This window comes from Strigops habroptila, chromosome 6, assembly GCF_004027225.2.
Source record: "Strigops habroptila isolate Jane chromosome 6, bStrHab1.2.pri, whole genome shotgun sequence".
NCBI classification, from domain to species: domain Eukaryota; kingdom Metazoa; phylum Chordata; class Aves; order Psittaciformes; family Psittacidae; genus Strigops; species Strigops habroptila.
Window position 1 is genome coordinate 30,077,118 of NC_044282.2, and position 254,581 is coordinate 30,331,698.

General features: G+C 38.0%; 2 protein-coding genes across 4 annotated transcripts; one reads left to right on the forward strand and one right to left on the reverse strand.

Annotated features, from left to right (window-relative positions):
- The first annotated feature begins 66,856 nt into the window (after nucleotides 1–66,856).
- On the forward strand, nucleotides 66,857–123,269 carry IMPG1 (interphotoreceptor matrix proteoglycan 1). The gene is made up of 18 exons (XM_030490349.1): nucleotides 66,857–66,923; nucleotides 78,825–79,058; nucleotides 84,132–84,298; nucleotides 84,512–84,540; nucleotides 87,163–87,230; nucleotides 88,226–88,317; nucleotides 89,809–89,955; nucleotides 93,014–93,072; nucleotides 95,060–95,080; nucleotides 96,482–96,735; nucleotides 98,181–98,257; nucleotides 98,746–99,256; nucleotides 115,213–115,754; nucleotides 116,545–116,764; nucleotides 120,428–120,638; nucleotides 122,447–122,623; nucleotides 122,723–122,904; nucleotides 123,238–123,269. The coding sequence occupies exons 1-18, from the start codon at nucleotides 66,857–66,859 to the stop codon at nucleotides 123,267–123,269; spliced, it is 3,090 nt and encodes a 1,029-aa protein (XP_030346209.1).
- A 5,784-nt stretch (nucleotides 123,270–129,053) lies between these two features.
- On the reverse strand, nucleotides 129,054–242,062 carry MYO6 (myosin VI). Of its 3 annotated transcripts, XM_030490171.1 has the most exons (35): nucleotides 241,991–242,062; nucleotides 210,817–210,955; nucleotides 204,640–204,709; nucleotides 199,745–199,818; nucleotides 197,537–197,666; nucleotides 196,454–196,559; nucleotides 194,484–194,539; nucleotides 192,095–192,192; nucleotides 187,587–187,751; nucleotides 182,398–182,478; nucleotides 179,590–179,770; nucleotides 176,821–176,965; nucleotides 170,046–170,203; nucleotides 168,964–169,055; nucleotides 168,626–168,698; nucleotides 166,051–166,178; nucleotides 164,901–164,996; nucleotides 163,022–163,195; nucleotides 159,322–159,360; nucleotides 157,630–157,723; nucleotides 156,238–156,368; nucleotides 156,045–156,122; nucleotides 154,993–155,122; nucleotides 153,125–153,215; nucleotides 151,731–151,881; nucleotides 150,166–150,374; nucleotides 149,715–149,793; nucleotides 147,270–147,430; nucleotides 144,470–144,499; nucleotides 143,978–144,016; nucleotides 140,592–140,695; nucleotides 139,106–139,237; nucleotides 136,074–136,100; nucleotides 133,848–134,066; nucleotides 129,054–132,566 (listed from the first exon to the last, which is right to left on the reverse strand). In XM_030490171.1, the coding sequence occupies exons 2-35, from the start codon at nucleotides 210,931–210,933 to the stop codon at nucleotides 132,367–132,369; spliced, it is 3,858 nt and encodes a 1,285-aa protein (XP_030346031.1). In that variant the 5' UTR covers nucleotides 210,934–210,955; nucleotides 241,991–242,062; the 3' UTR covers nucleotides 129,054–132,366. The 3 variants fall into 3 exon arrangements, 1 of the variants encoding a protein (XP_030346031.1); XR_003991943.1 differs by lacking the exons at nucleotides 129,054–132,566; nucleotides 133,848–134,066; nucleotides 136,074–136,100; ... (7 more) ...; nucleotides 151,731–151,881; nucleotides 153,125–153,215 and adding an exon at nucleotides 162,306–162,447; XR_003991944.1 differs by lacking the exons at nucleotides 129,054–132,566; nucleotides 133,848–134,066; nucleotides 136,074–136,100; ... (11 more) ...; nucleotides 156,238–156,368; nucleotides 157,630–157,723 and adding an exon at nucleotides 162,306–162,403 and having other exon boundaries at nucleotides 159,326–159,360.
- Nucleotides 242,063–254,581: the final 12,519 nt, after the last annotated feature.

The window sequence follows — 254,581 nt, forward strand, 5'->3', positions numbered from 1 at the left end:
CTTCTTATTATACAGATAGTTATTGTGTGAAACTGAAGCAGTCATAAGTTAAGGCATTGATGAGTGTTCTTGTCATCTTTTTTCTTACACAGACTTCTTTTATAAATGTTTCCAGTTTAATGGCTGATCAAAGTAATAATGTTGTTAATTACTTTCAGACTGCATCTACTCTTTATCTCCTGACACTCAATGTTAATTCCTGGGTCTTTCCTGTCACCTCTGTCAAAATATATTAATGTGCTCTCCCTACAGTGCCCCTCTTTCACAAACCTTGCAGAGCTGTACAATGGGTCTTATCCATTCCTGGAAATCTAAGTTAAAACACAGTTAATATGTTTCTAGCTTAGGGGGCTGGAAATCATTGTGACAACTACAAGGCTGAGAAATACCACATATAACTCAATATGGTAGATAGCATTACATGTTATTCAGAGCAGCCCTGCAGAGAAGGACTTGGGGGTGTTGATTGACGAGAAGCTTAACATGAGCCGGCAGTGTGTGCTTGCAGCCCAGAAAGCCAGCCATATCCTGGGCTGCATCAAAAGAAGCGTGACCAGCAGGTCGAAGGAGGTGATCCTGCCCCTCTACTCTGCTCTTGTGAGACCTCACTTGGAGTACTGCATACTGTTCTGGTGTCCTCAACATAAAAAGGACATGGAGCTGTTGGAGTGAGTCCAGAGGAGGGCCACGAGGATTATAAGAGGGCTGGAGCACCTCCCGTATGAAGACAGGCTGAGAGAGTTGGGGCTGTTCAGCCTGGAGAAGAGAAGGCTGCGTGGTGACCTCATAGCAGCCTTCCAGTGTCTGAAGGGGGTCTATAAGGATGCTGGGGAGGGACTCTTCCTTAGGGACTGTAGTGGTAGGACAGGGGGTAATGGGTTCAAACTTAAACAGGGGAAGTTTAGATTAGATATAAGGAAGAAGTTCTTTAGAGTGAGGGTGGTGAAGCACTGGAATGGGTTGCCCAGGGAGGTTGTGGATGCTCCATCCCTGGCGGTGTTCAAGGCCAGGTTGGACAGAGCCTTGGACCACGTGGTTTAGTGCAAGGTGTCCCTGCCCATGGCAGGGGGGTTGGAACTAGATGATCTTAAGGTCCTTGCGAACCCTTACGATTCTATGATTCTATGTTTTGATATGTCACTGTGTACCACTCTGTTAAAATAAAATCACTGAAAATCTAGATGAGCATCTTTTGCATGACCTTAGGCAAACCTCAGATATGCCTTGATTTCCTCCAGTAAGGAAACACTGCTTATGGCAGTTATTTGGCTGAAAATTATGGCTGTTGCATGGGTGCCCTAATTCACGTTTCTAAAGTGAGCAACAAATGCCCAGGTTGTGGAAAATACTGTACAAATGCAAATCATCTCTGTCAATACCTAGAAACTTTCATGCCACTATTACAACCTCTAGTAATAGATTTTTAATTTCAGCGCTGTTCAATCTTGATATATCTCCCTCCATTATAAACTGAGGGATAACCAATAGAAAATTTCTATTTATCAGCCCGGTGCGAAGCAAGAAAACTCCTGCCTCCACAGCAGAGAGTCATGCCAGAAGTTACTTTCAGGTCCCACGCAGTCCTTTGCTATTTGCCCTGGTGACCTTTCACTTTCCCATCTCTCCTACCAGGTGCTGCTGGAACCACTCATAATCCTCCTTCAAGGAGTGTCCTTGCACCTCTGGTAGATACGGTAAAAGGAAGCTACAGTGTGAGAGGAAACAAAGTCACTGTGATACACATAGAGCAGGTCAGAGACAAAGTGACTGTGAGTTTTCTAAAATCTGCAACCAAAGCAGCATATGTAGGACTTGTGCTGTGTCTTTCCACAGCTACAAGACTGACAGAAACTGGAATTATGGCTTTGTCCTACTCCATGTCCAGGACTACAGTGCCTTACAGCACCAGGCATTTTTCTCTTCTGCTCAGAGGTGTCTAATTCCAGCATCTGTGAACTTGGTTTGGAGGACATCAAACACCCCTAATCCTATCTACCAAAGCTGGTAAGAGCTGTGACCACTACTCTACCACTCCTCAGATTGGTTTTGTTAGTACAAACAGGCAAAATAAAGTTTGCCTTAAGGGCAGGATTAAGAGTTCTCTCTCTTTCTGATCTTGAGGCCAAAGGCAGAGATTTCAGTAGCAGCAGTGAAAGAAAATGAACTCATGAAGAGCCCAGTGACTAGATTTGTGCAGGCTCAAATCACTGACTACCAGCAGCCAGGTGACAAATAAGAAGCTACCTGGATTTAGCTCAAGTGGAAAGGCAATTCAGCAGCAAGGACAGGTATAATAAAAGAATTTCTCCAGGCTGATATAAATCACCACCATCTTTCTTTCTTGCTTTCGTTTCCATCCAAATGAAATCTAGCAATTTCAAGCATATTGACTTGATTTTTCTCTGGATTTTATTTTATCTCCTTGCACTCAGATGGGTTTATTATGCAATAACTCTGCAATGAGTGCTAGGTGGGAAATAATGATTCATTTAATTATTTGTTTGCCTTTGATATAATAGCATTCTAGAATTTGTTTTGGAACACCACATTTCTCAGGAGTCTTAGCAATTATTTTAAGATTGTAATGCAGCAGGCACCCAGATGGGCTGGGCTAATAAAACCTAAACAAAAGCTTGGAAATAATGAATAACCATTTCCATTGAATAAATGTGAAACAAAACAGGCAGCTTATGTTGTCCTTTCCTCCCTAACAGGAAAAAAAAAAAATTAAGACCATTATTTACCTAAATAAAAAGGAGAAGTACTCCCAAATACCTGCCACTACAGAAGCTACAGAAACTTTTACTTTACATAGGACCTTTCAATTACAGCCTTCCCAAAACATCTACAGAGGAGCATCATGCCATTCCTTTGCAATCCCAAAAAACAAATTCCAGCAGCCTCGTAGCAAAGCTAGCAGAAAAGTGATAAAGCCTACTGTGTTGGAGTCCTGACCAAAATGAAAAGCAGGATCCTTCTTACATGGTTTTCTAATTCTTCCAGCAGGAAACAGAAAACCACTTAAAATTCAAAATGATGGCACTTCTCTTTGCAGAGCCTGCACTGCATTGTTGCAAGGATGAGCCATCATTACTGTACTTGCTGGGGTGTGAGGAAACCTATGTTGGACCCAACTTCCAATTGCTTGTTTTGGCAAGGAGGTCTCAGTCCCACTGTGTCATATCAGACATGAATATCCTGATATTCAGATGAACAGACATGCAGAACAGAGACTCTTATCAGAAATGCTGGCATGTTTAGGGGTGGTTTTTTGATAATTATTTTGCTGTGACAGGAGAGCACTGCTCGAAAGATGCCCCTCTTAAACCATTTCACCCTCTTAAACCATTTCATCAGGACTTAACAATTTGTTTGCTCTGGAAGAGAGGGAAGGTACTCAGATCTCCTCAGAAGATCCTCACACTCTCTGCTCAAGACAGAAAGGAGACTGTGACATATACAGTAAGCATTATTCAAAATCTAATTGATAAGAAAGATGCACGTATGGTTTTAAACCCAAAGAACACAGTTTTTTCTTTATACAATAACATGGATAATGGAAACTGTAACAATTTAAAAGTGGATAAAAAAATCAATAAACTTGCAAAACTATGTGCCAGAGAATAGGTAGTAAAAATGGTAATTTTGCTTGGCAAAACCTAGTTGTATGTTTTTCGCCAGGTGCTAAAGTTTTAGAGACATAAGTAAGTTTGAAATAACTTAAAATATCTTTTTAATTTTGACTAAGTCAAAAATATATTCATTACATTTTTTTCAGTACAAGAGATTATTTTTTTAAAAAGACTACAATTGCTTTTCATTACACAGAGAATAATCTTCAATAAGTGGAAAAGCTCTCGTGTACTGCTGCTAAAAGTCATGTCAGAAAATGTTTCATATAAACCCCTTATAGTTGGTATATAAAAGTAATAAAATAAGAGGGTAAAATTGTAAGAAAGTAAAATTGTTCTGCTCTCATCTGAGGAATATAAACATGTATGGGAGAAACATGCAGTACCTTTGGCGATAATCTACCATATCAGTCTAGGAGTCAATTCTGACAAGACCTTGCTATTCACAGTTTAGTACTTTTGTGAACATGAACATTTTTTTTCTATTCCTCCTAGAAAATCAGTGTGGACCTTTACTGCTTAAAGGACATTTCATGAAGTGCTGGAAACAGAGGATCATATCCTCCTTGTTGTAAGGAGGAAGCCAGTTTAATATCTGGCTTCAACATGAGCAAAGGTCTTTACACTCTTCTTTTTTTCAATTATTTATTTTTAATTATTTACCATTATTCCTCTTGTATGCAAACATATTCTGTTTGGAGGTGGAAATAATTTCTTCTACAACACCAACTGGTATATTTGTAAAAAAAATAAGGGCCTTTCAGGCTCACAAGCCCTGCTTAAGGAGTTTATATCACAATAAAATTGGGGGTTGAGCATGTAGTTATCTTTTGAAATAAAAAGCAAAGTATAAAAGTAGTAAAATAAAAGTATAATAAAATGTAACTATACTAATAAAAAGTAAAATATAAAAATTGGAAACGCAGAATTATCGATATATTGCTTTTTAAATGCTTGTTACTCCAAAGGATCATCCACTAATATTTAAATAAAAATAAAAAAAGCAAAACAACTAAATTCAAACTTCATGGTCCTTCTACAGCATAAACTGACTGGACCTTTCCACAACTCTAAGAACACAAAAGAACTCCAAAAGGAAAGCTGAAGTAGCTGGTTGTCTTTACAGTGACAAATGTACTTAAGAAAAGGGTCTCACATGGATTTGTAAACTTCAAAAAAAAAAAAAAAAGAAAAAAGAATTAAGCGTTTAATTTTAGTTTTAAAAACTCCTATAAACTATTATTATCTTAAAGAGAAATTGTTTTAATTAAGGATTTTCTTCAGAAAAAAATAAATCAAGTTTTCACACAAGCAGCAAGAAAGAAACGTACACTTAACATTTTAACAGCAATAAAATACTTTCACAATGAAACAAGTTACAAATTCCTGTCTGCACCTGTTCATTTAAATCAGTGTCAGCTAGCGATAAGTTCAATAGGTACCATGGCTCACACAAAGGCAATAACAGTGCCAGATGAGACCTATAGCCTTCACATGAATAAAACAGATAATATTTGAAGACAAACAGCTGTTGTTTTGCCCAAAGCTATTTACAAATTCTTTTAGAACTCTTTTCAATATTAATAGCCCTGTCTCCAGATCCACTGAGATCACAGTCTATGCACAACTACAGCAGAGAGAGCAAAAGGTCACTGAAAGCCTTGCCTGTGTCAGGGCAGAAGCCAAGTCTATTTCACATAGACTAGAATAACATATAAAATCATAGACACCTGCCAAGGAACTTCTTCCTTTAGAACTGCACTGAACGCTGCAACCTGCATGAGTGTATCTTGAGATATTACCTAAATCAGGCTTCCCTTTTAGGAATGAATATTAATCTGTACTGTAGTTCTGAGCAGCAGCTCTGCAAAACATGTCACATTCCATCCTGGATCTAAAAAACACCCCACTTAAATACATGCTTGGGTGTCGTGATTTTAGGAAGATATTCTAGCAAACGTTTAAGTACATGCACAAAATGTACAGAGACAGCTAAAGTTTTCAGTATTTTCAGTAGAACAGAGAAAATGTGAGCCTCTAGTCAACAAGATCTAATCTGAAGAATGTAAAGGTTCTTCTAGGGACTACTGGGTAAACGATATGAGAATAATTTCACTTCGACAGTGAAGACAATTCATCTTTGTTCATTAGATAGAAGAGTAATGAGCCTGTTATGTGTCATTTTGTTAGGACTGAAAGGCGTTTTGACTAGTAGGATAAAGTAAATTGATTTGATACTTTCAAATTATATTTATGAGACAAGATGTTTTGACTTTGAAAGAATTCAGTTGTAAGAATAAAGTTAACTTTTTCTTCCATAAATGCAAAACTGCCTATGATAAATCAACAGAATATGATGCCCTGCTTTACCACTGAGTCATAATAGCCATGTGCTATAATTTAACAAGTATATAGGCATGCTGGTAGGAAAACAAAAAGATTTAAGAATCAATATTTGGAGATGTTCCCCAAAGTGACAACATGATGAACTTTGTTCAAACCTTTTTTCTGAGATACCAAGATTTTGAACAAGTTCACTCTTATAACTGACTTTGGTTTAGCAACAGAAGGAATATCTTTTATTTAGTGTGGCTGAGGTTGGGGTTTTTTTTGTTGGTTTTGCTGTGCAAACACAGGTCCCTAAAAGAGGCCCCGGGTAAGACGTACATCTACTATTATTCCAAGCTGTAGAATTGCAGAGTTATTTTGGCTTGCTTGCTGCTAGCCTAGGACAGATAGACAGCAGTCTCTAAGATGCAGAGCCAGGGGAGTTTCTGTTCAAAGCCAAAAGGCAGGATTGCTTGGCACAGAGGACCTGCAGAGAATACCTGTATCAAGATATCAATGTCCGATGCAGCTGTCATCAGAGGGCTCTCAGGACTGTGGATGACATGGGGTGAGACACTCAGCTACACACTCAAGATCAAATGGAGACTTATTTGGGAATATAGTGCAAGTTTTCTTTGGTCTAAATGAAGGAACTTGAAAGGCAGGTGTTGGGAAATGGTGTCTCTAGTGCCTATCTTGTTAGCCTTTTTTTTTTGATGCTATCAAAAGCCAGCTGGCAGATTTTCACTCTCCCACTGACCAGAAAGGAAAACTTCCTTCTGTGAAACAATTAACAACAAGCACTAACTTTGCTTGAAGTCTCCCACGTTGGGTACCATTCACCTCTCCATAACAGAAATATTCTTCTGGGCTAGTGTTGTTGAAGTTTCTTTGGTATGAATCAAATTATGAGAAAAAAGCCTCATACAAAAATTTAAAAAAGGACACCAATAGTTATATTTTTTGCACCATCCACTACTTTCAAAAGGACTCATTATTCTTCCACTAACTTATTCTGATTCAATGACATGCTGCAATTAATTTACAGTGAGGCTTTGTTATGCTCACTATTCTCAGAGAAACATTTAAATTATATTCTTTTTCTTCTAGCTTCCAAGAGTAGGCTAACAAGGTGCATACCTCTACTGGGAAATCTGAGAGTCATTAAAGATCTGCTGATTAAAAGAATATTAAAATAAAAATCCTTCTTACTGTTGAATCAATAACTTGGTTTCTTTTTAAAGGTAGTTTTCTATTTTTGATATAATGAGAGGATTCAGAGTTCTTATACACAATTTTCCAAATACAGAATGGTTTTATCAGCCTGGCATGCTGCTAGGGAAGTAACATATACTGTGTTGCACATTAGCAGAAGGAAAGAATGCAACAGAACACAAAAGGAATTTCTTTAGATAGACAAAAAAATACAATTTAAGAACATCTAAAAAATCATGTTTGAGTAATCAGATAACATTTCGCCAAAATGCAAACTCCACTGAAGAACATATTACCTTTAGAAAGAGTGTCCCCCTTCCCTGTCTGTAGCAGTGAACTGTGTTTCCTTAAAAAAAAAAAAAGCAAAACAAAAAACACCCAAGAATTTTACTAAATTTTTCTTTCAGCATTAAATAAAGATTGAAACAGCTGTTCAACCAGGAGAAAAAAAATGATTTTTTTTTTCTCTGCTGGACAACCCAAATTCATAAGATCAAAATCCAAGAAAAATCCACAAAAACTGTAAGGAAGTTCCTGATTTTGGAACTGAATTTGAATCTCAAAGACCAAAACAACTGTTGTATGCCAAAGAGAGCAGAAAGGGGTTGTGATTTAGGATAGCATATTCTATAAGGTCTTAAAATTACACATTTCCTAACCTTTTTTTAAAGGGTCAAGACTAATGTGAAAATGGTTGAAAATATGTATTTCTGTGATGAAAAAGAACATATACACCCCAGAAATACACATTTTCAACCATGCCTCAAATAAACAGTGGTGAGAGATTCCTGTGACCATCTGGCTCCGGATAAAAATGATGGGGGCAAACTATCCTTTCCATTACCTATCTTTCCTCAGTGACAATAGGAGTTATGGTGCCAAGAGGATAGACAAGACTCTTAGCTTTCAGAGGACTAAGCTAGGTGAAACCAATTTTTCCTAAACAATGTGGAACATGTGGTTCCTATTTCCAGGTTTATCTGTTAAACTGTGAGAAATCACAGTAACCAATCAAAAATCAGAGATAATTCATTAAAAGCTGTAATTATGTAGCAGTGGGGGAGTAAGTATACAAAAGGTTTTAAATCTCTAATTAACCCTAGGAAATAAAAAATGAAAAGTGACTGAATGTGCATCGTAATAAATGCAAGATAAATTATGCTGCAGTGACAGTTCAGACAAAAGACCCCTTTTTCAGTTACAAAAAAAAAAAATCGTATTTAAAATGAACTCTTGAATACTAAGAATAACTGAAACTTGAATACTAAGTTTGTAAAGGAAAACTAATATAAGACGTCTAAGCTAATAATGAAATGCCCAGAGCTGTTACATTATTTTCTCCAGCCCAACACCTTCAAAATATTGTGACTCCTCCATCTGACAGAAGTTTATTCACCTTGTCTTACTATGAGGGTAAAAATGTTTATGAGAATTTCAAGGATTTTATTTGCAAAAGCTCAACTTATTTCTATTTTCTCATCTACCTACTCTCATCCCCACCTCCCAAAACAGGAACCTCCAAATGCACCCGAATTTTGCCCTGTTTTATTAACTTCCTTAGTGAAATTTAAGGCAGTACTCCAAGCTCCATCTCCACCACCTTGAAAAAACTCCCTTTACAATATCTCTCCATCATTCATCATCTGCTACTTTCCTAACTCCTGTGTGTCTAGGAACACCAAGCTTATGTTAGAGAGGTATAGCTTATTTACCATAGTATTCCTGCTTCACTCCATGTACATAATGAACAGCATTCAGGGGAAGGAGCAAGATAATCTACTGCATTTTCATAGAATCATAGAATAGTTTGGGTTGGAAGGGACCTTCAAAGGTCATCTAATCCAACCCCCCTGCAATGAGCAAGGACATTTTCAACTGGATCAGATTGCACAGAAACACATCCAGCCTGGCCTTGAATGTCTTCAGGGATGGCGCATCCACCAGCTCTCTGGGAAACCTATTCCAGGATTTTAGAAATGTTTATGACTTAAATTGATCCTCAGCCCAGATTTTTCAAAATTCTATGATTCTTATGATTCACATGATTCACAGCACCTGAATCCAATGTAAAGAAATTTAACCTAAACCAACAAAATTCAAGTCCTAGGAACTACAACAGGGAGACTAATTTAATAGAATGTTCTCTTTCGAATGAAGTCACTTGCATGTAAACAGATATGTTCAGTTTAGGGAGTGCTGCCAATAGGAAACTTTTTGAAGCACTCAAATTTTATGTGATGAACCACAAAGCTACTGAGAAAATGCATATTTTTTATTTCATAGGAGAGTTAGTGTGCGAGTAAATAATATATATACATACATTATCAAAAAGCAAAGTCAAGCATATGGAAATGTGTTTCTAGTCTTAATTTTAGCCAGTTTATATATATACACACACATCTGTATGTATGTGTGTATATATGTATATATAAATAATATATATTAAAGATACATGAATATAAATATATTGCAATACTTACATACATGTACTCAAGGTAAAAAAAAATTGTTTTGGTTGATCAAATGTCTCACCACCACAATTTTTTGAGAAAAGCATTACCTACTTGGGAATTACGCAAACAGTCCCAGAAAGAATTAAAAATACATTTAATACAGTATTTTACATACTTCAGGAGGAAAAAAAGCTATTCTAAAATGCTGGAACATTTTGGAGAGAAAATGGTGTATGAAAATCATTAGACTTTTCAAACTGAAAAGAGGTTTGAGGAAGAGAAAGTTACAGATGATGCATTTAAGATGGTTGTTTAAAATTAAAAACAACAAACCAAAACAAAACACAACTCAAACAACTAATACGTTTTTATCACAAACAACCCTGCTCACTGTTCCGTCTTTCAGACTCTTACAGAACCAGAAGCTGAGTTGTATGGCCCAGGAAATTCTACTCTCAAGAGATGTGAAATCCACATTTTTTTGCTTTGAAGTGCTAATAAATATAAGATTTTCAGTCATCATTTGTGCATAATTGAACAACACCCTCCTGTACTAAGACCAGCTTGTTTAGGAGGTAAAATCCCTCAGCTGAGGGACAACACGATTTTTAAAAGATGGGATGTCTTTTTAAAGCTGCTCAGAGATTTGAAGAATTAAAATTTTCCTAGCAGAGATAGGTTCATAGAATGATGAAGTAGATAAAATATTAGCAGCATAACAATTGTAGTTAATGATCTGACCCTGCAGTTTATGATAAATTTATTACTCTCGCCAATAGTCACTGTCTCTGTAATAGAAATAAGTAAGTGACCAGGCCAAAATCATAGAAAGCCATTAATCTGCATTCATGGATTAATTTAATGAACAGACAGTTTTAAGATAAGGACATAAAAAAAAGTGGATGAACTGCAATGTAAAAAAAATAGTTCTGACAAGACTAGAAAGAAAACAGATCAGCTGAACCTGCTAGCATAGGAAAAGCCAGTCTCAACAGCTAATCTTTCTATTCATACTTCTTAAAAGAAATACCTGGATCTCGAGGGCACACTGTGGTGGGTTGATCCTGACTGAACACCAGATGCCCACCAAAGCTACTCTCTCATTCCCGCTCCTCAGCTGGACAGGGGAGAGAAAATATGAACAAAGACTCCTGGGTGGACAGAAGGACAGGGAGAGGTCATTCACAATTATTGTCACAGGCAAAACAGACTTCACTTCGGGAAAAGTATCCTGATTTATTACCAATCAAAATCAGAGTAGGATAACAAAACACAAAACCAAATCTTAAAACACCTTCCCTCACCCCTCCCTTCCTCCTGGGCTCAATTTCACTCCCAATTTCTCTACTTCTGCCTTCAAACACTCCTTTATCTTCTTTTATATTGTTTGTTTAAAACACAATGTTTAATCCTATCCCTTTGAAGTACTCCAAAATTATCTTCCCAAACATCTATGCCCATTTTTGCCTCATAAAAGACCAGTGAAGATGAAAACAATAGGAGCTTTGGGAAAAGAGGCAGCTTGGGAAAAGCAGAAGAGATGGCACACACAACACTGCTACAAAGCTGCTAGGACTCTTAAGAAATGAGGTAATAAAGAGAGTGGACAGGAGTCAGCTGGGGAAAAGAAAGGCTGGAGCAGAAAATATATGCTGTAAGGGCAGAAAATATATGCTGTATATACCTGTATATATGCACCTGTAAGAGCAGAAAATATATGCTCAGCATAGCTGCCATCTAAAATCATGGAAAGTAAGCACTCTCTTGGCAAGAAATGAGCCTGAATTCCAGGTTCTCACTAAAAGCTCCATTTTCTTTCCCTGCCCCCTGTTGTAGGACCCCAGGAACTCTCTAAAACAGGCAATGTCTTTTGAGTAATATGACAAAATTCAAGCTTTAGTCTGCTCAGATTATTTTAATTCTCTTGCTCTGCTTTCTGTTCATATGCACAATTCTTGCTAATACAGAGTATAAATTGATATTTACCATGCATATCTGTAAGCAGATTTATATTTAACATTTTGTATTTAGCAGAAATACAGACACTAACACAGTTCACTTGAAATATGTTCCTGCTACAGAAATGACATGTTATTTATTGACCAACAACTTTTGCTTGTAATTTATTTCATCACAAGACAACCATCACTGTCTCACACCATGCAAGAGTGCTTCAGCCTGAAACATTAGCTGTTAGCATCCTGACAGCAAAACACACAAGGTTGTCATGACATTTTAAAAGGCACTTATCTGGTTGAGCATCAATCTCTAGAGAGACCTTCTTCAAGCTAAGTATTATATAAAGAAACATAACTCTTAAGAAAAAAATAAAAATAGGAGAATATGCAGTCCATATGCATTTTTTAATTCCTTAAGGTTTACCACTTCCTGCAACTCTTACCATCATGCCCAACTGCCTCAAGTTTCTGTAAAGGTTTATGAAAAACTTCACGTTTCCTTCCTCTGCAGAGTTTTCAATATTTAGATTTCCTAACCTCCAAACTCACTTCAGTTAGAGCTTGGAAGTAAGGCACTGTTTATTATATGCTCTCTCACATGTTGTTTCTCTTCTTCTCTTTCCAATATGCTATTATTAGGACAGACTAACACATTTCATAAAAGAAAATGTAATAACTATGTTCAATAATTTTACTTCAGATCCCATGCCATAAACCCATTACAAAGCAGCTTTACATTGCATAGCAGATCACACATTCACTTCCTGTTTCTCTCCTTTTGCAAAGCATAATCAATTTTTACATGTAAGGAGGATGGTAGATCAAAGCCTTATATCCCTTCAGTATGAAAATTTGCATTTGTCACCATTGTCCCTTTTTAAGCTGTCCAAACTGCCGTGCTTCTAAACAAACAGTACCACAAGATGAACATATTCTCCAGAGGACAAATTCTTGGCACAGCTATTTCCACTACTGAGCCACTGAAAGGCTTATATGTGCATGCAATCATTAGCATGAAAATATCTGACAAATGGGGTTGCAGACAGGAGAATAAAAATGAGAAATAATAAATGAAAAAGAACAAGATAAACTTATTCTTGAAAACTCAAGTGTGCAAGTATAGGAAGAGTATTGTTTTCAGTTTAGTCCAAGATAGATCATTTACAGATTGAATGAGTTTCAAAACTGCATTCCCAAAGGAAGCTTTCTTCCTTTGGAAAGACTGTGCATATGTCAGCATTCTACCTGATCCTTTTAATACTCAGAGGGAAGAAATGTATCAGTGGGTAAGGCAAGTAGATTATATAGCAGATAACAATTTGGTGACGACAGATTTTTCATGACAGTTAATGTAACACATCTGTAAGTGATATTACACATGAAAGTCCATACACTGATAGAATGTCTCATAAAGGGGGGGAGGAGAGAGGGGGAAGACATTTCTCTAGCTTCTTTTTAGCATGTTATTTTATTTATCATCTTATTATTGCATTTATTTTTCATAAATAACTCATCTGTGTCACTTTTAATACTGAAGGCCAAATGGGATTGAAAAAAAATACCTTATTAAATACAAAAACTACAAGAAATGTGTTAGCCAGATCATCAAACATCCCCAGACAAGATGGTGATAATTTATTTACCAGTGCAAAGAAAAATATTTTCACTGTAAACTTAGATCTTACAAAAACAGCTGTAAACAACCTACCATATCAGTGTTACATCAGATAGGTGTCGCATTAAGAAGAACCTTTAAAATGGTTTGCAAATTAAATAATATCCAATAACTGATAATGACTTTGGGCATTAGTTTGTCATTTTTAAAGATATCTTTATTACGTCATGAAATCATAATGTAAGTGGTTATATGTATAATTAATTCTGAATCCATTGAAGACATCCAGGTTTATATGGCACCTTTATTCTAAATGTATATGTTTGTATATGTTTATATATGTATTTGCAATCAATTACACCACTAGCTTCAGCTAGTCTTGCCATTTGTCACCAGGGTTCTAATATGGCCTTTATCTAGCTGCACATTTCCAAAATATTAGTTGTGAGTTGAAAACCTCAATTTTCTTATTTTAAAGTTCACTATTTAATATTGCAAATGCTGGTACACAGAGGATGGAAAGGAACTACCTACAGATCACGTGGACTGTGAGTAACATTAGTACGCAGGCACATGCAAACACGTAGCTTTTCTGGCCATCCTTCTGAAGCCATGACTTTCTTATGCACCTTCATGTTACATCCTAGCGATTAAACAGTCTTTAATGAACAAAATCTTGAGACCCACTCCTTTAGCACTTGAATGACAACACATCGAAACAGCAAAATCCTCTCTTTGCACCTGGCAGATAATGTGTTATTTTTCAGGCACACACAGTCTTTGCCTCAAATGAAGCAGTCTTTCTGTATGCAGAGAATATTCAAAGCCAGGTGCATTGACAGGAACACATTATTTTCAACCACAGAGCCCAAGCACAATCCCACGCCCTCAGCTCATATTCTATCACAGTACAGCAGCTATCTCCTCACAAGAACAGTTCTCATCCTGCATCACAACTCAACAGCAATTCCAGAACAAAAGCATATGAAGTGTTATTACAGACCTGAAAGCTTTCTGGATAGAAGGAGCATGTATAGTGAAGGATGCTCCTTAAATTATTATTCCTAAAATATGGCAGCTACATATTTTGCAGTTTTGACTTGTGAATGCTGGTGGATTCAACTCAGTGGCTAAAGATGTTCCTGCCACAAGATATCTACCGATATATGTTCCTTGATTGCTGTTGCTACTCAGGAAGTTGGAATAGCCCCAAACCCACTGCAATGTAGTCATGTAAACTGATATAAATTTTCAGTTATCTTAGTATGCTTGACTGCAAATGATTCAGCTCAGGAATCAGTTCATGTATGCTTCAACTAGTCCTGCCATTTGCAGCAGCAAGATTTGTTACAGAGCAAACAATAGAAAGCATCAGCTGCCTCAGACACACAACTTTAATCCATCTGTTTTCTCTGCATTTCATTAATATCTCACTAATGGATATAAATTCTCCCTTACTGGTGTAAACAACAGCAAAGATGTGTAACAGATGAACAAATGCTGAGTTCTGTACATATGCAGTCTGAAAATAACATGAAAATCATCAGTGCCAACTAACAGTGTATAGATCTGCTATGCACAGTAATCTGTTCCACAAGTCCTATTTTTTTGAAAACCATGCAATTTGCAGAGACAAAAACAAGATCGAAAAGCAAAATGGGAGACCACGTTCTGAAACTCATTTACACTGAGAATGATTCTGAATTCATAGCAAATGAGCTAATTAAGCATCAACATTCTGCACAGTGCTATAGATAAGAAAATAAGTGTGATTCCTGGATGCATAAGCCAGCAAATACTAAGATTACTGAAGAGCTGCTATTTATCTCTGTAAAGAGTATCAGTGAGACCATTACTGGAATATTATGTCGTGCTGTGCAGTGCACACTTTAAAAATTACTTGGTAAGAAGTTTAAAGGGATTCAAAAAAGGCTTTTGAAATAACTTCTAATATGGAAAGTCCATCTATGAAAGCATCAATAAGCTCTAATTAGTTTATCAATAAGATATGACTTGAACAGCATCTGCAAATACATGTATCTGAAAGATCTCTGGTTTAGAGGTTCTTACAATAACAATTTTACAAACATCCCGCAACCAGAAAACAATTTAAGATAAATTCAGGATAAGGTTTATATTTCAACTGTGAGCCTAAAGGATATTAGGAGGCAGGTGGGTTCTCAAGCATTTTGTCTTTTTTAAATGTATTTTTTTTTCCAACTTATCTTATGCAGTATTTATATCATATCTGCTGTATCTTATGCAGAAATTATATGCAGCCTAGGGACTGTCAGTCACTAAACAAACATAATGGTCCCTTTTGCTCTTAAAATTCATGACGGTCTGGGTATTCCTCAAATTGCATGGTTGAAATAATTTTTTTTAAACCAAGAGAGTCCCTAGGAAAAATACGTTTATTTTCCTATATGTTTCTCAAGTGGATGTCATCTAGAACAGTACCTAACTGTATTTCAGAGTCCTTCACAGTCTATTCATAACCCATTTGTCATAATCAGTACTCAAAGATTAGTTCCTAAAGACTTTTCAAGAGACACGTAAACCGAGTATCAGTAATCACCAAAGACAATCACAGAGAACAGCAAGACCTGGAACACATGGTGTAAGGCACTCACAGGCAGACTGAGTACCAGCAGACTGTTTCTAATTAATCTCTTGCTTATAATACTCTAAACAATGCCACTGCTTTGACCATTCTAGAAGAAAATCTTCCACTACTCTGTATAGTTTGATTTTCAAAGCTCTGCACTTGCTCTTGTGAAGTCTCCCCTGTATAGGATAATAGCTGTCAATAGCTGGACAACCATCTCTGCATGTCAGGGATGCTTACAAAAGCTTGAGAACATTTAGGCTGCCAATTCTATGTAAAAAAAATTTCCTTTCTAGGTGAGCAGTTTTGACTTAATGTAATATATTCCCTATTTTTGATACCTCCATTTTACCCGATGGTTAAATCATATACAAAGACTGCCTTTTTGCCCTTACTCTGTACAGGCCTGGGCCAATAGAGTCCTAGGACTTCTGTAGGTCCAGCTGGCAATAAATAAAAATTAAATACAGTTAACGGACAAAAGCCCTCCAGTTTACAATATTTTTATACCTTTGAAAATACTGAACTCTCGGTAGAAAGTGTAATTCACTAGTTTATATTTGCCATTGCTGCTGTCTCCAGCTAGAAGGTATCCTTGTGATGCAGACATGGGTTTTTTAGAATTGAAGTCTCACTTCAGTTCTTGAAAGTGAGTTCAGCTAAGTGCATCCTGCAGTGGTTTAAACCCAGCCAGTAATTCAGCACCATGCAGCTGCTTACTCACCCCCTCCTTCCCCCCACACTGGCCAGGATGGAGAAGAGAATCAAAAGAATGTAAAACCCACGGGTTGAAATAAGAACAGTTTAATAACTAAAATCAAGTACAATATACTACTACTACTACTACTACTACTACTGCTAGAATGGAAATAACAAGGAGCAAACTAAAGGGGAAATAAAAAAAAACAAACAACAAACCAATAAACACAAGTGATGCACAATACAATTCCTCAGCATCTGCTGACTGACACCCAGCCCTACCCAAGCAGCAATTGATCCCTTCCTGGTAGTTCCTCCAGGTTATATACTGGGCATGATGTGCTCTGGTGTGGAATATCCCTTTGGCTAGTTTCGGTCAGGTGTCTGTCTCTGCTCCCTCCCAGCTTCTTGTGCTCTTCCTCACTGGCAGAGCATGAGACTGAAAAGTCTTTGATCAGGGTAAGTGCTACTTAGCAACAACTAAAACATCAGTGTGTTATCAACATTGTTCTCAGACTAAAGCCAAAACACAGCACTGCACCAGCTGCTAGGAAGAAAATTAACTCTATCGCAGCTGAAACCAGGACACATCTACAAAATCAGACTGCTTCAGAAAATATTTTTTCCCAATATTAAGTTATTGTACAGTGTTTTTAAGCAAGTTCATTGAGTGCAAGCATCTCTCTGTTTACTTCACAGTCACCTCTTTCACAAATACTTTTCTTATCCTGGCAGCATCATCTGCATCTGTTTCATATTAATTTGTTTGATTTTCAACACTCTGTATAGCTGTGCTGCTACTCACGCACTCTTTTAAGTCACCTACTACCCTTCTTTACAAGTCTCATGTTTCCCTCTGCCAGCGGCCTTTCACATTCCTTCTGTTGACCTCTCTCAAAATCTCTCTTGCATTGTTTGTCACCCAATTCCTATATGCAGAAATGCCTTTGGAAATACGTATACACATAAAACTTCCACTACCCTCTATATTGTCTCCTCATTACCTGGTATTTTTCCTACAGTATCTCCAGAAACAGATATGTTTTCCTACAGACTGAAGAATGCTGCCTTGGTTCTTCCCAGATTCATTGCTCGTAGCTCAACAAATCCTGCAGTAATAACTTTTTTCCATCTATAAGATCATGTCTAATTCACTGACGTTTCTAAAGTTAATCCATCAACACATGTACCATATGCAAATAACCATATGATATTGTTTCCATTACTTGCTTTTATTCTTACCTTGCATTTCATATTATTTGTTATTCTTGTTGCAGGGTGTCGAAATTACACAGTAGGTCTCTGTAGATATATCTTCTTACTCCGTAATACACTATGCACACTTTTGACTGCTACAGAGATGATTTAAGCAATGAAAGTTTTGTATGAATAACAGGAAAATAATTTTGTTAACATAAGGAGCACTTTAAGAAAGCAGAAGTTGCAGAGGAAAAAAAGAAATTAGAATAGTTCACTGCTGTGGGAGAGCACTATGAGGCAGTAACAAAAAGACAGGTGGTTAATATCAAAAGCTCATTAGCCACTGATGATATAAAATACTATTTGGTAATGTTCTCATGCACTAGAGCATCTTCATTTTGAACAAGTGAGCTATCACAAATTATACATAGCTGTGCTGTCAAGAAAAGGTAGCTATTATGCTCAACAACCAGGCCAAAGTCAAAGTGGAATCTGACCTAGAATATGGAAAAATGAACAAACCAAAGTTCTGGGGGAAAAAAAGATAATATTGCAATGAGCCCTACATGTTGAAGTACAAGAAATACTCCATTTAGTCTTCTAGTTTAAAAAAACACTAAGAAAAGTAATTAAAAAATGTGTGACAGAGCATGTTAAGCTATGTGAGGGGACATGCTTTGACACCCATATTTTACCACTCCCCTTTTCAAAAAGTGCTTATGCACATAAAATTATGCTTGAAAACCTAATGTGGAAAGTTTACATCTAGTGGGCCTTGTTGATTAGATATCTTCTTTTTAGCCTTCGCATTAAATTTGTTAATCATGAAGTGTATTACCAATGCCATTCCTTGTTCTTGGTCACAAGCTTTCAGAACTCTTTTTCAAGTTACACAGTGCTGTAGGTTTGATAGATAATTGGGGTGAGCATGTCCCTCATTTTCTTCGGTCTTTTGACAATGCTCCCACTCTCACGGGAACTTAGTTACAAATGCTAAAACAAGTATCAACACACTTGTGCTTTGTTCTAACATTTTGTTTAACCAGACTTGATCTTGATAAGCACACTTTTAAGACTACAGGCTGCATAGAGGAGGTGCATTTATCAAACACAGTAACAAAAGAGATTTAATATCAGTCTTGCTTTGCAAAAACAGGAGCCTCTTTAGACTCCCTGTTTATTTGCCATGTGGAGCATTCAGCAAAATGGGGCTGGTTCAATGAAGGAAGTTTCTTTTAAGATGAACTGAAGGGAATAAGGCACTTTCAAGGGAAAACAACACTCTTCATTCTGCAGCAGATACTGTGCAAATCTGTTTTTACTAACTTGCTAGTGCGACAAGAGTACAGCACACATAATAAAAAAGAAACTTATTTATATGTGGCCATCTAGGGGGAGTAGGCAAAAGCAATCTTTCTGAGTTCAGTTAAAATAAACAAAGACAAAATTATCATATATTAGTGAGATAGATATGTACTGAATTTATAAATAACATTATATCTCATTAGGTCTTCATCTTATTAATTAATTTCTGGTAAAAGATTTAGAGCCAAATTTTGAGAACCAACACCATCCAGACCTTAAGTTTATGTACAAAAGGATAATTTCTGACATTAAATGTGTCTGGTATCATAATGTGTCTTTATCTATCTTATCCCAGTATATTGGAAGTCAAAATCCTGTTGTTTGTGCCCACATCAATTATGTTGATCAGTGGATTGTGGCACAAAGTCAAAACCTGGTTTTAAAACTTGTTCTGGAACTACTTTACCTAAGCTTCTCTGTAAAAAGAGGAAAAAAAAGAACAGGGTAAACAAACGAAAAGCAAAACACATTTCTGCTACTTAGCACAGTCTAGATGAAATTACAGTCATATATAATTCATTAAAGCTCAAGTATTAGACAGGTTAAAGCATTTTTATTTAATGGGTTTCAGTGCTATGAATCCTTCAGTATAATAGTTAAAAATTGAATAATCTTGCATTATTTGTAACTATGGTGGAGATACGTGTTTTGGTTAGTGCAATTATAATGGAACTTCCCTGACCTGCAAACGTACTTTATCAAATTACCAATTATTGTTATAGATGGGTGTGCTGGGAAATGCTTGTTTTGCCCAGTCCATCCTGAGGACAGTGCAAATTAGAATGCATGGAGCAGCACTGCTCTTCTCAAGCTGCATCTCCATATTTCTCTTCCTGTTAATTCTGAAATCAAGAACATTCTAGACTATCTGCTGTACTATCTACTCTTTCTATAAATTCATTTCCCATACAGCTTTTAAATCTATCATTCTCTTTCTTCAAATGATTTTTCATTTTAATGACAATTAAAAATCAGGTGGAAAAAATATGTATTTGGATTCAAAATATAAATCTTTCTTTTCTTCAACAAAGCAAAAAGGCAGTGGTTTTTTTGGGTTTTTTTTTATTTATTTCAAGATGAATTAAAAGTCTCTCTTCCCCTTTTTTTTAAACACCTAAATGTTAACAATTAATGGGATAGACTGAGAAGATATTCACAGAACTGATGGGAAAGATCTGGCATCTTTTTTTCCAAGCAACCCAAAAGCAGGGCCTGTCAGTCAGATGTGAGACTCATGTTCAAGCATGTAACTGTTCTTTCTGATGGGATTTGAACCTTTATATCCCAGGAGAGTATCTTTATCAACAGGTTCCAGTATATTTCTCTTTAAATTGTTCTCAATCCCTCTTCTTGACACCAACACTTTTTATAGAAAACTGACATATATAATGCATTAGAAAGGGAATAAGAACTATTCTACAGATGACAGATATCTTACTTGCAAAACCCAGTTTTCAGTCAATGCCTCAACTAAGATGCATTTTCTACAAGTGGAATAGCAGGAAAGACCACGAGAGAAAGCATGCTTGCAATTTGCGTATGGAAAATTTAGACCAACAAAGGCTACAGAAGAATCTTTGGTTAAAAACTGCTGCCTCCTTATTTTTCTGAAATATTAATTCTTCTAAACAAACAGAAAAATCGAGTTCAAAAATAATGAACAGTTTTGCACTGAAATAATTTTTAATATCTTAAATGAATAAAACCACCTTAAATTATCTCTATCATCAATCCAAAGGCCATCTAGATATTTCTGAGATAACATTGTTATTTTGACAGTTGAAGCAAAATACTTGCAAAGATGGATTTTAAGACACACCTATTGCACTGTTTCAAATAACAAGTTGCCTCAGTACTGGCCCATATACTTAAAAACATTACTGTTGCTAGTTGAAGTTTGCACTTGAAAAACTTGTAAGGATTTGCAGATGTCTGTCTTATGTTCAGCTATAATTTTTCCTCTTCTTGTTTTTTTTTTCATAGCAGACCCATATTAAACCAAATGAAAACAAACAACAGTCCCACAGCTTGGTAATTCACTACACTTACAAAAGATTACTGTGTGTCTCCATATCAACTGGATAGCCAACAGAGGCTACAGAATAATAAAGATAATAAATAATAATAATAATAAAGATAATCATTTCTATTTTTCAGTTGAAGTGTTGAAGGAGCTGATATATTGACCAGAATGAATTAGCAGAAAATATTTTAAGTATCAGACTGAACCTTATTTAGATCACACAATAAACTTCAGATGATAAAATATTTGTGACTGCTAAATGGGGCTGTGAATGCAGACTAACCCAAGGCAGTGCATTCCCTGAAATAGCCCAAGCCTCTCTGTACAGCAAAATGGCACAGGCAGACATAGTGAAATGATTTTAGCTACTGGTCCCAAAGGAGAACAAGAGTATCCCAGTAACATTTGGTTAAAGAAATGAACTGTGCTTCATAAGTAAATACATGATACTGCTGTGAGATTGCTGCATTGCCTCCAACTCCTGTTTGTTAGGAAGGAGTCGAGTACTAATTCAGGGTTTTCTCTACTGGGCTCCACTGCATGACATGAACATGCTCCGAAGAGCTGAAAGACACAGCTCCCAGTGACTTTCAGTGGAACAGCCATAGCCTACCCTTGTTTTCTAAGTGGCCATGACTTAAAAGTGAATATTTTTGTATTGGTGCTGTTAGGTGGAACACGTGAGATATACACACTTCTTTTAATAAAGAATGCTTCCCAAACAGCTGGAGCAAGTATCAACAAAGGAAAACATATGCAGTACCTGTTGAAACTATCTTAGAGAATCATTCAAGAGTGCCCAAAAAGCAAGGCAACTCATCAAGACGTTAGGAAGACATCCAGCTGGCAAGACATCCACAGCATTTCCGCAGCAATAGCCAGAGCAGACCATGGCAGCTGCCAGCTGATCAGATGTTGTAGCTGGTGAGACACTATTTTCCATGTATTTAACTCCACTACTAAAACATACTTTTTAGCTCACAAAAATAGAGCATACAGTGGAAAACTGATGTGAAAAAGAAATTTAGAGGAAAAATATATATTGAATGTTTAAATGGCACAGCTACACTACATATTCTAAGAATGCACAGGGATCTGAACTATACCTCATGACCTCTGCCTTAAATACAAAGGACATAGTATATGAAAAAACTTGAACCTTCGAAAAGAAATCCCTTTATTCTACAGAAAGGTTTTGCATATTATCCACACAGAGCTCTGCAGAAGTATTTCCAGGCAATGGTCATGGAAGCCCACCTGTGCAGATCAGATTATAAATTCAAAAAGAAGCACTGACAGGATCAACTCTTGGGCTTGAAACCACCTTATGAGACAGCCTGAGAGTGGGTGCTTTAAGGTACAAAGTCAGTACTCCTGTGATCAAAGCAGCTTGTACCCGACCTACCAAGTCAAAGTCCAAACTACTGTTCCCTCTGGCAAGGCCACCACCACTGCTCAAAGGCAAGGGTTTTAATGAAATATGACAACTCATGGTCTAAGTATGTCGTTCTAAAATCAGGTCCCTGAACTCTTCACTGGCTCCAGGCCAGTGAGCTGCATAAACTTTTCACAAAGGGTAAAAATGGCATATTTGCACACTGTTAATTATAAATGCTAAACTAACTAACTATACCAGCTGTTGGTGTTTGCAGTAATTTAAGCACTTCTGTGGCTCACTGGACATTTATTTCTGAGCTTCTAAGAGGTGTAGTAAGGAAAAGAAAACAGAAATACTGTAAAACACTAATCCGGTCTCTCAAAGCGATGAAATTCAAATGGCCACTCAAATCTCTTGATGCTGATTCTGTTTTATGGGCTATACTTTATTTCTGTTTATCAAGTACTAAGTAAGGAAGTTAGCTAGAACTATGATGTCTTCAAAAAAGCATTATATGACAGTTTGACTAGAACATTAGTTGTGAATACCTCTTTCCCAAAGCTTTTATTAAAAACCTCAGTGTTCAGAGGCCACAAATTGAAAGTGTTATTCAAAATTTATTTAAAGACAATTCAGTAGATAGGCACTTAGCCTCACAAGCACTTGAATGTGCAGCATAGGATAGGATACAAGACTCTTCAGCATAGTGATTCGAAGAGATGAAGAATATGAAATAAAAACTCTGTTTAACTGAAATAAAAAATAATTACAATTTCCTTGAATAGCAGGTTTCCCTGACAATATTGGCTTAATTAGGCTGTAAGCAAGCTCTGTCATTGACCACTACTAAGACACTTCCCTCCCAAACTTCAGCATTCCCTGTAACACTTGTCCTTCCCTCCCCAATGCAACCTGCAGGCTGTAAATCACACCAGCTACTGCATTAGCTGTTTCATGATGTAAACAAACAGGGAATAGATGTTCAAGCTCTTCTTTTTGTAGGCAGGAGACAACTTCCTGCTTAAATTGCATTCAAGGTTATGTTAGTGATCTTAATTCAAACCTCATTTAAATCACAGAGCCACCTAATCCCACAATCTGGGGTTTGTTGGGTTGCTTTTTTTTGTATTGTACCTAGTAGAATTTCTTCTGTTGCTCAGTCCAAAATTTTCACATCAGAGCTGTTTCTCTGAAATTCTCAAACTTTATCTCTTTGGAGAATACATCCATCTGGAATGGTTCAAACTCTCAACTTATTGCTTAATCATATTTTTAATGACATTTTCAGCTCTTCAAGATTTCCATGTCTACAGAATCTAAAAAGGCAATTCTAAATTCAAGAGGCTTTTCTTTTTTTCAAGGTCAAGTGCAACCCAATCCCTTTATTTCTTTCCTTTCAACACTCAAGAGATGCCATCTTGAGGAAAGCGAGCAAGTTACATAAGGAAGAACAAAGGAGCCTGAGATATTCCTACCTGTGTTGCTTGTAAGCCTCTGAGTTACTTTTGCAAAGACAAATGGCCATTTGTTTAAATCATGACAGCTACTTGGCTATCTGTATTGTCAAAGCCTGCTCTGGAAGAAAGGGCGTGGGGGGGTGAAAGGAATAGCTCCTGCAGGGCTGCTTCTCGCATCACATATATCTGGAAAGACAGTGATGTGTTGGAACAAGTGCAAAAAGAGAAACAAAGAGTTGGGGCAAATATTATCCTCCTCACAGAATAAAGACAAAGTCACCAGATCAATCACAAGCGGGTTCCCATCTTCTTGAAACAAACTAAACAAATACATTGTCTTGAGCTACAAAAAGTACAGAAATAGCAAAATTACAAAATAATGACACAAAAAATAATCTGTTAAAAGAATATTGTTAAAGTTGCCATGCTGGAATTCAGACTTAGGAAAAGACAGAACTGTCTACAGACATCATTATTCACCTCTCATCAGCCCCAAGAATGTATCGTCTGCCATAATATTTTGTTGCATAGTCATATTCTGACCAACGGTTAGACTCAGACAATGGACTCACATCTCTTTCTTTCTCACTGCAAGCTCTGTAGCTTCCAGCACAACATTGGACTTTCCTCTTGTCCTGTGACTTTGCATTAGGTTTCCCCAAGTGCATGGATCTGAGGCAGTCTGTGTGCAGCCCACAGATGAAGCACCGGGAGAGGACTTGTGCTTGGTGAGTAACGTGCCACCCAGTGCTTCACCACTGTGGTCCACTTCATGTCATGGTGTCCAGATGTATTGGATTAAGTACACTGAGAGGGGGAAAAAAATGAAACATACATCATTTCTTCAGCTGCAGAACCTGTCTGATTTGATGTACAGAATAGACTGTGTTCAGCTAATGGCTTGCCTATTTCCTGCACACTCTTCAAACCTTTTTATGTAGGATAGGCAGTATGATCAACTTATTCACAATTCTTCCTACAGAGGTCCTCAATAGAATTTCTGAGGACTTTGTGGGCATTCAACCACCTTCCCAAAACATATCTGTGAAGGAGGCTAATGGCATTAACCTTGTACGGCTGAATTAGAAGCAGATGATAAAGTCATAGTTTTTCTCATACCATTCCCAGGCCTGCCTCACGCAGAAGATCCCTAAGTAAATACCTTGTTATACGAATTGGTTCCTGATGTACTTGGCCAGCCCAGCTCATTCTTTGACTCTTCCACTCTAATTCCTATTCTCATCATTCTGCCTTTGACTCCTTGTTTCCCATTTATTTCTCCTTCTCCAATCCTAACAGCAAGATGTCCATTATTCCTCACCCAACTATCACAGAAAATTCCAGTATTTTATTTTCTTCTTCTTTTAACCGCTTTTTTCTTTGTTTTCTTTTCTTCTACCAACTGCTTTCTCCAGTTCTGAGCAGGTGAATTAGAGATGATTCTCAACATTCTAAAGAATTGCCAGGAACTGCTACCTTAGCCGGATAAGCTAGGTAACTTGTAAATTTGTGACTATTTTAGCTGAACTCTCCAGATACGCTGCAGCAAGTGAAAACCTACTTTACTTTTTGTTGGGGTCATGCAGGGCTAGATGCAAAGAATCTGGGTGGACTGTGTGACATGAGGGATTTACAAACTCTTGCAGGGTAGCCAGGAGCTACCAGTTTCTAGATTCCCAGAAGTCCCTATTATAACCGAATTCTAAAAATTTAAGAGGAAGCTTTGATGTAAACATATGTATTGTGCTAGTTATAATGCTAGCAGTCCAAGTAACTCCTATCCAAATGAGGCATATAAATTAATTCTTCTGATGAGCGAGGGAGATTCTCTGCTTATTTACCCAGTGTGGGTGAAATGACCTGTGTGTGTGTGGAAGGGTTTGGGGAGTTGTTTGTTTGATTTAATGAGTATAATTTCTGTATTGAATTTTCAAGCATACACGAAATTTCAAGCAGACCATTATTTCTGTGCCGAGGCTCATGGAAGTATACCCTTACAGATCTTAAAGAGAAGCTCACTATGTGGTTTGAGATATTTCTCCCTTCTACTTTTCCATAGAATGAAATAATAATAATAAAAAAAAAAAAAATCCTACAGCAAAACTTGTAACTTTAAAAAATAGTATTCATCAAATATTTAAAAATAATATGAAGAAGACTCAAGTCCATGGCCAGCTTTTCAGTCTTCCCAATTTGGCCAGTTAAGGCCAGTCCAGTAAAAACAAATCAATGCTTGATCCAGATCCTAGGCCAGATACTATTTCTTTGACACACTTCTGTCTCTGCAGCAAAGGTTTGCAAGATTTTTCATTCTTTTGTTTTACCAGGGCCAGAAGATTCAAATGCAAAAAAAAATCTTACTCCAATATTTAATAATTATTCATGATAAAGAAGCACCATATTCATATTGTGTATTCTAATAATAATAATGGAAAAATCTTCTGTTCTTTGTCTGTTAGGTTAAAAAGTTTCCTAGTTCCCAATATCTGCTCCCTTTTCTTCCTGTAGACTGTAGTTAGATAAATTCTTAACCTTTCCTTCAGATAGAAATAATTTCCTTAGATGTACAAGTGTAATCCCATTTTTTAGATACAAAATAATTTTTCTGTTTCTTTCTTAAATATATACCAGTTTTTCAACTCATTTTTAAATGTTAACTCCAATGCTAGACTTTAAAGCCAGAACTTTGAAATATAGGTTTCAGAAACTCCAAGTATGGGCAAAATGTTATGTGAAGGCCAATCTTCTAAGTTGCCAAACTAGAAAAGAAAATCTGTCACCACTGAAGTGTTTATGAAAGTCAGCCAAAGCCCAAGCAAAACAGAATGGTACAAACTGTATGGTTTAAAACCTCTCTGACAAAGGAGTCTCAAAAGTGCCTGGTATGATTCTAGATGAGCATGATTCTGGATTGAATGCTTCTACAAGCACAAGAAGACTACCAGCAAAATTGAGGCCACTTATAGATACCTTTCATGTACATTGATATTGGGTTGAGGCTGCTTGTTCCTACTGACACTGATTATAAGGCACTCTGTGGAAACATAGGAGGTGACTGGAATTTACTGTGAGCTTTGTCATCACAGTTACCATACCCAAATCCTGAAACTCCTCAGCCCAGTTCATACTTTCATAGACATTGCCTTTCAGAGACATTGGCAGTAGATGGGGTCAGACTGAGGAGAATGAGGCCAAGGATTAGAATCATAGAATCATAGAATCATGGAATAGTAAGGGTTGGAAAGGACTTTAAGATCATCCAATTCCAACCTTCTTGCCATGGGCAGGGACACCTTGCACTAAACCATGTGGTCCAAGGCTCTGTCCAACCTGGCCTTGAACACCGCCAGGGATGGAGCATCCACAACCTCCTTGGGCAACCCATTCCAGTGCTTCACCACCCCCACTCTAAAGAACTTCTTCCTTATATCTAATCTAAACTTCCCCTGTTTAAGTTTGAACCCATTACCCCCTGTCCTACCACTACAGTCCCTAAGGAAGAGTCCCTCCCCAGCATCCTTATAGACCCCCTTCAGATACTGGAAGGCTGCTCTGAGGTCTCCACGCAGCTTCTCTTCTCCAGGCTGAACAGCCCCAACTCTCTCAGCCTGTCTTCATACGGGACATGCTCCAGCCCTCTTATCATCCTCATGGCCCTCCTCTGGACTCGCTCCAACAGCTCCATGTCCTTTTTATGTTGAGGACACCAGAACAGTATGCAGTACTCCAAGTGGGGTCTCACAAGAGCAGAGTAGAGGGGCAGGATTGTGACTAAATTATGAATGGTGCACAGACTTCTGGTTATGCGCTTAACATCACCTGTCTATGTTTTTTCTATCACTTTTCTAATCCTTTTTTTTTCTTTGGCATATTTTTATCTTAATTCAATAACCTATTGTCTTTGCAGACCAGGAATATCTCTTTTGAAATATCTTTTGAGGTCATGGTCAGTGAAAGACTAGAAGTAATACTCAAAAAACCATGACCAGCACAAATTTGTTCAGCTTTGGAGTGTGCTGTTGTATCAGTCTTCCAGCAATGAAGTTAAGAGTCATTATCATCCTCAAAACTACCTATATCAAGTCAGCCAGGTAGGTTCGTCTTCTAGAAGTACTCACTAGATGAAGGAATCAAGAATTATACATAAACAAGACTCTTATTTCACAGCTGTTATTGAAGTTGATGTATATTTCAAGTGCTTTAACATCCATCCTAGCTATATTAACATGTAATACTGGTCATCACCATAAACTTAAAAAAAAAGTGTTAGTTTTTAAAAGAGAAACCTCCTACCCCTTATGTGCATTTACCACTTTACTGGCAGAGTAGTCACATTTTGACTCTCCAGCTAGAAATGAGAGAGGGGAAACTGGCTTAATATCCCAATGAACAGAGAGAGGTAGGTGTGCAGACTTGTGCTCATTCCACAGAAGAGGAGGACCATCAAGAAGGGATGTGAGGTAAATTCATCTACAGTCACATTAGAAGAGCCCAATAGAACCTCACTGGATCTCACACCGGGCCTGTGCTTTCTAGGATTACAATAAAAAGGGATAGAGTTTGTTTACCATTTATAATTCAAATTGTTATGTGTTACTAATAACAACACCTTTCACTTAAAAATGGCAGGCAACTACAGTCAGGAAAGACTATGTTGAGGCTTTTTGATAATTATCCATGAAACTTTCCAATTGCTCTTCCAGTTTTTTCCTTCTTAGCAAGACCTACTTGACAAGTGCCTAAAAGCCAAAACTGTAACAATCAGCAGAAATCTTCTTTCTCTTCTCAGTCTTGTCATTTTACTCAAAAGTGTTTTCTTTTGTCTTTGGAACAACCTTTCAGTCAAAAAGCTGCACAAAATCAATGGGATTATTTTCTTTTAAATCACCATTTCTGGTTTCACATTGGAACCTTAATAACTTCAAAGCAACTCATCCTTCCCAGGGGAGAAGAACTTGTCAGCATCTTAAATCTACTGCATGAGCTCTGTGCTGTATGAACTAGACAAGAAAACTGCTATAGAACATGATGCAGTATAAATTTGTATTACATTAACTTTGTTTAAGAGAAATTCTGTCAGGTTACCCTGAGATAGTCAGAAAGTCAGGGAAACCTCACCCAATACAGGAAAAATAAGATGAACGAATGGATAGCAGTATTGTCCACCTGGAGGGTTCTACCTGGGAACTTATGCATTAAGCACAAAAGTGTTAGTAACTCTCGTTAGATTAGTCTGCCAGATCTCAGCCCTATCCTAAGAGGAGATCCCATGACTCCACTTTTCACTCCATTTTGCTATAACCTCCATATCCCCCACCTCATTCCGAAACCAATATTCTCCCAACCCTCTTGGCTGACCCAGAGCCAACCTCCACTCCCTCTCCATTCCACATCCCTAATTGTTAAGGCTCAACCATATGCTTTCAAATAGGGGCCTATGATGATTGCATAATCATTAGTGCCCTTACATTGCTTCTTCTGCTTCATCTGCAGGAGAGGTCACCCACATGCTTCAAGCCCTCAGCAGGACCCTGAACCACTGAATCAGCTATTTCCAGTTAGCAGAGAGTGTGCTGGAGTACTTCTAGAAGTATCACTGAGTGGTAATGGCCTGCACTGTATGGTATGAAAGGGAAGAAAACCCATCTTGTTTGGAAGACTTCTTTAGCTCAGACCATTGCAGCATAGCTGCACTGTCAAAGCAATGGGTGCTGAGAGTTATGGCACAAGAATTAGTTTGAAGAAGGACAAAATGCAAGACCAAAACTTCATCAGCTGGTTTTGCTGCCATAGACAAATGGAAATACCCATCTAGTGTGCTCAGATGTTGCCCTGGAGAGCGGGGCAGGCACGTCAAGGATGAGGCAGGGGCAGCAGAGGTTCAAAGCTTGGACAACTCTATGTCCTCCCCACATTCAGGCCTGTCCTCTCAGCTTTACAAGGGGCCATTCGCTGCAAAAAACATTTGGCTCTCAGGGTACTATGTCCCTTCCGTTCCAAGTAAAGTGCCTTGCAGAGACAGAAGCACTTTGAAATGTATGGAAAAGCCTGTCCTGAGGTCTGCCAGTTTCTAAAACTATGCAGCCTTGCCTTTTTACATATCCAAAAATGAAATCCTGACGGAAAGATTTGTTCTAACAGAAGTTGTTTTGCAAGGAAGAACATGGAGGCTCCATTTCAAGCACTCTTACTCCTTTTATCTTTTTCCCAGGTACACTGACAAGAAATTAATCTCATCTCAAAGTTTAAAGGACTTAATTCCATATTCTTTTGTCGTCGCTAAAAGAAGCAGGAGACAAATTTAAATACAATGTGAATTTCAATTACTTCAATTACCACCCTCTGCCTAAATGAAGTCTGTTCCTTCAAAGTCATGTGCAATTTTATAACTTATTTGCTTTTAAAATAGCATTAATTATGATAGTCTCACTGGAAATTATAAAAAAATACATGAACAGATTAAGTAATTATTTAAATACACTAAAATGTTGCATACATGTTTAATTTATAAATTAGTTATTTACCTTACATAATTAATCATGCCACCAAGAACAAGTCTAAACAAGTATCTCATGAATGTAATACGAGATTTTGTTCCCTGTTTTACACGTATTATAAGAGTTATATTAATAAGGGATCCCATTCTGGAGGCCATTTCACAAAACAGAATAGATGAATCTTAAGTATTTGATACTCTCAAAAAGCAAAGTAAAGTGATATAATTTACAAGGGAAACTATCACGCTATCATTTTGGTCCTTTTTCCAGAATGGGGATGATAGGTGGTGGTGGGACTGCTTCTCTGTGTGGGATTTTGCTAGAGTTGGATCAACAAAATGAAAGAACAAAGAGGGGGGAAAAAAGAAATAAAAACAAAGCAAATGAGAAGGTAAAAGAATGAAATATTGTTGCACAGTCAGAAAAGGAGTGAAGTGACTGTGAAGCTGGCAACAATGCTCCAAGCAGGGACCCAGGACATCCACTGTAAAAAGTCCTGCAAGGAAAAACATGGATAAAGGCCCACAAAGGAAGGAAGGCAGGTCTTTGTGACATTTGCTGTAGGAAACAAAATTTGTCAGTCTCTGTGTAAGGATTTTATTTCAGTTGTTTGAAATGGTAGTGAATACCAGCCTTACAATGGAGAAAATACATCAGTGTTGTAGGTATACAGGAGTGAATTTTAGTTACAGACTCTTGTCTGTATGGTTGTTATATGGTTGTTATTACTGAATTTAGTCAGAACAGAAAATAAACTGACACAAAGGGGTATATTTCTGAAAGATCCAATTTAAATCATAATCATATTTTGTGTCTAACACTAGGAAATTGTTTCTAGTTGCCTTCTAGAAAAGAAGGCAAGTTCTGTAACTTTGAGTTGAATACATATAAAGTAATTTAATCTGTGCTTAGACTGCCAGATTCCATTCAACCTTACCTGTGGAAATCACTCTCGATGCATCCAGAGAGAAATCGAACAAAAGATGTATAATCCCAGCATGAACAATCTGCATATCAGGAATTTTTTTTCCCAGACTTCAGCCAGAGAAACTACAGTGGTCACTGACAACAAAACAGTGCAAGTAACCCTTAATTTCTCTGCTCTTTCTACTGTGCTCCACAGCACAGTTTGATGCCACTGCATTGCTGGGATCAGCGTCAAAGACATCCCTACTTATTTTCAGAGTTCTTCTGTGAAACATACATACCGGCTTCCCAAGACATACATACTGAAGGTAGGTACTGATTCTGCATTATTAGCCAGTAAGACTGAGTCAGAAAAACAGAAAAGAATATGATTCATTCTTTTTTTTTTTTTTGACAAAACCATATTGTTTGTCCTATTTAGATCTAAGGATGGAGTTTGTCATGATTCTGCAGGGGGTGTGGTATGTTAAAAATGTAATTCTTTTGTTCATTGGACAGTATTTCCCTCTGCTTAATCAGACATTAGCAGAAATAGACAATGATTCCCAGAAACAAGGAAAAATCACTTTGTGAAAAATCTGTCAGGTTTTTCCATGATTTTTCTTTTTTACACAGATAAGGTAAAATTGTGGGGAAAAAAACTCAAATTCCCTTCATTCATTCTCCATAGCAGTACGAACACTGTCCGTTAAAGTTGTAGAATATGGTTTAAATAGTTTTAATATTTAAAAAGAACTTTCACAAATGAGAAAAAATTATAGAAACCAGTGATAGTTTTATTTGCTTTTGTAATGATTCTAATTCATGATAAGTCACAGCTCTGAAATTGTGGACTGAAATACTGTGGCCCAAATTCTGATGACACTTTTCAAGAATTTCCAGTTCTGCTGTCACTGGAAGCACTCATGTGGAATTTGCTGGTGAGTGAAGGATGGACAGGAGTCTTCCTTCTACTGCATCATCACCATCTAAATAACAGCGAATATAAGGATTAACAGGATAAAGAGGCTGGGATCTGAAACGGAAAATGGTCATGTTACCTCTTTCAGAGGACAGAACAAATAAAGTCTCGGTCCAGAGAAAGGCAAGAACTAGATAAGCTATCTAAAGCGTCCAACATTCATAAAGATATCTCCTTTGTCCTTGTTAACCCATCATCCAGTGGCAATTTCCCTCATACATTAATTTCAAAGTCATCTCCTTGGGTACCTACATGAACAGCAGCACAAAAGCTACATAGCTAACTCTAATTCTCACATGAATGCATGTACTTCCAGGGATACCCAAAGTGTTTGCCCTTCCCCAGAATGACATGACAGGAATGGTGACAAAATAAAGCTGACTGTTATCATCATATTTCAATAGAATATTTCTCCAAGGGCACACCAGTTGGCCTAACCTCTAGCATGCACCCCCTGATGTGGAGCAGAAGGAGACATTTCCCAATAGGTATTCTTGGACAATACCACTAACAAAAGGAATGGCAGACAAACTGTCCAGTACTCCCTGACGAGAAGACTTTGCATGGTCTGAGGCTGACACCAGAGCCCAACCTAAGAGAAAGTGAAAGCCTATTCAGTGTGTACACAGAATGTGATAGACTTTAAAGGACAGAATGGAGCATTGGTCAGGGAGCTCCTGACCTGCTGGATGGGACATCTGAGGTACATTTCTAACAGATGCCTATGCATCATATAAGAAGAAACTTGACCCAAGATTAGGGCATAACTGAAAGCAGAGAGAGTGCAAGCAATGTTTTACGCCACCTTCTCCACTGTGTCAACCACGATACCTCATGATATCCTCAAGAGTAGTCAAAGGGCTAAACAGTCTGGACAGTCTTGACACAGATCCCATGGCCACCTATGGAGGGCCTGTCTTGCTAAATCACTACTGTCTGAATAATTGTACAATCAGGAGATAAAGCAACTAATCACTGGTCTAATGTACAGAGCACATTATGAACATTCAGATCACAAATAAATACTGACGTCATTCAGCACAACCCACATCAGCAGCGGATAATTTAATTAAAAAAAATTAAAATTGAACACTGCTGAAGATGGACCAGCCATGTTCTGCATAATAAATCTATTGTTTGAAGTTTCCATGCAGAAAAGGGAGTACAAAGTCTCATTTCCAGGTCTCTGGAGAAGTCTAACCATTAGGCAGTTCTGTAAAAGGGTAGGCACCACACCTGTGCTGTTAGAGAGCACTGACAAAGATCTTGATCAGGTTCAAGATCATCTTAAGAACCTGAATGTGCACAAGTCCATGGGACGTGATGAAATCCATCCACAGATCCTGAAGGAGCTGGTGAATGAAGTTGCCACTGTCCATCATATTCGAAAAATCATGGCAGTCAGGCGAAGTTCCTGATGACTGGAAAAAGGGAAATATAACCCCCATTTTCAAAACGGGGAATATGGAAGACCCAGGGAACTACAGACCAGTCAGTCTCACCTCTGTGCCTGGCAAAATCTTGGAGCAGATTCTCCTAGAAAGCATGCTAAGGCATATGAAAAACAACAGGTGGTTGGTGACAGCCAACATGGCTGCACTAAGGGAAAATCTTGTCTGACCAATTTGGTGGCCTTCTATGGTGGAGCTACAGAACTGATGGACAGGGACAGAGTAGTTGACGTCATCTACCTGGACTTGTGCAAAGCGTTCAACACTGTCCTGCATGACATCCTTGTCTCTAAACTGGAGAGATGTAAATTTGATGGATGGACCACTCAGTGGATAAAGAATTGGCTGGATGGTCTCACGCAGAGAGTTGTGGTCAACAGCTCGATGTCCAATTGAGACCAGTAACAAGTGGTGTCCCTCAGGGACCGGTGTTGGGACCGATCCTGTTCAACATCTTTGTCGGCGACATGGGCAGTGGGATTGAATGCACCCTCAGCAAGTTTGCTGATGACACTGAGTTATGTGGTTCAGTTGATACACTGGAGGGAAGGGATGCCATCCAGAGGGACCTTGACATGCTTGAGAGGTGAGCCAATGCCAACCTCATGAAGTTCAACCAAGCCAAGTGCAAGGTCCTACACCTAGGTTGGGGCAATCACAGGTACAGCTACAGATTGGGCAGAGAAGAGATTCAGAGCAGCCCTGAGGAGAAGGGCTTTGGGGTGTTTGTTGATGAGAAACGGAACATGAGTCGGCAGTGTTCGCTCACAGCCCAGAAACCAACCGTATCCTGGGCTGCATCAAAAGAAGCGTGACCAGCAGGTCGAAGGAGGTGATCCTGCCCCTCTACTCTGCTCTCGTGAGACCCCACTTGGAGTATTCTGTGCAGTTCTGGTGTCCTCAACATAAAGACATGGAGCTGTTGGAGTAAGTCCAGGGGAGGGCCACGAAGATGATAAGGGGGCTGGAGCACCTCCTGTATGAAGGTAGGCTGAGAAAGTTGGGGCTGTTCGGCCTGGAGAAGAGAAGCTGCGTGGAGACCTCAGAGCAGCCTTCCGATATCTGAAGGGGACCTGCAAGGCTGCTGTAGAGGGACTCTTCATTAGGGATTGTAGCGACAGGACAAGGGGTAATGGGTTTAAACTTAAACAGGGGAAATTTAGGTTAGATGTAAGGAAGAAGTTCTTTACGGTGAGGGAGGTGAGGCACTGGAACAGGTTGCCCAAGGGTATTGTGAATGCTCCATCTCTGGCAGTGTTCAAGGCCAGGTTGGATGGAGTCTTGGGTGACATGGTTTAGTGTGTGGTGTCCCTGCCCAGGGGGTTTGGATCTAGATGATCTTAAGGTCCTTTCCAACCCTAACTATTCTATGATTCTATATGTCCTTTCCAGCCCTAAGTATTCTGTGATTCTATATGTCTGTCTATTGCAAGACAAAACAGTTAAGAGTGGAAGCTTAGCAAGAACAACTTCCTGGCAATTGTACTCACTGGTACAATTAGCTTTCTTTGGGTAGAAAAGAAAAAAAAAACTGTAATGTTTTTCACTAGTTTCATATAGTTCTTCCAATTTATTTCTGTCTTTGCTATTGCAGTTTTCAGCATCCCCTCCAAGGCAAAGGAAAATTAGTCTAAACTATAATTAAAGGACCATACTGAACTACTGTTGGTGGGCAGATTAGAAAAAATAAGAAGAAACCAGGAATATGTTAAAAATATTCTGCCAATGTTTTCTGTTTCCACATGAAATTCTCAGCTAAATTAAATTGTAGATACACTTCTGCAGAGTGTATGAAAACAGTGTAGATATTCTTCACTGTAACTATTTATAGATATTATGTCTTTCTACAAATATTTCACTTCAGCCTTCCTTTGTGTTTACAACAGTGAAGTCTTTGAAAGAAGCAGCTGTATGGAGAGGTGTATGCTAAAGAGATCTTGCCAGCCAACAAAGCCTCATGGGTTGGCAATTAGGCAAAACCCACACGTTTGAACACAGAATTAAGTAAAATGCTGCTTAGCCAAACACACTCTCTCTGCCCATAAGCAAGTGACAATGCTTAGAGAAAAAATACAAGAAAGAAGACTAAAGATTGATCATTTCCCTAGTGGATTCCCCAGCTTCCTGAAAAAGAGCATGTTGAAGGATTTCTTCAGTCAGAAGTTGTAGACAGACTTCTCATGTTTAACACCTGCTTCATAAATTCATCCAACTGTTATTAAAACCTGAATAGTCTTTTGGCCTGTACAGGATCCCAATGCAGTAAATATCAAAGTTTAATTAAGTTTAATCAGCAGCTCTTCTTTTTATTTGTTTTGAACATGATGTCTGATGTTTTCACTGAATATCCTTTCCTGCTATTTCAAATGAAAAAAGAACTATTCCTAGGTATTACTTTTACAAGATGTGAGACCTCCAACCATTTTGTAATCCTTCATTGCTCCTTTTCTTCTATGTCTAGGGTGAGCAGAGCTTCATTCAGCACATGCAGTTTTTTAATATCTTTGGATATAAATAACAGTTGTAGAGAAATAAAACTATACTTTTACAGTCTTGAGATGATACAATGGGATTCTGTCAATTTCCATGGTGTAATTAGGTGACTGAGATCAATACATTTATTTCTCGTTTTCAACAAGCTTACATGATTATACAAGTGCCTGATGTGTGGTTTCAGTCACTTTACTACACAAAATTTCGATTTGAATGCCTTCTAACGTGCCCATGATTATCACTAAGTCAAATATATTTTATAGTTGTGTCATCAACCATTTGAAAATAATTCCTTCACATCTAATACAGATTAAGTATTGAGAAGTTAAAAAATCATGAGTCCTAATGAAAATAGAACTCCATAAAATTTTCCTTTAACTGACAGATTTGTAAGACACAGCCTATCCTTTTTATTTCAGAAGTAGCTATATCCCAGAAAGAATTCCTCAGTGAAGAGCTTCGCTGATGTCTTCACAAAGATGGCTACAGAAAGGCTCAATCGAAAGGCATACAATGACAAATTCAATATTACTGAGAGAAATGGGAGCTAGTCCTAACTGGAAGATGGCAGCCAATAATGCTAAGTAAGTATGAAACAAAACCTAAAGCTTATTCTACAAAGACAAAGCCATAAAATTATTTTTTCTATAAAAACACAACCACCATTAATAAACAAAACAGTTACTCTGAATTTCAAAAATAGAATTAAGCTGGGTTTGCAGATTTTTTACCAATTTGTTTGTCTCCCTTAGGAAGCGGTTAGGTCAAGGCCATAGCAAAGAAGAGAACACTTTGTCACGATCACTGTATGATACCGACTTCAGAAAAGGCCCTTAACTAGACAGTGACTTGGGTTCTTTTTTTGCTAGCAAAGGGAAAAATAATTATTACAGTTATGTATATTTTCCCAAACATCTAGGGATTGATTTACCTTGGTTGAATGACTAGGCTTTCAACTTCATGGGATGAAAACTGTGAAATGCAGGATCTGTTCCCCTCTAGGCTGATGTACTTAGCTGTATAGGCTATCGTCTGCCACTAAATGCATCAGTTCTGTTTGTGTTCAGTACTTGTGTGACCACATGCAGCGTACTCTGCCCAGTTTGGGGCTCCCAGAGCACAAGAAAAACATGAACACACTGAAGTGAGCCCAGGGAGAGCCACTCAGGGGCCAGAGCACAAGATGTGTAAAAAAATGACTGAAAGAAATGGGCTTGTACAGCCTTAGGAAGAGAAGACACGGGAGATTTCATAGCTGTCATCAGCTATGTAATAGGCAGGTATACAGAGGACAGATAGCTAAGTCCTTCTCAGAGGTTAACAGTTTTTACTGAGCCACTCTGATAATGAAGGCAGAGCTTAGTGAAGGCTGATAAACACTCAGAAGGAGGGTGAATTTACCCAGTGTGCTCTATTCTTTCATTATGGCAACATCTATATATTGTCGCTACAGGTCTAGATGGGGCTTACACCTATGTCTGTGCTGGCAAGATAGCATGGGCCTGCATAGAGTCACATGGCGATGACCCTTGAAATGAAATGACACTAATCCAATATAAATTGGTATTATAAGTGGCAAGGGAAATAAAACACAACTCGGAGTCATTGTACAGATGTTTCCTAATATTATTAGTAAAAACACAGAGGTCTTACTTTCAACCTTATTGTTCTACTTCACAGATAAAATATATTCAGGTGCAAAATTATTCAGTCCTTCAGTTGCAGCTTATATCAGCCTGTCAGATCTTTATTGATTCAGCAGGAGTTATCAGGCTCCTATTCCAGTACTATGAATGCAGCATGATAGCAGAGTTTTCTGAGTGCTGGTCATATATTTGACCTGCAATATAAAGTCTTTCTCATATCAGTCAAATGAATTTGCTTATAGAATATCTAAATTTTTCCTTCTTTCATAAGAAAATCTTTAATTGACTTTGTAGTAGGAATGACATCACTTTAAAATGTCAGATGACAGGCTTACAAAACTGTTGTAGCTTGCTGCTGTTATTTTGGTTTAGCTACGTGGAAGGAGTAAACTTTTCAAACAGTTATTAATATTTCAAGAAACTTTGGTTTCTCCCTGGTACTTGAATTTGTGCCAGATGCCAAAGCAGCTGAAATTCTGCAGATCTTGAGGGATCTTTCAGTTTGCCTGATGGAGCTTTTCAGTTGATTTGATGCAGTCAGCTCTTCCCCTAGTTTAGTTGGACACTCTGGTTCACATTTTCTATTTAATAGGAAGTGTAAGGGAAGTTTTGTAACACCAAAAAAGTTTGTGCTTTGTCTGCAAACACACTCATCAGTAACAATACAATATTCAGTAGTTCCCCAGCAGCTCCTTCAGTATTAATAGACCTATGCTTGGCTCAGAGAAGCAAGGAAGTGTAACTCTCCTGATAGCTCCACATATACCCTAATTTTGCCACTAATCACAGTGCTGCAGATCAAATTAATCAAATTTTAACACATTGATTGTTTCCTCACAGCAGCTGAGAAGTGTATTAAAAATCAAACTTTGAAAATCTTCCTAGAGTTACTTTAGTAAATATGAAAAACATTTGCCTCTTCTCATTCTGTACTAGTTCATTTTCATACTGGAGAATACAATAGATCAATTCTCTAAACATTCAAGTATTCCGAAGTTCTAATGGTATATAAATGTGAACAGGTCATTGTGTGCATTTAGAGATGTATTCTTAGACTTGACATCAGGTTCACATTCAAACCAAGGTAAAAGGTCTACATACATGCTTAAATTTGACATCTCTAAAATAAAGTACCAAAGTAATATCATGTGCTAAAGACAAGTTATCATATTCCCCTTTTGGAAAATACTGCAACAATGTGTACTGTGCATTCTTCAAACTAGTTTGCACTTTGTATGTGGGAGAACACAATTAAATTTGTATTTCACACTCAGAAAGATTAAAAACATTTTACTTTGAAAAGCATAAGAATGACTTCAGCATTTATTTAAATGCTGTTCGAGCTCCATAGACATGACAAAGAACTTTTCCCCTCCTGTCATTTCAGAATATGATCTAGTTCCACAGTTCATCTGCCGAAGTTTTTAATACATATTAATCATGAAAAAAAAAAAAAGTATACATCTCTTCAGCAACCTTTAAGGGAAATAATGATCCTGATTTGGCTCTCACTTACATAAGTACTAATAGCTACCAAGTTATTGAAATTTAATAATTTATTTAGCCAACATAACTAAGAACCAACATCTGATGAAAAGAGACACATTATATATATTGATCTGCAGTGATACAAAAAAAAATTGCCTAATATAAATTCTTAGAAAAGTAGAATTACTACATAGGTTCTACAGGCATTCTTCAGAGCATGTCCTAGCATTGCAACAGAATGGCTTGAGGTCAAGTGAGTGCCATAAGAAGCGTCTACAAAGTGAGGCTCAAACTAAAAATCATTTTCGTATAAAAATATTCAAATTAGAAATCCAGTGAGTACCATTTTTCTCTTGAAGGAAAAGGTCTCATGATGTGGCTCTTTGGCAGTATGTTATGACTTTTGTACTGCCTGTGAGTCACAATTGAATTCGTATGCAAGATTAAGTACATTGTCAAAACTCAATAATTAACATTTATAGTAGAAAAAACTTATTAAAACAGTAACTCAAATAATCAATAAATTAAAGCCACTGAAAAAGAAGGGTGGGAAAGACAGCTGATATTTTTTAATGCTGGGTCATGCTGAATATTTCTAATGTTTGTACTATTTCCCATGTCTTTTAGCATTGAAGAATGACAAGAATCTTGTGCAAAAAAACCCTAAAAAACAAAAAAAACCACCTCAGTACCTGATGAGTGAATTAAAAAACAGATTAATCTTAAGAGCTTCCTATGAACAACAATACAGCAGAACTGGCCTGATGTTGACAATAAAGTTCCAGCCAGCCAGTGTTTTAGAATCATCTGACCTCTGCCTATTACATTTCTGCTTGTAAATTCTTCTGATAAAAGGTTATTCCTCACATTTTTTAAACTTAGACTGAAGAGTAGCAAGTTATTTAAAGTAAATTTTAAGAGGTGTGAGCCACCTTTCAGAAAACACACTCCATCTCTCTGAATACTGAACAATAGATTTCAGTTCCACAGCCTTTAAAAATTTCCTTTCCCAGCTTATCTACTAAGTGCTAAGGTGTGTCTCACATGTTTGAAAATAGTTTTTATGACATCCAAAACTGCAAACATGCAATCAAGTTTGAACATGGGGCAAAATAATTAGCCATAAAGTTAAATGATTTATTCTTCTGAGACAACTGCATACTGCTAAAAGTTTGTCACACTTAGACATCACAGTCCCTGTGTCCCTTTCATATATTTCATGAACTCAAATTCAGAAAAAGAAAAATAATTTGCAAATCATCACCTAAACTAATCTGGAGTCTCATAACAATAGTGCTTGCCACACCCCAGAGAAACGTCTTGTCATCTCAACCTTTAACAACATTCAAACATAAGAAATGATAAACAAGAGTGATATTTCAGTGCTCAGTTACATAGCTGAGGATCTAAAAGTGTTGTTCCTGAGTAGAAAACAAAACAGAACACAAACATGAACTAAACTTGACAAATTCTTCTCCCATGACATAGAGATCTTGCACAAAACCCTCAACACAATGCTATTTTTCAGCTTAAAGGGTGATTCTAATCATGATTTTTTTAGCTACTGTAGTTAAAGTGATTTCATTAATCAGAACTCCACTTTCCACAAAAAATTGCATAAAGAAACTTTACTCATAGAACATTCTCTGAAAAATTATCAAAAATATGTTTTTAAAAAGCAATTCTGAAGCCACAAAATGTGAATAAGTACTTCACTCAACTCCCAGTTTTCCCAGACATGAAGATGTCTCCATTTACCTTTAGTGACTAAGAAACACATAATACAAAAAAATAAACAGCCTGAAGCCAAAAATTTTCATTGGGTTGGAAACAGTCTCAAGAAATTATTAAAAGTACATCTACTTGTGCCAGAATAGAAAAATTTGCATAATTAATTTTCCTTCACTTGCATGGAGATAGTAGATAATATATGTATATAATGTGTATATGCTAATGACAAACTCTAATTACAAGAAACATATGCAGATGTTTTATAGATCTAGCAGATGAAAGGTTTACCACAACATACTCACCTAAATTACTTCCAAGTCATATTATTGCAGGCAACTCAGGCAGCTCAGCTGAAACCAGTGTCTAAGCACTTTTTCAAAGTCTTAGTGATTTCTAAACTTACTTCCCTGATACAGTAGATTGCAAAACCAGTAATTTCTGAAAGTGATAGACATGGTTCAAATGAAACATAGCTCCAGTGTGTTACAACTCTAAGAAACTCAAGTAAAGCCAGAGCGCAGTAGAGCCTTAGCTCCACTGAGGATGGAGCTAAGCATTTTTAGCATTTCTAGCCTCCGAAAAGCTAGAAATGCAAACAAATTTAATTAAATCAACATTAATCCCCACAAAACCAGATAGAGCTATGGCATTTGCAAAATGGTGACAGATAGACAAATCAAAAAATATATCTGCCTGATCCACTATGCCTATTTATATCTTTCTTGGGTTTTTAGAAGATGTTAGAATCATAGAATCATAGAATAGTTTGGGTTGGAAAGGACTTTACGATCATCCAGTTCCAACTCCCCTGCCATGGGCAGGGACACCTGTTAAAAAAAAAATATATATGCAAATACTGTATTTGTGGTTTTTTATTTTCAACAGGATAGTTTTATAATGTAATCAAATTCCTTCTTTTAAAAGAGAATCTTGGATGTAACTTTTCCAAGGGGAGATTCAGGCTAGACGTGTGGAAGAATTTTTTTACAATGAGGGTGGTAAAATACTGGAACAGGTTGCCCAAAGTGGTGGTAGATGCCCCATCCCTGGAAACACTTAAGCCAGGTTGGACAGGGCTCTGAGCAACCTGATCTAGTTGAAGATGTCCCAGCTCATTGCAGGGTGGTTGGACTAGATCACCTTTGAAGGTCCCTTCCAAAGACTAAACAGATTCCTCCACTTAAGCAATGCAGTGTCCTTTATATGACACAAAGTAATAGTTATTATTTATGAGTGGTACTAGAACAATTAGCCGTATTTAAAAAAAAAAAAAAAAGAAAAAAAGAGAGAGATCTGAAACTCTCAAAGTAATTCTCAGTAAGATTGTTCAGGAGAGATAATTTCAGATTTCTTCCGAATTTTTCATAGCTACGGTGTTTAATGCTCTACTAGCTTATAGAAATGGTAGAGGTTAATCAGCCATATAAATAGTTTTAAAGATGAATTTTTATGCTCAGATAAAAGCACTTTCTTGAATTTTATTTTCAGCAGGTGCCTCATTACAGATACTAGGATATTATGGATGATTTATATCATTTGGGAGCTACAATAGGTGCAGAATGAGCAGAAAACTTGTTTCACAGGAATTTCAGACAGTGGGTTAACATTTTGAATTAATCAATATTCATGGTGTCTCTTTAAGTATTAAAAATTTTTGCTGTCTTAAATGCTAATGTGATGTAATAATAATGATTTACACCTAATATATCAACTTCCAACTAGAGGTCTCCACATAGTTATCTGGCATCCATAAATTAAACCTCAAAAAAATCATTGTTACATCAGATTATTTTGCTGTAGAGGAAACAAGAAAAGAATGATTCCATGTCTTGCTAAAGGTTATTCAAGAAATGTTGTGGCAGAAGAACGGTAGAACCAAACAGTATCTCCTGTAAGTTACATGAAAACTTTATGTAAGTTCAGGATCATTTCTCTTCTATTGGTTATATTCCCTGATCTTGCCTTAGTTTTCACTGAGGTGTCAGCAGGAATGGTTAGGTCTTTGTATCTGGGTGGCTCTGTATTCAGACCACACTTAGGAGTTCCTGTTATTCTGACTACATTGTAATCATCAGCTATGAATTATGTTTATCATCTTACCGCTCCTATTTTCCTCAGGAGTTACCCTAAAGGTTATCTATAGAATCATAGACAAACATGATAGATCTGAATAATAATGTTTTCCTGTGGCCAATATATCTGCATGTATTTTTATATAAATACCTTGGAACAAATTCTATTCTAATGTAAGATGGTATGTCTCCTTTGATGTAAAAGAAACAACACATTTACCACTGTGTAGAATTAAACCTTTTAAAATTTTAGTCAGGAAAAGAGTACGTTGCTGCCATCAACACAACCCTTCTCAGCAGAAAAGAATTATTAATATATTGGGTAGTTTCCTCTTTTTTTTTTTAACATTCATTCTTGTCTTTTAATTGTTAACCACATAGACAAACTGATAGTTCTGAACCAGAGCATAAATATATGTCCATACCATTTCTGCTCTCTGTGTCTATAACTCCGTGTTTGCAAGGCTTCTAATAATTATAAAGGACAAGCTTGAAAAAAGTGCGCAAATTGGATCAGTCCAGGTAAAGTCAAACAATCTCTCTGAATCCAAACATAAGGTTCCTATTCTAGTCCTACATGAACAAACTTAAAACAGGCCTTATCTTTTCTACAAATAAGCTATCACTTGTGCTTCAGGAACCACTGAAAAGATTATGCAGATGATTCCTGAAAATCCGTTTTATAAGAGAAAGACACAAACAGAGAGAATGTTCAAAGGCAGGAATTTGCTTTCCTTCCTGAGGAGAAAAATTTTCAAATAGATTTTTATAATGCAAGAAAAATTGTATGGAGAAACATTACATTGATGATTTAAAAGCAGCAGGAGGCCTGTAAAGTGTGAGAAGACACCCCAGAGTCCACTGAAATTTCCAACACAGAGAAAACTTGTCAGGAATTCTTCTTTTTATTTTTTTCTTGGTGGCCAATGGGAGTTATACAAATCTTTGAAAGATATTAAAGTTATGTAGGCAATGACAGGCAGACTTAATAATATCAGAGTTACATGAAATTTTCCATAACAGTTTCCACTAACTGAAGGGTCATCTCTTGATGAAAACAGAACTGATCAGGTAGAAGTTTCTTTGCTAGTGCTTTTATTCAGATCATTAACCTTGACTTGAAGTTGTCTTGTCTGGTATCTAAAATTCTCAAGAAAATTTCTTCTCCTACACGAGAAAGGAAATCTATACGATTATGATTCAGTTAAGCATCTGCATTTACCTTTTGAAGTTATAGCTAATGTTAGCAACTATGCTCAAGTCATTCTTCCAGTTTCGAAATATCTGTGAATAAGTACTTCTCTTACTATCATAAAATCCCACTTTTAAAACATGTTTATCCTCCCAATACTGCCTTGAGATAGGAAAGTTTTATGGAAATGAGTTTGATCAACAAAGCTCCAGATCACCAAAGGCTATTAAGTCTCTAACTCCCCTTGACTACAGCCCTGGGGATCTGACCTAAGGACTTTGCTGAAGGTCACATAGATGCCTGTAGATGAACACAGAAATCAATCCAGCTTTCTAAATTTCAAGAATACTATTCTAAAAACACTTCCTTGAATCCCTACACCTTAAGTAGATTGCTGAAACAATTTTCCTATATGAGAAATACTCTGATTTTTTAATATATAGATATATCCTGTCATTTTAAAAACTATACACCATTCAGCAGCAATAACATGGAGGATGGGGGCTGTTGGTTTTCAGTTGTTTCAGTTAGCTTTAATGCTGCATCAGTCAGGATTATCTCAGTTACAGCCTCATTCAGGGTTTATATTCAGAAAACATTTAATTTTATTTGGATTATATAAAGCAAGATTTCCATATATGTGATGTAATTTTCTGAACACTAGCTTTACCTGCACCCACCCCAGCCTCTCCTGTATAAACTTCTTATTTCTTGTGTGTTCAGGTAGCCTTAGTATGTTTAGTTGCAGTCTCTGATTCAGTCATTAGATGTCCCTGTGCTCTGCGAAGGATTCTGTGTCAGGTGTAGTCCCTGGTAGATCACAGAACTGGACTAGATCGATTCTGGGAAGTCGGCTTGTTGTATTTATGCTTGTTACCACAAGGTTAACAGGCCTTCTCTTTAAGAAGGCCTGTTGTTTACCATTTTTCAGATGTAATCCAGGTGATTACATATCCAGAAACATCAATTGGCTAATCCTAGTTAAACAGCAGAGTTCCTTTTATTCAGTAGGACAAGATGCTGTCAACTGTCCTTTAAGTCAGCCTCTTCAGTTTGTCCAGTTTAGATTAATAGCTTTACCAACGAGAACTAAAGATCAGTTTGACTTGCTCGTGTGCCATGAGCATCTTCATATCTTCCTTTCTCTCTTCACTTAAGCCTGTGCTTTTGTATAGCTTTCTAGCTTTTGCTCTCTACCCATCCTCCTTGTGCAATATACCGTCTCCTGAATAATGGAGTAGATTCTGTGGGGACAAAAACCTGCTGATTTTCTCATAAGTTTGCAGTTCCTCATTAGTTTGGAATCCTGGACTCAGCAATTTTATAAGCATTCCCCCTCACATGCACTACGAATTCGTTAAGAAGCCTTGAAAAAATGAAAAATAAATTGTAAAATACAAACATGGGTATAAAATATTACACACTGATTCCCTTGAGACCATAACAATTTCAACAGGAGCACTGACTGTACAATTAAAGTAGAACAGGCCAGTTTGTATTATATCAAAAGAATCAATATTACCTGTCATATCAACAGGAGGAATGCATTTTTGCAGTGCACTCAAAAACCAGTGGAATTTCCAGCACTTACTGGCAGTATCAAAGTATCCATTCTGCATTTATGGACATGCAATAAGCCTTGCAAAAAGAGGAGAGAAAAGATGCTTTTCCACCCTACCACTTGGCAAACAGAAGGAATGTTGCACAATATTTTCATATTCCCTAATGCTTCAGTAACTGATGTGAATTTCACAAAGCCCTTTTATATTACAAAGTGGAAAATATATTCAGAAGCATGAGAATTTCCTGATATTAAATGTTTCTCTCTGTAACAAAGTCTCTGTAAATGTAACAAAAGCAACAACTGTAGCAATGATTCTAATTATTTTTCTGTAGCACTGAAAGAATTGATTGCATTTTAATGGAAATTTTATCTCTGCAATCTAACAAAGATGCGTATTCCTCTTATTTCCATTATATTACTTTCTGTATTACGAATGTGTAGGACTGTGCAGGTTTCTCCACCCCCAACAAGAGTCTCAGGAAAAAGATTTTTAGTGAACCTTTTACTTGCTGATCTTTTCACTATTTTTATATTCTGTATAAAATGACATGAGATACATATTTTTAAAGATGTTCTGACAAAGTGTGTGTCATGACACATTCCCATCCTAAATTTGTACCAACCTTTGTAAAGGCCAGACACATTTAAATTCTTAAATAAAAAAAAAAAAAAAAAATTAAGTTGTCTATGAAACTACAACATACTTTTAGAATCCAGTCAGAATCCAAAACAAAACCAAATCCAAAATTCAAAACAAATAGCTAGGTTGGTTTGTTATATTATTTATACCATGTCTTTGCCACTTATTTATCATTTTAACATTTCTGCCTCTATAAGTTGTAGCTGACAATCTAAAGAGATTAATAGATTTATTATGTTGAAACAGAAAACTATAAACATAATTTAAGAAAAGTATGTATTGAGGGCTTCAGTCATACAAGCACATGCACGTGTGCTAGACTTCGCTCACAGTGAAATTGTGTACTTTAAGTCAGTTATATAATATTTTGTAGAGCTGAAGCTGAAAAGATGGTGGAATAAGCCCTTTATTAAGAATACACTTGGGACACTTAGTTATAGGACTCTTCAGGTTATAGATCTCCATCTGTTGCTTGTTAATGGGAATTAGAATAAAGCTAATTTAAGAGCTTAAAGGCTATGCACTTTTACTAAAAGAGCACAAATCCAGTCTACTAACATGTTTACGAGAAGCATCAGTAATGCAAATATAAGATACTTATCTGATGTTGCTGGCTCTGTGCAATTTTCTGGAAGGAGAAGCTATCTTCCTGTTTAGCAGAGGCCTTACCTTTAGTCTCTGCAAGTTTTCAGTAGTACTGTCTGCATTCATATCTGAATTCTATAGAAGAATATGAATAAATCCCATGTGGGACTTTTCAGTTACTCTTGCAAAACACTTAAACTGACAACTATTGTACAGCACACAATTCCTTGTGGAAAGTAATATAATTTAACCAATGCAATAAATTTAAGCATCTAGCTTCATACAAAACAATTAAAATCTATGTGACATTAACCACTTTTTTGTAGTAAAGCAAAATATAATTTGAAAACATTTCTCCTCCATTGTGAATAAAGACCCAATTTTGAAGTAATGGTGGTCTATTACAGAAATCTTTCTGTACATTTTGGTACAGAAGGCTAAATGTTACAGGCTCTGCAACATTAAATGAGGAGCTATGTATCTTTGTTTTATGCTTCTCAGCCAGCCTAGTAGTGGTAGCCAAAAGGTTGTGTTATAAGCGAGTGTTAGTTTTGCCGGATAAACCTCTAGATCTAGGTATATGCAATTAGCATTTTCCTAACAGTGAATTCCATTTTTATCCAGTCTGTTCCCGTGAGATGTGCAGTGCACATTGCTTCAATACAGCTCGTACAAATTCAGTAGTGAGATGTTTTATTCACCGATTTTGCTTATTTATTTATTTTACTGCGAATTTTGCTGGGTAAGCAGTGTTTCCAAGGTATAACAGGAAATCAATGTCAAAAATCTTGCTAAGAGAATTCTAATGTATTTGAAATTCTTTTATCATGTTACTTAGTCTATGTTAATCTTTGTTATCAGGAATTTTTTTGTCACATATGTGATAAGGCTTTTGTTACTACATTAGAAAAATTAATACTGATAAGAGACTATTACAGATGATGAAAATTTGTTCATTCTGTCATATTATAGCAGAACAGAATCCTGTTTCTCAATTCAAAAAATTACATTAAAAAAGAACATGGAGTACACTAGTTCCCTTTCACCGCTGATGTAATGACAGTGGTCCTATTCATAGATTTATAACATACTTGAAAGTTTGGATCTCAGTCCATGTCTCCCATCTTGCCTGGTTTGGCAAAGTTATAGAATATTTAGGAACAAATTATCTCTGTTTCCTGAGTCTTTATATGTAGCACTGTATTCCGTTCTTTTCACCATTGCTATTTCTCACATTTTTATTATAAAGTGTTTGCTACCACTGCTTCTCCTCTACTTCTTCCTTATAATCCATTTTATTTCATTATGATATCTACATTCCATCCTCTTTTCATTGTTTAGATTTGTTGGGGATTTTACACTCACTTTCATATTATGCTTCTGGATTAAATCCTGGTCACCATGAGGAATTTTTCCTAATCACAGTGGGACTTTTTCTAATCACTTCCAAAACACCAAGAACTCAGTCTTTTAATCTATGCTAGTTAAATTCTTTTTTTGGCCTTCATATGCCTTCTTGCCTAACTTGTTTGGAGATTTTAGTAATTTACACAAGATACATTTTATAGCACAGAGTTTAAAAGGTGTAATGTTTCTCAGAAGTGGCCACTAATCTCTCCATATCCTAACATAGTGTTAGACTTATGGACAGCCCAGAAATTATTTTCAGAGAAAACTTAAGTCCCAAGAAAGCAGGAGCTTCTTCATATATGATAAGCACACTTACCCACATGGAGACTGCAGGACAAGACAGCTGCTAAAATCCTGCATGGGCTCCCCATCAGAGGTGCTACAACAGACTGTAGCCCGGGATTTCACATGTCCTGTGCATCAAATAGGGATGAACATGCTTGTTTTAAACTAGATAATTCAGTCATTGCCAAAAAAAGTACTATGAAGCTTTGCACTGCCTGGCAGCTTAATTTTTTCTTGCCTTGCTTTTACAGGCAAGAGTAAGTGTGTGCTGTTGTGGCTCCACTGCTAGCTACACATAAGCACAAATGGTCTTCAGGTATTGCTACACAAGTTTTAAAAATTCTCAGAACTGCTCGTTCAATCTGAAATCTGTGGTAAATGGAAGAAATACAGGGCAGTGGCATCCCTCCAAATACACTTCCTTTCATCCCAAGCTATTCAAGATACTTGAGAAAGTAAGTTGGAGCTGCCACCCAGTGCAGCATGCCCCCATGTCCTCACGTGTGACAAGAGGTCAGTGAGACCCATTCGTTTTAAAGTGCTAGTTTATAAAATGCTCCTGGAACATTTTCATGGAAGCTGTCATCCAGGAAAGCATCTGAGCCCCAAAAAAGCTTCCAGCCTGATAGAAGGTGGTCTGTTTCACAAGCAGGAACTGTTTGCAGAAGCAGGATCCCAAAGAGACAGCAGTAAAATGGCTGCTACTAGCACCCTCAAGGTATGGCAACAGCAGCCTCTGATGAGCTTCAAATATAGCTTGATAGTAGCACTTATTATGTGTTACCACAGTGGTCATGAAAGCAGGGCTTGTACCACACACACAGAGCATCCCTACTCCACAACAGCTTCTTATCTAAATAGACAAGCAGATAAAAGCTAGAGAGAAGGATTAAATATACAAACAGGGCAAGAGGAGTAACAGCCTGCAAATCTCATGTCAGTTCAGCTACTTTTGTTTACTTGTCCTTTGGGCAAAGTTTAATTCGTAAGGGATTAGTTGACAGAAAGACAAAGGACAGGGGATGTTAAAGATAGGCATGAAAGAGATAATGCAATGGCCAGAGGGAATGAGGAGAGGCACACAGAAAGTTGTTGGAGTGAGGCTGAGCTAAGAGTCTGTAAAAAAGGAAACTCAGAGGGTTGCAGAAGGTGGCTGCACAGCACAGAGGAGAGGTATTTATAACCAGGACTGTAAAAGCAGTCTGACGTCTCTGGTGTTAAATGTACAGGATAGAGGCATTATCTTGTCTTGCCTCTAACAAATTCATAGTAAAGAGGTAGCCCTGAATGAGTAATAAGGATACTCAGCCAGACCACAGGGTGTCTTGCGTAGATGTTATACAGAAAATTTTAGGGTTTTAACATCTTCTGTGCCGAAATCAGCTTTGAGCTGGCTCTTCCAAAACCATTTGTTTGGCTGAGAATCTTTGTGGTGCAAAAAGCTGATGCAACTCAGAGAGCTGAGGAACCCCAGGGACATCCAGTCCACTGCCCAGTCGTCTCGGGGCTGAGATGAGAGGAATCCACATAACACATCCTCTTCCATCAGCATTGAGCAGAGCAAAAAGTCCAACTGACAACAGGGCCTGGTTTCTGAAGCCTGCTTTGGCTCCAGGAAAGGCTTCATTTTATTATGGCATGGGGAATCTGGGGACCACTGTAGGAAACTGAAAGTAGCAGTGGAGAGGAGTTAGAATAAAAAAGATGTCTTAAATGAAGCTAAATAAACTCTTATGCTAACACAATCCAATGTAGGGGGTGGAAAGAAGGTGCAGTGCTGTTTATTTTTTCCTAAGAAAAAGATAAGCTATTTAGCCTTTTAAAATGATAATTCTCTTGTGACTTTTGAGGGCAGGAGCTACCCATACACTGAGGTAGCCGTCAGTGAAATGCAGAGGGAAAGAAGGTGGAACTGCCAGTGGAGGGTGGTATTGTATAAGATAAAATAAGTAGCTTTTCCTTTCTTACCTTGGGGTTACCAACCAGGGGCAGCTAATAAACACCACAACAATCCTCCAACTCCACACTTAGCTTTCAAAATAACACATAGTAATTGGCTGGAAAACAACTTCAGGTCAAAGACCTGGAGAAGATGAGAAAACTGTGGAAAGAAGCAGAATGAAATGAGGAGATGGGATGAAATTGGAAGATCAGAAAGGAGAGAAAGCAGAAATGGAGAGGATAGAAAATCTCTGGAAAAGAGACAAGAGGCCACATGGTCACCAGGGCAGAGGATCAAAAAATGGTGCTTGGGTAAATAATAACTTGGTGGAGAATGTGATTTTTAAAAAAATGGAGCAAAAGATGAGAGGAAGATTGAATATTCAGGCTTCATTCTGGACTGAAGGGGAAGGAACAACAGGATTTGCATACAACAGATTTTCTGACCCAGCTTCTCCCTTCCTGTCATCCATACATACCATCAGTGCTATGCAGAGGATAACTGTACCCTGAAGGATGCAGGTTATAAAGGATACAGGTTATAAACTGGAAGAAACTTAATCACAATTGATCCTATTTATACTGTGAAAATATTTCTGAACTCCTGGCCTTATATTTTAATCAATCCTGTGTATTCTTTTTCTGGGAATGGGAAATCTTTAATTGAGCATTTGCACAGTGTGCCTTGAATTGTTGAAGCCTAGTTTAGGAATCACAGCAAGAATGATAATCAAAAAATAAAAACCTGAACTGGCTATTAAGGCCATTTCTAACAATACACACAAAGGAACTTTTTCCACATCACAGATTTCTGTTCCAGAAATGAACAAATTCTAGAGGGGTTTTTTGTTTTTCTTAGTCTAAAGATTTCTCTCTTTAAAATGTAATTCATCTTTCTAGACTTGATAAACTCCCATCTGTACATGGAATAATTCTACCTGTTCTGTGTGGGTTATACTCTACAATCTTTGTGTGTAAATATATTTGCTACATCAAAGAATCCCATTGAAAATTCTGTTTGGAGCTGAATGTGGCTTATACAGGCCCTACAAGCGGCTGAAATGTTACTCAAATAAATTTCAAAAATAGTTACTTGCCCGTTTACAGGGAGTTGTTTCTGTTCACTCACTAAGAGAATATCATGGAACCATAGAATGGCTGAGGTAGGAAGGGCCTATGGAGATCATCTAGTGCAATCCTATGGCAAGACCAGAGTCAGCTAGAGCTGGTGTTACTGTGGTCTGAGCTGGCCTGAGGTTGCTCAGGACTGTGTCCAGTTGGGTTTTGAGTATTTCCAAGTACTGTATAACTTTTCTGGAGAACACTGTCCCAGTGTTGAATCACCCTTATATAAAAAATAAAAAATAAAAAATCTGTTCACATGTGTCCTGGGTTCAGCTATAGCAGTCATTTTTCTCCTGCTTAGTAGCTGGTGCAGTGCTGTGTTTTTTAACTTTCAGCCTGGGAACAACGCTGATAACACCGATGTTTTTAGTTGTTGCTAAGTAATGTTTATTCCAACCAAGGACTTTCTCAGTCTCATGCTTTGCCAGGGAGGAGGGGAAGCCGGGAGGAAGCAGAGACAGGACACCTGACCCAAACTAGCCAAAGGGGTATTCCATACCACAGCACGTCATGCCCAGTATATAAACCGGGGGGAGTAACCCGGAAGGCCCAGATCACTGCTCGGGTCGGGCTGGGTATCGGTCGGCGGGTGGTGAGCAATTGTATCCTCTCCCCTTGTTATTTCACTAATCGTTATTATCATTGGTGGTAGCAGTAGTGGTTTTGTGTTATACCTTAGTTGCGGGACTGCTCTTATCTCAACCCGTGGGAGTTGCATTCTTCCCATTCTCCTCCCCATCCCTCCGGGAGCGGGGGGAGGAAGAAGCGGGGGGGGAGTGAGCGAGCGGCTGTGTGGTTCTGAGTTACCGGCTGGGCTCAAACCACGACAGTTCTTTTTGGCGCCCAACGTGGGGCTCGAAAGGTTGAGATAACGACAGATCTGACCAGAGTGTGTTTAATCATATTTGTGATAAGCATTCATTGTTACTACTCGTCACAATGGTGATTATTTGGCTCTCAGACGTGTTGCGCTTGATCTCAGAGTTTCAGCATGTTGTACCTTACTTACAGCCACTATTTGCTGTTTTAGCGTTTATCGGCTGGGGGGCCTGGGCTAAGGTTCTTGTTTCACTGTACTTCATGGTAATGACTTGTAATACAATAGACTCATTGATCATGAAACTGGTCTGGTTTGTGCTTCCAGCGTGGCCATCACCACTATACATTGGGAGGTATATAATGAAATATTTTAGCAATTGCATATCTTTTTTTTTCTCCTCGGGGGGTAAACTTACGAAGGAAGCATTCTCTTTCACCCCCCGTTCCCCCACCAGCCTATTTGCAACAGCAATTGAGAGTTCTGAAGGTTTTAGATGGCCTTTGAGTACCCTTGAAACCTGCCTGCTGATTGTGCTGGGGATCAGCATGTTGGCAAACATACGGAGTGTGTTTTACCCACGGCCATCCCGTCGTAGGAACATCCTATTTCGTTTAATGTCAAAAATTCAGCAGTATCAGGTTCCAATCTGGTCTAGGGTTAGACGACGATATAGGAGGACCACCAGGAGATTTTCCCTGAGGCTGGACAGTTATGAGTGGCAGGGTGTGTGGGATAGTATGGGCAAGTACCTAGGCCAGTGGGCCCCTCCAGTGCTTTGGAACTTCACCACTGAACAAGTGCAACATCCGGAAAAACTAGTAAAACACTTAAACGAGGTGTGCTGTCGTCCTGGTTATACCAGAGAGGGACAAATTTTGGCAACGTGCTGGGGCTTGGCCTATGCCTACAGAGCCCTGCTCAACACTATCCAGCACCTTCAAAGGGAAAAAAATGTCTCTGGATCTGATGGCAAAGCAACAGACAACGCAGCTATGCCAACTACAAGCACAGCAGCTACTCAGACCCTGACCACAACAGTCAACACAGCTACTCAAACCCTGACCACAACAGACAACGCAACTACTCCAACTTCAAATACAGCAGTTACACCAACCCCAGTGACAAGCACAACAGCTACTCAAACCCCGACAGCAACAGACAATGTGGCTACTCCAAGCACCGCAGCCACACCAACCCCAGGGACAAGCACAGTAGCTACTCAAACCCCGACAGCAACAGACAATATAGCTACTCCAAGCACCACAGCTACACCAACCCCAGTGACATGCACAGTAGCTATTCAAACCCCGACAGCAACAGACAATATGGCTACTCCAAGCACTGCAGCTACACCAACCCCAGTGACAAGCACAGTAGCTACTCAAACCCCGACAGCAACAGATAATGCAGCTGTTGGTGTTACTCAACTCCCAAGCACAACAGCTGCACCAACCCCAGCAATAGACATTGCAACCACTCCAATCCTAGTGGCAGACACTGCAGCCACTCCAACCACAGTGACAAACACTGCAGCTAAACCAAATGTCCAGTTTGTGACAATGTCTGTTGCCCCTGTAAGCAAAAGCAAACGAAAGGCACAAAGAGCAACCCATGAAGCGAAGAAAGATGAAGACCCAGTGCCATTACTATATGCAACAGCACCTGAACAAGAGTTACTACTACGTGGGTCAGAGGAAGAGGAAGAAGAAGAAGAGGTCACTTCTCGACCCCGGACCTCAACCGAACTACGGAATATGCGAAAAGATTTCACCCGTCTTCCAGGGGAGCACATTGTCACCTGGTTGCTCCGGTGCTGGGACAATGGGGCCGACGGTCATGAACTAGAAGGTAGGGAAGCCAAGCAGCTGGGATCACTTGCTAAGGAAGGAGGAATTGACAAAGCGATTGCAAGAGAGAAGCGAGCCCTCAGTCTTTGGAGGCGGCTCCTGGCAGCTGTGAAGGAAAGGTTTCCCTACAAAGACGATATTACGAATCGCTCAGCCAACTGGACCACGATAGAGAAAGGCATCCAGTCCCTGAGGGAATCAGCCATTATAGAGATGATCTATCGTAGGCCGGATTCCAGGAACACATCCGTAGACCCAGATGAAGTCGAATGTACACGACCCATGTGGCGGAAACTTACACGGAGTGCGCCATCATCATATGCCCACACATTGGCATCAATGACCTGGAATGACGGAATATCACCAACAGTGGATTTCCTGATTCGTCAACTCCGAGAGTTCGAAGACAATCTCACCCCTTCCATCATTTCAGCTGTGGAAAAACTGTCCCAGGAGTTCAAACAATTGAGAGACGATTTATCCGATCTATCCAGCTCTCCACGCGTACCAACCCATGTCTCAGCTATCAACAGAAGGCGCCCTACTGCTCGAGAAAGAAAATATACAAGGTACACGCCACGGGCCACCCTATGGTTTTACCTGCGGGATCATGGAGAAGACATGAGAAAGTGGGATGGAAAACCTACTTCAGCTCTGGAGCAACGGGTGCGTGAACTGAAGAGGAGAACAATGGTCAAGGATGATCCTCCCAGGAAAGCTGCTGCTCCAGTCTCTGGCGAGCAGTTTCCCAGATGGAGCGAAAGAGCTGATTTTACTCCAGCTCCTGTGATAAGGAATACTAATCCCTTTCTACAAGACAGAAGTGGAGAATTTTGTGATCACTATTAGAGGGGCCCTGCCTCCAGCCAGGTGGAGGAGAGGGATAATCGGGTTTACTGGACTGTGTGGATCAGATGGCCTGGCACATCAGTCCCACAGAAGTATAAGGCTCTAGTAGATACCGGTGCACAGTGTACTCTGATGCCATCAAGGTATCAGGGGGTGAAACCCATTTCTATTTCTGGAGTGACAGGAGGATCCCAAGCGTTAACTATGCTGGAAGCTGAAATCAGCCTGACTGGGAGGAAGTGGCAAAAGCACCCCATTGTAACTGGTCCAGGGGCTCCATGCATCCTTGGCATAGACTATCTCAGGAGAGGGTATTTCAAAGACCCAAAAGGGTATAGATGGGCTTTTGGTATCGCTGCCTTGGAGACAGAGGAAATTAAGCAGCTGTCCACCTTACCCGGTCTCTCAGAGGATCCTTCTGTTGTGGGGTTGCTGAAGGTCGAAGAACAACAAGTGCCAATTGCGACCACAACAGTGCACCGGCGGCAATATCGCACCAACCGAGACTCCTTGATTCCCATCCATAAGCTGATCCGCAGACTGGAGAGCCAAGGAGTGATCAGCAGGACCCGCTCACCCTTTAATAGCCCCATATGGCCAGTGCAAAAGTCTAATGGAGAGTGGAGATTAACAGTAGACTATCGTGGCCTGAACGAAGTCACACCACCATTGAGTGCTGCCGTACCGGACATGTTAGAACTTCAGTATGAACTGGAGTCAAAGGCAGCCAAGTGGTATGCCACAATTGACATTGCCAATGCATTTTTCTCAATCCCTTTGGCAGCAGAATGCAGGCCACAGTTTGCTTTCACTTGGAGGGGCGTCCAGTACACTTGGAACCGACTGCCCCAGGGGTGGAAACACAGCCCTACCATCTGCCATGGATTGATCCAGACTGCACTGGAACAGGGGCAAGCTCCAGAACACCTGCAATACATTGATGACATCATCGTGTGGGGTGATACAGCGGAAGAAGTTTTTGAGAAAGGGAGGAAGATAATCCAAATCCTGCTGAAGGCCGGTTTTGCCATAAAACGGAATAAGGTCAAGGGACCTGCACAGGAGATTCAATTTTTGGGAATAAAATGGCAAGATGGATGCCGCCAGATCCCCACAGACGTGATCAACAAGATAACAGCAATGTCTCCACCAACTAACAAGAAAGAAACACAAGCTTTCTTAGGTGTTGTGGGGTTCTGGAGAATGCACATCCCAAATTACAGTCTGATTGTAAGCCCTCTCTACCACGTGACCCGGAAGAAGAATGATTTCAAATGGGGCCCTGAGCAACAACAAGCCTTTGAACAAATTAAACGAGAAATAGTTCATGCAGTAGCCCTCGGACCAGTCCGGGCCGGGCCAGATGTGAAAAATGTGCTCTATACCGCAGCTGGGGAGAATGGTCCTACCTGGAGCCTCTGGCAGAAAGCTCCAGGGGAGACTCGAGGTCGACCCCTTGGCTTTTGGAGTCGGGGATATAAAGGATCCGAGGCCAGCTACACTCCCACTGAAAAAGAGATACTGGCAGCCTATGAAGGGGTTCGAGCTGCCTCAGAAGTGATTGGAACTGAAGCGCAGCTCCTCCTGGCACCCCGGTTGCCTGTGCTGGGCTGGATGTTCAAAGGCAGGGTCTCCTCTACACATCATGCAACTGATGCTACATGGAGTAAGTGGGCCGCACTAATTACACAACGAGCTCGAATAGGAAATCCCAGTCGTCCAGGAATTCTAGAAGTCATCATGGACCGGCCAGAGGGCAAAGATTTTGGGATGTCACCGGAAGAGGAGGTGACGCGTGCTGAAGAGGCCCCACCATATAATGAACAGTCAGAGAGTGAAAAGCAATATGCCTTGTTTACTGATGGGTCCTGCCGTATTGTGGGAAAGCATCGGAGATGGAAGGCAGCTGTGTGGAGTCCCCTGCGACAAGTTGCAGAAACTGCTGAGGGAGAGGGTGAATCGAGTCAATTTGCAGAGGTGAAAGCCATCCAGCTGGCCTTGGACATTGCTGAACGAGAAAAATGGCCAGTACTTTATCTCTATACTGACTCATGGATGGTGGCAAATGCCCTGTGGGGGTGGTTGCAGCAATGGAAGCAGAGCAACTGGCAACGCAGAAGTAAACCCATCTGGGCTGCTGCATTGTGGCAAGATATCGCTGCTCGGGTGCAGAACCTGGTGGTGAAGGTACGCCACGTAGATGCTCATGTACCCAAGAGTCGGGCCACTGAGGAACACCAGAATAACCAGCAAGTGGATAAAGCTGCTAAGATTAAAGTGGCTCAGATGGACTTGGATTGGCAACATAAGGGTGAATTATTTTTAGCCCGGTGGGCCCATGACACCTCAGGCCATCAAGGCAGAGATGCAACATATAGATGGGCTCGTGATCGAGGGGTGGACTTAACGATGGACACTATTGCCCAGGTTATTCACAAATGTGAAACATGTGCTGCAATTAAGCAAGCCAAGCGGTTAAAGCCTCTCTGGTATGGAGGACGATGGCTGAAGTACAAATATGGGGAGGCCTGGCAGATTGACTATATCACACTCCCACCAACCCGCCAGGGCAAGCGCTATGTGCTTACCATGGTGGAAGCAACCACCGGCTGGCTGGAAACATACGCTGTGTCCCATGCCACTGCCCGGAACACTATCCTGGGCCTTGAGAAACAAGTCTTGTGGCGACACGGCACCCCAGAGAGAACTGAGTCAGACAATGGGACTCATTTCCGGAACAACCTCATAGACACTTGGGCCAAAGAGCATGGCATTGAGTGGGTATACCACATCCCCTACCACGCACCAGCCTCTGGGAAAATCGAACGGTACAATGGGCTGTTAAAAACTACACTGAGAGCAATGGGTGGTGGGACTTTCAAACACTGGGATACACATTTACCAAAAGCCACCTGGTTGGTCAACAGTAGGGGATCTGCCAACAGGGCTGGCCCAGCCCAATCAGAACTTTTACGTACTGTAGAGGGGGATAAAGTTCCTGTGGTGCACATAAAGAATTTGTTGGGGAAGACAGTCTGGGTTATTCCTGCTTCAGGTAAAGGCAAACCCACTCGTGGGGTTGTTTTTGCTCAGGGACCTGGATATACTTGGTGGGTAATGCGGGAAGATGGGGAAGTCCGATGTGTACCTCAAGGGGATTTGATTTTGGGGGAAAACAGCCAATGAACTCAATTGTACGCTGTTGCCTGCTCTATAACACTTTTATAGCCCACCAGCTAGATATCTTCAGGTCACCAGCCATTGACCCTGACTTCCCTCCGATCATCACCTCAACAAAGAATGAATTTTGAGGAAACCAGACGAGCTCAGCAGTGACCAGATGAGTTTGGCGGTATCATCAGCAGGCAACAACCCAACACTACGTACCGTCCCTCCTGCCCTGAAAGACTATTACAAGAGATGGAGCCTGACATCATGGACTGGATGAGTTCAGCAATTTTACAGGGATTGGTCCATGGACTAGGGAACGATATCTTTCTCTGTGTGTGGGTGTGGGTGTATATATATGTGTATATATGGGACAGGGGTGATGGTGTGCTGAGAGATGTGGGATCTGAGCATGACGTGAATGGTATGGAATAAGGGGTGGATACTGTCCTGGGTTCAGCTATAGCAGTCATTTTTCTCCTGCTTAGTAGCTGGTGCAGTGCTGTGTTTTTTAACTTTCAGCCTGGGAACAACGCTGATAACACCGATGTTTTTAGTTGTTGCTAAGTAATGTTTATTCCAACCAAGGACTTTCTCAGTCTCATGCTTTGCCAGGGAGGAGGGGAAGCCGGGAGGAAGCAGAGACAGGACACCTGACCCAAACTAGCCAAAGGGGTATTCCATACCACAGCACGTCATGCCCAGTATATAAACCGGGGGGAGTAACCCGGAAGGCCCAGATCACTGCTCGGGTCGGGCTGGGTATCGGTCGGCGGGTGGTGAGCAATTGTATCCTCTCCCCTTGTTATTTCACTAATCGTTATTATCATTGGTGGTAGCAGTAGTGGTTTTGTGTTATACCTTAGTTGCGGGACTGCTCTTATCTCAACCCGTGGGAGTTGCATTCTTCCCATTCTCCTCCCCATCCCTCCGGGAGCGGGGGGAGGAAGAAGCGGGGGGGGGAGTGAGCGAGCGGCTGTGTGGTTCTGAGTTACCGGCTGGGCTCAAACCACGACAACATGGAAATTCTTGTAGTTCAGTTTGTGCCCATTACCTCCTAATCCTTTCACTGGGCAACACCAAGAAGCCTGGTTCTGCCTCTTTACTCCTTCACATCAAATACTTCAAAATGTTAAGACTCGCCCCTGAGTCTTCTCTTCTGAAAGCTAAACGATCCCAGCTCTATTCAGCATGCAGAGTAACACATGTATAATATATTTGGTCTTCTAGAATAGTACACTGAAACTGCAACCACTTCCAGAAATACAAATCTGCAAAAAAGAAAAATATATGGAAATGAGAGGCAATTGGAATCTTCATAGAAAAGCAAGGTCTCAACCTTACTAAATAATACATGACAACTTCTCAAGCTGCTTAATGAAAGTAAAAAAGCAGATTTTAAACATAACAACTCTACAATTACCAATTTTGGAAACAACAATGTGCCTGTCTTCACAGGAAATAGTCGAAATATATTCAAATTTTTTCAGTTTGAAATAGACATTGGCTAAGAACTCATCTAAATGATAATTCCCTCAAAGTTTATCAACACCAAAATATAAAGATCAGAAAGGGCAACTGAGCAATACAAACAAGAAGTATAACATGTTTTGAAAGAACTAGAGCAATTATTTCCAAACCCTTAGAGTACACCAGGTGTATTTCCAAAACTATAGCTATAAGATGTGGATGGCGGCCCAACTGGCACAAAGGCCTTTGGAAAGAATGTAAAATAATAATAATAAAACTTTATGTAACAGTCTAAGATAATGTGGCTAGTGATACAAGCAACAAAACATGATCTGAATAGTGGCAATGTCACACTGTTAATATTATACTGAACAAGTTTGGTGGTGGTAACTACAACAAAGTTAACTGTGTGAGATTCCACGGAGGGATCCAGCAGCAACAGTACTGGGAAAACAAGCTTCTGCACATACACAGAATCCATTATGTAAACAATGACAACTATGATATTGTCAGCTGGATAGAATAGAGATGGGAATTTATCAAAAGCATGAAACAAGCTTGTTAGATGAAAGGCCAAGATAACATATAACCTGCTTCTTAAAGCATCTTTGACAGAAGAGGTTTTTCAAAACATTTCTCCGTTCAAACACAGTAGGTGTATTACTGAAAGTAACTGAAGAAAAAAGACCAATAACAAGGATAACAGCAGTCTTTAAATTACTTAAATAATTCTCTGAGTCTTCACAGGCCTAGTTAAATGCAGCCTCCACACTAATTCTTCCAATTTTCCTACATTTCGCTAAGAAAATATTGGAATTTAGATGTTTACTCTTGCTGGAACAGTGTTATCACAGCCATTAACTTTGCTAATGACAGTTATCGTCACACACATAGATGAGGAAGTTCCAGGGTATGGTCAGGTCCATAAGAGTCCTGCTGACTATCACCTGTCACATACTGAAAACAAAAGCAACACACATTCCTCCTGAAAAAAAGAGAGTCAGAAGCCATACAGATAAGTATAAAAAAATCATATTGTTTCCACCATAAAGATAATTTCCATATACTTGTACATATTTTTGTCTTTCTGGGTAGGTTTTTAATGTCTCTCCTTTGAACAGCTTCAGCACAACACAACACTGGAGCACAAACTAGGGGATTTTGCAAGACCTTTCCTCGAGCCACAAACTCTTGTTTACCAGATCAGTCCTCTGCACAGGAAATATAGTCATTTCATACTTCACTCTCTTGTGGTAAATCTAGAAAGTAAAACACTGATGAACAAATGCAGGCACTGTGCATGACAAGGAGTAATTGAAAGAAAAACTGTGAAAGAAAAAACTGAACAGCATTAGGTTAAGCAATAAAGAGGAACTATTGTGTCAACTCTCTCAAAGAAGGAAAATCTAAACTACTATAGAGTTACAAGCACACCTAATACTTCAGATATTTCCCTTCTTGCCTTCTCACTCACTACTAAACCTGTTCTCCCGTTACTATAAGAAGAAACTGAGCTACCAGCTACTTCTATGTTCCCTGTTTCTGATTGGACAACGCATATTGTAAAAGACCACATCTCTGCAGGCTTGCTTCCAACAGATAACTCCAACAGTTAAATCTGTAAAGATCCTTTCCGAGCATCAACAGGAAAACAACTTGTCAAGCATAGGAAGAAACATGTCTCAGCTCATTACGGCTCCCCATGATGTAAGCTTAAGCACCTCCAGGAATAATAGAAGGTTGAGTGTTGGTATGTAAGCAAGTGCATGAGGTCAGGTGGGGTATTTTCCTCATAATTATGTTGAATTACTCAGTCAATACCATGCTTTTTTCACACCTTTATCTCCCTTATCACACTAAACAGCATCTAAATACATTAGAGTGTACAGTATCAAAAGTTTTAGAAGAAAGCACAGATGATTGGGTCAAGCAGTCATCAGAGATTTATCTTTGACTCATCATATAAATGTATGCACGTAATACTTTTTCCCATTCTAAATTATAAGGGTGCTAGGACTTCATAACTGTGGTAGTAACAGCAAAACAGCAAAGCTTTTTAAAGACCCTAGAGAATCTTGAAAATATCTTTCAACTGCAGAAGAGGTCTAGGTTTATGTTCATGAAAGGGGACAAAGAACTGCATTATCACCTGCTTCAATTCTGTGTTCAGACTAGAATTCCACAATGTTTGCTGCAACTGTAGAATAGAGCATTGGGCTCCTTGTTTTGGAGGACAGAGCTATCACAGAAAACAGAAGAGTATGCGGCACCATTCAGTCTGGGCAGGAGTTGTTATAACTACTGGGTGAACTTGACTATAACGGCAGATTAGTCTGCACTACAGCTCAGTGCTTAACAGTAGCCATGTTAGATCAAAGACCCAGTTAATCTACTAATTTATCTACATTTATGGCAAATAAATGGATAGAATCATAGAATAGTAAGGGTTGGAAAGGACCTTAAGATCATCTAGTTCCAACGCCCCTGCCATGGGCAGGGACACCTCGCACTAAACCATGTGGCCCATAGGGATATAGTACAATGCACAGTGATTCAGTTCCTAGCTTGCCCTCACAGTGTTTGACAGTTGGTGATTAACAGACTTAGTGCAAGAAGTTGCAACTGGAACAGCATGTATATCCCATTCCTTGATGGATCTAGTGTTCATGACTTTGTCAAATTCCTTCTGATTCTTATATAAAGGAAGAAAATTTTCATAAAATGATTAATTAAATTTTAAAATTTATTGTCCCAGCAAGCTGCAGAGACTAAAAATATAAAAGACATCCCAATAGAAATGTAGTGCATTATCCCAGTGCTATCACTGTGGCCATCAGCAAAGTGAGTTATATGGCAGCCTTCCAGGATATACTGCCTATGTTTTGTTTTGAAGGTAAAATTTAAGAATTTCCAGAAGACATGCTTTAGAGAACATTTGTTTTGAAACACAAGAGAACATTTGGAAGCACAATGTCTGGACACTGATCGGTTCCTTTAGGGAGAAAATTTTTTGCTTAGTTTCAAACTGTCTTTCCCTGATGCGATTATATTTGTTCCCTACTACTAAAAAGAGACACCAGAAAGAGGAATTGTCTACAAAATATAAAGAAAAACAGTTAAAAAAAAAAAAAAAAAAAAAAGGGTATTTTTAACTGTCTTGAGACCTGTGTGTTTATTCTTAATTTTTATTTTTTTGAATTAACTGACTAAATATAAATTTTGCATTAGTTCAATAAGAAAAAGAAAACATGGTGAGTGCACAGCAGAAGAGGGCAAAATACAAACACTGTCCAATTAGAAAAGCTCAAAGAGCAAAAAGACATGTTCTTCATGACAAGCTATTTAAATCCACTACAGGATGCCTATATTTGGTATGCACACCAGAACATAATTTTTTTTTTTATTTAAAATAATAATTTGTGAAATATTTTATTTACATTTTAATGCATGAGAAAGGGGAGAAAAAACCCTTACATAATTCCTTACATGTATTATCTTGTTTGTTCCTACAAAGGTTTTTCTATCTCTCCCAGAGTCACCCCCTCCATTTGCAAATACGGAGGCTGAGACACAGGGCCTAGTTTGTCCAAACTCAACAACAAGGAAGGGAGCAGAATCACCTAAGTTTCTTCACTTTTAATCAGAAGTCTAAAGCTATGCCTGGTGCGTGCTGGCTGCCAAGTGCCAATCTGGCTCCTATGGAAATAATGAATGCCAGAGAAAGACTTGTAATGTACTTTGTAATTATATATCTTCCCTTCCTCAGGGTGGGACAGGTCTCTCAGGCAAATGCAGCATGGAAATTATAAGGAAAACAGTTGGTTAGACCAGTAGGAGAAATTACTTACGAGAGCTAAAACCAGAAGTCAAACTTAGGTGGTACAGACTGACTCCGATGGTATAGAATCTGACTTGCTTTTATGGGTAACATGAGTTGGCTGGTTTATATACCTGCATAGGGTACCTAAAATTTAGCACTATGCGTAGCAAATTTTAGATCATAGTTATGAAACAATGCCTTAAGCCCCAGATTTACCAACAATTTACATCAAAATTCTTCTAAACAGAGTCCTTGATGGCCTAAACTGTCATTTTTATTTCAAGCAAAGGAAACAGCTTTAGTTGTATTTAAACGACACATCAGTTTATTGTTCTAGGTATGTGCAGTGATTCACTGGGGTGACCATTAACAGGTCTGATTTAATCCATTTACAAGCACTTTTCCTGGGTGAATGGATATTTTAGCATAGAGTTTCAACCTTCCCATGTCTTGGTAGTATACTTATAACGCACTATCGAATTTCAGTAGAATTTTTTAATCACCTTTTTAGCAATATATATTGTTGTTGACAGCACACCAACCAGAAGAAACACTTCTAGATTAATTAACAGTGACCTATAATTAAGCACTACAGTACTTAGAGATGAAGTGGTCCCTAGATAATATTGCTTTAGGTTTAATGAGTGTTTATCATTCTTGTTTGCTTCCCTTGTGGTAGTTATCAAGGTTAGTTACAAAATTTCTTAATTAAATAGAAATACATAGAAGACATTACCTTAACAGAAAAGAGTTTAAAATATTCATGATTTAAGCATCATCTCAAAGTATGCAGACTCCTGCCCTACAAATTTTTAGTCACAGTTTACCTATGGAGCTCAGTATTTTCCTTAAGCCATACCTTGACACTAAACACTGTGGTGTGTTCGAGGATTGTTCATGTTCCTTTATCTTTGAAAAATAGGAGTATGTTTTATTAAATGTTTTTCTTCTCCAATATGTGAAAGACTCAAAAACATGTTTTTAAATGCAAGGTTGGTGAAGGATTTTTGACTCCTGGCTCTTGCTTCACTGACATTTTTCTGCAGTGTAATTAAGTAAACCTCTTTATTATACATTTTCAAAATGTAGTGTGATGCTTAAACTAAATTTATAACAGAATTAAAGGATCACATTCCTACCAAATTCCATAAGGAGTTTGGAACCTAAGGTGCTCTGAGCAAATATTCTGATTTATGCCAATCCTGCACTTTCAGATGTCACCTGAAACAGCAGACCCCACCTCAGAAAAATTCCCTGCGCTTCTAATTGTTGCAGATTGAGAACTGAAGCAACTGAAAATCAGGTAACATATTAGGGGGAACTTCACCTTTCAACTATAACATGCTTATAAAAGCTTACATGGTTTATAGAGGTACTTATATGATTACAGTATATAGCATATGATTATGATATATAAAATATGAAAAGACAAATATTGCTACTGCTAAAGAATAATCCTTAAGTAATACTCAAATTTTCTCCAGTGGAAATCCTGATTATCTCTGCTGTTACTTTGCACTGTGTTGCTGCAAGGTATTGTTAATTAGTTTTATTTGAACAATAAAACAATAGGAAGCAAGATACATAAAGCACTAAAATGAGCACTGAAAATAATAAGAAGATTGTGAAAATAAAATTTGGAAAAAGCAAATCTTATTTGGTCCCAGACCAATCTCCGTACTAGCTGGTTTTAGCAGTTAAAATTAGGCAATCTCGGGAAGGGAGGAAGGTTACAATTGTTTAAATCCTAAGTAAAAATAGAATACTGATTGAGTTCAAATGAAGGTTGTTCTTAAAGTAACTTGCACTTACAGATTCTTGTTGCCAGTCTAGATACTTCCTATGTTAAAGCACAGTTAACAAAAATCTCTAAGGGATACAGACCATTACAAATGCCCACCTGTTAGCTTTTTTAGGTGTAATGCAACAGTAAAAAATGTCCTGGAAAATAAAAAATAAGTCTGGAGTTCTTACACGTGCCAAATATTTAACGAGAATAGTTATTTGGGAAACTGGAACAGAGCTGTTCGAAAAGTGTGTTCACTCACTGCCAGTTCTCGGCCTGGTTACAGCTATGTGCTTGAAACAGTATTTCCCACCACCATTTCGTATTCTCCGTCCATGAAACACCTTCCGTCCCCCATTCCCAGTTTGACATCAGATTGTGACAGCCCTGAATACTGCTGCAATTTACTGCTGAATCATCATTGCCTCGCTGTCATAGATCATCATCATCACTGCCCAGATAGGAATATTGCAACAGCAACCTTTCGGTATGAGAAAGGAGAGCGGCTTCCAAGACATATGCAGTGGAAAAAGCTGAGTATAGTGTGTTCTTTCAGAAAAAGCTGTCTTCCTCTTCAAAGAAAGTTCCCTGAGTTTATGACCACTGTTTTGGAAACAGCACAATTAGCTCTTGCAATGATTTCGCCTCTGCTCACATGCCATACCTCCAGAATGCCCAAAGGATCAATGTTCAAAGGCAATGAGCAGTAGAAGAGACTTCCGTTGTTTATCATGGTGCCGCTGAAGTCTTCTGGGGTTGACAGATGCTGCTCCAGAAGGTTAATAAGATGAAGAAAGCTCTTCTACCTGGACCGTAAGAGGGATTATGTCTGAGCAGCAGATAAACAGATTATTCCAGAAACAGACACTGCTTTTTTTTAAAACTTCGTCACTCTTGTCTTACCACCACTCCAGTCCCACAGGCTAGAAGTGTGTGTGTTGCAGCGGTTTGCCCAGCTCCTGCATTCTGGCACCTGTTGCACTCTTTGCTTAGTTGCAAATCAATGCAGTCCAAGGCTGGGACACTTGAAAAAAAATAAGAGGGAAGGCGTGTGGGAATTTTATTTAGTTCTTTAAGGAAAAAAGAAATATTTTAATTGACCTATTCTTATTTCCTGCATGATTGATCTTGAAAACTGTGAATGATCAATAGACAGCATGCATTTGAAAACTGGATTAATATTTTTGATCATTTGCCTTGCTCTTCAAGTTCAGGGAAGCAGAGGTAAGTTCATATATTAAACGTCTATATGAATTTACATTGTGTATGTTGAAAAAAGTAAATTGAAATATCAGGTTATTTTCACGTTACAGAATTCTTTGTTTGGAATTTGGTATTTTGACAATTCAGCTAGAGACAGCACTGTTACTGACACTGCTATAAAGTTGGAAAAGAAACATTAGCAAGAGTTCTTATGTGTGTTTCCCAGGCTTTATAACCTCTGTAAGAGATGTCATTTAGTTTTGATTTATCTGCACATGTTCTGTTATGAAAAAATACCATTTCAGAAACAACTGTAGGGAAGGGGTATAATAGCTAAAAAAACATCTATGTGCTGACATTGTTAAAGATGGTCTGTCACCCTTGAAACGAAGAGAAAGTATACCTCTGTATTTACTAGCCATTGTCAGAAACATCTAAAACTTTTAGATATACAAATTCTGGAGAAATAAAACATACTGGTAAATACAGAAAAAAGATTGCAATACTGGTAAGAGTTACTGTAGTAATAATTGTAAAATTATTTGCAAGAAAAATACAGACAACTCCTGTACTTATTACAACAGCTAACTATTGCTCCTTTTAAAAACAGTTAAAAGTTCACAGCAATTTTAAAGCTTCTTCAACAACAAAAAAGATGATGGTGTGATTTTTCCCTGTTCAGTCCCATATTCAACAGATTTAGAGCCTCAGGGAACATATTTAGTTTTGGGAGAGGTTTCTTACTAACTTTTCCATCTATGGTTTGATATTTATATAATTGAATTCAAAGTCAACATTACAGCTGCTTTAGGCTTGCCCAAGTCAGTGACCTCCTATTTTACATCAGTCTCAGGCATTAATTAAATGCAAAGAAAGTAATCTAGTAAAAGTGAAGTCTCCTCAATGGTATTTAAATATTTGTTAAAGAGATGGTGTGAAACAAAACACAATCTGCTGTCAATAATACTTGGAAATCTTTATTTACACTTTTTTTTTTTGGTCCTGTTTTTCTTTGCACAGATTTTCTTTAAAAAAATAAAGAACACAGGTTTTGTATCTCACTGAAATGATGTAAATCTTCTCTAGTGGACAATTACAGTACTGAAAAAATCCTTGGGAAAATCATGTGTTAGTTAACACTAGGTTTATATTCTGTTGCTCTTTGAGTTTACTTTTTAATTCCATGTAAATAGTGTCATTTAACCATCAATGGTATTTTGGAAACGTGACGAAAAGTGAGAGAATGAGTGATACTTCATGTCTGACAAGAAAAATTATATCAAAACACACTGCTTTTGCATTTAAGTTGCATATTCTCTGATTGAAAGAGCAAGAATGAATTCCGGGTAGTTTGTGCATGCTTGTTAGTATCATTACAGTCCACATTTATAATTGTGATCTGAGAATGTGATAATGTAAAAAGTGGGGTCACACAGTTTTAACCATTGCACATTGTGGCTCTATATTACAATATATTTCCCATAAAAGACTTCAGCAAAACTCTGGGAGACTGTATTGACAGAGAGGAACACAGAACTGTATATTATCTTCCTAAGAGTTGTAGTAGAAGATTTGGTGCATAGAATGTTTATCAACACTGAGGAAATAATGACCAATAATAAGCTTCACATAACATCTTGCTTATGTAGCAGTGTTGGAATTTTCTCATTTTTCATGGTTTTCAGGGTAAAACATATTTTTTACATACATGCATGTAAATGATCATTGGAAAAAATCCTACCAGTCTTATAAAGTACATGTGGTATGCATAAATGTATAATTACCTTTTATTGCCACGTAGTCGTGATAGATATAATATTTTACAACTATGTTATCTCACATACATGCACACACATCTCATAAGACTTAATACTTGTGTTTAACTTCTTTACCAGAGCAGGGACACTGCCATTTGGAGGCTGTCCAGGGGCACCTCCAATTCCACGGTAAACAAACAGGAAACTGTACTAAGCAAAATAAAGACTTTAGAGACAGAGTGTTTATCCTTGGCCATAACTAGTGCCAGAATTCAGGAAATTACCTCAGGTCTTGAACTCAGGTCTTTGTTACCGTCCTGACAATTTATATTGTCTCTAAAAAGGGGAAAGGAAAAGTGAGGGGGATAAAATCTTTGCAACAGCAAAAAATCTATGCACAAAATAAGACAGTAATTTTTAACTGTTGAATTCTAAACAACTGAAAAGCAAGACTAACTAGCAAAGTACAGAGGAACTTAGAACTCCCAAAAACATACACTGATGTTGGGTAGATCTTAGCACTTTATACTGAGAATTTAAGGGAGCCAGAGACCCTTCAAGGCGGTTTAGTGTTATTTTTTATTCAGCAAGCAAATATCCGTTATTTACTCAGCCATTCTTGAGGACACAAAGGCTTTGTGTGTGCTCTATGAAATCATTTTAATTCATTCTGACTTACCCCTTCCTGCTCAGCTGTTCCAATTCAACACTAAGTGTTGCAGATCTTCATTACTATAATTGCACTTGAAAAAAGGGTTGAGCAAACTTTTGCCAAAGGGAAACGGAAGTCAAAGAATACAAAGCTTCAAAAAATTAAAGGAAAAAAAAAAAGACATCTGATTTTTAAACTAAGATTATTTTCTACTTTCATCCATAAAATAAGAACTACCAAGTTAAAGTTATCTTTCCTGGTGGTGAAAATTAAACTGTGAAAAGTAAACTTTTTTTCCCTTTCTCAAAATGTAACACTGCATTATATGTGGGTTTTAATCTTATCTATTTTCTGGCTAAAAGCCAAACTTGAATAAAAATGCTAGAATATTGTTGCTGAACCTTAAAGATTAATTCCAGGTATAATCGCACCCATACCATAGTTATTAGTGAACTGTGTGTGAGTGAACATTTAGATATGTGGGATTTTTTCTCTGAAAACACCTGTGGACAAAATGATCACTATCAATAATAACAGGTTTTTCCCCTTTACAGGGCATTAATTTACAAGCTGCAGTAAAAATTTACTTTACTTGGAGTCTTAACTTGCTAGAAATACAGACTGCTGTTTATTGTATTCTTCATTTCTCAGCTAATTGTCCTAGTGGCTCCAGCAGTGCACTAAATGATATGGCCAACATTCATTAGATGCAGCACACACACTGTCTTCTTCCCAGAAGGAAAACTGTGTATATATTTTACTGCATTTTGGTGCTTTGAAATATTTTAAATATATTTTTTCCTCTCTGCTTTTGTACCTCTGCCCTATTCCCAATCCCTCTGTGATTAAAATGAATCTTCTACTCACAATAAGATCACAAAATCCTTCCATTTTTATCAGGAATTAAGTGCACTATCCTGCACATTCCATGTGCTTTGCACTTTGCAATCCCAACTGCATTTCAAACAATTTCTTCCCCTTAGGAATGTGTGATATTGAACAATACACTTCCTAAAAAGAAATGTCTATTAACCTGTCTGCTTGTGTATACATATATACTGGCATTTAGTCACTATCAGCTGCTGTTTACCGGACAGACACTGCAGAATAGTAACACATCTGGAAACATAAGATTAACAATCACTTGGGAGTACACTGACACCTGGCAGAGTGTAAGCATGTTTATACACCCTTACATAATTGTAGCATGCCTTCTTATTTCTTGCAAGCATGCCAGCAGTTTAAACCTTATAATATACCTCTTTGACAGAGTAACACTGTCATCCTTATTTCACAAAAGCAGGAGGACCCGAGGTGTAACAAGGAAACTGAAGCCCTGACCTGTAAGAAGCATTGCAGTCATAGAGGACAACAGCAGAATTGTTTCCTCTGCTGAGAGGCAGTTGGTTTTAGAAACAGCAGGCTGATCCTGAAAGCAACTGCATAGTCATATAGATGTCTGCAAAGCAGAAGGACCCAGACTCATTGCTACAAAAGTAACTGTACTTAGACCATCACTTTTCAGTGATGAGATTCTATTGGCTTATGAATTTCTACTTCTGTGCAGAGCCAAAATTACCTTCTTATTGGTTCCTCTGAATCTTTCAGTAACTCTCTCAGACTTCACCCAACTGAATATTAACAGTCTTGGTAATTCTGCTACCTGAAATACCAGCTTTAGTGGGTATACTCCAGGTATATATTTCGTACATACTAATCAATGCAGATCATAGAAGCCCCAGCAGTTTCAGGTAAGAAGCAGTGATGCACTCAGCTTTCGTTTTGTGATTTTGTGGTTACAGCACAAAATGAAGACAGTTCTAATCAAGTTCTTTTCTCTTTCCTCTTCCTCAAAACTTGATCAATCTCACCTAGCCCAGAAAATGGCCATGCTTAGAGCAAGAAATTGGACTAGGTGACCTTCAGGTGTCCTCCCAACCTAACTTTGTCTATGTAACTTGACACACAACTAAGTAAGGTTAAGTCCAAGTCATTCTATGTCAAAATGAGATGAAGTCAATTAGCCAGAGAGTGCAGATTGTATTGCAGGATGAGTGCCCCAAACTGTGAGTAAATTTGACCAGTTCCCATTACACAAGTTAATGCAAAGAGGTGGCACTGTGGCTTCTGACTCCTGAAGCTTTCTCATATGCCAATCATCCTAATTGTCATCATATTTGAATACAGTTATCTCAATAAGCCTATTCTGCACTGCGACTCTGACTCACACCATCAAAATTGTTGAAATGTTAACATACACGGCAAAATATCACTGGAACTTGAACTTGTGTTGTCTCACTGACTTTCTCAAAGTATCAAGATTGTAGATGTTGGTTAAGACTGATTAGAAAATGACTAGCAGAGGTGCTCGAGTGTTTCATCACTGAAGATTGGACACATCCCCCCCAAAACTATGCTAAAAATGTAAAGCATTTTCTTGCATCCTTTGATGTAAACCATATCAGCTAATAAAAAGGCATTTTAGGTCAAATGTTTCTAAGATGGCCAAGGAAATACAAATAGAGACATTTCATATGTCAACATTAAAACCAGTCAATCTTCAATGCTGTTTCTCGCCTGGGTCCTGGACCTTAAGAGATTGTCCCAGGATTTAGATGTTTGCATGAAACCATATATGGCTTTCTATATTTTCTATGAATTCCAGCAGCAGCAGCTAGTAGAGTTGATGAATAACTAGGAGGATTCTTGACCAGAATTTGCATTTATCTGTCTGAAAGAGATGGTAAATATTGACACCTTAAATTTCCACATAATGCCAAGGAAAACATGAGTTTCCTATGACACTCTTTCAAATAGGAAGCAAATGTATCAAAATCATAATCAAAACACTCAAAATATGAGTGTTGACTCATAAAGCTTTCAGCATGTTCAATAGTTATGGTTAGTACAGACTGCATTTATTGTGAACATGGATTCATTGTTAGTCAGTACATGACAACTATATTCACAAATGCAGGAGGATCTTACCAGTGGCATGTTATGTTTTCTAGTCTTGTCTGTAATAGGTAGATACTTCACAATAGTTATTTTTCCATGAATTATATAGTTAGCATAATTCAAAGACGTTACCAAATTATCTATTAGGGGTGTGGGGGGAAGTTTGTCTGTTATAAGGCCTAAGGATAAATTTCATTAGAAATTTTTTCAAATTATCTTAGCTTTCTCCATGAAGTTGCTTGACTTAACAATTGTGTTTATTGGTTTAGCATAGAAAACCACACAAATTTGCGTGAGTATCTAGGAGGAGGGAATCAGCTGAGCAATTATGATATCTATTTTAGTTTACCAATGTTACCTGCTTGCAGAAATTAAATTCTACACACTTACTGAAATTGCAAAGCACATTGGTTGATGACAATAGTGATCTTTGGTATCAAAATGTAAATCTAGGTTAATTTAAAGGGTTCTGCTAAAGGACCATTACCGAATGCCATCTCCTAGCTTTGAATGTAACACCATTAAAACAAAAAGCTTTGGGTTTTTATTAAAATTTAGACATTTACTACTGTGATAACTATACTATATATTTCAAAATAATTTATCACATTCTTCTCCAGACTTATTTCCATACATATTCTGAGGTGTAGATTGTTTCACCACAACCAAACATTTAGTATTTTTAACATAAGGGTAACAACAGGAACATATTACAAAAGAATTCATTGAAATCTTGCCTTATTTGAGTACTAAGTTAACAGTAACTAAATTCTTCATCTTCCATAAATATTTAAAGGAGTATCATCACGCATTCCCACCAAGAAGTAGGATTTATGGAAACCAGCCACTTTCCCAAATTCTCAAGAAGGCAAAACCCTTGGTACAGGTCTAATTCAGAACAAGAACAGAGTCTTTAGAAGGTTGACAATTACAGAACTTACCTTTTAACCAGGAGCCTGGAGCATTTCTCCTGTGTCATAGGCAGCTTGACCTTAGCTTGTGAACAAGTGCAGGTGACATTTTGTCATGCTGAAACCAAGCAAAGATACAGGGGTCAGATGTATTTTGTCTTCAGTATAAGTCCCACTGCACAGGCAGTGCCTAACACCTCCCCGACATGTAAGACACTGCCGAGTCTTGTGCAACACAAGGTATTAATAGGCACATGAAAGGTTCTGTAGTGTGTAGACACCATCTTTGTGGTACTTGTGCAGGAAGTCTGTTGGTGAACATTGGTCAGCTGAACACAGGGTCTTCCAAGCTGTGGCCTGGACCTGGCCTCCATAGCTCTTTGCCACCGTTAGATACCCAGGCCTCATTCCATGTGTAATGTTACTATTCAGTGACATTTAAGAATTACATTTACCCAAGGCAGTGTACCAAACAGGAACTACCAATCTTAGCGTTGTCAATATTCATTTTGAGGAATTAAAATTAATTTATTTTACTATAAATGCCTTAGTCCTCTTCCTCTCTTTTAGGAACACAGGCGTTCTCCTCCAGCCACTGTTTATCTTCTTCTGAAGCTAGGCATCAATGTCAGCTCCTTATCTTTCAGCAAAACGTCCCCAGAGTAGTGGATACTGTGCCTCAGCTACCACAGTTAGCTCCCAGATAAGACCTATTACCCACCAGAATGTAATAACTGTTGGTGCAGAGTCCCCTCAGCAATTCCTCTCAAAGTTCTTCCAATGTGTGAATCAAAAATAGTTAAAGGATATATTGGACCCAAAGATAAGTACAAGCAAGATATATAACCTTCTGTTTGAGGGCTCTGAGCTCTCAGAGATGAGACACGAGCAGATTAAATATTAGTATCAATTTTTCTAATATGGGATTCCATACTCTCAAGTTCTTAAAGTTGTGAGTCTTCACGGTTATGAAAACAAGCTTGGAAATGCACAGTCAGAGTTACAGTGCCTGACAAAGCACCAGCAAAGCAGCCCTGGACATCAGCAAGAGTGCAAGGGCTAGGCCTTTAGTTCCACATCTGCATGGGAGGATAGAAGTTATTGCCTGTTTCTCTGGGAGAAGATAGGTGCTTCTCCTAGTACTCATATGCAGGATTTAGGCTGCATTTGGTGATAAAGCTATGCCATATTTTAATCTGTCCCTGCTCATCTAAGCCCCTTCAACATTTTTGTTCTGATGTCACCTTGAATTTTGCTACTGAAACCTTTAGTTACCATATTTTAAATTCTTCTCTTTGTATACTATGACATCTTAATTTTCTAAGGTCAAATGAAACCAAAAGTGTACTTCCAAATTAATGCTGCAGGTAAATGTTGCTACACTGAGGTTGCTGAAAAAAATCCAAACAACCCACAACAAAACTGGAGGCCACTCAAAACTGGTACTATCAACAGCTAGTAACGAATAAAGCTGTGTAGAAAAGCGTCCTCTACAGTTATACAAAAAAAAAGGTATGAATACAAGCTTCCTACTCCTGTGTTTATGAAAGGAAAATAAAAACCCCAAACAAACCCAACAGCAAAACACTGGGCAATTATTTGAATGTCTGTAAACTCTTTTTTTCTAGAACCCAGTTAAATATTGACATAATTTCCTTTTTGATAATGCAGATTAATAAAACCACATAGGAACTCTATCTTTTTAAACCTGTTTCTTCTGACTTGGTTGGGGATTTTTTTTGGTGAGGGTATAAATTTAATAATGCAGGTCTTAAGAGACACAAGGGCAAGGCCTCGCCTAATTCCAAGGATTTCAGATTTTTAATTTGAGAGATTAATACCATTTACCTGCCTGAAAACAAAACCTGAGGAACAGTACTGTGGTGCTTGAGAGACCTGTATGAACATCAAAGCACTTTGGTTAGGCCCCATACAAGTAAGATTGCTGTATCATATTTGTGAAATTACTTTTTCATATTTCAAAAATCTTTTGATATATTTGTCTAAGTTCAGAATCAGAGGTCAGGAACTCCAAATTTTGATAATGGATGACAGTGACCCTGTAGATCACCTTGCTGGAACTACATCACCTTTTTTCCTCAAGTATGCCACGTAGAAAATGGGGAGAATGATTCAGATTCTTTCATGTGAGAATAAAGCTACAGCTTTGTATAAGACACCTTGGAGATTAAGCTAAAGTACAGTAAAATGCTACCAGACTCAGAGTTATCCGCTCTTCTGCCCTAGAACTGTCAAAGAAAACTAAAAATCTTAGACATACCTTTGAAAGGTAAAACTGAGACAGTCACCTTTGTGAAACAACAGACTTCTTATATAAAAAAGGTCAAATTGGGTAGGGTAAACACTAAATGTATTAACTGCATATGTTTGTTTTAGAAAAGAGAACAAGAACAAAATTACAAAAATTACTTAAGTAAAACAGCCCAGTATTATTGAATTTTTTTTTTTACATAATCAAATGGTGTACCCCGTAAAATTTGCACCTCTCCAGTTTACTCAATTACTGTATTGCATGGTAAAAAGAAAAGGGATCAGCTAACATTAATGGGTTCAATTTCATAATAGCACAAGTCTTTTTAGATTTTTTTTTTTCCCACCCCAGGACACTGAAAACAAAGTATCTGAAAAGTTATAGATGGATGCATATTACTGGAAATTATGTGGCTGAGCCCTCTGGCAGTCTTAAGTAAAAAATTTTTTGTTCAGAACTACCACAGGAGCAGCAGAAAGCACAAGACTGAAGACTGATGAACAAATATTGCTTGTGCCAGAAGACAGGGTTTTTTCATTCACATTCAGCAAATATTAGGATATAAGTATTGGACACTCATGTGGAGAGAGGGGCTGATGATTTCTCCAATTCAAATTTTGCTTAAGTTTAGTAAAAAAGGAAAAAAAAAAAAAAAGTAGAAATTGAAAGAAAAGAATGAAAAGAGAAAAAATTTATACCTACCCTTAATAGGCTAGCAGGACAGTGACAACTGGAAGCAGAGAATGTATGGTCATCTTCTCTGACTGAAAAGCCCAAACAGTGAACCTAACACGGAGAGTCTGAAATCATTACTACAATAATTTGAGAAGATTTCCTTCGTCAATTTTACGAATAGAGTAATTCTTAATTCAAGTTAAGAACTTAGGGGTAAAACCTGGGGAAGAAACAAATCGTTCAAGAAAGGCCTCTGCTCCACACAAATGTTATTAAAGAGCTTAGTGACAAAATCCTCTGCCCTAGTTGGTCAGACTGCCTGGGCAGCTGATCTATCACAGTTAACATATCTTGTAAAAGGTAACAGACTCATGACTGGCTACTTTCCATGTAGATTTTTGGTGTTTTCTCCTAGAGGATTTCAGGAGTCTGCTTTGAGATTTCAATGGCATTTGGATCTTCCTCTCTCACCCCAGGTATCATTCAAATAATTAATGTCTCAACTGATCTGATGTTCAGTCACTTGTGGTTTCTGATGAACCCAGAGCCGTTTTCACAGGGAAAATTCCTTTAATGCAAATTACATTTACGGTTCATGATCTGACATTACTGTGGAAAAATTACTTCCAGTTCATTTAATGGCAAACACTATATGACTGGATGATCATTTGAAATTACCCTGAAACAATTTGACAGTATAGGTGCACAGGTCATTGCCTCTAGCATGCTTTACAAAGCATTAACAACCACCTGTTGACTTCATTGTATAACTCCATCTTTCATACGATATTTATCATAATCAAGCAGTCAACTTTTTTCCATTCTAACGTACCAACTACCTCATCATAAATGTATGATTTCTACACAGTAAGCATTAGGTGTTCATTTTGAAGTTAAATAAGAACTGAAACATGCATATATGAATACTGACATACATGGTAGAACTTTTCTCATTCTTTACTTCAAGTGCTATCCTTTTTCTAACAGCATGCCTTTCATGCCTTCCAATTATTTTCTCTTCTTAGTATGCCCACTTTTCTTTAAACATTTAATTAACACAGTTCCAGATTACCAAGATAATGTGTTTTCGTATTCCTTATTTTCTGTTGATTTGCCTAAGAACATGATAATTAGTATTTGTTATATGCAGCATGACATTCCTTCTTTCTCCAGCAAACTAATAATTTATTTTTTATAGCGTTACTGTCACAGTGAGCCCTGTTATTTCCCTTTATTCTTCTTTTATAAGTTTTTAAACCATTCTTCAAAGCAATTTTTTCAGTTGATTCATCATTCAGATACACATATTCTGTGTCTTTCTTACATTTTCTCCCTTAAAGTTTTCCAATTATCTGCAACTTTTACACTTTTCTTTCAAAACAGTTCTTTCAAAATGTCTTTTATTCTGTTTATATTTTTTCTTTATTTTTCTTCTATAATAACTGCATCAAATGTATGAAAATGCAACCCAACAAACGATATTTCCAAATTAACTTTCACATTTTTATTACTGTGTATGAAAAATTTTGGAAGATAATCTCGAAGATAATAATTGCTCTTGTCACATGATCCTGCAAAATGCCATATTCCAGCTCATTTAAATATGTACCCGAGGTGCTACTTTTATCATTAGAATTTTTACATTAAATTCAGCTGCTATGTCATGTAATACTGCATCACAAATACTTGGGAAGTGAAAAAAATGAGTCCTAGATTTTCATGTGCCTTTCAAGATGGGGGTTCGTATGCTCGAGGCTATTTTGACACCTAGAAGCATTTCCATTTTTCGTAACTGAATAGCTCCATAAGCAAAACTTAAGCCTAGATCTTCAATTCCTACTCACTGTTTTCACTTTTTTCTATGGTAGCTGTTCCGCTTTACCAGGAATAGTTAGAGATTTACTGGGGTACACCACCAATCATCCAGTGGCAAAGAAACATAACTGCAGTCTGCTCTGATTAATATTCTAGTTTATGTGACAGAAGGAGAGAGGAGTGCACTGTGGAACAAAAAAGGGAGACTGGAAACAGCTCTTTCTTTACCGAAAGACAATAAAACTTCTGTTCAGCTCTTGAAAGAAAGTGTTTCAGGGTCCAGTTCTTGGGATGGGTTCAAGACCATGAACCTGATGTGAAGGGAGATGTGCTTTGAAGTCCAAAGGAAAGATAAGAATATCTTAAAAGGGTGCAGATTTAAAGTACAACTATTTCTCATTTTACTTACCTGCTAGCATAGACACCGTTTTATACTGTAAGCTGACACAGATATGTTTCACTGTCCCCAGGCTCCAGACTGTCACTTATCACTGTACTGTAAATTTCCCTACAAGGTCACATGCTCACAAATGAGATGCTGTAGCATGAAGTTCGAGCACTTGACTATCTTTTGTGGATCTAACCCAAAGTCACTTTGGAAAACAAAATTTAGGGCTTCTGAAAAATTTTACCCTATGTGTCTTGGGATCATGTGTTGAGATATAAGAAATTAGCTACCAGGCCTCTTGAGTTCCAGTTCCTCTCATGTGATCACAGGACATTTCTCCTCAGCCCAGTAATTCAGTCAAGTCACTGACAGCAATATAATGTAACAAAAAGAACACTCAGGTTCTTGCCATTTTCCAGACATGATCTTGCGTTGAATACCTTCTGCCTATGCAATGTATGTTTATGTACATGCTTGCTTTTCATCTTTTCCAGAAACCCCTAATAAACTAAACCGTGGTGAAGCCAAACATCTTGCAGAGGCCTCAGGCTCAGACAAAACAGAAAGAACAACAAAGAGGTCCAGAGTATCAACCATAAGGCGGATATTTGATATGGCAAAGCACCGAACAAAGAGGTCATCCTTTTTCTCAACTGGTGTGAAAGTTTGCCCACAAGAATCAGTGAAGCAGATTTTAGCAAGCCACCAAGCTTACTATAGATTAAGAGGTAAGATGATGATTGCAGTAGATACTTCTTCCTTGAAAGTATTTCTTTTTAATTAAGGAAACAATAATTTTCCAGAATCTTGTTCTCTTGCTCTAGGCAATGCACGTGCTCTTTGCTTTATGCTTTACTTTTACATAGACAATCAAATGTTTCCTGTACATCAGCATCGTTCAACACAGACAGTTACCAGACCAGAATAAACAATAAGCTCAAAAGACTAATGAACGTAATGTAATTGCATAGTGTTCTAGCATGGCAGAACATGAAGACCAAATTATGCTTGCATTGCTATGTAAAGATGTACCAGCTTTCTCAAAAGTGCAGCAGGTACTGTCATTGCTACTCAGAATTAACCCCGCCAGCTCAAGCCAAGTGACAAAACTATTCAACAGTCATTGCATAAATAAGTTGGTGTATCTGTAGTTAATATTAAGTCTGTGGTAGTGTTGGTATGGCACAAACACTGAGATAATTGCCAGCAGTTCAAAGACCTCAAGTCTTATTTTTAAAATGTCTAGAATGTTTTGCTGCACTTTCCCAATTCACTCCCTCCCCAGCCCTTTCTTTACCTCTCTTGGCTGTAGAAAGCCTATAGAACTACCAGTCTAATTCAGTCCCTAGAAAGCACAGTGAAAATAGGCCCGTGGTTTTCATGTTTCATCTCTTCCTCCCTCTGCCTCTCCCAGTCTTTCATTTTGTGGCTGTTCCAATTTCTATTAGAAAAATGCATATTTCTGTGCTGCAGCTAAATGGTCCAAAGCTAATTCTAAAATCCAGTCAGCACTTCTGGGATGCAAGTATCTAAGGCAACATCTCTCTAAATCAACTATCATATTCTTTAAATCAACTTTGCTTGCCTATTTGACCTCTATGTTGGTCTCCAACCAATATAAGTTACATCTATGTAACTTGGCTGCTCCTCAGCTCTCTTTCAGGGAACCAGCTAGTTCCTTCTAATATAAAACCAGGATGCAGAGTTGTAAAAATTTTCCTCCAGCAGCCACTTGCTATAGGCAGAATGGGCAAACTACACCAATGTCTCTATCCATTCCTATAGATAGAAACATATTTGGTATCCATTGTGGGACCAAATTCCAACCCAATTAGACAGAATTCTGAAACGCATTAAAAAGGCTGATCCAAGAAGCATTTCTTACATACTAATCAATCCTCAAAGTTTCTAAAACTCACTGCTCACATCCCCGAAAATAAGCTATGCTGTGACAGGCTGGTATCATTGACCTGAATTCAAAGAACTGCAACTATGACATCTTCATTTAAAAACTGATGATGACAATACTACCTTTGCTTTTCGAGAGCAACCCATCAGCTGGCATATTGGGCTGTCCAAGTGTTGTAGTGCAAGCAGATTTAAACTTACGCACCCTGTTTCTCAGCAGTATCTTACACTCACAAATTTCTCTGCGTGGGCATCATCCAGTTCTTCAGCTGAAGCTGGAATACTTCCCAAAAAGTAAGCAAGAGAACAGATGACTGCAGCTGAATAATTTGTACACTCATTCAGAAAAAGGTGTTTCTGCTCCCCTGCATAGCTGCACAATTTCCACTACAATGTCTTTTGTTAAAACCTCAAAAAAATCTTTCCTTCAAGACAAGATCCAAACCCAAGCCTCCTCTCCTCCCAGCTGAGCATGTCAATTTACCTGGTGAAAGTGGTAAATGAAAAAAGGTAGAAGTGAAAATGTGGTGATGCAAGCGTTATCCTTGAAGCTGTAATGACAGTACAAGCCTTCATGAAAAGATAATCTGGTAAACATAATGGGGTCTCACAGCATGTGCCTATCCATGGAACAATAATTTTGTTTCATAGACATACTTTTAGGTCCGTTCTTTTTCTGTATCTAAAGTCTAGGAGACCACTTCCACCCCTCCATTTAGAATTGTAATTGCACTATGGATCATATCTGTCCTCATTTTACCACTTCCTAAGAAAAATTACACTTTTTTTTCCCAATTATTTTTTTTTATTATATATATTCTATATTTTCAGGAATGAGCACACAACAGAAGTGGCTCAGATATAGGATCCCAGACAGTTGCTATTTGACAACCTGAGCCTAATGTGACCCTATACCAATGGTGAAATAAGACACCATAGCTTAAGTCACTATGAAGACAGTGCCTCATGTGAAGCAAACCAAGAGCATGCATGGAATCATCTGTGACACCTCCTCAGCTGTCCATGTGTCATGTTTATCTAACCTCTGGTAACTGGATTACTTTTCATCAAATAGTATATATTCGTTCAGCAGTTCATACTCAGAAGAACAGATACCAGAGTTGTGACAAAAAGATAATAGAACGTAGCTTTAACTGCTTGCTCATAATGAACAAGTCTCTTCAAAAGACAGCCTGTTCCTTTTTAATAATCTGACCACATCTGCTCCACATGCAGCTGCTCTACTGGGAGGGCAGGTCATTCCTGAGGCATTATTGAGGTGCCCTAACACAGCTAAGTGAGTTCATCCCTACAGCAAGCTTAAAAAATACCCAGAGAAACCGATTGCATGAATTTCAGACACACCAATGTTTTATGAAATATTGATAATTACCTCACTCTAAGTCAAAGCAGGTATCAAGTACTGAAAATAAATCTCCCATCTCATGGTAATGAGCTTTGCAAAGTGCTAAAGGCAACAGCTTTTAAATTGCTAGCAAGTTTTTGTTAAAATGGTTTTTCCAACATGTTTGAAAATAGCCTTCTCCAAAAGTATTTAACTTTACACAACATTTTGAATAAGAGTGTTCCTTCATCTTTCATGTAAATTGTATTTTCACAAAGCCAAAAATATAGCTGGCTTTGTTGACTCTAACAATACAAGCAGTGACAGAGGCAATCATCCCCCATGAATGGGAAGGTATAGCAACAGCTGAGATAAACAGAACTGGTTCTATTCAAAAGACATTGGTTCTAGCAGCCACAGAGCCATGTTGGTTATCCTACACAACTGAGTTCAACGATGCTGCAGAGTTTCTGTGAACCCACTACACGCAGGTTGCAGAGGACAGCCTGTGTGCGGTGGGTTAACCCTGGCTAGACACCAGGTGCCCACCAAAGCCACTCTATGACTCCCCTCCTCAGCTGGACAGGGGAGAGAAAACATAATGAAAGGCTCATGGGTCAAGATGAGGATAGGGAGAGGTCATTCACCAACTACTGTCACAGGCAAAACAGACTCTGCTTGTGGAAAACTTCATTTATTAACAATCAAATCAGAGTAGGATAAAGAGAAATAAAGTCTTAAAAACACATTCCCCCCCACCCTTCACTTCTTCCTGGGCTTAACTTTACTCCCAAGTTCTCTATCTCCTCATCCCCAGCAGCACAGAAGTATAGGGAATGGGGGTTGCTGCAGGGGAATCTGTGCTCCAGCACCAGCACCTCCTCCCCTCCTCCTTCTTGGTGTCTGCAGAGCTGTTGCTCTCACCTAATCTCACTAATCTCACCCACTTCTCCAGCTGCAATTGCTGAAGCCCAAATATTTCGTGTGTGGCATGGTATCTGAACAGAAATCCAATATATATTAGCATAGTTAGTCAAATAGGCAGTGGCTGTCTGGAGGAGGAAACAGTTCATCCTCCAGGATCATTTCAACATACAAAGAGGAAACTTCAGCAAGACATTGGTAAAAGTGCACTCAGAAGCATAGCCTCACCTGACCATTCACCTTTGTGACTCTCAAAAACTCACTTCTGCAAACATATCTAAGACCTGCATTTCCAGAATCATCAATGGAAAGTAAACCTTATAAAGCATTTCTGAGCAGTCACTTTATAACCTAGCTGCTGTTGCTGCTTTCTCCTCTCCGTCACATACTCATGCATGTCATGACCCTCTCTCTCAGTGCTAGAGAGCAAGGTCTTTCAGCAGGAACTTATCTTTTGCAAGTTTTCCCTTAAATGCCTGATAGAGTTCTGACTGCTAGAAAAATAAATCAAATAACTGGATGCCAAGCTGAAATAGGTATTCTAATGTATTTTGGAACATACACAGCTGAACTTCACAGCTTTCTTGCATAAAGAGTGAGACAACTGAAGATGTAAAAGTCTCCAATATTATATTGTTTCACACAATCTCATGTAATTAATTCAGTTTGCATCCAGTAAATTAAGTTCCCTTAAAGCCATTCGTGAATATCACCTTTTCAAAGTCTTCCCGTCTGTCTTACCATGTTCATTCTTATTTCCCCAAAAGATGCAGAACACTACTGTTCGCTCTTCAGCCAAAGTACATGTTAATCTTGTCTGATGTAGCCTGGCATTTCACTGGGTGATTCATCACCATGGAAGAAATATCTAACGTTGAACAAATGACTGTGTACAATAGTGTAAAGAGGAAGGAAATCATGTTCGTTCTTTTCAAAGGAATTTTACTGATATTAAGTAATCCAATTTTTCGACAGGTGTTCATAAAAACATAAAAGTATGTACCTGCTGTAGAACATCCTTAAGATTTTGAAACTATTCAAATTTTGAAACTTTGAAATTCTGGGATATAATGAAATCATTTTAGCCTGCAACATTTAAAATCTATTTTTCTGTTAAATATTTTTTTACCTGTGTAGGGAATATAAAAATTTTAAATGTTCTGCTTATCTTTTTCTAATATAGTTAAGCATACTAACAGTATGCATAGTTAAGCATACTAATGTACAAAACCTTTGAACACAGTTAAAACTGTGATTATTCAAGTATTATGACTGGTAGGTTACTAGAATATCCAATATGTATCTTTGGATGTATGTACATTTGAGGTGAAGGATGTATGCTTTGTGTTTGCTCCTTATTCATCACGATGATGATATCAGGCCAGATTAATCTTTCAAAATGAGAGAAATCAGCAATTGTTAAAGATGGCTACTCCTTCAGCATAAAGGCAAACGACTGTCAACTCAGAAATGTTTAAAAGACCTAAATTTCTAAAAATTCCTAGAAGCTAGATTTTTTTACTAACTACAATAAAATGTGTAAATCCCAAATCACTTAAAAAAGGCTTTCAAGTTTACTTTTTGGTACAAAGCATCCATCTCCAGCCCCTTTCTTCTTACTCAGTCTGCCAGGAAGCTGTATGGGAAGCCTTTCGTATTTTTCTGGACCGGATTCCTGATACTTCTGAATATCAGAACTGGGTTACTGCCTGCCAGAGGGAAACTTTCTGCATATTTGACATTGGCAAAAACTTCAGCAACTCCCAAGAGCACCTGGAAATAATCCAACGGGTAAGCATTACTGACATTTGTTTAGAAACCAGGGGAGACTTCCAAGTCCCTCCCCATCTGCTTATATTAAGGCAAAGTATTGCTCAGGAAGAGGAGGGGGCATGTATTAGAAGGACAATATAAAAGTACAATAAACAAAAGAGCTAACAGGTTTCTGCTCAATGGTTGGATACACCAACTAGTAAAATGCTGTTTTTCTTAATCTTTTTGCAGCGAGTAAAACATAGAACCTTCCAGGAAAGGTAAGCACAAGTAGAATCTTGCCACTTGATGTTACTGCCTTTTTTGAAAAAGATATGTGTAGATGTGCGTGGATGTGAACAGATACACAGATAGCAGTGTGATGTGTTTGGTGTGTGCTGAGAGAGCTGTGGTATATACTATAGGTATCATAGTACGCAGTGACTGAATTACAAATAGTGAAGGTGGATAAAAGTCTGAGTTGCTTGTTCACTTTGAGACCCTACAGAATAGCTTCTTTGACTAATGTGAGCATGAAACAGTGACAGAGCAAGGGCTATGCATTAGACTAGTGTTGACTGGGAGTGTGACAAAAGATTATCCACAACAGCCATCATTCTGAAAAGGAAATTCAGACTTGAACAAAAGTTTATCTGGAGATTACATTAAGCAGTAATATAAAAACGCTATGTCTTCACTTTAGCTTTGCCCTATATTTTTGCACATCAGCATAGTGTTAATTAACATGATGCTTTATTCCATAAACTCTTGTAAAAATCAGAAAGTGCTCCTGGCAATGCTCAGAAATCTGAGAATGGCTGGATTAAAGTTGCAATACTGAACTCTCTCACTCTGCATATAAATACTACAGTACAGCCAGACAAATCATTGTCCACAGTTTCTCTAATTTATGGTGGTTTTTTCTCCTTCAAATTTTCTTAGATTTTTGGGTGCAGCAAATAATCTTTCCTGTTCCTAAATTACACTGTCTCATGATCACAGAGGTCTTCTGTATCTTTATTCGTTACAACATGGGAGCTTTGAGCATTATTCTTTCTCAGAAAAATATTTTTAATAATGTAGGGCCTAATTAAACTCCCTAGAACTCCAAAGGGAGGTCTTTTCACTCAGACTAGTGCAACAGCAGCAGCAAGACAATAAGTGACTGATCTCAGTTCTTGCGCTCTTTGTGTACAGTACGGTTTTCCCTAGACACAGTTCAGAAAGTGAAGTAAATTCTATGAAAATACTGATATTTTAGCTGTAAATACAGGCAGCCATGATTATGCATTGTTGGACTTCATCTTTAGTACTGTGTGATTTGGGAAACATTTTGTATCTTCTGTAGATGCCATGTCAAGAGATCAGTCTCCAGTTAAAGACATAACACATAATTAGTTAACATTGTGAAAACTCTACAAATATTTTAGTTCTCACCACACAAGATATCCAGAGGATGCAGTAAATAATGAGTTTTTCCATGTTCTTTATGTTTTTTAACAACCAGGTTGGTCCTGTATAGAAATGCAGCCCAGCTGCCTGTTCTGTCTATGCTACAAGCTTCGTGTTGTCTCAGTTAACACCGCAATACATATCTACAGTGCCCATAGGTCTTTTACTCCTGTTAGTTTTCACAAACCCACCACCTGTGTGCACTGCCTTAACAATAACTATTTCTACAGAAATTTTGAGGAATTCTATCCTCATTTATTTCCATGATTGGGCTTTCTTTTTTTTTTTTTTTTTACTTATGCTGTGGGGTTTTTATCACACTACTTAGATCCTGAAACAGCTGAAATTCTTCAACCCCCAATTTCAGAGAAAAATACCAAAATGTTAGAAGATTCTTACCTAAGACTCTAAAAGTTTCCAAAAGCTAAAAATGAATAAAATTTTGGTTTTAGAGCAGAAATTATGCTATAGACTTATCTGCATGAAACTTTAACACATCTATTATAAAATGCATTTATGTATACATACCACTTCTGCTTTTCAGGCAAGTTAACAGTTTCAGTTACACAATTTATTCATCAGCACATGACTATGAAGCTTACAAAAGAAAATAGTATCAATAGAAAAACAAAACCTGTGATGCGAGGCAGACAATCTGTACATAACACTCACCATATTCTTGAGTTTTCAGTTGTCTACCATGGGGACCATGGCAGGCATAATCCATTAATATTACATCTAGATCCAAGCATAAACATTCCTGCAATTCATAATAATAATCATCCAGGAATCTGATTTGAAACTATCATTAGCTGGAAGCGTTCTTATGATATTATAATACAGGCTAACAACTGAAAAATAAGTCTCACATCTTCTGCTCACACCAAACCATATGAAACACTCTTGGAACCATGAAATGTCCATTGGTTTTAAAATTAGAGCCCTCACTGAACTGTCTTAATAGATGGAGATATAGCAAAGGAAACAATAGTTGGTTTAGATAATGTACAAGAAGTCTTGATTCCATTTTAGTCAGTGGTCAACCATTCATAGACTTCAAAGAGAGAAAGCACTATGCACTGATTTAATCTTTGTGACCCCATCCCTCTAACTGCTGGAGAAAATCAGTCCTGAAACCTCATGAGCAGACTCCTGACAGCATTGGTAGTCCTTGGTGGAGGAATATATCAAATCAGTATTTTTATTCACTGTAAAATCAAATATCATATTGAAGAAGAGGAAAGGAAATGTATAAACTGTTAAATATAAAACATGATCTACTGTTCCATTGCCTGTTTAATGAGCTTATCAAATATTCCATTAGAAATAAATTCTCTCACTTAAAGTACACTTAATATAGGGGTTATTTCTATTTATTTTTTTTTAACACCTTTGTCATTGCAAGTACACCGTGCTGATCTTTAAATCACTCCTTTCTATTTGATTGATAGGAAAGATGAAATATCCACAGAGAAAACAGGTGGCAAAAAGCTAGAAGACATCCCTTCCATTCCTACAGGTAAAATCAAATCTGCTTGCTGTGTGCCTGCCCATGAAATAGAATTGCTAAAACCAGTGATTCATAGATCTTAGAAGGCTGTAATTTAATGAATGCAGTAGAAGCATGACAAGTACAGTAAAGTACAATGACATGCTTTAGCAAAATAAGCTATAAGAAGCATTTTTTATTTACACCATGTCTGCTACTCAGTTGTAGCATTCCAAGTTTGTTTCAGTCTCTAAATGCATCCATTTTCCTAGTTTCACCTGTAGAGAGTAGAATTAATTTTGCTTCAGTTATGAAATAACATTTGAAGTGTCAGCTGCCACACTGTTAGCCAAAATAAACAAACCAGAAAGTCACAGTGATGCAGAGACGTTAATTGAGCAAATTATTCCAAATAGACTTACCAAAACTGTTGTGTGCTATAGTTCTTTAAAATAATGTTATAAATTTATGCAATGATAAAACTCTGCAAATATGATCATTTTGGTTCAAGGACAAAACATCCTGCATGCATAATTTCAAGAGGAAAATATGACAGAATCTTATTAAAAGCAACAGCATGGTAATTCTGTCTCTAGCTGGAAAACTCTGTCAAAGCCTCTTGTTACTTTAAATTGAGCCTTTAAGAAAGGTGGCTATCATAGAGACAAAGATCTCAATCAGCAAAATTGAGCTGAGACATTTGGTGATATACAGCAGAGAATGACAGGAAATTATCAAATTAAATTCACATTATTTCATTGATGTCAGTGCCATTTTTGTCTTTAGTCACACAAATACAATGCCACTGATATTTTTACCTGGAAAGAAAGGCTGTTTACTGTATAAAACCAGCAGCTTTACCCATGCCGTAAGTCATGACCACCTTCCACCAGCACAGTCTCGTGCTCAAACACACTCTCCATAAGGAAAGCTTCTTAGTGAGTTGACACCTGACCAACAGAGAAAGGTAATGATTTTTGATGTGCAAACCTGTTCTCGACTGATTTTATTTTAAATCCTCCCAGGCGTCCCTGGCACATCCATGACTCCATATGTAACTGCACCCAATGGCACATTGCTCAACGAAATTGTTAATGACACGAAGATTCCTGTGAAGGTGAGGGCAGCCCATTTTCCTATCCCACTTTTCACTTACCTCTTGGTTTTGAGCTCAGCTAGAAGAAAAGAGGACGAAACCTTATAAACACTTAGCACTTATAAACCCTGCCTGCTCCCCTGTTTTACTGCTGGTAGGAACTAGAGGGTTTTATTAGCCTCTGTTCTGTACTGGAACAGTGAGTGATGTTTCTTGCATACAGGATAGAAAGCATAAGAGTACGACAACAGCTTTTAGGCAGAGTCTTCATTCTTTTAATGATGGACCCATTGCCTATTTTGCACCATTTTGTGACCTTGTTCTTCATTAAATAATATAAAAAGGAATACCTTCTGAGCTTTCTACAAGACAGGAGATGGGACTAGACCTACTTGCCAGACAGCCAGCTGTCAAACAGGGGACCTCCACTGAAGTCCTTAGAGAAACCATAAAGCACACCAGCAGAGCTACCCTTTCATCTACAAGTTTATAACAGCAACCACAGGTTATGTCTGAGGCAGGGGTGGGGGTGATAGGAAGGGCTGTTACTTTCCTCCTCCTGACTGCTGCACCTGGTGGTGATAGGGAAGTGGCCCTGACCTCAGCACAGCTGTGTGGCTTTAGGGAACCTTCTAGAACCTCCCTCTAGAGAAAGACCAAGGTCTCACCAGGACATGAGGGTAGACTTCCCTGCTGAGGAGTCATAGGTGGGAGTCAGCTCCTTGCATTTCCTCTTTGCTTTGAGCTTTTTTCAATTTCTAAATGTTTTACCTTCTAAAGCAGCTCCTTGAAGAGTTGCTCCAGGGTTGGTTTTTTTTTCATTTGTATATACTGGCTGTAGGAAGAGGCTCATATCACCTCCTCCCCATTTGGGTGAACTCAAAGTCTTGGTGCTGCTGCTACCAAGAGTTTGAGGGCAGAAATGCTGGTGAAAGCCTTATCCATCGCACCCCTGGTGAATCCCCACTGTTCTTCATCCTGCCTCTGCAAGCTTCTCAGCTCTGGTACAGGAATTGTAATGCTATTTTTACTGTCCATAATGATTATAACCTCATAATCTAAGACAGCAATATAATGCTAATATTCTCAACTATGTGTTACCCACCTGTATTATATCTTGGAGCAAAAGAGCAGGTAGGATATAAGGGAAATAAAAATGTTTTAAAATCATTTATTTATGATATTTGAGATGTACTGGGAGATTGGGATTAACCAGTTCCCCCATGTTATTGGTCTCCTCATTCTTTCTTGGCCTAGTCCTTTGTGATCAGCTCCCTAAAGGCTGGCTCCTCAAAAGCTATAGGGGTGCTATATAGTAAGCACATATTCCCTAATCTTCTGTTTATATGACAGAACATTATAGAATTCTCTTTCTCTAACTGATGAGCTGTATTTTTATATATTATTTTGGGGATGGGTTTAAATGGTAACACTTCTGCTTATTAAATACTGGGGAGAAAAACCCACTTAGTTTCATTTCCCCCTTTTTCTTTCTCTCCCCTTCCTTTCCAGGAGCTGGGAACAAATACAGTCCCAGAACTGCCTGTGGAGCAAATGGTAGAATTCAGTGTCACTCTCACTGATCAGGAGTACACAGCTGAACTTAATGATCCCAACTCCCCACAGTACCGACAACTAGCTGCCAAATTCCAGCTGCAGGTAAGGAAGCTGAGTGAATGCCAATATGCTGCTTTGTACCTTGGCTGAGATTCATATTATGAAATTACCTTCACCATGAAATAGAATTAAAGTCTACTGCCCTCACTTGAAATAGATAATTCTTGTCATCTCAAGACTTTCGGTTTTCCTTCATGTATAGTCAGCTTTTCCCCTCATTTAGGCCATCTGTTCAGCCACTAAGCTAACAAGTCAATGTCTTTGTCAGTAGTAGGCCCTCAGATAACAGGGTAACAGATGAACAGAGTAACTTTAGGAATATCATTTGGGCTTAATCAGAAGTTCATGGACACTACTTTGTTATAATTTAGTTTCTACAATAAACCTAATGAGAAATGTAATATAAATGTTAAAAGTAATTAGCTACTGTTGTCTGAACTATTCTTCAAAGGACTTCCAGTCATTTTATTTTGCATTACCAGAGTTTATGTAAGAACTGGAACATCTGTGGTGTTTTCATATAATTAATAATATTGACTTCTCAGCTATCAATTTAATAGATAGCAGTTAATGGCTTGAGGTTTCTAAAAGATTTTCTTGGTAAAATTAACTACATCTTCTTATTAGTTTCATGAGCAATCCTTAGTGTAAGCTATTTAACTATCCTGGTTCAGTTTCAGATTTGCATGGAAAAATTTTGAAGGACGTTTTGGCAGAGCTGATAAAAAGTTGCTTCTCTGGAGATTTCCAGATTATTCTTAGACAGAACTGCCTGCCGATTTTGTTTACTAGACATAAAATGATGTAATTTTACAATCTGGCTTTTAAGTTACTTCATTAATTAGAGGGGGAGAAATGCAAAATTTCTTGACTGTTCAGTTATTTTCCATTGTCATCAGATTTTATCTGTCACTTTAAAGGATCCAAAGCAGTTCTTGACATGCAATGTGGAGTAGGAAATTATTTGTAGTCCAGTAACATGAAATACACCTGATGTGCTTTGCTCCAAAGAAGGCTATGGAGGAGGCAGAGGGCAATCTTGATACAAGACAGTTTTAAAAATGCGATCAAAAGGTGAGAGCGAGGAGATTAGATTCAGAATTAAAACCTTGTCCAGCTACATGAGCTCCTGTACAAATTCCAGAGAAGGCTTTGTGAACGTTGATGCTATGGAGTTCCAAGCTCAACTTATAGTTAATTCCAGGATACAGCAAGAAGGAAGAGTTACAGCAGACAGTAGAGTACAAATGTTCAGAAGTACATCTGTATACCACAACATGCATTTAAAATCACCTGGAGAATGGAATGCAGATTCAGATGCACTACACTACTCAGTAAATTGAGATTAATTTGGCAAAAGCAGGAAATAGGAAGTCTCATATATGCATACAGTCTAAGAAAAAAGCATCAACTTCATTGTGATATAAAGAGAAGCAAGAAGACTGACCAAGAATAGTCAGCTGGTAGAGTATGGGCTAAAAGGGTATTCATTCACCTAAATATGGATATCTGGTGCCATTTAAGATGCTTCAAGTTCTCCAATACATCTTCAAGGGCCTCTCAAATATGACAGAGCTGCACTCTTTTGAACTAACAACTGAGGAGAATACATCCTTAAGACATTTAAAATGATGGTGCTTGTCTAAATTTAGGAAAATTGATTGCATCCTAGTGATTGAGGCCCTTAATCTCTGTTATTTTCAGTGAGCATTAGTCACATGAATAACGTTTTAAATCTTCCCTCAGTCTAATTGCTACTTCTGCACCACTTTTACTAAGTCAGACCAAGCTCGAAATGAAGTATTTACCTCAGTTCCTTTCCTACTGTCCTCTTGCAAGAGATGGACAAGGGGAGGGTAAATGGCAGGCTATATTCTGCACTAGCCATAATAGTCTCTTCTGTTTGCTGTGATAAAAAAGACATTTAGGCTTATACAGTGTGGCTGATACCTGTTATTGTGATAACACACCGATCTTCTGCTACTTCTTCACTTAACCTGAGTAAGACATGCAAAGAAACCTGTGGGTTTGACCACCCACCCCCTACCTGTTCTGACAAATGCTCATGCATGAATGAATGAGTTTTAGACATATGCTGGGTTTGTACAGAATCACATAGTCAAGGAAGAGGAAAGATCACCACATTAGTTCATGCACTTTTGAAGTGATATGTTGAATTAAAAGGACCTGATTCCTCAAAAGGCTTTTTCACTTCTTTTCAAGTGTTGAATTGTCCCAAATCCACAGGCTTTGCTTGGAAATGAAAGGCTTAGATGATGTGTTTGTTGCCTGGTACTTAACAGGACCAGAAAATGAAACAGAAAGGAGCTGTGGAACTGTGCATTTAGAAAAAAGTCCTTTTCCTCTCACATAGTAGGTCTACATAAAATGTTTCATTTGACTTAGCTGCATAAATGTTGCTGCAATTGGAAAAGAGAAAGGACTAGAAGATCAATCTGCTGGATCTTAAAACATTGTGAATTCTTGAGGTGTTGATAAAAACATTTAGTATCTTACATATATACTCAGTTGACCTTTTCTGCTCATTGTTTATTCTTCACATTGTCTCTTCTGTTCAAATCATGTAACTGCACATTTGTTTACATCAGAATTAAAAATATACAAATTTATTCTATTCGTACAAGACAGTTATAACTGCTTAATTTAGAAATTATTTGACAAATCTAAATCGATATGCATTTGGTTACTATTTCTAAATAATTAACTATTTACAGTTAAGGTGACTTGAAACACAAAATTATTCATGTACTAAACCTGCTGAAAATGAGAAAAATATTTAATTCATTTTATTTGACTTGCTTTATTATGAACTAGATTATCACTTATTTACATAATTACATTACTAAAAAAGACGTATTTCATACTTAATTTTGCCTATTAACAGGTAATACAGGAAGCATATACAAATTAAATACTGTGTTTGAGTTCAGCAATGATGATGCCACAAAGAGGGCAATAGTTGAGACTGTTTCCCAAAGCTCTTTCTAAAATATGGAAAATATTGTCTAGATAGTCAACCTGCGCTTGCTTTTTAGCAGTAGAACTTACAATGTATTAATGATTTTATTGTTTTCTATAGATGCAAAAAATATTTGAGAAACTTCCAGGATTCAAAGAAATCCACGTATTAGGATTTAAGTAAGTAAGAAAATGGGACTCATTTCTATTGGCTACTAGGATTCTACTCTTCCTTCTATCCTTCCAGCCTGGAGAGACTTATAGAATAGTGGTGGGTGTATTGCTATAGACAGAAAACAGTTTTCTGGAAACAACACAAAGACAATATGGAGAGAAATGCAAACATGTTCCAAGTGAGACTATGAGGTTTTGAATTGCTAAGTAGAAATAGTTTTGATTCCCTGAGGGGTGAAATAATCAATAAATCATTTGAAATTGTTTGCTAGCAATATTGTATTAAGGCTTTCTTAAATGGCAAGATAAAAAGAGTCAGGAGTATGATTATTAAGGTGGCTATATTTTTGTGTGCAGATACTGTGCCTTTCATAAATCTCAGTGAAGGTGCCTTGGCAAGAGAAGGTCACAGGAGGATCCATGCTCACACACATAAAAACTTTTCCAATAGGTGTTTCCCCAGTGTCTCAAACAATTAAAACTGTTTCATATATTAATAATTTTGTGTTCTGTCTTGCCATTTCTTTTACTTTTAGCTTGCTTGTATGTTTACTGCTAATACAAGCTACTGTGCATTTTTTTCAATAGACAATCTACAGGGAAAGTGAGAGGAATCAAAATCTGAGTATTTTATATGGTTATGCTCCTATAGATAAGAAAACATTATGTAAATAATTGAGGGAAAAACAAATTACTAACAGTAAGAGATAACAAAAATTGAAAGCAAATAAAGAGCAGGAAAAAAAGACATAAATTCACATGGGCTTCTGGCACTGCATCAGGAACATTCAGTGCTTCCAGTAATATTCAATGTATGTTGAAGAACATTTGTATTGCAATCCAATTTTAGACATAAGCATGCATCTTCTGAGCTTTTCTCTCCACAAAATTGCTGGAGGAGAGGACAGAGAAGAGCAAAATAGAGTAAAAATCAGTTGCTTACATTTTTATTATGAAGTAACAAAACAAAAAACTGACTACTGCAGAACAAGCAGAGAAAATCTGTAGTAACAACTTAGTTACAAGTTGCAATAAATAACCTCCTGGAATCACAGAATTATAGAATAGTTAGGGTTGGAAAGGACCTTAAGATCATCTAATTCCAACCCCCCTGCCATGGGAAGGCACACCTCATACTAGACCATGTCGCCCAAGGCTCTGTCCAACCTGGCCTTGAACACTGCCAGGGATGGAGCATTTACCGCTTTTTTGGGCAACATGTTCCAGCTCACCACTTCTCATCAAGTTGTGACATCAGGAGATCCAAGATCCATTTCTGTTTAGTATCTTGCATTAGGAGCTGATGTGAAAATACATTCATCATTGTGAAGACCAGGATTGCTTCCCATCATCTAGTAATTCAGTTAGCTCCTGAGAATTTCAAATCAGCAAATACAGGTGGTGGCGTCCATTCTCCCTTAGCCATATTGCTACATATATTAGCAGCATTTCCCTCGAGGCAATACGGAAGGACAACGTTAGAGATCCACTAGAGAATTCATCATGGAAAATAATGGCATTATATAATGGAAAGTCACCATAGACGTGTCTTCCAGAGGTAATTATAAGGTCAAGTTTCCCCTGTGACTAGGATCTGAGCAGGCACCATGTGTGGTAACAGTAATAGTTGCTACTATTGTCACAGGTGTTCATTGCCACCATAAAGATAGAGATTAACAATGGTAGTGCTCAGATTGCACCATTTATAGTGGGAAATATGAAAGTAGATATTTCAAACTATCAAGGTAAAGCAAAATTCCTGTTTCCCCACTCAGAACATGGAGATTCCTGTTGTTTGGAAGCCAGAGTGAAATGATGGAGAGTAGGCTGTCATTTTCACAGAGATAAAAATTATAGATGACACATAGAAGACAAATTGTGAAAAGATATTCTTGATGTACAACTGATCGATTTACTTGTATAAGTGAATTTATATTTTGTTTCTTTCCTTTGCAATCCTTTATCATGCCCTTCCTTATGTGATGAAATGAAGACAGAAGAAGGAGAAAGATGGGTAATTTGTCTGTAATTCATAATTCAGATTAATCATTTTATAGACTTTTAAATGTCCACGGATACATCAATAAATGTTTTTTATCTTGATGTAACAAAGTGAGTTGATTGTGTTCTGCCTAAGTACACAATCTGTGATATAAAGCAGCAGGGCTAACTTTTACCTTAATCTGAAATGTTCATGTAATCAAATTTTGTCAGGATCCCTCTAAATGAAATAGAAGTGTTTGACCTAAGAAAATTCATGTACGGATCACTAAAGAACTCTATGATAATAAACTGAAAGTGGAAAGAATAAATAGGGAAGCTTGATATTTAAATTTTCATTTTTGATCTGCTGTTTCCTAGCTGTATTCCCATATACACATTATCTTCAATAAGTATGTAAAGCTGGATTTGTTATCTCCGTTATCAGGCTAGCTAGAATGGCAAAGAGGCCAGTAACTAACCTAATAAAATGCAGGGAGATTTTGACTGGTAATACAAACAGCTACAGGGTCTATTGTTGCTTAAAAGCGCTGCTGGGGAATAATCTGTCTAGCAGTTCCCAGAATTTTTTACTTGTAGCTTAAATGGAAGAATTGGCTAATGCTTTTCCTGAATTCTTGCAACGTCATATAAATATAAATACATAACGCATAATAGATACAGTGGAATTCCTCTTGCTATAGCCTTTTGCTATTATAAAAGGCAACGTAGTGGAGTACAAATGTTTTACAATGTACTCTTTTCTTTTTTTCATTTTAATTAGGTGAATTTAGCGTTTATGTAAATTGTATTAATAATGGTGAAAGTTTGAGACTTCTATTTAACAATTACCTCTAGAGAGAAGCTCTATACATTAGTTTGGACTTGGAAAACTAACTGCCATTGTGAAAAGTGATTTTCTTGCTATATTAGCTAACTTCCTTGCTGTTCTTCAAAAAAAGAGTAAAAAAAAAAAAAAGAGCCCAGATATGATAGGATTTTTGTTTATCTTCGTAGTTTTATGAACTCTCTAATCCCTTCCCATAGGTTCCTGCATAATTAACGGGTGATCATGGCTTCTAGTAAAACCAGCATGCATTTATGACCGAACCAATAATCTGTGACTTTAAATTACATTAGGAGTTCTACAGGTCTCTGAGTGGTCAGATTAAACTGGATTATATTAGAACATTTTTATAATTTTCTTCAATATTGGAATTTTAATTAAAAATTCTGCATAGAAGAAATAAAGGTTTAGGCATTACAAAAGAAATTTGAAGATGACAGTCTCATTAGGAAGAAATATATCTGCATTATTTTTACAGAGTGTAATACGTTCTGGTTACATATATTTTTGTTTGTTTGTTTGTAAAATCAACCCTCAGCCAGTAACTGATTTTGCTGCACTGGGCATTTTTCCATCTTCCTCTTGCAGATCAAGCAGTACTATAGCACGTTATGTGGTAAACTTTGAGAGAGATGGCTCAGAAATCAAAAGCACAGCAGGTGACATCTCAACTATTGGATCTAATAAGGTTGAAAATGAAAAAATTCCACTTTCTCCAAAAGAAGAGAGGGAGATATCAGCAGCTAAACTCACAGTAACAGACCTCCAGCAACTGGTTGCCATAGCACTCCACGAAGACCAGTCCCTGCCAGTGGACCTCGGAACACTTCAGTTTACTGATGGTCAGTAGGCAGGCCAGTGTCAGCTGCAAGTCTCAACCTTACCCTTTCAAACTGATGCAATTTCAGTAAGGTCTCCTTTGCTCTCTAACAGATTGCTTTCATTTGATGTATCTCACCCTCCTAAGTGTTGCATAGCATCCCAAGGATGCACAGATCTAAGTTAAACTTTATAGCAAAATGTCTTTATAATTATACGCCTAACTTCCAATCATATTGGAGGATCCGCTTTTCTCGGTTGTTTGTTTAGAAAAGTTGGATATTTTGCACACAAAGAAAAATAAGGGAGGGGTGAGGGGTGAGAAATACTATGTATATTCACAATATCATTTTAATTTCCCAGTATCCTTGATAAGATAAGAAGTAAGGGCTTCCTCTAAAGTAAATTTAGCTTTCTGAAAGCCAAGTCTAGATTGTAAGGAACCCATCTAACCTTTCAGTGAAGTCAGAGAGACAGAAACCTAAAAGAGTATTTGATCTCAAGCTAAAATCAATGGTGTAAAACATACTATAAAACTGCATTTTGTTCTCCAAAACACAGAGGGAGTGTAGATGACAAGCTGACTCTGAAGACCTCTAGCAGAACATTGAAGGTCTCCAGCCTGCTCAGTAAACCACCTAATAAACATCCCCATTCAGTCCATCAGTGATCTTTCTCAAAGCTAGCGTAGCTCTAGTTTTGAGGAAGTAGTTTAAAAATGGGGACAATAGTTTGAAATATTTTTTCATGTGTATATTTGTCAAAACAATCTTAAGACACACACCAAAATGTAACAGTAGCTTTTCATTTACAAACAGCAACATTTTCTTGCAAAAAATATATTTAAATGACCTAATACTTTCTGTAATAATATCTCATATTTTAATGTAGATTAAAAGTCCTAAGGGAAAAAAAAAGTGCCCATAGAACTCTTTAGTAATAACTATTTTAATCAACTTTTCCTCACTAGTTATTTTTAATAATTGGTTTTAGAAAAACAGCTTGCATGCTACTATGTTTAAAGAGCTTCTCTGAGGGAGTGAAGGAAGCCACCAGGCACTAAAGCCAAAACTTTAGTGTAGCAATGGTGCGGATTCTGGGTAAAACTGAAAAGAATTTAGGCTTAATAAGCAACACAGTATAATGAGTCATCATAGCCCAAGTGGATTTAACCAAGTGCTTCACTCTTCAGCTGATTTTAAACATTCATCCATGGTTCAGCTCTCTGCAGACCTACCTCATTTATTCTAAAGGAGCACAAAAAATACTTATAGAAAATTCCTGGTTTCCTCATGATTTCCAGCTTTAATGAAAATCTATGCCTTTTTCTTCTTAGCATGGATTTTTAAAAATTTTTTTTTTTATGGAGAATCGCTTTAATACTGCTTTTACTGAGTTTGTTTTGATCAGTTTTCAGGGTGCTACTGCTGAAATACTGTGTAACTCTATTTAATATTTTTTTTTCCAGAATCTGTTGTACCATCTATAGATTTTGATAATGATATCCAGGCCATGGTCACTATTCCTCTGGCAGGCCCTGATTTGGTAAGTTAATACTAGTTGTTATATTTCTTTATTTCTCTGTGAGTAATGAAATTAAACAGTGTTAAAATGTACATAAATATACAGAAAAAGGATCTTATGCTAAAATACATATCTGCCTTTTATAAATGTTGTAAAGATAAATGTTGTCTTGTTATACTGCAATGGAGTTTAGAGTGTTTATGGGTGAATATTACTGCTTGATTACCTTTTCCTGTTTTAATTACCAAGTTAATAGTGTCTCCCTAGTTCAGTAGTATATTTCAATGGCAGAAGGAGAGCAATTGACAGGGATGGTGAATGTCATCTTTCTTTGACCATTTTTTAAATTACAGGAAATGTGATTAGGATCACATGCCAAACATTTCAGACATCCCATGACTTCATGCTGAGTTAGCTGTTTGCAAGCTCCTGTGGCTAAAGGTTATGGGTGTTTTTAGCAATGGAAGTGAAACATGATAATGAAAGCTGCTTTTTATAAACCTTTTCAGGAGGACTCCAGGAGTGTGGAACTCCCACTGGGCTACCCCAGCCCAGCAACAGCGGACCAAACAGGAGACATCCTGTTCAACGAATTTACAACTGGAATCCCTGTGCAAAGTGGAGACATCAGTGACCCTGAAGACTTCAATAATTTCGTTTCATCTGAACCTGTGTTCCCTACCAAGCCTTCCAGAGAACCATTTCAGGAGAAATCTACTCCAGACACTGAAGATATCACTGCTGACCACCAAAGTTTCACAGTGCCTTTCAGTGCTCTGAGTAGCACTAGTAGTCCTCCAAAACCAGAGGATTCCTATTTGCCTCCTCCAGCAGATGATTCTGCTAGCAGTGACTTTATCACCGATGGCTATGAGTCTCCAGTGGAGCAGGCTACCACACTGGCAGTTTATACCACAAGTAGCTTTATCCCACCTAGTCTCCTGCAAGAGAAAACCGAAGCTGAAGATATAACAGGACCACCTTTCAAGGAAGTTGACCAAGATAGTCTGTCTGGACAAGGTAAGACAAAAGATTTTTCCATAAAAGACAGTAGAAGAGATCCAGTTGTTAATACACAGAGTTCACGTATAAGTACAGTAATCATTCCTTTCAATTGTGACAGAATTTTTTTCTGGACCATCAAAAGTGAAATGTTTAGATTTCTGATGCTTACTGGAGGAAAATCCTAATGTACCGGACTTCAAGGTTGTCAAACATAGAACAAACAAACAAATACCCCAACAACAACTCAGCAACAAACGCCTAAGGATAAGGCACACTTTGTACAGGATATTATGGTAAAAATTCTTGTAGTCCTACTGATAAAAGCACATCATTCCTTCAAATAACAGCATAGCATACCTATAAATATCATTTATTATGACTGTGGAAAGGTCTTACATTTGTAGGAAGAAAAAAATTTATAGGCATTTTTCATTCTATTCACTCATTGGGTTAGGGATTTGATGTCATAAAACCCACATAAATTAGCATGTTTATTTTGCAATTTGCTAAATAGCTGAAAAACCTTGCAGAATAACAGCTCCAAATGGCTGAAGAGAAGCAGAGTCTCACCAAAAATGCATACCAATTTTTGCTTAAGATACTAGTTTTTTTCTTTGTCTTCAGATCTAAAATTGTAAAGAATTTCCTTATTGTAATTTATTACAGTTACTGCTTCACTGTTTTTCACTGGATAGGAGGAAGGATATTGGAGATGGACCTCTCCCTGGCCCCGGGGTTCAAGCTTGCTTGATTGTTTCTGAGTGAGAGTATAGGACCATAATTCGAGTCTTGCACAGGCTTTGATATCTCAGTTCAAAATGAAGATTACATTCTGTGTTTTTAAATGATCCTCAGAGATAACACATTGAATAGTTTACTGAGTTTCAATGTCATCAGGCAAATATCAGGACCAAAGTAAATTTTAGGTAGGATTATATAAATAGAAAGTTCACCACTTACTAATACAAATTTCTTCAAACTTTCCCATATAATTTGAAATGCAGTAAAAAGATATTACATAAAGGTTTTTCTTTTTCCTAAAGCCGTTATTGCCTGTGCCCACAGAGCATGGGGTTTTTCGCTTAAAGAGGTGTGGATCTTCTGTAACTGCATGTTTGCTCCTGTGAACAGCTGTTACTGACCCTTTAAACACTATTTCAAGAAATTATTTGTTGCACACTTGGGTTGGAACCTGTCAACCTGCAAGACAGAACAAACTGACTAGAACTGTAAAAAAAAAAACAAAAACACACCTTACCCAAAATAAGGCCCACTATCTTGCTCCTCCTTGTTGAACACAAGTTATGTCTAAAACAACCACTAGAATATAAGAATTCCTTTATTATCTCTGCAGCTGAGTAGCAGGAGAAAAATAATTGTTCCCTCTAAAAAGAAGGTTTACCTTATTAGCAATGACACAAAGCTGGAGTTATTATGTTTGCTTAAAATTTTGTTGCACACCAAATGTACTACATGCTTAACAGAAGAGAGAGGTTAAAAATCTCTTTACTAAGTTTAGAAAAGATTAAGTAATGTATAGTCTTTAAAATTTCTTCATAGCTTTTTTCATCTCTGGCAGTTCTGAGTACAGCATTCCCTGTATTTTTTTCTTTCCCTGAATATTGCATATTTCATAGGAGCTGATAGAATTTGATTTGGAAAGCCAGGACTTAAAAACATGTATGAGAGAGGTTTTATTAATGTCAGCAGTGTTGGTGATATTAATTTTAATATGGCAAGCAAAATTCCTCACTAGCAGGCACAGAATGTTTCACACATTGTGCCTGGCTGCATTTCATAGCTGTGGTTTCTTAGTAGTATTTTTTAAAACCCAAACAAACAAACAAAAACCACAAAACTCAAACTTTTAACTGTTGCTGGTGTGAAATAGCAGGAACTATTTATGCTGTATGAGCTTGGATAGAGGGTTAGGGTCTGAACAGTTGTCTTCAATTCTGTTACATTAATTCCCAGCCAGTTCCCCACCTTACAGTCCAGAAGATGGAGCAAATTTTCTTCACCACATGTTTAGAACTTTAAATTCACTCTTCTTTACCATGAAAGGAAGACCTGGCTACAAGAAATTACATGGTCTGAGATTCTTTTAGGTCTCCGCATCAGCTGTTTCACAGATGGACTTTATTGCATCGGTTATCATACACGTGCAACTATAGGCTGAACGTTACTACAGACTCCTGAACATTGCATGTCTATAACCCACACGAACTACTTCAATTGTGCCTATGTGAGGTCACTGATCAAAGCAGTAAAAAAAAAATCTTTCACTGCTCCTTAAAAGATAATCAGATTCAGCCTCGCACAAACAAATAGGCTCACATACATACAACATATGGGAAAAGGGACGTAAAAAACAGGTGAGGGATAAAGAGTCAAACTAACATGAAGTATCCTTCTAAGACATGCAGGATGGGATTCGTCAGTCTTGGGAGGAATAGCCAAAAGCAGTTATGAAGCTTCTTTCACATGGTATTGTGCTTGTTCAGGACAGTGATGTTGTCTGTGGCGCAGGTAAAGAGCAGGCCAGTGAGGATTAAACAGACGTGCTGGCCAAACAGTGATATCATTTACTACTCTACCCCTCAATGTAGCCCAGAACTACTAGGAAGATGCTAGTAAAGTAAGCCTAACCTCTGAATTTCAAATTCTGTTTGAGATTTTACAATAGAATTAAGAGACAAATCCTCTTACTGAAAAGTTCTGGAATGCTTGGATCAGATGTAGTGGTTTAAACATTTGACTACTCAGAAAGGTTTGCTGTAGCTCTTGCAAAATCTTTGCTCTTTCCATTTTTCATTTACAACCACTGCAAACCCCCTGCTTTTTTGTACTCTCTGAGATGATACCTGTTCACTGTTCTCTAGCATTCATCTTTCTTCTTCATACTTTTTCCCCTCTGGAGTTAACTTATCAGAGTATCTTCAGTATGGTTAAATTTCTTTTATGCCTCTGTGGTGGTCTTGTGACTCTACCTAAATCAGTATGACCATTCAGAAAGGAAGACACTTGTGTAACGTATGGCAGATTGTTATCTTAAAAAACAATAACATTTCAGGAGTAAAACAAATGCAAACTTATATATAAAGTGATAAAAGAGTTCACAGAGTCTGCAACAACAATAATTATGTACTTCTATTTCCCAAACAGTAAGGAGAATTTTAATTTGAATTCATTTTAACTGTAGCTACTAACAAATATACAACTGAGGTAAATCTACTGACCATCGTGGAGGAAGCATTATTTCTGGAGAAGTTATTCCAGAAGCATAGGACAAAATAAAGGTAGCAGTAATATACTTCAGCTACTCTGTTGTACTACATCTCAGTCTCACCAGCCTGGATCATTCTCAAGCTCTCCAGAAAGACTCTAAGAGAAGACTCTTCAGGGTGTATCACAGAGTTTTTATCTGTGAGATACTGACTGATGAGGAGTAGAGGGTGGTCACATTTCTGTATGTGCAACTGATAAAAGCCTCATTAATTTCTGTAATTAGCCTCATATATTCACACAGGCTTGTTTCATATCTTCCTACTGCCCAGCACTTAATTCAGGTGTGCTCTCCTCACTCACTACTAATTCTAAGCAACCCGTAGAAAAACTGTTTTCTGGATGTTTGGGGATTCTTTCTGCATTTGGTTCATCCCCCGCTGTCTAAGCGCCATCTGTACTTAGCATAGCTTTCTGTTTGGCATAACCAGCATTGTCATGGAAAAGAAAATCCCATTACTTCTTGCAAGAACTACTCCGGATGTTCCCAGGATTGGAATTCACCCATCCTTTGTGCCAAGAAGGCTCAACAGGTTTTCCACATCTATGATTATACAGGGTAAGAACCCCTCTGTTTCCTTGCATGTTTTTCTGTTTTTCTTATGTTTTCTTCGACCATAAACTGACAGGATTTTCTTAACATTCTCCCCCAACAGCACTTCTCTGTGCCCTTTCATTTGTTGCTTGCTACTTCAGATACGCAAAGAATGCTTTTCATGGAGGTGCCATTTCAGTCCAATGGTTGGAGAAGTAAACCTAGAAGGTAGGTCTAGCCATGTCATTTTCTCAAGCATTATATATGGTATTAGCCTAGAAGTTATCTGCAAATTGAAGATGAGGCTGAATACAAAAGTTTCAGCAGGCCCATATTAGGATATGTCAGATTTAAGAAAATGTTCATAGTACGTTCACTGTTGTGATAAACATAGAACTGCGCACTCAGAATACTACAGGTATCCTGAGGAGTCCTAAACATATTGGACTAAGTGATTACTGCATGGCAAAAATTTAACGGTAGCCTGCTGCTCAGGTATCACCATGCTGGGTAAAGCAGGAACAATGTGAATTGAACAAAATCTGTATCACATCTTCAAAACATAATTAAACATGCTGAAATGAAATGGCTAATCCAAGCAAAAATGTACAAGAGAAACAGTGCTATACATTTTCCCAATTTAACACATCACTTCTTTAAATTATTAAGCTATCCAATCACTTTGGATTTAATTTAAGGTTAAGCTTTGCTTCCATCAAATATGATTTCTTATGCCCCCAAAATACACAATATAAATGCACATTAACCAAGACAAAAGAAATGAAACTTTACTTTATATGCAATTGGTAATTCCAGCGACTCATTGAAATTACTGTGTGAAATACAGAAAACAATTTGTGTTTCTGCTAAGCAAATTTGTAAATCCAGAGGCAAATCTTCTGAGTCACTTATATAATGAAAAAATATAACACCTCATTCTCCACCTACATACATAGCAGGAAGATACACCTCAATGCTCTGCCACTTGTTCACTTGATTTTTTTACTTTTAAGTCTCTTCCCCAGACACAGACACACATTGCTATCCCATTGTTTCCACCTGGACCAGATTCTCATGTTCTACACACACACTTGGGGCTTTTCTCTCACACAGTCATCACTGCATATCGCCAGTCAACTTCATTGCTTCTGCAGCGAGGTTCTCGGGAACCTCACATGTGCCCTTTTAGACTCTTAAAGCTAATGATCCTTCATCACTTGTTTCCTGAATTCTTTCGTTTCTCCTACAATTGACATTCCCCGATGACTGTCCCCCTCCGTGTTTAATGTTAATTCTCTCCAAATTAATCATCTCTCTCCATCCAAATTCACCATAATACTGTTAACTTAAAATCAATTCATGTAAGTAAGCTTTACATTGGTTGTAGGTAGCCCTCCACAATGTGTGAGATGTAACATATGTAATAGAAGCTTTCATATATTTCAGTTTCAGACCCCATCTTGTGTTAAAACCAAACCTTTCTGGCAGTGTTGAGAGACTGGATCCAAAGTGGAAAAACAGAAAAGTTCTCTTGCCTGTTTCCTAGGAAGACAGGAGCAGCCACAAAGGCTCGAGGCTCAGAGGAGAAGAGGGAAGGTGTACTTGGCATGCAATAACGTTGAAAACTCGACAAGCCTACAACCCACCCATAATTCTTCTTCATCTTTGTCACTGTGCATGAAGGAGCTCTCCCTCCAGGAGAGACATGTAGCTGTTGCTGCATGTGGTATAATTGCGCTTTGTTATAGAAAACTAATTTTCTTTAGAACTAAAGGGCTAAAATCTTCTTTGAAGAAGTTTATTGCCTTCAGACTTGATTACAGTAGTTCTAATCCTCTAATAAAAAAGGAATATAAAAAGGCCAGAAATAAGTTCAAAATTTGAAAATCCAGTATCACAAATAACTAATATATTTGTGCCTTGAATAAAATTATTTAAAAATTAGTGACCAATACAGTAGGAAAATAATAAAAAGTACTTTAAAACAAGTAATACAGACTTTTGAGCTGGGGGAGAAAGATTACCCTTTGCCAGGTCATAAGTGAATGAAACTAATTAAGTTTAGATGTCATGTGGTCCTGTTGGAACAAATATCAGTTAAAGTGGCGTTGCTGAGAGTAACAGGCCCTAAATAATACATTTCCCTCACTCATTAATAATCCTTAGTCTTCCTAGAAAAGTTGACTTCAACAAATAATGTGTTATGATCAAATGATACTAAATTTTTTACTTTCTATAATTATTACAGTTCTCGCTTTGGAGAATTCAGTTTCCTTCCAGCTTAAGAAAGCCCATCTGAGCTCAGCTATGAATCTTTAATAGTCAGTTCCTTGTTAGCAGATAACTCATGCCATCTGTATTAGACTAGTATAGGCAAGTTGTAACTTGGGTGCTCTGAATCACATCTCTGGATGGCGTTATATATTTCTATCATCTCGAGAGAGGGCTTGGCCTTCCACCTTTGCTTTTCTCAGCCATACCCGAGATGCCTCACATAATTGGCACTGATGCCAATATCAGTTTAAGGTGTTTGTTCTTCAGTTTAAAAGATGTCATAGTATTTAAAACTAACAAACAAAAAACATAAAACCAGAGACATAAAAGGAGACAAATTTGCAATAACGTTTATACAAAATATAATGGAGTTTGTGTTTGTGAAAATCTAGAATGTGCAAAACTCCTGCCAGGATAGATCTCATATATTTGCATATTGCAATTAAAAAATAAAAGGGGGAGGGAGAAATAAGTTCTGACTTCTGGTTGAAGATTAAACACATTCTTTCCAACAAGTTCTTAACATTGCTTTGTCAATGCAATTTTACAGTAAGGTATATAGAGGACAGGACTAAACACAATTTAAAGCAATGATATCCAGGTGTAAATTAAAAGGATGTACAAGTTTCACTTCTATTTTGCAGAATGGTAAGATCGTTATCTGCATCAGTAAGAACATGGTTAAACCAACCGTGGATGTTTTCATTCTTCCCCATTTGGTGGATTTTTTTTCTCTCTAAATTGAAGTATTGTAGAATATAATACTTGTGGAATTGTGGTGCAAATAACAGATAACTGAGTTTACAGTCAAAATTTTATATATGGCCAAACATTCCTTTAATAACCATTTTTACTGCCGCGTAATTTGGAATGATGGGCTTTCAAGCAGAGTAGCCTACATGATACTACAAAGTTCCAATAAAGAAACAAATAGTGTGGCTTGAGGATAATGAATGTCTGGAAGCATCAGGACAAATCTTAAAGTGCTCATCTGATTACAAGATTTTAAGCAAGTCACAGCTTCTAACTTTCTAATGTCGTGTTTGTCTTTTCTGTTTTTAGGTCCCTGGGTCAACAAATCACTTGAATTTATATCATGTGACTTCTACTTTGTTTTTACTGTTTTGCAAACTAATAAATTTCAGTACCACAAAACTGTCTTATGGTCCCATCACCTACAAAACTGTGCTCTTTTTCCTGTCTCACAGTGGAAAAATAGAGAAAGAGGGCAAGGATTTGGAGCGTACCTTCTCCTCTGAAGGATAGGTATTATAACCTGTCACATTTCGTTTCTAATCATTCTAAAGTAAAACGAATCAAAAATAATATTCCAATTCTCCATTTGTGGTGCTCCAATATCGTTACAGTGGCATGGCAAGAGTGTTTGCAATGTTTAGATGGATGCTTCTTTATGTTTCCAGGTGTTTGTAAAGCTTTAGGTTATTTTCACACAGATTTCATTAGTTTAAACACATGAAATAAATTTTTCAAATTTAATTGTAGAACAGTCAACAATGGGAATAAGAGCTGCTAATCCTTCTGAAGCTACAGTTTTAAGTGAGATATTTCTCATTCAGCTTTGATTCTATTGCTTTGTAGACGTGTATTAATATTTGCAAATTCAATGCTTCTCAATTTTCTTCTTTATTTTATTCACCAATGTGAATACCAATCAAGTCCAGTCTTCTCAGTTTAGCTTGGTATCTTAATCGTATAAAATATATTTTAATATGATTTTAGTATGGTAGCAAGCAGTGCAGAACTTCAATATAAAATAGCTTACAATATATAACACTCCCGGCAGTCTCTGGCATTTTTACATGTTTAAATTACAACTGTACATATTAATTTCATTACTTCACAAGAGTATTCTACCCCAGTTGAATTATTTCTTTAGCAAGGACTTTTTAATTAGAAAACTGACTTTTAGAGCACTTGAGCACTAGTATGTCATTTTTTGTGACAATCTCAGTAGCAGATGTGGTAAAGGTTCTTACATGGTAAAAGTGACTTGTCATGTTATGGAAATAAACTACCACTGACCTACTGTCCACACAAGGTATCTTATTATACACCTGTCTGTACAGTTTTCTTATGAAAAGCAGGAATACAACCTCGATATCCCACTTTAATTACAAGGGTGAATACTGTTAACTACTTAAAGTAATTAATAAGTAAATAATACTGACTGCTATAGTCAGAGGAGTGCTGAGGCAAATGAATGTTTCTGTATCTTAACTAAGTCTTAACAGAGGCAGAACAGTCATCATAATCAGGCACAACAGCTGTTGAATTCAGGGGAGAAAGTGTGGTGGGATGATGATTCAGACACAGGTTTAAGAGAATATTGTTGACTGCTCTCCAGCTTTCTGCAGATACTTCCATTGCATAGTTTCAGTGCGAAGTGAAATCAAACACTGCTACTTGGTGCTTTGAGGATGCTTAAGGCACCAGCTATTCCTTATGTGTTTTTGAAATGCTTAATCCTCTAGAACTGCTGAAACATGAGAATGCCAAAGACAATCAGTAAAGTTTAATAGTCAAGTCTCTCAGTATATGAATTTGACACAGGTCTAAAGTAAGCTTGACCAATTAATTGTATATTTATTGCATTTCTACCTGTTGTTCTTAAATGACTACTTTGAAGCTGGAAACGTTTTAAAAAATCACATAGTAAATATTTATTGCATTATTTTAAAGCTTTAAAGAAACAGGCTTACTCAAAAAACATGCAAAAAACCTTTAATGAGAAAACTATTAGCAGATAGCTAATTGAGGTAAAGAAAGTCCTTAACAGAACAGAAAGTGGCAAGCTGAATTACTATTTTTCAGCAGTGCATGTGAAAATTATAATCAGAGAAAAAAATAATTTGTATTTGCACAGGAAACTGATATTTCAGAGGCCTTTTACAGGTACAGTGTCCAAACATGAAATTGCTGAAGGCAGATGTGCTATTGACTGACTTCCATGAAAGCAAAGAGAGCTTGCATTTCCCAAGCAGAGATGGACTAATGAAAATATTAACCCTAATTTCATAAAGGGAATTCTTTCTTTGTACTGAAAAATTTGTGTGAGTTGAGTAAGACCACCTAATTCACACCAGTGAAAAATTTATAGGCAGTCAGACTGTTGTGAGCTGCATCATCATTCTGCTTCTCTCAGGCAGAATCAGCTGCACTGAGGGAAAAGTTGCAGTGGAGAAGTAGTCAGGGCTTGGCTTTGTCCTTAATGATTTACTCTAAATCTTTATGTGTCTTTGAGGGACAAGTGAAGAATTTTTTACTATTTATTTCTTCAGTCATTGCAGAAGTATATAATATTACTGACCTGCAAAAAAAAAAAAAAAGAAACATGATAAAGATACTGATGTGAGATGAGGGCAATACCATAACTCTTGTCTTGGAGCAAACATTCCAAATCAAATACAGAGTCTGGTGCCCTGATCAAAATACTCAGCAACGCATGAAAGTCAGTAAACCAGGGTTGTCCAGGCTACCCAGTTTTACCAAACAGAAGGTGAGTCTTGATGCCAGGGTGCGGAGCCCAGCTAAATCACTCTTGGAAGATTCTTTCATAATTAACATAGACAAGATAACAGCAAGCTGCAGCTGCTCAACATCCTGAATTCGCAGTATTTTAGCTTTTCAGGTATTCATTTTGCAAATTTTATGTTATCCTCTTAGTTTTCACAGTGTCAGGTAGAACTGAATTGTTCTGAGAATAATGAGAGAAGATTACCAGTAGTATTTTATCCTCTTGTGACAGCATGTCAGAATGACATTTATTGCACCTTTGGTGGTGAGAACACAATGATGAAGCACAGCTGCAAGATAAGAAAATTTTCAGAATAAACTAAAGGCTTCTTATATAAGTTACGCAGAGCACTACATAGAAGTGGAGCTACAGCTGCAGCTATCAGGCTGTCCTGTGAAAAAACAGACTACTCAAAAAGTGTCAGTGAGGATGCTAAGGAAAAAAAGTTGAGAGATACAAAAATTTTTAGGACTGGAGACGGAGAAGAGATGGAGTTCACTCCCAGTGCACTGAGGTTCACTGGAGACAGTGGAGAAGGAGGTCTGTTGGTTTCACTGGACGCTGAACTTGGCTTCTGGGCAGCTCATAGTGACAGAGTGACAAATGTAGATCATTCTGGCTCTTCTGCCTTGGTTTTACAGTTAAAAAGACAAAGTTAATAATTATGTGCTGCAAGACACTTGTTCTGACATGCTAGCTTAATGAGCCTCTTAATTCTCTTAATCCTCATCTTACTTGTGTCCTAGTTAAAAATGAAAGACCTCAAATACAAATTCAGCACTAATCTATTTGTTTGTACACAACAGTCCCGCATCCAGGGATTTGTGGCGTTTCAGGCACCAACAAAATATGTAGATTTGAATTCAGCTGCTTGATGTACCAGTCCATCTGGTATTTATATCAGCATACCTGTCCATAAGGGGATTCTCACCCCGCATTATGGACCAATCTCTTCATGGCATGCTTTTTCCCTTGTTAGTTATTTTCTTCAGTCAGCATGTATACAAATATATACATGTACATTGCAATACTATAACCTTCATATACAGAACAATATTTGTTAGTGGACTGGAAAATTTGCTATTGCCAATAGGAAATGTCAATGCTTATTAAGCTCATGAGTGAAATGAAATGCCAGGACCTCTTAATACATAATCTTCTGGGCCTGCTTATTAACACAAACCCACTAGAAAAATGTCTCATGACAATTTGACCTTTCCCAAACAACAACTCTTTATTCATGGTCAATTATAAAAGGCTTTCTCACTTTAAAAAAATGTAAGAGGACCAACTAATTAGATACCTGAATTGAAATAAAGTTGTTGAAATGGCAGTTGATTTTTTCTGATAAGTCAAACCTATGTATTTTACCCCCTCAGCTGGGAATAAATGTCTGCATGCAGCACTCTTTTTTTAGAAAGATTTAATATCGCAATGCACCCAGAAAATTTCCTCTTAATTCAGTGTTTATACATCTTTGCCAACAGCAGTTTAATTTTAGACATTAAACTCTCTTCAGTACAATATTGTCCATGTAACACCAAAAAAAAAAACCATCTGGAGAGTTCAGTGAACATCTTTTTGGGAGGGTCAGTGGTGGCTGAGAGTTCAAATTGAGTTTTTTATTGCTGACAGCCATTTTTTACTCCATTCTATTGTTTAACCTTAATGTAATACGGTTACTCTGGGGGTATATTTGAATTCAGCAAGTCGCAAGTATTGCAACGGTAACATGATACACATTAGAAAATGTGTAACCAGGGACAGTAACCCCTGGGTTCAGGGCTGATGCTGTGCTTCACTAAGCACTCAGCAGCCTTTTAGGGGAGCCCATTTACTTTCACATTACAAGAGTCTAACACTCAGTCACTCAGCCGGGGAGATAGTGACTGATAAGAAATAGCAGCATATGAACACAGGTGATACATGCACAGAGATCATCTTGGTATGCTCCCAAGGCCAAAGTTAGTTACTTTGCTTGTAATAAGAGGATGCCAGAAGACCTTTATAGTCTATGCAAAGACTATCTATATATATATATACACACACACGTATACACAGCTATTTGCCAAATGTGTAATGTATACGTTTACTCTGCTTCAAACTTGCTGCAATTTCAAAGCCATTCCAGTACTTCTTTCTCCTGTAGTTACCTTATTCTAAAATATAACGTGCCTAACAAATACCATCATGACCATGTGTATGCTGTCATGCTGAGAGAAGGTTGCTCTGGAGCTGCAGGTTCATCCCATCAGTAGATCATCCTGCATTAATGCCTCAAGCACTAATGCTAAGGAATCTGTTCTGAGTTCCCTTAACTAATAAGTGACTCGCACTCCTTACCAGCGTAACAAGTAACAGCAAGAGCTTTGTAATCAGAGAACATCACTAGGCTTTTCTTCTCTAATCTGTCCATATCCTTGATTACACAAGAAACACGAGGACATGACAAGAGAAAAGCATCTCAAGTTCTCAGAGAAGTAGTATGGCATCAAGCTGTGGTGCAGTGTTTGGTGTTACATGCAGCATGCACAATCATACAGCATTTTGCTATTCTTTTTTGGCTGCTTTCTAGGGTTGGAGGGACTAGGACTGTAGCCCTTGTATTATACTGTCAGCAGTGCAAATTGCATATTACAACAAGTAAAAGGAGACTACACAACCGTGCTACTTTAAATGGGAATTTGCTGCACACACTTTGTGGTCCTGTTCCAGATCAGCGCAGTCTGGCCTTGCAGTAAGGTAGAATGTACCACTTGGTCTTTTTCTGCATCCCATCCCACAGATGCTTCATATTAGCAGTGTACTTCAGCATCTTCTCCAGAATCACCAGTACTCTAGGCTCATTTGTTATTTTGTACATGAACATACAAAATTGAACATATTTCAAGTCATGAACGGCCACTGGGGATGTGGGAGGGAGGTGGAAGGAGCTCGTCATGTGGAAGGTAAGGAACTGTTTATAACCTGGCAGAAAGCTTTTCCCCTAAGGGCCATAGGACTGGGCACTCCTAATCCTCAGGGCAAATCCAAATATCCTGAGCTCATTTGCCCAGGTTTTGTGCTACCACAGTTCCATTGATTCCAATGAGTCCACTACTGATAAATACAAATTAGAACTCAAACCTAAATATCAAACCCAAAATAGGTGAAATATAGTCTCTTATCAAGTGGGAATTTTTGTCAACTAAATCATTTTGGTTTCCAAACATTCTGCTAGCTAAAATGAGGCTCTTGGGAGAAGATGTTTTCACGCAAGCAACTGATGGCAACAAAACTGACTATAAAAATTTGCCTTATCCAATCAGGAAAGGTGTACTAAATATTGACAGAAATGAGTGATCTTCAATAATTTGCCATCAGCCAGCTAGTATTAAGGGCAAAATAGCTACCCCATGTGGGATGCAATTGCTTTGCAGTTGCCTCCCCCAAAACCTGATCTCTGGAGAGCCTTGGCTGCATCCAGCTCCTACTGATTTGTTCTGATGTGCCAAAGCATAATAAAATGTTTGCCCATCAGCAGCAGCTGTCCAGGACAGTTCAGGAACTCTGATGACTACCCTACTTTGGGCTGCAAGATCCTGCAAGAACATCTAACAGGAGCTAAAAACTTAGTCTTCAAAAAAGGGGCAGCATCTTGCAAGGCAGTTGCCTTATAAACATGCAATATTTTATGCATCCAGAAATCAGTAAAGTGAAAGGTGTCCTTTCCCTGATTACCCTTGTCAGAGTAGTGCACATCTTGTTTCTAGAATGCTTTTTCATGTGTAGCTATAAGAACATGCACTGCTGCTGTGATAAAATTTGCTCTAGCAAGAATTTACTTTATTCCTCAGCACCTTGCTGAAATACGTTAGCATCTGTCACTCAATACCTATTAAAAATGGGTATTAAAATACAAATAAAGCCATCTGAAAGAACAACGTAACAGAATAACATTTGCACTAGTTACTGATGTAGTGACTACACAAATAAAAGCAGTTGTAGTAACTTTACTTCCAGTCTGCTTTACCTGAGGAGTTCTGTTTCAGAATATCCGGGTTATTTTTGGAAATTGTTTCTAGAAGTTCACTTCCCCACAGAACAGACAAAAAAAGTCTAGTTCTTCCATTAGCTGAGGCATGAAAAACACTTTTGTAAGAAAGAGAAAACCTTAGAACTGAGAGTAGAAGGAGGAAGGAGGAACTTTCCAGTAACAACTTGTCAGTGGTATTCCAGAATAAAATGCACTGAGCCTTCACCAGAGCCAGAAGCACACTGCTCTGCTCAGAGTTTCAAACTATCACACAATGGAAAGTGTTTCCCGTTTTCAAACAATCTTCAATAGTCCTTATCACTCTAATTCTTGAGCACATCAGAGAAATCACTGACCCTCAATAGGGCCACAAGGAGCCAAAGAGAGTGATTTACCTGACAGAAACTATGTAAGGGGAAAACCAGGCATCATACATAAATTTGCTGTGTGTATTCTGAAGTCAACAGAAATATACAGGCACCTCAAAAGATCCAGAATGTTTTGATAGTTTTCTTCAAGTGAGATAAATGTCTCGCTATTGACTAAAAAGGGAGCAAAAAATTACTGGCTTAGAGGATGCATCTCATTTTTAAATACTTCCTAGAAGAGAGATCAATACCACCTAAAGGTGTATTCTTAAGACTCCTGAGCAGGAGTTTGAAGCAGAACCAAAAAGAAAATCTAGCTCTCTTACAACCTACTCCAACAGTTTAACCACTGGTCAGTCTATTATGTGTTTTACTTAATTTATAACTATTGATGCTATTATTTATAAATATTTATTTTATATATATTGATATTATACTATTTGTTATTTTCATATTAACTTATTAGCATGTGTTTTATTTATCTCTTTATACTTCTATTACTGAATCACCATATATATATACATATACACTGCAACACACATAATAAAACAAACAATAAAGAGGATAAAAATATATGTAGCATCTCTTAACATAGGCTTATGCAAAGTAGTAACCAGATGGGAGAAAATTCTTTTCAAGCATCTAATTCTAGTAAAACCACTTACTGTGCCTTGGAAGGATCCCTTGCTGTTTTGAGAATTGTGGCCAGCTTAGCAGAATGGGGCTATATAGAAAATAATCCACATTAGACCAAGGTATTGTATCTTCAGGGAAGAAGGAAAGGGTTTGTATGTGCTGTTAAATTAAGCATCAAGAAAATAGACAGCTATCTTGTATGAAGCTTTTCCTTATTGAAAATGTAAATTTGTTCCCAAAACTAGCAATACAGTAAGCAAAAGATTGGGCCTCATTTGTTTAGAAGCAAGGAAATTGAAAGAGACACAAAGAACATCCATGGGAAACTCATGTGCCATGGACAGTATAGTTGTCATCTCCTTCAGCCGAGGTGACTCCCAATGCAGAAGTTTGCTTTCCTTTACTACTGGGAGGAGGAAATTAGTGCATAGAGAATGGAAGAGTTCAAATTGGAGACAAACTTGAGAGAATTTTACCAGGAGGTGGCTGCTAAAAGTCCCATGTGAAGAGCCCACATTAACTATATCACTGGAAAAGAACAAGTTGTCAGCTTGGATTGATGTCTGTTGCTTGGAGGCCATAGTGTTCCGTGAAGTCATTGTGGCCAGGTAGCTGCAAGACAAATTCAAAGAGTCTCATTCACCATCATGCTTTAGATTTGGATTTCAGCTACAGCTATCACATATCCTAGGTCCACGCCAAGCCTCAATGAGGACCTCAAAATTTCAGCATCTGATCAAATGGCTGCTTCATGTGCAGCAGGTGATTTCTTAAGGTTTGAATTTGCTTTCACTGGTACAGCTGTCTTTTAGGTAAATTGACACAGTTTTGGTCTCTTCAGTTTGCATCTGAAGAGACTGCACTGTTTTTTGTAACAGTGATTACTGTTTATGGCTACTGGCAAATACTAGTTTCAACCTCTTGCAGAGGGGAACAAAATGACTCCAGCATACAAGCGACCTGAGCAGACAGCTAAAAGCTGCGATCTACTCTTTCAGTCAGTATAAACTGACAGTGTGATTAGGTACCTTCAAAACAAAAATGTGCTTTAGAATGGTTCAGGAAATACTTACCAAGTGTAATTATTACTTAAACAGAGCACAAACAGAAATCTCATTACTCAATCCACCTCATGTGGATGAGATGTTTTATTCCAGTAGTCTTTCCTTGGTGATGGAAATAACATTTTCATGTTTAGGTAGTGTTCATGCTTGTTTTTCAAAATGCTTTAGTGGAAATACAACAAGCATGTTTTTTCCATGCTTGATGTTTGTTACGCTTGCTTTTCAACTAGCTATTTCTTTTTCCCTTGTTTTTCTGCAGCAGTTAAGACCATGGATGAACCAGAATCATCAGGCGATGACATTTTAGTGCCAGCCAGCACTTACAAAACTTTGCCTTTCTTTATCGGTTCAAGTGATCTCTCTACCACGCAGCCTGAAGATGTTATTACAGCTGTGCTACCATCAGACCAAACAGCACTGCTGCCTTCAGCAACCAGCCCATCCTACAGCCTCTCAGAGATCATCGAACAGTCCCTTGAGGTACCAGACTCCACAGTGCCCGGGACAGGAGTGCAGGATATTGCTGTCAAGCTAGATCACATAGGCGTGATGAGCACAGCCACACTGGATGAAGTGGAGCATGGTAGCGGTTACATCCCAGTGCTGACAACTGAGCCTGCAGAAGCCACCCCAGCTCCTACGCTGAAGTATGTAACTACCAGCTCCATGACAACCGCAGCCAAAGGCAAAGAGCTGGTGGTTTTCTTCAGCCTGAGGGTAACCAACATGCACTTTTCTGATGACCTCTTCAATAGGAGCTCGACAGAATACAAAGCGCTAGAACAACAGTTCATGCAATTGGTGGGTGAAAATCTACTTGAACAACATATTCCAATAATCAGGCACAGTTTAAACAAATACATGGAAAAGCAGAGTATTTTGACAATATCAGACCCTGCTACAGTTCAGTCTGATAAAGCTGTATATTGAAAGGCTCCAAAAGCCTGGGATGCCCTCAGGCATGAGGAAAAAGTTCATGAAGTCAGTGATGAAAGTTTCTACTTGTTCAAGAGACTCCAGATATATGCCTGGCATGTAATTTATTTGTCTTTTTCTTAGCTTTACAACAACAGTATAGCAGTGCTGATTACATCTAAGGCTTGTGTCTACATGCTGCATTTAAAAACAGGCCTTTTAAAATATATCATAGCTTAGCAGGGAGAATGGGATTAGATAAGGATTTTCTCTATGGGTATAATAGGACAGCAGATCAGCTCAGTAACACACCTATTATGTTATGCCCTAACCTACCTGGATTGAATGCTTGAAAATAATTAAAGTTAGTTTTTGAGTGAGGTGATTTTTTTCTCTTCCAGATGAATAAACTCCCCAGCTGCTGTGCATTTCATTACAGGGAAAATTGCTGTCCATCCATCTCAATATATTATTGAGAAAGACGCAAAAGTCAGAAGAAGATAGATAGTGCTAAAAAGAAAAGTTAATTTGGTGGTAGAGTTTAACAATTGTATTAAATTCAGACAAATAAATGCATGATGTGTTTACTCAATAATGAAAAGTTACTATAAGATAAATTAATAGCAAGTAGACATTAACAGTAAGTTAAAATAAAAGGCAATTGTCTGTTTTGCAGCTACTTCCATACCTTCAGTCCAACCTCACAGGTTTTAAGCAATTGGAAATACTTAACTTCAGGAATGGAAGTGTCATTGTGAATAGTAAAATGAAATTTGCCAGGACAGTGCCATACAATATCACAGAAGCAGTACACTGCGTTTTGGAAGATTTCTGCGATGCTGCAGCCCAGCGCCTCAATTTGGAGATTGACAGCTATTCCCTGGATATTGAGCCAGGTAAGATTGTGTTACTAATGTATGTGCAAAATTAAAACCAAGCAGATGATGGTCTTTTTCAGATTGTTACAGTTTCAGAAGCGTTGTTGTTTTGGAAATAACAGTATTAACAACAGCCTCCCAGTGATCAGGAGGTATAAGAAAAAAACCTCCTCATTATAAGGAGTAATAAGAAAAAACAAATTATCTACAGACATATTTTCATACTATAATGAAATGCTAGATGGAGGCGTTGGTCTGTCTATATACACCAACTGCTTTTCAGAGCCAAATGCAGTGAACTAAAAATTCTCTAGAATAAGGGCTGGGCAAAGGCAGGTATGAAGAACAGTCATGTGCAGCAAACCATAATTGAAAGAGTCATTAAATTTATTTTTGAAGAGCTACAGAGTTCACGACAGAAGGAGATAATTTCTAGGAACTACTGGATTCTACAGATGCTCGCTGACCAGAGCATGACTATATATAGCACTCCATAGAATTGGAATTCCAGAATCCCTCCTGGTTTAGTACCTTTCAAATAAGTCTGTAGTCTTTCTTAAACAGTAGGAAGTCAGTACCAACATATCTGGACACTTGTACTGTCAGAAGCTTAAAGTTTCAAAAACTATATTATTTTCTGAAATTGAAGTCTGGATCTATTTTCAGGTCCTAGTACTTATTTCAGGGCTGAATTTAATTTTATGGGCATGGAGAAGAACTACACCAATGCCTTACCATACAGATGCCTTTAGCAGTTTTGGTTAATCTGTCTTTTTATGTACAGATTTCTGACTATTCCAGAGCAAAAATCCATTTACAGTTCATGTAGACAGTTTCTAATCTATTTTCATTTACCTATCCCCTTGTGGCCACTAAGAGCACAAGCAGTGTGTAGTAAAGAAAGTAAACAAACCACAGCCTTCAAACTTTCAAATATGCCCATGATAAATGGATGTTTTGCTGAACAAAGTATTAAATGAGTTCACTAGAAAGAGTGAACTTCGGGGTACCACATGTTCTCTGCTTTGGTAGTGAACATTCATTAAATAAACATTAGAATTAGAAAGCTTCTAAAATGCAAACATAGAAAAAAAAAAAAAAACCTTTCACCTTCATCCATATCATCTGCTTTACTGATGTGGTATTTCAACATTAATTCCAGAAAATGATCTCACAATGACTTTGCTGGGAGAGCTGTTCTTTCAAGGCTTATGAGCAGTAGTAAAATGTCAAAATAGAATAAATTAGGTTTAGAAAGCCAGTATATTCCTGTACAGATGTTTCAAAGATCTACTGTCTTTTACTTTAGAAAACAAAAGCCAAACCAACCCAACCCAACTTGAGGAGTAAATTAAAGTAATTTAAGCAAATTACTATTTCGTTGTGAAAGTAAGAGCCATCTAGTGGTAATAACGTTATACTAAATCGAAACACTGATGGGAACTGAGTCCAAAACACGCATCAAGACTCCGCATCTGCAAAGGGCTGACAGCATTGGTCATAAATAATGCCATAAAGAATATCATAGCAGATTTTTAAAAATATCTGCATGCATTATTTTTGTAATCTAAACAAAGTGAAAACACAGAAGAGATGACAAGGTATGGCAGGTATGTAGCCCAATGCTTTGTTAAGGAAAATGAAACATTATCATAAAAAAATGACCCTGTAACCCAGTGGAATGATCACACTAAGCTCTACATGTCAAATGGAAATGAGCTGAGACCTTTTGGCTTTCGAAAACTCTAGACTGTAGCATACAGTCTAGGTAATGCGTCGACAGAGCCCATGTCTCCTTACTAGCAGTATCAGCCTTTATTTCCAGTACTATAAAGGTAAACTGACCATCGACACTGGGAAGAGACTTACAAGAGACATGCAGTTAATGCAGCTGTCACTGTTTTAATCAAGTCCTCAATCATATATACTTTTTTTAACCATTTTTCCTTTGGAAGTGTTCTGGGTTTGATGGGAGTGCAATCCTGTGTGGAGTAAGAAATGAATCTGTAAGAATTAATAACCCCTTTTTTGTCTCATTAGAAACTAAATTTTGTAATTTCCAATCAGTAGTATCCATCACCAGAACAAAGTACTTGAAATTTTGTCTTTTACTCTTTTTATTATATTTTTTTTATTGCAATATAAGGAAGGGTTTTCCTGGAAATATAAAGTTACTTTGTAACTTTTGATGCCCACTTGTTAGAGTTTACATGTACATACCTTTACAGTCCAGGAGAAAAGTAGATCCCAAATCAATATGCGCATTTTCTATAGCAAAGGGAAATGGAGCATGCTGAAACTCACTAGTCTAAAATCAACAAAGAAGGAACCAGCCATAGAATTATAGAGGGGTTAAAAGTGAACAGATCTGCTGAATTAATTTTTACCAGTAAAGCATAGCCATATGTCCCCGAGATTTCCAGTACCACTATAAAGAAAGCAGTGTTCATTTCTCATTGAAATCAGTCTTATTGAGCATCTAGTATGGAATATGAAGTGGCTCCAGAAGAAAGTCTCAGTACCTACAAGTCCTAGCTGCCATATTCAGCATGAACCTTCTTTAGAAACTACAGATTTTTCTTCTTAAGTAATTTTAAGCCTGTATAACAAAATGTTAAGCCATGTAGTCCAGCTCATATTTGCGTATCTGCTATCATTGCTTTCTCTGCGCTTTCTTCTCTTGGTTTTGTACCCTGTTTTTTTTGCCTTTCTGGATTCACATCTTATTGATATGAAATCTTACTGAAAGTGTTTGCTGGCAAGAATGTAATTTGTATCCCCTGGTCTCCTTCTCATCTTTGCCTTCTAAAGGATTTACCCCATACTGTACAGGAATACATAGTGTACCTTAGAGAGGTGGCTCTCTAAGACTGGTGGATGCAGCCCTCCTCCTCATCCCATCAGCACAAGCTGGGCTCATCTCTGGGTGCTAAAATGACTCCTCATGGGTTTGGTTTGGTTTTGGGGTTTTTTTTTTCATTTCTAGTAAGAAGAGAAGAGGAAAGGAGAAGTAGATTGTGTGAAAAGTAAAGTTAGGACTTTAAGCTGTCTCTGATTTGGGCCTTCTGTGAACATCAGCAGGTTCATTTTCCCTTAATCTCACAGAGGCATCCCTTACTAATATTTAAAAAACAAAACAAAAAACCCAGCAAGTTTTCCCAACGATAATATATCACTTAAAAAATAAAGCCCTGCAAGCATGCACTTCCTCTAGACAGTGTTTCTAGGTTGCAGTCCTCAAAGTATTGTGCAATATTCAATAATCTAATTCCTTTCCCTTGTCATGTCCTGAATTATGTGTTTAAGATCATTACAGCTGAAACTATTTCTAACACATAGGCAAAGCTGTAGCATAGTACCCATGAGTATAAAACTAGCACTTAGAGTAAAAAAATAATAAAAATATCCAAATGTGAAAATTCTTGTCAGTGAGATGAAAATAAAATCACAGCTTAATAGTGATGGAGTAAGCAAATTGTAAGTAAATATAAGCTTGCATGCCTGCTGTGTCATCTATAGAAAGAAGGATGTATGTCCGTCCTTTTATGCTAGGCTACATCCTCCTATTACCATGAACGAGTAGCAGGCCAGTAAATGTGAATTATCTTCTCTAGCTGCCACAAAGACTGTCAAGTTTCTTCAGGGTAACGCATCAATTAATGATTCACCCACCCTTTACAGCTGATCAGGCAGACCCATGCAAATTCATGGCATGTGACAAGTTTTCCGAATGCACAATGAACGAGTGGACAAAAGAGGCCGACTGCCTCTGTAAACCTGGTTATGCAAGCCAAGACGGATTACCCTGCCGGAGCCTTTGTGAGCTGGAACCGCATCTTTGCATCAATGGGGGGAAATGTGAGTTAGTTCCAGGAAGAGGAGCTGTCTGCAGGTAAATAAATAGTACTTGAATTCTGTTAACAGACCCCAATGTATCTATTGCATGAACAAGTAGGGCTGAGTATACGCTTTTCAACAGCAAATGAAAATAAGCCAAGGGTAATAAGCCAAGACTTCAACAATCAGACACTTTGAGCTACATTGCAGTTCCCTTCTTAGGTATAAATAGCCTCGCACTGGACAAATCCATTTCTTCCTATTAGTATGCACAGGACATCACGATCTAGTTATTTTTTAGAGATGCTTTAGAAATTTATTAGGAATTCACCATCATTGGCAGAGATGACACGTACGAAACCATGCACTCTTTTCTGATTTTGAAATACATCTTAGAAAAATGAAATAACACATTCACATTGCTATTGATTATAAGTAGTATTTCAAGAAACTACATTCTTCTAAGACATATTAAAAAGGAAATCAATATTCTTACAAGCACACCTATAAGCTCTGTTCTGATTCCAGACCACCCAATAAAGCATGTGAAGGCTGAGGCAGCTTTCAAGGCTTTCTGGGAAAGACTTGAAGATTAGCAGCTCCTCCTAACTGCAAATATACCCTAGGATTATACATTCCATAATGACTTTTACATGAAATGATGTTAAGCCAATATTGAGAGCTAGCACAGTACTTGAACGTATTAATTCTCTTTTCAAAGCATCAGCTTTCATCTCATTGTAAGACAGGACTACCCAGAATATGCTTGTTTATTCTCTCTTAATATTGACACTACCAGGTTAATGACACATCTTTAAGTGTACTTGGGGTTAATGTCAAAAAATAAGACTACTGAGCAAATTATTCATATATTTTCACTGCAGCAACGTAACTGCCACAATTCATTTTCTGCAGTGGGCATCACAGAAATGGTAATAGATTATACTGAACTCACCGCAATTATTGCTAAATTCCTGACTTGCAGAGTCACATTAGTGCAGCTGCGGTATTTGGAATTAGAATCAGCCTTTGAGCTAACCAGGTCCTATTCAAAGCCTTACTGAAGTAGCAAGGGCTATAAAGCCTACTCCTCCAAGACCAATGCACTAAGGAAAGTAATACCTTTACCTTTCAGAAAAACCCTGACTTGATGTACAGTAATAACCAAACCATCATTTGGAAGGATAAAAGTATTAAATATAATAAATAAAACATTTTGTGAATTAGAGCAAGTTACAAACTTGCCACCAGCCTCAGATTGACAGCTTGTGCAAACTTGTACAGTCTGCAGAGAGAAAATTACAGCCTATTATTTGCTTTAGTCAAGCACTTGTTCTGCTTTTGAATTTATTTAGAATCACAGTAGTTTTTCCACTAACTGGAAGCCCTCTGCTCTCATACAAAATATGGGTATCTTCTCCCTTACTTTAAAGGAAGTATTTGTAGTAGAACTCTTATTTCAGATTAAAATCACCAATAAACAGAATATAAGCCTCAAAAATGCATTTAGACGTTCCTCAAAAACACACTTGAACTTCTACAGTTGTAAACCACAAATGTTATTTTGACTTCACCTGTGGGGCTAGAAATTTGTCAGAGACGTTCCCAATGCAGAATTTCCTTAAAAATTGCAGGCTGCCAAAGAATGTATAATCAGTGTTGTTTTATTTAGCACTCACTCTCGTGAATCTAAGAATATTGTCTTTCCTTTGTTATCGCATTATTTGATACAGACATATAACAATCATATTGGGAATACTGTGCTTATATTTAATTGCAGATTTTCCTTTGTTTTCATTTGAGGTACTCTGTATGTTATGCCTTCAAGTTCTGTACCTTTTTCTCTTCCTCTCCCTATTTTAGATGCCCTGTACATAGACACGAGCTTTACCAAGGACAGCGCTGTGCAAAATTTGCTCCAGAACCCACACAACCCTTCATTTTTAAACCTCTCCTTCTTGGCTTACTAAGCCTCATTTTTCTTTTCATCATTTTCATTATTAAGTTAAGAAGAAAAAGCAAAAGAAACTCTAATTTGCAGTAAGATGCTCACAATCTTTTTCTTCACATTTCAAAATATTCCTTTTTTTAATTTTGCAATTTAAACTCTTACCTAAACAAAACTGTTCTGCATTGTAGAAGTCCTACTCTCAACAGCTGCAGTTCAGAAAATGCTGTAAGGATTAATCCTGCTTTTGAGCACGATGAACCCATAACTAGCTTTTGTCACACGGCTTGCAGCGTAAGTGCTTGTCTCAGTTCCTCAGAGATCATTGATCACGAAGCATTACATGAACTCGAACACACAATTCAGCCTGAAGGTAAAATGCATGGAAATGCTTTTCTTACCCCGCAGCAAAAGCCTCACCTCAAATAACGGGTCCATTTTCACATATTAACTCTACAACTGACTCAAATCCAATGCTAATCTCTTGCTTGGTAATTTCAGGACTAAAAATACTAATTCATTTACTTGCTTTCCACTTTTACTGCTGCATAGGTATTGTAACAGGACTGTAGAACTGCTTTCCTTACAGCTCTCTTGCACGGCTTTGGTGGCCCAGCCTATCAGAGTGCTTTTTGTGATTTAGTGAAATAACTAATATCTAGTGTTTCTGTTTGTTTAATTGTTTGTTTGTTTTAAACTGTTGTAGGTCACCAGACGAGTTTACAAAGCCAGGACTGACAAGTTAGTCTCTGAAATTCTTCATTTCCAGCATCAGCCAGACAAAACCAAGGTTTGTGACCATTTTCAAGAGCTTTAAAAATCTGTTGCGTTCCCTGTTTGTCAATGTTACCAGGAAGCCTCTTTATACTAATTCCATATAAAGGAAAGCTCAGGGGTTTTGGACGCTTCGTGACCACAACAATCCCTTCTTATGTGCTTTTATGCAACAAAGTTCCTTTCTGTAAACCCACTTGCTAACGTGTCAGTTGCTGAGCCACATAATGAATATCTAAAATAACAAAATGAGACAAAATGCAACCCAAAGGGGAAGTTTCAAATAGCAGTAACTGATCATTTGAAGGTAATTTGTGCCTGTTTAAGCTACACAGAGTTTGAACATGTAGGAATTCTAATTTGAGCAGAATACTGCTTGTATCTCAAACATTCACTTTACAACTTGAAACCTCTTGTATCTTTGAGGTCGGGGAGGGGAGGAGGGGGAAGCTGGGTCAAGAAATTCTCTAAAAATTGCCAGATTGTCACTTAAACCTCATGTATCTGAGTATGCTCTCTTGAAAGGAAGACAGAAAGCTTTGGCTTCACCATTTTCATTTTTCTGAATCACAGCCCAATTAGGAGCAAAAAGGTTTCACAATGGACGTTAGTACCCATTATTACTGAGACGATTATCAGTACAGGATTGTCCTGGCACTAGCTATACACTATGGGAGACCTAATACGTGGGCAACATGAACCTTTGGCTTGAGCCAGTAGATACATAAATGAAGGAACAAGTAGTGATACCATACGGAAAGATTCACTTTCACTGATCTTCATCGTACCCAGGTCTGTTCTCTCAGGTTCTCCAGGTCGCAGACTTTTACAGAGTCTCCGGTTCTTACAGACTGACCTGACAAGGTGGAGACTGGAACACACAGATAGAGATGGACAAGTCAGCAGGAAGCAGCAGTTTGGATAAGAATGAATTGGCTTCACTGCTGACAAAAACAAAAGCACAGACGGCTGCAATTTGTATTTTACAGCCATATTAAAAGAAATGTGTCTGTGGGTAATTGTAAAGCAACTTTCACACCAGCTGAACCACTTAAAATTACTACTTACAAAAGCATTATATATTTTATGAAAGGAATAAAATGGCTCATCTGTGGGAGAAAACCGGGCCTGTGTTATCTAGACGCTATTTGAATTGTCTAAAGTATATTGACAAAGCTCTTCCCAAGATCTAGAAGGAAATTAATTTAGTGAGAAGTGAGACAACCACAAAATAGAAATTGGTTTTAAAAAAATTAGGTGGTTTTGGCCATTTTTCACCATTACTTAAGTTCAAAATCGGTGTTTACATCAGAGTCCTTATGTAGAACACGCTTTTGATGATCTGAAAAAATTCAGTGGAGGAAGAAAAATGTATATGTAACACAGCTTTCATTAGCTGAAACGAAGAGCACCAATGCCATATCACAATTAAGAAAACTCCCTTGGGGCTAGGATTTTCAAAAACAGAACAGGACACTTGAATTCAATTTTCAGGAGGAGGTAGATATCTAGAACTCTCAGGCTAAATTGAAAATTCCAGTCTTTAAATTCTGTTTTTCAACGTGTAATGACAGCAGTGACAGGTTTTTAGGAGATATTATCTACAGTAAATACAGGTCTGTATTTATAAAGGCGCATGGGAAAATAAGCATAACATTTTGGCAGAAGCCAAAATGAGCTTCAGTTTCTTCCTTAGCATAAAAAATGTTTCCAGTTTAATTACAGCGTCACTACATGGAATATGACTGCAAAACTTGGTTATCGGAGGGAGTTTATTTGGTTGGATTTTTACCCAATTAGTCATTCAGGAACTAACAAGTGTGTTTCCCGTCCAGATGAAGAACTTGCTCTTCCTTTTCTCTAAGCTCAGTAGAAAACACAAGTTCTTACAAGCAGCTGAAAACCACAGCTGTCTCTACACATGGTGAGCTCTCTGGGAATTCGGTGCATCTCACTCCACCAACAGAATAATACGAAGCATAAAATGACTGTGAGAGTCATCTTTCTTTGGGCCAAAGAAGACCATGACAATGAACTAGAATTTACACATTCAAGTTAATCAGTTCACTGAGACTGAGACATAAGGCCAACAAGTCCACATCCAGTTGGCCTGATATATTTCGGAGTCAAACATGCTAAAGTTCTCAAACGACAACCCTGCCGAGCTGACTCTGCTTCCTACCTCACCTACACATGTGCTCTCTACTTCTTTGAAGTGAAAGCTGAAGACACAACCTCATTCAAAATACAGCTTTTCTCGTGCAATATCTGCTGTCCCTGTTAGTGACTGTCCTGGACCTTCTCTGTTCAGTGACAAAGGTGCTGAAAAATAGAGCACCTTGCTTTACAGCTGTAAGGGTGTTAGGTCCAACTCTCTAAAGTCCATTATTGTGCAGCTGGTCTAACAGATGCTTTTGTATAAACATCATTTACTTGTGCTTGTACACAGCATGGGTGAGTAGGCTTCCTTTTCACAGCATTATTTGGCAAAATTCAGTAATGGATCTAACCCTTGAAAAGAAAAAGCACCTCATCTAAAGAGTCTTCACAAACTTCTCTAAGCTTGTAAAAGAACTGTGCTGCAACAGATACTGCAGAAAAATCAGTTTTAACAACCTTAGATAAAATCTTAGAGGACCCAGAAGTATTTGATATGATATAGCCCAGAAGCTTTAGAAATAAAGCACTGGTAGAATCGTTTGTTTCATAAAGCTGAATCTAATTGGCATGGACAAAGACCACTTCATTGATTTAATTCAGATGAAGTCTAAAAGTCATTATAGATTCTCCTTAAGAAATATATAAAATACATCATTCATTGCTTATCAAAACCAGTAACTGACACATAGCATGACCCTCTGAAAAACTGACTCTCAGCCACCAAGAAAGATGGCTGAAATGACATTTGAGGTGAAGTCAAAGACTGCCATTTTTTTCACTCTCATGTCAGTCACCTGGATCACTAACAAATTGGAATTTTGGATTACAATAATACCACAACACAAGTTAGCCTGTTAGATCTCCCCCACCCATATCAGAGACTTAGTGTTTCATTACCAGAATACAGGGGAAAGATGACCTCAAGTGTGGTACAGAGCTGGAACTGCTAAGCTTTTTGTTTGAGAACACCTGGTGTTAGGTTCTACCAGTTTCCAGTTTGCATGGCACAGCTGCCACCTTGACACTTAAAACGACACACAAAAAACAAACATCCCAAAGATTATTTTCTCCCAGCTCTGCTGTGACTCTTGCAGATACTTTAGATAGGGCTTCCTTTGCAGCACACTGCATTCTCGTTACTTTACAGTCAAAAATACGTTGTTCAGATTCAGGTATCAGTGGCATTTGTTTGTTATTTCTTGTAGAGGCACAGCATGGTTATATCAGGGAGGAAAAACAGTAATTTTACTCTGAGCTCAGTGGCTTAGTATGTAAAAAGTAACTTCAGGATTAATTCAATTCTCCTTACCATGAACTGGAGATTATCTCAACAGATTTTAGTGAGACCCTCCCTATTAGCAGTAGATATATAATACATCTTCAAATTAAAAAATGATTTTCAAATGTCTTATCAGAGTTTCTCTTACAGGTATTAAAAAAAGGTCTGCATTATTCAAGACTGGACTTCAGATTGACTATGCATATGAAAATAATTCAAGGATTCCTAAAGATGTAACATTTTAGCTCTAAAATCAGTACACATTTTAAAAAAAAGTTTTATAAAAGAGAAACAACATGACCAAATTGACCAGCTATTTGATCATATCTTGGCTTTGCCTAGTCAGAAGTCATCGGTGTTAAGACACCAGCAATCAGCCTCCACTGCTTGCGCATCTTAATGGTGTTTTGATGCAAGAGCCAAGTGCTTACAAACAGGTTTTGCAGACAAGTAATTTCTTTCAATACTGTACGTCACAACCATTCTGGTAAAACTGTGGATGAAACTTCACCACGTCTATGCTCTTTTGTTAACCTTCCTTACATACACCAGTGTAAGAGGCAAACACAGAACTAAGAGCTGTCACTGACCCAAGGCCACATTAAAAGCGCTTGGGAACTTCTTCATTCTCTCTCTACAGCGCTTACATTGCAAATCACACAGAAGTTGGGATTAATTTTTTAATGGCTTCTATGAACATCAGATTCCAGTTTTTCTGTTAAAAACACATTATTTATACATATGTACATCCACACTTCACTGTTTAATTTCTGGTGAGAGTTAAACTGCCAGGTTATCCTAATACTTCAAACTTTTTGCTGAGAGACAACACCTGCAGTTTCACCTTTTCAGAACATGAGATTTCTATTCAAAAGTACCCTCCCAGGAGCAAGTAGGTTACAGAGTCGTGCATGAGCATGTACACTTTAAACTTGGTATACACACAAATCATTTTGAGAGGTTACTCTTAGTGTTTTTAGAAGGAATCTAAGCAGACAATGGGTGGCCATTAAGTATTTTATAGGCTTAGTAATTTACGCTGTATGGATCCACAATCCTGATTCAAGCATGAGTATAATTTTACCTAGGACATCTTTTTCTTGAGTATATCTGTATTTATATGCCACACCAGTGTTGTACAATACCCAGGCACTGCTTGCTGCTTGGTGCATACTAGAACTTGTACTTACAGCTCAAACTGAGCTTCTACAAAGTTCATGACTAAGCTGAATGATAGCTCCTCATTCAGATGGGAAACTGTCATGCATTGAGAACAGTCACAATTCTTTTTGCTTCATACCACACAGATACCGTAGCCAAGACTGATCTTTAGTTTACCGTATTACCTATGCTCAGAAGAACTGTTTACGATTCCAAACAATTAACTGCTCGGATCTGCCTGCAAAATCACCACAACTAGTGATTGTGTACAAATGAAGGCAATGCACCAAGAATACAAGGTTGAGTTTCTGAAACCTAAGATGTGGTTTTACACAGTTACGCTTCAGAATAAAATTCTACAAATACTTCTGGCAGGGCACTAGACATCATCCCTGCCAACAAACACTAGCTTTTCACTCTTGCTCACCTAAGTTAAGAATGCATTGAGAATGCTGAAAGCATACAATTTTTTTCCACCACAAATGTATTTTTGTATGTGTTCAGTGTATTTCAATTCATACTAGTTATCACTAGTCAGATTAAAAAATAAGTAATTTTAAAATGTGTATTTTAATAATGATTATTCATGACTGTATTTATCACTCTTAACTATTAATTACCAAATATATTTGCTGGATGTATGCCTTTTGTATTTCAATAAAATTTCACAGGGAATTGAATTGGTATTGAGTCTCATATTAACACACATCATGTTACCTTAAAAATGATGTAAAGCTACAGCTGAAAGCCGTAGAGAAAGGGAAACAAAATTATATCTTCCCAGGTATCAAAGTCTGAATAAAACATAAAGCTTTCCCTGCAGCACACAAACTCAAAGCATCGTAAGTGGTTTCACTTGTCACCAACTGCCATGGTCTAAACCGAAAAAAAATGCATACAGAACACAGCATGGCAAGTGATAAATACAGTGGAAGTGACAACAACAAAGGTTGCAAAAACAGTAATAAAAGTTAGAAGATATTTGTTTCAACAAATACTAAGAAATAAGGTAACAAAACCATAATTTTTTTAATATCAGAGTGTTATTTTAGAGGAACACTTACCTTTGAAGGTACAGACAAAAATCTCTACTAGAGTAGCTTTAAGTACCATAAATTTCTGATAGAAAAGCAGCAGGCAGCTTCAGCCCAGAAATCCTTTTATTCTATTCATAACTTAATTTACCATTACCTTATTACACTTTAAATCTTTAAAGACAAAAATGGCAAGAGAGATACAACTGAGATTTCAACATGGAATGTATTTATTTTTTTTTTTTAATTTTCAGTACAGGATTAGGAGGTCATTTAAATACTTTAAATAAAGATTTTGGAGAAAACCCCAAAGGAGTCAACCAGGTGAAGAAAAACAATCTTATCAGTCGATGAAAGACAAGTATTTAATGACCTTGTGATCTTGAAGTTGCATTCTCTAGGAAATTCCTATTCCTGGGTCACCTAATCAGGGGTGGAGCCTTACATGGCAATTTTCTACCTTTCCTGTGTTTTGGGGAGAGTTTCATGCAGATCTCAACTATGGTGGGCAGCTTCACTGAGAGGCAGGACAAATTATAACTTTTTCTTTTAATCAAACGCACAGAACCAAGCCAACGTGTTTACCTCATCATTGCACTTTAAAATGACAAATTACATGTTTCACTATAACCACAGATCAGAAGGGCACTAGGAACACTATAATCCTACAGATCAACCTTCTCCTCTCTCTTTTTATTTCCTCTCCTAATCAACCAGCAGTGTAATTATCTGACACTGTAGACAGGACAGAAACAATCTGTAAGCAGCTCAATATTGCCTGACGCGTAAAAAACCCAACAAAAATCTGAAATTAATTGAAAATTGATTTTGTTGCACAAAAAGATCAGTAAAACTCGAAGCAGATCCTGCTTTTGGTGCAGAGAAAAAAAAAAAGAAATAAAACAAAAACCAACAAACAAACTAGACTACCCTGATTTTTGGAATGCATCGTCTGCCTGCCTCGGGCATACTGCAAGAGTAATGCAGAGAACATCCAGCCACCAGTTCCTCTTCCACTATTTCAAAGTCAATTTAATTTCCCTGATAGCTCATATTTGTTTGTCATTCAGTTAACAAGAATTCTTGTATACCCCATTCTGAAAAATAGATTTTCTTTCTGATGCCAGTTAAGGAAATCCTGGCATACTCAAACGAACAGGCTGGGAAAAATCAGTTAACAGTCTTATTTATTTGAAGTTCCCCACAAGTGTGTTTACACCTATATATACTAAAACATTTAAGCATATATATGTGTATGTACATACACACATAAGTACTGTATGTACATACACACATGCTTACCATGTTCAGTCTCATATGATCTGTTTTTTATATATATAAACTGAGACTGAATGTATTAAGTCAAGAAGCTAAATCCAGATAGCTATAAATACAGGGTAGGGCACCTCAGCCCTATCAATTCAGTGATTTTTCTTCCTTATATCGCACGAACAATCATAGCCTCTTGCAGTGCCAAGCTTCTGGAGACTGGCAGTTCTGAAAACAAGTTCCAATTCAGTAACACATTAAACCAGTAATCTTAATTTCATAAGCAGCACCTTTAGACTCATGCAACACTGTACAGGTTTGTACACAACTCGCTAGCCAGCAGTCTGATGCACTTCTCCTTTCATCTTCCAGCCAAAATCACTGCTTCAGTGAAGAATTTGGGTAAAAGGAAAACATTTTCTTGTTTGAAACCACATGACCAAAGAGTGAAGTGGGTAGGCAGGGGAAGCCGAGATTCCCTGACACAGCGGACCCATATGCATTGCTCAAGTATCTCCACACGTATGACAGTAAGGGGTGCATTTATAACAAAAAGAAGACTGTGGCATGCCAGCACAATCTGAGGTTGGAAAAGATGTATGGATTGGGAGCCTTCTCTGTGCTACAGAGAAATTTATTAATTTAGTTTTTAAATGCATAAATATACTTAAGCTTCCAAGAGGTTTCAAACTGAATAAACAGTGAGGAAATTATTCTATAGTGTAAGCAAACTTTGTCAATTCATAGAGAAAGAGTTCATTTTGACATCAGGTTGAATAAGTAATTGGACATCAAGCAACTTATGTTTTGAGTTCCTATCACAGAGATAATAAATAATCAAGTTTAAGTTGTTGAAATAATGGCCAGCATAGTGAAACAATGTTTGCATAAGTGAACAAGATGCATCTTAAAACTGTATGAAGTTGATAATTCCCACCCACAAAAACTTCCATAACAAACTGCTTAATAAGGGAACTGTTGCAAGCTATGAAACTCGACAGAGGAGATTAAGATAAAGCTCAGTGTCTGAATCACTATGATACTAAAAAAAAAAATTGTAGCTATTTCATCAGCACACAGTATTAAGATGATGCATTATGTTATTGGACCAAAGTTTTATACAATCTACAGAAGGTACAGACCTTGAGCATCTCATTACAACTAAAATAAACAGGATCTCTGAGGCTCGGGCCTCTATATTCAGGTAAGTTATACTGCCACCAAAAAGCTGAACATATTTCCCTTATGCTATCCTGAATCTTACATGCCTCCAGATACAAGTCTTGGACAGTTTTGAATAATATATTGAAATTACACTACCTGGATAAACAAACTGTCCAAGAATTCCTAATGGAAATTTGGTCAGGAAAAGAAAAGCATATGGAAATTTGTACTGAAAGAGAAAAAAAAAAGAAAGAAAAAGAAGCTAGGAGAGAAGTGGTATAAGCCCTAATGAGCAGTACATTCTTTCAGTACCTCCAATATTAGACAGTATTGACATATATGAATGCTCTTCTCAGAATGTACAGAAACCCATTTCTCTTAAACCAAGACAGAGAACACATTAAATAGGAATTTACGGGTCTCAAGCTTAGGAGGATTTCCCATCATTTTCTGGAAAAAGTCAGTAAATACAGACACTAACCAGTTTTCAAATCAGGACATAAAATGTCTCAGATTATATAAAAGTATACTCCAACTTCTCCAGAACAGAAGTCAAAGCTAAGGCCTCACGATTCCAGTTATTAGAAACAGCATATCTTCTTTACTAGGCCACCACTTGAAGCCGACTACTCAGTGTTTTAAAGAGGGATTTTACAAAAAGGTGGTTGCAACGCAATTCTTAGCAATATGCACCCAAGTGTTAAGAGTTATAACAGAAACTGTTAAAGAAAATGCAACATATAAACAAAACGCAACAAACTACACTGACTGAAGTTTCTTCAAGGTCCTTATACCTAGTAAAGGTCACTACACAAACTAAACATCATAAAGTACAAATTAACAAACCTCATGATTAATAAAATCTGTTCACTTTATATTAAACATCTCTAATATGATTATAGAATGTTTACGTCCTCTGTAGTGCAGAGGAACTCTTCCCTTTGTATCACAAGCAAGGGTTCTCCTCTCAAACGCTACTGTGCAAAATGACCATTTATTTCAACAGGTTCTGCAGCATAGCTGTAGCATACGTAGGACGAGCCTGACGGCTTTCAATGGCATTCTGAAGATACTGGATACCTCCACAGCGTTCCCAAATCTCTTCAAACTGTCTCGGCAAAATTTCAGCACCTCGCTTTCGAGTTAAGCCAGTCTCTTCAAGATTAAGCTCACACATATCCATATCATCCTTACCTGAAATGGTGAAGGGAAAAAGAAAAAGGTTTTACATCATTCAAACATCCCATTAACAAAGATTAGATCTTTCTTAACTACATTTCCCAAAAAGTGAGCAAAAAAGAACAAAGGAAAGAAGCAGAGAAGATCAGCATCTTGATATATTCTCCTGAAATCCACTGCAGGATGACAATCACGTTTGTTTTACACTTACTTTTGAGTTTTATGCAGCTTTAGAGTAAATTCCTGTTCTTATTTATTTTGTTTAAAAGAGGCAAAGCAACTAAGAACTTGAGACTTTTGATCAAGTAGCCAGTATTCTTAATCTGTCAGCCTGCCAGGCTAAATAAGCGGTATTTACCAAATGGGACTGACAAAGGGAATCCAATGAAATAAGGAGTGTAGCTTACTCACTATATTTTAATCTTACTTTTAATACGGCGATCCACTGCATGTGACATTCATGACGGCAGTGCTACTTTTAGCTAGGGGCTTCGACACTGAACAGGCACAGTTGCTATATGAAATTCTATTAAAAATAATTAGCAGAAAACAAAGGAAGTTTTGCTGCTAGCAAAGCATCACTTTGAAGCTAAACAAGTTGGTTATGGCCTTTTCCTCAGTCTCTAAGTTAAGTACAAAACCTCGAAACACAGAACAGTAAGCAGCATTTCTCCAGTGTTTTCTCCCCTTTTATTATCCTCCAGAAAAGGAGGATGCATTTCATCACCAGATCAATCTCTACCTATCCATTGCCACATTTAGTTCTCATTTTAGATGTTTTAAGATTAAAAAGTTACTCTCCCCTACTAGCAGCATAAACGTGGCAAAAGCACCAATTTGCTATCAGCAAGAAACTGGAAAGACAATGTATCACATGTGCAAATTGCTTTGATGCAAACTGCTGTAATTTTTCAAAGCTGACTAAAAAAACCAATGCAACGATGGGTAGAACTTTCCCAGATAAATTGTGATTTTTATCTTCACATGGTCTCCTGTGACTAATCGGAGAAAACCTAATAATAAAGTGATTCACATTTGGATTCCCACTCTGTCTATGGCTTCCCAGATTAAAGTACATGTACAAGTAAAACACACGATCAGTTTACATCTCCAAGGTATATTCTGTAACATTTGGCCACTATTAACAGTAATCCCAAATCCTTACGTTCTGCATAGACAAGAACTGCTGACGTAAAAATAAGGATACAATGTGGGAAACTTGTATTATCAGCCTCTTCTTCTAAAGTTACCAGCTCTGAACCTTTTCAACATCTGAATTTTGCTTTCAATACCAACCCGCTACAAGGAGAATGGGTGCCTTGTCAGGATGAAGTTCCATTTGTCGAGCAATCCATGGCCCATCAAAATGCGCGTACCACCAACCCTTCTTCTTGTTCTGGGGATCTTTGTATTGGTCCGCGGGACGGATGAAGGGAATGCGGAAGTACCGCTGCTGTCTGTTTATTTCAATCTCCTGTTGTCTGCCTGGTAGCTGGGTGGTTGCGTTCTGTTGAGCTATCGTACGAAAAAAACAACCAAACAAGCAAACAAAAAAAATAGAAAACAAAAAAACTGTATTATGACTTGCCTGATTAATCAGAGAAGTAAGAAAAAACCCCACCCAAACCAAAACATCAAAAATCAAACCAAACTCTCCAAAACCTAAGAGATTCTCTATGAATACGAGGTCATATGAAGTCTCATCGAGCCAAAAGAGTTCTCCCACCTCATATAATGTGCATTCTTTTAATCACTCCAACTACAACACTGGTGAGGAAAGGTTCCTGTTAACTATTGCATCTGTATGTTGCTCTGTAGGTCGCTCAGTGGCATCAGGTATGTTTAGACAAAATAAAGTGAATAAAATAACACATTCTGCTTTAAATCAATATTTAAGCTTAAAATTCACATATAAAATTTCTGACTAACCAGAAACATTCAGTCCACCTCTTTGCAAAACAAGGTCACAGAGCAAAGAAGCATTTTCAGTTCCAAAAATACAAAGCACCACTTGAACGTTTTGAAAGTCAACACAGAAGGGGGTATAATACTGTTAGAAATTACCGATTTGTTAGTAGAAATGTAGACAACAAATACTGATTATAAAGCTGCCTCCCAACATAACTTTCTGCCTAGATTTGTGTCCTAGACTCCAGCATTAGAACTACTCTCTGATTGCTTTCTTTTTTAAAGAAATTGTTTATTTCAGATCATTAAGATCAACAGACCAAACTTCTAGAGGAGACAGTTACACAGAATCTTTTAAACCTTCATATACATTTTTGGTAAACATTTCCCATGTGCATTTTTGGACTGCCTCAGAGTCCCACACATTTCAGACTTAGGAGAGAAGCTTTCTTTCGAATAAAAGCAAATACTTTATGTTAACCATCATCTGATCAATCATCTTAATGTTATGTATATACTATCATAATCAGGTTTAAAGAGTAAACGCTCTTACAAGCAAGATCCTTTCCTTTAATAACTGCCTCCTGCAAAAATTTATTACTGATCTTGTTTTAGTGGTTTACAATACTGTTGCTATAAATACTCTGTTTAAGAAATTCTGAGTATGAATCTTTGCTGTCTCTACAAAGAAAAAGATCAGTATTAACAGTTCCATGTTTCAGTATATAAGTGTAATTGAAAGTTAATTCCTTTTACCATCCATGTTGCCTATTAAGCAGCCAAGCTAATTATTGAGCTAAAATCTAATAAACTAAAAATGGCTATCACTTCTAATAATGTATTTTTACAGTTATGAACAAGACTAACAGGCAGAAAGACATATTTTACAGCTTATAAGAAATTCATTCTATTTTCTGCAAATTGTCTGAACATCTATCACAGCAGATCAGTGCTTTCACTTTTTGCACTGCAATGGTAATTGCTAAGGCTTGTTTCTACACCTGTGCATACCTAAATCCAAGAAGAAATCTAGAGGACAGGAATTCTACGCAGCCAATATAGCTTCTACTTTTCGGTACTATGGAACTGGAGTTCTTTATTCTAAAGAGACCATCACCTGAATGTTAGTCTCTGTGCTAGAAAAGTAGGTGTTATTTAAGTTTGATTCCAGAGTTTTGCTACAACAAAGTCATGTGCAGACAGTAAAAAATGTTAGAACAAGCACAGTATTTCTTGGCGGGGGGGGGGGCAGGAAGGAAGGAGAAAAGAAAAAAAAAAAGCAAAGTATACCTTAAAACAATGTACATAAAAAGGTTATTTCTTTTTCCTTCCCATGACTACTCAGATGGGTAGGATCTCATGAAGATAAGTAGTACATTCGTAAATTACTAAAGTAACATGCAATTACCATCAGTTGAAGAACATTACCAAATTGCTAAATAGATTGGTTTTGGTGTTTTGGGGTTTTTTTTGTTTTGTTTTTGTTTTTTTTTTTTTTAACAATTACATTTCATGTATATGTGTAGCAAAACACTGGATTAACTAATGTTAGTATAGAGCTCTCAAGTCTTCCTATTCTTCAAAGTTAGCTTAAATAACCATCTTCCCACTTACGTGAATTGGTCAAAAATGGTGCAAAATCTGTGAACAAATATTACATGTTGAACAAAACTTAAAAGTGCTGATCCTTTATAAGTTATTGTTTCACTACCTCAACATTTTTTACCAATGCTGATGATAGACGAATGGAAATTCTAGTTACAAAATAATGACAGATGTTGAGCTAAGTATTTTATTCATTTTCTGCTCACAGACAATATATAAAATGTCTTCTTTCCTCAAGTCTCACAGATCTCCAACTGCTTCTATTTTCATCAGGATTTAATTTTGGAATTGATTACTTCAATGATTTGCAATGCCTGTTATGAAACCTCAGTTGTATAGATACTAAACACAGATTGCTGTAACAAATCTACTAGTTAATTAATGTAGTCCTTTTAATTTTTGACATTTCTGCTAGGAAAAAAATTCCAGGCCTCCATTAATACCAGATCTGCCTATTCCGGTAATAATACACAAACCAAACTTTAGCTTCTATAATGAATGTATAAACTTAATTAAGGGATACCTGTAAAATTATATGACATCAGTGAAAAGACAGAAGGAAGAAACTATATCACTTGAAGCACATATCCATTGACACCTGAAAGACTTTTAGCTTAAACAGCTAAGAAATCAGAGTTCCTTTTTACTGCCTTCTCAGATCACTGTAATGCATAGATGAGAAATGCCCACTTAGTATAATTATTTGCAATAGGAAGAATTACTTTGGACATTAACGAGAATCTTTAAAGGTGACTATAATTGATTTTCTTCTGAACTGCAATGTTCTAACTTTTCTTTAGGAATACAAAGCCATATTTAAAGAAAAATAAAGAAATGCAATGAAAAACATTGAAAAGCATGCTGTAAATGTCTGTGATGAGAAAATGAATATTCCAAGCTTTGTCTGCACAAACCCAAAGGTCTTGTGCTCTTAGATACTATCCATTGGCAATACTGTGCATGAGTATTTATTTTACCCATTTAACTCCAGACAGAACTCAAATTTAGAGAACTTACCACTTTGCAGAAGGGTTTCACATGCCCTTTTCCTGCTGTTTCAACCATAAATTTTCTTAAGCACTTAAAACCATGTTACTAGACAAGGCCACAAGGACCTGCCATATATCTGTACCAAAGTTCCCTGAAAAGTTCAAATTCTCAGGCAATGCTCAACCAATGCGTAACTCAGTAAATGAATCAAGGGGAAGGAGACACCTTTCTGTAACGACTAACAGTGAGAGTAACTAGGGCACCTGTGCCCCTTGGGGTCTGTATCCGCCATGGCCTGGGACAATGCTCCAATCCCAAGCTAAACTTTGGGAGAGCATCTTCTCCCCATTTTCCCTTTCCTCTGCCTCTCCCATCAACCGTGTGGCCACAAACACAAGAATCATGGAACTGGAAAACAGCAGGAAAGATCCAACTAAGTTATTATATCCAGTTGCTATGATTCTGTTAATTTCTTAGATTCCTTTTATAACAGACAATCACTGGACTTTAAGGGCAGGTGGCAGGAAGAGAGTAACAATTCACTCTGCAAATGTTGCTCCACAAACCAAGCACCTAATTTTCAGATCTGGCAGTGATAAACACAGTAACTCCTACACTTCCTTGTTGAATTTGAAAGGCACTCACTTATTCTCATTAGTCCACTGCTTTAACAATAAACACCCATCTGTGAAATCAGCAGAATGACAGTCTAACAAGAAAGCAGGGACTACACAAAATTTGTCATCCCAGAATCAAAAATTGCAATATCAACACTCATAGGATTTTAAAAAAGAGAACGTAACCTGAAGTATATAAGGCTTTCAGTACTGTAAATGAGGAAATTAATGGCACCTTTTAAAAGTATCTTCATCTATGCCTACATATATATACCTTGCAAAAGAATAAAATAATGAGAAAAAAACGTTATCACCAACACTTCTACTTGTGTCAGGACTCTAACAGCATATTACATAACAGAGAATGATTCCTTCCAATCTTGTATTTTAGAGCACAAAAAAACAAAAAAACAAAACCCCAAAAAAACCCAACACATGCAGTTCTGTGGTAAATGGACTATTTGAGAACAGCCACAAGTGGTGTTCCCCAGGGCTCAGTACTGGAGCCAGTTCTGCTTAGTATTTTCATTAGTGATCTGGATGAGGGGATCGAGTGTACCCTCAGTAAATTTGCAGAGAACGTCAAGTTGGGCAGGAGTGTCGATCTGCTTCAGGGTACGAAGGGTCTACAGTGGAATCTGGACAGGCTGGATGGATGGGTGCAAGGTGGGTGTCAGTCTCTTCTCCCAAGTAACAAGTGATAGGACAAGAGCAAATGGCCTCAAGTTGTGCTGGGAGAGGTTTAGATTTGGTATTAGAAAAAATGTCTTCACTGAAAGGGTTGTCAGGCATTGGAATGGGCTGCCCAGGGAAGTGTGGAGTCACCAGCCGTGGAAGTATTTAAAAGACATGGAGATGTAGCACTTAGGGACACGGTTTAGTGGTGTACTTGGTAGTGCTAGGCTTGCAGTTGGATTCGATGACCTTAAAGGTCTATTCCAACCTAAACAATTCTATGATTCTAACTATTTTTAGAACCTCTATTCTATCCTTCATTATAATTCTGTGTACTGAACCATCACTAACTACTCTCAGAAAGCAACATTTTTAATTACAGAGTTCAGAACAACCTTAAAAAGAAGTTTCAAGTCTCAAAATGCAAACCACAGTTTCATAAATGGAAAATAATCATTTAGCAAAAATGCCAGGAACTGAAATAGCAAATCAAGAATTATTTTTAACAGACGTGAGATGGTATGAGAAAAAGTTTTAGAGAGAGCTATTCAGTACATCTGGGTCTCCTGAAAGTACTTTCTGCAAAGTATTTGTCAGGTCCTATCTTTTCAAATATTTACCTTAGATCAATTAAAAAATACTCTCGAAAAAAAGCCAACAATTTCCTTCAACTTAGCCAACCCAAAAGTCATTCTAGAAATATTTTCTTTGGAATATTGCCACCAAAATTATTATAAACACAAAATTGTTTCTCCTTACCATAGTCTGTAACTGATTTGGGAGCACGCTGTTCAGCTTCTGCATTACGTTTCTTATTCTTGGATTTCCAAGCATGATACACCTTTAGCCTTCTGTGAAACTCTTCTCTGCAAGCTGCCAACAGTTCAATATCTGTCTCAAAAATAAGGAAGGAAGGGATAAATGAGAAAAATTCAAAAAATAATTTATGAAATGGTTTTCTATATTGAGGTGAAGAACTTTAGAGCATGTTTTAATACTAATATGTTTTATAATATAATAAATCCTTATTCTCTGTTGCAACAGCACCTGTATTTTATGGCCCAGAAAGCCCCTTTAGTGCTATATATCATTTTCACCTTCAGAGCAATGGCAGTCCCCAAAGTAGCTGTTCTACTGTGAGATGTGGAGCAGTGAAATACTACAAATAAAATTTTCACTTCACTAAATTTGCCTGTTGACTTTATCACAAGTCGAACAGTTTAGAAACAGATAAAATTTCTGCTGAACTTTATGTCTGCAACTGAACGAAAAGGAAATTGCAATGTGACTGCTCAGATCTAGGTTATTTTTCCACATTTTTAAGCATATTTTAATTTTTCTGAATTTCATGATACTAAGAGACTGAACAATTGGAAGGCTTTTTCATTAATGTCTTAAGAGTATCCAAACTGACTTCACTAGGGATGAACACACATTAGCACCAAGTATTACTGTACTACCTATTCAGCTAAAAACATTACTCCAGTCTTTCAGACGTAAAAACAGTAGATACACAGAATTTGGAGCTAACTTCGGGTTTTAAATACAAATGAAGAGAATGGGTTTGTTTCCGTTTTCTTCATTCATGGAGAAATTCTCAATTATATTAAAACAGAAATTAACCAACTGCTTTCAGTCAGAAGCAGGAAAAAACAGTAATACTTAATGAAGTAATAATTATTGTGTTTCTATCTTCATAACATTGGGGGGGAAAGTAATTAATGTCCCAACTGTGAACTTCCCAAATTAAGTTACACATTTTGAAAATTAAATAATAATCTGAACATCTAAAGCAGAAAATATTTTATCCTGTGCTTTACATGACATATTTGCTTCTTTGAGACTTGGTGATAGCAAGAAGTGATAGCAAAACATTTCCTAGAACACACAAATTCTAGGTAAAGCACAACCACCATTATTCACTTTGTGGAAATACATAAAACTGAGACAATTTAATTAAAAAATTATAATGCGTATTTCATGGCCCAAGCAGTTTAACATCACAAATATGCAATCAGTAAGGGAGGTAACAAAGGAAATTCTGTTTTCTCAATATCGAAATAGGTTAGTTTGCTGTTCCCTTTAGAATAACAGAACTTTTTAAAATTAATTTGACATTCATTCAAACCTGAAAATATTCACAAGCAAGATTTTATCTTTGTCATAGGAAAAAAGTAACAACTTTCATATAACTACAATTTGACTTCTCAAACCAGAAAAAAAACCCAAACCAAACCGAGCTTACCACAGGATGTATTGATTGTATCACGAAGCTCTGCATACTTCCACTTACTCAGATCATGCTTCTTAGTACCAGCAGCAGCTTTTGTAGCTTGAACTGAAGGACCCCTGCAATTATTTAAAAAATATAAATGCATTTTTTCAAGTATGAAACAGGAATTTTTACAACAGGCTGAACAGATCCCACGATCAACAGTGCAACATGCTTATTACAACGAAAATCAGCAGCAGAGGGACTGAATTCAAAGGCAAAGTACCATATTATTTTCAAGATGTTCAAATGGTTAAGAGAAAGTGAAAGCACCTTTTACATCCAAAAATCATATAATAACCTGATCATTAATGGTTAGCACTTACGTGTCAAAAGATACATATTCTATTTACGTGTACATCACCGCACACTGATGTACATTTTTCTTAGTACTAGTCAAAATGCAGAATATAGGCAACAAAGAGCAGCCATATACACATTATTAGTTCATTCAAAAAACAGATGAGGACAAATATTTCCGGAGTAGACAAGAAGTAAGAAAAGGTGTTTCTTCTGCTGTTTAAAACTGGATTAGGATAAAATCCCTGTTCTAAGACTAGAAAAAAATAATCCATCCTTTGACAAAAGTCTAAGTTGAGAGAAGAAATCAAATTAATTCTGTATTCATTATAAATTAGCTGCCTGATAACAGCAATATTTATTCGGGGCGGGAGGGTAAGGAGGGGGAGGAAAGAAGAAATCATCCAGAGGTACCAAGGAAAAAAAGACCACACTCAGAAGAAAGGCTGAGCAGTATGAAAAGATTCATCCAGAAACAGTGTTTTTCAAAGACAAAAGGTATTCATTTTGTAGGTAGTATGCAAAGTCAACACCAAATGGAAATGAGAAATTATTACAAAAATCTCTGTCATCTTTAACTGTACGTATAAGGTTATCCATATAAAAGATAAACCTGATTTTTTTTTAATTACTTTTTTTTCCTTAAAAATTATATGGATGAGAAGTGAAAGAACTCTCACATGATTATTTGGATATAAATGAAGTTCAAAACACTCCAACGTTCAGTGATGATCAGAATACATTTTGAACACTAAGGAATTCACGAACAGCCACATGATTTTACCAAACTCTGCTAATGCGCCTGACTAAGAACAGGAGGCAAACTGAATTACCTTTCAGGATCTGAGAGGATTTATTCAGAACAAACTAGATATTTAACAGGGTAGCAAACTACTTGACTCAACATCACCTTAAAAATTCACAAGAGAGAAAACCAGAAGAAACTGGGCCTTTTCATTTAAAGTCTGTGTGTGCCACAGTATTTTTGTGGGACTGTTACATTATTACAGCATTTATAATCCAGTAAATATAATTTTAAAGTTTATTTTTCCATAAAGGTCTTATGAAGTTTGATGTTGTTTATTTTCCCTTTTTAGTTACTAGTCCATGTAGATGTAGCAGTTTTGAAAGCAGAGTTAACAAAGGCAATTTAAGTTTCACAGAATAAAACAATCTGTTTAACCAAATGTTCTTCTTAATAGTAACTGAACCATCTCTTCAAATGTAATTAAAAATACACAATCTTACTGTTTATTGCAGCATCAGCTTAATTATGCCTACTCATACTACTAATCTGACTCAACACACAGCTTCCAGTTATGGTGTCTGAGAAGTCTTACAAGAAAAATTACCTCTTTGACTTCTAATCAGTACATAGTTGAGGGACAAGAACTTTTCCTCACCCTAAGCACTGCTCATAACTGTTAACCAAATCACTGCACAGACTCCTTTAAAACACATATTTTAATATTTTGTTATCATTGGCATACCTGTACAACATTAAAGGATTGCTGCTAAATGTAATTTCCATTGCCTGGTCTCTAACCTTCTTGAACCTAATTTGACAAATCCTAAGGATTTTCCTTATTTAGCAACACCACCCACCACTCTAAGAGTTTGCTACATAATTTAGAGCAGCAGAACTAGGCTGTAAGATCTCTGCTTAAACTTGTAATCTTTAAGAATGCTAATCCAATTGAACAGCTTAGTCTTTCCATTCCAGTGCTACTCTGCACTCTGCAGATCAACTCTTTTGTTTTCTACATGACTTTAAGCATAACAGTCTGGCAGTAAGAGCAGCATCATACTTGATAATCAGTCTTCACTGTTCAATCTTTCACCACTCAATCTGACAAAGTTATGTATCATAAACAGTATTTTCAGACTTCAAAAAAAATTGTCAGTCTCAAGTCAATAGTTCCAAGCATATGAAAAGCAAAAAAAAAAAAAAAGTTTAACAGGCATGCAGTAAGAAGTATTGTATTTTGAATTCAACCAAAACACAGGGCCTCTGATTTTGCCCCAAAATTCTGTGATATTTTGCACACTAAGAATTGGCCATTGTTATGGGAACTATGTCAATATATGCAATACAAACTAGACATCTAAATTCACATGCAAACTTAATTACACAACATTGTTTATTCCTATTCTTAAAATACCACTGCAAGAAACAAATTAGTTAACAGCTGCATCCTAAATTTTCAATGCTACAACTAGAAAATCCATCAATCATGCGAGACCGACCACCTTCAGACTACATGACACAGCATAGTACCTTGCTTAAAAATAGATTCATTTTTTAAAACTCTAAACCATTTCACTTCCTATGTAAGCTTCAGAAAATGAATGTCAAAAGGTTATTTCTGTCCTCAAGCTGCACAAAATACTTTCTAATTACTCACTGATATGGAGGACATTATAACAATTTCTTTCAACAGAGAATTAGTATTCTAACAGAAACTAGTGTGAGACTGTTCCAATAGAATTGTATTCAGATCAAAACCTCCATTCTCCTTTCCTCCTGTATTGTAAAATGTTGCATTAGCATTCAAGAAATCTCAGAAGGGGATTTTGTTCAGATGTCTTAAGAGAGGTTTTAATATGCTTTTAACATGCTAATTTTCAAAACTGCTTTTATTTGAAGGGAATTATAACTTGAAGATCTTCTTATTAACAGCACTAACAGTTACATTAACATTAAATAACCTCATTAACTCAGTGGTGAATCTGTAGAAACACTCCTTCGAAAGATGTGGAGCCTAGTTCGCTATTATCTTTATAAGAAAGGTGAAAAGAGAACAGAGCACAAAATACCAGGGTACATGAACTATTCTTATTCTTTTTTCTATATATAATTAATTAAAATAGCAGAAAAATAATTGCTGAAAAAGGTGTTGATAAAGGAAATTTATCTGAAAGAAATGATTTAGTTTTCTGCTTAGCATTTAAACCCCCCCAGATTCCAGTATTTTTCATTCCATAATAATTCAACCCATTTCATGTGTGATTTCTTTTTATAAAATGATTGATTCATTTGGTGGTGTCTTCTCACCTACCTAGACAATATTTCTGACATTTCTGTGGCCATTTGTTCCCTATAAGAAAATTGATAAATAAGCATAAACCAAACATATTAATATAAAAACAGCCTTTTTAACTGTGAAAGTCTCTTGCCACCCAAACTGAAGCTAATTCAAGGGCATAAAACAAAAGGCTACTTATTTTAAATCCCTTTCCATTCTAATATGTACACATACAGTCCTGATTCCACAAAGAGAAATAAATCACACAGGGCAGGGAAAAATGGATGGAATATGAAAATGTTTACACTCATTTATATAATAATCTTTAAATAGATATTATTAGGCATATTAGATTATTAACTTGTTTATTAGACACCAGCAAAGTAGTGGATATAAGGTATTACAAACCGATTTGAAGATTATTATGGGGTATTAGTAAATAAGAGGACAATATCAATTTTATCTGAATTAATTAGTATTGCTTTTTTTTCTATTAGAGAATTCAAATAGAAAAAAATGCCATACGCAGTCATTTGCAGCTTTGTTCCATCGGCTCTGCAAATAGAAGATATTTATGTTAGATAAACTACTTCCTAGTTACCTTTCTAATAATGTGAAGAAGTAAAAGGTGGGTCATAGTATTTCCTGCTCTCTCACATCTTATTTACTATTTTAGGATTTTATTTATTTATTTCACTGAGGAACAGGATTATGTAAACCTTTTTTCTTCACCTTCTTCATTCAATCACAAGTGTTAAATTATTTTTTAAAAGTTAATATAATCTGGAAAAAACATACAAGTGAAAAGTTTCCCCACCCTTTCTCCTCCCGCCCATCTTTCAAAATCAAAGATTTTGAGACATGCTACTGTTGTATTTTATGCCTGGATAAGCACACCATAAGAAATAACAGCAGTCCTCATGTAGGTACTCTGGTAACAGGACAAAAAAAAAAAAAAAAAAAAAAAAGGTGGCTATTACTTAACTATTTAACTATTAACTGTTTAACTAATTTTTTATTTAAGTGCTAAGCACTTCTGTTAATTCACCCCTAGGTGAAGTAAATCCCCATGACACATGCTTTCATACTGTGGATATGTAATACAATTGGAAGAAGTTAGGAGAGGTCAGCGTATCCAGAACAGAATAAGCACAAATAAAAAATGCTGGATCTACTGCCACAACAAACAACTCTTCTTCTTTGACAGCCAATGAGCATATTTTTCAGAGAAACTACTAATACTTATGAAGTCTTAAATAGCTATGAAAACTAATAGTGAATGGAGCAAGGTATTAAGGAAAAAGGAAATGAAGCAGAGGCTACCCATTTTCAAATATGACAACATGCAAGTTACCACGTGTTCCCTAAAAATCAGCAAATGAGTTCCTTGAAAGTGACACATCAAATTCACCTTGTTCTTGCTAGTTCCACTCCACAGATAGTTCAGCACAATGGAAAATACCCTTTTATTCATGCCAACGTATAAGCAGGAAATTATATTTTACAAAATTCTGTGAAAACACTGTAGAACCAGTTACACTGCATTAATTCAGTATGGAGTGATACCTGCTTTATCTAACAAAAGCAAAATTTAAAAGAAAAGGGAAATATACATACATAAAAGCCACAGTGATTTCAGTGTATCATATAGTAACATGCAAGTCTCGAATACAGAAGATGGCAGAATATAACTTCTTTAGACTCTAGTAAAATTTTAACTGCCATCAGTTAAAATAAGTCCTGAAATTAAATTATGTGTTTTGTTCAAACCAATAAATAGTTTTAATTTCAGAGAAGAATTCCCACTGTTTCTGTTAGCCAATTCCTACAGTTACGTGGAAACCTACCCCCGGATTTCCACAGAAGGTATTGGCATCTGGGGAATGTTTTCATTTGTTTTTAAAAAAACCAAAACAAAATCAAATCAAAGGGGAAATTAAAGCACTTTCTTCAATTTTTGAACATGCTTAAAACTCTTTGAAGCAGACTGCAGAAAGAGAAGCAAAAAAATTTGCTAACGGCTAAAAACCCCTCATAATAAGCAGAAAAATCTCTCTTACTTTTTTCTAGATTTATGTATTACCTTGTTCAAGAAAGTATTTACATTGCCATGTTAACTTACTCAAACCATTCCGCACTTTCCAAACACTCAGGAAAGTATCTTCATGCTCCTACAGCTACCTACACAGTGGAGAGAAACTGGCAGTCATAACTATCAGGATGGCTAGTTCATCACCATCCTGGGACTATACAAGAAAGACAAATACCAGAATCATCGATGAGCAGCAGGAAACACTGTGGAGATCAGAGATGACTGAAAAGTTACTGAATTGTCCGAGTCCTTCCTTCCTGTTGCCTCCCTTCTTTCACATTTAAGAGAACTCTGCCTAGGTGGCTGCACTAGAATGACTTTGAGTTTACTTTCAGAATACTGCACCACAATCCAAACAGGTAAAGTATGAAAATCTCCAGAACGCTGTCTGTGAAGCACTTCAACATCTAACTGAGTATGTCGAAGTCTTATCTGAGGCAATATGACAGCTATTTTATAACTGAGGGCAAAACCACAGTAATTTTAGTGGAAGCATCTAAAAACCAGTATCATATGTGACCAAACAAAAAAAAATAAAATTATCCAGCTATCCCATGTAGGCATACAGTTATTAAAAAAAGTATATACCTAGACAAAATTTGAGTAACAAAGAGAACAAATCTGGAAGCTTGAAATTTCATGGAATCACTTGGGATTTTCTTACACCCCTTCCTTCAACAAGAAGAACAAACTGGGTAGACTAGCACTAATGAAGTCACCAATGATGTGATCATGTTTATACGTGTCCTTACACAATTTGACCAATAAGTACCATTTTCACTTCTAAAGCATCATCCTTTACACATGAAGAGCTCTTGCTTTGCAGGCAACATGGATCTGTATACCAAAAGCCAAGCACTTCTTGTGACACATAAAAGAATTAAAACTAAACAAAAAAATGTGTAAGACAACATTTAATTTTCAAACCCATCTATGTTAAATATATTAATTACACCTCAAAAAACTTACCAATCATGACACCGATATAACTACTACTACTATACCAGAAAGTGTATCTTTTATACTTACCACTAAGAAAATTCCGTTCACTACTTTAAATGAGTCATAGAAATCATGATTTAAATTGGTTACCATCCTTGCCAGAATTCAAAAAGAGAACTGCAGTCATATTCACAAGCACCTACTAAACTACTGATGTAGCAAGATGCAAAATGAAGAAAGTTTTCAAGCAAAAACAAATTTTACAAGAGACAGAAATACTTAATTCCATACCTGCGCAATCCTAAATCAAGCTGAGCCTCATCATTAATGAGTTCTGCCTCACTCTGGGCAATTCTCATTGCAAGTTCATGATCACGACGTTCCTGTTCAAGCACTGCCTGGTGCTGGGTTTCCTCTTCTCGTTCTCTGGCTAGCTGAGCCTCAATTTCAGCCTGTTTCATAAAAAACACACCTTTAACCCTACCCAATCAAAACCAAAATAATTAGATGATTTTAAGGTCCCTTCCAAACCAAACCATTCTATGAAAATGCTACGTAAGCAAATGATTAGAAAAATATGCCAAGTGGTATATTTATAGCTTTCAAAACATGCAAATTTACAGAACTGAAAAAGTAGCAGCATTCCCAAGTAGCAGCATTCCCAATAAAAACAAAACAGTTACAGATGGCATCTTGGTTTTTGTATAGTTTATCAAATAATTATTGTCCACCACTTGTATTATGTTTTTAAATTAAAGTGCCAATCAATTATTCCTTCTTTAAAAAACACATGAAGCTTTTTGTTACCTATTATGAATATCAGACTTAAAAAGCTTTTAGGTTCATTAAAACTCGTGATACAGAGCAATATGGTTACTCCTCCATAGCACTAACGCAATACTCCCTTGATGTTCTGCACTTTGCATTATAGGACTTTGCAATAGGCATTGCTTTGCATATTGGTCCATGGTTCCTTTTGAAAAGGGATCAAGTCAAACACTGGAAACCTCTGGGGACCTGATCCGGCTTTGAATTTAAGCAAATGGTAAAAGTCCAACCTACTGCAATGCAGAATCAATCCAGATATACTGCCTCTGCAGAGTAAAACTGTAATTACAGTTTATCATCATTATTTAACAAAAGGTCCTGCACACATAGTAAGTGAAATGCAACCATCCAATTCATACTTCTGAAAGTCATACACCTCAAGTCTTAGCAGTACCTTTCTTGGTGCCCAAAAGCCAACAAAGAAGACAAAGTCACTTCCCACTCATCATTGAGAATTTGCACCACTAACGCAACGCAGCAACACCAGTGACTTTACCCCGTGAATCCCATTTTAGATTAGCTGATAGGAACAACCATCAGAATGACAGATAACGAGTAAATAACTGTATGTAAAAGAAGGAAATACCCTACTAGATTACTTATCTGCTTTGTATTCAAACAGCATTTCTAAATAAAAGTGTAAATTACATTCTGCATTGCAGATATTCACATCTCAGAAACAAAGAAACATAAATAAAGACGGTCCCTACAGTGCCAGCAGACCAAGTTTTTAAACATTCTGGCAACAGGTGATTTTACTTCCTCAGTGGACAAAGTTTAATCCATTTAAACTGCCCCTGAATGCAAACTTATTCTATGAATTTCTCAGAAGACACTAGGCACATCTGCAGTGGTCTCTAAGCAATGATTTAGACTAACCAAATAGAAGCTTACTCTTTTTTATGTTTAACTTCTGCAAGCTGATAGCACTGTTGAAGTGCAAAGCCAATAACAGGAAAGACTCATTTTTCAACAAAGTTAGAATATAATTTCTCTGTTAGTTCTAGTGAATTGCCTATCCAGAATAAGGACGAGGGAATAGAAAAAAGTATGCAGATGCAAGGAGGATAAGCAGTGCTAGGCTAACTCCAGGGTTAAAAAGAGACAGGAGAAAATTCTGCTTCTGATTAATCATGGTCAAGGCTTAAAAGAGCATAAATATCAGTGACCACAGCTCTGCGCTTGCTACAACTGCCCCTACAGAGAAGATTTTTTTTCTCTCTACAACTGCTCTCCTAGTTGACCCAGGCAATCTCAAACACAACAGCAACATCAGGGTAAAGGGACCAAACACACCTCAGAGTGGGATCAGCAAGAACTGTCAGGAATCAAGGGGCAGGTTGTGGAGGAGCAGGGTTTGAACTGCACATATTTATTTTACATGAATGTAGCTAAAGGGGCTACTAGAGACAGTCTTGTATCCTCTCATTATTACTAATATTCTGAAAGTGTTTAGAGTTAAGCTGGTACATGACACAGCCCAAGGTCCAAGCATGATTTCTACTAAGGGAGTGTCAAACTTGCCTGTCACGGAACATTGGCAAAAATTTCGAAGGCTAAACTAAGGTTCTCCATTGTTGTGTATTTTTAACTTTAAAATAACCTTAAAAACCCTTTAAAAGCAAAGGCACCTCTACTCAGAAGACCTGAACATGCACGTGAATTAGAAATAGGTGATCTGAGATGCCCTAATCATGATTTGTGCTTTAAATTTACTACTAAAGCAATGCTGCTGTATGACTCTCAGACACATATTTAGAAAATGAAGCTGTTAGTGGAGGTCCTAAGCTGTGAAAAAGATTTCTCTAAAAAATTAGAAAACAAACAAACCAACCAACCAAAAAGAAAAAACCACAAAAACAAAACAACACAACCAAAACCAAACCACCACACAGCTAAAACATTAACCTGAATACGCTTTTCTTCCTCTTCCCTCTTTTTCCTCTCTTCTTCTTCCTGTTTTCTCTTTGCCTCTATCTCAGATTTCCTATTACAAAAGAGAATGAGGAAATGAAAACATGTTATTATGATGCAAGTGAACAAGAGACAGGAAAGCATCCCCCAGAAAACTGAACGGTAATCCAGAAGTCAGTACAGTCCTGATGACAGGACACTATATTTAAAATCAAGAAACTTTCCAAGTTTATCTGTATTTCCAGCTGCATCATATCATTTCTTCCATACTCTATTATGACCACACTTATAAATCACTGGGAAAGGAAACGTTTTGACACTGCATAGCACACCAGGAGTACAATCCCAGTGACTCTTTAAGCATAGGAACATGAAAAATGACCTCATTAAAGTGCCTTTCCTATTTTCTTCTTATTCTATAACCAGCAACTTATTCAAGACTCACAGACGTCTTTCTTCTTCCTCCTTCCTTCGTTGTTTATCTTCCTCTTCACGCCTCTTTCTTTCTTTTTCCATTTCCTCCTGGATGCGTCGTAGCCTCTCTGCTTCCTCCTCTTGCTGCTTCTTCTTCTGCAGTGCACTCAGAAGCTGCTCTGAGCTTCTAACTAGAGCATCATATTCTTTCTGTATCTGTTCCCTAGTCATTATAGTGGTCTGCAAAATTAAATAATAAGAGGGCATTATATTCTTTTACATTTGTACTTCACTTTTAAAACATGCATATTGAAGAAAATATTCAGTGAAATGAGAGTAGTGAGTAGTACAAGTAAATTATATATGCACTTTAGGCTGGGGAAGCTTGAGCCCTAGCTTTCCCTTTCTTCCTGAAATCCCAGAGATCTCTCTCATATAAAATCATACAAATTAATCTCCATTTTATCACTGAAATTAAGCATGACTTCCCTTTAAAACATGCCTTTGTTTTTTAAACCATGCAGTTTTAAGCATCAGAAATTAATTCTTACCATGCTAAAATGAAAACTAAGGGCCTCCTATGTGCATTGTGTTTCATGTTCTTAGCTGCTAGAGTGGTTATTTACAGCTCTCCCTTTTATGTCATAGCACAGAGTATTTTTCTTACCATGTGTGCTAGCAATCAGAAAAAGTACTGGACTGTGCTGTGACTAACTTTTTTTAAAAAGATATTAGTAGCAAATAATGGGTTGAAAATACAACAATAATCTTCGCTACTTATGTTTTCAAACCTCACTGATAGCTACAATTTAATTTCATTTTACAATTCACACTGAGGTATACTAATAAAACTGCAGTATGGGATGTTTGCTGACCTTTCCTGAGGGTACATCATGATGATGATCAAATTATCTTATTTTTGTTAGAAAAGAGAGCTCTAAGTTGACAGGTTAACTCTATCATCTTTTCACCTGTGATTTTAAATAGAAAAATTTTAATATGGTAAACTAGGAAAGCTATAATATTGCATGAAACAGGAATTCAACACATCAATTTTTTCTAGCATTTATAAATCCCAGCATGCTTTCATTTTGTCTGTGTGCCTTTGTGGAAAGAAACCGAGAACTATAGATCCTGAAGCATAATCAGCAAGCTGAATTCTCTTTACTACCAAGTCTGAAGAAAACTCGTAAGTGGAATTAAATCTCTTCACTCTCTGATAAATGCTTATACGTTTCAGCCCTGGTTAATTTAAAACATTGCTAATATGCATTATTCCAATAATAAAAGCCACAAGCAAATTATTAACAACACTTTTCTCACAAGATCAACATTAATTTTTGCTTTACATTCCCTAGCGCCAATTCTGAAACAGAGACAATATTATCAAAGTCTAAATGTATGCACCCATTCAGCACTCACTTCAGTTACATTCACAAATAATTTTGAAGAGGATTTACCAAGTGCCTCTAAAAATTAAGACCTCTGTATTAAAATGTCTTTTCTATTAAGAAAAAATACATTGGTCTTCTACTTAATCTAAAGTTCTTAAAAGATTCCACTAATAAGAAACTGTTTCTCTGTTTACTATCATACCTTAATTTTGGTCATTGATGCATCAATCGAATACTCCAGCTCCTTGACCTGCTTGCTTGTCTCTGCCTTCCCCTCCTTCAGAGCACTTACTACTTCATTAAATTTATCAAGTCTCTTCTTCAGTGTACGCACTTTTATCAGGCCATCAATGCTGTGAAGGTAAGACAGTGTATCTGTATCTTAAGATGTTTTTACAAGGCGATATTTTTAAAGCTACCACTAATCACTCACATGAAAGAGGTAGATAGGGGATATAAGTTCTGCCTTCTGATAAAACCCACCCTCTTTTTTTGAAATTCAAAAGTTATCACGTGAAGTAACTAAGCAACAGAGACTTTTGCAAACAATATTTAAAACTGATTAGCAGACAGCAACTCAAAATGGAATAAGGCATTTTTTTTTTTTGAGACATAATGAGGGGTTGGGGTTTCTGGTTGTTGTTTTGCAATGTTTTTTCAATAACAAATCACTAGTATCCGCTAGAGGATTTTGACTGGAGTGGATAAAGTTTGAGTTGTGCCACTTACTCAAATAATGGGACTGCACCACATAACACTCAACTACACAAACCAAGTCATTAGACCCCATGGGCGCAGGGGCTAGGGGGAGAAGTCTGGGGAAGAGTCCAAGAAAACTTGGAGTTTTTTTAAGAACCAATACTGAAGGCCACACATACAAGTTACAACACCGCAGAGACAGTCTTCCTGGAAAGAAATCACTGAACTGGGATTCAGGAAAACAAGACACAAAAAGTAGAAACTAAATCAAATCATTAAAGATGAGTACAGAACAGCTTAAAAATACAGGGCCATAGTCAGAAATGCCAACGTACAAATTGAAACATACTTATCAAAGTTTGTAAAAGAAAACATTTTATAAGAATAGAGAGTTGGATCTCTATCAAAGAACAAAAACATGTCAGCAGAATATAATGACTGAAGTGTTTTTTCCACCAGTATTCTATGCAGTCACATTTAAGCTAATGGAAATATTTAATTTCAAGAGAAGACAAGACAAAGCGAGCACGCAATTATTTTTAAGATAAAAAAAGAAAGGGGGCCGATAAAGGAAGGTGTGAATGGGGAAATGGACAAAAAATAATGAGCTTAAGTTTCATTTAGAGAGGCTTAACTAAGGATTTCTGATAACTAGGCTATCACTGAAGGATTTTATGAACAAAGAGCTAAACAAATATCTCTTAGGAGGTTCGGATTTAGACTATTCACTTTTTGAAAGAGAAGAGGAACACAGCATCTCCTAAAGTCTCTCAGTCATACTTAGCATCATTCTATGTATTCAGATATATTTAGTTAAGCATAGTAAATCTCCTCTTTACATTCATAAGAAAATATTATTAAAAATCCATTTTCTTCAACCAAGGAATATCCTCTTACCGTGGTTTGTGCTTTCTTTTGCAGAGCCACATACGAATAGTCTTTTGTATCTTAATGCAGGCACTGGCTCGATATTTTATCTTATTTTTTACTGTAAACAGACAAAACATACGGAGACTTGATGGCTTATACAATTTAACACAATTCATACTACTCACACACTCGATGGCTCAAAACTATGCAGACAATATGTGCTTGAGAGCTAGGTCTATACCACAATACTTAAGACACAGCAAAGAGAATTCACAATCCTTAGCCAGGCATGGGGCTCCCACCCAAAACAAACAGGAAGAATTAAGCACATGCACACTTGCACACATGCATGCACACACATACTCCCTTCCAGATTCACAGACATCAATAACCTCAGTGAAAAGTCACTGGACCTAGCGAGCAGGAAGTGTTCAGCATAAAGTCTAAGTACTGTGTTGAAGGGTAATCAAGTAGCCAGTATCTGCTAGAGGTAATAAAGTGGCTGCAACTTTTCTGAGCATTTCCCTGCAATACTGAAATTAAAGAACACAAAACAAAACCTCCAGCTGTTTTTCCAATAGCGTCTTCATCTAAAAACGCAAATGGCTGGGACCAGGAGAGAGGTTAAACAGAATAATGTCAAGGTACAGGCACTAGCATGCGTGCCAAGTAGCTAAGAAATGCAACAATAAATGAAATTTTTACATGTCTACTAGATGGAGCACAGATGTCTAAAGATCAATGCTGCCTTTTGGCATCAGCTGAGCACATTCTGTGAACACAGTGGTTAAAAACTACTGGACTTAGGTGATCACAAAGATGCACTCTACTTTTTGTGTATCCATTTCAGCTTTATTCTGGGTATAAAACTAGCTTCTAATTTCCCATAAAACACTAGAAAAAAAAGTAAGGTACATCTTAACAGTATATTATTTTCCTGGGTTTCTACTTTTTGGACATGGTGACAGACTTTCTGTCCTATCTTTCTGACTAAATGGCATAAATTTCTAGGTCAAAAACTATTTTAGCGTTACAATTTCTGATGTCTGAAACCTATACGAAAAGAACTTATAAATTCTATTTGCCCTGGTATACTAGCAACAAATAGTACCCAATCAGTGACAGATGCAGATGCCACAACTGTGCTAGCCCAAACAAGCCATCAGGCATGAGGCCTTTATGCCTTTCTTCCCCACCTTAATGTATACCTTCCACCCTCCATGTTATTATATAGATCCCTGACATCCTGCATCAGACCCTACCCCATCTCCCAGATAGCTTTATTGAAGCACCCCACAAGCACCAATCTCTATTCCACACCGCCTCATTCCTAGTCTGTGCAGTAAACTGGGCATGCCAAGCACTTAGGAACTGTGTATCAATAGTGATAGGCATTTATTTGCTCATCAGCAGCAATTGCTGGAGTGGAGAATGTCTGCCCCATAATTCAGGTCCGTGCTTTCAAACATGCAGTTTCTGTCTGGAAATGACAACTTCTGTGCAGGCACTTCCCAGAACTATGTGACTCCATGTCAGCTTAGAGTTGAACTACTGTTCTTTCCTGCTGATGCAGAAGTCTCTCCCCTGCAAGACCTGTGATAGACAGCTATTTCTGTGCAAGTGTTTGCCCAGGCTTCAGCAAGCACTGAAGCAAACTGGATGCGGAAGATTGCTGGTGAGCTGGACTGAAAAACCCCTGCTCTAAGCACCACTGTATGTACCCAGCGTAAAGCATCTAAAAAACAACAGGAAAAAATTTCACCAACCTTGAAATCAATTATTCAGACTTTAGTACATAGCCATCTGCTTACACGTTCTTGGCCACATTTCAAGGTGATAATAATTGCTTAGCTATATTTTTAACATTTTGATTTAATAAAACATGAAATACGCACATTTAATCACTGAGAGAGAACACCACTGAACTTTTTTCCAACGACTGCAGATGAGCCAGCGATTCACTCGTTTCACAAGCTCTGCTAAGTGATCCGGATCAGACTTCATTATCTGATCAAATTCTGCAAACTAAATAATAAAAAAATGGAGTTTTACAGGTCCGGAGAACAGAGAGAGTTAGACATTATTATTTAAAAGCATGTTGAGTTAAAAAGGTAAAATATTTTTAATAGAAACTGTATGCAATCATTACATCAGTTTTCAACTAATCCAAGTAAGCAGGTATGTCTGGCATCGGTTTATTCTTTAATGATAACAGAAATGACTATAGGGTTTTTTTGCTTAATTGATGTGCAACACTTTGCATTTCGAATAATCCAACCATTTATTAATCACTAAAAATATTTCTTGCCACAATTCTTTCTCTACATCCTGAACACTTACTCTGGCCTTCCACAACTTCAAGAAATGTCTAATTCTGTATCTGGGAAAAAACAAAGCCCTGAAAGCACTTCTCAATTTTCAACCTTTGTATAAGAATCCAGCTAAAGGCAACCTTTTCTGAATATCTTGCACTACTTCTTTTCTGTAATTATGGCAGGAAGAACATTCTTCTGGGACTACAGTAATTTTCCTTTCTAGTCACAACAGCTCCCTACTTCATCTTTCTCTGCATAGCAACAGCAATGCTCAGAATCACAGCAAGAGTTTTCAGCTATGAATAGATTTTACTGGAAAATACTTTTTCTTTGCTCTGACTAGCCCTTTCTAATAGTCAACGTAAATCTTAAGTGACTGGTAAAACATCTGGGAATACAAACATTGCATTACAAATTGAGCAGCATTAGCAACAGGACTATGAAACAAACTGTATCAGTATTAATATTGACTTTTTTCATTGAAAATGAATACTATTTACAAAAAAACTTGGGCAACCTTATTTAAGTTGGCCACACTTTTAACAATGCCCCGAGCAATGTCACCTTCAGAGGTCTCTTCCAACCGAAATTATTCTGAGATTTATATTTGTGAAGTCCAAGAGAAACATTACCTTGCCGGGCCTAAAAAACACCTTGGTTAGCCCAAATTTGTAATCATTTTCATTCAGTCCCAAGGCTTTAAATAGTGCCTGAAACACAGAAAACAGTCAGGATTATATTCTGCCTCCTTCAAAACCACCACTCCTCACTCCCCCCCGTACATTTTCTGTCCTGAATATTATAGGTGAAGAATTTGTTTCTTACTTTGCAAAACAGCCTAGGATCCAGTCGAGCCAATTTTTCAGGCAAGTACTTCTTGTACATATTATATAGTTCATGAAACGAAGCTCGTGAAGGGAAACCACCTTGCATCAAATCCAGAACTGACACCATTCCTGAATTCATAGAAACACATGCGCAAAAGCTGGTTATCAGTAAAATGCAAAGGAAGCAGTGATTTTTATGATAACCAATAGTTTATGATGTAAGCCTCAAAGACATTGTTCAGAGATTAAACCACAAAGGATGGTACTTGATCCAGCCTCTAATATTTCTTGATCATGTGATCATTCACAAAAGGTTAATACTGAACAGATGAGAAGAGCCCATATGATTTTCTTCCTATTGGAGAAGTAACATCCAATCTAATATTTCTTCTAAATACTTTTTTTTTCTTTTTAGCAGCCTTAACAATTTAAATTTTTAAAATAAAAAAGGAAAAATCAAGCAAATAATGTTCAACCAGGCTTTTCTTTCCATCATGCCAATGATATTTGTGAGATGTGGTGCAGATGCAACACCAAATACATGTGCAGTGATAGAACATTCAGTGCGCTTGCAGTGCTAGGTATCAGCTACTAAGAAGTAATTTTAATGCTGTCAACCTGCAGAAACCTACTACTAGGGATGTTAATGTAATTCTAATTGCTGAAAAATTGTTAAGCTTTTGCGATGATAATGTGACACGTTAAACACGTGGGCTGGTCAAACCATCAGCTGCAGAACGTGGAAATATCTTGACTTCAAAAAGAAAAAACATTAAGCACAAAAATTGAGTACAAAAATACAGAAAAGCACTAAAAATAGTACTAGTCAACTCTATCATAATATTTAATAGATCAAAGAAAACAGGTATGTTTCAATTATTAGGTATCTCAGCTAATAATGACTGCCCCTAAATGCATGCGTTTCTAACACTTCATCTGCCACAGTAACTTATAGGAATTTTATTGTTCTGGACTGAACTGCTGCCCTATTAACTTTGTGGGCGATACAAAGAGAAGGGATTCGGCTCCGGCTTGCGAAATCTAAATTTATGTACCAATATATGGCTACACGGCTTCTTACACAGGCACTTGGTGGCTAAACTCTCATTATAATCAACAGAAAAGCAATCAATGGAAATTACATCAACTCTCCCTGTGAAAAAGAGACCTTATGGCTATTCAGATGAATTATTTCTAGGGTTCTATTGACCAAGAGTTAACTTACTAAGAACTAAAGTCACCAAGAATCTAAATAACTGTTCGTAAGACATAAATAAGCTACCTTCAAGAAAGCAACTGTTCAAGCTAGGAAATACTGCTTCCATCTCACATATTTCAAACTTAGGTCAATCTATACTACCCAAAGTAATAAACAGAGAAAAAACATTACCTGAACACTGAAGCTGAGAAAGAATCTGTCCTCCTTCAAAATGGTGATTTGTCATCTTTAAATTAGGTTTGATACAGCGAATAAAGCTAGACCCCTATTATCAAAACAAGAATTTAGCAGAACCTACAGATTTTAAACCTTTTGAAATAACAGTTCATCATTTAAGAATTATTGGTGGTGGTAGGAAAAAAAGATACAAAATAATAGTATTTTAATAGAGAATTGCTAACATTTTTTTTTCTCTCATATATCAGTTTTGCACTCTAGCATTGATCTCAATGTAACTGATCTCAACGCTCAAGCTATTAATTGGACCCTCAACTTTAGAGTTTTCACTCAACTGTTCTTCTTAACATTAGTACAATCTAATTACAATTTAGCAGTCTAGATTCTATTACCCCCATTATCTTCTACAGTCACAAAACCTAAACGCCTCAGTCCTCCCGAGTTCACATTAGTGAACATCCTGCCAGCCTCCTGACACTGGAATCATGCCAGATGAACGTGACCTTCCTTTCTTCTAATTTTTACTTTTCACAACTTCTTTTGGCTCATGGCTTCTCTCTCCCTCCATGTTGTTCTAGTCTGCTCCTCTTTTGGCACCATGTGCACTATCTCTACAATTCTGACCACTGCTTTGTCTGATCATTTCGCATTCATTAAGGATGACATTTTTGCAAAACATCACCCAATTATTCAGATTTTCCTGTAACAGGTGGCTGCTAATGATAACCTACTTTATATACTGAAACAAAATTGGGACTGAGAAAACATATTACTCCTGGTTTGAAGTGTCTTCTCTCTTTTTTCATCTCAGCTGAGAGAACACTTGCCAAGGGATCTTACATTAACAATACATCCTCAGTCACAGGTTAGCTAAATTCAGAGTACAGCAAGCCCGGCCACATACTTTTTCCCTGGACTGGGTCTCAGTTACAGAGTGCTCTGTGTGAAAGAGATCATCTTTCTTTCAGACCAGCCACGTGACTACAGTAAAATCTTAATTTTGACTACACTCCAGCACTTTGTCCCATTTGTTTCCATGTTTCACCCCCCCCCCCTTTTTTTTTTGACAGGGCATAACCTTACATCTAAAATTTATTAGAACATGCAGTCAAGAGAAAGAAGAATGTGTTCCTACAACTCCAAATCCTAAAAAAATGGGTATGTTGAACTACATTCCACAAACTATCAAATTACATCTGCTAAATTAATATTCATTATGGGAATCTGGTTCTTTGACCATATGTGCATTTACAACCTATCACAAAAGTGAAATGAAACACTTTAACGGCTTTACTGAATCTGAAAACAGTTAATTAATGATAAATGATCATCTGCCTTCTATATAACATCTCTAAATCTTCTGCAAATTAGTCATCAATGGTAAGCAGTGAATGGAAGGAAGTAAAAATGACAAAAAAGGAGATTGCAGCCCACACACATTTCATATTGTTTACGCAAATTGCGTAAGTTTCATTCTATGACTTTTTAAAGGAGGGGTGGGGGTGGTGGTTTGTGTGATAAGTAACTCAATAAACAGCACCAGCACAGGAAGATGTTTGAGAAGTGCCATATAACTTCAAACTCTAAAGCAATTACTTATCACGTTTATTGTAAGTCATGTTGTTGAGATAATCTATTAAGACTTATTTCAGAAAATTATTAACCTGCATCTGTATATATACTTACAGTACTGTGAAGTTTCTCAAGAAGCAAATTTAACTGAGTCTGTAAAAGAAAATAGGTATTTCGAGAGTCTTACCGCAACAATTACAGAAACATACACACGTAACAGTGGTATAGCATTACTGCATGCATGTTCATTGTTAGTATATCAGACAGAATTGATAAATCAAACGTTCACAAATTTTAACAGACAAAATCATGCAAGAGTGCATGAATGGTCCTGTGGGAATTGATTGTGTTTTAATTGTGCAACAATACTGCATGGACTAGTTACTTACTACAACACAGTTACAAAAAAAGTGCAAGCCCATTTGGGAAAATAAAGGAAACAATGTCTATGTAATAAAACTATATAGAAAATGAGACTGATCAGCAACAATTAAAAGAAAAATAGACTGAAAATTTATTGAAGCCCAAATTTAATCTATAACAAGCATACATTTTTATGTTAAATAATTATCACAGAAAACAGATATGCTCAGGGTTTTCTTGGGTTTTTTGAAGCTAAGTCAACATTTAGGTGAGTGATCTAATTTTAATTCCAAAATTCCAAGTTTTTAATACTCTGTTGATGACAATAGACTGTAATTTTAAAAATCACATTTACCAAAGCTGCATTTAAACATGCTGTCATGATAAAAGACCACAGTCATATGATTATTTAGGGGCAACTCTACAGGATTTCCAGAGACTTAATACTACCAGGGAAAACAAGTTACAGTTGCTATTGAATGTAATTGTTAGAGACTTAAAATATTCCAGAACCCCATCAGGAAAACATCTATAAGTTTACTATATAGATGTGTCTGTTTCACCTCATAGATTACTGTTGTGTTTTTCTACTTTACCAGGAAGCTTTAAGTATATAGACTGAAGTAAGATAAAATGCTGTATGTCCTAACATACTCCTCATTTTCCATACTGGAACCAAAATTGAAAGGATCTGACTTTTGACTGGTATTTTTAACCAGATCTTTCAATTACCTTGAATCCAAGAAACCAGATTCGTATGGGCAATATGCGTCACCTACAGCTGCCAGTCGTCCTTCCAGTGACAAAATCGATTTAACGTATCATGGATATGGTTAGAGAGAGAGGAGTGCCACACGAGGCATGACAAACACTAATAACCTCCTGCTCAGTTCTCACTTTCACATACTCTTTGTATTTCTACTTGAATATAATCTTCATGTTTTCTTGAGTTAAAAATACTTAATTTTGAAAGGGACAGCCTGATTTCCATCAACAAAACACATTTCTGCTAGCGAAAAAATGCCCCTTCCTTATACTCTGTGATTTGACAAGAAATAAGCCAGAGCCATTCTCAGGTAAATTTCACTAATGAAATGATCATATGAATAAAACATTCTGCTAAAACTACTGATCTTTGAATTATCAAGATTTAATCCATCATTATCATCGTAAGAGAAAATCATCCCACAGATTCTTGAGTAGATCTGATTAACTAATTAATCATTATTCCCTCAAATGATTCATGAGAATTAATTTTAACTAGTTATAAGGAAGGGATGTGTGAAGGATTTCATAAAGAGAAGTCTCTGCAACATCATCTAATAATTTATGTAATTAGAAGAATTTGAGACTGACTTACATACTGATAAACAAAAATTCTTATTCTTAAAGGGATGAAATTTCTAATAGGATAACAGAACTCATTTTGATTTCATCTGAAGTGCAATAGTGGAATTTTCAAGGCTATTAGTGTTCATCAGCAGCACATGTTGTGTCTGGGAAGGTAACACTAAATGAATTACTGGAAGTAACACGTACATTCAAAATGCCACGAAACTTGAAAACATTGAAAGAATTATAGATTGATGGGCCAGATCCAAAGAGGACTTCAGTCATGTTCAAAGTGCAGAGGTGAACACCCAAGTCCAAAAGGCAATCCAAAAAGTTACCCACTCAATTGCTGCGTAACTTAAAAAATATCTCGCTTTCTATTTCAGCCCTCCTTGGACAATGCTATCATTCACATGTCCACATCTACCAGATGTGGGGTGCTAAATCCAAGAGGAACTGTAAACCCAGATGTAAGAAAGTGGAAATTATGTCAAAGAAACCACAATTGGTTTAATTTTGAAAATGCAGTAATAAAAACCAATGGATTCTAGCTTCACCCACAGAAGACTCATTGTGCAGGGTTTGCTCAGGAGATGGCTTATCTTTATGTAATTCCCTTTTTCAGTCTGCATTCTGATCACGTATTTACTAAACCAATTGCTACAGTTTAATTCTACAACCACTATATAATAAAAAGGAGGAGGAAATAATCATCAGAGCAAAAACTGAAGAGAGCAGGCTGCCCAATTCCCAGTTAAATACCAAAACCCACTACAAGTCAGGCTCTGGCTCTGGCTCCTACTCTTCCTGGCCCCATGAAAATTTTACTTCTGGCTATGTAGCAACCCACCTGCAGAAGGATCTACAAGAGAATCCCCTTTGTCAGAGTGACCAATAACTTGGCACTACAGGAAATACAGTACACATAAAACACTGAATACAGTATAGACCTTAAGCAGAATACTGCTGCTACACAAAAAGAATGTGCTGCTATCATACACCTCCTATTCTTCAACCCTTGCATTTTTAGAGAACAGTTCTAAACACTAGCCACAAGATACGACTATGCAAGAAGGAATTTATCTTGCCATCCTGATTCAGCAGTTAACCTTGACAGGGAGCAGAAATGTTCTTCTGCACAGAGTGGGTAGTACCCCACTCTAGCAGAAATTTTGGGTTGTCTAAGATACCTGCTTTCCCCACAGACTGTGTAGGAGTCTAGCTAGGAACATGATGTGGGGTTTTAGGCGCCCTAGGTAAGGTAGCATACCAAAAATGTTGCAGCACTTGACTTGAAAGGATACAAATCCTCCATTGGATCTGGCCCAGATGTGTTGAGAAGAGCTCTTGCTGAAATTGCAGCAGCTCTACCAACAGTAAATCCATGAGATTGAAAAATTTACCTGCAGCCCATCCTTGTGCCTGCTTTTCATCTCTTAATTCCCCTATAGTTCTCTTTCTAGCCATCCTGAGCTGGAATAGTCCAGCTAAAATAAAACTGCTGAACGAGAAAATGATTTGGAGAAGACAAGGTTTGAAGGTCAGCTTTACAACAAGCAGAAGAAAGGAGAAAATGAGGAGAAGCATCAGATTCAGGTATTGAGAAAGAAAACATTCAGCACAATGAACATCCTTCTGTGAAAGCCATGACTACCTTTATACTTTAGAAGAGGAAAAAAAGTAGTTAGGTTAGGTATTGAATTTTGAGAATGGCAAACTGTAGCCAATTGATACATCTTCTAGAATGCACAATTAAGAGAGGAAGGAAGAATACCTTTTCTCGCATTTAGAACCCCACAGAGCCTAAATTTGATCTCAATATTTTAAACCTTTTGAATAAATACTTCCATGTGGATTTGCAAAATTCTGACTGAAAAACTACTGTATAATCTCTGTAAGAACTATTACGAAACATCTTTCTGACAGAAATGCATAGCAAGTAGCTTGAATATACTGGTTTCTTATAATTCAATAGGAAAAAAAACATTTATTTAACAAAATTTTCTTTACCTGAATCTCAAGTTACCACTAGTTCTCCCAACCTTAGGTTCTACTTATGACAAGTAACTTAAAACTAGCAAATATTAGAAGAAGATAAGATCATTTGCTATACTGTTACCTTGAATTTGTTTCCCACACTGATGAAACTAAGTTTCCCAGCTTTTTGTTTGGGATCCTTGTTGTTGTTAGTGTTAGATTCAAACAGCTGTCGAACAAACTTGTCCTTGGATTCACAGATAAGAGATTCAAGGGACATGTGCAAAGCATCGTTGTTTTTTTCCACAAATTGCATCTGAAAAGACAACCCAAGAAATAACAGCACATTTGCTTCACTGCCCCAGTTACTTAAGTCTTAAAGAAAACTGAAAGAAACTAAAGTTATACGCATAATCCAAAAACCAGCAAGAATATGTGGGGTAAATATTCATACATTAATTCAAACAACTTTTCAACTGGACACACAAAATGCTAATGGCAGAGAGAAAAGATATCTTAAACTCGAAGGATGTTGTCGGAATCATGAAACCCAAGGTAAGGTTTAGTGCCTTTTAAGAGATCAGTTGTGTTTTTGTCAATGATTATCCTCCTTGTTCCCATTCCCAGCACTCAGCACATCATCACTCGGGAACTGCAAGAAGCTTAATTCTTCACTGCTTGTAATATCACTTAAGATCTGTTGTGAAATGGGGATTAACATGCACGCTTTAAGTGGTGCGTTTACACAATTTAGAAAGTGAAATGAAAAATGGGTATTTTAGTAGTACTATGACTACTTAAGAACAGTTGATTTAATAAACGATATTGCCCTTCCTACAAACCTTACCTCTCTGGTTTATTTAAATTGGCTTACTAAATTTCAGAAGTTAAAAACGATACACAGAAATTCTGAGATCTAGTATGCAATTCCACACTAACAGAATTCTCAAAAGCTTTTGATTCAACTTTGTTATTTTGGTGATTATGAACAGAAGAGGCCAAAACTAATTTGAATTTGTCAGATATCACATGAAAGGATTTAATAGGGATGAGAATCAAAAGACAAACACAGGCCTCCAGAATTTCCTTGGACTATGAAAACACCAGCTTGGACTCTGAATGCAGCTAGATGAGCGTCCTCACCACAACTCAGATTGTGAGAACTGTCCCAAGTGCAGTGAGAAAGAGAAACAAGTAACAGGTGAGATACAAGGTAGCTATAGTCCAAAAGTTTTAAGGCCCAAGCTAAGAAAGTCCCTCTGAGGGAGGGAATAAACTAAGTCAAACATATTAGCACAGCTTCTGGACCAAAGCTACCTCATATCTGATTAGCTCTGACTGCGCAGCTTATGCGCTTGTATGTGGCTCCTCTGTTCCTGAAGACACACTAAGGTATTACTAATACATCATGATGACATACACAGTTAAACATCGAGCACCTGGAAAAATGTGTTCCAATTTTATTTATTATTTTGATATTGACTCACTGAGTGACCTCAGAAAAATCAGGCAGGTAACACACAGACTTCAGTTTTCTTATTTGTAAAATGACCTACAGGATGTGCCTACTTCTAATAGCATAGCAATCACTATCGTTCTTGGAGCGCTTTGAAGTACATATGAACAAGTATGCATTTTTAAATGACAAAACCAAACATCTTTAGAAGTAGCTTTGCTCTTACACAATGGAGTTACAGACCAGAACAACAAAGCCATTATGGGTCTTCTGTTTATCCTAAAACCTGTTTTTTTAAAAATAAGAGTTTAGATACTGGCTTCAGGTGTTTCAATGTTTTTGTATATATCTGTATTTTGAGGACGGCAATTTCAGGTATTTTGTCAGTCTGCAATTTGAGAAGTTAAAAGAAATGGTCAATTCTGTCACATACTCACAAAATTAGTTTCAAAGCTAAGACATATGAACTTTTGAATTTCTCTTCTGATGAAATTTTATTATTTAACTGAAAACCAAAAAAATACCATAAAGTATAAGAGAAATAGTTTTGTGAAAGTAAAATTACCGTCTCATAGCATACTGCTCCTGCAAAATGCCGGATAATAAAGCCTTCATCATCTCTGATATTTCTGTGAACAGCCAATTTAGACTTTCTAGGAATCTGGAATTAAAAAGTTGAATTACAAAGAAGAATTACACTGGAAAGCGAGAAAAAAGTTTGTTCTTAAAACATCACCATGACTTTGCCAGGAGCACTAGGTTTTAAAAATGACATTTCCTGCAGTACAGTTATGATGACCACTGACCTTCCAATTCAACACAAGATACTCAAAAACCTGTTTTCATTCTTGTTCACGCCCTTAAGATACCTCCCATTCAAAACAAAAGTCACAAGGATTGCTAGCTTTTGATTTTCTTTCTGCCTTTAATCAACAGTTTCAATACCATTCATTCCACAGCTGATAAATAGCCTTGTCATATGAATAGGATTGGGCAGAACCTTGAAATACATCTTTAGATGCTATATTTTAAAATACAACAATCTAGCTGACCGTACATATACCGACAAAAACGTTTCATTGCACAGCAATCTAGTTAAGCAAGATTAAGTGGGAATTTAATGAAAGCTAAATGGACAACAATTTTATTTAGCTCCTTTTGCTTTCATTTTTTCAGCAAGGAACAGATTTTTTTTTTTTTTTTTGCATTTCAACAGAAGTAAATTGCAATAATTTGTATTAACACTCCACAAGGTGCTGTATGTTAAAGAATTAACAACAAAAAGGTTTTCCTTGTTTGTTCCCTATTTTCATCTCTGAAGTGCTAGCCAGATACTCCATGTGAGTGACATATTCTTCAAAGCAAGCAATTTTTGAAAGGAACAACGAAACAGTTCATATTAGATATGAAATAATCTAAATTAAAATGTGGTTTTATTTCCCTTTCACGCATTACATGGTAACAAGCTCCAAGTATCAGTGAAGAATATGGCTTTAGTTTCAGCAGGATATTAGAATTGCTAGAAGACTTAAGCCTTCAGTGAACTTTTCAACAAACTAATAACCAAACTTGTCTTTAACAAAAGGATATGGATTGTGCAAACTGGACTGGTATGACATTTCTCAGGAAAGGTTTTCATTAACTTGGAAGTGTTACTCTCAACTGTTCCAAGAACTGTTTTATTAAAACAAGACAGACAGCAAAAATAAACCTACAGAGAGCCTGAAATGGTCCTTGTGTTTTTGGTGCACAACTGAAGTAAAATGCTGGTCACTTGGTTGGGGAAGACGATTTTCTTCATCCAAAATATCCAGTACACCTATTAATTTTGCTTCAATCAAATCTATTAATAAAACAAAATATATTTACAAAAATTGAATATATAAATTCATATCAGAACTGAACAAGTTTAAAATACTATTGATCCAATTCTGTATAAAGTTGTCTACAAAAAGCTGTTATCACAAAATACAGAAAGTAATTTCAAATTAATTCTACATATCTGAATTGTAGATTTAATTGATATCCTATACATACCAAGTTCTAACTCTAACACAAGCAATATGGGGGGAAAAAAAGATAATGCATGGATTGTTTGGTTTTTACTCTGGGTCTCAAGTTTAATTTAGTCATCTAACTTCCAAAAGGTGCCTAAATGTTTCTAACGGTTCTGTGGTATAACCATAGGTCTTTATGAGATAATTGGTTAACCCACACGTCAAAACTAAAAACGTGAGAAGACAAATACTTCCATTCACAACAGGGTCCAGGGAGATAAATTAAATGCATTTGTCTTAAGAAAAGCAGATCAGACTTTAGCATACAATAGTGGCTTCACAAGTTTTTAAAAGTGTATTGCCTTGACCTTTCACATATATATATACAAAAGCCCTTGAAAGCTCACATAAAAATTCATGCCCTTGAAACTATTAGACACAAGAATTTTGCAGCTTTTAAAACTTTTTTGTATTATCTATGAAACTGTTATTGTAAGAGGAATTTTTACTACCCACTTTTTTCTGTGGAAAGGAAGAAATGACTACAATGCAGCAATGCCTGTGAACTCTCACCACAGACTTTAAACAGTATAAGGCTGTATACAAAGCACAGAGACAGCCCTGATGCAAAGAATTTATGCTTATAAAATCTGAATAAGCTAATTTAGCTACAGAGATGACTACCATTCCATCAACGCATTATAATGTACTAATTACTGTTTCTAAGATTCATCCATAGTGTTGAACAATTGTTCATACCAACGTAATATCCTTCTCTTTTGTGGCAGTTAATATTTCTACATTCTCACTGCTGTTACCAGCCTGATCCAACATCTTAAACAAAAGCATATTTGCTCTTAAACCAACATTATCTTTCTCACTCACTTCAAAAGGCTGTAGAAATACTTTTCTCTCGACTATGCAAGAACAGAAGAAAAGGCATACATGTTGTGGTTTAACTAAGCTGTAATTTATCAACTTACAAGAATAACTCATATAATGGAGAAATGTGTCAAATCTGTGGTGGGGTGTCATATGTTGGATGGAATAGTAAAAGCGGTCATGACTGCGGCACTGCTACTTGTATTCTTAGGTAAGCTGCCCAAACCTTTCCTAGGGCAGGAAAACGCAACAACTTGGCAACGAGCTTTATGACCTGACCCATTTTCCCCACTACGAGTCAGAGAGAGACTTTTTCTGCCAATAGTCACCAGGGAACAAATCTTTTAACTGTAACAACATTTTTGGGAACAGGCTCAGGCCCATATACACACTATTAAACCACTAGAAGAGGTAAGATTTGTATTCACAGAAGCCACTTCTTTCATTGCTATGCTTTTGTTCCCTCCTCCAAATACCTTCCTGTTGCTTTTTCACATGGTAGATTGAGGTTTGCTTGCAAGAGTTATCTTTAGTTAAGTTACAGTTAGTGACTCTACAGTCCTATCTGACAAAGTAAAAACTTCTTCAGCAGAGCTACAGAATCATAGAATGGTTTGGGTGGGAAGGGATCATAGAATCATATCATAGAACCACAGAATAATGTGGGTTGGAAGGGACCTCAAAGACCACCTAGTTCCAACCCCCCTGCCATGGGCAAGGACATGTTCCACTAGACCAAGCTGCTCAAAGCCCCATCCTGGCCTCAGAAGAACCAGACATTTTCCAACAGATGTTGAATTCTGTCACTCTGAATCCTCTGTTCAGCCATGACTTACTAGTTACCGTAAGTAAATTACTGTAAATGCAAAAGCAAGATGAACTTTTGTTCATAATACACCAATCTGAAAAATTCAAGTTGAATGCAGAGAAAAGGGGCGGGGGGGAAGCAACGACAACATCTTAAGCCTCTGATATATCAGTCTGTGGAAATCTAAAAGCAGCAGTTAACATCTACAGCCTGTTGCCTATAGATTTTGCTCTTTTGCTCATTGGCTCAAAAAAGGTGGGGAGAATGGGATGGGATTTTTTTCTAAATTCATGCAATATTTTTCCCCAGACACCCTCACACCCTTCTTTACTTTATTTACCCTATTTAGGTGTTCCACTTAGTTTTCTAGGAAAACACAAGAAATTCACAAGTCCCAGCTGCGGTTAACACACACCAGTAGGACAACACAGCTTTATTACCAACCAAAACTAGAATGTTATACAAAGCTGGAAGAATTCACGAGGTTGCAACAGTCATTAAAAGCATAAGGTTACTAGTGCTACATATATCTTGCTTTTTCTGCTTGAAGGTTTTTTCTTCCATGACACTAATGAATAACATGACATTTCAAGAAGTACATACCTATACAGTCCTGATTATCTACATAGCGCACTTCATTAACCCCCAGGCCTTCTTTTTGGTAAAGCTCTTGTTCCTAAGAAAGAAAAAAGAAAAAAAGGTAACTGAAAAAATAAAGCACCATTCAACATATGGATGCCTCATTTTAATGAATGCTAAAAAAGAAGAGGAAAAAAAGACTGTTGCTTCTTTTCTGACACAACTAGATGTCACAAAGTAAGAAAACTGCCAAGTGATTTTTTTTTATCTAAGCATAATGTGCAGTCATACTGAAAGCAGTGCTACTTTAAGTATCTCTACTTAAAAAATAAATCCTCAAATAAACATTAAATTTAACATACCTCTTTCAGAATCCTTTCATTAAAAAACTGCTGCAGTTTTTCATTACAGTAGTTAATACAGAATTGCTCAAAACTGTTGTGTTCAAAGTATTCTGAAAAACAGAAAGTAAACTTTATGACAAACCAGTGTTCCAAGAATTTATATTAAATAAGAGAAGCTTTACAGTACTAATACTTAAAGATGTATTCAGACCCATATCTGTTTCTTTCAGTAAAATACAAGCTTTCACAGATTCTCAAGTTGTGAATAAAACAGATATAAAAATACTGCAGCAGATCATAGTTCTAAGACAAATAACAATTTTATCTGGCAGCAAAACGAAGCAAGATGCTACCATACAGTAAAACTGTACCAACACATCCTCACCCATCCATGCTACAACAGGCTGGCATAGGATACCATAGCTCTAGAGACCTGAAAACCAAAGTTCCCTATTTCGCTCTTTATGAACCACCTTAGCAGGGTGAGAGCACACCAGAAAACATGCCCTAATCTGAGAACATACCCCTAAAACAGGGCAAAAGCTTTCCAGGAATGATCAATGCCCACCACTTCCTAGGCACCACTTCCTAGGAGCAACCAGGAGCCCAAAGTCCAAATCTGTAAAAGCACTATCCACCCTTCAGGAAACAGTATCTTAATTTGGAGACTTCATTTGCCTGTTAGTATCCAGTGATCTTCACAGGACTGAATGGGGAAAAAGCATGCACATGCAGTGTATTTCCTAATCCTACTAGCTGGCCACGGTTAAGATTCCATTCCAAATTATTAGTCCTTCAAAATCTGTGTGTATATAGACACTACAGGAATCTGAAACCATTACAAAGATGCTTAGTTTCACACTAGTGCTTGTTAGTGTTATCAGGTCACCAGGAGAAGCTCTAGACCTCCTCTACTTTCTTGTGTCTCTGGAAAGCAAGCCTTTATCTGCTCTCTTGATATTTTCTTAAGCCCTTGTAACCCATTCCCCCCCACAACCACCAGAAAGAAAGCACTCCCACTCTCCATTACAGAATTTATCATTGAATCTTTGGTGGCAATAAAAGACAAGAAGAAATTAATTTATTTTAACTATACTTACCAAAACCGGCTATATCTAGAACTCCAATGAAGAAAGAAGAAGTCTCAAATGGAAAACACTGGTTTACCCTATTCACTACATGGTCAAACAGATGACTATACACCGTTTTAGCCAAGGCATCACGAGCATTGTTTGCTTGTTCCACTTTCAAGGGTACCCTAAAAACCAAAAATACAGATCTTATTTTTCAGAATTCCTTACTCTGAAATACTGAGCTTAGGCCCTAAACTTAAAAAAAAAGCCTTTCCAACTATTGTATATTAAAAAAACCCCCCACAAAATAACAAAAAAAAAAACAAAACCTGAGCTGTAGGCCGAGGTAGGAAACAATCTTGCCAAGTTAGACTAACTATGCTACTTGTAGACATAGAGAATAATGTTTCACTACCCTCAGTAGAAGCAAAATGGAGATTATCATTTAATTAGATAATTAGAAACTCTATTGATAATTGCCAGAGAAAGCTATTTAAAATATATACAGCTCCATCTACAAAAAATAATTCAGCTTTTTTTTCCTGAGGTGCCTTGTAACAATGAAACCTATAATTCAGTTTTGCTCTGATATCTTTGGCCCTGTGCTTTCATAAGGGCTATAACTCAGGCTATAATGTTGTAAGTTAATCAGTAACAGAAGTAAAAAAACATAGACAAGGGAGTGTGTTCTCATGGTGAAAGTTAGATGCAATTACAAAATAAGGATTCTTTTTAAAGACTGGAAAAAGAGGCCTTTTAAGAAACGATAATTTATTCTCTCCCTCTTATCATAAACCTTTATTCTGCTTTGTGATTATTTATTACAAGTCTATATCCCAGTTTAGCAGTCAACAAAAAACAAAGGAAAAAAAAAAACCACAAAAAAAACAAACAAAACAAACAACAAAAAAAACCCACCAACCTAAAAAACCCCCCAAAAAACCAAAACCAAAAAACAAACCCACACACCAAACAACAAAAAACCCCACCACCCAACCCCCACAGGTTTTCTCACTTTTACCCTTCCAGTTCTCTCCCTCATCCCACTGGGGAGAAATGAGCGAACAGCTGAGTGGGCTTAGCTGCCAGCTGGGGTTAAACCATGACAACAGCTTACCCATACCGCATCATTTCCTTCACTTCCCAGAATTCACAAGCACTAAACTAAGTCATATTTATTATTTCTGTATTTTTTCAAGGATGGTACTTCTGATACAGAAACGTGAGACTGATGGAGATCACTTTCTATTGTGACCAGTAAGTCAGGGAACCAGACTCCGTTCACTAAGGACACCTGCAGCTACATTACATTTGATAGTAATTAGCTTTAACACATAATCTTGTCGTTCACTAAGTATCTCCTGACTTATCTTAAGGTAATGAGTACTGACAGAAATCTTACTTTATAAATAGAAGGAAGGTACCTTTACATTCCATTCTGATACGTTTAAGAGATCAGAATACTAATTCCCACATGTCAGCTGCAGGCCTCTTACATAATACCATACACTAAAATTATTCATGCTTTCCATTTACTTTTTATTTAAACAACACAGCGAACAGTCATACTTCTAGAGCAAGTATTTATCAAATGGCCCAATTCTTCAAAAATATCAAATTCTACCACTATTAAGGAGGACTCCAGAGGCTGCACAAAACCTTATCGTTAAATTTCATAGTATGCAGCAGAAATCTATGGAAAGTAAAAGTACCCCTGCAATGCATTTTGCACAGCTGAAAGTATAGAATCACAAAATAATGCTGAAATTGCGCTGGGCCAGGAGATACAAAATAGTCCTATTACACAAGTGACATTCAGAACACGTAACTTCCTTCTCATGAACTTGCTCCCAACTCTCATGAACTTGCTCCCAACTCAGCTCCTCCTTTCCTCTGGTCTACACACTAACAAAGGAACCTCTTTCCTCCTCCTGTTTCTTGTCTGAACAGGAAAACATACATTTTCCTTTCTCCATTTCACCCCCTCCGTTCATCAGCTATGTGTAAGGAACAGGGAAGAAAAAAAAAACCAAACACGAAAACCAAAAAAACCCCAAAAAAACCCGCCCCAAAACAAAACAAAAAAAAACCCCACAGAACTTGTTTGGTCTTCATGTTAATTTATTTAGCATGCTTTCCAGCAATCCAAGGAGTTTGAGGCCTAGGGGAAAGCATTTTCATGGGCTGATTTATCCTGTGGACAATTCTGTGCAACAGTCCCCAAACATTTTCAAGAACAAATAAACTGCAATTAAAGTATGCATAATTTGCCCACGGTTGACAACAATGAAGGGAGAGAAAGCAGGTGAAGTGATACCCATCAATTACTGTCATCCAATAGTTACTGCTTCACAAATAAAATGGCCTGGATGAAGTGACCCTACCTCGTGAAAGGCCTACATAACTAAAGAATGTAAGCAGCATATTTGTCATTTAAGAGAAGTTCCAAAAACTGTAGAAAAAAAATTTTTTTTTTTTTTTTTAACAAATACAGTGTTTTTCCAACAGAGGCTTTGGTACCACCACCCAAAAAATGGCATTTTGGTAGGAGATTCTTCGTAGGAGCTGGAAGATGTGGAATGACGCAAGTTAAATTTTACACAGTGTAAAATAATTTACTTTGTGCTGATGGAGTCCTTTTTGAAAGTCTTCTTGGAAATCGAGAAACTGAGTAAGAGAGTAGTACGGTGCATTTACAGTCTAAGCGGTGTACTGGATTTTGAATACTAACACATAATTTCTGTATGTAAACACACTTTACATGGATGGCAAAAACATCAGCCAACAAGGTGATTATTATGCTCTTTTTGGGAGAGTAACAAGGACAGATAAACGTAGTGCAGCTGGCAAGTGTCCCTGTCACTCCACTGCACATTAGTATTTAATAAAATTCAAAGAGATAGCATTTAACATCACCCTCCTACTGTTCCTTGTTGGCTCCATTGTGCCCAGCAGAACAAAGCCTTTGTTATACTCTAAGCACAGTGATTTCAGCTGAGCTATTTATTCACTGTGACCTGCTAAGACTCACATGATCTACTTGCACACAAAAGGTCCCTAAGAAAGAGGGAGAGAAATGAGTAGCTCTTTGGGTTATTGGAACAAAATAAAACAATGTACTTGTCAAAACCCTAATACTGATGGCAATCAAATCGTTTAGAAACTATTGCTACCGTGGAAAAAACTGGTGACTCTTTAACAAACATCTAAAACATTCCAGTCCACTTTCCTTGTACATGCAGTAAGGCACACGAGAAAAAGATATTTGTGTACTTGTCAGCATATGTTTGCTTTTAGCTGCACAAGTTTAGAAAAGGCTAGATAAAAAGGCTTGATGCATTAATCCTTTGAGATGGTGGAATGAGTCCTCTGAATTCATTTTTGCCATCCACAAAATTAAACATTGGGGAAAAATAAAGTACTGCCACAAAAACATAGCTCCCTGTGTTTGCAGACTTTTGAAACAGTACACTGTTAACAATGCCCCAGGCTTATCGGTATAAATATGCTGAACAGAAAATCTTTACAGTCTTAATCCAAAGTGAATTTGAAGCTGCATCAAAAATTGAATTTGCTCTTAAGAAACCTTGCTTGACAGGGTTACTTGAGATGTGGTGAAAGGGAAGCCATATATTATGAAAAACCTTTGCTTTAGTGCTTGCTATGCACCATGAAACGTTCTCAAAGGGAAACTATACAGAAACACTTTATCTGTATGTTATGCGTACAACAGCCAAAACTAATCTGCTCTCAGAGGATGAGTCAATAGTTCACTGAGAGCATTTCCAGTGGGGTGCCATCTGAATCTGTCATGGATGCGATTTGTTCAACCCCCTTCTGCTTCCAGTTAACACTTTCACTTAAAAGGAATATGAAAAGTAAGGGTATTTTCAAAAAATGGTCTGATAACACTGAACTAGGAAAGCAGAAAATGTTGGTAACAACATTAGCATACAAAATTGTTTTCACAAATTGAAAATACGATCTAAAAATCCACAAGATAGATTTTGGTAAAGGTGTGTGATTGTATACTTAGGAGAATTCAAAAATGCAAATGCAAGATGAAGAATAACCAGGTAAGCAGTGAGTTAGCAGAGAAAGCAGATCACAAGCTGAATTAAGTAAAAAGCGTTACTAACTTTCAAAACCTGCAATTGTCATACTGCCCTGTGTCAATATGAGCACCATCTGTACTGTATAATATGTAATTTTCTACTCTAATGTTGTCCATAATACTGCTAAAAGTTCTCCTGGATGAATACATCAAAGATTTCGTGGTCAATTTAGACATGGTCTGGGAGAGAGCAAACAGTAAAACCTGGAAAATACTGGCCACTGAAGGCACTTCGACCTTCGAGACCCATGTCCTCCTACATGTTAAAGGTTGTTATAAGGCAAAAATTATTTGTAACTTTCTGTCTCAGCTGATAAGGCAGCAAGATGATAATGAACAAGAGTCCCCAATTTCTAATAACTGAGGGGGGAGAAGAGGAATTTATAACCACTTTCCAGTAATGCATTACTGAATACATCATGAAGAGATATAGATCTTGAGCTTTTAACTGAGGGCAGAATAACCCCTCCCCAGTCATTACTTACTATTTGTCCCTGCATTACAACTTTTCCCATGGTAGTCACTATGAAGTTCTAACTCTTGAACATCCCTTCTTTCAAAGTACAGAATATGCAGACCACCAAAAAGCTACTTGTTTGCCCTACTAGAAATACACCTCAAAGATCAGCTATTCGGTAATAATGTTTTACTGGAACAAATGCCCGTACCCATGCTAAAGTTAAGATTTCTGAATATGCATTAATACAGAAGAGCTTCTGTGTTCCCTAAAAAACCATGATGTTCAAACAGCAGAGACTGTCACCGGTGGTTTACTATGCTCAAACTTTGGCCAGGAAGATCAGCTTCACCCTGCAGATTAGGAAGCAGGTACTGAACAGTATTTCCACTATAGCTATCATATTTTAATCTATTATTATTGGTTAGAATTAGTAGAGTTCAAGATTACTTCTCCTGCACAGAATGAGCTCTCGACCACTGGAAATCTTCATTATTCAAATCCACTACATCCCTTGAGAACTAAAAAAGCCAATGCTCTCAAGTGCTCAAAGATCCACACCTGCCACCTTACTAGCCACAGTGACATACCAAGGTTAAATCAATCAGCTATTACTTTGTTTCAGTCCACGAGTTTATGAAATATTAGCAAATACTTCATACTACAAGACATAAATATAAATGATAGTAATAAATTTCAAAAAACATAAAATATGCAAGGAACTTATATCTACCACATTAATGCAGATAATTATAGCTTTCAAATACTAAACTTCTGGTGTAATGCACATAAAATTGTATTTCTGATTCACTAAAACAATTTCATTGTTTCCGTAAGTCAATAGGAAGTACCCGTGCATTCTTCCAATGACTGAAGTGAATGCCAATCAGTTTCCTAATTAAAAGACTGATGCATTCAGCTAAACATTGACAATTACTTTCAATGTGCTCCAAACTGTTTAGCCCAAGTTCAGTTTTTGATGCCATGTTTTCTTTACCTCCAGAAAATACACAACATAGAAACCCAAATACTAAAAGACACAATTCAGTTGCACGCAGCTTAGCTGGCATCCCTGACAGCCTGCATGCTAGGAGGATCAATCTCAACAAGAAACAAATGTGGTGGAAGCTAGAGGTTTTTCATTAAAAAAATAAAAAAAGGAAACATCTCTGCATACAGAAAGAAAACACTATGCTAATTCTGTGCCTAGGCAGTTACCTTGATAACAGCTTCTTGTCAAGATGAAAGGGATAATCATTCTTTTTTTAAGGTCACTGTTTACTTCAACAGTGAGGTATTCTTAACAGCTACAGAAAAAAAAAAAAAACCCAAACCAAACCTAAAAACCCTTTCCCTTAAATTCATCCTGTTCCACTATTTTTATTACAAGAAAGAGACATCCAAGTATCTTCTGAAATACTTCAGGCACAGCATTAACAATCCTTGACACAGTGTACCCGTCAGATCTTCTAGCATATCTAATTTTCTGTGAGTTACGGATTTAACAGGCTGACTGCTATGCTTTCTTTGGCCACATAGCATACTCACTGACATGTGAGAGGCTTTATAAAATGTGATAGTGACTTATTCAATGCTGCTTTTTTCCTGAAAATGAAAGGCATTTTAGTCAGACATCGTACAACTGCCACTCTTCCCAATAAAAATTAAAATAATACTCCAGTAACAACAAAATAAGCAAGCCCAAGAATCTAAAAATGCGCATTCAGATCAACTGGTTTGGGAAAATAAATAATAAATAAATAAATAAAAGCCCTTGCCATCTCTTAATTATCATTTGCACGATGGAAAAGCACAACACATTGTTTCCGTTTTGAAGGGACTAAGGATGTCAGTCTGCTGCAGACTCATGTCTTTGTAGTACCATGGGGTTTGTATTTTTGTATTTGTTTTGTAAACCACTTAGTAAGCGTCATGAAGAGCTGCGCTTGTGCAAGCTGAAACTCGGTTCATACTTGTAAACGGTCGAGGGGGAGCCTGAGCGAGTTTTTCGCGAGTACGACAGCGGACAAACGCCGTCCCAAGAGGCAGATCCCAAAGCTCTGGGGCGGCTCCGCGGCTCCCAGCCCCCGGCCGCACTTGCTTTGGGCGCCCCCCGCAGAGGTGTGCACGCCGGGGAAGACCCCTGCGGACGCGCGTCTCCCCCGCCCCGCTCCCGCCCCCCCGGGGCCGCAGGCAGGGAGAGAAGGGGGGGGGCATCGCGCAGTACTCACTTGATGACCGTTCCTTTGGCGCCCCCTGCCGTGGTGAGCATGACGCGCGTGGTGAGGCTGCCGCGCAGGTCATCCCGGTCGAGCCCCAGCAGCGCCGCGCAGCACTCCAGCGCCGGCTCGCTCCGCGGCCCCACCGTGCAGCCCCCTGCGAGCAACAGCACAGCCGCGCTCCGGTACACCGCCGGCACACTGCCGGCACACTGCCGGCACACCGCCTCCGCCGGGCCCTGCCCGCGGCGGACAGGTCCCGGCGCGCTCGCCTGCTTTAAAGCCTGCTCGCTAGTGTCACTGCAACAGCTGCCACTTGGGCGGTTCTATGGGAAATTCTAAGGAAAAGCACTGAACGGGTGATGATCTTGCCACGGCGACTAGAAGTAACCCAACTCTGAAGGAATTAAAGATTGCCCCGGAAATCCATATATTAAATGTGAAGAGTCAATTCCCAAAACCAAGAAACCCCCAAAATAAAACCAAAACAACAAAAATAAAACCAGAAAAACCCACCACAACAAAAAAGGCAAAACAAAATACAACAAACACAAAACACATGCCAAAAAAAAAAAAAAAAATTCCGTATTTCTAGACTATTGTTCTAAACGTGGGCTGTTCAAAAGCTAACCTGCTTGTAAATGAAAGAACTAAAAGCTAACCTGCTTGTAAGTGAAAGAACTATCCCAAAATGCTAAAATGCTAATACCTAGCAACTAACGGTAGGGATTTAAACTTCTGGAATCCCCCAGGCTTCCTTGCACTGCAGCAGAAGTGTCTGGTGCAGCAGACTCCCATCACTTACATTTTCAGATAATGGTATGTACATTTTCCCAGGTAAACAGCTGGGAGGTGTGCTTCCTTCTGCCTGGCACCATGGCCTCAGCGCCAGAGCTCATCCAGCCACTACAGGTTCATAAATCTCTAACTGAAGCACTCAAACACTTTAGCAAAATCTAACACTTAATTACATGTGTCACGATTACATTTATTTTCTGTTGCTCTCAGTAAAATTTATTTCTACAGATAAGTGAAGAGACCAAAAGGGATAAATAACTTAAATAACTAGTAAAAAAAAAAAAGAAAAAAGGGGAAAAAAAACATAAAAGGAGTCCTTAAAAGATTAAGGCTTTTGTGACTTGATTTTGGAAGCTCTGAAACAGAGCTTTTCTGTAGAAAAACAGCTTTTGTTTAGTGTTTCCCAGGTTTTTGAAGCAGCAACAGGACTTTAGAGGGCCTCTGGTAAGAGACACACTGCCTGGAGCAGTTCAAATGTGCACCCTGTGTGTACATGTACAATGTGAGAGCAGAATATAGCCTGTATTTGCAATGAACATTTTGGAAGTTCAGTAACTTATTCCAGGAAAAAAAAAACCAAAACAAACCCAAAAACCCCCCAAAAAACCCCCCAAAAAAACAAGAAAAAAAAAAGGGTTTGAAATTCCGAATTCAGAGAAAATAAAGTTTTCTGATGTCCTCTTTCTCTTCTCTAAACCCTGACTTTACTCATCGTCCATGGTTTCTCCTTGTTCATTTGCCTCCTGAAACTGCCTCTGCATTCACATTTGCACCTTTTTCACCACCTTGTCAATCCCAAAGTCCCAACTCCCAGAAAGCCCAAACAAGGATCTCCCTGTCAGCTTAGTGCTGAGCCCTGTGAAGCCACTACCCTTCTCTACCCCCATGTCTTCCCAGATTCAGTCACATTAATCGTGTTCATTTCATGTGACATTAATCAAGAGGACATTAATCGTGTCCTCTCCATGAAGATGGAGACATCATGAAGTGATACTGGGAAGGTTCTGATTTGACCTAAGGGGGGGGGAAAACCCAAACCAACCAAAAAAAAAGAAGAAAAAACAACCCCAAACACCACCCCTCCAAAAAAAAACCAAAAACACCACACTAAAAAAAAACCAAAAAAAAACCAAACACACAAAAAAAAAAAAAACCCAAACAAAACACAACCACCACCCAAAAAACCCCCAACAAACCCAAACAAACAAAAATACACCCTCACCTTCTCTGTGACAGCCCTTTTCTGTGAGCTAACCAGTCTGAATTCTATATTCGCCCTACTTTGTCGAGGACAAATTGGACTAGAGACCTCTTACAATCTCTTCCGAGCAGAGTGTCTGTACAGTTCTGTGGTGACTCTGTGCTTGGGGTTGGGAGCTAGCGAACCTGTAAGGCTAGTACTCATTCAATTTACCATTCAAAACACTTTGTAAAATGTTCTTTGCTATGCCCTTCCTAACAACCTACTCCTTGAAGCAGGAGTAAGAAGAACCAATTTCACCGCATCTGTATATATTGAAGATAAAGATCTACATACGTATCTTTACTACTATAGATTTGTTGTATATCCAGAACGTGAGCTTTTTCAGTCTTTCAGGAATACATGGACAGCAGTTCTCAACTTAAAGAGGCTGACTTTAGTACTAAGGTAAAAACAACTGTTTCCAAAGTACTCATTCCCCCTCCTCAGCTTTCCTGCACATTCTGCTATTAAGTCCCGGCTACACTTGTACCAACATATCTTTGTATCAAACTTTGCATGGAACAGTTTCTTGAACAATTTCAGTGAGAGCCTATTTGCTTTCAAAGCATGTAAAGAATTACAATTTTAAAACAAACAGGTAAACCTGACTTCAAAATGGAGTGAATTAAGACTAAATTACCCTGGAACACAAGACAGCTTTCTAAAGCAGTAATTCACATGGAAAGGAATCATCTATAATCAAGAGACATTTTTACAGAAAACAATTTGTTTTTTCTAACCTGAAGTGCTCCCAGCTTCCTCAAAATCAATATTTCCAAGGTGAAGGACACCAGCCACTACTCTAAAAAGATCAAGCTTTTCTGCATCATCCAGTCCAATCTTTTTCATTGCTGTGCACATTCTGTTAAAATCTCCATGATCATCTAAGAGTGGATCCTTCAAGGAACCTGCTTTGAGATACTATAAAATAACAAGATAAACAAAAAATTCAGTAAGTGATTTTAAAGTAAATGCAATTATTTCCGGTCAAGAAAAAACCATAACAAAAAGCAGGAAAAAGCATGCTAAACTAAGTAGAAAGATACTAGAGCTCTTCATTGCAAGAACCCTAATTTGTTTTAATTTGTCAATACTTCGAAGCATGATCTGCAAACTTCAAAGCAAACTTCAAACTATCTTCAGAAAGCAGAAGTTGGAGAATGTGACAGCTAAGGATGGGAATACAGGACAGTGAGCAGCGGAAAGGAAGACTCCAGCCAGGGAGCTATCAAAACATTTATACAAAGGAGTGCTTCTAGCCCCTAGCAGTTGAAAGAAGACTGAGGTCCTTGTGATAGGATGATAGAAAGTCTAAAAGGCCATGGGAAAGGAGTATAGGACAAACCAGAACTGGAAGAATTACCCCATCCTAAACAGACTTATTTAGAGAAATATACTTGCTAACGTTTGCTGGTGATTAAGAAAAAGAAAAGTTGTTTGCAGTGCTCTATGGGTTAGAAGAATACCAGCTACTTTTAAAACACCAATTTAACATTTTGTTGATTTTCCCACTTTAAATACATCAAAAGCCATTTTAACTATTAATGGGTTTAAATAGTAGCTAGTAACACATCTGCATGCAATCAAGAGTAACTGAACATGCACAGACTGAGCTACATTTTTAGCTACTTTAAAATGTTTTCAACTAAAAGGGATAATTAAATAGAAGTCTCACTAATGTCAAATGAGCTAACACGATTTTCATCAAAACACCACATGCATCTGAAAAATTCACTTCACACAATACTGAGACACATCAGTAAAATTAAACTACATCTCAATTATGTAAAATGATCACCTCATCTTCCTGATAAGGAAAACACAAAAATAATTTAAGTATTAATTTACTATTCCAGCTACTTTTATTAAAATAAACAATATCTTTTCATAAAATGACAGAGCAAATACTATATTTCAGATTTAAAAACCTGAACAATGCAATGTATTTCCTGTTTAAGTGGCTAGACTAGGTTTAAATATCACTGGAATTTAATCCTTTATTGAGCCTTCAAATTCACATAGTTGTGAATTTGAAGGGATTATGCATTATGGCCTCATATAGTAGCTCCACTTTAATGTCTAAAACATTTTCAGAATTATTCTTTCAGTATGTTTTCGTTTAGACCGTTATTTCAAATCAAGTCCTTTACAGGACACGCTTTATGACAGAACACCCGCCTATAAATCACATCAGTAACAGAAGATCGCACAGGTTCATCTTTTAGCAGCAAGAATAAGTGAATATTGATACTTTATGCCTACATAATTGAGGAACTTTATTACAAATCTTCATTTAGAGCAAATAAGGTAAACTGAGGCAAAAATCTCCCAACCATCTCTTAGTCTGTATGCTTGACAAGAAATAAATATCTACCAGATTTGTGCTTCATGGTAATATCAAATCAGCATTTCTATAACTCATTCTCCACCATCCCTGATTATAGAAATAAGCCTACATTCAAGGCAAAAGAAACTGGCATTAAATGCTCAGTGTTACAACACACAAACACCAGAAATCCAGAAGCAGACTTTACAACATTGACTTGAGCAAAGGGTAGCTATACTGTATTTCATAGCTAGGCATGAGCTATGTACAATCTCAATCCCAATTTCTTAAAGGTAAAAGAGATGGCATAGTCACGGCAGGAGAGAAGCTCTTGAATAAAGCTATCTTTGTATTTTTCTACACGTATATGCAGCTTGCCCTGCCACTGAATCAGAAGTACAGATTTCATTCATATTTGAAGTATCTTCCAGCTATACAAGTGAGAAATTCATATTTTAGGTATGAATAGATGAAAATTACATTAGAGAACAGAGCAGAAGTTTCATGAAGTGTTTGAACGACTTCCAATTCACATATACTATTAATTCAGATCAAATTCTTTCGTGTCCTCGTGAACAAGCTCAAAGGATTAAATGATATAAAATTCTGGTCATTCCAGTTTTTTAAAACGTAAACAGAAACGGAGCAAGAGGAAAGAAATGTTTTAATGTTTCACACTTTCTTTCAGGAAATGCCATGCTCTGCTGTAACAGTTCATAGCCAGGGGACAACAAAAACCAACAAAGAATGCAGTGTACTGCAAACGGGTATAGAACTATGCTGGAAGTGAGGCTACATTGTTTTATAAAACAGTTTGGAGCATCACTTCAAAAATCCACACAGTATAAATAGCTCTGTAAAAAACCTACCGCTTCTACCTATTCCTAGCAGTAGTAAGATTTAAAAAGAAAATTACGAAGTCTTGGATAGGTTTTTGTTTTGCACGGAAGACAAGCTGCATCATAAGTGTTATAATAATATAAGAATGAAAAGGAAACAATTTTATAATCTGTTCCATTTGGGATTTTAAGGTGTTAAAATATATTTCTAGGACTGAACTCCAAAATCAGAGTTCTGAATATACCAGCTTTGACAATGGCCATTTAGACCTATAAAGATGTGTAAAATGAACGTTTCATTCCACACCGTAAAACTGTAATCATTATTTTCAGCTCTATCTGCATTAGTTAATAATATAAACTAACTGAAGATACAAACATACCTCAGGACTCTTGCGATTTTGCAAAATCTGCTTGTCTGTTTCTTTGTTAGCAAAGTATCTGGTACAGCCTCGATTTAAATACTGTAAGAACAAAAAAAGTGGAAATGTATACTTAGAAGTAAGGAAAACATGCTTTTACTTAAGGCGTGATCTACATAGCTTGATTTAATCATATGATACCAACAACATAGTAGGTATTCAGAATCCATTCCTTGAAAATGTATTTATTCACATCTGCAAAATTACCAAAGTGCAACAGTAAACATTCTATTGAAAGCTTCTTAATTTTGACAACTAAAATACTTTTTGATACAGTGGGATATTCAATGTTTGACTCAACTAAACCTATGAATGGAAAGGCAACCAAAATTAAGAAACAAGAAAATAAATTTTCTGACCCATTTGTAGTATCAAACTTTACTCATTTTTTCCTCACTAGTAAAGTATTTCTATAGGTGGTAAGAGATAGTGGATTAAAAAGCTTGAAGAGTATTAAAAGCTTATAACATGGTACAAGCTGAAGCCTCATTCACGACCTGGCTTCTAATATCGATCTCGTGTTGTATAGTAAAGGGAATAGACCAGGCATTCAGATAATGACTAACTCTTCCAGCAATATGGGATTGCCAGCTTTTTCCTTCTGATTCATTCAGCTCAAAGTGAGAGTTCTGTCTAAAAAAGCTTGACAGAGTTGTTTGTCTAAAGGAAGTGAACTGATTCTTTGCTTTAGCCCATGAACAAAGAAGATGTTTTCAACTAGGTGAACACAGATAATTCTATACTTTGATTAAAATTCTGTACGAAATTTTAAAAAGTAAAATACAGCATTTCTAACAGCAGAAGAAAACTAGGCGACAAATTTAATGTTAAAACAAAGTGACAAGAAACACTGTTCAAAGTTAGCTTGGTGTTTAACAAAATATTGAAAAGTTTTATCAGCCAATAAGAATGCAAAGCACAGCATACTTTAAACACAATGTATCCCTGTATTACAGTATTAGAAACACTATCTCAGAAACTGGAAATGATACGTGAACTTTTCAATAGGAGTGTGTGGAAACTCACCTGACAGGCTGAGAACGTGAACCACTATGGTATTCAGTAATAACCAATGTAAGAGACATTTAATCACCAGATAATGGCTTTCATTTGAAAGTTCAAAACTCAAGTATATTTACATACTAAATCTAGGAGAAATTATATTTTTGAAGCACACAAATACACAGCTTGAGATTATCATATACTACATCTAACAAACCATTACATTTTTTTCTTCTTTTCCCCTTTTTTTTTTTACTGTGAAGTACAACACCTCCATATAACATCAGTGACCCAAACAAAAGATACTCTGATTTCTCTCAGATTAAGATCTGAAAAAAATTCAGCTCCTCATGTCCATCAACTATACTCCAGGTACAGATTTACTGTGCAGCTTTACTTTCAAAGCCATGCAGTATAGTCCAAGGCACCCAGACCTGCAAGGTTCAGCACAGGGTTACCTAATGACTTTGAATTTCTGAAAACTTCTGCAGGGGAACCTACAACACAAGCATCCAGGACTGCGTGCTTTTGTGCAGATGTGCTTCAAGGAGGGCTGGGTAAGAAACCTGCAACTTTTCATAGTCCCTTGCTGAGTAAATTAACGCTTCCCCAGGGCAACTGCAGGAGAAGGATGAACTAACAGAGACGTAACCCCCATCAGTGCTTCTGGAATCTAGACAAGGTACAGCCAATGCAGCTGCCTTGGTTCACATACCCAGAGCAACTGCATGCCTATGCCAAGATGACCAAAAGCTTGGGAAGGGATCACTTAAGTCAAAGGGAAGCAAGCCTACTCAGAGGGTGGAGGAACATTAAGTTATCTTTTGTCTTTTAATAATGTTTCACTTCTGTGAAAAATGAGAATTACCTTAGATTTGAGATGGTCCTATTTTCAAGTGAGTTTAGTGAAGATAAACCAGGCAAAAAGTAAAACATACTTGAATCTTGATAAGCTAAAAGGCACAAGACACATGGCACAAAAGAGCCGAAGCAAAACTGCAACTTTAGAGATGGTGTTTTTAAATAACCAATTTAAGAGTACGACTTTTTTTCTCAATGATGTTCTTGTCCAAAAAAATAGAATTAATATCAAAATGCTGATCAATCATCAAACCTTTCGTAGTGTAATATCTCCATGTATTATTAGAAGCTTAAAAGACAGTATTTATATGACATTTGAAACAGAGAGACATGCAGTCAACAAAATATGTGGTAAAAAAGTGGTACAAGCTTGATCATTCAGACCCATTTTATGATAAAACCTGGAGCAACAAATAAGAATGAAGAACACAGAAAAAATAATCTTGACAAAAGCAATACAAATTTAGGAAGAAAACCTTCTACTGGTCTTTTTTCCAAAAATCTTCTATAAAGCACTACTTCATGAAAATTTAGTGCAATATGACTAATAAATTTCAAGTATATTTATATTCATTTATATACATACAAAGATGAAAATTACCCTAAGGGTATTTTAATTAAAGATAATGCAGTTTAACTTGGGAGGTGGGGGGGAGAAGTGCAAAATTTTTAAATATAACATGCAAGATGGCCCTTTAACATGAACTCTGAATTCAAATACTAACTTATGGTATAGCAATAAATATTCTTAATGGAAATGAAAGTACCTGCTGCAAACTTAGAAGTAGTCAAACAAAATATGTCACGGTGTGATAAAGCTGATGTGACTGTAAATTATAAATGAAAAAGGCAAGCGAGTGCCTACTATAAAGGCACTCAGGCTGTCTAGTACTGTAACTGCACCAGCCTGATTTTCAGAAGGTTGTAATTTTGCCTATGACATCTACAGCCTTGTGTGCTCCCATGAGCAGAGCTTTTGATTAAAAATGTGCTGAACAGTGGGCACACAGCATAGTTAGTTCCAGGATTAAAAATCTATTAACTACAAGAAAGAAGTTTTAATAGAAAAGTAGCTGCACAATAAGAAAATACACATTTGAAAATTTATTCAAGATTTTAGCTTTAAATCATAGAAGAGAACATTGTACAGAGTAACTGCACAGTAAAGGAAGTTTGGAAAACTAGTTTCATATTACATTAAAATTAAAAAAAAAACCCAAAACATTTAAGTATTGTGTGTTTCAGAGAACAGAAGCATTTCTTTCTTAATAAGCATCAGATCAACTCACAACTGAGTACAAATAGATGAACTATAAGAAGATACAAACTAAATATTTAAAGAAATAATATAATGTATATAAAGACCCCTAAGAACACCACTGAGGAAGTAGGGAAACTTGCCCTAAAATACGTTCAGTGTCTTTTATGGAGCAAGATCATCTAGACACCACACTACAAATGTATGATGTGCACAATACGGAACTGCAGCTCTGTGCCTGCTTCCTGGCTCATCAGTTAGCAGAGACTGACTTGGCCAAGCCAAGAAGCAGCAGCAACCTGTTTGGTGACAACTGTACACGTGCCTTCCCCACAAGGAATGCACTGATTTAGGTCTCACCTATGCAACCACTACTTTACACAAAACTAGTAGGAACTTTGTATCTTTAAGGCTTCTAGCCCTCTGCTGAATTCTGATGAAACTAAGTACAAAAGATCTTGGGGAAAGTAAGAGAGAAGTACAGTCCAAGTTTTATTTGGAAAGTCAAGTAGGAGAATAGACCAACAAAGAAAACAATCAACACTGTAAGGTAATTCTTTGTTAGCAGTGCTCCTCACCTCATTTAAGATCAAGGAAGTGTAAAAAGGTGACAGTTGATTAATATATGTCCTTCTAATTCCACATTGTTGTGTTACAAAACCATTCCAAACTCACAGCAGGGATTTGGTCTATTTTAGAAATACACAAAATTCTGCTTCTGTGAGATTCCAAGCCAAGCAGAAGCCAATAAAGTAGTGAGAGATGGAGACAAGCAAACTGACCAGTATTTATCAGTAGGATTTGATTTGCCACTATTTTTCTTTTTAATACAAGTCAACAAAGCCCATGGTGATATTTGTAGATATTTACAATTCAAGTGTGATTGTCAAAAGGAAAAGAAAAACAAAACTAAACAAAAACCTAACAATATATTTAAATATAATTAAATAGCAGGAATGCGTGATTGAAGGCAAGTCTTCACCTTACTAGTAAAATTGGTGATGACAGTGTAAAATGTGAATAGGCTTAGAAAGACTCTGATAGAGAACGGACAATCAGGAAAACAATGAGAAACAGCTGTATCAGTAAAGCTGCACTGGTTGTGAAAGGGTTCAATAGTATTCTTTTCTCAAGGGGGAAAAAAAACCCAAAACAATAATTGAGATGTAACACACTGAGAAATTGAAAGAGAATTTAAAAATAAGGGAAATGGGGTTGGAGCCTCTCAGGCAAACAGACAATAAAATAGAGAACAAAAAAATCACTGCCAAGAAAGAAAAGAAAGCAAAAGGAAACATCACATTATTTGTTGATCATTTTAGAAAACTGAAACATAGAGAAATCTGAACATAGAGAAGGGTGGGAGGAAGAAGGAAAGCTGGAACAAGTTAAACTGAAGGAGTAAAAAAAGTGGAAAAATGGGAGGAAAAGAATGCAAGAACTGAACTTAATGGTAGGAGAGAAAGCCAGCCTTTCTGTGGGATTGGGATTGCTACTAGAAACATGACACAGGATCAGTGTTAATTAGGAGAAACCATATAGCCTCAGAAAAGGGCAGAAACCCTAAAAATAAAGCATGGGGAAAAGAAGGGAAGGCAGTAAACAAATCAGAAGTAGTAAGAACAGGCACACTGGACTGAATTAAAAGGCCCATACTATCCAAGAGCTTGCCTTCAATCATGACCTCTGCTTCACCCAAGGTTTTCACTGTTCCTTTCTGAGCTGGGATGACAAAACTGTGTATGCTATTTGCAAACACAGATGTACGTTGCAGTATAACTCATATTTCATTCTCCCTTCATTTCCCAACAACTTCTAAAATTCTACTCTGCTTTTCCCTGCTACTGAACATTAACCTAACATTTTTAAAGAAATATGCACAATGATTCAAGTCTTATTTCCCTACTGTTTAAGTTCTCTTTCATTTAGGTATATTTAGGAGTATTACATTCAGCACTGATTTTATTTGCATCTTATTAGGTTGCATGCAATATGAGAAGCTTTACAAACACTGACTCTTCATACTCACCCTAAAGTTGTCAGGAGAGCTTAGGTACAGTTTTTCCCTAATGTCTTCTGGAGCACCAGCACAAAGCCTGTAAAAGATATGATAATTCCTCTCTTCTTTGCCTTGCACACAGATCCTAGATTTCTCCAGAAGGTAATGTGATACAAATCCACCAACCACCGAGTTCTAGGAGAAAGAAATATTTTTTTCTGATTATCTGAATTTTTTATTATTTAAGATTCAGAAGTTTTAAATTTACATTTGTCTGATCGTAGTCACTCAGGCATTGCTCCAAAGAAGATTAAAATATATCTACACCTAATACGTATTAAGCTTATAAAAGAAATCATTGCCTCTAGCATAATTTCTCCTCCCAGCTCATATATCATGTATACAGTTCCTCTTAAAAGAAGGGTCTGCTTCACCCGAACAAGCAGAAATCCGTGATAGAATTCCAGTAGTTCCTGCAAAGAGCATTGCTACAGCCACCCTTATTTGCTCTGGACAGCAGTAAGCACCATTACCAATTAGAACCTTCTCTAGTTGCATTTCACTGAGACTCATGCAAAGGAGAAGGAAGGGTTAAAATTAAAGACTATATATTTGGACAGCATCTTAGGCAGACTAATTATGAGCAAACATTTTATTTTGAACACTTGCACTTCTTTTCTGAGATGGAAGTCTGACACAGATTTTGAAATCCATTTATCTGGCCTATGATAAGATTTGTCTAGGCCCAGGGAATTTTAAGAGCAAGGAAATTCCTGAGCTTATGGACATTACAGCAACTAAGAAGGACTTACTGACTGACAAATTTGGCTATGGTTATGCAGTCATCCACTCATTCAGGAGGCCCCAGTCTGTACTCATATTGCTTTGAGAAACGAGACCTAATAAGGTCACCACAAAGTGAAGTCTTGTGAAGTGTGAAGTCTAGTAAAAAAGGGGCTCAAGTAAACAGGCTGGAGCTCAAGTACGCAGGCTGATCTTGCACTGGAAAGCTGAAACAGGCTTTTAAGCAGTTTCTGAAGATATTGGGAGTGCTATTTGCTTCAGCTGAAGTAACATAAGTATTCATAAGTTTATTAATGTGAACTGGACTAACAGATAGTCCCTCTACCCTTAAAGGAATTATCTAAACTATTCACCAAAGATTGGAAATTTGGTTACAAAACCAAGTGATAACAACTTAGGAAAAGATGACAAGCTCAAGACCAGATAATGAGCTCAGAGTCTGCAGGAAAAAAATGCAATAATTTGTTCATGTCCTCAATCAGAAAGATTAGGAAGCACGTACATAATCTCTACAAAGACTGTCAACAAAAGTCTTCAACTTGGACATGCTGGACAGCCATACAGTCATCCTTAGTTGTGGAATGTGTGTATACATACACTATCCAAACAAAACTACACCCAAACAAAGAAAATTTTTCATAAGCCTCACAGTGAATAGTAATTCTGACAAAAACCAGTTCCATCACTTCTGTCACATATATAATACTAATGCGAGGTCCCAAAATTTCATACAAATACATAAAAACATCAATAATGTATTTAAAGTTAAAATATGCACTAAAATATTAAAGCACGAAAATATGATTATCTGTTTATATCTAATATGCAATTTACACTTATTTGTGCATTAAAGGAATGCATAAATACTTAAGAGCAATTAAGTTATTCTTTAGATATGCCTTTTTGCAAATTAAGGGAACAATTTTTATTCTTCTGTGGATGAAGCAATTTTGCTGCTGACATGACCCACTGTTTTCCAGTAATGACACAGTATTGCATGGCTTTGGTTTTCCTTTCAAGGTGATAGAATACAAAACAAATATACAACAGGGGACATTACGGTGGGGATCTGTTACAGGCCGCCTGATCAAGAGGACTCTGTGGATGAAGCACTCTGCAGACAGATAGGAGCAGCCTCACGCTCGCAGGCCCTGGTCCTCATGGGGGACTTCAACCATCCTGACATCTGTTGGAGGGATGGTACGGCCCGGCACAAGCAATCCAGGAGGTTCCTCGATTGTGTGGAAGACAACTTCCTCTTTCAAGCAGTAGAGGAGCCGACGAGGAGAGGTGCCATGCTGGACCTTGTGCTCACCAACAGGGAGGGACTGGTTGGAAATGTAACGCTCCAGGGCAGCCTTGGCTCTAGTGATCACAAGATGGTTGAGTTTGAGATCCTCAGGACGGTGAGAAGAGCGTGCAGCAAGCTCACTGCCCTGGACTTCAAGAAAGCAGACTTTGGCCTCTTCAGGAACCTCCTTAGTAAGGTTTCATGGGATACAGTCCTAGAGGGCAGGGGGGCCCAAGACTGCTGGTCGGTATTCAAGGATCACCTGCTACGTGCTCAAGAGTGTTGCATCCCGACTAGAAGAAAGTGCAGCAGGAGGGCCAGGAGACCTCCATGGATGGACAAGGAGCTGCTGAGGAAACTTAGAGGGAAAAAAGAAGCTTATAGAAGGTGGAAGCAAGGACAGGCGGCCTGGGAAGAATACAGGAGCATTGCCCGAGAAGCTAGGGACCAGGTTAGGAAAGCTAAGGCCCAGCTAGAATTAAGTTTGGCAAGGGATGTAAAAGATAACAGGAAAGGATTCTATAGATACGTAGCAAATAAAAGACAGACTAGGGACAATGTGGGCCCTCTCCAGAAGCTATCAGGAGAACTGGCTACCATGGATTTGGAGAAGGCTGAGGTTCTTAATGACTTCTTTGCCTCAGTCTTCACCAGCAAATGCTCTGACCACACAACCCAAGTCTTGGAAAGCAAATGCAGGGACTGTGAGAACGAAGACGTTAGGCCCACTGTAGGAGAGGATCAGGTTCGAGACCATCTTAAGAACCTGAACGTGCACAAGTCCATGGGACCTGATGAAATCCATCTACGGGTCCTGAAGGAGCTGGCGAATGAAGTTGCTAAACCACTGTCCATCATATTCGAAAAATCCTGGCAGTCAGGTGAAGTTCCCGATGACTGGAAGAAGGGTAATATAACCCCCATTTTCAAGAAGGGGAAGGTGGAAGACCCGGGGAACTACAGACCAGTCAGTCTCACCTCTGTGTCTGGCAAAATCTTGGAACAGTTTCTCCTGGAAAACATGCTAAGGCACATGAAAAACAACGAGGTGGTTGGTGACAGCCAACATGGCTTCACTAAGGGGAAATCCTGCCTGACCAATTTGGTGGCCTCCTATGATGGAACCACGGAACTGATGGACAGGGGCAGAGCAGTTGATGTCATCTACCTGGACTTGTGCAAAGCATTTGACACTGTCCCACATGACATCCTTGTCTCTAAATTGGAGAGACATCAATTTGATAGATGGACCACTCGGTGGATAAAAAACTGGCTCGATGGCCGCACGCAAACAGTTGTGGTAAATGGCTCGATGTCCAGTTGGAAACCTGTAACGAGTGGTGTCCCTCAGGGATCGGTGTTGGGACCGGTCCTGTTCAACATCTTTGTCGGTGACATGGACAGTGGGATTGAGTGCGCCCTCAGCAAGTTTGCCGATGACACCAAGCTGTGTGGTTCGGTTGATACGCTGGAGGGAAGGGATGCCATCCAGAGGGACCTTGACACGCTTGTGAGGTGGGCCGATGCCAACCTTATGAAGTTTAACCAAGCCAAGTGCAAGGTCCTACACCTGGGTCGGGGCAATCCCAGGCACTGCTACAGGCTGGGCAGAGAAGAGATTCAGAGCAGCCCTGCAGAAAAGGACTTGGGGGTGTTGGTTGACGAGAAGCTTAACATGAGCCGGCAGTGTGCGCTTGCAGCCCAGAAAGCCAACCGTATCCTGGGCTGCATCAAAAGAAGCGTGACCAGCAGGTCGAAGGAGGTGATCCTGCCCCTCTACTCTGCTCTTATGAGACCCCACTTGGAGTACTGCGTACAGTTCTGGTGTCCTCAACATAAAAAGGACATGGAGCTGTTGGAGCGAGTCCAGAGGAGGGCCACGAGGATGATAAGAGGGCTGGAGCACCTCCCATATGAAGACAGGCTGAGAAAGTTGGGGCTGTTCAGCCTGGAGAAGAGAAGGCTGCGTGGAGACCTCATAGCAGCCTTCCAGTATCTGAAGGGGGTCTACAAGGATGTTGGGGAGGGACTCTTCCTTAGGGACTGTAGTGGTAGGACAAGGGGTAATGGGTTCAAACTTAAACAGGGGAAGTTTAGATTAGATATAAGGAAGAAGTTCTTTACAGTGAGGGTGGTGAAGCACTGGAATGGGTTGCCCAGGGAGGTTGTGGATGCTCCATCCCTGGCAGTGTTCAAGGCCAGGTTGGACAGAGCCTTGAGCCACATGGTTTAGGGCAAGGTGTCCCTGCCCATGGCAGGGGGGTTGGAACTAGATGATCTTAAGGTCCTTTCCAACCCTTACAATTCTATGATTCTATGATTCTATATGAAGTGGGACAGCTACCTGCTGCAAGATTAATATCTCTTCAGCCTACTACCAGTCTCACGTTTCCATTTTATGGCAAAAAGTCATCCCTGGCTACCTGTAACAAAATTCCAGTACCTTTTCATTGAAGTGAATTTCAACAAATTTCCCAAAACGACTGCTGTTGTTGTTGCGAACAGTCTTTGCATTTCCAAAGGCTTCTAATAGGGGATTTGCTGTTTAAAAAATGAAAATTTAAAGTTTTGAAGTGTTAACATTTGATCAATAAACTACCAAAAAGAAAGAGAGAACAAATATATACTAATTATTCAGTGAATTTATTGGGAAAAAGGTTTTGAAAAATTAAAGGAAAGATACCACCTACTAGGAATGATCAATTTCATAAATTGTACTGGGTATACTGTGGTGGAACTTACCATGAAGTACTTAAATATCACATAACACTTCAAAATATTTGAATTGATATTGTAAGAAATTCAGAGACAAACACTAAATATAATTCAGTGATGTTCTTCTACAGCAAGTAGGTAAATAATTGATACATAAACTGTATGAGACAACACACAATTTGACATTTCCCAATGAGCTGTTAGTCATAAAATCTTAACTACCCACTTATCCTGCAGACAAAAATGCCACTTAAATGTCATGCATGCAACATGTTAGATTGATTAGGGAATTAAAAAAAAAAAACCTCAAACCAAAACGCATTAGAAGAGTGTGCTGATCTCAAAAAACAACTTAAAAATGCCCTTTCAAGTTAGGTCAATTAAGTGATTGAGTGATTTTATTTTTTACTGGCTGCTGTTTTCAAGCACCTTAAAGCCCATACAGAAGGAGTGTCAGCAATCTCATGCATACATATATGCATATATACATACACACACACGTATAAGCATCATTTGCGGTTTAAGCAGTTTGAAAATGCTTAGTAGTTATGAAACACAAAGCCTCTGAAAGACTGCATTCTGCTAGCTCTGAAAATCAGAGAAAACTGATTTACTGAATCACACTAAAAATAAACCATTGAAAATATCTGCAAGATTTTTTATGGCTTTTAGATAAAAGATATGCATTGGAAACTAAGCAAGCAAGAAATTCAGACTTAAAACTCCAACACCACCATCTAAAAATCTGCCCCTACAAAAATTAAAGAATGAAGTAATAGCTACAGTGGTTGGATAAAGCATGGATGATAATCATTTAGTAGGACAACATCAGCATTAACTTTTTCTTTTTGGCTAGATTTTGATTTTTTTAATATTTAAACTCACGAAAATGCAGATCTGACTTTCAAAACCCAATTCTTAAAGATATTTGATAACTATTCAGGTATTTTACACAATATTAACAGTTTTAAAGGAAAGATTATGAACAAAAACAAATTGCAAGAGGTCTTTCAGATAGGTTAAAGGTTTCTCTAGCAATACACATGCTGTAAGCGTGCTCATTAAAATTGTGCCTAAAAAACTGCATGCAGCAGATGCTGTTTCAGATTAAAAAACCCAGACTCTTCCAAGAATACCTACAAGTACCAGTTAATTTTATGGCATACTGCGTCTGGCATTATCCATCTCTAGGCCACTTTATGAGTTCCTTTAGCACACAGTAGATTTCACCAAGGAATTGGTTTAAGCAAACCTACAGCAACAAGAGATTAAAGCCCACAGTACTTCTCTTAACTAATCCAGTGGCTCAAAGTTGAAAAGAGAAAAATTTAAAGCAAAAGAAAAAGCAAAAATTTTTGGTTTAAGATACAGAGTAATGAAATTGCAAAATAAATCTACCATATGCTATAGAAGACTAAAACTGACATATGAAGCATTATCAGATTGGCTGAAGGTTGCTTGATTTTGGGATATTTATATTTTCTCAAAAAGATATTTTCTGTGCAATTAGGAAGTGCATGCAACATTAAAGAGGCTCAACTGTATGGTCAACAGTCTCTTCGGACGTTGATTGGGAGTCTACTGTAAGGATAGTCACAATGAAAGAGTTAATTCTAATTATGTGCTTTCTGACAAAAAAGATGTAACAGAAAAATGACCCAGAACCATAACTGAAAAGAACTTCCCTGTTTATCTGATTTTGAGAAGTTTATGGTGAGGAGGAGGAATTACTGGTACTAACTGCTACTAACAGACAGTAACGAGAATATAATCTTGTCCTTGCAGATTTCATACAGCTTAAAATCCAATCTTGGGTATACATGTGTGTGAAGTTCAACTCAAACACAGACTTAAAACATTTTCTAGCTCAAGGACTGTATGACACTGTACTAAATAAAAATAAAGTGAATCACAAATAAAAAATATGTTTTCAGAATTTAGGATCACATAGTGATTTAGTACACAGCATTAAATTATGCCCTAGGAAGTCTGATAGTATTTCCATCCTAGCTTTTATTTAGTTGATGCTGATTGAAAATTTCAAATTTGGGAAAAATAAAAAATAAAAAAAAATTAACACATTGGAACCTTTAATTCAATGAAAGAAAATTCAATACCTTCTACAATTCTATCATCAATATCTTGGCCAGTACCATAGGATTCTGTCAAATACCTGTAAAGCAAGATAAAAACATCAATATCTTTCGTGTGTCATGTTACTGAAATTCAACAGTTTAGCACGGCTGTGTACCATACTTACTAACCATTTATTAAAGGGAAAGCATATAGATTATAAGTTCCAAATATGTGTATCTTTGACCATAAATGCAGTCTAACTTTTCTTTTTTGTTAAAACAAAAATATTCTTGCAGATTTCAGATTTTTTTTTTCTATACTTCAAGGCACATTAGAAAGTTCTTTTAGACATGTATATGGAAATTACACTCTTATTCAAATGTCATGAAACTATTACTGTACTATTTGTATTAATTAATAATATTAGTAAACACATAAGGTTTCATGTGTATTTCCTGAATTAAAGACTGTTTCCATACATACAGTTTCTGCATTCATAACTATTAGTGTTAACAAAAATCCCACATAGAGACAGTGAGATAGGAAATTGCAAGTGCATAATTAAGGTACAATTCAATTTAGCAATTGGAAAAAAGAATTTGAAAATAAATCCACAATGTTCTTGCTCCACAGTTGCAGCCTTTTTTTATTTTTTATTTTCTTCTGTGCACACAGGGCATGCTTCTGGAAATTCATAAATAAATCTGGGACAAGTTAAAAACAGTTCTTGAAAATGGGGCCTTCAAAAAAAACCCAAAATTTCAGGAGCATTAACAGAGCTGTATTAGTATCTTTTGCTTTCTGATTATATACGGGAAAAACCTTTCTGCTTTTAAAATTCACTGTTTTGTACATGGACTCTATGGGAGCAGGTGATGGGGAAAAGCAACAGCAATGACATTTGCTGCTCTGTAATCAGACCTTCCTTTGCCGAGAAGCAGAAAAACCTCCTTCGAGGGCAATCATCAGGAGATATTCTCCCAGCACCTGCCATCTTTTCTTACTCTTAGTAGGACCAAAGCTAGGATGTCCCCTATAAAAATCATTACCAGCACCTTGCAGTAATTGTTACAGCTACCTATTAAAGGTTGCACAGGGGCAGAGAAGAGCAGTATGAAGAACAGACAGACAATCGTGACAGCTCTTCATGGGATCTGGAAGATAATACTGCTACTGTACATAAATACCAGAGAACACATGATGTCAGGGAAAAGGGAATTAAAGATTTATACAGGGAAACAAGGACAAGGCGAGGAAGAGAGTACATTCGCACTGCCCGCACTGTGCTTCCCTGGATAATCAGGCCACCTATGGTGTAGGTGAATTTAATGGAGAAGTGCTCTCCAGTTGCAGTGTTCCAAAGCCATATAAAGCAGTTAAAGTATAACGCAACTATGGTCAAAAACATTAAGAATCATGTAAGAGAAAGCAAGGCTGATACGTATCAGCAATATAGCCTCTATGCAGTTTAATATGCTTGATTTAGTATCAGTCATACATGAACATCAATATATAAATAAATCCCATTATTGTCTTATTTGGGCAAAGTATATTAAAGAATCCCTGCAGTCATCTCAAAATCAAGAGTTAAAAGCCCTGGATACTCAAGCAAACTAAAAAAACTAAGTGAAAACAGAGAAATGCACATTTATGGCAAAACCAACAGTGTCTTGCAAGATACAGTTAAAATGCCTAGTTATGTTTTTATCTACCACGATACCAGATGTGCAATACCAAAATGACTGCATCATAAACCATAATAACTACCTGGTGTCACTACAACTGAGCTAAGGTTTCTGTGAGTATGTAGTCATTTCCATATATTATCGTGTCAGCATTTAAATTTGACCAAATTAATTTCTTGTATTAAAGTGCACATAGAAGCATATATTTACCTTACTGAATTGTGTCTGAGGCCTACTGATTACCTTACAATTCACCCTGTCTGTGTGTCAACCAAATGCATCAACACAAGAGATTCACAGAGTAGTTTTCGTCCAAAAGCACAAACCTCAGAACAAATTTAGTGTTTTCTGTCTTGCCAGCTCCTGATTCCCCAGAGACTATAATGGACTGACTCATCTTGAGCACTTTCATGTCACGGAATGCTTTATCAGCTTAAAAAGAAGGATATGTTAAACACGACCAAAAAAAAAAAAAAATTCTGTAGAATTGCAAGCATAAAGTTAAGCTACAGTGCAACAGTGAAAATGTAACATTTTCAGGAACACAAAGTAAATCTTTAAAATTTATTAAAATCTGTTTCCCTTTATATTATAGTTGCTCACGCTCCAACACTGGCTTAAAGTCTTTGAAAGCAAAGACCTACTGAACTACGTCCAAGACAAAATAAAATAAAAACATCCACCTAGAACTAAATCTCCTGAATGAAATGTATTTACAGAACAGTAACCAGTCTTACTTTAATATGCTTTTTAAAGGGAAACTTTCACTTGTACTTTCTAACAAGTAACATCTAAGACAAGGAAACTTAGAAAAATGTGGGTTTCTTGTTATGCAAAAGGTACTAAAACCCCAGCTATTTATACTTTTGATTACAAAACAAAATGCAACACAGTGAAGCTTTAACAAGTCTTTAACAAGTCGAGTTAACAAATTTTTTCTTCTTAAAAAAGAGCAACTGAAATCAGGTTTATCCTCTTAACATTTAAATAGACTTTCTGCCTAGAACACTAGCATATAAAAAGATACAGTGCATGTGCTCTGGCAACATAATAAAAAGCAAAGGAAATCACTACACTAGAAGACTGTGCCAATCATAAGTCATTCTTCACTTGTACATTCGGAATTTCTTTTTTTTCTTTTTTATTTTTTTAATGGTTGTAAATTAGATTTAAACTGCTTAGATATAACACACTGGAGGTGCAGAATAATCATAGCAGTATTGCCAGGGTTGCTAATTTTGAAGTTCTTTAAACTGTATATCAAGGAAGAGAAGATTTGCGATTTTAGCAATCAGTGGTTTTATGATACCTTAAAGTAAATTAATTACTGCTGCAGGTGGCAATTTATAGATAACTGCAAAGTACTTAATATTTGTTTTGTAAAAGACAAATACAAGCTCAATACATACCAATAGCAAAAACATGTGGTGGCAATGTTCCAAGTGATCTACCCTGGTACTTTTTAACAGTGTCTGAAGAATAAAACTTAGGTATATCAAAATATGGATTCACTGCAATAAGAATGTTGGCTACATAGGTCTGTGAAGAAAAGAAAAGAAAACAGCAAACTATTAGTTAGTATCCAAGCAAGCAGTTAACAGCAATTTTCTGTTACTGTTGAAGACTACAGCCTGAGTAAAACAATTGCATTTACAATTCTCTCCAGCTAATGCAAATACAAGCCGGGACATATTTTCAGAGTTATCTAATTATCTTCTCAGGACTTCTATGAAATTCTCTCGGGAGAATTTCCTAACCGCTGAGCTGTGGATTATGTCCTGAATTTGACCTTTCCCCCAATCTCCTTTTAAATGATTTCCTATTGTGTGAGTTACTGGATCAAGGATAGGACACCATAACCTCCTCTTCAAAAATGCATAAACTAAGCTCCTGGTTAGCATAACACACTCTTCTCCAGTGAGGAGGATAACTTTTCAGTATCTGATGGAAGCAACTCAGCAGGAAGGACTGACAGGATCCTGCCTGGGAATGCGCTCAAGCCAAGCAATAAAAGCATTCAGCCGAGAGAAAATCAGCTACGCCTGCTTCCACAGCCTGAAATACAGAATGCAAATGTTCTCTCTCAGAGAAGGAATTTGAGAACAATCTCAAACCAAGACTGCTTTTTAATTTTCCATAGCATAAAGAAGACTGAAGGGGTTTTTAGGTATATGGAAAAACAAACAAACAAAACCCAACCTTCATAGCTTCATTATAATGGCCATATCACATACAAGGAAGTACAGATGTCTGAATCACAGAAAAAAGCGGATTTGCAGGAAAAGGTCTGACAAAAATCAGATAAACTTTCAGCTTGTATAACGTATGTGGTTTGTTGTTACTGAGCATATCCCTGGACAACTGAAATACAGACACTATTGTGATATGTTGATAGAAGGCTGGATCACACATAATACATGAATTTTCTTTGATGATTCTATTTTCAGCACTTATTTCACTGAAGGAAAACATTTCTTCAAGAGCTGCTAGTACTAATATTAGTTTTCCTTTAGTAGCAAGACAAATATTGCTAACCAGAATTAAACAAAAAGGAAAAAAAAGAAATTGTTGACTCAATCTGTATCTTAAAGTTAGAAGGGAAAGGTAGTTAAAATATAAATGATCTTTATTTTTTTGTTTCTCCAGAAGATACACCCACTCATGACAACTTATTAGTAGTACTTGTTTACAATGAAGAAAGGTTTTATGAACCTAAATACTATCCTACATTATAACCAATTAGATTTAGAATTTTACTTCCTTTTGGGGTTTTTAATTATTATTTTTCCAGAACAGCATTCAAATGGCCATTTTTATTCATTTATTTTAAAGCTGGTGCTTGATCTCAAGCCATAAAGAATTTATAGCTATGTAAAGTTAGCTGCAACAAAGGAAAACAACTGTTTTATATTTATATAAAAGGCTTCAACTCTAATTCAATTCATTTTAGAGCAGTATGCTAATAAAAGTTGATTATTTCAACATAGACACTTAAAAATATGTAGAACTGTTTTGTATTATCACTAGGTAGCTTTCTGTAAGGAAAAAATGTTGAGAAAGAAAGAAAACTCTTATCTTTCTTGTATTTCACAGCTGTCAGTGTCTGGGCAGATGGCAAGGACAAAATGTAATTTAGTCAGAATTCATTAACTACAATTAGGCAATCTGATAGCAATATAAAAGATTAAGATGGACATCTGAGCTAGGAGGTGTCAAAGACAGCACCTGTTTGCTTCGTTCAAAAATAATGAAGAAAGAAAACCATCTTTGTTAACAGCTACTCTACTGGCAAAGTAAGTTACCTGCAGGAACAGACATTTGTGATACGATGCTGTGCTGTGGTTGCACATGAACAGTTATGCAGAGAAAAAAAACTATTGCTCTGCCTGGTAAAAACTAGATAACATTAATGTGTGCTAAATGTGATTAGATCTCAAACAAGTACAACGTAAAAAAAAAAAAAAAAAAAAAAAGAATAATCCTAAAGCCTCCTAACTTTCCAATGTTACCATTTCTGTTTAGTTATAGGGAAAAAATGGAATTGCAAACACTGGTTTTGTTGATTTTTTGAAAGGACATGTATCATTACACTGGTTGTCATGACATGTAATACTTACGTAAATCCTGTCCTTACTGTATCGCACTTTGATATTGTGAAGAAGAGTGGCCTCATTTAAATACATAAGGGAACCTGCAAATAGAAGACAATCATATACCATTAAGAACTCAGGACTACCTTCATGCACAGCCGAAAAAATCAAATCTTAGGATTAAGGAGGATTCCCTCTCTTCGGTTACAGTTTAATCCTATCATTTCTTTATACTGTCTTGAGGCAGAACTGCTGATTCAATATACTCTCTAAAAACCATAGACCTGCTCTATGCTGTACAACCAGAGTTAACAGAAAGTTGCTGAACAGAGTCAGACTCCAGCAGTCCCAACACAAGCCTTGCTCAGCATAAGCTCCCTTTTACCAGCCTTGCAGACAAACATGGTGTGTCACCCTCCACTCCAGTGCGTAACTACAGAAACCAGTGCCTACCAAAATCCTTAATGCTGGCTGCTTCCTTTCTTCCAGCTCCCCTCTCTAATCTCAGCCGCAGTGTCCCCAGGGTAATGCCACCTGACATTCAGAGTAACTGATGGCTCCTGATGATTTTTAAATGCTTATATTCACTGATTCAATCACGAAATATTGTAGAGGTGGCCACAGGCATAACTGCAACACCAGGCACAAAACAACCTTTTCTGTTTCAATTCTGGACTTTGTTGCTATTAGGCCTCTTCAAAGAAACTTCTGGAGGGGTAAAAGCTGACACAAAACCTAACTTTATTTTCCTCCTTAGCTCATTAATATAAAATAATTGAACCAGCTCTGCTGAAATGTTACAAGCAGGCAGCTCAGGGCACCCACAGAAAGCTTCAGACCATATGGGTTCACATTCTGGCAAAGCTGGTCCTTGTTTTCAGCTATAAAGGACCGGAAAGTGTCAGCAGCCTTAATTACAGAGGTCATTACCAGTTCCCATTGTAACAATATTAAAAACATTATCAATAAAACAAGGGAGGGTATTACTCATTGCACAGCCTCCATTTTCAAATATGCTAAATCCTCTAGTAGTGTGCAACACTACTTTGTGTAGTTACAACTGCCTGACTACCATACTGGTAAACCTTACAGTATTAGTGCCACTTAACAAGTTGTATACATCTGGTAACTGCTGATGGAGAAAGCACTGTGCCTGTAATAGTAACTGCTGCCCTGCAACTCATATGAAGACCACATATGCACCTCTCATGTATAATGACCAAAAAATTTTTTTCTCAAGTTGGACCAATGCCCTTTGTTGAGGGCTCCAGCAGAAAAAAACGTGTTCCAACTTATTTACACATATGTGCAAGAAGGGCCACCAGTTCTTATGACCTGAAGTCAACATTGCCCTGCAAGGATACGTGAAGCTCAGTATGCAGCTCTTAACATGCCTTCAGCGCACTTCCTGCTGAACCAAAAGATACTGGCAAAGGATAATGGGAGTTTCTCAAGAGCATCTGTGTTTTCGTTTTCAATCTTCTACCCTTCGTTCCGCAGTAGACCAAGGAGTGGCTGTGGCTCTGCCTCCTACCACCTCCACCAGACCAGCCTGAAGCAAAGGAAGGTTCAGCAACAATTTGCAGACTCCCTTTGGCTTGTAGCTCCACTGAACAACAGCCCTTCGCTCCCTCACGTGACTAAATGAGTTTTGCTTCTAATAGCTGGAATCATTCACGTTTCTCAAATGACCCTGCAGTGTCTGGATTGTTTTGAAGAAACCACCTTCCTCCACAAAATCCCTTGCATGCACAACCCAGTGTTGGTGGAGGCATACAAGGCACACTTTAGCTTTACACTAAGCCCTTTGCATCACAACAGCCTTAAAAGTGCGCCTATGCACGATACCTTCCTGAAGCAGCAGGCTGGTCCAAATCACCATGGCTTTTCCCCTGCCACCTCAGCAGACCTACTTTCCCCCGACTTCATGGTCACTGGTACCTGAGGCAACAGAGTGCAGGCACCCTGCAATGCACAGGAGGACTTTTCCTCCTACCCTCCCCAGGCACACTCAGTCCATGCAGCTGAGAAAACGGCTCTGGGACCACAAATTGAATCCACAGACCTCTTTCCACCTTCACCTCTCTTAATGAGGTCATCCCACGAGAAAGAGACATTAGAAGAAAACAGGAACTCCTACTTGCTCTAAGGAAAAAAAGTCTCCTTCTCCCCTTGTGTATGCCTTGGGGCCAACAGGATGTTAACTTGTGAAGTTTGCTAATTTTTTTTTTTAAGTCATTTGGATTCTCAATACTGACTTGAGAAACTACTATATAGTAATTGTCTATACACACTTAAAAAACAATCATCTCCCTTGACTCTATCTTCATAAGAACCTCTCAGGGTTTGCAGGATGTTTTAGAGGAAATAGTCATCACTTAAGCATCCTAATAAAAACTTGATGATCAACTAAACAACAAAGGACTCCAGGTTTCAGTGCATTCCTAGTGCTCTCTTTGCAAGTCCTCGTTAAAGAAGTTACACGTGCAGACTTGGTGCATAATGGGAGCTTGCTACTGAGGGAATGTTGTTGCCTTCACTGAAGACATGCAAATTAAGGCTTATGTCAGCAACTTTGAAATGCATCTTCTTCAGAATAAATCCTTTAAAGAAGCATCCATATCCAGAGCCAAAGAAGTCACTAGAGAGAGAATTCTGTATATTCATATGGCTCATGCCTAAATATAACCTAAATGCAGTATGTATGTGCATGTTGTAGTCCATATATTTACGTAAACACACACACAGAGTACACAGAAGTGAAGTCAGCTACTAAAAGCTAGAAAACATCAATGTCAAATTTACCCACATTGGCTCATCTGCACACAAGGAAGCAGGGTTTGTATGGAAAAAAAATTTATAAAGTAATTGCAAGGCTCTGAATCTCTAAAACTAACTTTCTAAAGGTTCTTATCTGATACCCTGCCCCCTTCATTTTTTTAAAATTGTTTCACCCCCACCAAAAAAATAATTTAAAAAATCTTTTTCTTGGCCATAAAAAAATAAAAATTCCACATATGGTGACAACCCCCCCAAAAACTGAGTGGGGCTTGGGGAAAGCAGAAGAGGAGTGTGAATCACACACAAAAAAACCCTCGAAACAGGCAGTAAATGCTTTGTCTCTGTACTATTTGCGATATTTACTGAAAAATCACATTTAAGGAAGGGCTAGATTCTCAAAAAGGTGTCTCCTGCAGCTAGTGCATGCAGCATATGGAAGACTAAGGGTGCAAAAAAAGCAATACTTCAGCAAATTACTTCCCAGAAGGGAGTTAATCACTAATGCATAGGTTGGAATGCTAAGTATATTATTAACTAGTCTTTCAGGATTTTTCAGAGCAGTATTACAAAGAAAGACTGAGAGCACTCAGTATTTATGAAGTTTTTTCTTAAAGATCTGTGATGCTCAGCACAAATGCTCTCTGACAGAGAAAGAAAATGAACTTTCGCACATCCTGGAGATAAACCTCAACTATATTAGAAAGGTCTCAAAATAATGTTTTATACAGAAAGGATTACTGAACAAAGCATTTCTGAATTTCTTATTTTACTCAGTAAGCCAAAGAAGACATTTTCTCTGATAGGAAATGTTTTAACCTAATTGAATTTTGCTGGAATCTCAAATCATATCCATAATCTGATTCCAAATTTCAATTCCCTGACTAGGACACTAAGGTGCTAGGACATGTCAGTAAAATCACTGTGACAGATACACAGATTAAATACATTTCCCTAACAACCCTCATGTGCAGAGAATACAAATACCAGCTTTGAAAAGTTTCAATCCAGATAATGCTTGCAAAAATATAAGCAACTGGAAACAAGGCTACCAGCTTGGTTCCTGCTGTAATGACACCGCACCATCTAAGTCAGATCATAAGCCCCAGGTCTCATCTTCCTTATGGAGCAGCTGTAACAGCTGTATTTCCTGTCATGGGATATAAATACTAACCCCTATTCCAAAACAGGAATTGTGGTTAAATAACCTAAATAACTTTCAAAGTCCTAGCATCTATTTTAAATGAAGAACAATAGAAGATACTTTTGCCTACCATTTACAAAGGTATCAGTATTTTCACTAACCAGTAAACACCATAGGAAGCATTTAAAAGCATTGCCTTCATCAGGTTTTCAAGACAGGAGAATCTCTGTGATTTGTTTGCACAGAGCAACATCAGCAAAATGTTTAACAGTTCTCTAAAAGCTGATGCTAGACCTTACTTGGTACTCTCTCCCCTCTCCACAGATTTGAATACTGTGTATTTGTGTCCACACTTCTAACATATTTAACTAAATAAAAGCCCTGCAGATCAACACTGAAGTTTATTGCACAACTTCCCCTCAAAACTCGTTCTCCAGTAGTACTCCTATATCTGATTCACTATAATCTCTTTCCTTTTCCAGTGGCCACAACGGGTCCAGATTCCCATGTCCAGTTTTGGGAAGGTTATCTTAAAATTTATTTTCAATTACCTGTACTTCCATGGGAATGCTATCTGAGAAATGGGTAACATACAGGAAAATGCTGTACAATACAACTGCCGATAAAGCAACTAATTCTTTTGCTGCACTATAAAAGATAAATTTAACCCCCATACTGCTGAATGCAGTTGATCCTGATGCAGTTAGGTGAACATCTGATATACATCTGAAGTCAAGTAACAGTTGTAAGTGGGAATAATGTAACTATGAGTTCCTCTAAAGTGTTCACCTGAAAACCAAAACCCACAATAAATGATATTTAAAATGGGCTTACTTTAAGAACTTTAAAGGACTAGTAAAGGTCATACATAAATTGAAGCAAAGAAGCAAAACGACAACTACAAGGAAGAAACAGGAAGCTTGTAAGGGAACAATACTCTCCTCTATGAAGATTTTTTTTAATTCCAAATGCATAATTTATTTTAAAATTCATAACTTACAATTATCTTCTACGTCCTTCTTGCTGTCCTCTTCCGCAGGAAACACTTGATTGATAGCAGCCTGGAAAGTCTGTTAGACAAAAAATATTAACATTGTCAGAATTCCACAAAAATAGAAACAATTCCAAGATGTCTGGATACAATGATAAAAGTAAGTGCACTGTGAGTGTGTGTGATTTAAAATGAAGTTGCCAGTTTTATATTTCAGCATTGGAAATTTTACTGAGTTATTAGATGCAGATGAGAGCTGCTGCATTTACATGACTACACTACATTATAAAAATGTAGTCACTGTAATACATATTTTATTGCATTAATATTTGATGCTAAATTCCAAATTTAATACTGTAATATTGTGTAATATAAAAAAATAAGGATAAAAAAAAAGTACTGGAAGGGGAACAGCATTGTAAAGGACAGTTTCCTCAGTTCTGCAAAGCAGCACAAAGAATTAAAACCAAATTACACAGTCGAAGGACTGTGCTGTCATTATCATATGCTGTTTTAAAACACTCCTACTTAAAATATAGAAGTTCAATACATAATATCCTCCGTATCGCCAAATACTGTAGCTTTGGTTGTTGCTTGCTGGTTTTTTTTTCTCCAGTAAATCAATACTAACATAAAACAAGACCTTCCTTCAACTCTTGTATTCCAGTTACACAAAACAGCCATTTATCAAGTGTTCAGACCCAACTGGAAAAAATTCCTAACAGAAGCAACATTGTTTCTTCTTTATTCTCCAGAAATCATAATTTATATTGTTGTAAAAAGGAAGGAAAAACATCCCAGCACACACACACATTACAGTATCTGCACAAAAATACCTATTGTAAGAGGTATGTGTTTAATTATACTTTTTTGTTTACTGTAGTAATAGCTTGTTTGAGCTACCTATGAATGAACAAAAACCCTGTTGTATCAATCAAACACAACAGCCGCCATGCTGCCGCAGGCACAGTCTCCTTTTCCCCCATGGAAATGGAGACAAGAAGTCTAGTTTAATATTTGAAAAAGCAACCAACTGGATCTGAAAATGACTTTAATAAACAAACATGTTTGCTTGTTTAACATTGTACTCGGCAAAATAGTCCCATGAGAAACATCTCACATGGAAGTTTAGAAGAAAGACAGCAACTTGCTTCATCTTCACTTCAGTACCACAGACACAATATGTGAGCTCTTGTAGCTTACACCATCATGAGCAACCACAAATTCCAACTATCTTTGAAGGGGAAAAGGTTAAAAATGTCTCAGAGTAGAACTAGTTGCTGCCAGTAGGAAAACAATATGCCTTCCCTACAAAGTTATCATAAAGTATGCAATTTGTAGCCATAATAAATTAAATTTTGTTATCCCCTTCTCAGGATCTAATGAAGAAAAACACGCACAAAAAGCTTTCCTAAGGGAGATGGAGCTGCTTGATGACATTGGAATATCTGAACATCCATCAGACCAGCCTCCTCTGAAATATCCTTTATCAGAGACTGGTGGAGACAAGGAGGAACTGAACATCTTTACCTACCTCGGAAAGTTGCCAGCTGCTATTTTGCAGGGCAAAGATCCCCCCTGGCCTTTCCTCCCTCTCACAGTATTGCAGTTCGAACATATTATCATCATAATTTTCTCTGCAAGTTTCCCAACAATAAATGTGTATCTCATTGTGTAAAGATATATTTGAATACGTTTCCCATGTAATCAGTTCCCTGAGCATGAAAGAGTAGAAAAGTTTAAAAAGAGCATGACTGACTTCATGAAAATCTAACTTCACTTCTTGTCTGCTGATGTGTAACCCAAGTTTAACCACTAACAAAGACACAATTTTTTTTTCACAGGAGAGAACGAACACAATACCCAGCTATTCTGTAAGACTCTTCACAAATCTCGGATGTTTTTAACATTTCATGGATTTAAAGCCAGCCATACCAGATCTATCCCAGAAGAGGAAGGAAGTGGTTTTTCAATGTGCTCACCAGTCAGCCTTCTGATTCAAGATAAATTTCAATGAAAAAAATAATGGGAATTCACCCCCGTTTCTCCTCCTTCCTTTTTTCCACTCAATGTGAATTGTGAATTAAATTTCTAGAATATTTCAGAAGTGATAAAACAAATAAGCAATATGAAGGTGTCTTATCTGAAAGCTGATGCTTTTCTGTCAGACTTTTCTAGATCAGAACATGAAGCCTAGTTTCAACTACGTCAGCAAAGAATTTCTTTCCTGGGTGTCACAGCTGGACTACTGCTTTATGTAAGGTGATTACTTGTTATGTAGGCAAGTATGCTAGCTAGATGTGCAGAGCTCCAAGTACTGCCAATTACTATTAAAATCTAATACAATAAATATCAAAATGGGCAAAGTATCCCAGGACTATCAATTAAAAAAGTTATCCAAAGAAATTCTTTACTAAGTTGTCCCTTTTTTAAAAAAGGGCATTTATTACAAGGAGGAAACACTTCAGGCATTCGGTGGAAGACTTCTGCATTAAGGCACAGCTTAGTACAAACTGTTCTAAGAAAATGGAGAGGGTATTAATGTTATGAGACAATAAAATGGTCTCAGGAGGCAAAAAAGTGGGTTTAGGGTTTTTTGTAGGGGCTGTGGGGTTGTTTGTTTTTACCTCTTTGTAATGAAGCAGCCCTTGAAATCCCATGGCAATCTTAACTATTCTCCCAGAAACGAGATGAGTGAAAAAAGATATCTTTCCATTCAAGCAGGATCTTCTTTCTACCATGTAATCCAATATGTGTAACCATGCCTCCCTTTATACCTTCCAGATACAGACAGAAGACATCCTTACTCTCAGCTGTATTTCACAGACCAACCTAAAGCAGTACAAACGTTGTCTAAGACAGACAAGAATATGCCTTATTCATGCAAGCAAGCTGCTCTAACTGCTGAAAAAAACCCCAACGAAAAACAAACCCAACCCTTAGCTTGAAACACTGAACTTTGGACATTCTGATCCTTACTTTCAAAGTAAGGATATACATTTATTCATTTATACTTTGTGTGGAAAAATACCTTTCTGGTTATTCACAGCATACCAGAGCAGGTGCCCCATAATGCCCTACCATGACCCTTCAGAACTGGTGCAGAGCCATACCATGCCATTCAGTTGAGGGCAGGAGGGGCGTCAGTAAGTGCCCACAGCACCATATACCTTCCCAGTGACTGCCAGAAACTCATTACTGCTAATAGTCTAGGAAATGCTGCCCCCCACTATTCAGTGCCACGAGGATCCCAGGATGGCATCTCAAGGTGCAAGTCCCTTTGAGGCATCTCTTTCCTATTGCTTTACTTAGATTTGCTACCTCCAGGAAAAAAGTAAATTCCCTGTTTGCCAGTTTCACTGCCTCTGCCTTCTCCCTGTTACAGCATCAAGTAACAAAACAAAATAAGGTATATGCAACAGGATCTGAAGTTAGGATTCCCAGTAAATCCAGAAAAGTACACTCCAAGAAGCAGCATAAACTAATTGAGTTTAACTGGCTGCCTTTCTACCCAACTCCTCTCTTGTACACTGTATGACTGCTGGTAGGACACAGGCCAGGGCTGCCAGCCCTAGTCCTCCAGTCCAGTTCAGAGCCCACTCTTGGGGCAGCGTTCCAGCCCTAGGTGGGACCATGCTCATTAGCAAACCACTCTCCAGCTTCTCTGTTTTCTTTCCTGTCCTGGCATTTATCAGCATTGCAAGCCAATGACCTAGCTTTCAGGGAGTAGCTCCTGTCATGTAACACATGCAACCTCTGTTCTGATAACACGCTCCTGCAGCTTGGATTACTCTCCTTTGTACAGTGCAGGCTGGGTGACTCAGATCCCCACCTCTCTTTAGACACCCAGCCTTTGTAAGGAAATGCAAACGTTGCTGTTAACTCTATGGTACCCAAAACTGCTATTGCTGGTTTGTAAGTAAATCAGCATGTTGGCCAACTTCACACAGTCTGGACTGTGTAACTTGGTTTCATTATACAAAGCAATCTACGGCCACACTGGCCTCATGTCTTCCATCCTCCTGCCACTGCTTGCTGCCGTCCTGAAAACTTTCCACTTCTTCATTTTTAAGGTGGATCCGTTCTCTGACCTCATTTGCTGTGTCACGCACAGCTCAGCAGGCAGAGTTGAGAGGGTGCCACTCTGCAATGCCAGAGCTAGCTATGGGTGGGGAAAGGAAGGAAGATTTTAGGACATCATGAAAGTGCTGCCTTGCAGCATTTATTGCAGTTATTAACAACATATTTTAATTAACCATTAAGTGGTATACAAGGCAATAATCAAACATATGCATACACATTTCCTTTCCTACCTGTGATCTCTGGTAAACTACCAGCACCTATAGAGAATACGTATGACATGTTAATGACCCAGATTAAAAAATAATAATAAGTTACACTACCCGGATATGTTTACGAGATCAGCTTACTCCTCTCCTCCCTGTAATTATCATGGGCAACTCTGGAGCTGCTGGATCACTCCTTCTTACTGAAGAGCAGTTCTGAACTATCTTTTTATGTAAACAAAGTTGATAATTATGGGTATTAATGCTGACTACTTCAAATTAATGTTCTAAGCGCACAAGAACAGAGTCATCTTAAAAAGAAAACAAGCAATGAGAAACATTTCACTATAAAAAAAAAAAATCAATGACACCTTGAAAAGACTGAGAAAGTAATTAAGAAAATGTTTTACTTCACCTCTATTAATATAAGGAAGTTTGATAATTAGAAATATAGGACCATAATCTCTATGGTATTTAAACTCTGAAGTGTTTGTTCCCTTGGATAAGGGAACATTAAGCCCTTAATTGATCTGCTTAATTCAAGGAAACAGCCAATAGCAGAATAACAAACTTTCTAGACAAAAGAGATTGTTGATTGTGAACCATAATGCAAAATATTTGTTTTTGGGTTTGTTTTTGTTTTTTAATATGCTCCCAGAAATAAACATATGTCAGAAATAAAGAGTGACTCAGGAATCTACTTATTTCCTGTTTCAGTTTCAATATACAGACTTTTCCTCTTTATCACATCAGAATCACTTGGGGATACAAACAGAAATAGAGATGGGGGTCAAAATCATTGAAGCAGTTAAAGACTACTTAGCCACAGCTTTGGAATATTTAATATTTGTGTCTGCATCATTTTGCTCTTCCCCAAACTGAAGAATGCATACTGCTACTACTAAACCTGCAGACTTTCTCTCCAACGAACAAAAATCATATATTACATTTGCTTTGTATTTGTAAGGAAAGCAAAATCAACTTCCTCTCCAAGATGCAGAAAAAAGAAGTTCTCCCCTGAAAGGAAGGACTGCTGCATAACCTTTTGACCTGTGACAAGGCATTCTCTGCTATTGCCGACCTGAAAAAAAGAAGTTAACAAAAACCATTTTGTCTTTTCCATACCTGAAGATACAGAAAGGAAAAAAAATGTTAGAAAGTGCACATACCACATATTCACAAAAACCAGAATCACGACTTTTAAAACAGTGTATGATCTTATTCCAGTTAGTAAAAACCAGGATGCTGACCATGTGAACTAGGATAATTGATAGATAAAAGGTGCTTCCAGTAAAAGCTGACATCTAATTACGTCATACTAAATCTGAAAGATGTCATGATAAATGAAGCAGTTGGAAAATGCTAATTAGAATTATGACTTCATTTTAAAAGTTACACTTACTTTGCCTTTAATTTGATGATGCAATTCCATAGGACCTTTGTTTGACATTGTGTTACTTCTTAAGGTTCTTAAGGTTTCATCTCTGAATCTTCATCAATCTAACAGTAAAGAATCTAATCTAAACCAGAGCCTAGCACACCCCCCAGGACACTCTCTATGTGGGAGAGAAACTAATCTCAATAGTAGACTCTTAACCAGTCTCTAGTTGAGAAGAAAAGAAAGTATATAATACTGAATTAAATGGCTATGTAGAATCAATCCTCCTCTCTTTCATGAGCACATGCAGATAACTGACAGAAAGCATGCACTTCTTAGCAGTGGAATGTTTCATTTGCAATGCAAGCTAAAGCTGAAGACCCTTAGCCAAACTTAGAAAAGAAAACTGATCTTCCACTCTTTCAGGCTGCGTATAATTGTAGTTACTGGCAAAGACATAGCCTATAGGTAAAATAGTTTTTGTAAGGTTTTTCTCTGTTTCTTTGGTTGCGAAACACTTACCTTGCCTTTCTGATTCAAAGGTTCAATAGTTAAGTTGTCAGTGCCAATGTCCACAATCATCCCCATCTGAAACCCATCAGTTGGGTGCGGAGCCCAAACGGGCTTCCCGTCCTCCATTGTGCGATCTATCCAGTATTTCCTGTAAGAAAAAGAAATAATAAAAAAAATTGTATACAAATTTAGTAAGCTATCAGGATTCACCACACAGACTTTAGTTTATTATGTTTATTCCTATTAGTCAGTGTGGAAGGAACCTGTCTGTAGAATGGAGCCAGCCTGTCAGGACAAGACTCTTCCAGCCTTTTTCCAACCTGCAAGGCTTTGCTTACAGAGAATACTCTCAGACTTGGAAGTATGGAGAGGATTCAAGAACAGACAAATCTGGCGGGGGTGCCCAGGGGACCCCCAAATTTGGGGGAAAAGACTGCTCTCTGCAGTTCTTTTCCCATTTTCCCTAATTTGTGAACCAAAAAGGGGTCTATCTCATGATCAAATTAGAAATACAAGACAGATTCAAAGCTAAGGCTATACTTAGGAGTGTGTATATACACATATGTATATACACCTGTACAGACACACACATATATATGTGTATGTACATGCAGTGGGGTCATACAACTAATGGATATTTGTTTGTACATGATTTGGTGTGCAAATACTTGAATTTCTAAAGGGCATGTGAGCAGAAATTCAGTCTCTTGTCATCTGAGATGAATGAATGTGCTCACTCTTTTCATGTGGCTGGGCATATGGCTTTTAAATAACCCACAAATATATTCACTCACAACTGATTTATCATACTATAGGCCTTTGAGAGGCTGATCTCTGATACTGTAACATTACAACTCTGCCTCTTCAGGAACACCAACTTTACCTTCTATAAAAATATGAAAATTGTTTCAGAGGAACCTATGACGTACAAATGAAATACATGCAAAGACCAAGACATTCAAACCTTAGGCTCCTCAAGTTATGCAGCTAAACAAGGTCCCAATTAAAAGGGGTATTTGATTGCATGCAGTGTGCGTTGAGCTAACCAGGAAAGTTGCCAGGATTGGCACGCTCTGAATGGCTAATGGTGCCATTTCAAATATGCAGAATTAGTCCTTTTTGGGTTTTTTTTAAATCTACTTTATAGTCCTCACCCTACTAAGAATAGAGAGTCCACATGGCTTGAAAGGCTCATTTCTCCTGGCCATTTCTTACTCCCTTCCAAAACACATTCACATACTAAACTGATATGTTTCAGTGATTCCAAAAATTAGTAAAAAGTATCTCATTTACCAAGGTGTAAGTTACCTCTCTTAGCATGCACAAAATGAGCCTGCCAAGCAGCAAAGAAAACACTGGCAGCAAACTCCAAGAGTCTGTAAGCTATGAAACATGTCCCACATTTTTCTTCTTCCCACATCTGAAGGAAAAAAGAGCTCCACAATTTCCCACTACCAACGAAGGCTCAGAACCCTTTGCCATAAGCAGCAGCAAGGAAAAAGAGTCATCGGCCCATCAGAAAGTTGTACAACTGCAAGCAGAAAAGGACACTCTTGTCCCATAGAGGATATCAGGACATGCTGTACATGACCTGCTTTTTGCTGCCTCCAAGGAGTTTTAGAAAACTTTGAAGAGAAGGAAAAGGCTTGCTGTGATTGCTTTGAGAATGCTGCTTGCCTTAGCATCTGACTTGTCAAGGAATAAGACCACTTGCTGTTAACTTTAATATGAAATAATAGCAGATTAAAATTAATTCTAAAGCAAAGACTCAGACTGCAAAGTCACTTTTTTTTTAAATGAAGCAGCGTTGAAAAAACTAGCTATAGAGCACTGAATTTAGCATTGGTGTCTGGTTTTGTGTTTAAATTTACTCAGTTAAATAGATTTTTCCTCTGCTTCCCAAACGCAGATCAGGATCTAAGAAGCTCACGAAGATTTTAACAAATGTTTCTAGTGTATTCTAGTCATGTAATTCATGCTATTTAAACATTATATTCAACACAAGAAAGCTTGTGGTTTACTTTTCCACCCATAAACAGAGCATATTAACTTCTTTTAACTACTCATAGAAAGTTTATGTTGTAAAACCTCAAGTGCCAAATTCCCTTCTATTTACTTCACACATTTTGCCACATCCCACAAACTCTACAAAACACCATCATCTTCATCATGTGTCGCTAGCGCCATACGATTAATCCTGTAAAACAACATCTGTATTCACTCACAATTGGCTGTTGGCCATTTTGTCTTTACTTTAGGATACTGTATATCAGATCTAGTACACACCATAGTTTTAGGGTTTGGTTTTGGTTCAGTGGGCTTTTTTCAGCCAGCTCTGACCTCTGAGTACTGCCATCGTGGGCATAGTTGCTGAACAGCTGAATTTATTTCTGGGTATAACCAGGCCTTCATTTCTTCACAAGCCTATCATTTGCTTTTAAAATGCGAGTTCAAATTAGTACTTAAGTGATATGTCACACAACCACTAAAAACAAGGCACTCTTTTTACATCCTGAGTAGCAGGGCCAGGGCTCTGGATGTAACTCTGTTGCACAAGAAACAAACCCTGGAATTACTGCCAAAATTTCTGCAAAAAGTTAGAATCCAAACTCCCCAATTAGCAGCCAAAGGCTTCTGCTTTGCTCACTGACATGGGCTTTTGCATTCTTACATATTCTTCAGCCCACTTCATGCTTTATTAATAAATTATGCTAGGGGAGCATCACAAGCTTAAAAAAAAAAGAAGTCCTCTTCAAGGACAGCAGTGATTGAATTCAGCCACCACCAGGAAACGCGTGTTTAAGAAAAATACCTGAGGCTTTGCAAGTGTCTAAAAAGCCACTGGGTGAAAGCATCTAAGTACAAGTGTAGTAGTTATTCCTTTTAATAAATACAGTCCTCTGCCTCAGAAGCGACACAAAACCAGCTGTAATATTTTGGTTTTGGCACCGCTCTGTCTCTGTCAGCTGGAACTCTGACAGGCAGCACATTAAAATTAGATACTGAAACCCAGCAGGTCATACCTGCTTTATTATCTACTCCTCCATCTGACGTATATGCCACTGCCCTTGAGAGAGATGCACGTCTATTCCTGAACCTACTCTTGAATAGCCAGTTTCCAGCCCAGGATTTTAAGGTGAACAGCAACAAAACAAGTTCAAAGTTCAATTACCTGATATAGAATCATAGAATAGAACAGAATCAGTGGGAACAAGCTGCTTTTTGTTTTTTTCCTCCATGTGCATCCATCTAAATCCAATCTACATGGAGCCAACTTCACAACACTGTTAAAAGAACTCACTGTTGCTGAAAACTACAAAAGCAAAAAGACTTAAATCCAGGCTAAAAGCACTGAGGCAACAAATTTAAGACCACCACCAAACACAAGGAATCACCTGCATAATGCTTCCAAACAAAGGAGGCCAAAAGGAGCCATCTTCCACATTTGTATATATGTACTCAATATATATTAAAGTAGTTGATTCTAATTTGCTCGGTCATTTCGGTCTCCATAACTAAGACTTCTTCCAACATGAGGGAGAGAATTCACAAAGGCTACACTTATAACCAGGAAGCCAGCCGCTGTTTTCTCTTTCTAGAGTCAGTAGAAAAAGAGACCAAGAACCCCATGCTGGAGTTTGTCTCTCTGTTGAGCAGGAGAGCGACAGTAATAAAATAAGCCTTTGTCTGAAGTTGGTAAATTTAATAGCTATTTCTTCAAATGTCAGACTTTATATTTTCATAATTGGCAAGCAGTAAATAAACCTTGCCTTAATCACTAGTAAAAGTACTCAACACATTCAGCACTGGCTAAACAGTAGCAGCCAGCAGTTCAAACAACTTGCAAGACAAAACTGTAGTGCCCTCCCCAGATTACAGCACTGAGAAGAACATAGGCCAGCTCTTTTTTAACTTTTTCTGCACTGTTTATCTCTCTTTTGGAGAATGTTTAATAATACTGTTTCTCAAAAAAATTATCTACATATCACATTGAGTATATGCAACAACTAAGAATTCCTCAGTTGAAAGCTGGAACATGACCATCCCACTTACGTTTTCTTAAGATATTCCTGATTTTGAAAGAATGTAAAACAACTACATTTTGATTTTGTAGAGTATTCAAAAGGAAATCAAACACTACTATCTGGTGAAAGAATTCTAGGAAGGCAAATTATAGTAATGCAATTTTAAACTTGTTACCTGAGACCAGAGGTAGGCATTTGAATGATCTGATCCTATTTACCACCCTATGAAGTTTACTACACGAAGACACTGTACAGATTGCTGAATTAAGTAATTAAAACAAATGAAAAATTAAACTTCATTAAACAACTGACAGTATCTCATTACATTGGCTAAATCAAAATTCATTAAACAACTGACAGTATCCCCTTAAGCTGGCTAAATCCAAGGAAACTAAACTAGTCAGAATGGGTATAATAGGTAATTATCACAGTGAAAATAGAATTACATAACTTATTTTATATTAAAACAAAAAAATTCTACTTCTTGTGTGTTTAGGAGCTGCTCAAAATTCTGCAGATTACACTGGGCACATGATAATGCTTTGGGAAAGGTCCTGTAAAAATACAGGACAGACCAGATAGAGGAAAACACTGATACACAGTGGTAGCTTACTGTCAATCAAGTTATTTTTTTCAACCTAGCTGACTGTTTGACTGAAATTTGAACAAATCAAAGCTTAGGCAGCATTCAGCACTCTATTGCAGGTGACATAATATTTCAAACGAACTGCAGATACACTACAGCAATTTTGTTTGTTTTAGCTAAATGCAACAGTCACAATTGCATTGTTTAATTGAATATTCAACCCATTTACTTTTTATTTCTTATTTCATTTTTCAGTTTACTATAAAACTTCCCTGCACCAACACACTTTAGTTTAGCCAAACCAAACTGCAGTTTTTCATACATACCATACAGCAAGGTAACTGCGGCAAGCCGAGACTTCTGCCAACCCAGGAAGGAAGAAAACAGGCTAGAATACAGCCCAGCACAAAGGTATCTTCAAAAACAATTTGCCTTGAAAATGTTAATGCTGACTTGTTAATTGCCAATACATTCTGTAGATGTATGCAAGTAAAACAAAGAGAAGGAGTTCACACATTTGAATATTACTAGATAAAAACTTCTTTTAAAGCTACATGCTCTGAATGCCAGAGACAATTTGAGCTGATGAAATTATTTCCATGGCATGCACATTTTCTTATACATTTGCATGTATCAACATGTTTTCAATACTTAGCAGCTAGAAACTGATTTCTGTAGTACTTCCATAAGAATCACTCTTTTACATTTGTATTCACTTTGTATTTAGCATTCACATAGGAAATGCCTACTCTGATGTTGTGTTTACTACTCAAAATGTTTTTGAAAAGGCAATCCCATCCATTATGCATAAAGCAGAGGAGAAATATTTTATTTTTCCACATTAAATGTGGCAATTCCCAATTACAAAAAACCTGTTCTGGACCTCAGTAAAGCAAGCCTGCAACACTGCATATAATTTCTCAAACACCTTTGCGTGGAACATCCACACTGCGTGGAGAACAAATTTTAAGGAACAGAAAAGGGTGTGTGGTAGGGACAGGATTTGCAAAAGACCTGTCCAGCTTACTCTACACCATCTCACCTTTCTGTGTCCTAATTGCTGCTCAAGCCAATTCAGCCCAGCTACGCTTCCAGCTTTGCTCCCTGCTCCTGCCTCTTCCCCTCCCAGTTACCTTGAGATATAGAGATGTAGGGCAGGAGATGATCTGAGTCAGAACAAGTACTTTGAAAAAAAACACACAACTACTTCATCTGCAAATATTTATATGGCTGTTGCATTCAAGTAAGTGCCTAAAAAGAATCAATTTGTAAAATTGATTAATGGCAAGAAATTTTCTTCACAGGAATTGATTTTTCATGCTTTTTTCAAATGCATCATGTTTAATCAGTTACCACTTTTGTATGTATATGCACTTTTCACATAAACATGTAGCCTATCAGAAAAAGATGAGATCATAAAAAAAGCATCCATCATAGGAAGCTTATCCAACGTAATTTGTAGTTTAACTGAACAGATTTCTCAAAGGCCAAGTGCCTTTCAGCTGTTGTCTCCTAAGTGCCAAGAGCTTCAGTACCGCCTAAGAAACAAAAATAAATACTGCGTGGCCGAGGAAATCTGCTATTGGAGACTACAATGAGGCTCCAAGAAATCCAAAGGAAGGAGGGTTCAGGCAACTACAACACAGTAACTCTGCAGTATGGCAGAAGAAACGAGTCCGCAAGAAGGGCTGGAGACAGAAGAGGGCCACTTGTTGCATGCTGGCAGAAAAGCAGCAGCAAACACTCTCACAAACTGTACTTTGTGAGAAGATGACAAGGAGTGAAGATGGAAGATTGAATGAGACTTTGCAACGGAAGACAGCAACATGTATGAACTAGCACATTGACATTGGCTCATGTTAAATCCTGAGGTAAACACGACCACTTCTGTACTTGACATGATGTACTTCCATGAAGAAGGACCAAGGCATATATGAAGAGGAAAAAAGAAAAGCTAATTTTTATGGGGACCCTATAAAAATGCTAACAGTAGTTCCAGCTTCAAGAATTTTTCATCTACCAAAAACCAACATCTCACTTTTACTAGGCCTAACCAAAACCACTAGCTGCAAAAACTTTGGTGCAAAGTTTCGCCATCTGCCAAACAACAGGGCCTGCAGGAGCAAGTGCTTGTGGAAGAAGCTTTCCAGTGGACTCTGCCCAGCTCGGCTTACTATTTTTTTGGAACTGCACCCCTCACTAGACCCTGTGAGCACCAATGGTCTTTGGCACCTGACATAATTGTCCCTCACTTGCACTCTCCATGGCAAGTACTGACTGGATCTGTTGATATGTGACTTATGCAGCAATCTCCTACTGCAGCAACAGTTCAAAATGATAATAAAATACACAAAAAAACCCTCAATATCATGAAGGCTATGCTGAAACAGCTCTTATTTGCAGCAATGTAGCATTCTGGTTAATTTCTTAACAACATTCTAGCTAGCTTTAAAATTCTGTCAGACTTCAGCAGCCAGTATTTGTCCAATTCCAACTGCCGTTATACAAGACCGAGATGAATTTTGTATAACTTGTAAGCTTGTAAAACTCTAACCACAGAGGTTGTGGTCTTTTCACTATGATATTGGGAAGTTAAACTTGATTCATACTAGGATCAACAAGGTCTGATGATTTCCTCTGTGACTCCTGCTCTTCTGCCAACTTTTTAGGCTACTGTTCTTTCAAGAACATTGTTCTTATTTTAGCTCCTATGAACAAAAATAGAGAGGTTTCTGTCCCAATTCTTGTTAATTAAAATAACCTGAGTGGAATTTCCTGCCAAACCAAGGAATAAGTATGCCAAGGGGATCTGCACAAGCATTTTCAACCATCAGCAATACCTAAGCCAGTAATAGCAGCAAGCAGAAAAGAGGAAAAGTAGCAAAACCCAAAACACAATGTCAAATTTCAGCAAGAACACATACACACAAAAAAAAAGCTGAAGTTAAAATTAAAGAAAGAACTCCTCAGTTATGGTCTGGACACTACTTCAGAAGCAGTACAAAACAGAAATGAAGACCAGAAAAAAAAAAAACGAAACCCCAGAAGAAAACCAGTATGGCTAAGAGACAGAGTTTGAAAGAGGCTGTTGAAACCAACTTAACTCTTTCAGATTGTGCAAGTCAGCCCTGGTGAAACCAGAGGGCAGTGAGAGGGGAAGAAAGAAAGTACAAGGCATAACTCAGCAAACAGATAAAGGAATCAAAGCAAAATCAAAGGCGTCTTAAGCCGTCTCGTGATAAAATATAAAGAACACACAGAAGCAGACAGACACTCTCTCTTGCAGATTTAACTGGAGTGGTTCAAGCTAATGAGGTGAACTCTGGAGTTAACTACTCCTACAGCTGAGAGACCACACTGTGTGACCACTTAAATCGTATTCAATAAACAGCCTCCCCAAAGGCAGGTAACTTCAGACCCCTTAAGCTAGCATTTTAACATACACCCTCCTGTGCCACCTTTTCCAAGTGTAAACATCAGAAAGAACAAATATTTCTTGAAGGCTGAGGATGACTCTCTCTAAGCTAATGAAATTTAAATTCTCCTACAGTTATGTCATTTTCCAGCCTCCCCCACCCATTCATCTTCTACGACTCAAACTCTCCTACTGCAAATTAGAGTGCCCCATTTCCCCACCCAGTGCGCCCTACTGCCAAGCTATTGCTCATCTTCAGGTGACCTAATACAGGAACCGATACGTTTATCCTCTTTTAAGACAATGCATCCATGAGTTTCTCTTTGAGCTTTGTATACAAGACAAAACAAAAACTACCAACCAGCCTCAAGCCTGCAAACACAAGGGACCTCTGCTCCAGCACAAAAAGTAGGAAATCATATTACACAAATTTTTAAAAAAAACCAAAAACCTAGGTTAAGAAAGTGCTTCCTTTGAAATACTTACAGAAAATGCTATCACTTACAAATATTGGTTTGATATGTAAATACCTGGTCATTAACTTCCGTAATCTGAATCACAGAAGGTGTACGTTTTAAGTAATCAGGACCCCAGAATTTTAGTCCTCTGTAGACCATAAATGTCAGCTAAAAGCTCATTTTAGTGTGGCCAAAGGGGCTCGTACCAGTTAAAGCAAACATATATTGCATTTTACATCAGCTTTTGCCAAGCTGATTCAGAAAGAGACTGAGGTAGACTGAATCCCAGCAATATATTCTAACTCCTATGAACATAGATAAAGCCAACAAAGTTCATGCCCTCACAAGAAAATCAGAGGCCAACACGGTCTAGAGTGAGGCATCTCTGCCCATGGCAGGGGGTTTGGAACTAGATGATCTTAAGGTCCTTTCCAACCCTAACTATTCTATGATTCTACGATTCCTAACCATCAATTTAAGGGAAAGAGAGAAAAAAACAAAGCAAGCCCCAACTTTTAAGCACTTCTGAATTTTTGGTAGTTCAGCAGCCAATTCAAGAACTCTCCACAACTTAACTAATTTTTCAGGAAAATACTTGAAGAAGAAAGCCTACACTAAGCAGTGATAATACCATACATTTTGCGCTTTTTCATGAGTCCCTGAAGTTCAGGCAATCCTACAATTCCAACAGAGAAAGTCAACCGCTAACTTATAACTTTAAGCCTATCAGTAACTTGGGGTTCCCTGGCTGCACTTGTGAATGCTTTAGAAATACTCCGGGGACTCCCAGGGCGTAACCATTACATAACTCTGGCCACTACCCTGAACCCCTTTGTCTTGTTGAATTTTGAACTTCAGCTATATAACCCCCTCACTGCAGGGTAATAAAACAAAACTAAGTAAACAAGTAAATAAGCCAGAATGCAACCTGCACTGGGTTTTATCAGTTTGATAAATACATATGCATATAAATACAAGAACAGCAAGACACATTTGCATGATAATTTGTTTTTAAAGTCCAGCAATAAGAAAACATTGCCAAACACCACTTCCCACTACGTATCAGAGTGAAAATGGAACTGGTATTTTAGAAAAATAAGAATACATACACAAACCAGGATCCAAGTCAATTCAAATAAACTAAGCACTGAGGAAGGCAGCATCAAAGGCTGCTGAAAGGTCTGTAGGAAACCTCAGACCACTGAACTGGAACTGTTTATTGCCATCCCTCTCTGTACAGAAATCGTAATTCTTTCAGAGATAGAATTAGTTCCTAAAAACTCTTATATGACCCGTTTCAATCTTCTTTTTAATTTCTCTGTATCAGTTTGTACTTCTTACAAAAAGTACGGGTGTAATTTATAGGAATTGGGCTGAAAAACAGACAATCCTCTACAGATCACAGTAAACTCAGGATAAATTCCTCCTTCAAAAACACGTAACTAAAAAAGTAAGATTCTTGCCCAAATCTACTCAATCTTGCCTACCAAAAAAAAAAAAAAAACCGACAAAAATCTATTGCCACGTTCATAAATGTCATTGATAAAGTAATTCTGATGGACGAGACTGAAAGCCTTCGCTTAACATAAAAGCCATTTAAGACAGTCTTAACAGCAAAGAACAAAAAAAGGTACCCAGAGGAAGTAACACAGAACACATTTTGTTAGCAAATCCCCTGGTTTTCTTGGGAAGATGATTATAATAGTCCCACTACTATAATACAGGAAAACAGTAATTACAGTGAAAGACAGTAATTGCAAAGAGATTGTTTACGCTTATCTTAATCTCAAAAAAAGACCTGGAATGTATGCTTTCAGAACAAAATCCACCTAAAACCCACAAAAATTATCAGAGGACTGGAGCACCTCTCCTATGAAGACAGGCCGAGAGAGTTCAGGGTGTTCAGCCTAAAGAAGAGAAGGCTCTGGGGAAACCTTACTGTGGCCTTTTCACATATAAAGGGGGCTTAGAAGAAAGATGGACAGACTTTCTACTAAGACTTACAGTAACAGGACAAAGGACAACAATTTAAACTGAAAGAGGGTAGATTTAGATTAAATATTAGGAAGAAATTCTCTACTGTGAGGGTGGTGAGGCACTGGCACAGGTTGTCCAAAGAAGTTATGGATGCTCCATCCCTGGAAAAATCCAAGGCCAGGTTTAACAAGACTTTGAGCAACCTGATCTAGTAACAGATGTCCCTGCCCATGGCAGAGGAGTTGGGCTAGATATCTTTAAGGTCCCTTCCAACCCAAACCATTCTGTGGTCCTAAAAAACACTCTTTAATTCTTGTACTATTCCAGGAAAGTTCATATCTTAACAGAAGGGAAAGTGCTGTAAAGGACAGAAATCTGAACAGCAACAAATCAGACAAAATCTGCTACTAGCACTGACAGGATCTCAGCAGCAGAGAAAGCTGCAGACCATAACAACTTCCACATTAGCCACATCCTGACCACAGCTCAACCCTCTCATTTTTTTGGTAAGACACTAGCTCTCTGCAAGGTTTGAGAAAGTTCTGGGCTTCCCTAAACCTTGGTACAGTCACACAGACTAGGGACTCCGGACCACAGCTAGTCTTTGGTCAAATTTTGCCACAGCCTAAGACAAACGTACTGCTGCCAGACATGCTGTTTTCCTTACCACCGACTGCCTCAGGGAGCTGCAGATAGTGACTGATGCAGCTCCCATAGCTCTGTACTTTTACAGACCACAAGTCCATAAGAAATCCAGCTCAAGAACAGCAGGCTCACTACTTCTTCAGAAAATGGTTAGAAGATCTAAGGCAGAAGATTGAGATGAAAGTCCAATTGTATTTTACTGACTCATTTTAAAACCTCAAATAAATCTTCTGAACATTAATCCCTACTCCCACCACATATAAAATGCTATTTATTAATTTAACAGGAGTGCTGCTCTAAAAATTCTGTTAAAGACAACAGTGACTACAAATACCAAGCAGCATTACCACTAAAACCATTATTAATTTTCTTTCCAAGTGTTACCAGATCTATACAAGTGACCAGGCTTGGCCAAACCCATCTTTCGGAGAAATGTGAGGTAGCTTTAAGGCTTTCAATAGTAAATCTTGAGATGCAGGCACTACAGTGAACTCGCTCCCTCTTCACATGCAAGAGAGCCCTCCCTGAGGCTGGCAATTGTACCAAGGCAGAGCAACCACAGGCATATGCGGTCTCAATAAACCTGATATGAAAGTAAATTGAAAATAATTCATGCAGAATCACGACTACCAGGACCAACCCTTAAGCGTTATTACGAATTATGTGCATAAACTCATGCAGATGACAAACCACCAGTCACATGCTAAGAACAGCCTATTTATTTTGGCAAGGAGGCCAGAAGCAGAGTCAAGGAAAGCTTTTAGTCAGGTTGTAAATTCAGCCACAAAATGTGGCTCAGGTGTTTTTAAATTCAAAACTTCCTGAGCAATTACAGCTGGGAAAAAAAAAAATGAGGGAGAATGAGCACTACCATGCTGCCACTGCTACTTCCCAGTTGGACTCAGCAGCTCAAAGATGAGAGCATTTATCCATGGCACGTGGCCCTTCATTTCAGACTATGCAAAATATTTCATACAACAAGCATACCTCCAGAGGTTAAGAAACTCTTTTAAGAAACAACACCAGGTCACCAAGTCCTGCCACCACACATTTAGGTCAACTGTAGTAGTGTCAATCTAGATGTCCAAGACATGTCCAGTCCATCTGATGATAATCTGATGGTTAGACACTTTTAAGGGGGTAGTGGATCTAAGATCAGACAACAGGGAAGCTGGCTCTCTGTTAAATAAAAAGATACTGCAATCATCATGAGCTCTTTTTCCTTTGCCTCCTTCAATTACACCAATATTTAGTTTCCATTTAATTTTCCTTCCTTTAACAAAAAGCCCAAAATTTAACACTGCAGTGGGGCTAGGATCATATTACATTAATTTTCATCTCAAGAAAAAAAATGAAAAATGAAAACACCAATATTTTCAACTCTAAGTAACACGCTTCTTCCATTTTGTTCCTTTTTAGCCCTTCCCACAATATTCTGAATTAAACTGCACACACTGTAGAACAAAACATCTTAAAGTATTATTCTTTCAAAACCAAAGATGTCTTATAGAAGTCCTGTATGGTCAATTTTAGATATATCTGGTTTGGATTTTTTGTTTTTCTTTTTTTAACTAATTGTAAAGTTTTGAATAATATCCGTTACCTTAATTAAAGAAGAATTTTAGAAATGGAGCATACATTATTTACAGATTTTTTTTTTATCATTATTTATCCAGATATAAACCTGAGAGAAGTTTTAAATTAAATGGATACATCTATGTTAGCAAGTAATACGGTACACAGGAGCAAATTTGTACAGTGAAACAGCAGCTCTGAGGAGCCAGTGTCCATACAGTACACATTTTGAAGGTTTTACTAGTTCTAGTCTGTACCAAGTATCTCGGTCCTCCAGACTGAAAGTGAATTCACAGCTGGAGAATATTATTGGGTGGTTTTCCTAAGGAGTATCTTCCACTCCATTTTCGTCGAAATGGGACTCAGTTTGGTGCCTGGACCTGCAGGGCAGTTAAGTGCAGACAACCAAGAGGTTCACTACAAGATCGAGCTCCTGAGATGAACTAAAACCCTAATGGAGACACACCTCTACTCATTCTTCATCCAGCTGCTGATGGTTCTTGACATGGGAAAAGACAGAAATTGTAGACTATGTAAACATAGTCACAGGCCAAGTTAGGGCATTTTTTCCCCTTTTTTATCTGCACTTTATCTTCAACCTGTTGCCATTTTAATCTAAGCTTTCTTCTTTAGTACTAAGCATTAGTGATCACATAACACATGGCTAACAATCATACAGCACTACTTAACCAGCAAAAAAAGGCCTTAAAACAATGCAAAGAGTTTCTCATAAATTTTTTTAATAACATCAGCTAAGTTATTCTTCCTTCTTCCCTCCCCAAAGACAGACAACTGCTACTACAACACAAAAATTTTGCCTTAAACCTCCGAAGTTCAGTACTTGAAATGTATGCTTCTTTAAAAAACAGAGTTCAAACACCAGCTAAACCAAGTTACTCACTTCAGAGCTTATATAATCGTGGTGATCTTGCTCTCTAAAAACAAAGCATGATTGAAACTATCTTTAGTTGCCTCTAAATTGTCCCAAGATGATCTAGCAGCCCCCAGCCTGTGAGCCACCACCAAGCAGCTCTCCCCAGCCCACCCACAGGCACTGCACTCAAATGAGCACCTGAAAAGCAGCCCTCTCCGTGGCTGCAGGAGGACACCTGAAGGTACTGTTGTTAATCAAACAAGTCTCAAAGTAAAGTATTGCTTATACACTCAGCTGGTAACTTACCACTGACTCCCCATCAGATGATGCTGTGGACTGGAAGCATGGAAGCAGCAGCAACAGGAATGTGATTAAGCCATGCTCCTGCATGTTTCAACATAACCCTGTTCAGCAGTCCCAAACAAAGGCTTGTGCTTATTCAACCTACAAATAACTTTAATCATCATGTTTTGTCTAAAACTGGGGTACAGATTCCTCTCTCCGGAGGAGATTAATCTTCCTACTGCTTGTCTGACAGGCGAGATTTGAATTAGGGCTTTAAGCCAAAAGCACAGCTAACATTTGTAGTTGTGCAGACCTAATCATGTACCAAAATTTCTGCTCCTGTTCCAACATCACATTCTAAAGAGTAAACTTTTCTTTCACTTATGGGCAACATATAAAATTTAAATCCAAATTGTTTTAAAAACACACTGGAGGACACTATTAAAAATACCCTCAAGGAGACCATGCGAGGTTCTAACACAGAAGTTTAATGTTCCCAAATATGAGATCAGTGCAATGTTACTTTCCCCCATGAAGCACAGATAGCTATATCAAAAAAGCCAAGTAAAATATTCTTTCCTCTCTTCCAGGACAACTCAGTCTTCTTACTCACTATGTAACGATCCACTCACATTCAACTAGGAAACTGTCAAGAAGTATTAAGGACATTTTGTGACTTAAGGAGGAGCTTCCCACCCCCCCCCAAAGAAAAACAAAACCAAAAATCAAGCCACCAAAAGAGCAGGTGAGGTAATTTAACAGGTCTCTGCCCAAGGGCAAAAGTCACATTTCCCATTTCTTGAACCCCTCCTCCCAGCTCAGCTAGTACCAGCCCCAGTGCCTACAAGCCAGCTCACTGCACTGCAACAGCAGAAAAATCTCTATGCCAAAGTGCATGATTTAATCCACTTAAATAATTCTTCCCAGTTCCAAAAGAAGATGGGTGAGCTCCACTGCTAACGCAAGATATAAGTAGAAAGTATATCCACAAGGCAGACATGAGAGCAAAAAACTCCTCCTTCAGGCAACAGCAAGTTGATACCTTGGCTCTCCACATCTCTGAAAACATGTGCAAAGGATGCAGTCTAAGAGAACCAATAGAGACCAAATATTTGCTTTTTCTAAGGCACAAAATGAGTCTTCTTGTAATTCAAAGTTAAGGCAGACTCATTTTATTCATTTTTAGCATACAATCTTTTCTTAGACATAAAGGTTTCTCTTTACTAAAAGTGAAATATTTGATGCAGAAACATGAAAAATAACTGAAACAGCAGAGCTTCTGGAACTGATTAGCAGCATTTCTTTGAAATATTCGACGCCAAGGACTGTTGATGACATGTCTTCCAACTGTAAAAGTAGGGCACTTTACGTGGATCATAGAGACTTGACCAATATGACCTTTAGAATTTAAGTAACACTCTTCTAGAATAGTTAACTGCTGCTTTGGCAGCCCCCAAAAGGGTATTAAGAAAAATTAATATTCCAAAGACTCCATAGATGTGAAATTTCTGACAGAATCCAGGTGCTCAGCAGAAACTTCAGGGGCCCAGAAATCAAAAAGACTAAATTATTTCTACAAGGTAATGAGCAAAACTGACACCATAGTTGACATCACAGGTTCAAACCATGTATCAGCTACACATCTACACATAAAAAGTGCAGTCAATACACTTGATATCAAGACTATCAAGAAAGGCAATCAAATGGAATTGCCTAAATGAGTGAGAAGGACCAGATGTAGCTGGAGCAAAACCACACTGAGCAGCCATTTCCACTTAGTACTTTCAAGTTCTTGAAGAAATTTCTAATTTTCTCAACACCATTCCCAAGAAACAGGCACAACCTAATTTAATATTTTATTATAATATCCTGCTATACATCACTAAGATTCACCCAGAAGACAAAAGAGAAAAAACAAACTTAATTAGATCAATTTAGATCAGTTGCTATAAAATCCATGGGTTTTGTTATTTGGCACATTTAAACCTATTATCCAGTTAATCAATTAGAGAAGAGGATAACATGAAATAGTTCTTAAGCATGCTTCAAAGATACTTAAATCTTCTTTTATTTTTTCTTTTAATTCAAACACCTTCTGCGATCAAGAACAGCACCTTCCTCCAATTCTAGCCCAATCTAATGAACTAATCAAAATCTTCCCACTAAAAAATATATTATTACTTATTTCTAACCTTGAAGACACACCCCCTTGTTTTTCCAAGGCCAAGGCAAAACATTTTCTTCTGGCACATCTTTACAACTTTCCTCTATATGCTACAGTTACAATTACAGCCACACCGAAATTCCATGAAGTTTTAAACAAATCCTTTGCCAAATGAAAAACTGTAGGGATCACAGAATCACAGATTAAACATATACAATATTTACACAGAAAACAGACTATAGAATTCTTCAGTCTAGCAGAAAAAGCTGTAATACACAGTCACTGGAAACAGAGGCCACACAGACTAGAAAGAGGCACTATTTTAAACACAACCATCAGTCATTTTGAAAATCTTTCACAGAATTACTTTTAACCAGTAAAACAGATTTTAAATTAGGACTAGATTTTTCTACTAGATTTTTTGTCTTCCAGGTTCAATATTTCTCAGTCTGATTTGCAAAACATGATAACCAGTCTGTAAAGGAGCTGCCTTTTTTACTTATTTTCAGTACATTCACAAACAGAACCAAAGATAAGTGCTAGCCCCTTCTACCAGAACACTTGAGAGTCAATTCCTGCCTGGTTTCAACATTTGCAGATATTTCAAGTACTCAAAAATGCCAACAATGTCAATCAAAATGCTTAGGAGGTTGTTAAAAAAGTTGTACGCAAAATCCTGATGATAAAAATATTAATGCATTTACCATTACAAGCAAGACCCTCACTGCTGACTGACAAACAGTAAACCAGAAAACAGTCCCTCATTTTCTTCATGGAAAACTAACATGTTACTAGCTCTTAAAGGATGAGAAATACAATTCTAAACAAAACAAGTTGATCAAAGATGCAAAACAGACTGTGTGCTATTGAAGGAAAGACTGTGGTATCATGTGAAACTTATCATCACTGGACGTACAAGAAAACAAGCCAATGACTCCCTTGCTCAGGGCTTTACAAAGAATCCTCTTCAGCTTTCGAACTTGTGGTCTGTAATGCTCCAACTCAAGTTCAGTCAAGCACTCCATCTGGGACTCCAGTCTGGAGGTCTTCAGCATTTTCTGTATTCCAGCAAATATATTCTTTATTGCAGATTCATATAGCCCATATATCTTCTTGGTAAATTCATCCAAAATTTGAGATCCATAGGAGCTTAGATGACGGTGGATCAGGAAATTCTATAGGGAAGTCAGATATGACCAATTCAAATTGTTCCTTGTGAACAGAAATATTTCAAATCTGCTTTCATGATGGGTATTTCTTCAAACTATTGAAAGACCTGAGCACCCTCGTGGAGGTGCAGGGGGATTAATACTGAACTCCTCGTAGATTTCGTGTATTTTCTCTCTGGAGCAAAAATCTTCCTGAGGGAAGATGTTTTGCTTTTGAATTATTCATGGGAACTAGAAAACTAAAAGCTAGTAAGTATAGTTGTCTTACAACACCATATGATTAGAGACATAAGGTCATCTTAGAAACAAATTCAAAATACAATGTAAAAGAAACAATTACATGTAGAATCTGACTACAATGAGGAACTCTGAGGGTTAATTCAAGTCAGGCACTTCCTTGCAAATCCAGAAAAGCCCAAATCCTCTGTTTGATGCTGAGACAGACAGAGCAATAAACACATGGGGTTCAGTAACCTTCCAGAGACCTATGTGAAGTCTTAAGGCAAGAACTCAAGAATAACTGAGTTCAAAAGAGTAAGATGAGAGTACGAAGCAGCCAAACTGACACAAATCACAACCCACTGAGCTAAAAAAAGCAAAACCAAAACAAAACAACACAGTCAATGCACAGACCCATTTTGCAAAATGCATCAGCAGCTGAATCAGTACCCTTGTCACACCATGGTAATGGAGACTCCACCTCTCCTTATGAAGATGCACGTTCCACCTTCCACAATAGCATACGTGTCTTCAATTACAGGGACGTACATGTTGCCTTTTATTGATTGAAAGACACAAGGTTTGAAGAATTAGCTTATTATTTCTATTAATAAATAGAGGATATTTAAAAGAAACACTCGACTATAATTCAGAATACTGAACTATAAACCTGGAGTATATTTTTGCCACAGTATCCCCCCAAAACCAAAAGCAGATGATATTTCTTTCTTACTACACAGAAAGTAAATTAATAATATTTACCATCAACCTGACATTGCATTTAGATATCAATACTCTGTTTAAAGGAAATTCATGACTTCCAGAGTTTCGACTTTATTTGGGTGCCTAGTACAAAGAACTTGCTAGCTATAATGGTTTACCCTGACAAAAATAAAAAACAAACACGTTTCTTGAATATCTCCCAATAACTTGAAAACAAGAGAAATAAAAATTAATCAAATGCCTTCTCAAATGGCTGCACAGCCAGCAATAGTCGTTTCCTATACTCACTTCACAGACAAGGGTGAGCCACGCTGGCTAACCTCCCAGTATTATGACCTGTAAAGAGAAATCTAATTTTGCTAAAATACTACTGGTCTGTTAAGGGATAATAAATATGGAGTTTTTTAGAAGTTATGAGTTAGCAAGATTTGCTGACCTTCACGTTTAAGTGCACAGCAGAGAAGCACAAATATATTTCAAAGGATATCAAAAAAGTATTTGTTTTTCTCAGCTTCTATTCTATAAAACTCAAGTTTTACTGGATGTTGCAATTTAACCAGCTTCTTCACACATCCAGCAGCCTGTGCTGTGTGATGATCCTCCTCTCATATGGAAGCTTTTGACATAATTCTGGAAATAGATACAGAGCATGTTTCGTAATAACAGCACAGGAAACCCTGATACATGAGGTGTGGCTTTGGAGACAAATCCTGAGCCACCCAGGAAGTGCTCTAATAACTATGGCAGCCTTCCTGTAAGCCTTTGCTGCTGTGGGTCTCTTGAACTAATTTTATACTGAAAAACATAAGGGAAGGAACTAATTTTTCACCTGGCCTGCTGTTCTATTCTAGCAGTGCAGTAAAAGATAGGCCTTGACTGTAGCAGAATGATTTTCATCATCTTTGACATTCGGCTTCTCCCCTTTCCCTAAGCATCCCAGTTTATATCTTCCCCACACCTCAAAATGTTTTGGGTGGGGTTTTTTGCTCTCTAGAAAGAAACTGTAAAGTTTCTCTTTTCCCTCTAGAAAGAAACACACATTTATTGTTAAAACTGTCAGCTATCAGCAAGTCAAAAACCAGAGAAATGGCAGGATCACTGAAGACACTGAAGAGAAAACATGGCAGCAGAAAGGGCCAATCCAAGAAAATCACTACTGATGCTATTCCAGGTAAAAAAAAAATCCCTGAAATGCTCTGCACTGCTTTTGGTGAGCTTTCCATCCACCAGTAGAGCTGTGCCAGTCCTGCCCTGTGCCGTGCCTCTGAGCACAGCTAGCCAGCAGGGCTCTGCCTAGGTCAAACACATCTTCTCAGGCTCCTCCGCTCAGCAGGTCTATAGCTCAGCAGCTGCTGTTGGGATAGTGCTTTCCCTATATCACATGGCTGCTTCTGCTTGTATCACCTACCCTGGTTATCACCAGCATTAATAATTTTGTATCTCTGGTACTTATCTTAAACCCTGCTAGTCTAAACTACCTCCTCCTTTACATGTTAAGCTGCATCTAAAATTAGCTTGTAAAGCAGATCTTCATCTCAGTGCAACAGTATTCCCCCCACTTTTATTTTTCCTGAAACAGGAAAACAGATTGCTGCTTTGGTCTAGGAATCTACTGAATCCACACACATTTTGGGTGGCAAAAGGCACAGGGCTTTCTTTGCTAGGGTGCTGTTAGCATGGTAATGAGGTGCTTCTGCTGACCCAGACAAGATCAATGCGATACCATCAGGTGCAAGGACCACTGTGAGTAGCCAAAGTTGTTCCCAGCAGAGCAGCAACTCACAGTAGACTGCAACAACAAAAATTACTGCTTCCTGCTGATTCACATGGGGATCAGGCACATTCGACTGCAGGGCTTCCTAGGCCATGCTGGGCATAGATGAGCAAAGCCTGCTGTGAAAGGAGTGTTCCCCACAGCAAACGTGTCCTCCATGTCACTCTTCCAACCTCAGGCTAATGAGCAAGGTTAGTTCTAAGTTGACAGCTTTCAAGTAGTTACAGCAATCTGCAATCCAGTGCTTACTGGTGTGACATTGGTCATCCTCAACAAGGAAAGGCAGAGTAGAGAATAATGTGGATTTTGATTAAAACTCTCTTTCCAATCCTTAAATCCTGCTACCTCCAGATGTTCTGCCCTACACCTCTCCACTACCCTTCTCACAAGACACCAAGCCTGGCTGCCAAGTAAAACAAAACCCAACATCTTTCATCCTTAGAAAACCACACTGATGCAGCCAGTTTTACTTGCTCTATTGTACAAACTCCATTTGCAATCTGTCTTGGTGTATACAGTCCACAAAGAGCATGTGAAGCTGCATGCTCATTTTGTAGAACTGACGCCATGCAAATCCTCCTCATTTCCAGCAAGCTGTGAAATACAAAGGGCAGGATATCCTGGAAGTAGCACCGCAAAAAAAAAAAAAAAAAAAAAAAAAAAAAAAAAAAAAAAAAGGGTTTTTTTAAAAAGACATGTGTCATGGGAATAACTTACACAGGGCTTCTTGAAGGGCAGCAGCTGATCCTGAAAGAAGTAGTTTGATTCAGAGTGAGCCACCTTGTGAAGCCGCCCACAAATACCTGCACTTGAAGCACCAAGGATCCAGACCACACCTCAGCTGCAGCCTGGATCCCAGAATGATCCAGACAGATGAACGATAGGCAGGACACAATACAACCCAGGAAGCCAATCCAGGTGACATGCTAACAACATACACTGGAGTATTCACTACATTTTATGCTCTGGTAAACTCCAAATGAACACAATCACATGCATCTGGGTCAAAATTTGACTGCCATTACATCCAGTAGTGCAAAGAAGTGGTATCAGTTATCACCGAACCAAGGGCTGCATCCTTGCATACATGTATGACTTGCTATAGCCTGAAGCACGCAAGCTCCACACCAAGCCATTCACATCTCAGCTGGATGGGGGCCCTTGGAGGAGAGCCCCATTACCTGAAAAAGGGGAAATACCCCCTCAGCTACAAAAAGATCAAAAAAAACCTTCATTCTTCTCCCATGTTTTCTTCTTGTTAGTACTGAAATATATGTGAAGACCTTGACAGAGGAACAATAATAGAGAAGGCACTAGGTACTAGTACAAGCTTCTGCCTTATATCGAAAGTTCAGCAGAGTCCAAACATCTGCAAGAGATGCTTAAGGGAAGTGGTGATGTGGCAGGAAAAAAATGCAAAACCTACCCTTCATTTTCAACTGTAGTAACTTGAAGACTAAGACATAAGCTTGAAAACAGCCCCCCACCACAACCACCAGACTTTATTTAAATGCTTGCTAACTCAGTAGGCTAATTCCTCACAACATAAAACTGTTTTTCCTGCCATGTGGCTACTATTTCATAGTTGATTTGGTTCTCCTGTATCTTCAGGTGTGTGAGTTACACAGCTTTTCCTTAAGCAAAGGCCTGAAACCAGTAAAATTAAATACTTTTAAAAAACCCTGTATTAATCACACAGATGTGCTTACCTCATTGTCAGACTGCAGACTACTGGTTAGAGTTTTGTGGGTTTGCCTGCCTATAGGACGTTCATCACCAAATTAGGCCATGAATTTAAAATGGAGCAGTCAATCACACTAAACAAAACAAAGCCACTCAAGCCTCTTACACAGCTGTATCTTGCCTGTTCAGATTTCTCCATAAAGTATGTACAGTGGAGGAAATAACAGATCCTTTTAAGAAACCTCCTGTCTTACCTGGATCCTCTCAAAACTCCTTGGCCATTTCCAACAAGCCGACTGACAGAAATGAAAGGCTGCTAGAGAGAATACGTCGAATCCTAGGAAAACATGAGCCAATTAGCTTTCATTAATTACACCTCAGCACACCTTCAGATGTCACTCCAAAACCTTCACCTGTCTTAGGATGAAATACTTAACCCATATTGCAAGGCCTCACAGTCTTCTTACACCCACGGCAGGCACACCCACGGTCAGCGCCCGGGCACGTATGGGCATCAGGCAGCATCCTTCAGTCGAGGAGGAAAACACATCTTTAAAACCCAGACCAGGCAGGGTAGGAAGGACAACCCCTGATGCTAACCAGTTTTGCCTTCAAGCAGTGAAACCTGCATTTTGATTCCACTACAATCTTCACATGTTCCCTCTTCAGTCTGCTGGGGTCCCTTTGCCGTTTCAGCTTCCCAGCCTTTCCCCACCTTGGCATCATCCTTCCCCCTTCACGTGTTCCTCAAGAAGGAGTTCACCTCAAACTACTCTTCCTCCTCCTGATAGTTTCCCTCTCCTCTGTTTCTACCTCCTCCCTAGGGCTAAAGCAGCAGAGTCACTCAGCAAACACATCAGCAACATAAAGTGGCCTTTGTCCGCCCTCCTCCCTCCCACAGGGATTCATAAAGAAACCAGGATTAATACAGAAAACAACTCATCTCAGATAGCCGGGTTCTTTGAAACCATACAAATTTCCACTTCCATCTGATGCACTCAAGCACTCAGTACTTATTACTCACATGAATTCCCAATTTTGTACTGAAAAAAATAAAAAAATAAAAAATCAGGAAATAATAGAACTGCATTTTTTAGAGGCGATAAAAAAATAGTTCTCCTCCTACAGAGCTCAGTAACTGATTCAGGACCGTAACAGAAGGTGTGCAACAGAAGCTGTGAAGGTCCATTTTAAAGAGTCTATGAACCAGCTTCATTTCTTAAAATCCCTGCTAGGCCAACTACTACATGAACAGACACACAACTCGCTATCAAGAGAAATAAAGAAGCTGAACTCCCACACTTATTAACAAAAAAGTACTTTCAGTTCCAAGTTAAAAGGAATCTGACATAACATTTTCAGAAATACAGAAATGTTTGAAAAATTGGGCAAGGCTGCAAGGATTTACATTGAAAGAGAATAATCCATAAGAGAATACGGTCAACATATTACTTATGTTTATTATTGCTACTTTGGTGTTGAATATATATAATTATAATTTAGCATTTAACATAGAAATACCCATAGCATCAGATGCCGTATCATCGAAAGACTGTAATTTCATTTACAATAGGAAAGACTGTTACAGTCCCAAGAAAAGCTGCTACTTATCCAGTGCACTGCAAAAAACATGTTCTGTGGGTGTTGACCTTTTGAGTGACTGGTACAGTGTAACAGGCCACAAAACTTCATGTCTAAAATTCCTCTCCCTAGGTTAGTAAGAAATAATCTTTTCCTTTGAAAGGATGTAAAACTTCAAAGCAAAATATAAAACAACATCTAAAATTTGTTTCAGATTACCATCAGGATATGATGCAAAATGTATTTGAAAAAGCACTCTTGCCCTAAACAAAGCTTAAAATTTGTTCTTGTATAAATGATCTAAAACAGCCTAAGACATTACAATACTTTTTCAAAAGCCCATAATGCATCTTCAAACATACAATGAAAAATTTGTTTTAATATATGACATTCATGCAGTGAACCAAACACTAACTTCAAGGTCCATGTAACCTGAGATTGAGTGTCTGATCATAACTAATTTCAGAGGCCTGAGAAGATGCAAGAGTACTGTAATGGGATGACAACTGAAGATTAAGATCATCACACCAATTCTGAAACTTCTGTTCCTTCTGTACACTTACAGTTAAATGCTTTGTTCCCAACAGTTCCAATTCAAGACAAGCCCATTTATTTTTGTTTCTCAAGAACTTTGGAATTTGAAGCAATGCCCTTAACTGCAGCCACGGGAAGATCAGTTACTGAGATCGATAAAAACCGTTAAAGTCTCTGAGAAATGATCCCAGTAAAGAGCAAACAGAGGCAATAAAGTGATGATGCAACACGCACATGTATTCCCACAAATGAATACACAGCTGGCAAGTCTGGTTTGGGGAATAAAATAAAAATAAAATACAATAAAATACAATACAATAAAATAAAATACAATCAAATAAAATACAATCAAATAAAATATGATAAAATAAAATAAAAACAGGCTTTGGCAGCATGGTCATCGAAAGGCAAGCCAACAAGTATGAGAAGGAGAAACTGCATCGTCCCTGTAGTGTCCACATAAGTAACACTCCTTGCAGTAGAGCAGAGATAATAGAATATGCTGCAGAATGCCGTTCATGTACCCAAGCACCTGCTGAAAAGGCTCGCTGCATGAACACAGCAAAGGCTTTAAAGCAACCAGCAAACACTGAAAAAATAATAACTTATTGAGAACCCATAAAACAAGACAAAGATTTATCTCATTAGTTTTCCTATCTTTGTAAAGGATCCCACGTAAGGGTAAAAAAAGTAAAGGGCCTCCCCACCCCCAAAACCACCACATGTACTAAAGCCAAGTGTTCTTATCTTTACAGAATAATAAAACTCCATGTTATCTTAGAGCCCTCTGAAGTCATGATCTTTTAAAATCCTTTCCATTCCTACTGCTATGACTGAAATTCCCTACATAGACTCTTTATGTCCACATTTCCCTCTGCAACAGGGCTACTGGAGGCATTTGTGTACTTTTTGGTAGAGGCAACAAAGGGTTATACGGGTTTAAGAGACTGCAAAAAAATGTTGTAGTTTGCTGAAAGAGGGTGAGCTGAAGGGGTAAGAGCTTACCATACTGAGAAGGGGAAACCCCTCATCTGCCTCCCCTCCTTTCTGCTTCTCCCCATGCGCTCCTGCTGCCCTGCAGCTGAAACACATGATGTCCCTCTGCAGCAGGATACAGAGAAGAGAAAGGCGATGGGTTTTGTGGCTTTCCTCAGAGGCAGCAGTTTGCACTGAGGTGTGGAAGACCCCAGTGACCATCAGCACTGCTGGGAAGGGAGCAGAGGGGAAGGCACAGCAGTGGAAAGATTTCCTCCTTTCAGGGGCCAGCAGGCCATTACCTCAGCCTAACAACTCACAAAATTGCAACCCTAGGGAATCATTAAAATTTAAGTTATTAAAAATATTTGTCAGGTTCTTCATTCATTCCTGAATGCTTCGATCCCTGCCCTGGAAACTCTGCAGTAGGCAAGCAGGGCCAACTACACACAGTGCTCACCCAGCTGAGAAAAAGGAAGACGCAGCAAAATAGTCAATCTTTGCAAGGGAGGATTTTGTGAGAGATGTTTACTGCTATCACCTCCACACTAAGTGGTGTGGAGGGCTGTACTTGAATAAATCAGGAAAGAGCGAAGTGCAGATGGGAACTCAGAAAAAGGTGTCCTCACCCCACCACAGGCACAGCCTCCCTCATGGGTCACGCAGCTTTGTCTTCTCAAACATGGCTACTACAGTATCACCTTTTAGTCAGGTTGCTTTGGATACGCAGCACTAAGAACAAACCTGAGATGACCAAAACCTTGCTGACAGTCATAGCAACAAGGATAGTGCAGTGGATGAGAGGGATGGAGTTCTGGACCATACAAATCACAAGCTGGATTTGCTCAAAATACGAAATGTAACAAGACTCACACAACCTGAGATCAGGCCTGAAGGATCCACAGAAACTTAGACATAATTCAGAAAGTTGCTGCTACCAGTATACCTAGAGATCTTGCTGATGTCTGAAGAGCTTTGTGAACCACTGACTTTGTTACATTTCCTGCTTCTCTTTCTTTCCTCCAACTTTCAAATCAGTCTGCTAAATCTTGTTAATTACAAAGAAAACAAATTTGTTCATGAAACTAAATAACTGTCCACTACATAAATAATACTCTTAATTTAATTGTCTGATTAACTACCTTTGCAAAAAAAATTCAGCAAGCTCTTTCAAGGCATATTGGTAAAAAAAAAAAAAAAAAAAGGAAAGTTTTCTTCTTAAAAACAGCCCTTTGTGGAGCATTTACAAATCCAGGGTTCACTCAGACTTCCTGCTGAAGACTCTGGGAATTTCTCTATTGATTTTTCTGAGAGCAGACCAAACCTCAAAAGATGCAGGTACAGATGTGGCCACCCCAGCTCTAGCAGTGCTCACAACTCCTCTGTTCATCACTGCCAGGGCTGGATCCCAGTTTGGAGACTAGCCCTATTTGCCTTTCTCACTAAGAGATCAGTTGAGAGCAGCGGCACTGCAAGCTGCACATATGAAAAGTGAAGTTTAACTCCAGATGCCTCATCCATCTCTCATTCCCTCGAGCAAGCAGTAACTACCCTTCATCCACCCACTTGCAGAGTGGGGGAGAACCATTCAGCTGACGAGGAAAGAACCATGCCTTGGTAGAAGTGCTTCAGGAGTCACATAAGCCCTGGGTATGACCTGAAGAGTAGTTACAGCAGCACAGATACCAGCCCTTGATAACCAGGTGTTTGTGCATACCATACTACTGACAGCAGCTGCAATGGAGCTTGCAGAGCTCCAGCATGTCTACAGGAGCTGCAGCCAGCACTGTGTCTGCAGGGTAAACACTGCATGGCTGCAACTCACTCCCTTTTCACTGGGAGAAAGTTAGCATACTGCCGGGGCTCCCAAATCACCTTCGCAAGGCTGTGCTAAGTGGTCCACGAGTGGAAACAGGCTTTGCCTTTGCGTTGCAGCATGCAGCACAGCGGCGGGACCAAACCAAACCAGCCCTCCTCCCCAGCCCCAGCTGCCTCTGCTCCAATTTTACATGTTGTTCAACAAGACAAAAAGCAAGAACTCACTTGGGCTAAATCAACTGTTTTTTTACTGGTTGCTTATTGAAAGACAGAATTAGTGTGCTCTTTCCAACAAAATACGTACTATTAACTAAGTATGGTCATCGCTTAGAGAAATCATTCTACCAGAGATGAAACAGCCCACAGATTTATCTGTCTTGCCATCAAAACCTTAGGAAAAACCATGAAGGCTGCTGATACATCACATCTAGTGTCACCAGACTGGGGGGAGGGGGCTGGGGGGATGAGGGTGGGGAGGAAGTATTCATCCAGACTTCAGTTCAAAAATTGTATTTTTCCTATGTGTTATTTATATTATTATAGTGTATATCAGTACTTCAGAAACATAAGTCTCAGTCACCAGTATTTACTACAAACGTAATACCATCATTCCAAGAAACAGCAAAGCAAAAACCTAAATAGATGGCATGCTATGTTAAAGCGTTAAGTCATTTTTATCTGCCCATGCACACTTTAAAAAACAGATTCAAAATGAGGGTACCTAAAGAAACGAAGGTACCTTAACAAGTACTTAAGTCTGCTTTATGTCTTTTAAATAGGTTGACAGTTCTTTAAAATTGTTTCAGAGCAGAAGATACTGTAACATTTGGACACAGGTTATGAAGCCACATACAGTATATACTACACTAGATAATGGATACCTCAGGCTTTACCCCTCTGATTTTCCTGGTTTAAATCACAGTATGATCCTACACCTACATTTCCTATGGGATTACAGGCTATGCTCCTAAACCACAACATTTTGCTGTTGAATGCTGCAGTTTACCTCAACACTATTTTAAAACTAAATGCATGAAGCTGTAACTTCAGAAGACCAGCAGTAACTGAAAGATTCTATATCTTTCTCACAGAAACTGCATTTCTTCTGAGCATTAACATGACTTTTTCCACATAAACTCAGGCCAGAATACAGACAGCACCTGAAGAATTCATCAAGTTCAATCCCCTGCACGAGAACAAGTAAAACAGTTGTGAGGAAAGTCTTTAACATATCCTTAACACAAGTCCTATTTGACTTTCAAAAATTTCTCAGAAAGCAGATTGCACAACCTCAGCTTGTTCCAGTTTTCCCTAAAGCACAACAGATTTTAAGAACTACATTAAATCTTTTCTACAAACTAGTTTCATCTCCTTCAATACAGTCACTGACAGAAGGACGCAGACCACTTCTCACTAATTTTAAGACTGTAGCATCTTCCTGTCCCCTCATCTCATCCTCTTTCTGCTGGAACTGAGCTTGTCTAGCCTTTGTAGAACACACTTTCCAAACACGCTGTAGATGATGCTTTCCAAACCCTTCCTAAAACTTGATGACTATGCCAGATTGAGACGTTTGAGCCATTTATTAAAGGGCTGCAGCCAAAACTGAAGAAGTTATTCTGTTAACTTAAGCTTCACTAGTACAAAAGTTTATCATTTAACTTCAACAGTGCTGCATCCCACTGCTTGTCATGATCCCCTGTAACCCTTAGATCTGCTTCTGTGGCACTGCTGCCACAGTAAAGTTGACGTTACCTATCTGCATTATGGGATCGCCTTCCTGTACCTTGTATTTGAACACAGCCATTGAACAGATCTAAAACCTTATCTTCCAAAACAGAGCATGAAAATAAGGTCTGAAATCCCTCTTTCACACTTTGTGATCATTCTCTTTATCAAAGACATCACTGGTAACACTGAGTACAAAGCTGCCAGAACTGCCCCAGCACCACTGAAGCTGACTTCCCAGTTTGATGGTGACTCATTATCACTCTGTGAGGATAAGCACCCAGAGTTCCTATCTCTAGACCTCGTCCCGTTCGCTTGGCTGTTCTCAAATGCTTCAGATGAATAATTATCCTAAAAGCAGCCTACTGGGTTAGGTAGCAGGCCTGTTGTCTCCAGTATGCTGCCTGCAGTAATCAATGCCTGAAACGAATACAAAAATTTGGTAAATACTTGACGGTACTTTCCCAGTATATTCTCCCAGGCTCCACGTGCAGCTCAGTGACTCCCTGAGCTACAGGAGGTACTGCGTACCTTGTCAGCCTTAGTGGATTTTTCTCCCATTGTCTGGCTGCTTTTCGACTCCTCGTAAACTTTAAATATCCACATACTTCAGAAAGGATTTCCAAAGCTTAACTAACTACACATTGGGTCAAAAGCAAAACACACCCCTTTTGTTCATTTTGAACATGCCAGCTTAATCTCACGCTTTCATGTTTTGCACTGAAAGTGACAATAACAAGTTAGTCCTTTCTCAACTTTGCCACATCACTCATGACACTGTCAAAATTTCTAAAACCGCAAAGCTTTCCCCTGACCAGCACTATCAAATACCAAGAGAATATGAAGGTCAGACTGGGTCGCAAAGCCTTCTCCACCCCTGCAGACCAGGCACAAGGAAGCACTACTTCACCTTGCTTAGGAGAACATTATGGTTAATGGGTCAAAATACTGACCCAATACAAAGGCGCATGGTGTTCCCGGGTCCTGAGGGACACAGTACTTAATGCAGATTATACATGAACATCCATTCGGGCTAGAAATAAGAGGGTGGGGAAATTAGTTCAACTTGCAATTTCTGCAAGCTAATACTGACACGGTTTTGATTCAGAAAGCCATAAAGCCTCGCAGCAAACTTTACTGCCTTTATGTTCACATCACTGGCTTTATAGTTTCACAGTCAAATGCATAACTGTACCGTCACTAAACAGTTTATTAACTTATAAACCTTAAAAACATATCCACTAAAAAACACAGTCAAGCTAAATCCTAATTTCTACATTAGTAAAAATAACATTCAAAGGTTTCTAACTTGTGCTCTGACAATTTCAGTATTTACTCTGCCACCCCAAAATACTGGTATATTTCTTTTGCAGTTATTTTATAAACCATACATTTCACAGTTAATTTGTACATTAACAGAGTTTTATGATATTTAAACAAATTCTGCAAGAAGACATTTGCTTACACTTTTAAATTTGCACAAGGATAATTTCAGTCCTTAAATCATTTCTATCATTATTAGGCTTTTCACTCTAGCATTTCCTTCTGTCTTGAAGAGAATAATTGCAGATGACTTTAACTCATGAGTTCATCCCTAACCTGTTAATTTGTCACATTTGCAATGGAAGGAAGACTCAGCCCCGTGGCTGACCTTTGTACTCCGATGGCTGCAAACTCAGTTCATAGGCCACTCTGCAGCCCAGCGATGCCAACTGAACTGTAAGAAATCAGATTGCCTCAAAGGTCTTTTCCTTCCAAGAGGAAGAGCAAGTCAAAACTACTTCTCTCCACCTTTGTAAAAAAGGGCTGACGATCAGCAATATTTAGATGAAACAACAGTTAACAACCATCCTTCTCTACAACCTGTAATCTATTAATTTAGCTATCTCCATCTTACAGACCTCTAGTGGCATTAGGATTTACTAGTTAGGAATCTGAGGGCCAAGTATTAGGCAGGCATCAACAATAAAAATGCTGCATTGCAAGCTGTATTCAAGTGATGGCTCATGAAAGGGATGAATCTTCTGAAGTTTTCCGCTTCAAGTAGTGAATGCAAGTTACTGGAATTGGGTATCAGGTTTTGGTAGGACATCACGCTTATGCACACTGCTGTCCAAAAGCGCAGCCTGCAAAAGTACTTCAACAAGAAATACTCCAAGAGAAGATGGTTTTCAATTACACTCAGACCATATTGTGTTCGGCCAGTCAAGGCTGTAAAAAAACCTCTTCTCTGTGAGAAGGGCAGTCCTACCAGCACAGAAATGTTTTGGAAACGAGGACAGGAGCTCAGCTGTAGCTCATCAGGAATCGCCTTTTACAGAGGATGAGACTCAGGAAAAAAAAAAAGGGGGGGGGGGGGGAAGGAAAGAAAGGCAGAGGAAAGGAATTCCCATGACAGTTCACTTAAGGAACTTAAGGAAGTACAGGAAAATCGCTGCGGATGGCGGTTGTTCCTCACGGGAAGGTGCCAGCACACCCACCCCGCGGACCGGCCCTGCCCGGCCCCCGCCCGCAACAACAGGTCGCTCCCCCGGAGCTACCGGCCCTCCCGGACCCCGCAGACCCCGGGGCCGGCGCCAGGCCGGCGGCGGTAATACGCCCCCGTCGTTACCGAGCCGTGCAAGGTGGGAACCACCGGGAGGCCCCGCCGCCCCGACCGCTCCCGCAGCGCTCGCCCCAGCCCCGGGCAGCGCTTACAGAGCGAGCCGCGGCGGCAGCCCGCGATGGCTGCCACAGGACCTGCCTCCCCCAAAGCCCCACTCCCCGCCACACAGCCTCCGGCGAACTCCCCACCGGGAAAGCCGGTCGCACCTGCTGGCGGGCCGGGCCGCGCTGCCCCGGCGCCAGGCGGGAGGCGCCGGCGGGGCAGCGCGCCGCGGCCGGGCGGGACAGGGGCGCGGAGAGCCGGCAGGGGAAGGCAAGGGAAGGCAAGGGGAGCCAAGGGCCTGCCGCGGCACTCGGCGCCGCGTCCTTACCTCCTGCTGCTCCTACTGCGCTGGGCGCCCGGCTGCCAGCCTTGCCGCCGCCTCTGTGTTGCTCTGCGCCGCCCCCCGCCGCCCGGCACGGCACAGCCCGGCCCGTCCGCCCGGCACGTCACGGCCACAGGAGCAGGCCGAGGGCGGGGGCTGGGGCGGCCCGAGGAGGAAGAGGCGGTGGCGGCAGCCGGGGAGCTCGGCTGGGGCTCGGCGGCCTTCTCTCCGCACCGGCGTTGTCTGACAGGGAGCCCCGGCCTGGCGCCTGCCCTGGGACTCCCCGCGGCCGTCACGGGCAGAGCAGGGCAGGGCAGGGCAGGGCAGAGGAGAGCCTGGCCTGGCGCCCCTCGGGCAGCCCGACGCCGCGGCCTGCGCCGTCCCGCTGCAGCGGTGTTGTTCAGGGGCTGGCGTGGGGGCTTGGCTGTGCGGGATGGTTCGTGGTTGTGCTGGGAGAGATTGGGTTTCTTCCTTGTTTTTTACCAATACAGTTACACAAAGGGTCAAGTTTTGGGTTACCTATGGCTTCATCAGCCATTACCCCATAAAGGAAGGTATGGAGTAGGTGGCGGCCCTCCTGCTGCAGCAAACCTCGGAAGTCAGAGATTGTTTAACCCGCGTTCCTTCCCCTGAGCTCCCCCCAGCCCGTTCCCTGGGGTGTCCCTGCCCTCACAGGCTCACCAACAGGGACCTACACCGACGGGTTCTACACGGCTGGCAGCGGCGAGGGTCGTGCCTGACGCTCAATGGTGGAACAGCGTCCGCCTGCCCCAGCCCTGTCCCCTGCGGCTCCCGCAAGGCAGGACAGGTGCCGGTCTCAATGGCAGCTCTGCGGGATTTCCCTGCACCTGCCTGCACCCGGCTGTTCATCCCCGTGGTGGCTGGTGTGGCTCAGGGACAGCAGCCCAGCTGGAGGCATTGCATCACGCTCAGCCGCGGTGTCGCACCGCCGGTGGCACCCACAGCCGCCACTCCCTGACCCGCCGTGCTGCAGTTTTGCATCCCTCGGCTTTACGAGCATTCATTCCGAGCATCGCCAGCTGGTTTGTCAGCTTCCCTGTAAACACTTTGCTTCTCTTCGCACAATACTTCACAAGTGACACAATGTCGCTGATTGTATGGGCAAAGCCTCTTTGCTCTCCACCTGATAGCCATAAAATTTTCTGTGTTTTGCTGACAAAGGGAAACAAACCAGGCCATACTTCAAAATCTCTTGTGTTTTCCTTTATCTTGCAGCCCTAGCTACCTTTCTTTACCAGGGTGTGCTTCACTGCACCCTTTTTGAGCGTTTGGACAACACAGGGACATTGTGAGTACAGCCGCTAGCTAATAAATAATTTAAACAAAATTGTTCCAGCCATATCAACCCCTGTAAATACGACAGTCGTAACAATGCCTTGGCCTCTTTTAGGAGATAAAGAGAAAACCCAGGGGGTTCTCTAGGTAAAGGGTTCTGTCTGGGATCAGTGTGAATGTACACAGGGAAAGGAAAATGGGAGTACACAAAGCGCCTGAGTAATCCTGCATCCTGGGCAGAGCACGGGTGGAGTTAAATCCTGTGTCCTGATTAACATTCCCACAGCTCTTGAAATGTGCTCTGAGCTTGCTTTGGTTTTTAAAATATTCCTCACGCCTGCGGAGTGGCAAGGTGAATGTGACAGTTGCATCTTTGCTTGACGTAATTTAGGAATGTTTAACAGTTTGGACAAATCAAAACACTGTATAACTTCTAGAGAATGGGAGTTTGCCTTTGGCATTACCTTTCAGGATAGAGCTTTGTTTGTTCAGCCTTACTTTTATTTGTAAAAGACAGATAAGGATAATAATTATCTGGAAAAAAAAAATCACTGGAGAACTAAATGAACATGTAAATTTGCTGACTGGTTAAACCCCTCTCTGTTAACAAAACAGAATACAATGTCAGGAAACAGTTAACAAAGTGTTCTCAGTGTAAACAAGCCGGTGGGTTCCTCAGTGCCATGGAAGCCGAGCAGTGCTGAGTGCTATCTTACCATCTGACATGCCGCTGCCTCGTCCGAAGGAGTGCATCTCCGCTCTCTCCTTTCTTTTCTCCCTGGAAAATCTAAAAATAACCAGAGACACAGCAGCATCTGTTCTGTAAATCCTCTGGGAAAATACAGGAAAACTCACAAGTAAAATCAGAGTGCAAGAACTTCAAAATAAACAAAAGGGGGTGAGGAGAGATGGAAAGAGAAAAACAGGCAAAATGTATTGGCTGTACCCTTTGTTTCTATATAAGGTGGCAAGAAGCATTTCCAGTTTCATTCCGAGGAAAACTGGACCAACCTCTGTAATTTCAGCCTAACCAGGACTTTTCACAACACCAGGAACAGCGTGGAGACGCCAACCAGTTTTTGCTTAATAGCTGTATACAGGAGAGCCACAGTTGGAGGCTGGGAGGGAGAGCTGAGTGCCTTTGGCATACCTCTGTTCCTCCTGCACCTCAGTGTGTCAGGCAGGAGCATCTATTGGCAGTTTGCAGTGCACAGACGAGATCCGTCAGCATTGCTTTCACCCAGAGGCAGGCTCACACTCTACCCATCAGACCATGATGTGGTAGACCATGACCCATCAGTTGTGATGAATGAGAAATATCATGAATGCGAAATATACATTAGCACTGTCTTAAACGTGCCAATGCAATATTCCTGACAGCCTACCAGGGATTCTGCAAGTGTGCCAAAGGGAGAAAGATCACCAAGACAAGGCAGCACATCATTCTAACAGGACTATCAGCATCCACACACACCTCTGCTGTAGCCCTGCTGCAAAGAACTGATGACATTCCACACGTCCCCCAGGAAGTAAAATTGAATATTTTAATATGAATTCAGGTTGTTACAGGTCATAGTAAACAGTTTCTGTCATTAAAGTTGCCACATATTTTTAAAAAATATGTGTTAATTGCACGAGCCACTGCATTTTGTCAGAGCTGATGACTGGTAGTTTGGAAGGGTGAGCAGGTAAAGGGCCCCAGGTGACTTCTCAGAAAACCCTGGGAGGTTATTATGTATGTTTTCATCTCAGAGAATACAATGTCCTGCCTATTTACATTTCTGTGCAAGTGGATTCTTATGTGTAATTCAGTCGATCAAAATTTAGGCCATTCAGTATGAATACAAAAAGGTAAAGGCTCTCACCCTTGAGATGGCGGCTCTCAGGCAGTTAGTATCCCGAGTGTTAATTTTCTCTCCCCACACTTAGTTATGAAAAATTAAATGCAAAAATCAGGTTTGACATCGACTACAAGCCTTCACTTTATGCATCTCTTCAGACAGAACACTTGTGTTTAAATCATGTTGGTATTAGCTGGGTTTCCCTGTGGATTACATGTAGCTACAACTGTTTTACACGTCACATGTAATGGGTAAAGTTCTGCATGTAAAAATGTCCATGGGCACTGACTTAGGCCAGCCAATGACTTAACGAGGCCAGAAGTTCATTTACTTCACATTGCTTTGTTGGCATACTCTAAATACGTATGAATGTGATGTCATTACATTGAGTCTCTGTAACGTGGTTGTGTTAAAATACCTCACAGCATGTCAGCATCAACTCTTGGACTTCCCTGACCACTGAGTATTTCAGTTCAGTGCCTTGATATTCCCTAAAATGATTTTACAGTTTTGCAATTAATTTCTGAAAACAACTAAACCCAAACTCACTGGGTTTAAAACTACTTGGGAATTACCCCTGCAGAGTTTCCAATCGCAGCTGTCATATCTGCCAGTATAGTCCTGCCAGCACAATTTGTCTGTTACTTGTCTGGATAAAGAATAGCTTGCTCGTATGTTTGCAAAAGAACATTTCTAACTGGCTCAAGGTCTAGCAGCTTATGTTCAGAGACAGGGAAAGAACAGGAACATTTGCTAGGGTTTTAGCAGTAGTTGCTTACCAACTCCACCATGATGTTCCTTTCAGGAAAACCTTTGTTTTCTTTCCAAGGAGGCTTACTCTAGATAAGCACCACTCATTTCCTTATCATGTGAATTCTGTACTGGAAATTGGAGTGTAAGTCATTTTATCTGCACACTTTCACTTATGTGCACATACACAATTCTCTGATTTTGACAGCTGTGAAATTATCCTTGTATTTTTTTTCCTTCCTCTTTCTTTCCAGTAGACTTTACATGAATGGCAGTTTTGACTACACCTGATTTTTGTAATATTCTGACTTTTCCACAGGCCTTCTGTGTTCCAACAGCTTTGTTTGAGTTAGAAAAACAACTAGACATTATGTTTTAAGGTAAGAGCTCCTACTTAAAGTCTTCCTGTTCCATTTCAATTGGTAAGTGGTTTCTTCTTCTGTTATCAGACAAGGTGTTACTTAGGGACAGTTAATGGTTTTGCATTTCCACCCCTAGCAATGTGTGACCAGTTCTGAAACTCTGTTTTTTGACTGGGGGTGGATCTCTTGGGATACCCCCATTTTTCTGTTTCCTTTCCTAAAAGGATAATTCAATTAAGCAAGTAGATTATTTTGAATTGTGGGTAGCTCCAGAGAAATAGGCTTGCATAAATAAGAGCATGAAAGGAGGTAAGAGGAATCCCTAACATGTAAACTCAATCCTGCTGAAGTCCATTGCTTTTTGGTTTACTTTTGTGAGCAGATTCATTCTCTGAACCCAAATGGTGAGGGCAGGAAAATGAGATTACAGCTACTAGAGTAGCTGGAAGATATGCCTGGAGTCATCCCACTATTTGAAGACAGATAGATTTCATTCCTGGTGCAACATGCCCTGTGTCTCTGGGGAAAGGATTTGCTTTTGTTTCTGCTGAAGCTTCTCTCTGGCACAGATAACACAGGCCCATTCTCATGCATATTAAAAGTAGAATGGGCCCCACCGGTTTAGGTATTTCATCTAGAGAACAGGGAGGGGCTGTACTGTAGGAATGAGAACCCAGTACAAGCCACACAGATAACACACAGTAGCAATTACCACAGGTTTTTAAGCTTTGCTTCTTGCCCTCACCACCCTGCCGCACGCTGTGCTCACCTTTTTGGTGACAAACAGCAATTGTCCATAAAATAACTGCAGGCTCATCTGAAAAACAAAAGCAGCCTGCAGTAAATAGGTCGCTTATGGGTGTCAGGGATAAAGCTGTTCTTCCTGCATGGAGCAGAAGCTATTCACCTGCAGTTAAATGAACTTTGGTATGGATCCGGTAGATCACGGTGCTGGTGGCTTCTCGCACTTCTTAGAGAAGTGGAGACATTTTTTAGTGAATTCTGTGGGGATATTAATTTTTAAACCTTTCTGTAAAGGCCACTGCTCACCTAGCATGTTCCCTAATGATCATCTCCTGTTAAACATACTGTGAGGACTTTTTTTCTGTTCCATTTCAGACATTTCATTTTAGGCATTTTTAGCTTCAGCTTTTAAGCCAATCTCGGGAAAGAAAAGTTAAGAGGAATGAGTGATCCCCTTCAAAGGCTACCACACCTTTGGGCAGGGACCAGAGGAGGTCTGGCAGTAGTCTAAAATACGCGGCTCTTCTACACTTCATGTTGATGGAAGAAGCAAGTTAAAAATACATAGTCTTGATTAAAGGCAGTGTGAGGAACATGCTGCTAGGCTGAAAAGGAATATTGCTAATGCTGCTGAGAATGAAATCCTGCAAAGCTCTTGCAGGCACCTCTCTCCTGCTAGCCCTTACATATCACTGTGGGGTTATTAACCAGAACAAGCACAGTTTAATTTACACTGATCGTTGAATAAATCCACTCTCAAAGATGTAGGTTCTGTCGTTGATATCCATCTGGGCAAACCTCTCAATGAACTTGCCTGGGGACCACTGACGTATGAAGGAAGAATAATATGTTGCCAGAAATGTAGGCTGCCAAAGTGGCACCGTGTTCGGTTTCCTTTGCAGTGCAGTTACACGTGCACTTGAACACTATTGAAAGCACAGACAGACTAAACTTGCCTTCCCATACCCTCCCCGTACATGTACAACCTTAGATGACCGTAAACCTCACACTGAGTGCTTTCCTGCTGGTGAGCAGCCCTTGACTTGGGTTTTACACCCACACTTAAATTCCACCACCAGCTCTTCAACTCCTTGTGGTAGGACTTGCAGTACAAGATAAGGCAATCCTCACTGAGAAGTCAAATACACACTGCAGCGTGACATGCTCTTCTGGCATGCTTATTTGGCCCTGGGAGTGCCAAATCGTCCAGTTCTGATTCCGTTACTAAATCTGCTAATAATCCGAGTCACTTGTGTGTTCACAGTTCTAGTAATGGGAACCAGGTGGGAAAGACTAAAGATAGCCTATTAGTTTAGTTAATTCCTTGTGAAACCACATATCTGAAACAGATGCAGAATGGCATCTTAGATGTTGATATTCAATGCAAATACTAGTAAATAGGGGTAGTTTTTTCGCATAATCAAACCTCGTGCATTCAGAATGCTATAACAGCTCTTCTTAGCAATGTCAGCTTCTCAGACAAATGAGGATAAACTTTGTGGGTAAAATTAAGTTTGGAATCAAAATATGTTTCCTCCCCTGAACTCAGGGGATTTCTGACTATATAAACAGTAATTTAGTGTTACATTGGCTGAAAAATGGGAGGACTGTGAACAGTTTTGTGTACGCAGGACACAAACTGAAGCATGTCATATGAACAAAAAGCAGAAATCAGCACATCACAGAAGTTAATATATTTGACAGGTTCTATTTTAAAGCACATCTAGCTTGCATGTTTCCCCAGAATAGCTGCAGTTAAGTCATATTTCTGTTCTAAAGGTAAAGTCACCAATTCCTGGTATCAGTAGTTATGACACTTTCTAACCATTTTATAAATGCTTTTCACAAGACTCTAAGGTTGCCTATATAATTAATGTTTAAAGTTATTAACTGGAAACCTCTCTTCTGAACAGAAAGAATACCCAAATTATTCTAGAAAAATAGCAGGTATTAAAAATTGCTGTGTTTTGCTTTCAGTAGCTTATAATACCTTCACGAACCTTTAGCAGCTCAGTTAAAATGGTCCAAATAAGGCATGTGCTGTAAATTGACTCCTGGCTAAAATGGTTCTGCTCACGATGTTAAAGAACTGTAACACTGATCAAGCATTGCAAGAAGGTTTCCTAAAGACTTGTAGCATAGATTTTAATTCAATAAGCAATTTGCCTTGTATGCCAGAGATGTGCTTTTGCCATCAGTCTTGCCACCAAATTTAGGCAAGGTGCGAACTTCTGATGAGTGTTACCGATGCGTGAGGCTGGCCTCAACCCCTCTGGCTTCATTGTCAGTCAGCACACCTGTAACTGCAGCACTCCCGCTGCAATGCTGCCCAGGATTTCCTTTGCAGCTGCCTTAACCTGCCAGGTTTGTCACACCAAGCACAGGACCTGAGAGCAAGCTCACACAAACACAGAGTGGTTGGAGTGGGAAAGGACCTCTGGAGGTTGTCTGGTCCACCCCCTGCTCCAGCAGGGCCACCCAGAGCCAGTTACCCAACACCATGTCCAGATGGCTTTTGAGTATCTCCAAGGATGGAGATTCCACAGGCTCTCTGGGCTAAATAAAAGCATTTGAAATAGACAATGTCCCTGTGAAAAAGAGAATGTCCTTTGACACACAGATGACTGAGACACAGCGATGCAAGTTAGACACAGAGATCAGAGTGACTATGCTGCATCTGAGTTCACTAATTATATGTGAAAGCCTGAGAAGAATTGAGACTAGAATGAAAATCTCACAAAGACGACTGTACAGTCAGGCACAGAGCAAAAAAAGAACTAAGAAATTCATTCAGGGAGCACTGCCTTGGCACAACAAAGGCCTGGTTTCCCTGGGCAAAACCAAAGCAGCTATATCACTTTCTAATTAAATATCGTATTGCAAGCTGTCCATACAAACATATTCAGCACATTAATCCAGACACGCATTGCAAACGTCTTCTTGCTTCTGGAACCTAAATATCCATTTACAGTGTAAGGAATCACGGCAAATTTTGTCTGAAGTCTGGAAACTTCAGTGGTCTTGTAGGATGGGAGGAAGCTGTGCAACTTCTCACGGCCTTTCACTGCCCTTTTGTAACACGGACAGACAATGTTGTTTACAAAACAGTTTAGGTTTCAGAACCAAGGAATGTTTAAGTAAGAAACATACTCCATTTGTTTGCATTCCAGTGCAACTTATGTCCTATTTAGTGTAATTTTCTATGAGAAAATTGTCATGCTTTTAATATTGCTCCTTTGGGGTTAGCCTGTCTGATCTTCTTTTATTACCAAACTGATGCACTGTCTGGCATATTACTGATTATAGTATGAAATGAATTTCCAGGCTTGAAGCTACAGAATATGCAATTTGCTAGAGCTAAAATAATTACTCTGGTTTTGGCCTGCTACATAAATAATGCACTCATCCTAGAGCTTTAAATTCCCAATCAAGTATTTCCTGAGAGTTCCTGCAGGGCTGGAACACCTCTCCTATGAAAAAAGGCTGAGAGAGTTGGGCTTGTTCAGCCTGGAGAAGAGAAGGCTCCAGGGAGACCTTAGAGCAGCTCCCCTATCTAAAGGGGCCTACAAGAAATCTGGAGAGGGACTTTTTACAAGGGCATGTAGTGACAGGACAAGGGGGAATGGCTTTAAACTGACAGAGGGGAGATTTAGATTAGATGTTAGAAAAAAAATTATTCGCTGTGAAGGTGGTGAGGCACCGGCACAGGTTGCCCAGCGAAGCTGTGGCTGCCTGATCCCTAGCAGTGTTCAAGGCCAGGTCGGACGGGGCTTTGAGCAACCTGGTCTAGTGGAAGGTGTCCCTGCCCATGGCAGCGGGGCTGGAACTAGATGATCTTTAAGGCCTCTTCCAACCCAAATCGTTCTGTGATTCTGTGATCACTGTTGTAGGTTTGGTCCAATAGTTACTAGTGTCCCTATCCAGGTTACCACTGCACTCCTGCTTACGTACACATAAAGGCAAGGGAAACATAACGTTGATTTTCCAAAATTTGAGTTAGGAAACCTGATGTAAACAGGCACTGTCAGAGTTAAAAACTGTTATTTTAGTGGACAACGGGTGAAGAGGTTTGTGTAACAGTTTGCACACCACTGCTGTGAGTTGGCATCAGTATATTTAGTACGTATATATTTAGCTGTCATCAGTATATGTGCAAAAGTAAACCGAGTTCCTGAACTTTGAAATATGGTTAAACAAATACAGTTTTGTGTAAACAGTTGATAAATTTCACTAAGTTATACCACAGGGGAAGTCTAACATGCTCAAATTTCTGGGTTAAAGACCAGAGTCAAAGCAGACTCCGAACCCAGGAAGCTCCCGCTGGCTGGAGGAGGGTGCTCCCCCTTAAGTGGACTCCTCACTGCTTACAGGGGAAAAAGTACTCAGCTGAAACAAACTAATCTGGCTCCTATTAACCTTAAAGGTATTCAGACAGCTTACATACAATAAAAGAGAATCTGGTCCTGAAGATGGAGTTTTTAAATACTATCTACATCTATGATATTGAGCAAATGGACACTATGTGGATTTGACTATTCCATTAAAATAAACCATTTACTTATAAAGCACATCCAGCTTTTTTTTGCTGCTGTTTTTCTCATACACAAGAATCTTTTGTTTAAAAGTGTTCTTCCCTCCCTCTCCTGAGTTAGTTACCATTATACCCTGATGATTATGTTGGGAAAGGCATACCCCAAAGAACTCTCGAGAGAATCTGACCACAAAACCCAAAAAAATAAAGAAGCATGAAGAAGACCAAAAAAAAAAAAAAAAAACACACCAGGCAGACAAGGTTCTTGTTAGCTAGAATTTGGGTACTTTTTAATCCATGTAACCTTCTGTTCATATATATTCATATATGAACGTAGCTCATGTATCTTCTTAAACATTTCCATCACAAATAATGCTGTTTACTCTTCCCCAGGAACATCAACTATGAGCCTCACAGGAAAGAAAAAAAGAAGGAAAAAAGTAAAAGGAAGGTGAGACCCAGAGACCCAGCAAAGCAGCAGCCCGGCTGTTTGAATCTAGGTTGCAGCTGGCAATTACTTGCACAGCTGAATAAAGAATCCCCAAGGTACGGTGCACATTGCCAAGTTTCCTTTTGTAAGCGCAGGCTTGTGTGAGTCCACATGCAAATTTGTTAAAAGCAAGCAAAATCTAGCCCGTCAGAAAACTCCAAGAGACCACAACAGAGGGAACAGTCACTTCCCAGATTACATCCTCACTTGACCAGACTGGAGCCTATGAAACAGACATCTGTCATCACATCTTTGAGCAGGTATGACTGACTTCAGCAGAAAGGATTTAATTTAAAAATATGGTGGTGAAAGATAAGAGCAACGGCTGCTACCTCACCCTTAATGTTTCAAAGTTGTACTTTGTAACATCAGTTCCCCTTTGATTTCCAGAGGTAGATGGGAAGTCAGAAGACTTGGGGAGGTGAAGTACCTTTGTGAACACAAGTCACTGCACAGAGGTTCTTCAAGGGTACTGAGTATGCAGAACTTAAGAAAGGCTGTTATAAAAAGTGCCATACCAAAATGAAATAAAATCTTTTATCCAGACTCCAGCACCTCTCATTATTGTGGCCCCAAGAATCAGGACTCCAAAGAACAAGCACCTTTATAGCAGCTACTTCTGTTCATATGCTAGACCACAAGTATCATGTTATCAACGAAGGGCAATGTAAAGCTTTAACCAGTGAGTAATGAAAAAACATTCTATTTAAAAATCAGAGTAAAAAATTACAGTAGATTGGTAAAGTAATTAAACTGCTGCAGTTTGTTCATCAGAAAAGTCTAGTAGTTCACTCCAATTTCAAGAAGAACTACAATAACAGGAATTAAAAATCATACATGCAAAAGCTTCTTGTTCTGCTTTACTCATTTGCTATGCAATACATGACCAATAAAAAAAAGAGAAAAAAATAAACAGCATGGTTTTCTCATCATGGGGTAGTTTGCTTCATTTTTCAACTCTACTGACTGTTTTGGAAGTTAAGATTCAACCTCAAAAAATCAGCAACACAGTTCTTATGTTTGAACTCTCTGGTCTTTGCAGAGTGTGTTCAGTTCCTTAAGCAAGAAAAACAGGAACGTCACAAGGGACTACTTAGATGTCTCTTCTGCTTTTGCAGCTATCCACCAGAAGTACATGCATTTTTTATGCTACGTGATCTAAAACTTTAATAAGAATTCTTAACTGTTATTCTACCCGAGGTGAAAAACAATCCAAAGAGATACATTTAATTAGGCAGCCATCTGATAGCTTACACTGCAGAATGCAGTCATACTACTCTTAAAGCATTTGTAATCTTAAAGCTTATAAAGGAACATACAACTTACACTTTCCTCAGAGTGCGTGTGTTGTCATATAATTATTAAACAAACACCTCTAGTCCCCACCCTACTAACTTCCACTGAATGAATCTGATTCAGAAAGCTCACTGGTGAAACTCCTTGTTAAGACTGCAAAACACTGTAGTGTAGCTGACCACTGCATTAAGGACAAATACCTTACAAGCACACACAGTAGTGAGCTTTTTAAACCACGTCGGTAAGGTTTTAAAAAACTCATTCTTAATTCTGTGCATTTTTTTCTATTAATGTCACATTTTATTAAAAAAATAAGATTGCTATATTTAACATGTATATTAGCTTGCTGTATGTGACTGAAGATTTCGAGACCTTTAACATTAAATGATAATAAATCAAACACTTCCTTGACAGCTTTGAAAAAGCAGAAGGAGGAAGAAGGAGAGGACAGGAAAGAGGAAGGAAAAGCAGGAAGCACCAGGCATTCCTAGCAAGAGAACCAAATAGTTCTACAGCATGAAATTATGAACCTGCATCACAAACGTTAGAAAAAGTAAAACTAGCTATCATATTGATCAAATCTGGATATATTCCATATAATTAGAACACACCATTGGGAAAGACTAGACTGGGAAGGAATACATTCTATTTGCAATTGTCTCTTCTTGGTATTTCCAAGAAATTCTTTTCCTTCCCGCTCTACAAGCCATTGCTGATTCACGTGCATTTGTATAAACTACTATATTCCAGTAAGTCAGTTGCACTGAAGTCAGATATACCAGAGCCTGCAGGGAAACCACCTGAAACTATTTTATCACAGATTTTCCCCAACAACAGCAACCATACTGGATAAATTTGATGGAGGAAACAACTCAGAGGTGCGCACATCACATATTTAATTTGTAATCCAAAAGATTGCCCCCACATACTTCCAATAAGAAACCTGTGTTGGCGTCCTCTCTAACGTAATATATGTATGTGGTGCGTACACATTCTCCACGGGGCCCAGGGTCTACGTGAGAAGAAAGAGATGCGGGAACAACCAACTCCCCTAAGTCCCACAGGTTATCTGTGCAAAAGCTGAGCAGCCCGTGCAATCTATGTGCAATCACTCTGCCTTGGGGAGTGAGCCCCCTCATAAACAGAGGGTTTCACACCGACAGTTGTCTATGCAGAAATGCCCTGGTAGTAACATCATTAGCAGCCACATTTTCAGGGTTTAGTGAGAATGAAAACTCATGGAGAACCTGTATACTGAGTTAGACTTGATCTTGTGTATAAAAATTG

Excerpts from the sequence above, each read along its gene's own strand:
- IMPG1 (XM_030490349.1), top strand. The coding sequence starts at position 66,857 with ATGCATTTGAAAACTGGATTAATATTTTTGATCATTTGCCTTGCTCTT. Across the intron at positions 66,924-78,824 it reads TCAAGTTCAGGGAAGCAGAG|AAACCCCTAATAAACTAAAC; the intron begins GTAAGTTCATAT and ends CATCTTTTCCAG. Across the intron at positions 122,624-122,722 it reads AAAAGAAACTCTAATTTGCA|AAGTCCTACTCTCAACAGCT; the intron begins GTAAGATGCTCA and ends TCTGCATTGTAG.
- MYO6 (XM_030490171.1), bottom strand. The coding sequence starts at position 210,933 with ATGGAGGACGGGAAGCCCGTTTGGGCTCCGCACCCAACTGATGGGTTT. Across the intron at positions 163,196-164,900 it reads GAGCAGTATGCTATGAGACG|ATGCAATTTGTGGAAAAAAA; the intron begins GTAATTTTACTT and ends TTGTCTTTTCAG. Across the intron at positions 159,361-163,021 it reads GTGTGGGAAACAAATTCAAG|ACTCAGTTAAATTTGCTTCT; the intron begins GTAACAGTATAG and ends TTTCTTTTACAG.